Genomic DNA, 288,358 nt, shown 5'->3' with positions numbered 1-288,358 from the left:
GCACAGGACGAACAACAGAAGGCTCAGCCCTCCTAGCGCCATCCCCAGTATATCCACAGCCGCTGCTGGGGTTGGGATTTCCATCCTTGCTCAGCAGAAACTATTCCTTAAGAAAGGCCCTTCCACACAGCCAGCTAAAGAGAAAGCTAAGCCGCAGTTCAGAGCAAATGGCCTCCTGCTGTTCTTACAGGCTGCTTGCTCAAGGCAAAAGAGCCCTTCTAGAGGGATAGCAAAGATACATGCAAATATTCCTCCAGTCAAAAGCCCAAGACTTTAACTCCCTTCATTGTGCTTAGAAAGGGAGGATCAGTGGTCATAGCAATCATGGTTAATATGCATTATGTACTGCTCTCTGAGTCCCTCTCAAAAGGTGGGTAAGTACCATGATCTTCATTTTCCAGGGGGCACAGCAAAGTTAATACAAGTCATGCTCCATCCTTTGGGTCACACTGCCCTCCCAACTCTCTTTCTCTACAATTCTGCTCTGCTCAGGATTATCATTAGCAAACAAAAAGATCCTTGGCTAACGGGAGTTCTGGCTAAGAAAGTATCAGCAACTTAAAGTGGAGAACTGTAAGAGAAGATTGTTGAAAAGCCCAAACAGCTAAAACCTGGGAAATTCTAAGTGAGGATTAAACTGCAAAGAAAAAAAAATAGCATTTGTGGACAGGCCTTTCCAGTGAAGGTTCCTTCCTGCCAGACGATATGAACTCCAGCCCCCTTAGCTCATGCGCAGTTCAACCCCCATTCAGGTGACATGCTGCGCCAGTGAAAGGCAGTACCATTTGAGTTTCACCTAGGCCTCATGGTCAGCTGTTTCAGGGCCGTGAAATGGTGACAGGTTCTGTGATTTTGTGTTGGCTATGGGGTTTCTGGCTGAGCTGCTGCTGTGAGTGAGGTGTACTCAAACCTCTCAAATATCCCTCATTTGGAAGGACTACCCTCACAAATGTGATGTCCACACCTCACTTTTGCTACTGTAGCCCGTGATTTACATTGGCAATGCAGGCATGTTGTTCTCAATCAGGCATGGAGCGCTTGTAGTAACAAATAGATGTCTATAAAATCATGTTTGCTGTGGAGAAAGCGACTAGGGAAGTGTTATTTACCCCTTCATAACACAAGAACTAGGGCTCACCTAATGAAATTAACAGGCAACAGGTTTACACCAAACAAAAGGAAGTACTTCTTCATACAACACACAGTCAACCTGTGGAACTCAGTGCCAGAGGATTGTGTGAACACCAAAAGTATAACTGGGTTCAAAAAGAATGAGCTAAGTTCATGAGGATATGTCCATCAATGGCTATTAGCCAAGATGGTCAAGAATGCAACCCCATGCTCTGGATGTCCCTAAGCTTTGACTGCCAGATTTTGGGACTGGACGACAGGGGATGGATTGCTCGCTACTTTCCTGTTCTGTTCATTCCTTCTGAAGCACCTGGCATTGGCCACTGTCAGAAGACAAGAACTGGGATAGATGGACCATTGCTCTGACCCAGTATGGCCAATCTTGTGTTAAATAAACTATTTGTATTTAAATGCAGCAGAACACAATAATCAGAACCTGCTGTCTGCAGCAGTGCGTGTGAAATGGCCGCCATCTTGGCCCAAACACCAGGATTGAACCGGGGACCTCCAGAGCTAAAAATATAAGCTGTTAAGCACTACAGGTTGGGCTGTAACAGACTCGTAGCCTAGTGGATCAGGCACAGTGGATCAGTGTAACCAGTGGGTTATACACAGTTACTTGATCTGCCTGTGGGCCCCAGCTCCCACTGCCAAGATGGAGTATGACCTTTGTTCTTTGCAGCTGTTCCACACAGCACACTGAGGTTATGAAGAGAGTGAGTAACACTAAGGGACGAGATCCCACAGCAGTTGAATAATAGTTTTGGGTCCTTCATTGAATCTCATCCTGGGGCTTTGGCAGGTTGAGAGGAACGGGTGCCATTTACGCTCCCACCACCAGAAGTTGTTAACCTGAGCTGGTAACATTGGAGCACAGATTTGTCTTCCAAGGTACTTACAGAGGGAATGTTTAGGGTCAGTGCCCAGCCTGTATGTTGTAATGCAGCAAAATACAAGGTCTTACATTTAGAAACCAAGCATGTGGGTCACGCTTACAGGACTCTGCTCTTCAGAGCTCATACAAAGACTTGGGGTCATGGTGGAGACCAGCTGAACATAAGCTCCCAGTGTGATGATGTGGCTAAGAGGCCTAACATGATCTATGACTGTATAAAGAGGGGGCTATTGAGTAGGAGTAAGGAGATGGCATTCTCTCTGTATTGGGCTTTGGTGAGACCTCTACTGGGCTACTGTGTCCAGTTCTGGAGTCCACACTTTTAAAGTATCTAAAGGGCTGTTGCAAAATTGGAAAAGGTTCAGAAAAGAGCTAAAGAAACATTTTACAGTTGGGGAAACCTGCCTTACAGTGAGAGACTAAAGGAGCTCAATCTATTTGAGGTGATTTGTAAGTCCATGTGTGCAGAGAAGATGTCTGATAACAGAGAGCTAACAGACAATGGCAGAACAAGATCCAGTGGTTTGAAGTTGAAATCAGCAAAGTTCAAAATTGAAATAAGTCATTGAGCTGAATGCAGGACTCGCTGCTTGAGACTGTCTGAGCTGGGCCATGCAGGTTGTCTACCTACATGGTCATAATGGTCCCTCCTGGCCGTAAAATCTGTGACTCTATAAGAGGAGACAGAGGACAGTGCTGGTGGGGTGGGAAGATGAGTGGCAAGGGACACACAAAGAACAGTTCTCACTAGAGGGAGCTGGAAGCAATTCCTGGTGGGCTAGGGAGATAGCTGGTTTGTGGAGGGACCCGGAGGAAGTGACTCTTCCACCCATTAGGAAGAAAACAGAGAGAGAGAGAGAGAGAGAGGGACACTTTCCCCTAGGAGTGAAAAAATCAGAGAATGGACCAAAAAACGTATTTGTATCTTATTTTTAAGCCAATCTAATGATTTTCTACCCGTGGCTTTAGAACACATGGGGTTTTTGATACGGCTGCTGCGTGAACAGGCACAACTGCCACCACAGATTGACATTTGCAAGTTAACATTTGTTTAACCAATATTGCAAGACTCTAGGCCCCATCCCACAAGCACCAAGCTGAAGAGCAGATGAGGATCTGCACTACAAAGCCCAAGATACAATGCAGCTACTTCTAGAAGGGATCATGGCCAGTGGTGGATTAGCCACTGGGCTGACGGAGCTCATGCCCAGGGGCCCTGGCCAACTGGGGGGCTCTGGAAAAAATCCACCACTGGAAGCCCCCACACCCCAACCCTGCTCCCCAGCAGATGCACAGGGCAGGGGAAGCCCCCATGCCCCAACCCCGCTCCCCAGCAGAAGCGCCAGGGGCAGGGCCGGCTCCAGGCACCAGGCAACCAAGCTGGTGCTTGGGGCGGCACCTGGAGGGGGGCGGCGCGGCGCTCGGGCCGCCGGGGAGAGTGGGGCCACAGCCGGGTTCGCCGCCCTCCCCCCGGCACTCTGGCCGCCCTCCCCCCCCCCCGCGCCCTCCCCCCGGCTGCCGGGGGGGAGAGCGGCGAGCCCCTGCTGGGGCTCGCTGCCCTGCGCTCTGGCCGCCGGGGGGAGAGCCGAGCCCCAGCCGGGGCTCGCCGCCCTCTCGCCGCCCTGCCCCCGGCGCTCTGGCCGCCGGGGGGAGAGCCGGCCGGAGGCTTTTTTGCCTGGGGCGGCAAAAAAGCCAGAGCCGGCCCTGGCCAGGGGAAGCCCAGCACCTCAACCCCAGCTGCGGCCCCGGGACCGGAGGAGCTCTCGCTCCCTGCGGCGGCCCCAGGGCCATGGTGGAGGGACAGAGCTGCTCCGGTCTTGAGAGGGCAGAAAGGAGCAAACAAGTTGCGGGGCTGCAGTGGGGAGGGTGGAATGGGGGGGACTGTGGGTGGACCAGGGGCGGGGCCATGGGGGAAGGGGTAAAATGGGATGTGGCTGTGGGCGGGGCCACAGACGGAAGGAATGGGGAGGCCCCCTCCCACTTGCTCTGGCCCAGGGTCCCAAGAAACCTTAATCTGCCTCTGATCATGTCAGCCATTCCCCACAAGGAACTCCAGCCATGGGTGCCAGGAGAGGAAGGAAGAGCAGGCTAGTCAATATACAGGAGAGCGGTAACTGAATGTATACTTCTCAAGTGGGATCCTGACACTAGAGGTGGTTGGGGGTGGGGAGGAGGAAAAACAGTTTCCTGGGAAATGTTTCAATTTTGCAGGGTTCAAAATTGACCCTATTCCGTAAAAATTTCTGTGACATTTTCACTGCTGGTTTTAACTGAAAATGTTTCTGGAAGACTTGGTTCTCGATAAATGAAAATCATGTTTGAAATCGTTATTGAACACTTTCATTACTGGAAACTCAAAATGGTCAACCTTGCTTTCAGTTAAAAAGTATCCATACAAATGTTGCAGAAGCTTTTGCAAAAAATGGGAAATTTTAAAGATGTCTGCAATTTTTTTTAAACTGTCTTGTGAAAACTGACATGGAGCCTTGATAAATACTAATTGCTCAGGTTTGTATATGAATTGAAAGGTGTCACCTCTTGCAGCACCCCACTGTTGGATTAAGTTATTAATTGGAAATAAGGCATATATTTTTAATGGGGAAAGTAATTAACCAGTGGAACAATTTACCCAGGGTCATGGTGGATTCTCCATCACTGACAATTTTAAAATCAAAATTGGATGTTTTTCTAAAAGCTCTGCTCTAGGAATTATTTTGGGGGAGTTCTCTGGCCTGGATTACACAGAAGGTCAGGGTAGATGATCACAATGGCACCTTCTGGCCATGAATAATTTAGATGGAATAAATGGGCCCAAAGAGTCAAAGGTGTTAATGTGACTCTGTAATTGTCCAACCTGAAACAGTGTTAAACAAAGTTCAGGGTTTGGTACACAGAGACTTCAGCCTGCTTAACGCATGGCAAACGCACAATTAAAAATCCTTTTAGATGTGTATTAAAGATACAGGGGGAAAAGTAAAACCAGTTAAAGCATCTGAAATGCCAAGTATTAAGCCAGGCTTTCACTTTAACAACGTCCCTTGTCCCCATGCCCTTTAGTGAAGAGAGTTTTTAGAAAGAAACCCCTCTTGTTTGACCATCTCCCAGATGGTATTAAAGATGGTAACAACTGTCCTTTTGGGGAAGAGAGAAGACGTTAGTTGAGAGAGGCTGGAGCGGTCATTGTTGGGGTCATTAAAATCCAATCCTGTTTCTAGAAGATAAAACAAGACAAACCCACACAAAAGGGGAAAGGAAAGAACAGCAGTGATAGAAAATACTTCTGTCTCTGGTGTTAATTCTTGCTTGCAGCCTTGTTGCTGAAAAAACACAGGGTCTTATCAACCACTCCGAGACCTGGCAAATTTGTACCAGCATCGGGCTGTTTAGCTGCCTTTCTGGTCACAGGCTTACAGCAGTGTTGCAAAATAATCTTGGCCAGCTAAGCCAGATTCTTATTAGACAGAAGGGGATAGGAATGAAAAGAAATAAGGTGGGGAAGGAAAAGGATACATTGAGGGAGGGGGGTGGACGTCTCACATCCCAGGTGGTATTTGGTATTTAGCCAGAGCTGATAGTGGTGGTTTCCCCTGGGTCCCTCTCCATTGGCCTGGTCTGGTCAGGACATCTCTCAGAATTATGGCGATGAAGGTCCAGGATCCCAGGAAACGGTGGGAATGATAGCCATGATGGTGATGTTCACCCCTTCCCCTTCTCTCATCTTTCAGTCAGTCAGTGTTTGCGTCTGCCCGCCCATGTCTCTTCTTTTAAGGACCCCAGAAGGGGTAGCTGGGCAGACTAGCCCAGCACTTCATTATTTTGTCCACCAATTAGGTGTAATTACTGACACAATAATTTTGCTTCACTAATTTCCACTGACTAGGATTAGGGAAGAAGCTTCCCGTGTGGACAGGTAATTCCATAACTGTCCACTTTGGGGTTCTTGCACCTTCCCCTGAAGCAGCAGAGGATGCACCACTGGTCTGATCTGATACAGTAAAATTCTTACATAAAAACAACATGCCAGTAAAGCAGTTAGTGACTCCCGGCGGCCAACAAAGCAAGCCCTATAGAGCCAACCTCTCCTTTGATTAAAGCTTTGTAATGTAAAGAACAACACTGACTCCATGTGGCTGCTCACGTTGGAAAACCTCAGAATCAAAAGTTCCCCATCAGCTCATGCTTTAGAGAGTTAGACATTCTCTCCGTGCTTGGCACTTGTTCAGTACAGTTTTACATTTTTAAAGGTAAGTAAAAATCACAGGCGCCGACTTTCCAAATTGCCTGGGGGAGCTCAACCCCCGGCTCTGACCAGGCCCCACCCCTTCCCCCAAGGCCCCACCCCCGCCTGCCTCTTCCTGCCCCTGCTCCACCCCCACCCAGTTCCACCCCCTCCCCCAAGTGCGCCGCGTCCTCACTCTTCCCTCCCAGCCTCCTGCCCGCCGCAAAACAGCTGTTCGCAGTAGGCGGGAGGCGCGGGGAGGGAGGGGGAGGCGCTGATCCATGTGGCCTGCTAGTGGGCGGGAAGTGCTGGGGAGAATTGGGGGGAGCTGATAGGGGGGCTGCCGGTGGGTGCTCAGCACACACCATTTTTTCCCCATGGGTGCTCCAGCCCCAGAGCACCCACAGAGTCGGCGCCTAAGGTAAAAGTAATACCCCATGAGCACTTATAACATATAACATTTAGCAAACTCAGGGAGTTGGTAGGTAAGATCCCATGGGAAGCAAGTCTAAGGGGAAAAACAGTTCAAGGGAGTTGGCATTTTCAAAAAGACATTATTAAGGGCACAAAAGCAAACTATCACACTGCGTAGGAAAGATAGGAAGTACAGCAAGAGACCACCCTGGCTTAACCAGGAGATCTTCAATTATCTAAAACTCAAAAAAGACAGATAACACAAGTATGTCGGGACAAAATTAGAAAGCCCATGGCACAAATGAGATTAAGCTAGTATCATAAAATGTAACAAGAAAACATTCTACAAATACATTAGAAGCAAGAGGCAGACCAAGGACAGGGTAGGCCCATTACTCAATGAGGGGGGAAAACAATAACAGAAAATGTGGAAATGGCAAAAGTACTAAATGACTTTGTTTCAGTTTTCACCAAAAAGTTTAGTAGCAATTAGACATCTAACTTAATGAACACTAGTGAAAATGAGGTAGGATCAGAGGCTAAAATAGGGAAAGAACAAGTTAAAAATTACTTAGACAAGTTAGATGTCTTCAAATCAGCAGGGCCTGATGAAATACATCCTTGATACTCAAGGAGCTGACTGAAGAGATAGCTGAGCCATTAGCGATTATCTCTGAAAAGTCATGGAAGATGGGAGAGATTCCAGAGGACTGGAAAAGGGTAAATATAGTGCCAATCTATAAAAAGGGGAATAAGGACAACCCAGGGAATTACAGACCAGTCAGCTTAACTTCAGTACACAGAGAGATAATGGAGCAAATAATAAAGCAATCAATTTGCAGACATCTAGAAGATAATAAGGTGATAAGTAACAGCATGGATTTATAAAGAACAAATCATGTCAAACCAACTAACAGCTTTCTTTGAGAGGGTAAAAGCTGGGGGGAAGCGGTAGATGTGGTATATCTTGACCTCAGTAGGGCTTTTGATATTGTCTTGCATGACCTTCTCATAAACTAGGGAAATACAACCTAGATGGAGCTACTATAAGGTGGGTGCATAACTGATTGGAAAACGGTTCCCAGAGAGTAGTTATCAGTGGTTCACAGTCAAGCTACAAGGGCATATCAAGTGGGGTCCTGTAAGGATTGGTCCTGGTTCTGGTTCTGTTCAATATCTTCATCAATGATTTAGATAAACGTACTCCTGGGGGAATACTGAGCCACTGCACAGGTGCAGAATTCATGTTGTCCACAGACTTTTGCTTCACTGCAGAAAAACAATGACTGAGGGGAAGCAAAGGGAAGCCGCAAGAGCAGTTACTTGCTTCTCCCCAGCAGCCCAAAGGAGCCAGCAGAGACGTAAGCCAGGGGGTGGGGGCTGGGCGTGCGTGTGTGGAGAGATGTCAATCACCGCCAGGGAGGCAAGGCTGGCATCCAAGTGAATGAGAGAGACTCAGCCCTCTGGCTCGCTATTGCAGCGTGCCCGGTGTGGAAGGGCAGGGCTTCGGGGTGTTTGGAGGTAGGTGTGAGGCAAGCTCTGTCCCTTCAGGCAGAGCATAATGTCGCAGCCTGCCTGCTGAGTTGTTCCCATTGTGGTTAGTGAATTGTTCCCATTCTTAGTGCATTACCCCAGGAGCATAAAACAGGTGTAAAAGTTTCAAGGCTCCTACATTGCCAGAGTGGTGTAAAGGAGTCTTATTGTAAAGGACAATGTGGCTTATAAATGCGTATGGTGCTTTAGTGATTAGTACTGGTCTAAATTTTTGGACTGAAAAATTTTCCTATCAAAATGTGCTCCATGACCTGTTTACTACTGGCCTTTCTGGAAACAGTCAGTAGCCAATATAAATTGTGAATTTGATTCCCCAGCCCTCACTTGCTCTTCAGTTGTCATACTAGCATATGGCTGCATATAATGTGTTGACTAGTAACTAGAAATAAAGATTGACAGAGCCAGACGAGTACCCAGAAGTCACCTCCTACAGGACAGGCCCAACAAAGAAAATAACAGAACACCACTAGCTGTCACCTTCAGCCCCCAACTAAAACCTCTCCAGCGCATCATCAAAGATCTACAACCGATCCTGAAAGATGATCCCTCACTCTCACAGATCTTGGGAGACAGACCTGTCCTCGCTTACAGACAACCCCCCAACCTAAAGCAAATACTCACCAGCAACCACACATCACTGAACAAAAACACTGACTCAGGAACCTATCCTTGTAACAAAGCCCGATGCCAACTCTGTCCACATATCTATTCAAGTGACATCATCATAGGACCTAATCACATCAGCCATACCATCAGGGGCTTGTTCACCTGCGCATCTACCAATGTGATATATGCCATCATGTGCCAGCAATGCCCCTCTGCCATGTACATTGGCCAAACCGGACAGTCTCTACGCAAAAGAATTAATGGACACAAATCTGACATCAGGAATCATAATACTCAAAAACCAGTGGGAGAACACTTTAACCTGTCTGGTCATTCAATGACAGACCTGCGGGTGGCTATTTTACAACAGAAAAACTTCAAAAACAGACTCCAACGAGAGACTGCTGAGCTGGAATTGATATGCAAACTAGACACAATCAACTCAGGATTGAATAAGGACTGGGAATGGCTGAGCCATTACAAACATTGAATCTATCTCCCCTTGTAAGTATTCTCACACTTCTTATCAAACTGTCTGTACTGGGCTATCTTGATTATCACTTCAAAAGTTGTTTTTCTCTTACTTAATTGGCCTCTCAGAGTTGGTAAGACAACTCCCACCTGTTCATGCTCTCTGTATGTGTGTATATATATCTCCTCAATATATGTTCCATTCTATGCATCCGAAGAAGTGGACTGTAGCCCACGAAAGCTTATGCTCTAATAAATTTGTTAGTCTCTAAGGTGCCACAAGTACTCCTGTTCTTTTTGCGGATACAGACTAACACGGCTGCTACTCTGAAACCTAGAAATAAAGGGTCAAACCTAACTACATTACTATTAGACAAAGGGGGCATGGGGATATTCTCCAATGCTCCCCACTCCCATTCTCCATCCATTCTATTGTAGTTTAAACAAATTACCAAAATAATTGAAACTGGCATGATTATATTGCATTATTTTGACAAATAAAATATGCAGAATTTTAAAATATTGTGGCATAATTTTAATTTTTCTGGCACAGAATTCCCCGAGGAGTAATAATGGCATAAAGAGTACACTTCTAAAGTTTGCGGACGATACCAAGCTGCAAGTGCTTTGGAGGATAGGATTAAAATTCAAAATGATCTGGACAAACTGGAGAAATGGTCTGAAGTAAATAGGATGAAATTCAATATGAACAAATGCAAAGTACTCCACTTCGGCAGGAACAATTAGTTGCACACATACAAAATGGGAAATGACTGCCTAGGAAGGAGCACTGTGGAAAGGGACCTGGGGGTCATAATGGATCACAAGCTAAATATGTCAACAGTGTAACACTGTGGCAAAAAAAAGCGAACATAATTCTGGGATGTATTAGCAGGAGTGTTGTAAGCAAGACACAAGAAGTAAGTCTTCCGCTCTACTCCACACTGATTAGGCCTCAACTGGAGTATTGTGTCCAGTTCCGGTGCTACATTTCAGGAAGGATGTGGGCAAATTGGAGAAAGTCTAGAGGAGAGCAACAAAACTGATTAAAGGTCTAGAAAACATGACCTATGAGGGAAGATTGAAAAAATTGGGTTTGTTTAATCTGGAGAAGAGAAGACAGAGAGGGGACATGATAACAATTTTCAAGTACATTAAAGGTTGTTACAAAGAGGAGGGAGAAAAATTGTTCTCTGTAACCTCTAAAGATAGGACAAGAAGCAATGGGCTTAAACTGCAGCAAGGGTGATTTAGGTTGGACATTAGAAAAAACGTCTTAACTGTCAAGGTGGTTAAGTACTGGAATAAATTGCTTAGGGAGGTCATGGAATCTCAGTCACTTGACATTTTTAAGAGCAGGTTAGACAAACACCTGTCAGGGATGGTCTAGATAATACTTAGTCCTGCATTGAGTGCAGGGGACTGGACTAGAAGACCTCTTGAGGGCCCTTCCAGTCCTACAATTCTACAGTTCTGATTCTGGAGGCAGCAACACTACTAAATATAGAATTGTCCCTTCAATTTTCAAGTGCCTGTTAAGCTATATTAAGGCAGTCTATTGGCTAACCATACCCCAGTAATCATTGGTTGAGGGAAGCCCAGAGAAGAAATGAATTCAGTTTTCAGTCTAAGGAATTTGGAAATTCCCTTGTCCATCTTCTGCTTTCTGGTAGCCATGTTCTGAGGTCTAGTGTGAAGGACAATGGGAGCAGCATGTTTAGCTCTTTCCACGGTGCCATACATGTGGTCCTGCAAGTTCGTTTGCTAGGCTCTACTGTGCCTCTAGTTCATCAGGATGCTCCGGCAGCTGTGTGCAGTATGCTGGGGGTGGCCACATAGATAACACTTCCTCGGAAGTGTCTATGAATAGCTTTCCACAATCACACATGCCACTGCCACCTCCCACACAAGTTTGCCAGCCATCTTGCTCATTATAGGTATAGTTCTTATCCTTTCTTGACAGCCCTGAATTTTGCTTTCAAAGCAGGAGTTTGTCCAAAGGTCACAGCATTTACCTATCCTATAGTTAAAAGAATTTAATATGAATATAGAGGACTTCAGATATATTTATTCACTATCTACGATTTTCTTATTTTGGTTACATAACACCCCTTTTCCATTTATACTTATAGTTGCTACAATAATCAATTCCCAAATTTTAACCTTTGCAATCGGTGAGTGGCATGCAGCACCAATTTAGTCAACATAATATATCCTCTGTCTACACACACACACACACATCCTTCACTTGACAGCTTATTATAGACTCACATTTTAAGGTCAGAAGGGACCATCATGATAATCTAGTCCAGTGGTCCCCAACGCGGTGCCTAGGCATCTATGTGCGCCCACCTACTGGCCTAAGCAACAACAAAGGATCTCTTGGACTCTCGAGTGAGTGACCCCGCTTTCTTTGGTCACTTTAGGACTGTAATGAGGTAATGCTCACCTGACTCTGAAGGTGGGGGGCAAAGCCATGAGGGAAGAAAGAACATGATAAAAGGAAGAGATGTTTGCCATACTCTTCCTCTCTCTTCCTCTCTCTTCCACCTCCATCTACAGACATCACCACCAAGCGACTGAAGCGCTGATCAAAGGGGAGAGCCTGGTTGAAGCGTAACCAGCTAGCCTGTGGTGAGAAGCATCTAAGTTTGTAAAGGCATTAAAAGTGTTAAAATCGGCTTAGAATGCGTTTTGCTTTTATTTCATTTGACCAAATCTGACTTGTTATGCTTTGACTTATAATCACTTAAAATCTATCTTTATAGTTAATAAATCTGTTTGGTTTGAAGCGTGTCAGAGACTCTCCTTGGGATAACCAGCCTGGTACATATCAATTTCTTTGTTAAATTGACGAACTCATATAAGCTTGCAGCATCCAGCGGGCATAACTGGACACTGCAAGACGGAGGTTCCTAGGGTCGTGTCTGGGACCGGAGATATTGGCTAGTGTCATTCGCTTGCAAGTAACTGGGAGCAGCTTACATGCTACAGGCTGTGCGTGAACAGCCCAGGAGTGGGGGTTCTCACAGCAGAGCAGGGTAAGGCTGGCTCCCAGAGTCAAGGATTGGAGAGGCCTAACAGATCACCGGTCCAGATAACACCAGAGGGGAATGTCACAGTGGCGCAGTGAGCAGGGTGTATGTACGGCTTGTTACTCTAAGTGAAGTTCACACTTTAAGGACTGATATTTGTGATTTTAAGTGAGTCTTAAGTGCAGTGGCTAAGAACAGTCAGGAAGAGGTCACAGTTTTGTTATTTTCTATTTGTTTATTTCGACTGAAATAAAGCAGAAAAATGACTACCAGTGAGGCAGCTACCAAACTAGAGCTGGCCAGACTGGAAGCAAAAGAGAAGGCAAAGGACCGCGAGTTTCAAATGTGGCAGGCAGAAATGAGGCTTAAAGAAGCAGCTGTGGCCAGGGAAACTATGGAGGCAGAGGCAGCCAGAGAGGAGGCTGCACACAGAAGGGCCATGGAAGAAAAAGAGAGAAGAGAGAGAGAAGAAAGAGAAAGTGAGTGGGGAAAAAAGAGAAAGAGCAAAAACACCAACTGGACCTGCTAGAGAAGCAGAACCAGAACCCCCTGACCCCAATGACTCCCATCACTTCAAAAATCCACAAATAGGAACACTTATGTCCTGCATACAATGAAGAAGATGATATTGCTGAATATCTGACTACCTTCGAAACGCTGTGTGTAATACATAGACTCATAGACTCATAGACTTTAAGGTCAGAAGGGACCAATATGGTCATCTAGTCTGACCTCCCGCATGATGCAGGCCACATAAGCTGACCCACCCACAACAGAATCTTCCAGCCTGCGACCCCTGCCCTATGCTGCGGAGGAAGGCGAAAAACCTCCAGGGCCTCTGCCAATCTACCCTGGAGGAAAATTCCTTCCCGACCCCAAATATGGCGATCAGCAGAACCCCGAGCATACAGGCAAGATTCTACAGCCGGACCCTCATTTTACCCGCGATGGCACGTTAATGCCTAATTGACTAAAATCACGTTATCCCTTCAAACCATTTCCTCCATAAACTTATCAAGCCTAATCTTGAAGCCAGAAAGGTCTTTCGCCCCCACCGTTTCCCTCGGAAGGCTGTTCCAAAATTTCACCCCTCTGACGGTTAGAAACCTTCGTCTAATTTCAAGCCTAAACTTCCCCACGGCCAGTTTATATCCATTCGTTCTCGTGTCCACATTACTACTGAGCTGAAATAATTCCTCTCCCTCCTTGGTATTAATCCCTTTGATATATTTAAAGAGAGCAATCATATCCCCCCTCAGCCTTCTTTTGGTTAGGCTAAACAAACCGAGCTCCTCGAGTCTCCTTTCATAGGAAAGATAACAGGAGTACTTGTGGCACTTTAGAGACTAACAAATTTATTAGAGCATAAGCTTTCGTGGGCTACAACCCACTTCTTCGGATGCATATAGAGTGAACCATATATTGAGGAGATATATATACACACACATACAGAGAGCATGAACAGGTGGGAGTTGTCTTACCAACTCTGAGAGGCCAATTAAGTAAGAGAAAAAAAACTTTTGAAGTGATAATCAAGATGGTTCAGTACAGACAGTTTGATAAGAAGCAAGTGTGAAAATACTTACAAGGGGAGATAGATTCAATGTTTGTAATGGCTCAGCCATTCCCAATCCCTATTTAGCCCTGAGTTGATTGTGTCTAGTTTGCATATCAATTCCAGCTCAGCAGTCTCTCGTTGGAGTCTGTTTTTGAAGTTTTTCTGTTTTAAGATAGCCACCCGCAGGTCTGTCATAGAATGGCCAGACAGGTTAAAGTGTTCTCCCACTGGTTTTTGAGTATTATGATTCCTGATGTCAGATTTGTGTCCATTAATTCTTTTGCGTAGAGACTGTCCGGTTTGGCCAATGTACATGGCAGAGGGGCATTGCTGGCACATGATGGCATATATCACATTGGTAGATGTGCAGGTGAACGAGCCACTGATGGTATAGCTGATGTGATTAGGCCCTATGATGGTGTCACTTGAATAGATATGTGGACAGAGTTGGCATCGGGCTTTGTTACAAGGATAGGTTCCTGGGTCAGTGTTTTTGTTCAGTGATGTGTGGTTGCTGGTGAGTATTTGCTTTAGGTTGGGGGGTTGTCTGTAAGCGAGGACAGGTCTGTCTCCCAAGATCTGTGAGAGTAAAGGATCATCTTTCAGGATAGGTTGTAGATCTCTGATGATGCGCTGGAGAGGTTTTAGTTGGGGGCTGAAGGTGACAGCTAGTGGTGTTCTGTTATTTTCTTTGTTGGCCCTGTCTTGTAGGAGGTGACTTCTGGGTACTCGTCTGGCTCTGTCAATCTGTTTTTTCACTTCAGCAGGTGGGTATTGTAGTTTTAAGAATGCTTGATAGAGATCTTGTAGGTGCTTGCATTCTTAAAACTATCTATCAAGCATTCTTAAAACTACAATACCCACCTGCTGAAGTGAAAAAACAGATTGACAGAGCCAGACGAGTACCCAGAAGTCACCTCCTACAAGACAGGGCCAACAAAGAAAATAACAGAACACCACTAGCTGTCACCTTCAGCCCCCAACTAAAACCTCTCCAGCGCATCATCAGAGATCTACAACCTATCCTGAAAGATGATCCTTTACTCTCACAGATCTTGGGAGACAGACCTGTCCTCGCTTACAGACAACCCCCCAACCTAAAGCAAATACTCACCAGCAACCACACATCACTGAACAAAAACACTGACCCAGGAACCTATCCTTGTAACAAAGCCCGATGCCAACTCTGTCCACATATCTATTCAAGTGACACCATCATAGGGCCTAATCACATCAGCTATACCATCAGTGGCTCGTTCACCTGCACATCTACCAATGTGATATATGCCATCATGTGCCAGCAATGCCCCTCTGCCATGTACATTGGCCAAACCGGACAGTCTCTACGCAAAAGAATTAATGGACACAAATCTGACATCAGGAATCATAATACTCAAAAACCAGTGGGAGAACACTTTAACCTGTCTGGCCATTCTATGACAGACCTGCGGGTGGCTATCTTAAAACAGAAAAACTTCAAAAACAGACTCCAACGAGAGACTGCTGAGCTGGAATTGATATGCAAACTAGACACAATCAACTCAGGGCTAAATAGGGATTGGGAATGGCTGAGCCATTACAAACATTGAATCTATCTCCCCTTGTAAGTATTTTCACACTTGCTTCTTATCAAACTGTCTGTACTGAACCATCTTGATTATCACTTCAAAAGTTTTTTTTCTCTTACTTAATTGGCCTCTCAGAGTTGGTAAGACAACTCCCACCTGTTCATGCTCTCTGTATGTGTGTGTATATATATCTCCTCAATATATGGTTCACTCTATATGCATCCGAAGAAGTGGGTTGTAGCTCACGAAAGCTTATGCTCTAATAAATTTGTTAGTCTCTAAAGTGCCACAAGTACTCCTGTTATTTTTGCGGATACAGACTAACACGGCTGCTACTCTGAAACCTTTCATAGGAAAGGTTTTCCATTCCTCGGATCATCCTAGTGGCCCTTCTCTGTACCCGTTCCAGTTTGAGTTCATCCTTTTTAAACATAGGAGACCAGAACTGCACACAGTACTCCAAATGAGGTCTCACCAGCGCCTTGTATAATGGAAGCAGCACCTCCCTGTCCCTACTAGAAATACCTCGCCTAACGCATCCCAAAATCGCATTAGCTTTTTTCACAGCCACGTCACATTGCCGACTCATAGTCATCCTGCGATCAACCAGGACTCCGAGGTCCTTCTCCTCCTCCGTCACTTCCAACCTATGCGTCCCTAACTTATAACTAAAATTCTTATTAGTCATCCCTAAATGCATCACCTTACACTTCTCACTATTAAATCTCATCCTATTATTGTTACTCCAACCAATGAAATTCCTGATGAGAGTTTCTACCCTGATTGCAAAATTAACTGATGCAGTTCCAATGCCTGTGACAGCAGGGGAGTTGAGACCAGGAAATTGCCAGGTGGTAGTTTGTGAAAACACAAGTGCCCCAACTGACGGGGGGGGAGGGGGTCTGCTTTCCCCCAGGCTGGTGAGACACAGAGAGCAGTTATGGGAAAGCTGATCGAAGGGTAAACACACCCAGCCCAGAGAGCACAGATCACAGCCCTCTATGGCAGGGAAGTTCTCAGTGCTGGGAGGGGGAAACACAGGGTAACCCCAAAAGGGGAGCTGGATTTTCTACATATGTACAGTCCTGGGGTTGGGAGACTGCTCCCCAAAGGGTCAGCCAATGTGCAGGATCCCACGGGACCCTTATCTTGCCAGACCCTGAGATATCAAAATGCCAGAAACATGATTAAATTAAGAGCCCACATAGAAGGGAACACTGGAGGGAAAGAAAAGCCAGTGACTGATTACATGGGAGAGAGTCAAAGGACACCATGGGTAATGAACAACTTCAAATGACACTATCTGAACAGAGGGCGTGGTATTATAAAGATACTTGTAAACACCCGTATAGTTAATAAATCTGTTTGTTTATTCTACCTGAAGCAGTGTGTTTGGTTTGAAGCGTGTCAGAGACTCCCCTGGGGATAACAAACCTGGTGCATATCAATTTCTTTGTTAAATTGACAAACTCATATAAGCTTGCTGCGTCCAGCGGGCATAACTGGACACTGCAAGATGGAGGTTCCTAGGGTTGTGTCTGGGACCAGAGATATTGGCTAGTGTCATTTGCTTGCAAGTAGCTGGGAGCAGCTTACATGCCAGAGGCTGTGCGTGAACTGCCCAGGAGTGGGGGTTCTCACAGCAGAGCAGGGTCAGGCTGGCTCCCAGAGTCAAGGATTGGGGTGACCTAGCAGATCACCGGTCCGGATAACACCAGAGAGGAACGTCACACACAGTCAAATGGGTTTTGTCATATTATTGATTATATGGTTAGTAAGAGCTGTAAATATTCTCTTCATCACCCTTCAGTGCAGAGGCAAGGACTTGGTTGTGGACTTTCTTTACTATTTCGTGTTAGGCTACTTGTTTCTCTCATAGCTTTTGCATAGTCATAATATGAAGCTGTGTATTGTCATCACTAACACAAATACTGACCTCTGTATATGTGTTACTAAAATGAAAAGCTAGTTTCTAGAATATTTCAAAGGCTAGTACTGCAGGAATAGACAATTAAAAATTAAAGCCTTCTACCAGGCAGACTAGATGCTACATTAAATGTATAAAAGCTTACAAATGGAGAAGCCTTACATTATAAATTCAAGTACATTTGTATCTATGCATGAGAAACTAGGGACACTAAATCTGCCACTACTGGTGCTCCACCTTCAGTGAGAGACTGTCTGGTCAGCAAATTTCAATTGAAAATATAGAAAACTATTATCACTGGTGAGATAAGTTGACAATCAGGTATATGCTATGTGCAACCATTCCATGTTAGTATATTGCAAAATGTTGATATTTGCCATTTTTTCCATCTGTTAAACAGCTTCACCATTGCTGGGAGGGAAAAAAAAAAAACATGCTCATGCAAAGCCAATATAAATCTTAATACATTGTCAGGTGGCAGCTTTGATCAATAAACCCCACATGAAGGTATTGAAATTAATTTAAATAGTAAAAACCGTAGTCATAGTCATGTTGCAGTGTTTCTGGCACTGTGGAAAAAATAACACTTTCCAATGTCAAGTACCATTGTCTCACCTTGCTTACAGCACCATTTGTGAGCTCCACATCACACCTCATCATGTAAAATAAGCTTTCAAAAGATATATATTGTGGGTGCGTGTCAGATAGATACATTAAACTCCAAAAATACGGAGAATTGCCGCACACCTATCAAACTGATTTCCCAATACGGTCTATCCAGACAAACTGGCAGTGCATAAGAAAACAGTTTACATTCCTGGTTAATAGTTCTGATTGCGAGAGCTCAGCTTGCCAGATTTCAGAGAGCTTTGATATTTATATGGTAGCTGTCATTGCAACACCAGTGCTATGATTTCACAAGCTGTATTTTTATTTCACATTGTATGCAGCTAAGTCAAAGACCTACTGATTCAGGTTAATCAATAGCCCAATTGCAAAGCACTCTGGTCCAGTTTGGTCAATTAGTGCCATGAGGCACTGTTGACCAAACTACCTCTTCTGCTTTAAAAATTGTCCCAATTCATTGCTCAGTCTCTTGGGAATTCTTGGAGTGGAATGACAGAGCTGCTGATCTGCTAATAGGTCACAGGATTCCAGTGACTAGATAGCTGGCAGCCCACAAAGAATTCTTGCTGAGGTCTCCTAAAATAGCTTCACTAACAGCTCCCCTCCAAGGCTAAATAGGAATCCAGAATGACCATGCAAAATGCCACTCCCTTGTCAGCTGGGAATCAGGATCTCCAACACCAGATTTCAACCATTTGAACCAATGTAGATAACTCTTTTATCATGGAGCAGTAGCGAGCTCTTTTACGTTGAACAGCCTTCAGAGAGGAACTCAATGTGCACTATTCTTTGAGTGTTCTCTGCATATAACTACTCCTGAGTTCCTTTCCTGAGATATGTGCCGACTGGTACCACTGAATGATGCAGCCTATTCATGCCTATTAGAACACCCACATGCCCCTTTCCCTCCCCTCCTGAGGGTGAGGCTATAAAAGGGGGGTACAGCAGTGGCTGCCACCTCAGTTCATTCCAACTGCTGACCACTGATGGATATGACCCTTCTCCCAACACTATCCTCACAAGCCTGATTACTTACCACACAAGACTTTGGTGATGTTACCTCCACCTCCCACAACACCTATTGGGTCACCTCGGAGAGCTCTGTCGTGTCTGTTTTGGATCCCTGCCTCAGTGGTATCCCCAATTATTTCACTGTTGGATCTGGGCTTGGATCCACATTGATGAACAGTTGGATCCAACGGTTCATTTGGATCTGCGACCTCAGGGCAGTTCTTTTGAGATGGGCTATCACAAATACATGTATTTCCCTAACTATGACCTGGTACCAGACTGGACAAATTGGCAGGAGTGGCAAGAGCCTTTTCTGGATGTCTTGGCCTTATTGTTCAACTCCAGGTTTTCCATATCAACCTCCTTCAAGAGCTACAACCTTGGTTCCGTAGCAAGACAGAGATGTTTCCACAGATCATGGCATTAAGATCTCAGACACTCTGATCCTTCACCAACTGATGAGATACCAAGAGATAAGTCCCCTACATGGATCCAAGATATCTTACATGATGAAGAAGAGCAAGGTGATGCACCAAAAAAAAAAAAAAAATAAAAATAAAAAAAAATTCCATGTTTTGATCAGAACTAGGAGCCCACAGGCGACTCCTCTCCAGATGAAAAACAGCAGAGGAGCCTCAGCTCCCTCACCATATGAGGATCCCTCCAATTCCAAGAGTTAGTCAGCAGAATTGTTTCTACTTTAAAATTACCTTCTATTTCACTGAAGGAAACTCCTCATCCTGTTTTTGATATTCTTGGGTATACCTCTACAAAGTTTCTCTGCCCCTTCTGGAGGGTCTCCAGCAGCCAACAAAATCCTTATGGAATACTCCATCTTCCTGTTAATCAACTGCTAAAAAAGCAAATAAACTTTATCAGATCCCTTATGAGGGTTTTCTTGTTTCTACATATATCCTCCTCCTAATTCTCTGGTGGTGGCTGCAACAATGCAATTCTACTCTCAGTGACAGAGGGCAAACAATAGATTCTTTGGGAAGTAAAGTATTCTTTCCATCTTCTGCAAACATGCAGATAGCTAATTACCCAGCGATCATGGCTAGAGATCAGTTTCATCTGTGGGACAAGACTTCACGCTTTACCCAGAATCTTCCCTATGAACATTGCAGTCTGACTAATGCCCTTTTTAAGGAGGACCAGAATGTTGCTAAACACACACTGTGAGTGTCCTTTGATGTCTCAAATACATCTTCAGGATCAATAGCTGTAGCAATAACTCTTGAACACATGCCTGGTTATGCTCCTTCTCTACTGCCCATGAAACAAGGTCAGAGACTGAAGAACTTCCATTTGAAGGGGATGGGCTGTTTAGTTCTAAAACGGACAAAGTTGTAGAGAAAATGAAAGACACAATCAACAGCTAGATCTCGGGTCTCTTGCAGCCTTTCAAGAAAAGTATTTCTGCACCTGCTTTCAGATATGAGAGACAATATTATCCACCTTCTTCTTCATCTATTGGACAACACTACTAGCAGCAGCAGCAGCAGCAGCAATCATCTTTTTCTCAGCAGCAGTATAAAAGACATTCCTTTAAATCCAAGATGAGAAAAGAATTCATCCTCCACTTCTTCTTCACCTGCAGTTAGATTGTAGGTTTGACATGAAGTTTGAGAGCAGCGAACCAACTTTGAATTTTGTTCCCTTAATATTTGGAGACCATTTATGCCAATGTTACACTGAGTGGCAAAAGAGCAATGGTTTTTGGACACCATAAAAGATGGTTATACAATCCAGTTCAAGATGCTCCCTCCAAACCAACCTCCTCCTCCCTCCTGATTCATGGACTCTTCTCACAAATTGGTGTTAAGAGCAGAAATCAACTCTCTACCAAGGAAGGGAGAAATAGAGGCAGCTCCGGTAAATCTCAAGAATCAGGGTTTCTACTCCTGTTATTTCCTAATTCTGAAGAAAGATGGAGATCTTCATCCAATCCTGCATCTGAGGAAGCTAAACAAGCATATCAGAAGGGTTCACTTCAGAATGTTAATTTAAGGATCCATTATCCCCTCTCTGTCCTATCTAGATAGGTTTACTGTTTCAACCCTAAAAGAACCCTATTTTCATGTTTTGGTAAAAGGGTCACACAGGAAGTACCTTTGTTTTGCAAGAGGGCAGGACCATTCCCAATGCAGGGTCTTCCTCTTTGGCCTTTCCACTGCACCCAAAGTCTTTACAAAATGTTTCTCTGTAGTAGTAGCTTTTCTGAGAAAACAGGGGATTTTTGCTTTTCTGTATTTAGACAATTGGCTTGTAAAGGCAGCTTCTAAAGAAGAACTGAAGGGAGTCACTCAATTCACATGCACTCTGTTCCAAAGGTTAGGATTTTTGATCAACAAAATGAAATCCTTACTGACCCCAACACAAAATATCCTTTTCATAGGAGTTCTTCTTGACTCCACAATGGCGAGAGCTTACATGCCAGAGGAGAAATTCTTGAAAATGAAATATACCATTCAATCTTTACTTCGGAGTCTATTTCAGAAAAAACGGTTACCTACCTTCTTGTAACTTGTTCTTCAAGATGTGTTCCATTCCAAATAGGTGTGTGCATGCCGCGTGCACAGTCGTCGGAAGGTTTTTCCCCTAGCGGTACCTGTTGGGTTGGCTGTGGAGACCCCTGGAGTCACGCCTTGATGGCAGTGTATATAGGTCCCTGTGGACCCCATCACCTCTTCAGTTCCTTCTTGCCGGATACTCAGACAGAGGGGAAGGTGGGTGGGTCTTGGAATGGACATGAGCAACACATCTGGAAGAAAAGACAGTTACCTTTTCCGTAACTGGTGTTCTTCGAGATGTGTTGCTCATGTCCATTCCACAATAGGTGTGCGTGCTCGTCACGTGCACCGGTGCCGGAAGTTTTTCCCCTAGCAGTACCCGTGGGGGGGGGGGGGGGGAGCACCCTGGAGTGGTGCCTGCCTGGCGCAGTATAAGGGGAGCTGCGTGCTCCCCCCACCCTCAGTTCCTTCTTGCCAGACAACTCCGGCAGCGGGGAAGGAGGGCGGGATGTGGAATGGACATGAGCAACACATCTCGAAGAACACCAGTTACAGAACAGGTAACTGTCTTTTCTTCTTCAAGTGATTGCTCATGTGCATTCCACAGTAGGTGATTCCCAAGCTATACCAGTTGGAGGTGGGTAGAGTTCACAGACACTGGGGATGGAGCACTGCCCTGCCGAACCCGGCGTCCTCCCTGGTCTGAGAGACGATTGCATAATGCGAGGTGAACATGTGGACCGATGACCACGTTGCAGCTCTACAAATGTCCTGAATAGGGACATGAGCTAGAAAAGCAGCCAACGAGGCTTGCGCCCTTGTCGAGTGCACTCTTACAATTGGTGGCGGGGGAACTCCCGTCAGGTCATAACAAGTACGGATACATGAAGTGATCCAGCTGGAGAGACTCTGAGTGGAGATCGGCCGACCCTTCATTTGTCTGGCCATGGCAATAAACAGCTGTGTAGACCTCCTGAATGGTTTTGTCCGTTCCAGGTAAAAAGTTAGGGCCCGTCTCACATCTAGCATGTGAAGACAGCGCTCCTCATTAGATGCGTGAGGCTTGGGACGGAGCACCGGAAGGAAAATGTCCTGGCTCATATGATAGGCTGAGACCACCTTGGGGAGGAACGAAGGGTGTGGGCGGAGCTGGACCTTATCTTTATGAAACACCGTATATGGGGGTTCGGAGGTCAGGGCCCGGAGCTCTGAGACCCTCCTAGCAGATGTGATTGCCACAAGAAAGGCTACTTTCCATGAAAGGTGGGACCAGGAGCATGTGGCTCAAAAGGAGGCCCTGTCAACCTGGCCAGAACCAAGTTCAGGTCCCACTGTGGAACGGGGGGACTAACATAAGGAAAGAGGCATTCCAAGCCCTTAAGGAATCGACCGGTCATGGCGTGAGAGAATACCGTGTGGCCTTGCACAGGTGGGTGGAAGGCCGATATCGCTGCCAGATGCACTTTGACAGACGGGGGCGCTAGACCCTGGGCTCTCAGATGGAGGAGGTAATCCAGAATTAGCTGGAGCGGGGCAGCCACTGGTGAGACGCCACGATCGGCGGCCTGGTCATGAAGAGGTCCACTTGGGGAGTGCCCCACGTTTAGAAAATCATGTGAGCCACCTCCAGGTGTAGCGACCACTCATGCTGGGAGGAGAAGTCCTGGCTCAGGCAATCCGCTCCAGAGTTCCAGATGCCCAATATGTGGTGGGCTTCCAAGTTGATATTGTGGGCAATGCAGAAATCCCACAGCCGGAGGGCTTCCTGGCAGAGGGCCGTAGAGCGGGCTCCACCTTGCCTGTTGATGTAGAACATCGAGGACGTGTTGTCCATGAGAACTCTGACTACCCTGCCTGTAAGGCACGAGCGAAAAGCCACGCAGGGTAGATGGACTGCTCGGAGTTGACGTTTATGTGCAGGCCTAGTTCCGGTGCAGACCACAGGCCTTAGGTCTGGAGGTCTCCCACATGGGTTCCCCACCCCAAGTCCGATGCACTGGACACAAGTTCTATGGTTGGGGAGCAGCTCCTGAACGGGACCCCTTGGAGCATGTTCTCCGGGGTGGTCCACCAAAGGAGGGAGGCTAATACGGACTCGGGCATGGTGAGGACTTTGTCCAACCTGTCTCTGGACTGGGGAGAAAGTCGAGGCCAGCCAGAGCTGAAGGGGCCGCATTCTGAGTCTGGCATGGCATACCACATACGTGCATGCTGCCATGTGACCCAGGAGTTGGAGGCACGCCCTGGCAGTTGTCATGGGAAACCTCGTGATCGCCCTGATGAGGTCCCTCAGGGTTTCGAACCTGTGCGGTGGGAGGGAGGCTCTGGATGATGGCGTGTCGAGAATCGCGCCAATTAACTCTATTCATTGTACCAGTACCAATGTAGATTTGATGTTGTTTACCAACAGTCCCAGTGTGGGGCACAGGAGGAGTGTTACGTAGTCCTGTATCTGTGACCTGGAGCTGCCTTTGACCAGGAAAGCACCGCTGAGTCGCTGCGCACCGATGCTATGGTGCTCGGTGCCGACTCGGAGCGGTGCAGCGGTGTCAGGACCGATTCCATCAGTATGGCTCAGAGCTGTATATCCTGCTCCTTCTTAGTCTAGGGCTTAAACGATCTGCAAATTTTGCAGCGGTTGCTGACGTGGGATTCTCCAAGACAGCGTAAGCAATTAGTGTGCGGTCGCTAATGGGCATAGGCTGTTTACAAGTGCCACACGACTTAAAGCCCGGGGCACGGGGCATGCCCTGACCCAGGTGCGATTCTTCTACTTTACTATTTTTTTTTTTAACTACTCTTAAACTAGTTACTATCTACAGAACTAAACAACAGTCCAAACAGGGAAGGCTACAGCGAAGAGCTGGAGCACAGCAGTTCCAAAGCACCGTCACTGGCAGCAAGAAGGAACTGAGGGGAGGGGGGAGCGTGCCGCGCTCTTATACCGTGCCGTGGCGGCGCTACTCCAGGGGTTGCTAGGGGCGCTCCCCTATGGGTACTGCTAGGGGAAAAACTTCCGGCACCGGTGCACGTGGCGAGCACGCACACCTACTGTGGAATGCACATGAGCAATCACTCGGAGAAAAAATGGTTACTCACCTTTTTGTAACTGTTGTTCTTTGAGAACTCATATCTATTCCAGTTAGGTGTGTGCACACGCTGCGTGCACAATCATCAGAACTTTTTCCCTAGCAGCTTCCCGTTGGGCTGGCTGTGGAGCCCCTGGAGTGGTGCCGGCATGGCGCTCTATATATGACCCTGCCGGCCCGACCCCCCTTCAGTTCCTTCTTGCCGGCAAATCCGACAGAGGGGAAGGTGGTGGTGGTGGTGGGGGGGGGGGAATGGAATAGTTATGAACAACACAGCTCGAAGAACAACAGTTACAAAAAGGTGAGTAACCATTTTTTCTTCTTCGAGTGCTTCCTCATATCAATTCCAGTTAGGTGACTCCCAAGCCTTACCTCGGAGGTGGGGTCAGAGTCAAGGTATTGCAGACAGAAGAATCGCCCTGCCGAAGGCCGCATCATCACGTGATTGGTGAACGATGGCGTAGTGCGACGTGAAGGTGTGCACCGAACTCCATGTGGCAGCCCTGCAGATGTCCTGAAGGGGTAACAGCTTTGTTCGGTCTATGTAGAAGGCAAGCGCCCTTCTAACGTCCAGCGAATGCAGCTGCTGCTCACGGAGGGAGGCATGCGGCTTTGGATAGAAAACCGGCAGGAAAATATCCTGGCTGACGTGGAAGCAGGACACAACTTTTGGGAGGAAGGCCGGGTGAGGCCTAAGCTGCACCTTGTCCTTATGGAAAATGGTATACGGGGACTCGCACGTGAGGGCCCGTAGTTATGAGACGCGGCGAGCCGAAGTGATGGCCACTAGGAAGGCAACCTTCCAGGAGAGGTAGAGTAGCGAGCAGGCGTCTAGAGGCTCAAAGGGAGGTCCCATAAACTGGGTCAGAACTAAATTTGGATCCCAGGCCGGGACAGGGGGCTTCATCTACAGGAGGATGGATCTTTTCCAGACCTTTTAGGAAATGACTCTCGATGGGGTGTGCAAACACTGAGCGCCCGGAAACGCCGGGGTGAAATGCTGAAATAGTGTTGAAGAGCAGAAGAGGATGCTTACTCTGTAACAGATCCATTCCTCCTCAATTGGGGTACAGATCTAATGTATGAGTTGAAGTTTGTGAAGATGATTAGACAGAACTCAGACAGTATGATACTTATCCCTGCATGGCTGAGACAGCAATGGTACAGAGAGGTGCTCCTTCTTTCCACAGGGAACGACAGTAGATTTCCTGTCATAGCAGCAAGGGAAAGTGTACATTCAGACCCACTTTTGTTGAATCTGACAGCATGAACAATCGAGTATGACAGAATTGGAAAAATCATTCTCCATTGATGTACAACAGGTACTTATAGAATCATAGAAGCGTAGGACTGGAAGAGACCTCGAGAAGTCTTCTAGTCCAGTCCCCTGCACTCATGGCAGGACTATGCATTATCTAGACCAGGGGTGGGCAAACTACGGCCTGCCAGCTGTTTTAATCCAGCCCTCGAGCTCCTGCTGGGGAGCAGGGCTTGCCCTGCTCCAGTGCTGCAGCTGGGGAGCAGGGTCAGAGGAAGCAGCGGCATGGCCTCCCTCTGGCTCCTATGCATAGAGGCAGCCAGGGGGCTCCGCTCTTCACGCTGCCCCCGCCCCAAGCGCCACCCCCACAGCTCCCATTGGCTGGGAATCACAGCCTATGGGAGCTGCAGGGGCGGTGCCTGCGGATGGGGCAGCATGCAGAGCTGCCTGGCCACACCTCCGCGTAGGAGCCAGAGAAGGGACATGCTGCTTCCAAGAGCTGCTTGAGGTAAGCGCCGCCCAGAGCCTGCATCCCTGAGCCTCTCCCCGTGCCTCAACCTCCTGCCCTCCGACCCCCTCGAACCCAGCCCGGAGCAGCCTCCTGCACCTCAGCCCCCTCATCCCCAGCCCCACCCCCAGCTGGAGTCCTCAGCCCCCACCCCAACACCCTGACCCAGCCTGGAGCCCCTGCCCACAACCTGAACTAATTTCTGACCTGACCCCACCTGCACCCCCAACCAGAGCCCTCACCCCCTCCCGCATCCCAACCCCAATTTTGTGAGCATTCATGGCCCGCCATACAATTTCTATTCCCAGATGTGGTGGTCTAACCTGCCCTTAAAAATCTCCAGTGATGGAGATTCCATAACATCCCTAGACAATTAATTCCAGTGCTTAACTACCCTGACAGTTAGGAAGTTTTTCCTAATGTCCAACCTAAACCGCCCATGCTGCAGTTTAAGCCTATTCTCAGGTGTTAAAAAGAACAATTTTCCTCCCTCCTCCTTGTAACAAGTTTTCAAGTACATAAAAGGTTATCATGTCCCCCTCTGTCTTCTTGTCTCCAGACTAAACCCCCCCCCCCCTTTTCACCCCAATCTTCCCTTATAGGTCATGGTTTCTAGACCTTTAATCATTTTTGTTGCTCTTCTCTGGACTTTCTCCAATTTGTCCACATCTTTCCTGAAATATAGTGCCCAGAACTGGACACAATACTCCAGTTGAGGCCTAATGTGTGGAGTAGAGCAGAAGAATAATTTCTCGGGTCTTGCTTACAACACTTCTGCTAATACATCCCAGAATGGTTGCTTTTTGGGGGGAGGGGTATTATTTAGCTTGTGATCCACTGACCCCCAGGACCCTTTTCCGCAGTACTCCTTCCTAGGCAGTCATCTTCCATGTGTGCAACTAACTGTTCCTTACTAAGTGGAGTACTTTGCATTTGTCCTCATTGAATTTCATCCATTTACTTCATACCATTTTTAGTTTGAACAAATCATTTTGAATTTTAATCCTATCCTCCAAAGCAGTGGAAACTCCTCCCAGCTTGGCATCATCTAAATCATTGATGAAGATATTGAACAGAACCAGATCCAGGACCAATCCCTCTGGCATCCCACTCGTGATGCCCATCCAGCTTGAATGTGAACCACTGATAACTGCTCTCTAAGAACAGTTCCCCAAACAGTCACACACCCACCTGATAGTAGCTCCATCTAGATTGTATTTCCCTATTTTTTTTTTATTTTTTTTTATGAGCGAGTCATGCAAGACAGTATCAAAAAAACTTCCTAAAGCTATACCACAGCTACTGCTTCCCTCGCATCCACAAGGCTTGTTACCCTGTCAGAGAAAAGTATTAGGTTAGTTTGACATGTTTTATTCTTGACAAATCCATGTTGACTGTTACTTATCTTATCTTCTAGCTCTCTGCAAACTGATTGCTTAATTATTTGCTCCATTATCTTTCCAGGTACTGAAGTTAAGCTGACTCGTCTGTAATCCCCCAGAATTGTCCTTATTCTCTTTTTTATAGCTGGCCAACATGGCCATGTTTACACTAGCACTTATGTCAGCATAACTTTTGTCACTCAGGGGTGTGAAAAACAAACAAACCCCAGAGCAACAAATACTGCCAGCATAAGCGCTCGTGTGCACAGAGCTATGTCAACAGTAGACACTCTCCCGCTGGCATAGTTACCACCGCTCATTGAGCTGGTTTTATTAGGTCGACAGAAAATCTCTCTCCCATTGGCATAATAACGCGGCTACAGGAATGCTCTTACAGCAGGACACCTGTATCGGTACAGCTTTGCCATCGTACACTTGTAAATGTAGAAATATATTTGCCCTTTTCTAGTCCTCTGCACGCTCTCCCATCTTCCAAGGCTTTTTGAAGATAATCACTGATGACTCATATCTCTTCAGTCAGCTCCTTGAGTATTCTAGGATGTATTTCATCAGGCCTGGTAACTTGAAGACATCTAACTTGTCTAAGGCCTGGTTTACACTGCACAGTTTTGTTGACAAGGGTCAGATTTCATCGACAAAAAAAAAAGTGGAGGTGTAAACACTGCAATGCTCTTTCTGCTGACAAAACTCTTCTGCTTTGCCAACAAAATAAAACAAACTCAAGAAGAGACGCAGAGCTTTTTGAGGCAAACTTATATAGACAATGTCAGTGTAGACACCGCGCGTGTCACTGGAAATGGCCTCCAGGAGGTGTTCCACAATGCTAATCTGGACTGCTCTGGTCAGCAGTTCAAACTCCACTGCCCTGCACCCAGGTACTGTAAACAGGCTTCTGCCCCTCCCCTTTAAAGGCCCAGAAATGTTTGAAATTCCACTTCCTGTTTGCTCGGCGTGGACAGCTCACCACCCATCTTCCCAGCCGACCATGGCAACTCCACACAGCAAATGCTCTCCTGCTTCAAGTGGATGTTGGATCTGCTGGTACTGTGGGGAGAGGAGGCTGTGCAGTCCCAGCTCTGCTCTTGCAGTAGAAACTTCGATACCAACGGTCAGATTTCTCATGGTTTGTTGGAGAAGGGCTATGAACAGGATACGCAACAGTGCCATGCGAAGATGGAGGAGCTGAGGCAGGTGTACCAGAGGGCAAAGGAGGCAAACTGTCGCTTTTGTGCTGCGCTGGAGACCTGCTGCTTCTATAAGGAGCAAGACGCTATCTTTGGCGGTGACCCCACCTCCACCCCCAAGAGCCCTGTGGATACTTTAGTGGGGTTGGAGGCGGCGGACAGTGACTCAACCCTGACAACAAAGCTGTGGATGTGGAGTGGGGGATAACGTGGTGCACACGGCAGGGTCGCCCGGTGACACGGTGAGTCAGGACCTCTTTTCCACTCCAGAAGGGACGAGCCAGTCCCAACAGTCCATCTCTGGCACACATGATGCAGGAGAGGAGCAACCTGGTAAGTGATCTTTTTGAGTTGATGCTGCTCGGTTATATGAGGTAGAGCTGGCTTTTGCTCTGTATATTCTAGAAGTGGGTGGAGGGATAGAAATGTACAATACTAGCTGTGTTTGAGTGTGCTCCACATTCCCCTGTGCAGCTAAGCAGTGTGGTGGAACAGTGTGCCCTGAATCCTCCAGAGAGATCTCTAGGAAACTTGCTTGGAGGTACTCCCGAATCCTCTGCCGAAGGTTTCTTGGCAGAGCTGCTTTGTTCCTTCCCCCATTGTAGGAAGCTTTCCTGCACCAATTTGGCAATTGCTTGTGCAGAGACAAAAGCAGCACACAGGCGAGCAGCATAGGGCCCGGGTCTGAAGCCACACGTAGTAGATGCATTCTTGCATCCTTGCTTACCCTCAGGAGTGAGATACTGGCTTTGATAACCCCCGCCTGTGGAAAATGGTGGTAGAATTTACAATATTGTCCCTATTTGCCTGCACTGATCCCCTTAAAAAGCCACATAGACCTTTTGCCCAACCCAACCCAAGCCCAACTCACCACGTTTAGGGTCTTCGCTGAGATGTGTGCTTGCCAAGAGACAGTGAGAAAGTGATTCATATGTAAAGAGGTGTATTTTACTGTAATGATTCAGTGCAGTGCATGAACTAACAATCATGCTTCTGTGTACTGTTCATGTGGCTTTCAGGGGAACCTCCTACACACCAATGGAGTGCTTACACCAGATAAGGAAGCAACCAAGTGAACCAAGGACATGTTCTGAGAGGTGCTCCAAAGCGCATTGTAAAGGGCCAGGAGTGGATGATAAAACTGCTGCAGGAGCAAAGAGATGAAGTCCCTAATCATGTGCCAGGCAGAACACATGCTTGCTCACCCCACCGTGCAGCCAATACAGAACGGATTCCCATGCCCTCCCCAATCTCCTTCCACCCGGTCCTTGCAACTTCTCAGAAAATCTTGGTACCCCATTCACTCCACCCATTCGGACCCCTTTCAAAATGATAGCTGTGTGTAAGTCCAGCTATGAGAGCCTACACTGCCCTGCCTTATCTCCCTCCCCACCAAGCCTTGAGAGTGTTAATTGGTATTTAATTAAAAAACTCCCTAAAAGATGACCAATCTGTCTCCTACACATGGTGGTTGCTGCTGATAGTAATACATAGTGGCAGTTTGATCATTTGCTGACTACCAATCCAGGTCAGGAATCACCACAATTTTCATGCAAGGCAGAAAGTTAACAAAGCATGGCAGAGTGCTGTATAGAAAGACATTATTGGTTCTCATCAAAATGTTGCCTCAAAACCTCCCTGATTTGAATAGCCCCCCCGTTGTGCCCCTCTAATATCCCTGGTGTCTGGCTGCTCAAATTCAGCAGCCAGGCAATCTGCCTCCGCACTCCACCATGGGGGAAACTTTTCACCCTTAGCCTCTCAAATATTATGGAACATGCAGCTGTCTGCTACGACCATGGGTATGTTTCCCTCATTTATGTCTAACCTGCCATAAAGGCAGTGCCAAAACACTTTTAATCTGCCAAAGGCACATTCCATAGTCATTCTGCACCTGCTCAGTCTACTGTTGAAGCGCTTCTTGCTGCTGTCCAGGTTTCCTGTGTAGGGTTTATTGACCCATGGGAGTAAGGGGTATGATGGGTCTCCCCAGATCATGATGGGCATTTTAACATCCCCCACTGGAATCTTCTGCTCTGAGTCCCTGCTTGGAGCTTTCTGTACAGGCCAGTGTTCAAGATGTGTTTCATGCCTCTTCCCGGACCACCCTGCGTGGATATGAGTGAAATGCCCATGGTGATCCACAAGCACCTGCAATACCAGAGAAGTACCCCTTTCTATTGATGTACTCTGTCGCAAGATGGTCCAGAGGCAAAATTGGAACATGCATGCCATCTATCGCCCCTCCGCAGTTAGGGAAGCCCATTGCCACAAAGCCATCCACTATTTCACACACATTGCCAAGAGTCAGTCCTTCGTAGTACAATGAGATAAATGGCCCCGCACACTTGCATTAACGCAGCCCCAACAATCGACTTTTCGACTCCAAACTGATTTGTGACTGACTGATAGCAGTCTGGAGTTGCCAGCTTTCACACAGTGGTCGCCACGTGCTTCTTCACCAAGAGGGCAGCTCTCATTTTGATGTCCTTGCACCGCAGTGCTAGGGCAAGCTCCGCACATAGTTCCTGGAAGGTGATTTTCCACATCCAAAAGTTCCGCAGCCACTGCTCTTTATCCCAGACTTGCATAATGATACAATCCCATCACTCAGTGGTTGTTTCCCCGAGCCCAAAAACGACGGTCCATGTTCAGCTGCTCTGTGAACACCAAAAGTAAACTGGTGTTTCTTTCCATGGAACACAGCAGGTCAGGCAACTGATTCCTGTTCAGATTTGGAGCTCAAGGTATACTGCCTGACCATCTGCAAGGTGTTCATAACAGTAACTACAACTGTAGAAAGCAGTGCAGCATCCATCCTTTCAGACAGAGATGGCGGGCACACAGTAAACAGGGGCCATTGAAAAATGCTGTGAAATGCAGTTGGAAGCCCATGGAATGCTGAGACGGAAAGAACTGCATCCTGGGACATTGAACCCACCCCCTTGATGCACTGCGATCCACTCTGCCTTCCCGCAACTCCTAGCTCCAGAAGGTGGCAAGTAGCACAGTGATATAGCTACCCACAGTACACTGCTTCACTGTCAATGCTAGAGCACCTAGACACACTCTGCCGACAGGAGCGTAGTGTGAACATGCACAATCCATGTAATTATACCGGTTTTTGATCGTTGACTGCATCAACAAAACTCTTTAGTGTAGACAAAGCCTAAGTAATTTTTAATTTGTTCTTTCCCTATTTTAGCCTCTGATTCTACCATTTTCATTGGCATTAAATTAGATGTCCAATTGCTACTAAACTTTTTGGTGAAAAACAAAAAATTGACATATTGTGCATAATAGGCTATAGGATACAATCATCGGGGCCCCATGTACTTCATGCTACAATGATACCAAGTCCTACAGCAGAAAACTAAATTCTGAAACAATGTAAATTGTTATATTCTGGAATACACATTCTGGTTTTGCCTAAGGCAGCTTCCCTCCTACCCCTTTTATGTTGCTGCTATCAACACTGGCTCGGTTTCCTCCTCTCTATACACCACTCACTGAAACTGCTTACCAAGCCTTATCTTTTGGAAGGAGGGCAGATCCAGGATAACTTGGATGGCTATAGCACCTGGGTCCCTCTACCTTCGCAGGACATGGGGTGGTCTCCTAGCAGGCTTCAGTGGCTCAAGGGTCTCTCCCATTCCCTGATTGGCACATGAGAGAGAAGACTGATACAGACTACATGGAGTCACCAAAGGCTGGGAAATACTGAGTAAACTATTCCAAGGATCTCTAGTTGCCTGGGCCTCAACTGCAGCTCCACAAACTTAAAAGTGTTTTCTAGTTAACTCAGCTCAAGCCCCACACCCACCATTGTGCCTGCCAGAGACGCAGGAAGCTTTAGCAGCTCCTTGCCCATCAGTATTTTGCTGCTGCAACTTTCTCAGTGCAGAAACATATGCTGATAACCAAGTTAACTTCACTTATGGGAAAGCTGAAGAAAAGAGATGGGGCAGATAGATTGCAGCAGGGCAGGTAGAAGGGAGATCAAGTGGTTGGCTACAGAATGCATAAGTACATGGACTTTGGATATAAAGATGTGCTCACTGGGGCAAGAGTTGAGGGAGCTTTTGAATAGACTGACTAGCACAAGTGCTCAAGACGAATTTTGATAAAGACCTCCAAGTAATCCAAAATGACAGCCGATGAATATAATACTAATACCATCTAGTAAGTCCAAAGTCCCCTTATAAGTATTTTAAAAAAAAGAAGCAGTTATATGGCTTTACACTAACATTTAAGGTGCAGCCTGTAACCTTTCAGTAAAAGGAAAAGCAGAGCTGAAACAGACAAACACACATGGCAATTCTTTAAGACCTTTATTAACAGATGCTTGCAGTTTGACTTGAAAAAATCAGGTGTACATTTCATACAAATTAAAAATGAGGTTCTTAAAAATCTCAACTTGACCAGATATGAAACAATTTAAAAACCTTTAAAGGTGTATTGAGAAAAAACAGGCCTTTAAAAAACATTTTTGTCGTTCCCAAAAGGAGACTTCTTTAGGTAAAAATAATAAAAATCCCATGCTGCATAGATAATGCAGATAGTCTAGTTATCTGGTCAACAGCAAAAAGCAAGCACTTAAGGTCTTCAGTTCCAATTCTTTTGTTCATTTCTTATTGCTGGAATTTCATATTCTTCTCTTTATTTCATATTCTTTTCTTCTTTGATGACTAAACTGGAAAAGGAAAAAAGATTGTCAAAGATGTGTGTTGCAGGCTTAAGTGTTCCTGGTGATAAGATCATTCGCAAAATTCAACATGGATTCCTGGAACACTTAAGGTGCACAAATCATAGGACTAGAAGGGACCTCGAGAGGTCATCTAAGTCCAGTCCCCTGCACTCATGGCAGGACTATGTATTATCTAGACCATCCCTGACAAGTGTTTGTCTAACCTGCTCTTAAAAATCTCCAATGATGGAGATTCCACAACCTCCCTAGGCAATTTATTCCAGTGCTTAATCACCCTGACAGTTAGGAAGTTTTTCCTAATGTCCAACCTAAACCTCCCATGCTGCAATTTAAGCCCATTACTTCTTGTCCTATCCTCAGTGGTTAAAAACAATTTTTCTCCCTTCTCCTTGTAATAACCTTTTATGTACTTGAAAACTGTTATGTCCTTAAGTCTTCTTTTTTCCAGACTAAACAAACCTGATTTTTTCCCCCCCAATCTTCCCTCACAGGTCATGTTTTCTAGACCTTTAATCATTTTTGTTGCTCTTCTCTGGACTTTCTCCAAATTGTCCACATCTTTCCTGAAATGTGGCACCCAGAACTGGACACAATACTGCATTTGAGGCCTAATCAATATTACAACACTCCTAATAATGTTCGCTTTTTTGCAACAGTGTTACACTGTTGACTCATTTAGCTTGTGGTCCACTATGACCCCCAGATCCCTTTCTGCAGTACTCCTTCCTAGGCACTCATTTCCCATTTTGTATGTGTGCAACCGACTGTTCCTTCCTATGTGGAGTACTTTGCATTTGTCCTCGTTGAATTTCATCCTATTTACTTCAGACCATTTCTCCAGTTTGTCCAGATCATTTTGAATTATAATCCTATCCTCCAAAGCACTTGCAACCCCTCCCAGCTTGGTACCATCTGCAAACTTTATAAGTGTACTCTCTATGCCATTATCTAAATCATTGATGAAGATATTGAACAGAACCGGACCCAGAACTGACCCCTGCGGGACCCCACTCATTATACCCTTTCAGACTGTGAACCACTGATGATACTCTCTGGGAACAATTTTCAGACCCGTTATGCACCCACTTTATAGTAGCTCCACCTAGGTTGTATTTCCCTAGTTTATGAGAAGGTCATGTGAGACAGTATCAAAAGCTTTACCAAAGTCAAGTCATACCATGTCTACCGCTTCCCCCCATCCACAAGGCTTGTTACCCTGTCAAACAAAGCCATCAGGTTAGTTTGACACAATTTGTTCTTGACAAATCCATGCTGTTACTTATCACCTTATTATCTTCTAGATGTTTTCAAATTGATTATTTGCTCCATTATCTTTCCAGGTACAGAAGTTAAGCTGACTGGTCTGCAATTCCCTGGGTTGTCATTATTTCTCTTTTTATAGATGGGCACTAGATTTGTCCTTTTCCAGTCTTCTGGAATCTCTTGTCTTCCATGACTTTTCAAAGATAATTGCTAATGGCTCAGCTATCTCCTCAGTCATCTCCTTGAGTATTCTAGGATGCATTTGATCAGGATCTGGTGACTTTAAATATTACTTAGACAAGTTAAATATTTTCAACTTGTTTTTTCCCTATTTTAGCCTCTGATCCTACCTCATTTTCACTGGCATTCACTATGTTAGACATCCAATCACCACCAACCTTCTTGGTGAAAACGGAGTCAAAGAAGTTATTAAGCACCTCTACCATTTCCACATTTTTCTGTTATTCAATGGGTTGGGGGAGGGGGGGCGGCAACAACATGCCTACCCTGGCCTTTCTCTTGCTTCTAATGTATTTAGAGAGTGTTTTCTTGTTACCCTTTGTGTCTCTAGCTAGTTTGATCTCGTTTTGTGCCTTGGCCTTTCTTATTTTGTCCCTACATACTTCTGGTATTAATTTATATTCATCCTTCGTAATTTGACCTAGTTTCCACTTTTTGTAGGACTCTTATTTTTAGATCATTGAAGAGCTACTGGTTAAACCCCGGTGGTCTCTTGCCATACTTCCCATCTTTCCTACGCAATGTTAGCTTAGAAATTTTCCCCATTATTGTGACTCAAACCTGGAGTTCAGTTGATTGTGTGCCACCATTTTACTCGCTGCGTACCTATTACAGTTATCAAAACAGCTTATTTTTTGTGAGGAAGCCACTTATCTATTGGGTCGTATGCTGCATTTGACCCTAAGCTATGTGGCAGTGCACTTCCCCTTCCCACCTCTCCCCTCATTCCCATCCTCTGTTTCCAGAGACTTTCAGTACAATGTTATTTGTGAAGGATTGTATCAAAATTGATTTTACACCAGTGCTATGTTTTAAATTCACAGCATGCTGCAGCTCTCACATAGATTATTAGGTGAAAGACTAACGTTTTGGCTGTTGTGCGAGTCCGAGGCTTTTGGCCCCTGGTGGTTTTGGCTTTTGCTGTCCAGAAGACATTTAAATACTGCATTTTCTTTCCCCTTTAAGGCAGGAGCGAGGAATTTTTCTGGGGGAGAAGCATGAAATAAAGAACCTGATTCCACTATCTCTTCAAGTGTCGTCTAAGTGCCCAAAGTTCTCCCAGCATACAATAGATGAGCACTACTGTCCATGTTAAGGAGAAACTAAAGTTGCCATCTGACTTCAGCGATGTGTTAAGATTAACACCTTCTGAGATGAATGACAGGAGTTCATAGCTATCAGCTACTAGCAAGCTCTTTGCTAGGAACAACTAGAGCAGGGGTGTCCAATCAAATAAACTGGACCCGTATGACATGCAAATTCAACAGAAACTAAACTTTCATTTAAAGAGTCTCTAGCCCTCATGGTTAGGAGTACAATCATGAAAGCATGAACAACAGACTCCCAGTCTTGCCTTTCTGAATCACAGGGCTTTAAACAGTAACTCAGGTGCAAACTCCTGCATTCCCTAATAATCCCTTTGGTGTGTTAATACTAAAGACTAATGACAACACTAGTGTCTACATCAATGGTCCCCAAACTGTGGGGCCTGTCCCCCTAAGGGGACACAGGGTAACATTGGGGGGGCATGCAGTGAGGCTCAGGCCACCCCCCTGGGGGGCAGGGAGTGAGCACCACCCAGCCCTGCTCCACCCCGGCCCCAGATCCCGAGGGAGCATGGGCAAATTACATTAGGGGATAATGGGGGGGTGGGTGTCTACCTTAACTATTTCACAGAATGGTGAGTGGTAGTCCACAGGGTGGGAACTAAAGGTTGGTGCAGCGGAGGAAACAGATGAAAAAGAATAGAGGACATACAAAGACAAGGAACAAAGAAACACAAAAGCAGGTTTGGGGAGTGAGGAAAACAAACAAAGGGCAGGAACAGTGATGGTCCTAGAAATGAGCCTTTTCCCATGATAGCTAAAAGATAAGTTACTAAATAAAGGCCATATTCCAATCTTCATTTTTACAAACTTCGCCATGGTCAGTAAAACATTCCTCTCTGGTAAAGCAAAGGCCAAAACTCAATGCAATATTACAAGGGCAGCCACATCAAGCACTGCTTGTTGTCTCCCAGCTTTTTGATGTGGTGTCTCTGCACATGCAGCCAAACATGACATTCGCTTTTTGTTGGCATACCACATTGCAGACTCATGCCTATTTGGCTGCTCATCATTGCTAGGTTTTTTTCAAGGTTCAGTTTCACATTCTCTAAGGCCTGGTCCACACTAACCCCCCACTTCGAACTAAGATACGCAACTTCAGCTACGTTAATAACGTAGCTGAAGTTGAAGTATCTTAGTTCGAACTTACCGCGGGTCCAGACACGGCAGGCAGGCTCCCCCGTCGACTCCGCGTACTCCTCTCGCGGAGTACCGGCGTCGACGGCGAGCACTTCCGGGATTGATTTATCGCGTCTAGACAAGGCGCGATAAATCGATCCCAGAAGATCGATTGCTTACCGCCGGACCCGGAGGTAAGTATAGAGGTACCCTTAGTATTAGTTTTTCCAAGTTGAATCTTAGTCTGTCCACATCTCTCTAGCATCCTGGGTTATTCCTCAATCCTAGTCGATTTTAGCAACTCCTCAATCTAGTATTATCTAGAAGTTTAATATACTGCTATTCTCTCCTCCAGATGAGGACTGATTCTAACGCATCTGCAATATCTCCACTAGAACATCTCCCTCAAGTCACTAGATTGTTTTTATTGTGACCATGTGGGAAGTGTTTCAACCAGTCTTCAGACCATCTGAAAGTGACCCTAGCCAAGCCAGTTTGAGTTAATTTTTCAGTTGAGTAACTAAAATACAATATTAGCCCACTGTTCCATTCATCTACTTCTTACATAATTCTACCAAAAGTCAATCAAGAATAGGGTTAATCTTTTAAAGAATTAGCAAACAATGCTGCTTTTACTTGTAGATATTTGGTTATTTCAATATTTGTTCCATATAGTTGTAAGGTGTGACTAAGATCTCATTCACAGTACAATTACAACCACTCCACATGATTCCTATTTACAGTGCATAAGAGAGCTAAATATCTGCCACCAGGCTAACGCACAGAACATATCCAAGACTAGCCTTGTACAGGACACGGCTAAGGTCCCATCTAGAAATCAGAACCCTCCTGCAGCTAAGTCCCCCAACTAGTTTATAGCTGTACTGTTGAAAGAACTTGAACCTGCAAGCTGTTACAAGTCACATTACCTAACATGTGCATTCACACCAAATCCAAATAGCAAGAAATGCATATTATAACAGTTAAAACCTGAAATAGGTTAGAAGTCAAAGAAAGCTTTTGAAGGAACTCTATTATAGTATAATATCCTCAAAAGAGAATGAGAATACCCACCCGGATGATGGTAGAGATGGTAAGCCGGCATTTACTCAGCCCCGCCCTGCTCAGCCTCGGGAGCGGACGTGTTCTCAGCTGGTGGTTCGGCTGCCTTCGTCTCTTTGCCATCTTGTGGTTTAGGGTTCTCTGGGCGTCTGCGTCGGTAGTTGAAGTTACGACGGTACCGACGTTGAGGTGGCTGCTGACCTTGGGTCTCATCCCCTTGGTTCTCTTTATCTTCTTCGTTTCCTTCCTCCCTAGGCTGTCTTTGACGAGGAGGACCCCTGAAAATCAAGCTATGCTTTAAGGATGCAGCATCTGACCACTGTGTTCCAGCACATTCACAAAATTTCATAACATAACAAGTGGATCTGCAGCATACCTGCGAAATCGTGGTCTGTACCCCCGATACATATTCTGTCTGACTTGTCTGCCTTGTTCTCCTGCACCCTGGTTGTCAGCACCCTGAAATAATGTACATTAAGACGACTCAGCCAGCTACAAGAGCAAACCAAATCAGTGGTTCTCAACTAGGGGTCATGGGCCCCATGGGGGGCCACGAGCAAGTTTCATGAGGGTCCTCCAAGCATGGCCAGGCATTAGACTCATTGGGGTCCAACACAGAAAGCCGAAGCCCCACTGCATGGGGCTGAAGCCTTGGGCCCTGAGCCTTGCCATGCGGGGCTGAAGCCAAAGCCCGAGCAATTTAGCTTTGTGGGGGGCCCGGGCAATTGCCCTGCTTGCTACCCCCTAATGCCAGCCCTGGCTTTTGTATGCAGAAAGCCAGTTGTGGCACGGACAGGCCGTGGAGTTTTTATAGCAGGTTGGGGGGCCCTCAGGGAAAAAAGGTTGAGAACCCCTGAACTAAATGACTTAAACCAATTAGCCATAGTGGCAGTCTGGAACACTGAATCTTTGTTGGGTAAGAGCAAAGTATCTGGTAAGCACCAGAGAGGTCCTGGGCACAAACTGATGCATTTTATGTGGAGTCTAGTTTAGGTGATTACCTTTAAATAATTAAAAAACTATCTGAAAAAATTACTGACTCTCATTCATATTTAAATTATAGCATTTTTGAATTGACAGTCTGCTGGCAAACAAGATTTCTGCTCTTTAACTCATTTGTATTGCTAAACCTTACAGTCAAAGGAAACAAACCTAACATCCTACACATAGGCAGCTGAAACTCCGCACCCTCTTCCATTATAAGCAAGATAGTACAGTATCAAATGTTATACAAAAATTACCTCCACTAACTCTCCCTGCACAGGAGGGTTGGAATATTGTGGTCGACGCCCATAGGGTCTACGCATATAGTAAGGTGGGTACCGCCGCCTGCGGTAGGGACGGCGCTGTTGGGCTTGCCCTTCTGGTATGCTATCTGATCCCTCGTTCTTTTCCCCACTCTCACTGTTCTGGTAATTTTGCTGGTAATTGCGTGGAGGACCCCTACGTCGTGGATACCGTCTGTAATGGTTACGGTCTGCTGCGTATTTACTGCCTTGTACTGGAACTCCACCAGGACCTGTAACATTAGCTGCCTCTGCACCCTAAAAACAGTGCGACAGTGTTAAATAATGATCACAAGAGAAAAAAAGTTGTCAGTTATGGCGTGAGAACCTAAGTAAATCAGGATTAACTGAGCACAGATATATTGTAAAGCGTGAAAAAAAAAAAAAAAAAAAGTAAACTCCTTGGGCGTGTCACATTACCCATCTACTCAGAAGAAGCCACCAAACATCAGCCCAAATTGCAAATCAATTTTTCTGTGAGTTTCAACATTAGAGAATATGCTCACCTTTTCACCTTCCACCACATCAAACTCCACAGTCTCTCCATCACCTACACTGCGAAGGTACTTCCTGGGGTTATTCTTCTTTATGGCAGTCTAGTAACACAACATTCCGGAATTAGCTTTAGAGGCACAGCATGCAGAGATTGCAAAGATGTGTGACGAGATCTCCTAGATTTTGGACGTAACGATCATTCAGTTTTCCTTGGGAGAATGTGCTTCCTTGAACTAGAAATTCAGCAATATCAGCATGTAAACTAAGTTTTAGTTTCAACAGAAATATGCTAGATTTCATAGGGGAAAATGTCTAACAAAAATTGCTAGCCCAAATCTGCTTACAGTAACATGTAATTTCAACTACAGTGGCAACATTCTAATATATCTGAAAATAATGCTACAAATATTTAAATTACTTAGAGGCAGACCTACCAGATAAGTGTCAAAAGCCACTGATACTAGCCTCTGAGGGTTCCCATAAGTCTATTAAGTTCCCATAAGTTTATTCTACTATATAGTCTAGATATTGATGTCTAAAATTAAACAGCATAAGCTAATGTAAAATCACATGACAAGTACTACACACAATGGTACAATTACAGTTGAGGAAAACTTAATTGCCTGATCTCATTTCTGTTCAAACTTGAAGACAGCCTGAAGTTGAGGCACTGCTTCCCTCAAGTCAGTTGTAGCCACAACATTGCAAGGCTGCTTAAAAAGCTTAGTTTACACTCCGATCAGAAAAAGTGTTCAATCCTGTATTTCTGAGTATATTTTAAAATAAAGATTAGGCTGTCTAAACTTGCAACACTACAGAAACAATCCTACCGTTTCTAACAGTCTATGCAACTACATACTGAAAAGCCCCACGTTTTCTGGAGTCAACAGAAGAGATTTTTAATAAATCCTGTAAATACTCAGTACACACTAATCCCTCACAAAACCACATTTTGTTTACCAAACACTTTGAGCTCAGAAGTAGCACACCAGCATGAGACTTCACAAAAGTGAAATAGTGCTGACAGCATCCCAGCATTTTCATGCCCCAGAGGGAATGAAATCCACTTTGACAATACGTTTGCAAATTTTCTGTCTACAGATCTAGTGTTCTGTGTTAAGATGGCACCAGGAAAACCTGCTCCCCTAGTTGCTCTGCATAACTGATGTCTGAAAAGAACCCAAATTGGTAACAGGATGAGAGAGAGTTTATATCTTCCTCAAATGCCTATCAAATTAGAGATTTGCTTTATAAAGTCACAGATTTTATATTTATTTCAGATTGGATCTAAACTGATTACTAGTTACCATGTACTCACTGCTTATATTAAAAGAACACCATCAAATTACATTATTTTTAAAAAACACCTAATAACTAGCTCTCATATAGTGTTTCATCAGTATCTCACGTCACAATCTTAGAAATAATTATAGAGACTGAAACTTTACTTTGCCCATTTTCTAGCACTTTGCATATAGTCAAGCTTTACTATTTTCTTGATGATCAGTCATATTTCCTGTTACACACTTTTTGGAAGATTTCAGGACATACTCAATTACTGACCAAAACTTACTAGTTAGTTAACCTAAAAAAATATAGATGTCCTTTTATATAACAATACACTTTCTGAAATTACTTAAAAACAGAAAGGGTATTCTGCTCCCTTTAATATTTACAAGAGTCATTGCAGTTAGTTTATTCCTGGCTCACTGGCCACAGAAAATAGTAAATAAGTTTTGTAAGTTGCACAAAGTTAACTGAAATGTTGCTAACTTTTCTTATAGGTGTTGTAACTTTCCTAAATTCAAGATTTTTAGCCAGAAGTATGATTTTCAGATTGCCACGGGTCCTTAATACAATTTGAACTTTAAATAACTTATGCGTTTAAGTCAGGAAATATAAAATAGTACAGCCGAATCTTCACGATTCTGTCCTCTTGTGCATGTAGAACATGGGAATTACCATAATGCATCAGACCACCTGCCCATTTTTTACAAGTTCTACTGACTACCCAGTACCATATTCAGAGGAAGGTGAAAAACTCCCATACTTGTTCATTATGGAATAGCCTGCCCTTTGGGTCGTTAGTTAATACTTAAACAGGTGTCAATCGCTTTATGCTTTGAGGGATTAAAGTTCATATCTCAAAAGATTTTAGTCAAATATAAGTGCAGGCACTCATTCATTTAAGCAGTCTTTAAACTCCACTAAACTTTCACAAACACCTTGCAACAGCAAGTTCCACAACTTAAATAAGGTAACTGAATTTCATGGGATGTTTTATTCCTATTGCACCCATTATTAACTTCTTTCCATGCTGTGAATTTTCCATGTATTCTTATAGTTTCTAACCGATGACAGAATTTTACTTCTCCCCCCATGAAGGACCTAGTCAAACATTTATTTGGATTTTTATTTATTTTATTTTTTTGCTAGTTCTCCTTTATCCTTTTGCAAATTCTTCAAAAATATCTTAACAAATTAAGGGAAGTGTACACTTGCACACAATGCGGTTTTCAAGTTAAGTGGAAAATATGAAAATATGAAACTGCCCAGGCATGAAAAATATAGGATTACAATGGAGACTATTTGGCAACCTTAACTATCTGAATGTACTACTTGGTACCCACATAATGAAAATCCATGTGTTAAGGCAGATGACCTTGGAGAATTAAGATTTCTTCAGTGAACACATCATCTAATATGCTCCCCCTCCCTTCAGTTAAGGTTCACCTAGTACAGTTCACCAAGTCAGCATAACAAGCTTTAGCTCTAAAAGAGGTATCTGCACTCCCACCTGCACAAAAGTAACTCACCTGGTGTACAAACACATCTTCCTTGGTGTCATTCCTGCAACACAATAAAATTCAGATTCAGAAAGGGTGTGTAAACAAAACCAGCACATTTTCTAGACTCACTAAGGTTTGGATAGGGGCCAAATGCTAACTTTGAGGTACTGACAAGGACCACATTGGCTATCAGCATCAGTACAGTAACTCCTCACTTAACATCGTACGGGTTAACGTTATGTCGCTGATCTATTAGGCTTGGTCTACACTCACCCCCTAAATCGAACTAAGGTACGCAACTTCAGCTACGTGAATAACTGAACTTAGTTCGATCTTACCTCGGTCCACACGCGGCAGGCAGGCTCCCCCGTCGACTCCGCGGTACTCGTCTCGTCTAGCTGGAGTACCGCAGTCGACAGCGAGCACTTCCTGGTTCGACTTATCGCGTCCAGACAAGACGCGATAAGTCGAACCCAGAACTTCGATTGACAGTCGCCGAACTAGCGGCTGGGTGTAGACATACCCTTAGAGAACATGCTCGTTTAAAGTTACACCATGCTCCCTTATAACGTTGTTTGGCAGCCACCAGCTTTGTCCACTGCTTGCAGGAAGAGCAGCCCATTGGAGCTAGCTGCTGGGGGCTGGGAACCAGGGTGGGCCGGCAGCCCCTCCCTCATCAGCTCCCGTTAGGTTACCAATTGCCAGGCAATTCAGGTGTCCCTCCCCCCACTGCGGTGTGCTGCGCCTGCCCTCTGCCTTGGAACTGCTCCCAGGAGCCTCCTGCTTGCTGTGCAGGGGGAGAAGAGCAGAGCTGATGTCAGGGCGTCTCCCCTCCCCCCACTCCTGTACCCCATCTCCACAGATCAGAGGGGAATGCGACAGGGCTCAGGATGGAGGGAGCTTGCTGGCAGCAGCTGCTGTCTCAACTTGGTGATCTACTTAAAAAGGCAGTGTACTTAGAGTGGAGTCAGCATACTTAAAGGGGCAACGCGTCTCTCTCTCTCTCACACACACACAGTGTGTGTGTCTGTCTCTCTCTCACACACAGTGACTCCATGCATATGAAGAAGTAGGTTTTTTAACTCATGAAAGCTTATGCCCAAATAAATCTGTTAGTTTTTAAGGTGCCACCGGACTCCTCGTTGTTTTGGTGGATACAGACCAACACAGTTACCCCTCTGATACACGGTGTGTGTGTGTCTCTCTCACACACATGCATCCCTGGCATTTTCGAAAGTGGAGGGACTGGTGCGCTCCAGAGGGATAGCATGGGTACATCATCACATTCAGTTTCCGCAGGGAACGTTTGCAGCCACTGCCATGTGTCTGTTGTGTCTCCTCCCTCCATTTATGCTGCCTTGTAGAGTGTGAGGCTACACTAACAATGTGTTAAACCAAGGCATTCCCTGGGAAATATCCCATCCTCTGACTCCACCACCTCAACCAAGTTTCACAATCATCATTGCTGCGTACAATATTATATAATGTCTTTTGTCCGGCGAAAAAAATTTCCCTGGAACCTAACCCCCCCATTTACGTTAATTCTTATGGGGAAATTGGATTCGTTTAACATCGTTTTGCTTAAAGTAGCATTTTTCAGGAACATAACTACATTAAGTGAGGAGTTACTGTATGTGATGTCCCACCCCCTCCAACTGCTCCCTTAACTGCATTCTAGTGTTCAAATTAAAAGGATATCAACCCAAGTGCCATATTTTGAACACCCTACCCCACTTCAATTTTCTGAACTAAAAAGTTGGCAAGAAACATGGGGTTGGTTTGACAGCACTAACTCATCAGGTTAACCAGGGAGAAGCAGATAATTTGATATCCCTTTACAGACAGGAAGCAAAAAGTGTCCTTAAACATTTTTGAAAAAAGAAAACATTTTGAAGACATATCAAGTAAAAGGATGCTTTAAAAGTATCTGATAAGTCAATTTCAAAGAGTTCAAGCACACAGGATGCTTTAGTTTAAAAGTAGGCACACCAGAAGGCCTTTGAGAGATCTGGTAGTATAGCCTCAGACCCAAAAATCAATCCTTCCCTCTACTCTTGTGTGTTCATATTGCCCCCACCTCATGCTCTTTCAGTCACTTCACACAAAGCTTATCTTCCTCCTACCCCTCCATCACGCGTACTCTCACTCAGTTTTTCACTCCACTTCCTTTCCCACGCCCAGGGCCATCCCTAGACATTGTGGTGCCCTATTTTTTTGGGGGGGAGGGGGAGGAGGAGAAGAGGACTGTGCCCAAGGTTTGTGGGGAGCAGGAGTAGGCTTGAGGGCAGGGGGAACTGCCCCCCCACATGAGCCAGCAGAGCAGAGCGGATTGGGGCCAGGTTGCTCCACTTCCTGCCACCCGCTGATTGCAGGGTGGGCCCGAGCCCGCACTCTTGGGGCAGCAGGAAGTGGAGTGACCCGGCCCCAGCCCACTCCCCTCTGCTGGCCCCCAGCACTCACCGGTGGCGTGGCTGCCAGCTGGCTGAGCAGACCGGGCTGGGGCCGGGTCGCTCCACTTCCCCCCGCCCGGTGAGTGCGGGGTCGGGCCCGACCCCTGCTGCAGTGCCCCAGGACGTAGCTCAGGGGAAGGGGTGGAGTGGGGGCAGAGCTAGGGCAAAGGAGGGGTGGAGGCTTTGGGGAAGAGGCGGGACAAGGGCAGCTTCCCTGGCCAGCTCAGCCCGCCAGGGGATCGGGCTGGCCGCTGGGGCAGCATGCAGCTGCGTAGGGCACCACGAAATTTGGGGCAATTTGGTGCCCCTAATTTCTTAACAGATACCATTTCTCTCCCCACTCCCACTCAGGGCCAAAGGAGATATGGGGAGGAGAACTGGAGGGAATTTTAGCATGGTAATGGTTAAAATCAATCATTGCTGGTGGAGCCCCAGTGTCTAGATACTTTCCAAGCAAAGATCAAAGTGCTTTCCCCAGCAAGCTCACAATTCTCAGAAAAAGAGTAGCATGATTAAGCTGATGACTGGCCGTGTCATCTTAATACAGGGTTACTGTTTTTATAATAAAATAGAATTTATCTGCTATTCCCAATTACTCACGATTTTCACTGCCAGCTAGTTCTCTCACAGGTTACATCAATGGTGGGTCTTTCAGGGGAACCTGAATGTAGAGGCTAGTGGCCTTGTGGATCAGATCAGGGAAAACATTCAGTACACAGGGGTTGCACAGAAGACAGCATAATCCATTTGTATGGTGGCAAATGGATAGACAAGGCAGCATCAATGCAGGAAAGGCACACTACCTATTCAATTGTATTTAGTTTTGCATTTGCCACCCCACTCCCCCTTTATTTAATGAGTCTTTATGGACAGTGAATGATAGCACTGGTCAAAGCCCCTCCCTAGACATGAGTGTGCTGCCCTTCAGATAAAGTGTTAAATTTGCAGTTTTAAGTGGGGAGGAGTTTCAAACACTACTCAAAGGAACCTAAAGAGGTCAGAAATATGGGAAGACACTAAAAGATTTGATCTGGACAACCAAGTCAATATATCTGCAAAACTCCCAAACCAATATTCAGTAGGAAGGAGTCACTTCAGAAGCTGTAATGAAAGTGCACGAGTTAGAGCTGACCATGCACTGCAAAAAAGCTGCAAATAAAGCCAGATGTCCGTTCTGCAGTCAAGAGACAGTCACTACAAGGAGAGACTAGTCTTAATACAGCTCGTGTGACTTCATCTAGAACTGAAAACTGAAATGTGATGAAAGGAATGATAACCAGGTGTACACTAATGTATCATCACTAATGTATCACCATTATTGTGCAATTGCATTGTCTAATACAGAGTATGCCATGTAAGATATCAATAGAAAAATTATGATTTGTTAAGTTTGATAATTCTGTTTATATGCATGTATCATCCTTGTAGCTGAAGTTATGAATACTGGCTATGTGTTTCTATCAAGTGTCGTGTTCCTGGGTTACACTCCCCACCCCAGCTGATCAATTTACATCAGGGCTAGTCAATTATGTGTTCATGGCCCATTAAGAACACAACTCTCACAATGGGCCATTGAAGAAACTCATTCCACCCAGTAAGCTTTCTTTTCCAATGGCTGCCCCCTGCAATTCAGCAAACCATGTAAGGACATGTGACCTAAAACTCCATCTTTTACCAGTAACTCTTCATGCTCATGTGCCTCTGGACTTCATATTGGGCCAGTAACTTTCCATGCACCTGGGCTAAGCTATAAATTGCAAGCTGTAACATCACTGGTGTGTCTTCATTTCCTGCTTCACATATCTGGACTGGATTTCTAACAAGGAAGCTTAAAACAGGGAACTGAATGATCCCTAATCTGTTGGGGTGAAGTCATACTTTTTACAAGCTAGCAGATCTACATCACTGCTATCACAGGTACCGGCTTCTAGGGTGACCAGATGTCCCGATTTTATAGGGACAGTGCCGATTTTGGGTCTTTTTCTTATATAGGCTTCTATTACCCCCCATCCCTTGTCCCAATTTTTCACATTTGCTGTCTGGTCACCCTACCAGCTTCCTCCAGCCCCGGGGCGTGCTCAACCCCCTGTTCTGCCCCAGGCCCCACCTCATCTCTTCTCTTCCCATCCAGTTCCACCCCTCCCTGAGCACACCCCATCCCTGCTTCTCCCCCTCCCTCCGAATGCCTCCTGCACACCACCGAACAGCTGATTGCAACAGGTGGGAGGCACTGGGAGGGTGGGAGAAGAAGAAGAGGGGTAGCTGGCTACCGGTGCATGCTCAGCACCCGCTAATTTTTCTCTATAGGTGCTCCAGCCCTGGAGTCTGTGCCTATGACCGCTATGATCCTGACCTGCAATCTCTGAAATCAATTGTAATGTATGTTTCCTTAGACATTTATAACTTTTTTTTTTATATTATTAAATCTTTAGTTGTTAGTTACTAAAGGACTGACTAAGTGATTTTTGGGTAAGATCTGAGTTATATATTGACCTGGTGAAGTGGCTGATCCCTTGGAAGAACTTTATATATGATGAATCTGGTTTTCAGTAACCTCCCATCAGAGTCCAATTGTATAGTTTGTGAGCAAAGTGCTAGAATGCCTAAGCAGACTGTGTTTTTGTCTTGTTAATCATTGTATTGATACAGGAACACATCTTGTCACTGACTTGGTGAAATCTAATGATAGACTAAACATTAGTTTGAGGAGTCTGTCCTGTTTCTCAGCAGTCTGTCCTGAGTTGGGCATTCTCAGCTGTGACCACCTTAGGCACTGAGATATGAAATACTTAGTATTTTTAGAGCATCTAATAAAGTTAAGTTTAGTGACCACTCGTGTTCATAATTTACATCACACTGATCTCCAATATCATACTGACACTACGTATGGGCACAGAACCATTTTTATTATATGGCAACTGTGAGAAAAACATTCTGTGGACAAATATGACAGTTTCATGCTGCTATTCCTTGGGAGTGCTGTGAGCTTCAGGGGTAGTGGAGCAGGAACACAGAAACTGAGAACATCTAGGAAGAGCACTGCATTGTAAGCCTCTTTACCATCTCAGTAGGCAGAGAAACTGAAAGTCACAACACACCACAGCCTCCAGGAACCATTAGACAGGAGAAGAGCACAAGCATTTTCACCTTACCAACAGTTAGCGATGCTTCAAGTTAATAAGATAACTATTGGCCAGAAGATATGAAAGATGAAACCTTCGAGCAAGGTCCCAGGACAAGATCCTTCTAGAAATCCCAGAACCTCATCTCTTCCCAGTTGCTGGGATGACAGGCTTCACAAAGCATTGCCTCAGGATCATGGTGCTGAATTATATTTACCTGCCAAAATCATTCGTGCCTACTTCTGGCAAGATTAACACCCCCAGTTGGCTTGGAAATATGTAACAGCTGCCTATTTGGCTTGAGATGATCTAGAACTCCCCCAGTCACCTTAAAGGAAGGCCGCAGTGAATTGAAAGTTAACTGACTTAGGGTCAAACAGGACCACAATCATCAGGCATGCGCATAAGTGTTTACAACATCAGGGTCAAAATCCCTACAAAGAATTTAAAACAAATTCCTAAAGTGCAAAGTGCAGTACGCTACTCTGGATTGCCATTCCTCAGACCATCTAATCAATATTCTATCAGTGGCTAGTACCAAATGCTTCACAGGAAGCCACAAGAAATTAGGTAGCCGAGAGTTATGAATATGATCTCCCCTTTGGGAAAATTTCTTCCTAACCCGTTGCTTTGAGGTTTGCTCACCCTGAAGGATAAGATTTATATCCTCTATAAAAGTTCCTTTTGCAAATCCTATTCAAAATGTGCTCATTATCCATATAAACATTAATACTTTAACTCCTAAAATAATTGCCTCAAGTGGTATTATCTGGCAATGAGATCCTCAAGTTAATTATGCATTGTGTAAATGAGTATTTTCTTTTACAAATCTTAAACTTATCTTTTGGTATAATCTGAAGTCACCTTGTGTTTTTATTATAAGTCTGAGTACTCAGTTTGCCTTCTCTAGACCATTCATTATTGTGTACACCTCTTTGCACTACACAATGCAGAACCTTTTCTAATCTCTTCAGAGGAAAGTAACTGTTTAGAAGTGGCACTTCCTTACTTAACAGGTCTATTCCCTGTGGGTATTCAGAGTAAATTCCAGGTTTACCAAAATTTTGTGGAGTTCCAAATACAACATCATTTGAGGCAATGGGACAACCTCGGTCACTGAAGATCTAATTGTTATAACTGAGAAACATTTGATAAGATTCTTAGAACCCAAGATGACACTGCAGAGTAAAACACTAAATATAAAATAGGCAGCCATACTGTCATTAAGCTAACATATATTTGCATCAAAATGGGATGATCAAAGTTACAAAAACACAAATCTGCCATTAAATACAAGCAATAGCGGAAGGTTTCCCCAGAGTTCTTTTTATGAAACGTTTTTCCTACAGTAAACAAGAGATCCCAGAAAAAACTCTAAGAGTTGTGGAAATGTCATGAAGTTCCTAGTTTCTGCAGCTTTAACCTTCCTGTCTTGGTAACATGTGATCATGCTGGGTTTCTCATTAAACTAGCAGACTCCGGGGAGTAAGAAGCTGCCCAATTCATATTAATTAATATTTTTAACATTCAGATGCCTTTTAACTATGTGCTGCAATTTCCTTGATTAACTTACATTTTCTTTTTAAGTGAAATTTTCTTTAATGAATGTAGTTGTAAATGCTTTTCCCTACAAGTAGAATGTATAACCCCACTGTTCGCATGCACTTGCAACGGTAAAGAGTTGCTAGCATTTACAATTTAAATAGCTAATCACTGGTCTGGTGTTTAAGATTCAGCCACAGAATTAAAAGGCTGTACACAAGAAGTGTGTTTTACTTAAACTATAGGAATGTCCAGACATTTAAATGATACATGTGCAAAACCAAATATAATCTAGTAGACCTTTTACATAATCCAGCCAATTTTATGAATGAACACACCAGAGCCTACACTTGCACTCTCCCGGATACATAAGGAATTCAAAGTAGTTTGCTTTGTCAACACTAGTTCCTACATAAGTGCAAAACCAATTGGGAGTGTTGGGAGGGAAAATGAGACAATAACCTGTTAGGATGTCAAGAAGTGGTTTGGTGCAGAAGTGTGTGCTCTGGTTCACTAAGAAGAGTATAAATAAGATGTTTATTTACAATAAAACTGTTGTCTATTATAGTTGCTTATTGCATTATTTCACATAACCCTATTTGGGTGTGTGTGTGTGTGTGGGTGTGTTCAGGTATTCTGAGACTCTCAGATAATTTAGGTAATACGGAGGCAAGGAGAATAACTAAGGGCTTTTTGCAAGCTCTCTTTGCAAAACACCCACTGACTTCAATGAGAGTCCTACATGCAGAAGGCTTCCAGAATTGAGCTGTAAAGGAACTTTGCATCTTATTAAAATGCAACCAGCATTTAAGTACCTCTGCTGAGTCACGTCTAGAGATTCCATCTCAGGTATTAACAAATATAGCTCTTATTAAAATATTCCAAGATGCAAGAAATACTTTAAATTAGTATATTTTTTAAAAAATGGAAGTAGCTCATTTTCTGACAGAGAACACTTTAGAAAACACAGTTGGTCTTTTTAAAATTCATTCAGAAAACTCCTTATGCAAATTTTTAATCTAATGAGGTATTTTTACAAGGGACTTCTCAGTCAGTCTCCCTTGCTAACTGACAACACAGAGCAAACAGTGAAAATGGAGTTTACATGAAGTGCTGTCAAATGCACAAAGTTAAGGAATTCCAAGATAGAGAAAAAAATTTCAACTTCTTGCAATGTTAGCCATCTTAGAAGTTCCCTGCAACAGGTTTAAAACAGATATTTAATTTAAAAGTTATCTAACTTTGCGCAGAAGTGGGGGAAGGGATAGCTCAGTGGTTTGAGCATCGGCCTGCTAAACTCAGGGTTGAGAGTTCAATCCTTGAGGGGGCCACTTAGGGATCTGGGGCAAAATCAGTACTTGGCCCTGCTAGTGAAGGCAGGGGGCTGGACTCGATGACCTTTCAGGGTCCCTTCCAGTTCTATGAGATAGGTATATCTCCATATATTTAGAAGGGCAAACTGAACGAGTTTAAAAAATAAAATAAAACTATTGACCAGACCATTTTACTCAGTGTGCTCTTTGTAGTTCAGTTAGCATTGATACGCTCCGTTTTTGTTCTAGAAGTGACATTTCTGAGTGTGGTGTAATTAAAAACGTAACTAAGCTCAGTATAAATTACTATGCTTATAGTCAAATGACTTTTGAAAATACCAATGCAAATATCAATATCTAATGCAAGGCTGTTATTAAAGTTTATCACTTTTATACATTTAAACACAGCTTAGAATCAAACAAGTATTAACACATGACATGAACCAGCACTGTTTTATATTTAAACCTCATCTCAAAAGGATCAAAGACAAGAATCACTACATTATGAAAATCAACTACCTCCAACACTAAATAAATATCCCTATTAAATAAAACCAGTTTTTTGAAAACACTGCAAGAGAATAAAAGTGGAATACAGAGGGGACATCTGGATTAACAACTTACCACTTCTGTGAAAAGCTCCATGGGACAGAGTGATCAGGTCATACTTGAACCATACACATTATTCCCTACAGCACCCATGAAAATGTTATTGAAACTATAACCACATTTGGGTCCAGTGTTTGCTTGGAAATATCCAGAATATCAGCCAAGACAACACCTGCAGACAAGTGTCTGGCCACATGCCAAAGGATGAGGCTGTGATGACAGCCCACTGTTCTAGTCCTGCTGTTCTGAGGGGAAGCAGGAAGGGTCATGGGGAGTTACTATGATTGGATTTCTTATCTGGTTTGGGGACTAAAGACAAAATGATTTGAAAGAATAAACCTAATGTAAGTAGTGTTGGGTGGAAAAAAGCCACGACTACAATGTATTTCAATAGTCAAATGTCTCCCCTGGGGAAGTTCTGCAGCAGCCACCAAACCCACCAACCCAACCTTCAGTCCATTTCCCAGGCTAGTCATTTCAGCACTAAGCCACTTGAGAAACTTCTTAAAGACTCATCTGAAAGCCAGTGAGAGGTGTGTCAGACGAGGCCTGGTCTGCGAGCAGAATGACAGATGCAGTGAGTCTGTCCGAAGTGCTCCCCCAGTCCCCACCCAGCTCTCAGGACACCATCCCACCCCTGCACCCCCGGGCAGCGAGCACACGGCACCCCCTCCTCACCTGTTGATGAAACCGTAGCCGTTTCTTACGTTGAACCATTTTACTGTTCCCAAAACCTTCGTTGCTGAAAGAAAAAAAAACCCAACCTGAGTCACATGACGCAGCGCCCCCACCTCCCTGCAGCCGAGCCAGGCTCCCACCGCGCCACCGAGATGGGCTCGGCCCCCCGCCGCGCCAGCGGGTCAAGCGGCCGGACCCTTCCCGCACCGCACCCCAGGCTGGCCTGGCCTCACGGAGCGCTGCGCGCCGGGGTCCCGGGAGGGCACGTGGCTAAGTGGGTCTCACACAAAGGCCCCGCGTGGCGGACATTTTGAGTCTCTCCGCGCCAGCCCCGCCCCCATCCACCGCCGCACGCGGGGCCCAACGACTCAGGCGGCGCGCGGGGGCCAACGGCCACTGCGCGCGCACCAGGAAGGGGTCTGCGGGGGAGGAGGGATGACGCCCACAGCCCCCTCCCCATCCCCCCCTCACCGATGACCTTCTTGTCCCCGCCGGCGGGGGGCGCCGCCGAGGCCAGGCCGCCGCCACCGTTGCCGGTGCCGCCGTTAGGTTTGGACTCGGCGGGGGCGGCGGGGGCCGCCGCGGGGAGAGGGGCGGCGGGCGGCTGGGTCTCGGCCTCGCTGCTCATGATGGCGGCGGCTGTTCGGTGCGGACGGTGGTGGTGACTGGCTGTTGCGCCGCCTCCCGCGGTGTGATGGTGACTGGGGCCGGCCGTGGGGGGGGCTGCTCCCTGCTCCGGGCTCGCTGGGCTCCGCTCTCCGCTCCCGATACCGATCGAACTGACCACAATGGCGGCCCGCACCGGCTAGCCACCCCGCACGCACCGCCCACTACCTCATTCACTGGCTGCGGAGCTTGCCCGTCACACAACATGCAAACCCATTGGCGTCTAAAAATCCGCCCACGCGGTCACTGACACACCCATTGGTGACGGCGCCTGCCCCTCATAGAACGCGCTCAGTTATTGGGTGCTTCTGTCCCGCACACAGAGCTCGCTAACATCTATTGGCCGCAGAGCCGGCCTCTCATATAACGCGCACACCCATTGGCTGTACGAATTACCGCGGCCGGGCCTTTCTTCGGTCAGTTTCATTGCTCCTCCCTTTCGGAGCGTGATTGGTGCAGCCTCCCTGCTGATCCCGCCGCCTGGAGAACGCGGGGGCCGCCCCTCGGGCTAGCGGAGCTGGGTTACAGCGCGGGGCGGAGAGCCGCGGGGGCCGGAGCACGTGGCCTGGGCTGAACTCGTGCGGTTACCCCGGGGTGCGCCCCGGGCAGTCTGTGGGGCAGGGGCGGGCCTGGCTTTCTTCTAGCTGGGAAAACGCTGGGTCCGTCCGTGTGAGCGCTGGGCCCCGCCCTGGGATAGGGCGGGGGGGGTACCTAGCCCTACCCAGACCCCCGCCCTGGTGTCCCCCAGCCCGGCACCGAGACCCCCCCCACCGTAGGGTGTTCACCAGCCTCCCCCAGCACCTTCTCTGAGGCCCCTGCTGCCACTCCGAGCATCAGGCCTTGTCTACACTGGCACTTTACAGCGCTGCAACTTTCTAACTGGGGTGGTGAAAAAACACCCCCGAGCGCTGCACGTGTCAGCGCTGGAAAGCGCCAGTGTAGACAGTGCACCAGCGCTGGGAGCTGCGCCCCTCGGGGTGGTTTGTTTACAGCACTGGGAGACTTCAGAAGGGATGTCAGGCTACAGTAGAGGCTGGCTGATGGCAGTGGAATCCGACTAGGCTGTGAGTATCAGGACTAGGTTGACTCAAGTGCTTTTGCAGCATGTGTAGCATGCGTCCAACTGCTGTGTGCTCTAGGAGATGGAAGTTGTTTTGGACCTCGCTTTTGCATTTGGCAAATAAAGCATCCAATCATTCTTGTGTGACCTGCTCCCCGGTACTCCAATACATGTTGTTAGCCTGTGAGCCCTTGTCCTCTGCCCTCCACCTGAGTGGTCTGAAGGTATCTGCTTCTGAAATATTACACACAGGGAGCTGCTCTGATCTGTACCCTTCATTTCCCCACTGTTGTGTATTCGGTACCAAGGGGCAGGATCTGCTGCCTCTAACTCCTTGGTGGAGGAACCTTTATTTTAGTTTGGTTCTTAGACTTATAGAATCATAAAATCTCAGGGTTGGAAGGGACCTCGGGAGGTATCTAGTCCAACCTCCTGCTCAAAGCAGGAACAATCCCCAGACAGATTTTTGACCCAGATCCCTAAATGGCCCCCTCAAGGATTGAACTCCCAACCCTGGGTTTAGCAGGCCAGTGCTCAAACCTCTGAGCTCAGAAAATCAATTGGCAGCTGCTTCATGGCACTGAGAGCCGGTGTGTTTCTGATAGTTCACAGAGCCGCTTGATGCTGATCCTTTTTTCCTATGAGAGGGAAATGCTGTCACAGGGCCATCTCCTGCGGGATGAGTTCTGGTCTTTGTTTACATCATCAATAGCCATCTTAAGTTGTGAGTACACTTTCGCCCACATCTGGGGTGTTGGGGTTTTTTGGTTACCTCATTTGAGACCCCACTAAGTCCAGGGGTTGCCTTGTGAACTTAACTCCTTGCATTAGCCAGAGAGAGAAACCTTTTTCAAAGGAAAGCTGTCTGTGAAGCAGTTCCCTTGCCCTCATTCAAGCATGCATTCGGGCAGAATTCCTCAGAGCATCATCGCCTGATTCCCTGGGCACATTTTAAAGCAGTGGATGTTGCCTGGGATGCTCTGCTTGGTGCCCCGCTGCTGGCATGCTTCAGTTGTGCCTGTGTTCCCATCTCTGTGTCCCCTCAGTGGAATTAGTTGACCCTGGAGTGTTTTATTTATTTTATTTTGCCCCCTTCCCTCTTTCTATGGGGTGGCTGTTGTCATTCCTCTGGGAGAACCCATCAAAGGTCAGATAAACCAACTCCTTTAACCACCATTAAACCACAGACACACCCTGCCCCACCCTGAAATCCAATAGCCCAGTGGTCAGGGCACTCCCCTAGGATGAGACACTCTGCCTGATTTGGAGCAGGGGCTTGAACCCGTCTCCCACCGCAGGGGGGTCCCAAACCACCAGGCTATGAGGAATTCTGGGGTGGGGCTCTCTCAATCTCTCCTGTTGGAACTGTTCCACTGGTGGTCTATGCAGCACCAGATCATGGGCTCAGACAGGCCTATCAGATTAGACGCTGCTAGGGAGATAGGTGGGGGAAGGCCTAGTTTGAGAATCCCACCGGGGCTAAGGCAAGAGCTGCTGCGCAGCTTGTTAAGCATTTGGCAGCATAAAGGCGTAGGCAGGTTTGTGCATGCCCGTCAGTGGAACCCCAGGGACTGTTGGGGTCTTACGGGTTTAGCCAACAGCTGAACAGTGCTCTTGAAAAGGTCATTGGCAACAGATGTTGGATTTAGGTGCCTAAAGAGGCAGTTGGGTGTCTACATCCCTTTGTGGATCTAGCCCTAACTACCTGAGTCATTTTTGAAAATTGAATTTAGACTTCTAAATCACTTAAGCACTTTTGAAAGTTTTACCCTATGTGACATGGATTTTCAATGGGACTGGTGCTCCTAAATCATCTAGGTGCTTTTGAAAATCTCATTATTCTGGATATACTTGGGAGAGATTTTCAAACCACACCAACTATGAGGGATTTTCAGCACACTCATTCTCTTCAGTTAATTTCTCAGGCACTGGCCAGTACAATTACAGCAAATCTCTGTCTCTGAGATATCAACAGACAAGTCTGTGATCATGTGCAAGTCAGGAGTCCTTTGACAAGTGCAGCAAAGGTCATTGTGGCACTCTGTACCTCAAATCAGCACCCTGGAACCCCCATATTCACCACTGTCATTTATTTATGATTTGTTTTGTACAAAGTATGCCTTGTGCGGTATCATTTTAAAAGTCTTGATCTGTTGAACATCAATATCCTATTGGATTGTGTGTGCTATTGTTGTATGTGGAGTTACAAAGTTTTGCTATATGTGTGCTACTGAAATATGTTGTGAGGTTGGGAACACCCACAACCAGCCTTTCAGGTACAACAGTGGAGTAGCCAGATATGCTGATGGCCCATTAAAGAGAAGCCACTATCCCAGGAATTGTATACAATGAAGACTTCTCAGAAAGAGCACGGAGACAATGGAGAATGCTTAACCAAGGGGGGGGAAACTACAGTTACTACTTATAATCATTAAAATCTGTCTTTCTGTAGTTAATAAATAAATCTGTTTTATATTTTACCTAAAACAGTGTGTTTTGGTTGAAGTGCTTGGGCAATCTCAGCTCAGTTACAAAGGCTGGTGTGTGTCTGCTCCATATCGAGGGCGGACAGACTGGGTAATGAACGTACACTGCTCAGGCTTCTGACCAGGGCAAGACGGTACAGTTCTGGGGTGCAAGGCTGAGGAGCTGGGGGGAATTGGCTGGGGCCTCTCTATTGTTGGTTCATGAGTGGCTGGGAGAAGCATTCATGTAACTCAGTTGGGTGTCTATGTAAGTACAGTACTTGCCAGAGGTTTGTAGCTTGCCGACAGCATCACAGTGTGAGGGATAGCTCAGGTTGGTGGGTCCCTAGCCTCGGTTTTGCCAGAAACTGGGAATGGGTGACAGGGGATGGATTACTTGATGATTCCCTGTTCTGTTCATTCCCTTTGAAGCAGCTGGCATTGGCCAATGTTGGAAGACAGAATACTTGGCTAGATGGACCTTTGGTCCATAGTCGCCAACTCTGTGGGTGCTCCAAGGCTGGAGCACCCCTGGGGAAAAAATGGTGGGTGCTGAGCACCCATCGGCAGCCCCCCATCAGCTCCCTCTGACCCCCTGCCAGCGCCTCCCGCCCACCGGCAGGCCCCACGGCTCAGCACCTCCTCCTCCCACCCACTGCAAACAGCTGGTTCGCGGTGTGCTGGGGGAGGAGCCAGGATGCAGCCCTCTTAGGGGAAGGGGCGGGGTGGGGGGTAGAGCGGGGGCAGGAAGAACCAGGGTGTGGGTGGGGGCTTGGGGGAAGGGGTTGAGCACCCCAGCACTTTGAAAAGTTGGCGCCTGTGCTTTGGTCTCACCCACTATGGTCGTTCTTATGTGGGACAGAGGGCTTAGCGCTCCCACAGTTCAGGTTGCACCCCAGGAACAGTCGTCTTGGGCCAGTTGATCCAGGAGAATGTTGTGTAACCAGTTCACAGTCTAAGACATGAAAATTCCCTTCTTCTTCAAGAGAAATTGTCTTGGGTCCAAGATGATAGTGTGTTACTGGGTCTGGCTGACTAGTGCAGACTTGGCCCTTCCAATTTGTTGCGGTCCAGGGAATATTTAATTGAACACTAATTTCCCAGAAGTTGATGCTCCCTCCTTGCGTAGAGGATTTTAAAGACCAGGATTGTACTTGGTTATCTTCCTTGAGATCTGATGGGGGAGCATTTTTTACCAACCAGCTATGACCAAAAGCACCTCTGTATTCACACCCTACATGGCTATTGTAATAATCTTTGTGCAAAATATGCCTTGTGAGGTATCATTTGAAAACTAATAACTCACTGGTCAATAGTATCATAGTGAAATGTATGTAGCAACATTATATGTAATACTATGAAATCCCCCAGTATGATGTTATTAGCATATATCTAAAACCACACAGCCCTGCCTATGCAGAATCTGTTAAACAGGTCTATCCTAAAACAAAGGAGTGTTTGTTTACCCCAGTTTAAATATAAGTAGTAAACCAGGTCCTCAGACAGCAGGGGGAGGAGATGGCAGGAGAGACAGTAAACACAGGTGGGGAAGAAAAGGCATGGAGCCTTCCCTTCACCACCAGACTCCATGTCAACTTCTTTACTGCTTGAATAAACCTAACTTTGAATGGTAAACCCCCAAGGTTCACTGGACTATAAAAGAAAGGGGCAGAACCCCGAGTTTTCTCTTTCACTTAAGAAGACAACGGCACCAGCACCTTAGGGTCTCTGGGAGAGATCCTGACCAAGGAAAGGGTCAGTCACCATCTTGCAGGAACACTGTGGGTGAGAAAGGTCATCTTAAACAGAGCCTTGAACCAGAACTTGCTCGATTAAGTTTTAGACTTTTAGATGCATTTTCACTTTTATCTGCTTGTAACCATTTCTACCATTCTCTGATATGTGATTTCACTTAAAATCCAATCTTCTTTGGTAATAAACTTGTTTTATTTTTAATCTAAACCAATCCAGAGCTGTGTTTAAACTGAACTGTTTTAACTCCAGTTAAAGTAGCAAACTTGAATAGTGACTCCATACAGGGGCAACACATCTTAATATCTGAACTGTCCAGGAGAGGGCTGGGCTGTGTAGAACACATGTTTTTGAGAAAACTCGGAACTGCGTTGGGGTCCCTCTACCAATGGTAACCAAGGCTGCTTGGCTAGAGTGTTGCTGACAGGCTGCTGGGGTCAGAGATGCTGGACCAAGGCGGCAGCTATACAGACACTCAGGGTCTGACCTGCATGCGTTTTGGCTGGTTGTGAGTGGCCCAGGTTGGGAGCTACAGCAGCAAAGCTTTCTGAGGCACCCAAGTTTGTGAGGCAGATGGTGACAGACCCCCTCGCTGGTCTGGATTGCACCCCAGAATCTGACACCCGCATCCAGTTTTGCCTTCAGTTTTGTACTGGTCATCAACTGTTTTATCCTGTGGTGGCACAGAGATTTCAGGCAACAGCATTTTCACTGCAGAGGTTCAGGTGCAATATGTATCATATTAAAAAAAAAATAGGTCAGTGACTTCAAGCCTTCTCTTCCACTGGCGGCTTTTATTCCTGTGAACTTTCCAACTCTTATTACGGAGCAAAGCCTCATAGTTCTATGCTGCATGTAAAAACAACTATCCTTGTCTCCATTCTACAGATAAGGTAACTAAACAGTTGCTCTCAGTCATCACTGTTAGAGCTAGGAACAGAACCCAGATCTCTGACAGGGGAGACCGGAGCTCATCCACATTGCCTTTTGTACTGACTGTGCTAAAGCTGTTTGTGTGGCTAGCCTATGTGTAACCATTGTTTTAGCCCCCAATAAATACTTCCATCCCAGAGCCAGGAATAGAACCCAGGAATCCTGCGTCCCAACATTCTACTCCTGTCTAGCCAATAGCTGTATAACTCATTGCAAAAATGTGTTAGGCTCCTGATGCTAAAGGGCTGAACGGTGGTTCTGGAAGGCCCATGTTTAATCCTTGATATTGACCTATGGGGGGAGAAAGTGCGCACCACTGTTCCACATGATGAAATTTCTATTTACCAGTTTAGTTAAGGCTGCAGCTCCATGTCTGATTAAAACCAAAATTTTGCATCTTCTCTTAAAATCTACCAGAAGGTCAGATTGGCCTGAAAATTGGCAGCTCAGCAGCCTGACGCACAGACTTCTCAGCTCTGCTGAATTTTGTGGGATGTTCCACATTTTTGCGGATTCAGGCTTCCTGTCACCCTGGACCACAGAGGTAGGCAATGTTCTACAGCTGAGAAAGAGAGCACCACCCACTCAATGGATAAATAGGATGACCTGGATAATTAAAGGTTTGGCAGCTGACAGTGATGCCAGCAAAATAATGGAATGACTGATATGGAACTCCATTAATTAAAGGAGGGCAATATAATTAATGCTAATCAACATGGGTTTATGGAAAATAGATCCTGGCACACTAACTTGATAGCTTTTTATGATGAGAGTACAAGTTTGGTTGATAAAAGTCATAGTATTGATGTAATATATATATAGCCTTCTCTAAAGCAGTCGACTTGGTATGGCACAACATTTTGATTAAGAAACTGGAAAGATACAAAATTAACACGGTACATGTTTAAAATAACTGGTTAACTGAAAAATACTAGCTAGACATTTACAGGCTATGTTCTCAGCTTACATAAATCAGGATCAAACTGGATTCATTAAGGATAAACAAATGGCAGACACTATTCAGATAGTACTTAAAATCATCCCCAGCCCTACATTTCTATGGTTCTATAATGCCAGATTTAAAAAAAAAAAATCAATTTCTCGGTATCGCTAGATGAAGTGAAAGCCTTTGAGGGGAATTTTCTGTTTCATGTCCTGTCCCATACAGACTTTGGCCTCAAGTTCATTAAATAGATATCTACTCTTTACACTAGTCCAAAAGCCACTGTGCCAGTTAATGGGGTGAACTCTCCCCTTTTGAATTACACAGAGGGACTAGGCAGGGATATCCATTTGTTTCCTTTACTTTTTCACTGGCCGTGGAGCCTTTTGCACAGAGGATAAGGAACAATGGATTCGTAACAGGAACAGAACTTTCAGGAACAAATCAGAAAATGGCATTGTATGCACATGATGTAATATTTTTTATCTAAACCAAATATTTCTCTAAAATTAGTTTCCAAAATAATCTAGGATTTTGGGAAAGCGTCTGGGTTTAAAGTAAATTGTGTCAAATCTGAAATGCTAACTATAAAATTTCCAGACGCTGAAAAGTCACTCCCCCAGGAAACATCTGGGTACAAATGGGCAACAAGTTCTATAAGATACTTGGGAATTCAAATTTCAACCTAGAGGAGCTCTATGATTTAAATGTCAAACCTCTACTTCAGCTAATGAAAAAAGATCTGAGGGGCTAGGGGAAGTATGCAATTTTTTGGTTGGGAAGAGTAGCCACAGTCAAACTGAATATTCTGCCAAGATATCTTTATAGTTTTAAAATCTTTCTTTGATTGTTCCAGATAAAACACTAGCAGGAATACAGAGGATGTAATTAGAATTCATATAGAATAAGAAAAGAGAGTGAGAATAGATAGTTTATACAGAACCATTACACAGGGTGGAATGGCTGTTCCAAATAATCTATGGTACTATTAAGACAGCCAGTTCAAAGCAGTAGTGAATTGGGGGTGCTCTAACCCCACCAACACTGGGTTTTTATTGAATAAAAAAATTGCAGTAGTGTAAACATCGCTAGCTACCATGGATTAATTAAAAAAAAAATCACACCCTCCAGAAATTTACACACATCCTTTAGTGAAGGGCTCTATGGGCTTGGGATAGCACTAGAGATAAGCTACACTCTTTTTCCTCACCAATGACACCCATTGCAAATAATCCAGAACTTTATCCAAATTGCAAACTAGAGAGCTTCAAAGACTGGGAGAGCCAAGGAATACACACAGTTGACCAACTATTCAGTAAAGAAACTTCTAACTTATTTAAGGATCAAAATTAATGTTAACTGGCCCACTTTCCCCTGGTACCAGTAGTTTCAAGTCAGGCATTGTGTTTCTCAACTTTCTAGACAACCTGTTTTATACAGAAAGCTAATTTTAATAGAAGCAATGGCATCCAGTCAATTAGGAAGCAAAAAAATTATAACATCAATTGTTGCAGACAGCTTTCCTAACAAATAAGTGTCCCTGTATGACACACCGGGAAAAGGATATGGATAGCCAATTTACCCTAGAGGTATGTGATTTGATGCAGAAAGAGGACCAGAAACCTCAGTGTCTAGCACAATACAATAAAATTTCCTTAAGATGCTGTTTCAATGGTACCTCACACCAGTCAGATGGGAAAAAAAAAAAAAAAAAAGATTGAATGGGGATAAATGTTGAAGAAATTGTGGTGAAAGAGGAGTTATACTTATATGGTGGCCATGTCTGGTCATTCGAGGGTATTGGGATGCAAGCTGTAACCAGATGTCACAAATTGCTGGATATTTATTACCAAATGATCCCTTGGTAATCCTCCTGGGGCTTCCTCATGGAAAGGGTCACACAAAAGGAAATTAATTAATCTCTCTTCTGCTAATAGCTCTCGGCTGTTGTTAGCGTCTCACTGGAAAAAGAATAGCCCAACCATAGAGAACTTTTTTTTTTTTTTTTTTTTTTTTAAAACAAGGGAAATTGTGGTTATGGAAAAATTAACACACAAATTACCCAGCAAAATAAACAGATAATTAGATATTTGGTTACCTTTTATTCAATACTCAAAGTACATTCACCTGCAAAAAAAAAAAAAAAAAAGTACACCTGTCCAAGAATCCAGCCTGAAATATTCTAACTGAACAACACTGCACAGACATTTAACAAAATGCTTTATTTACACTGGAACTTTTTTTTTTTTTTTTTTTTTTTTTTTTAAAGTTGTACATCCTGAATATCAGAAACTTCTGTAGAAGTGCCAGCAGCACAGATATGGCCTGCAGGAAAAGTCTGGGGCAGCTGCAGTGATGGGTAACGAGGGACCAGTGACTACCTGGAAGTGGGAGGAGAAAGGAGATCAGTAATAGTAACAGCCACCTCAGAGTGCACAGGATCCTCTGACTAACTGATCCCCAAGAAGAACAGCTGAAGGGATGGAATTCGGCACTCGTGCTCTGGGTTACATTGCTGTGCAGTGGGACTCAGCTGAGCCACAGTGTCTGTAGCTGTATGTCAGCTAGTCCCTGTCAGGGACATGGGAATGCCACAATTCTGTGGCCATGGACTCTGCAGCAGAATCTCAGCTTTCATTTAAAAATTATGCTCCCAGCCACCACAACTGCAAAAGAAGCTTTGAAAACTGTGAGCAGAGTGTAAACACCTGCCCAAGTCTGTAAGCAACTTAACGCCCGCCTCTGAGTGAAGCATGCTCCACGCATCAGCCCAGTGGGGAAGCTGAAACCTCAAGATGGCAATTTCAACGTCAACATTATTAACGATTTCACTGTTCATCATCTTAGCACAACTACCCAGGTAACAGGAACTGCGAACTGGGGAGAGGAAGCAGCACAGAATGGTGATATTACTTACCTACCATAGCTGGAGACTTCATTTATTGAGGGCCCAATCCTGTAAAGCACTGAATGCCGTCTCTAAGGGGCTGACGGCACTCAGCACCTTCCAGGATCGGGTCCTAAATGTCTGCAAAGCACTGTGGATCTAAACCCTTCCTTGTGGCAGGGAAGGTTGCCTCTATGCAGGTATTTTGGGAATGATTTGGGCTTAGCTTGTTTTCAGAAAGCAGTTCTGTTCATCTTGCAGATGATATGAGTGGAGAAGAATCGTGTGCAGTGCCTCCATGCCACTATCTGCTTGTTAAAATCTGAAAGTCGGTGGCTAAAAGGCTAACAAAAACAGATGTTTGGCAAATTCATTTTAAAATCAAGTTGCAGACTGACATGCTGTAATCTGCGCACACGTGTTGAAATGCTTTTTGTCTGGGATGAAGTAGCTGGATGAGTGGGGAAGACAGCACTGTACTTTAATACAAGGTCTCTGGCGCTGTCTATGACCTTAAGTACCAACGACTATGTGAGCAAGCCAAGGTGGCCAGGAGCATAGTAAGTGCTAGAAACATCTGACCATGGATCAGGAGAATGGTACCTTCTGTAGTCAGAAGAGAGGATGACTTTCAGGAGCTGACAAGACCCCTCCCCATCCTGACAGCAAGTGCTTCAACTTCACGACACAGGCCCCAGGAGGGACGATGCCAAAGCTTCCTTGAATTAGGAAATACAGAATCCTCTATTCTTCAGCAGTTACTTTCTTGGGCTTTTAGATTTACTTGCATCTCCCACAAAATATGAAACTCTTCACTCTTTGCAAGATGGCAGAACCGCACATTGTGAACTTCAAGGCAGTGACAGATGGATTTCAATCACAATCACCTCTTATCAGATAGTTTCTCAGCCAAACTGATGAAGACTGACAGACCTACCGAGATTTCTGCATTCATTGCTCTACATTTCACCACACTGCGAGATGACCACTGGCAGTTTGGGTTTGTTATTTGGACCAGTAGGTACATTCTGGGGGGACAAAAAATCCACACAGTTACAAGGTATAAATACACAGCAAGTTAGAGGGAGTCACAAGCTATTTTGAGAGGCTGGATAAGAGACTCATGGTAACTGAGCCTCACGAATACGGAGGAACTGCACTTGGACTATGTCTGACTCATGACTGCTGCTCTTTCATTTCCTCTTCTCTTGTGCAGCAATGTCCTTGGACCCTCACCTAGAGCCAGCTAACTGCCTCTTTACTGCAGAGCTGAGAGACATGGGAGAGACTCTGACCTCACAAATGGGGAACAAAGTGAAGGCAGCAAAGATACATGTAGCTTCCAGTGAGATGCAATATGGATCATGTCACTTGAGATATCTTTGGCTTTAGGTCTTTGATACTGTAATTAGTGTCACTTTAAAGAGAAAAGCAACCCCACATTTGTACAGAAGGGGGAGCTATTGAGTAAGGCTGCACCAGGTGCATCCTCAGAAATCACACATCATTCTGGACTTGGGCCAATGCTCTTTGTGTGTGTCACTTAATTTCTTTCTACTATGCCCATCATGGGCATCCTACAAAAGAGGTACACAGTTATCCTCCTTTTGTTTATTAAAGTACTTCTGGTGGGAAACACCGCAAGAGGAATCTCCTTCTGGTCTCCAGCCCTGGTTATAATGCCTCTAAGCTATGTGGCAGTTTTGGTCTCTTCTGTGTTGGCTACACCTCCAATTTACTGCAATCAGACAAGGTGATCAGGGAAAGTTTACACTTTCTGTATATCTAACAGAAAATTTTAACAAAAGTCACCTATACAGTGGTTTTCTTAAAACAGAGCTAGCAATAAAGGAATTGTGCTGTATGATTCCCAGCATGAGACCTTCTCAGTGAAGGTTAACATGAGGCTTTAAGTGGAGCTGTTGTCAGCTCTGTAATGTCTTTCCCCCTCTGGATTCTCTATTCCTGGCTCAGCTCTGGGATCCAAGATTTGCACTCAAGCACCCAGTCAGAAAGCAGAATGCCGGGGGTGCTCTGTCTATTCAGCCATCCATCACAGTGGTACACTGACACTTTACAAGAGTATATTAACAGGCCCTGTGTGTTTATTAGCCACACACCATTCTAAATATGGAATTCACTGGTCAACACACACATGTGTGTATCTGCAGCACCTGGAAACCTTGTTTAATATTGATTATTAGGTGGTGTTGATTAGATTTCAACTGAAGAACTCAGGGAATTGATCATCCCCTTCACATTACCATGCAGCATCACAGAACCAATCTCCCTTACATTCCTGTTCTCAACTTGTCAATCAAACAGGTTTGCAGAAAGGACTCGATGCGCCACAACCAAACCCATCTGAACGAGCTTTCCCAGTCACTGACTGGCTCCTCCAACTGCACAGCACAAGACTCCCTGGGTCTTGCTACGTAAATCTACATGACGGACTCCCTCACTGCAGAGGGCACAGCCCCTGCAAGGAGCTCCCTGGCACTACTGTTACATCATTATCCTGCACATGGACAGGGAGGGAACATGAAGCCCCGATTACTGCCGCATGCGACTATCTGGCATGCACATTCATGAACAGGATGGGGAACTAAACTTACTTCAATTTTTCTCATGACAAGGAGCCCATCAACAATTTTACCTGTAAGGGAAAAAGAATATTTACTAGTAGCAGTTCTATACTGCACTTATTCACCTTTTCTGTAGTCCCAGATTGTCAAGTACAGATGATACTTTACTCTAATTTCTCATACCTCTGAGATTCCTTTGCTTTGGACTTGGCTACCTCTCCATGCACCATTCTTTGCCCCAGCGATGTCTCTCACCCATTTATAACTACTGGACACTGTGGGCAGGGCCGGCCCTATCTATGGTGGTGCCCCACGTAGCCAGAGCACCTGCACGCCCCCTGCAGGGCGTGGGCGGCTGCACTCAAGGGCTGCAGGGGCAGGAGCTGTGGGGGGCAGCAGCAGGGCAGGGAGGCCCAGGGGACTAGTGGGGCGCCTGCAGCAGGAGTCGCCGCCCCCGCCCCGCACTCACCGGTGGCAGCGGGAAGCAGAGTGACCCGGCCTCAGCCTGCTCCACTCCCCCCAGCTCCCTGCCCTGTCGCTTGGGGGAGGGGGCTTGAAGGAAGGGGTCAGGCCGACCCCCGCACTCACAGCAGTGGCGGCTGGGAGCTGGCAGAGCGGGCTGGAGCCGGGTCGCTCTACTTCCCGCCGCTGCCGAGTATGGGCCCGACCCTTTCTGCCGGCTCCAGTACCCCCGCTAATCCCGCGGGCCGCATCGCTCGGGGGAGGGGGCTTGGGGAAAGGGGTGGAATGGAGGTGGGGTGGGGGCGGAGCAGGGGGGCTGGGGCTGGCCGCTGGAGCCAGCGCCGTATATGCAGCATGCAGCTGCCTAGGGCACCACGAAATTTGATGCCCCAAATTACGTGGTGCCCTAAACAGCTGCGTATTCTGCATATGCCTAAGGATGGCCCTGCCTGTGGGGTTGTTACAGATCTGATAAAGAGTTCATAAATAATACAACTACAACCTTCCCAGACATGGGGCTGGTGTCTATATCTTCAGGACAGGCAATGTGCATCTTCCCAGCAGGTAGGGCGTGCATGGAAATCAGACTGAGACTCTGGTGTATTATTAGAAATAATCCCACTGATGGAGATGCAGTTTGTGTTGTTTGTGAACAGCAAAAATGGCTATTATCAAATATTTATATTGCATAGTGCCCTGAGGACCCAATAAGGAGCCAATATTAGACATTAGTTCAGTAATAAAAGGAGACAGACCCGCCCGTAAGATCTTACAGTCTGACACAAAACGTGTGCTTTTGTAAAATTACGGTATGCAAACTCTAGTGTCACTGCTATTTCACCACGCCACATAAAATAAGCATCAGTTCTCCCCATCTTTCCCTCAAACAAGTCGTCATTAGCTGGCTGATTTATTACTGCTTTCACAATAGCAGTAGGTTTCGAGGCACATTTCCATAGAAGCTCTTACTCCACTTGCGTAAGATTAATGGGAAACGACAATAAAAACCATGTGGTTGAACCGGAAGGGGTAAATGATCAGGATATCACACTGTGCTGCAGCTACTCACCAAACACAACATGCTTCCCATCCAGCCAGTCACATTTGGAGCACGTGATGAAGAACTGACACCCGTTTGTACTTGGGCCACTGTTGGCCTGATTGAAAATGCAAAAACAAAACACAAAAAAGTTAGGGAATAGAACATCTCAAGCCAGAGGCGCCTGAAACAAGAGTGAGCTGTCACTCCTGGACTAGATTCTAAAGTTAATATTGGCTCCACAATATGTAGAGCAAAGAAAAAAGCAAGAAGTGCCATGTGCTATGATGCGGACTGTGGCCTCAGAGCCCTTGCTGAGCAATAACAGATCATCTGAATCTGATCTGTGGATAGTTCTCTGAAAACATCCACTCAATGTGCAGTGGCAGTCAAAAAAGCAAACAGAATGTTGGGAATCATTAAGAAAGGGATAGATAATAAGACAGAAAATATCATATTGCCTCTGTATAAATCCATGATACGCCCACATCTTGAATACTGCGTGCAGATGTGGTCGCCCCATCTCAAAAAAGATATACTGGACTTGGAAAAGGTTCAGAAAAGGGCAACAAAAATGATTAGGGGTATGGAACAGCTGATGTATGAGGAGAGATTAATAAGACTGAGACCTTTCAGCTTGGAAAAGAGACAACTAAGGGGGGATATTATAAAGGTCTATAAAATCATGACTGGTGTGGAGAAAGTAAATAAGGAAATGTTATTTACTCCTTCTCATAACACAAGAACTAGGGGCCACCAAATGAAATTAATAGGCAGCAGGTTTAAAACAAACAAAAGGAAGTATTTTTTCACATAACGCACAGTCAACCTGTGGAACTCCTTGCCAGAGGATGTAGTGAAGGCCAAGCTATAACAGGGTTTAAGAAAGAACTAGATAAATTCATGGAGGATAAGTCCATCAATGGCTATTAGCCAAGATGGACAGGGACGGTGTCCCTAGCCTGTTTGCCAGAAGCTGGGAATGGGTGACAGGGGATGGATCACTTGATGATTACCTGTTCTGTTCATTCCTTCCGGGGCACCTGGCATTGGCCACTGTCGGAAGACAGGAGACTGGGCTAGATGGATCTTTGGTCTGACCCAGTATGGCCATTCTTATGTTATTTGTGAGTGTGTGCAGCCAGCTGGCTCTCAGAGATTTTTCTGTGGCTCTGTAAGAGCTTTGGGGCCAGCATAATACTGTGTGGAGATCCATAACATCACACTGTGCACTTGGGGGAAGGGTATGTCCTTTGTATTGATGACACTTACTGCATCATAGAAATTGTCACAGGTGAAGCTGAAAATTTAGGGATCTGTGTAGGGGAAAGTTATGGCTTTCTGCAGTTAGGAAGGGCGTTTAGGATTATAGGATAAACAGGTTAGCTGGATGTCTCTGCTAAAATGATCAGCAGTGAAACAGTTAATGATGAAATTTAGCCCTCTACAGGTTTCGGAGTTAACAAGGCTCTGCAAGGTGTGGTGCAGTTCACACCTCTCAAAGCTGTCATTTCAGGCTGTCTCAGGAAGACATCACTGCATCAATTATACTTGGTTCATGTTTTCGAGGTTCTCTTTGCAGCCAGGCGGTGGCCCAGAAACAGGTTACTTAAATTAACACGGAGAAAGGAGAATTCTGCAACAAATTCTCCAGCTTCAGAATCACAGACTATCTGGGGTTCTGCCCAGTCATGTTCCAGCACAACTGTCTATTATGGGGGTACCATCCTCTGAAATAGCTAGTTACTGACAACATACTGCACTAGATAAACCATTCGTCTGGTCCAGCATGGCATTTTGTATGTTCCAACCTACATACCTCATGTGGCTGTGTTTCTATAAAATGAAGCCTGGAGCATATATTATACAAGATTCAAACACTATTTCTATAGCTATTCAATTCCCCGACTCAACATTAGTTGGGGTGGTGTTTAATAACAATTAGCAGTTAGAGAAGAAAGACTTACTGGAGTGCAAAAATATGTAAGACCAAATAATTCTACAAGCAGAGCAAATTAAACCCTCCCCAACAATTCTAATAGATAAGGGTAAATTACTGACTGGACTGCTACCTTGAGTCATGTTCATTAGCACCTTACGCCATTAATGGTTCCACTGAAGTCAATGGGAGCTACTTACAGAGTAAAATACTGCTCAACATGACAGAGTAGTAGAATCTGGCCCTAAATGAGGATTTTTCCAGACGTTCTATGCAAGGTAGGAGACTTCTGCAAGCCAGGAGATAAGCTAAGAATCTCCACAAAGGAGCACAGAGCCATTTTAGTCCTACTACTTTGTCTTCTTATACTTACCATAGACAACAGCCCAGGAGCAGAATGTCTGAGTTTGAAGTTTTCATCTGCAAAGGGACCCCGGTATATACTAGCTACTCCAGTACCATCTCCCTGTACAAAGAGGAAGGCAGGTGTTCAAATCCCACCTCAATAAAAGTGCATTCTGTAGCATATATTTAAAATTCCCAGACAAACCGCTTTGTTAAATCAGTTTCAATTCAGAACATATTTCCATTTGAAAACTAGTGTTAACAAGAATGTTAAAATTGAAAACATCTGAACATTTTAGAGTAAGGAAACCAGGAGTCAATGTTCTAAAAGTAACTAGGATTCAGCCCTTGCTACCTCGCCCGCCTTCCTCATACTAGCCAGAGACTTGCTCCCATTGCCACATGAAACTACAGGAGAGCAACGACAGACGGTGTCAAGTGAGGGGTGGAGTCTAGGTCTCAGAGCCAGGAAACAAGAGGTTATGGATGGTAGCGAGTGGATCATTTTAGGGCTGGTCTACACTTACATTTTATAGCGCTCTAATTTGCTGGCTCAGGGGTGTGAAAAATCACCCCCCTGGGCGCAGCAAGTCAGAGCGCTTTAAAACACTAGTGTAAATAGGCTCCGAGCGCCAGCGCTGGGAGCTAATCCCCTCGTGGAGGTGGATTACCAGAAGCGCTGGGAGAGCTCTCTCCCAGCACTCACCCGCGACCACACTTGCACTTCAAAGCGCTGCCACAGGAGCATTCCCCCGACAGCGCTTTGAAGTTTCCAGTGTAGCCATGCCCTTAGGCACAGCAGACATTCTGGAGGAAACAGAAGGGAGGAGAGAAGGGAAGGCGTGGGTGGGAAGTTTAAAAGGATCACAGGTGACAAATGAGGCAGAGGTGGTGATGATGAAGGGTAAGCATGGTGGAAAGGGGGGGTTGGAGGAAGGCTCAGGGGTGAGGGCTAGCCTCAGCTGTTTTAAGTACAAGGAAGTGATCCCCTCAACTGGCTTTTCCAGTGGATGACTGTCTGTGAGGCCTCAGATGAGGTGCTTATGGGAAGCAGATATTATAATTTTGCTGAAGTTCCAGCCATGCTGACGCAGCTTTTACTCGCCCTAACTGCCAGCATTCAGGCCTCAAAACAATTTATAAATTATACCAGCACAGTAGGTCACTTCTGCAAATTAGAAGCTTGGACTGTTACAAAGGCATTTAGAACTTCTATGTAGGGTTGTGGATTAATCGCAGTTAACTCACGCGATTAACTCAAAAAAATTAATCAATTAATTGTACTGTTAAACAATAGAATACCAATTGAAATTTATTAAATATTTTTGGATTTTTGTATGGCCCTGTAAAAATGATAAAAAATAGTATTGTTCAATTCACCTTATACAAGTACTGAAGTGCAATCTCTTTATCATGAAAGTACAACTTACAAATGTAGATTTTTTTTGTTACATAACTGCACTCAAAAACAAAATAATTTAAAACTTTACAGCCTACAAGTCCACTCAGTCCTACTTCTTATTCAGCCAATCACTAAGACAAACAAGTTTGTTTACATTTACAGGAGATAATGCTGTAGGCTTATTTACAATGTGACCTGAAAGTGAGAACAGGCATTCGCATGGCACCCTTGTAGCTGGAATTGCAAGGTATTTACGTGCCAGATCTGCTAAACATTGCTGATGATGCTAATTAAAAAAAAAAAAAAAAAAAGCGTTAATTAAATTTGTGACTAAACTCCTTGGGGGAGAACTGTATGTCCCCTGCTCTGTTTTACCCGCATTCTACCATATATTTCATGTTATAGCAGTCTTGGATGATGACCCAGCACATGTTGTTCATTTTAAGAACACTTTCACTGAAGATTTGACAAAACGCAAAGAAGGTACCAATGTGAGATTTCTAAAGATAGCTACAGCACTCGACCCAAGGTTTAAGAATCTGAAGTGCCATCCAAAATCTGAGAGGGACGAGGTGTGGCGCATGCTTTCAGATGAGTTAAAAGAGCAACACTCCGATGCAGAACTACAGAACCCGAACCACCAAAAAAAGAAAATCAACCTTCTGCTGGTGGCATCTGACTCAGATAATGAAAATGAACATGCGTTGGTCTGCTCTGCTCTGGATTGTTATCGAGCAGAACCCGTCATCGGCATGGACACATGTCCCTTGGAATGGTGGTTGAAGCATGAAGGGACATATGAATCTTTAGTGCATCTGGCACGTAAATATCTTGCGATGCCAGCTACAACAGTGCCATGCGAACGCCTTTTCTGACTTTCAGGTGTCATTGTAAACAAGAAGTGGGCAGCATTATCTCCTGCAAATGTAAATAAACTTGTCTGAGCAATTGGCTGAACAAGAAGTAGGACTGAGTGGACTTGTAGGCTCTGTTTTATTTTTGAGTGCAGTTATTTTTGTACACAATTTGATATTTGTAAGTTCAACTTGTATGATAAAGATATTGCACTACAGTACTTGTATTGGGTGAATTGAAAAATACTATTTCTTTTGTTTTTACAGTGCAAATATTTGTAATAAAAAATAATATAAAGTGAGCACTGTACACTTTGTATTCTGTGTTGTAATTGAAATCAATATATTTGAAAATGTAGAGAATATCCAAAAATATTTAAATAAATGGTATTCTTGTATTGTTTAATACCACACGATTCATTTTTTTTAACCGCATGATTAATTTTTTTTTAACCACTTGACAACCCGACTTCCATGATGTCTAACTGGTGATTCCTACAAGTATTATTACTTGGGAGTGCAGGAGGGCCACTGCTTCCTCACAACCCTCCAGATCCAGAACTGTGCAGGGGAGACCCCCTCTGGGGGCACTAGGGCTCCTGTGGCATACCCCTTGCCTTCAGACATGTGGCCTTAGGGAAAGAAACAGTGAGTCAGAACAAACCTGCCTGAGGCCAAAACTGGCAGAGCAGCTGCAGAAGCAGTGTAAGTAGGGGCTTCTAGACACGGATGATGTATTTTCCCCCCCGTTTTGACTGGACATTCTTTTCCCCTGTGCTGACTGGTGTTTGCCCCAGACCCCTCCTCTCTCCCGCTCCCCTTGTCTTTCTGTTTAGCTTAGACCCTCCCTCACTAAATCACACCAAACACTAAGAAAAAGCACAGTGGCACTAACATGATGTTTGCCGCTATCACTGCTTATTCTGCTCTGTACATTCTACCCTGTCACTGTTAGTCTTGCCTGGTTAGACTGCAAGATCTTCAAGGGAGGGGCCAGCTACTGCTCTCAGTCTAATGCCCAGCACAACGCTCTCAGTTGGTTCCCAGCTCTACAGTAATAAACAATTTTTTTCTCTCATAATTAGTAGTAGTAGTAAGTTACAAGTGTCAATGGATCTTGTAATTTTTGCTAAACTTCTACTGGAAGTTGTCAGACGTCCCTGTGGGTTTTAGAAGAGCATTCACGAGTAAAGAACCTGACTTTAAACAAACATACGTGGCTAAACCAAGCTTCCTGTGGCCAGTTTGGGAGAGCTATCATCAAGAATCAAAGCAAGACCATTTTTATTTGATTTGTTTTGAACAGCCAGCTGTTTTTCATTTTGCCAACTCATAATTCCAAGTGAAAAAAAATACCAATTTTCCCAACTCCCAAATAGCTCAATGAACCTCAAACTTCAAAAAATATTCTCCTCTTATCAAAGCATGAAGCCTAGAAATTTCAAGCAGAAATTATCTTTTAATTCTGAGACAGTTCAGTAGGGGAAAAACCATCAAACTTAGTCACCCTTAGTAGAAGCTCCATTTCCTCTAAATAGAGACGTTCTCGCCACACAGCCAATTATAATTTTTCTTCACCAGTGTGAGATGCAGTTTATGAAACACTTGTTAATCTGGTAGTGCAGAAAATTACACTTTCTTTTGAAAACATGAACATCAAATTCAACCCTCAACTGGCAGACCAAACGTTCTCCAGAAAAGATGATGGAGAACATTGGTGTTATGTGGAATGAACTCTCTCATGGTCAGAGGCACCTCCAGCAGGCCACGGAAACCCCACTTTGCAGAGGACGGTCATTGCGGCAGAAGAGCCTGGCACCTCTCACCCAAGGAAAGGGAATTTTTGCATGTCAGAAATACATGATGATTTAGCTAATGCTGTTCCAGTTGCCGCAGAGAAAACATTTTGCCCAGTTCCCAGATACCTGTTTCCTAGCACGTTCCAATTTATTCCAGTGCAGAGAGTAGGAAAACACCAGCAAAGCTTCTCAAGTAATATCTTCTCATAAGAGAAATAGTGAATAGAAAACAGATGAATATATACCCAGGAAAGAGAGCAACACATCACATCCTTTAAGAAAGGAAAAGAACACAGAGTACTTACGTTTACAAAGTCACCTCCCTGTATCATGAAATCCTTAATGACTCTAAAGTAATTAAAAAAAAAAAAAAGTTACTTTTTTCTGAAAAAACTTCTTGAGAAGCTTAATGTCAGTGAAAAATAGAGATATTCCCCACAATGCATCAATATATAATTCCCACTGTTTAAGCTAAAATGAATTGCGGCCCTTGGCCGTTAGATCTGGTGATGTACTCAAAGGGAACTGAACCCTGATCTCAAGAGAGGCAGAGAAAGGAGTAGGTACTGCCTGTATATTGGGTCAAAGGCACCTAGAAGGCTGTGGTTTCTCTCTGTAAGTACAACAGAAGGGCTAGCAAGAACTGCAGCGGACAGTCACCCAAGACAGAGGTTACAGAAGGAAAACAAATGCAGAGCTACTATTTTTTGATGTGTACAGCCTGCCTCTGAGGCTAGGTCTACACTAGCTGGGGGTCGACCTAAGATACGCAACTTCAGCTACGCGAATAGCGTAACTGAAGTCGGCGTATCTTAGGTTGACTTACCTGGCTGTGAAGACGGCGGCAAGTCGACTGCTGCCACTCCCCCGTTGACTCCGCTTCCGCCTCTTGCCGCGGTGGAGTTCCGGAGTCGACGGCAGAGCAATCGGGGATCGATTTTATCGCATCTACACTAGACACGATAAATCGATCCCCGACAGATCAATCACTACCCCCGATAAATCGATCCAGTGGGTAGTGTAGACGTACCCTTAGTTTAAAGAAGTCCTTAAAAAGAGGGCTTTTTTTTTTTTTTAAATGGAGATATACCTATCTCATAGAACTGGAAGGGACCCTGAAAGGTCATCGAGTCCAGCCCCCTGCCTTCACTAACAGGACCAAGTACTGATTTTGCCCCAGATCCCTAAGTGGCCCCCTCAAGGATTGAACTCACAACCCTGGGTTTAGCAGGCCAATGCTCAAACCACTGAGCTAGCCCTCCCCCTAAATGCCTCCAGAATGCCTGTAGTTCACCAAGCTGTTTTAAGCATTAGAAGGAAAAGTACTTACCTGTGGAAAGTGCTCCCTTTGTAACCTATTGGGACACCATCTTTCCTACAAGAAAAAGAAAGGGCATTGGGAGTCATTGCACCTCACAACACAAAACCCCCCCAGGAGTCTTTAGTCCCAAGAGCGCCAATCTGAGGAGATCAATTCCTATGTGCTGCCCTGACATGTTTCCCTCTGACACTGCTTGGGAGGGCAGCTCGTTTGGCAATATTGCAGTTTGTAGCCAATTCAGTCTGACAAACAGCAAAAATATTTTTGATGTCAACTGAGTGTTTTCCAAGAGTCTTCATTTTGCATTCATGCAGGTAACAAGACCATCATTGGCAGGAGGTTAAGAACAAGTACATCTTTTTCCTACTTTCTGTCCATAACTCTCCCTGCTTGTGTGAACTTACTGCTTAAGAGGAGGCAGAAATTGATCCTACATACCTGAATTCACCTGTACAAAATTGCCTGAAAAGAAAAAACAACAAATACAGCACTGAGTGAGTCACTTTGAAAAGTTATTTGAAAATCAAGGACACAAATTATTATCCACTGAATATTTCACAGAAGAGGACTAGCAGGGATGTCCATTATTAGAAGGAATAAATGACACTGTCTCTAGAAGCAGGTGCCATCAAGAGCTGTTAGTAACTTTCAGCTCCCCAGGTTTGTTTCTGTAGCTGGAAGAGGGATAGGACCAGACGGATACTGGGGCTTGTAAGAGGCAGGAGAAGTGGAACTGGGCAGCACTTTGTGGAGGTCTGTGATGGACGAGCATACACTTGCTCATCTTGAGGGACTGGGCTGTCTGGTGTGCAAGACACCCTTCAGCCAGAGGTAAGCAAGCAGGGGGCCAAGTTAGTAAGTTGCCATCTCTCTTGTGTGCTGAGGTGCTATGGGAGGAAGGGGCAAACATGAACAGAGTGGGCTGCTGGGTTTCTGAGTCATGCACACATCTCCCAAGCAGGTTGACTCACTCCTCTTTTCTGAGCATGTGGGAGTAGCTGCTTGGGCCAGGCACTCCTTCCTTAGGAACTAGTAAAAGTCTAGCCAGACTGAATGTACAGCTGAGTTTTGCTCACTCTGTGGACTGAATCTCACAAGGAGATAGCATAAAATTTGGTGCCTGGGTGGTGATGGGGAGATATAACAGTAAGGCCACCACACCTGCTAGGCTATTTCCAATATGGAGACTTGATGTGGGGGATAAGAGTCTTAACCCTGCCCCTTACCATTAGGGGACCAGTGAAAAGTAAAAGTTCAGAGGAAATTATGAATGTCTGAGGAGAAGAGTTTAGACAAACCCGTGACCATTCCCACCCTCCCCAGAATGTGACTCAATGGAAGCAGTGGTGGGCAGGAAAACACGGATGCTCAGAGTAGGATTTCCTAGAGGTGAAAAAAAATGGCCAGGGGTAACATTGGTCTGGCTTCTGGCAGCCTAGCAAGCAGGTACTTTTAGTCCAGAAGGTGCATCCTGTGCTCCAGATTCTAAGATTTAGTTTAATTTAAACCTCTAGTCTTGAATATTATAAAGACATCTTAAAACATGACCTCAGTATAACTGATGCAGTGATGTCTGGCTGGGTCTGCAGAGAGCCTGAAACTAAGCTTTGAGAAACGTGAACTACCCCTCTCATCTGAATGGGATGTTGGCTCTGAAATCCAGTTTAATTGTCAACAGGGTTAATGATTTCCTTGCTGATGAAAGCAGATGTTAAAGAGGGCTGATCACATGTGCAATCTGCTGCATGTGGCAGCTGAGGCGTGTGCAGAAACTCAGTGCACAACCACCCCTAAAATCTCTTCCCAATCAGACACCCTGGGCACCGTGCAGCGCAGGGCTGCCCCACTACAGGGAGGGATGGTCAGGTACGGGGCTGTCCTACCATGAGTTGCTGCGTGACTGACCCCCAGGCATTGGGCTGCCTCAGTGGGAGCAAAGTGTCACAGGCTACCTGAAATTCTCCGCCGTTTTGGGCACAACGTCAGCGAACAGCTCCACCTTCATGCGGCCGATCTCCTGGCGGGACAGAGAGTATCAGCGAGCCCCCCACCCCGCTCCGCAACCCCCAGCCCAAGCCCCGCACCCCAACCCCCGGCCCGAGCCCCCACACCCCCCCGCCTCCTCCCCCGCCCCGAGCCCCCACACCCCGCTCCACAACCTCCGGCCCAAGCCCTGCACCCCGCCCGCCTCTTCCCCCGCCCCGAGCCCCCACACCCCACTCCACAACCTCCGGCCCAAGCCCTGCACCCCGCCCGCCTCTTCCCCCGGCCCGAGCCCCCACACCCCCCCACCCCCCAACCCCCGGCCCGAGCCCCCCCACCCCGCTCCGCAACCCCCGGCCCGAGCCCCGCACCTCCCCGCCTCTTCCGCCGGCCCGAGCCCTCGCTCCGCAACCCCCGGCCCGAGCCCCCGCACCCCGCCCGCCTCTTCCCCCGGCCCGAGCCCCCACACCCCCCCACCCCCCAACCCCCGGCCCGAGCCCCCCCACCCCGCTCCGCAACCCCCGGCCCGAGCCCCGCACCTCCCCGCCTCTTCCGCCGGCCCGAGCCCTCGCTCCGCAACCCCCGGCCCGAGCCCCCGCACCCCGCCCGCCTCTTCCCACGGCCCGAGCCCCCGCACCCCCCTCTCTCCCCGGCCCCTCCCGCGGACCCGGGCGCCGCAGTGGCCAAGCCCCCACCTGGCCGCCGACGCTGACATCGAAGAAGACCACGGGGTTGTTGGGGTTGGCTGCCAGCACCGCCATGGCGACCCGCCCTCACCCGGAACCGGAACCCAGCCACCGGCCTCCCTCCGGCAACGTGGCGGACCTACCTCAGACACGCGCGTGCGCAGCAACACGTGCTCCGCTCTGGGGCGGGAGGGGCCGCGCAGTGCGAAAAGCTGTAGGAATTTGCTAGGTTGGAGGCACTGAGCATGCGCAGTAACATCTGCTGAAGCCGCTGCCCTTTAGCATAAGGTTCTGCCGTCTGCTTTTCCCACGGGGGTGGCCAGAGTCCGAGCGTTGGGCGGAAATAGCCGGGGGCGTCAAGCAGCTGGAGGCGGGGTTAGGATGGGGCTGAAGGGCAGAATCAGGGCTGGGGGGAGGAGCCGGGGTTAAGCCCGGCGTGAGGCGTTGCCGGAGGGTGGCAGAGGGGGGGGGAACAGTTACCCCGGGGGACTGAGACATCAGTGCTTGCAAAAAATGGGGGGGCAGAGGGGCTTTTTATTTCCCCTCCCCCAGGCAGCAACTCTCAGCATGGACTTCCCTGGGCTGGGTTCTCCCAATGCCTAGTCAATGCTGCTCCTCTTTGTCTGATGGAACCTACTGAGGTGCTGCAGGAGACTTAATTCAGTGAAATATTTTACTCCAACCGAAGAATCTCTTATCAGTGTATCTGACTCAGGGCCGGCCCACAACATTTTGGCACCTGAGGCGGGGAGCTCAAATGATGCCCCCAGACCCCCTCGCTTGGGCCAAAACTTTGAAAGGTCTCAATTCTGCCTTCTTCCTGTTCTACGCCTCTCATGGTACTGCTCTGCTACCTACCCCGATAAAGGAGAACTAAAAATTTTTGAACAAGGCATTTTAAGTTGTAAGTAACAACTTTCAAACACCTGAACAGCAAATGTAACTTTTCTTGTCTGCATAGTAAATACTGGCATTTTTATCTGTTTGAATAATCAAAGTGGTGCTTTCCGGGCCTTCTTGGTTGCAAAGATCTGAACTGCTTCCTAAAGGTCCACAGTCTGGGCCAGCTCATGCTCTATTCAGATGTTTGCAAGGCCGACCAGCCTCTCCTGTGTCATTGTGGAGTGTAGATGTGATTTTATTAACTTCAGCTTGGAGAAGCTGCGTTCTCCACTGGCAACTGTTACAGGAAGTGTTAGAAGTATGCACAGAGCAACAAAAGCATTTGGAAAGAGGGTGGTCATCTTATTTGTGCAAATATATTCCAGAACAGCCTTTGGAGTTGATCCTGCTGAAATATATCTTGAAAAGGCTTTCAGTTCATCACCTAAGTCACTCGCATCAATATCGCGCATGTCATCATGTGTCAACACTGTCTCTAGTGCCCTGCATTGCTGGTGTAGGTCTTCTTCAGGTATAGTGAAGAGTTTTGGAATATCATACAACATCCCAAATATACTGCTGTGTTCCTTGAGCTGCATGAAATGTTCTTCAACTGACTGTATTGCACAATCTAGCACCTGGTTAGAGAATTCAACTTTGAATTGTTGTTTGGGGTCTCTTATGAGATTATCCCAGGCCTCATAATCAAAATGTCTTCTTCGGTGACTCTTGTATTCTTGAATGGGTGGGAAAATAGCTTCAGTGTGAAGTTCCTCTGCCAACTTCTGTGCACTCTTCAGAACGTTTTGAAATCCCTCATCTGAGCGGTAAGACTGTAGGTCTGACTTTGCTTTGTCCAGTTGTTCCATTGCTCCAGATATATCAAGGTCAACACCTTGGAGTCTCTTGCTTACAACATTTATTTCAAACAGTATGTCATGCCACAACACTAAGCCACACAGAAATTTGAAGTTATGTATGTTTCTGGTGATTCCATTTCCCTCTGCCACTGTTCTCCCACAAACAGTTCCTGTCATAGCATTATCCTCCATAATGGCAACTATGGCATCATCTATCTTCCCAATTTGGTGTTCGATAGGCTTTATCGCCTCCATTTGACTTTCCCATTGTGTGGCACTCAGTGGTTTCAGTGTCAGAGAGGATGTTCCCAGATGTTGCTTCAAAATTTACCATCGATGAGTTGATGCAGAGAAAAATACAGAGATGCTTTGAATTACATTAAAAAATTCAGCAGCCTCACTAGAAGCTGATGCTGCATCACTGACCACCAAGTTCAATGAATGAGACCTGCATGGGGCAAAAAAAGCTCGAGGGTTTAACTCTCGGATCCGTGTCTGCACTCCGCTGTTCTTTCCTCTCATGTTGGCACCATTATCGTAGCCCTGACCTCTCATGTTAGCTATCGCAATTCCTGTATCTTCCAGCTTTTTAAGAAGCACATTTGTCATACCAGCTCCTGTAGTATCATCAATGTCAATACATTCTAGAAAATGCTCTCTGACAGTCACCCCTGCAGGGACATTTTCACTAGGTTATGTTGTTGTTACAAAATGCACCATTAAAGTCATTTGTTCTGTATGGTTGATGTCAGGTGTGCAGTCCAGAATAACAGAGTAATATCTTGCTGACTTCAGATCTGCCACGATCTTCTGTTTGACTTTTGTTGCCAGTAACTGTATGATCTCATTTTGAATTGTTTTTCCAAGGTAGTGGTGTGTGTACATTTCTTGGGTGGTGACTCTTCTTAGATGCTCCTGGAGTACAGCATCAAACTCAGCCATCAGCACCACAATTTTAAGAAAGTTTCCATTGTTTGGCACATACAGCTGATCTGAAGTGCCACGCAGATGCAGTGCTAGGTTTTGGGTAGCAAGCATTCTCACAATGGCAATGAGCCTTTTCAGAACATTTTGCCAGTAAAGAGACTCTGATGCAATCTTCTCTTGATGCTGATCATCTGTGGTGGCCTTTAACCTTAGTCTCATCTCAAGCTCTTTCCACCTATGGAATGCTCTCTGGTGATTTGCTGCCTTCTCATGGCATGCCAGATTTCTAGCCAGATTTTTCCAGTCCTTTGTTCCTGTAGAACCCAATGTGGCTGGAACATTAGACTGGAAGAGTTTGCAACAAAAACAGTATGCAGCATTCTGGGTTTTTGAGTACATAAGCCATGGCCTCTCCACTTTGTCACCATTGAGGATTTCACGCCAGTAATGTGTTGGATAGAAACTTCTATTTTCATTGTCTTTGGGGAACATGAAGTTTTTCACTTGCTGTGGCCCATGCAGTACAAGGAAGTCCCTCAGGCTACTGCTCAAATGGGTCCACAGTCCTGGATCATCTAGACGTAAGGAACTAAACTCAGCAGCAGCTGTTTCTTGCGCCTCCACCACACTCTTCTCTGATCTACACTTTTCTTTAGGAATGTGCCTGGTTACATCCATTTGAGATGGAGATATGGATGCTGCAGTAGCTGCCAGGTCACCTGCACTCTGACTAACTGGAAGTTCAGGCATCTCCTCACCACTCACATCCTCACTGGGGCCGGAAGGCTCACCGTGAACATTTGTGTCTATGTATCTCAGGAGAGCTCCTGCCTGCTTAGATAGAAAAGCTGCTTTTGCTTGCTTTCTTTTTCTGAATGCTGCCCCCGAGGGGCGTTTTCTTCTTTCACTCATGACTGCTGTTCTGTGCCAGCCACCAAATGAAATTAATAGGCAGCAGGTTTAAAACAAACAAAAGGACGTTCTTCTTCACACAGCGCACAGTCAACTTGTGGAACTCCTTACCTGAGGAGGTTGTGAAGGCTAGGACTATAACAGCGTTTAAAAGAGAACTGGATAAATTCATGGAGATTAAGTCCATTAATGGCTATTAGCCATGATGGGTAAGGAATGGTGTCCCTAGACTCTGTTTGTCAGAGGGTGGAGATGGACGGCAGGAGAGAGATCACTTGATCATTACCTGTTAGGTTCACTCCCTCTGGGGCACCTGGCATTGGCCACTGTCAGTAGACAGGATACTGGGCTAGATGGACCTTTGGTCTGACCCAGTACTGCTGTTCTTATGTTCTAGAGTGGCTCTCAACACTCAATTGAAGGGGACAAATGAGCAGGCTGGTAGCAGGGCCTGAGTGAGGAAGATATCAGCGTCTTAAGGGCCTAACTGGCTCCTACTGCTTCAGTTGACTGCCTGTTCTCCTCAAGTGGGTTCAGGGAAACAGCAGGAAACAGGAAGCTCCCTGAGAAGTTGGTGTTAATCAGTCCAGGCGCCTGTGGATGCTAGAGAGGTCATAAGAGGCTCCTCCTCCTCTCTCTCCCTGCAGCTCCTGCTGCTTTCTGTTCTTCCCTCTCACCTCTTCTCCTGCCTGCCTGTTATGTCTCTTGTGCCCTCCTTCCTCCAGCACAGCACTCCACCATCTCTGTGCATCTAGAACAGGGAGAATACATATGCACCAGCACCAGACACAATTTCTACACTCTGGGTCCTAGTGTCGCTCCCCCCCCCCCCCCCCCCACACACACACACCCTGATCTGACTGCATAAAGTTTCATAGCAGTTCACAAATTTGTCTTTGCCGCTGCTGGGATTCCCTGAATTACTCTTAGCACTTCATCATTTAGCTTTGATATTGTGCAGATGCATGTCATTGTGCTATTTAATTTATATTTTAACAACAAATACTCTTTGAAAACATGTATAAGTAAGTACTCGCTAGTAGTTTTAGCAATGACATCTGTATTTCTAGTATTGTTTTTTACTGTGATTTCCAATTTTGCAGATGACACTAAACTGGGAGGCGTGGTAGATATGCTGGAGGGTAGGGATCAGATACAGAGGGACCTAGACAAATTAGAGGATTGGGCCAAAAAAAACCTGATGAGGTTCAACAAAGACAAGTGCAGAGTCCTGCACTTAGGACGGAAGAATCCTATGCACTGCTACAGACTAGGGACCGAATGGCTAGGTAGCAGTTCTGCAGATAAGGACCTAGGGGTCACAGTGGACAAGAAGCTGGATATGAGTCAACAGTGTGCTCTTGTTGCCAAGAAGGCTAACGGCATTTTGGGCTGTATAAGTAGGGGCATTGCCAGCAGATCGAGGAACGTGATCGTTCCCCTTTATTCGACATTGGTGAGGCCTCATCTGGAGTACTGTGTCCAGTTTTGGGCCTCACACTACAAGAAGGATGTGGAAAAATTGGAAAGAGTCCAGCGGAGGGCAACAAAAATGATTAGGGGGCTGGAGCACATGACTTATGAGGAGAGGCTGAGGGAACTGGAATTGTTTAGTCTCCAGAAGAGAAGAATGAGGGGGGATTTGATAGCTGCTTTCAACTACCTGAAGGGGGGTTCCAAAGAGGATGGAGCTCGGCTGTTCTCAGTGGTGGCAGATGACAGAACAAGGAGCAATGGTCTCAAGTTGCAGTGGGGGAGGTCTAGATTGGATATTAGGAAACACTATTTCACTAGGAGGGTGGTGAAGCACTGGAATGCGTTATCTAGGGAGGTGGTGGAATCTCCTTCCTTGGAGGTTTTTAAGGCCTGGCTTGACAAAGCCCTGGCTGGGATGATTTAGTTGGGAATTGGTCCTGCTTTGAGCAGGGGGTTGGACTAGATGACCTCCTGAGGTCCCTTCCAACCCTGATATTCTATGATTCTATTATTCTAATTTGGAATTTTTAATTTAACTTTTTCATATTATTTTTAGAGCAGAAGTTTATTCTGTTGGATCATCTGACTTCCAGTCTGACTGAATTTCTGACCTGGTCTCAGAACTTTGTTTTCATTCAATCCACTAATGGTGATTGCCTTTTGTGACTGTTATTTTGCCTCTCAATCCAGCCCTTAGAGTTTTTCTGCATGCCATTGCTTGTGTGTAGAACTTGATTCTCAAATATTCAATAAAGGTAGTATACTATCTCATGGGACATCCTTCTCAAAGGCAAAAATCTACTGTAATTTTTGCTAAACATTAGAACTGCTGTAGTGGGTCAGACCAATAGTTCATCTAGTACAGTATCCTATCTTCTGACAGCGGCCAGTGCCAGGTGCTTCAGAGGGAATGAACAGAACAGGCCATCACGGAGTGAACCGTCCCTTCATCCACTCCCAGCCAGGACCAGCTCTAGGCACCAGCAAACCAAGCACGTGCTTGGGGCGGCACAATTCCAGGGGCGGCACTTGCGCTGTCGGAGGTTGTGTTTTTTTTTTGCTTGGGGCGGCAAAACCCCTAGAGCCAGCCCTGCTCCCAGCATCTGGCATTCAGAGGTTTAGGGACACTCACAGCATGGGGATGCATCCCTGATTCTCTTGGCTAATAGCTGATGCACCTATCCTGAGGAACTGATCCTCTCCACCAGGAGCACTGGGGAGTAAGGGTTGCCCTCACCAGTACAGCATAGACACCACACAGTGCATGGCTCCTCTGGGGTGCTCAGTATAGCTGGCAGGGCCTCCTGCCCCTACCTGTTTGCCATCAGGGTATTTAGGCAGCAGCAACATTATGGCTTCCACATGAATGGGAGTGTTTGGGGGAGGGAAAGGACTTCTTGGCCCTCTTCTCACCTCCACCACCACTAATACCGCTGTGTGATGGCAGCCATATTTTGACCCTGTAATAGATAGGAACTGCTTCTACCAGGAAATATTTCAGGTGAGCATAGATAGCCCTCAGTAAGGGAAATAGGAAATCCAAAATAATTCCTCTCCTTTCTACCCAACCCCCAGAGAATAACATATACCTGCATGGAGACAAACCCATCTGGCTCATCTTTACCCGACAGACTTCAAAATCTCTTTCTGAATAAGCCCTTTCATCTCCAATGAGATATTACCCCAGGAGCTGGCTGGAATCTACGCTCCCTTTGATCCAAAACCTCTCTCAGTCAAGGCAATAGGACAAGTGCATTGCTGCCTGTGCCTGCCTGCTGAGTTGGTGAACTGTAATGGTCAGAGATCGCACCAACATAGAAGTATATCGAAGGCAAACCCTAGGAAAATTAAGAGTTTAAATTATCCTCCACATGTCCTGCGTCCCACTAAAGTGAATCCAACTCACAGGTCACTTGGGCAGAAATGTCCATGTCAGGATGGCACAGTAAATGAAGCTGCAAAATAAATGATGTTTAAATGAACTCACTCTATTTTTTACAATCCTCTATTAAGAAATAATTGATACATATGTACTCCAGGCAGGGTCATTTGGAAGCCGAACACTTTATGTTTCCATCCCACACCACTGTCAAGTTTTAGCAAATTAGGACAAGTCAGCAAAGAACAACCTCAGATATCAGTAACTGCTACTGGTAACAATTCGCTGCTATTGGTAGCAAATTACATTAGAAGCAGTTTTCTACAATCCCTTACATATGAGTAACTGCTACAGGTAGGAAATTCTGGTGCAGAAACAGGCTTGCCCGAGCGGGTGGGAAAAGTGCCTACCCAGTCTCGTCTCCCCCCCCCCAGTGCAGGCCAGGCCAGGCAGGCTTGTCCGGAGGGCAGGATCGGGGCCCCGGTCCCGCTGTGACTGCAGGGCGCAGTACTGGGTTTACAGTGACGCCAGGCCCACACGGAAGGGGCCATGTGACTACTTGGGGGCCCACAAAGGGTTAGTCCAGCCCTGGCCACAGCCCGGCAATGTGAAGTCAGCAACTTTTCCAGCGCGCAGGCGCAGCAGGGACTGGGTGTTGCAAGGTATGCTGGGAGTTACAGTTTGCACGCCGCTGTGTTCTGCTGGGGCCTTGGGACCTGCGCTGCCAGCTGCACTACTAGTCCCAGCATGCCCCGCGCCACGCTGTGAGCCGCCCCAGCTGAAGCGGGCAGATCAAAAAACAAAAAAACCCAACCCCCCAGCAAGGAAATGGCACAGGGAGAGAGCCCCCCACCCCCATGGCTCACCCCACCCCCGAGTCTGTCCCGCTCTCCTGGGGCGGTGGGAAGCCGGGAGCGGCCGTGGTGCTCTGATCCCCACGTGCAGCCCCCCCCCCCCCCCCCCGGCCATGGGCTCCTGGCTAGGGTTACCATATTTTGAGTGTCCAAAAAGAGGACACTCCACGGGGCCCCGCCCCCAGCCCCGCCCACGCCCCAACTCCACCCCTTCCCCAAAGTCCCCGCCCCAACTCCGCCCCCTCCCCTGCTTCCCACGAACATTTGATTCGTGGGAAGCCTGAAGCAGGAAGCAAGCAGCAGGTAAGCTGGGGGGGGTGGGGGGAGGAGGCGCGGCCCAGTCTGGTCCCCTCCGGCGGCCAGCCCCGGCCCCGGCCCCAGCGTCTCCAGCCTGGCTCGGATCGGACCCTGGGGTGCCGGCCCGGGGCCAGCACCGCCGGCCCCCGGCCCAGCACTGCCGGCCCCAGCCCGCGGCCCAGCGCGGCCCCGGCCCAGCACTGCCGGCCCCCGGCCCAGCGCACCCCCGGCCGCCCAGCACCGCCGGCCCCCGCCGCCCGGCGGCCCGGCCCCCGGCGGCCTGGCACCGCCGCCCCCCCTGGCCGCCCGGCACCGCCGGCCCGCCCGGCACCCCTGGCACCGCCGGCCCGCCCGGCATCCCCGACCGCCTGGCACCGCCGGCCCCCGGCCCCGGCCCAGCAGCGCCAGATTTTCCCGGACATGTTCAGCTTTTTGGGATTTCCCCCCGGACGGGGATTTGAGTCCCAAAAAGCCGGACATGTCCGGGAAAATCCGGACGTATGGTAACCCTATTCCTGGCACCGTCTGGACCCTGCAGCTTTGCACCGGGGGGTGGTTGTCTGTGGCCCCCGGGGTTGGGGGCGGTGACAGCCAGGCTGGCTGCCTGCCCCCTGCCAGTGGCAATGCCCAGCAACTGGCCCCGCACTCCGGGGAGGGGGGAGCGCGGCTTGGGGGGATAGGGCAGTTGTGGAGTGAGTCCGGGTTCGACGGGGGAGCTGGCGGTGATTCCGTGGGGGAGGGGGATAGGAGAACCGGGGTGTAGAGGGGCGGGGGCAGAGGGAGGGGATACTTCTGGTTAAAGTTGGGGGTTGGTTCAGGGAGGTGCAGTAGGAGGGAGGAAGGTGACAGCCCTAGGGTGAAAGTGGGGGGAGTGGTAGCAGGGACATTGAGAAGAGCCCTTGTGTGAAGGTCGGGGTTAGTTGTGTGTGTGTGGGGGGGAGAGCCCAGGTGTGAAGGTTGGTATAGAGGCTTGAGGCTGGATTGTGGTAGCCTTTGTGATAAAGTGTGTGTGTGTCTCTCAGTGACCTTTTCTCCCAGCAAAAGATGGGCACCAGCAGTTTTCCTCCCCGCATTCCACCCCAGTAACTTAAGTTTTGTGAACATTATTGTACCAAAGTAGAAAAATCCAGCTTTCAAAATTGTATTTATGAAACATAACTGAGGGTGGAGGGGAGATGCAGGTGCAACTCCACTGAGTGGGACATTGGGGCTTAATATGGCTCATAAATGTGCTAGTTAAGCACTTGTGTTCAGGGCCAGAAGCAGGCCCTGAGTGTTTTAACAAAAAAGACAAAACTAACAAAGAACCCCCTCCCACACAAGTAAACCAAATTCAAGTATTCTGGGTATATTGATGTTAGTCCAGTTTGTTCTCTATGGGCTGAGTGGAGGTCTCAATCAAGTATGGCTTCAAATATCTTATTTTGTTTATGAATAAATGTTTTCATCCCCATCCCAGCAGTACCAGGTTTACTATGGCGCCGTCGCGCTGGGCCCACACTCGGAAGGGGTCCATAACAACTACATGAGGGCCAGGGCCGGCTCCAGGCACCAGGTAAGGAAGCAGGTGCTTGGGGTGGCCAATACAAAGGGGCAGCAGTCCGTCCGGTATCAGGGCGGCACGTCCAGGTCTTTGGTGGCAATTTGGCGGCGGGTCCCTCATTCCCTCTCTTCCTCTTTGAGCTGCCACCGAAGAGGAAGAGAGGGGGACCCGCCGCCAAACTGCCGCCGAAGAAGCGGCACGATTGAGGTGCCGCCGAAGTGCCACTGCTTGTCTTTTTTTTTTTCCCCCCCCCCCACTTGGGGCAGCAGAAAAGCTGGAGCCGGCCCTGATGAGGGCTCACAAATATGTTTGGCGTCAGGCCCATAAAAGTTTAATCTGGCCCTGGCATCGCGGACCCGTGCAGAGGCAGGATCAGGGCCCTGGCCTGTGAACGTGTCAACTCCTTGTGTGATCTAGAGACCAAATGACAAACACCCCTTTTACAAAAAACCTTTTAATGAATTAAATCTGTGAATGTAAAAATTTCAGGGCAATCTGGTATGAGATGCTAGAGCTGGGCAAGTGATTGACACAACAGCTGTCAAATAACAGCTGAGAAAAATCACAAAATTCATTGAACGAGTTATTGGATACATACTGATCTGGCTGGACGCATGGCCCACTGCAGCAGGAAGCCAACAGCCACAGTCCAATCAGAGAGCAGCTCCTTGGAATCCCTCTTAGACGCTATCGCAGCCGAAGCTTGGACTCTGGGGCTGCGTTGGGAAGTTTGTGGTGTCTCCAGGTGAAGCCACATTTAAGTAACCAATCTCAGAAGGCTGAGAAGGTGATAAGGAAAACAGGGACTTTGGGGTCTCGGTTCCTTCTTCAGGCTTGACATCTTGGATGGCTCTCAGAATGCCAAGGGAGTTTGGCAGCCCTGTTGCTGAGAAGCTGAAAAAGAATTTCCATCACTAATTCACTTTGCCAACATCTGCCTACAGCAGTCACCTGGCCTCCAGTACTGTAGTGTCTAAGTGCCTCACAATCCTTAACATATTTGTCCTCACACACCCTGTGAACACGGCAGTGCTATTATCTCCCAATTACAGCTGGGGGAGAGGCTGAGAGACATCACACAGGAAGTCTGTGGCACAGCAGGGACTTGAACCCAAATCCTAGGCTAGTGCCCTACTGACCGGACTATCCTTCCTTTCTCTACACCTCCCCTCCTTCCCAACAGGTGCTCTTGCCAGTAAGGCCAGACTTTAAAGGAACAGGGCAATTTGTGTCACAAACAGGTGGTTTTTAATTTAAAAATAAAAGTTTTGGAGCTGTTTTTGGAAAACTTAATTTGGGAGAGAAGTCAGTAAAATGTGGTTAAACTTGTGTTCAGAAATGTCCATTGCTGTTGCATATTTACAGTGCAGTGCTGATAAGATTTGTCAAGTTGCTTTACTCTTACACTGTCTTGCACAGACCATGTTTGCTAACGTTTATGGCAAAACCCCTCCGTAACCTAAGTCAATGTGCGGCTGCCCTGCGACCCCCAGCCCTGCTAAACAGCAGAAGCAAAACTTTCTCTTCCCACTCAGTCCCATAGCACCTTGATCAACATGGGCCGGGCACCAAGTTCTGGGTCCTGCCACACCTCACTCAATCCTCATGCCTCTCCAAATCACCTACGTTCCCCCATAACCCACTGCCCCCCAACTCAACTGGAGGCAAGCCCCAAGCCGCCCAGCTCTCTAGATGGCTGCTCCCCATAACTGGGATAGACTCCTATTTCCCTCGCTCCCTTGGCTCCTCCTAACCCACAGTGCCTCCAAGGCTCCCCCCATAAGTACACCCTTACAAGCTCCTGTGACCCAATGGCTCCCACCATGGTTATTCCAACCTCTCTATCCCCTAACTGCTCCCAACCTAAACCCTAGAGACTCCATTTTCCTCCGAGGAGCCCCCAGACTCCACAGAGCATGCAAAAACTGCCGAACTCCTGGCTCTCCCATGGCATCCCAGCACTCTGTACCCCTTCCCCGGAAACCAATAGCTCTTTATTATTATTAATTACATGTATTGCAGTAGCACCTTGAGGCCCCAACCAGGGAGCAAGGCCCATTGTGATAGGTCCTTTACACACATAATGGAAAGCCCCAAAAGGCTTACAATCAAAGTAAAGGAGGCAGCAGCTAGCAGAGGATGGTTTAGCCACACTTCTAGCCCCCCTAAAATTCAATTCCTCCTTAAACACCCTTCTTCACATGGCCCCTGCTCCCCCTTAGCCCTGGGAGTCTTTGAAGGAGGGCTATAGCCAGAACCCAATTTCAAATTTTGGGCAGGCCAATGGCCCATGATCCTCCAGATTAGGTACCAGGATCTTCAGGAGACGGTCACTGCCCTTCCCATACCCACAGGGGCATGGCCTGTTATGTAGACTGAGCTGGCAAAGCACTGGCCATATCTTTTGTAACAAGGGCCTGGGGGAAGCCCTCCCCCAATGGGCAGGGTTTCTCTGTGTGTATGAGTAGCCCCACCAAACAGGGGGAGAGTGGGGCTTCCCCTTAGCATGGGAGACACCCTGCCCATTGTAGGAGGGGCTTCCAAAGACCCAGAGACCATAAGACCCTTTGCAAAGGTTTCTTAGTCCCTCTGTCTCCTAAGGCACGGGCAGAGGGCTTTTTTTGAAGTTTCATTGCAAACAGTTTTGCAAATTATCAAGTCTCTTGAAGAAGAGTTGTGAGAATGGGACTAATGGTTATTATGATCTAATGACAGGACAAAGAGGCTTATAGAATTGTGGGGAAAGGCCTAAAATCTTCTAATGAAGAAGAACCCAAGCATGCGAAGAGTTTGCTGAAATCTGTTCTGAAAACTCTGTTTTGTGGCTGTCTTTCAGACTGTTTAGGAAATGACGCTTAGCACTACAGGAGAAGGTTCACTCCCATGTATGGTTATGGAGACATTAAGCCCGAGATCATGAAAAAGAACCCTACGTTTTAGCACCACCTGTGGGACACGAGAGTAACAGTGAAATGTTTTCACCCCCTCAGCTCAACAGAATCCAGTGACATACATTTGCACCATGTACTCCTGAGCTTGGCAAAGAAAACTATAACAATTGAGGAATGTTAACAATCAGTATTACACTTAGTGATTTAAATGTGAGCTTAGGTGGCACAGACCAGCTGTCTTCTGGTTTCATTCAAATTATTTTATCTCTTCAAAAGAATGGTGCATGCATGGGCCAAGGGATAAAGATTTTGAAACTCCATTGTGTACATAACTGGCAGTGCATCTTTAGTCTTCTATGATTATGTTATTACTTAAACTACCACCCATAAATCATGAGGAGCTGGAAAATGTATTTCTGGAATTTTTCTTCTCTGTACCATGTGCTTTTATATAATCGTTTTCCCCACAGCATGACTAAAACACATCTCCAAATAAAAGAAAGGGTGGAGCATGTGTTTGGAAAACAAGAATTCACAGCTTCACTCTCCCCAGACACTTGGGGGGAGGGCTAGCTCAGTGGTTTGAGCATTGGTCTGCTAAACCCAGGGTTGTGAGTTCAATCCTTGAGGGGGCCATTTAGGGATCTGGGGCAAAAATCTGTCTGGGGATTGACCCTGCTTTGAGCAGGGGGTTGGACTAGATACCTCCTGAGGTCACTTCCAACCCTGATATTCTATGATAATATTAGTAAATAGACACACTGCCTGCATGTTTTTACTTATAATACCTTATGTTTGGACGTGGCAACATCTTACTTAGCAGCTGGCATTCAGAGAAGCCAATGCTCCTGAAGTCCTAGAAAGAGAACCAGAAAAATAAACAACAAATCCAAGGTAGGAAGGATGCTCTAGGCAATCAGTGCTTGCAAGTGTGTCATTCACAAACTAGAGAGAAAAAGAAGGTTTTAATATAACATTTATAGAGAGAACACATGGAATCACAGACGCAGAGAATTCCAAAGAGATGAAACACCTCAAGGGAACATATGTTTTGCGTGTGTTGGTGGCATGTGAGGGATGTTATTTATATGATGGGTTTTTTTTCTAATAACAGTTCAATGCAAGGGCATGAGCATAACTCCCAGAGGATGAAAAAAACCATATGCAAATAATTCAGGAAAAGTTATTTCCATTGAATGGATCTGCTCCAGTAAAGGTAGCCATTTGTAGTTGAAAATCCTAACAAATTATATTATATATTCTTCTTTCATAAGCACATGGGGCCTGGGGGAGCAGACTTACTATTATAAACACATCTGTTATTCTCCCTGTTAGCCACTGTACCACACACTGGGACCAGCATTTTCAAATGTGGTTGCCTAGACTCAGGTCTGCTCCACACTCCAAAGTTATGGTTTCAGAGCTATGTCTGCTAGGAATGTGAAAAACAATCACACCCCGTCCTGACGTAGCTATGGTGGCAAAACCTCCAATGGAGGCACTGCTACGCCAACGTCTGTCAACCTGGCTAACCGTCTGGGGAGGTGGTGTAGCTATGTTGGCAGAAGAACTCCTGTGTCAGCCTGTGCTGCATCTACACTCGGAGGCTATGCTGGTACAGGCTCTGTAGTGTAGACATGGCTTCAGATATATTTAGGCCCTTAGGCTGTGATTTTCAAAGGTCTCTAAGGGAGTTACGCACTCAATTCCTATTTAATTTAAACTGTGAACATCCCAGTCAAATAAATGGCTTGATTCTCAGAGGTCCTGAGCCCATGCAATGGGAAATGGGAGTGCTCAGCACCTTTGCAAATCAGGACACCTCTTCAGGTGCCAAAGTAGGGATTTAGGCTCCCATGTTTGACATTTTGGGGTCGTTTGTGTAAAATATCTAAAATTACCCACTTTTAAAAAAGTTTTCCTGGTTCCCGACCTTACACGTCATTGGGATATTTTTAATGACTGAAAAACAAAAAAGAACAAAGGTAAGAAAGAGTGACGCCTTTGTCACAATGACAAGTGGCCTAATAACACAACAGATGAGGGCACTGGCTGGCTCAGCAGACTGGAAATGAGCCACAAAGCCTTGCACATCTAGGCCACTGGCTCCAATTCAGCTAATCAAGAGTAACATTACCAGCCAATCCGTGGGGGGGGTCATTTATGAAATGAGTTGGTGGGGCTCAGTCCAATGCCTAGGGGACTGGGCACTAATAATACACCTCCCCTTCTGGCGGTTTTAACTGTGGGTACTACTCACTTTTGAAAGGCTGGTCCTGTACGGACATATATACCAAACATTCCTGTGGTGTCTAGAGGAGGTTAACGCTGAGGTACATTGGTAGGGACTAGGGTGAAATTCCTCAGATGTGCCCATTTTACAGAGAAAGGCAGCACGTCTCACCTCTAAGCTGTGGGTCTGGATGTTCCTCAGAGTACGTTCCAGAACGCCAACCTGACTGGAAAGCTGCAGGGTGCTTTCCTGGAGTCGCTTGTTTTCTTCATCCAGGAACTGCACTCTGAGAAGGTCACAGAGAAAGGGCACAGTTTATTTTCTGCACATGAATCTTCACCCTAACCATTTTCTGTGTTCAAAGGGGCATTTCCTCTCAACCTCTCTGCTGAGAAACTCAAACAACCCTTTAAACCCTTCAAACACATTGCCCCTGCAGTTCTACACCGAGTCATGTTCCATGCCGCGCCAGGGCCATTTCAAAGCAGCTATTGCCGTGAAGTGGCCTGCCTACATCCTTTAGGCATGAGGAGCAGCTACCCTAGTTTTACTCCATGCACAGAAGGAGGATTTCATCGGCGTGACGCTGGCACAGAACTGGAGAACGCAGTTTGGCGGAAAGGGCTAACTTTGAACTCTGGCCCAGGAGCGCTCTCGGTAACAGCATTGATGGCTACCTGTTCTGGATTGTGGAAATGATCCATTTGTTGTTCCATCCAACTTCTTCCTGTTCATTAAGCTGCTGTAAGAGTTCTCTTTTCTCTTGGAGCAAATTCTCATTCTCCGTGGTGATCTGTCTGATCAATGCATGTTCCTGTGGTTAAGAAAACAGCATGAAACAATAGCTTTGATATAGCATCCACAGATCTCGAAGTGCTGTATAAAGGAGGTCACCATCCGGGGTCTGATTATAAAATACGTATTGTCTTTGATGTTATGTGGCCTGGAAAGGGTCTTGTAGTCACACTCTTCCAATGGCATTTCAGATGGACAGGTGGAAAGAATGTTTGACACCATCAGAAGCAGACATGAGACAATCCCACTCATTTCCCAGTCACAGAGTTCTCCCCAAGGCACCTGTGTTTTTGCAGAAAAGAGCAAATTAATTCAGAAAACCTCAGTCTCAATAAGTAACATTGGGTATTCCAGGAACTTCTACTGTGGCCAGGCAACAGTGAGCTACTGGGCAGCACCAGTCACAGTAAAATCACCACTGCCCTCCCCTGGCAGGCCCACCACAAGGGAAGGTTCTCTGCACTTGGGCAGTTTGGGTTTGTTAAATATTGGGGAATTGCATTCCCTTAAAATAAAGGATTTCTAATACACAAAATACATCAATTAATGTGACCGACCAAACCCGTTCCTGGTGCAACTGCAGCGTGCTCAGTGGAGGCAGGTACGCCAGAAACTAGGGTGACCCTGTATGTTAGAGAATTTGTAAATGGAACTTCCTCTGAGGTCTGTTTCCTAAGGTGGGTGGGTGCCTCAGGCTAACTGAAGGCACAAGAGGCACCCCGGAGGAGCGGGTGGGAGGGGGAAGAGAAAGCTGCTCCATCTACATCTGTCCCACCTCACTAAAACAATCCTTAGAAATCACTCACCCCTACTCCTGCAGCAGCCCCTCATGTGCTCAGCTGTGCAGGGGGCTGCAAGCTTTGGCTGCTGCTCTGCTCTTGCGACACTCTGCTCAACTGAAAGAGCGCATGCAGCCCTGCTCTACTGAGCCCTCTCAAGCAGCACTTGGCCTGCTGGGGAAATGGGCAACAGGGAAGGATTCTAAAGCACAAAGAAAGAATAAAGGGAGAACAGAGACAGAAAAGATGGAGAAAAACAGTGGAAAGAAAGCGAGATGATGGCAACTGTATTAAGGTATGGCATGACATGGTGGGGGTCACCAACCTGCCAAGCCACTGACTGTGGGCTCCTCCAAAACCAGACAGGGAACCACTGATCTGTGGTACCCAGGAAGCCTCTGTCTCCTTGGAACCTAACCACAGAGAGATACTCGTCTCTCTCTTACACAAGCGTGGCTTGATTAGCCTGATTTTCACCTTCCCGACTTTATCCACACTGAACTGATCTGTCTGACATTTTGTGTTGGATTGGATGGCAGCGTAGGGCTTTTCTGGAAAGTCTGAGGAAAATGCAGCAGCAAAGGGCTTGGGAGGTTGGAGCAGGGCTTAAGTTGTGCCAGGGCTGAGCCCCGGCACCTCTGGGCCTGGCAGTTCAGAGCCCCGGCACCTCTGGGCCTGGCAGGTCAGAGCCCGGCACCTCTGGGCTTGGCAGTTCAGAGCCCCGGCACCTCTGGGCCTGGCAGGTCAGAGCCCGGCACCTCTGGGCTTGGCAGTTCACAGCCCGGCACCTCTGGGCCTGGCAGGTCAGAGCCCCGGCACCTCTGGGCCTGGCAGTTCAGAGCCCCGGCCCCTGTGGGCCTGGCAGGTCAGAGCCCCGGCACCTCTGGGCCTGGCAGGTCAGAGCCCCGGCACCTCTGGGCCTGGCAGGTCAGAGCCCCGGCACCTCTGGCCTTGGCAGTTCAGAGCCCTGTCACCTCTGGGCTTGGCAGTTCAGAGCCCCGGCACCTCTGGGCCTGGCAGTTCAGAGCCCCGGCACCTCTGGGCCTGGCAGTTCAGAGCCCCGGCACCTCTGGGCCTGGCAGTTCAGAGCCCGGCACCTCTGGGCCTGGCAGTTCAGAGTCCCGGCACCTCTGGCCTTGGCAGTTCAGAGCCCTGGCACCTCTGGCCTTGGCAGGTCAGAGCCCCGGCACCTCTGGGCCTGGCAGGTCAGAGCCCCGGCACCTCTGGGCCTGGCAGGTCAGAGCCCGGCACACCTGGGCTTGGCAGGTCAGTTATGGATGTAAAGAAATTGCTTGAACCCCGGCACCTCTTTCATTACATATTAAGCCCTGGGCAGGTGGTTCAAACACGAGGTGACTTCACTTCCCGAATATTGTCCTTTTTCTGGCTCATCATAACGCCGAACAAGCTTGGTCTAGACAATCCCTTTGTGTGAACCTGTTTCTCTCGGTGAGGACTGGAGCCTTTGTCTAGTTACTCACAGTGGTTTATACGGTACGGGCTCTGCTGAGCTCTTAGCTCCCCATGCTGGCTCCCAGATTCCTGAACCACACACACAACGTCTGCCTTGGGGGCTCTGTGCGACATGAGCTAAGCCTCCATCCAAACAGCTGGGCCATGCTAAGTTCCTAAGGCGTGCATGCCAGTGCCCCTGCTAGGGCAGCTTCCACTTTGGGACCCTCCTGGAGCAGCAGCCCCCCAGTCAGGGCCGGCTCCAGGGTTTTTGCCACCCAAAGCGGTGGAAAAAAAAGAAAGAAGCCGCGATCGTGATCGGTGGCAGCGCCACCGCGCCGCTTCATTCTTCGGCGGCAATTCGGCGGCAGGTCCTTCCCTCCGAGAGGGACCGAGGGACCCGCTGCCGAATTGCTGCCGAAGAGCTGGACGTGCCGCCCCTTTCCATTGGCCACCCCAAGCACCTGCTTGCTGCACTAGTGCCTGGAGCCGGCCCTGACCCCAGTGGAAAGCTCTGTCATCTGCTTCCTCACCTTTCCCGTCTGGCTCCTGGACAGCACAATTTCACTTTCAAGCTGTTTAATCCTCACATCTCTTTGCTTCACTTCATGAACAAATGTCTCCTTGGCTCTGCGGAGCTTGGCTTTATGGCGGAGTTGCCGCTCGTTGTGTTTCCTGAGAAAGGAGAGGGATAGCTCAGTGGTTTGAGCATTGGCCTGCTAAACCCCAGGTTGTGAGTTCAATCCTTGAGGGGGCCATTTAGGGGTATGGGGCAAAAATCTGTCTGGGGATTGGTCCTGCCCTGAGCAGGGGGTTGGACTAGATGACCTCCTGAGGTCCCTTCCAACCCTGATATTCTATTCTATAAATAGCAGCCTATTAAAATGCTTGACTGGTTTTTTACACGAAGAACAATACACTAGATGCCTAGCACTTGCTCAGATTGCCACATGGAATCTGTACAATCCCGGGACGGGTGAGAGGAAGGAGAATATTGCCCAGGCGGAACAATACACCCAGTGGATCTGCTGTGGGGTCAATGTAGCCAGTCCAAATGCTGAGTGACCAGCCTAACTGACGGATACTGTCGTTTCTCTGAAATGGTTCCAACTTCCCCCATTCAAAGCCAGCCTTTGAATGTGCCCCAGAAGCGGTACCAACCTCTGGGCCCAGTTCAGAGCCCTCTGAGCTCTGTTAGCTCAGACAGAAGCCTGCCGGCCTCGGGAACTGTCTGCACCCTAAGGTGGGGAGCATGACTGTTGAGAGATGAGCCCACAAACTTTTCATCTTCCTATTGGCCACGAATCCAAACTCCAAACCACAGTAACAAGGCTCTTGTCTCTGTACCTCACGTCTGGGTCTGCCCACCTTGGTTTTTGTTTGTTTTTAAATAAGCTACAACTTCAGCCGATCAGAAAGCAGTTTCTGAAGCAGGGCCCACGCTTTCCACAAGTTGGCTCCTAGAAGGGTCCGATCCAATCCTTCCCCAGGAGACCAGGACAGACAGCAATTCCAGCCTGTCTAGTGAATAAACCTGGGATGAGGCTTCAACCACGTCTAGCTTCCCTTTCTCAGCTTTGGCTCTGGAGATGCCAGGCTCAGTTCCTCCCTACTTGGTCTTACTGCCCTGCAATCCCTGGAACCTGCGGCGTGACACTGGCAGAACACTGGGGTAATGCGGCAGTGAACTCCGCACTCTGCGTTCACCCCTCCATTCCCAGGATAATCAGTCAGAGCGTCTCCTTCCTTGCTGCTTAAAATCTTCATCAATTTATTCACTTATTGGTGCAGATTGAACTCCAGAAACGTGCCCACATACAGACTGTAAGTGCCCTGACAACCAGCTGCTGGAAAATAACCACCCAACATCACATCACAACACAATAAACCAGCTCACAGCCACGAAATCAAATCAGCAGAACATCCCCCATCCCACACCACCCACTTCTCCAAATGCCCTGTCAAGAAGATGGGCTTTTGCAGGGGCTTTTAAGGTCAACACATTAGGCCACTTTGGATGTAATGAGGGCGCTAGCTCCAAAGCAAAGATTCCCTCATGGAGAAGACGTACTGGTAACTCTTTCTCTTTAATGCCAGCAGTGTGTCTGCTGTGGCAGGCTGGCCCAGAGAGGTGTCTCTCAGGAAGACAGGACACAAGCCATTGTAGGCTGTATAGGTCAAAATTAGTACGTTCAACTCCACCTGGAAACCAACAGGCAGACAATTACAGTTGCTCAGAAAGAAACAAAACGACATTCTGGAAACAATTCAAAATTTTGTTTCAAAGTTTTTCAAAAAATCAAAACATTTCAACCAAAATCAAATACCTCAAATATTGTGAACTTGTTTGAAACTGGAATGTTTTGTGAGTCTGGTTCAAACCTGATTGTAAAAGACTTTTCCGTCAAAAAACGTTTAGATGAAAAATGGCTGAAGAGCTCTACAGCCAGTGCAGGTCCTGCAGCACCAGTGCTGTGTGCACCTGCTCACATGGTGCCTGTGCCCTGCCCCTCCCTCAGCTCCTGAATGGAAGAACACAGAATGAAGTAGCTGCAGAAGTGGGACATTTACTCTGCCTGATTCTCTTTGAAGATGTCAACTGAAAGCAGATCTCTCAGTGCTGACTGGATTTTACACGGGAGACCAAAGTTTACACTATAAGCCACTCCACTGTCACAACAGGGACACAAAGAGTAGATGCAGTGCAACCTCATTTCTCCGTGGCCCCTGCTGCTTTGGTAATTACCTGACGTAGATATCGAGCTGCTTCAGGAGACGATCATATTCCTCGTGGAGCGTTTCCTTCTCTTGCTGCAACAGCGACAGCTGCTCTGAAAGGTTCTGATTGGTTTTTTGACACTGGAGCTGCTGAAAAACAGATGCATGTTTTAGAATTTCTCTTTAAAAAAATGTAGGGACTGAAAATGTCCTTTCAATCCTTGTGCTCCCGGCTCTGGGCTCAACAGCTTCTCTGTCAGAAAGCCTCCTTTTTGCCCCAGTAACCAGACAAAGGAACAATCATATCTAGTCTATCCTGCTCTTGCCACAGGAGGAGTCTGCCTCTTCCTAACTCAGTTGGAAGAATGTGGATTTCCCTGTTGCTCCTGGGAGGGACACAGAGTGAAGGGACACAGCTCCCAGGTGTATTGTCTCCCACATGGATTGCTGTGCAAAAGGCCCCATGCTCTGAAAGGAAAGGGGCTGCCTTCTCCTGTTCCATCCTCCTGCCCCCACCCAACCCTCCCACGGAGCTCTAGTCACAATAAGCTTTAGGCCTTGTCTATGACACAAGGGCACAGCTGCAGTGTTGCAGTGTAGATGCTTCCTACACCAACGGCAGGGGGTTTTCTGTGGATGCAATTATGCCACCTCTCCAGGAGGCAGTAGCTAGGTTAATAGAAGCACTCTTCCATTTGCCTACCTGCGTCTACACCAGGGGTTAGGTCAGTCTCACTACAGCGCTCAGGGCATGACTTTTTCACAGCCCTGAGCGACACAGCTAGGTGGAGCTAATTTTTAAGTGTAGCCCAGGCATTAACCAGGGGGGTGGGATGGTGTTGTGAAGGGGACCACAGAGAGCTCCCTCTGTTTTCACATTACTCATATTCTAATCCAGGCCCCTAAGAGATGCTGAACACCTGGAATCCCTGTTGAAATGAGTGGGAGCTGCAGGAGCTCAGAACCTCTCAGGATTTGACCCTGTGTTATCAAGTTCTGGGCACGGGCCCTGCAACTCCACTGCTCCGAGACTGAGCCCTCTGGCTCCAGCGCCTCTGTTCTCACTGTGGCTCTTTAGTGGGTCCAAATGAGCGTTGACTCCTGGTGGAGACTTCACTGGGGAGCAAGACAACCAGCGGGGATTTCTAGCAAAGCAGGACAACCTATTCAGAAAAACCAGCATTTACCAGTCAACTAGAACACCACTAGAGCACGGTACTAAAGGGTCCTTAGGTTAGCGTGGAAAAGGAAAACTTCACTGAGAGCCCATGCTGGCGGAATTACCTGCCCCTGCTGTCCAAAGCCTCCTGGATTTCATCTCTCTCTGTTTCTTTCCCCTCTACCCTGGGCAGCTGCAATCTTCTATCCCAGTCTGCTCATACCAAGCCTCTTGTCCCCAGCTGCAGCCATGCCGTGTTCACACGTCCTGTTTCCTACAGCTCCCAGCCATTAAAAGTTAATGTCCAGTCTTTGGTCCTCCATTGTATCTCCCAAGGCAAATTCATCCGTATGGGGACAGTTCTTGATAGTTCATTCATACCAACCCAGGCAGGCCTACGTGACACCAACATCCCCATCCCCTATCCGCCTGTCCCAGAGGAGAAATTAACTCCTTCACACCCAGTGGGTAGCAATACAAAGTGAGTGAGGATATGGAGTCACACATATCTTTCATAACAAGGCCACAAACATTTCCACATTCTCCACAGCAGCATTATCAGCTGACAGGGAAGTACTGACTCTTAGCTTGATGGTCTGTATTGAAGTTAGTCATTAGAACAGCAGCATCATTTATGCCACCAACCTGTCCCCTTCCCAAACAGCCATCCCCAGAGCAGCCATGTGTAACTTACCTCATTTAATGCTGTTTTTTTCCCCTCCTCTAATATACGCAATTGTGCCTCCTGCTGCTGAAACCTGACCTGCAGCTCAGCATGCGTCTTGGCCAGCAAAGTCTCAGTCTCGTGTGAGTGTCTGAGCTGTTGCTGCAGCTCCTCTGCATGCTGATCCAGGAGCTTCCTAAAAGCATGTCATGGCAATGAGGCAACAATGGACAACCGCTGATAAGAAGTCAAGTTGACAGGGTTTCACAGTTACTCTGGGCCTGGTCCCCACAGAGATTTTGTATCAGTATAAATAGTTATATCAATACAACCCCTAGTATGAACCCAGTTATATTGGTATAAAGGCGCCTTATACCAGCATAGTTTGTTCTCCTTTCCACATGGCAATAAGCTTTACTGGCATAAGCACCTTTATTCTGGTATAACTGCATCCACACTGGGGGAGTTGTACCCTTTTAACTACATTGGTATGGTTAAAGAGGTGTAGACCAGGCCAGTTACTAATGCAAAGCCCCCTCTGAAGATCATTAGTCATTAGAGCTGTGAATCAGAAAGACAATGACATGAAATGAGCTAAGAATACAGTGACCTAGGGACCCACTGATGCCAACTGGCAGAGGACACGGGGGGTCATAGGGTTTTACAGGGATCCCCTGGGTCGGATATTTGCATAACAGTTCATTGAAGGCTGGCATGTGAGATCTCTACTGAGAGCCAGTAGCCCACTGGTCATCATAACCAGTATGAAATGTATGTACGGATAATATTTAAGGATTTATGTACCTATCCTGAAAATGATGCTCTTAAGTAGGGCTGTCAATGAATTGCAGTTAACTTACATGATTGATTTAAAAAAATTAATCGCGATTAAACATATTAATCGTGATTAATGGCAGCTTTAATCGCACTGTTAAACAATAATAGACTAGCAATGGAAATTTATTAAATATTTTGGACTTTTTCTACATTTTCAAATATATTGATTTCAATTACAACATAGAATACAAAGTGTACATGCTCACTTTTTATTATTTTTTATTACAAATGTTTGCACTGTAAAAATGATAAAAGAAATAGTATTTTTCAATTCACCTCCTACAAGTACTGTAGTGCAATCTCTTTGTTGTGAAAGTGCAACTTGCAAATGTAGATTTTTTATTAAATAACTGCACTCAAAAACAAAACAATGTAAAACTTTAGAGCCTACAAGTCCACTCAGTCCTACTTCTTGTTCAGCCAATTGCTAAGACAAACAATCATAGAATCATAAAATATCAGGGTTGGAAGGGACCTCAGGAGGTCATCTAGTCCAACCTCCTGCTCAAAGCAGGACCAATCCTCAACTAAATCATCCAAGTTTGTTTACATTTATGGGGGATAATGCTGCCCACTTATTTACAGTGTCACCTGAAAGTGAGAAAAAGGCATTCACATGGCACTTTTGTAGCCAGCATTGCAAGGTATTTACATGCTAAACATTCATATGCCCCTTCATGCTTCAGCCACCATTCCAGAGGACATGCTTCCATGCTGATGACGCTCGTTAAAAATGACTGAACTCCTTGGGGAAGAACTGTATGTCTTCTGCTCTGTTTTACCCACATTCTGCCATATATTTCATGTTATAGCAGTCTTGGATGATGACTCAGCACATGTTGTTCTTTTTAAGAACACTTTCACTGCAGATTTGACAAAATGCAAAGAAGGTACCAATGTGAGATTTCTAAAGATAGCTACAGCACTCGACCCAAGGTTTAAGAATCTGAAATGTCTTCCAAAATCTGAGAGGGACGAGGTGTGGAGCAGGCTTTCAGAAGTCTTAAAAGAGCAACACGCTGATGCAGAAATTACAGAACCTGAACCACGAAAAAAGAAAATCAACCTTCTGCTGGTGGCATCTGACTCAGATGATGAAAATGAACATGCGTTGGTCTGCGCTGCTTTGGATCGTTATCGAGCAGAACCCGTCATCAGCATGGACACATGTCCTCTGGAATGGTGGTTGAAGCATGAAGGGACATATGAATCTTTAGTGCATCTGGCACATAAATATCTTGCGATGCCGGCTACAAAAGTGCCATGCGAATGCCTTTTCTGACTTTCAGGTGTCACTGTAAACAGGAAGCTGGCAGCATTATCTCCCATAAGTTCAACTTTCATGATAAAGAGATTGCACTACAGTACTTGTAATGGGGGAATTGAAAAATACAATTTCTTTTGTTTTTTAAAGTGCAAATATTTGTAATAAAAATAAATATAAAGTGAGCAATGTACACTTTGTATTCTGTGTTGTAACTGAAATCAATATATTAGAAAATGTAGAAAAACGTCCAAAAATATTTAAATAAATGATATTCTAATATTGTTTAACAGTGCGATTAATCATGTGATTAATCGCGATTTATTTTTTAATCGCTTGACAGCCCTACTCTTAAGGTCTTGGAGTTAAGGCAAATCACCAGGAGGTGCTATACCTTGGAAATGTTCCTTCAAGGCAGGAGGTAACAGAGACCTCTCGCCCTATGCGATGATTGGTGTGTTCTGTTTTATGCCTCACTGTGTGCCTATTTGCATACTGAGCCACAGGCAAAAGAAGAGATTGAGAAATCTACAAGAGAGCAAATCTACAAAATGAAACCAACAGCAGGGGGTGAGCAGTTTATGAATAAAGACAAAGGATGGGATTGGTATATCTTGGGGGCCAAAGAAACACATGGAATCCATCACCTCAGAGGCAAGGTGACAGTGCGTCTGTCTCATGAAAGGAGGGTCACAGGCAACCTGGCTGTAAAGTGCTGCTGAGAAATACTTGGTTAGACAGAAGAGTATCTAGTAAATTAAGTCTAGGCTCTAGAATGTGTGCTAGGATTTTATTTTATATGTAACCATTTGTTTCCATTCTTCCACTTGCAACTACTTGAAAATCTCTGTTAAATAAACAGACTTTATTTCACTCTGTACATATGCAAGTGCCGTGTGTTAAGCGGAGTGGTGATCGGAGGTGCCTGGTAAGCTAGAGTATATTGTTTCTTTGGAAGCAGCCAATCTGTGAATATTGTGAGGGTCCAGTGGACCAGCGGCTGGACACATCAGGGAGATGCTCAGAGGATTCAGGGGTTGGAGTGTGCCTATCGCTAACCTGTAGAGAGACAGCAGGACCTGCAAGGCCCAAAGGGTGTGTGTTGCCCATGGCTGATGGAGTTGCGGAGTTGAACCCGGCAGACAAAGACGGGGCTTCCCCATGGCAAGGACAGAGGGGAGCGAGGTGCCTCCCAACCTTGGGTAACCCCAGGAAGCGTCACCAATGCTAACGGCATCTCTTTGTGTTGTGCCCACTCCACATTTTGCCATTCCTGGAGTCAAAGACCTTGTGATGGGGAAAAGAAAGACTTATTTTAGGACTTGTCTACATGGGAAAGTTAGTTGTGAAATAAGCTAGGGAATGTAAAATGCAATAGCTTCTCCACACTAGCTCCCCGACGAGTCGCTCTTATTCCACTTCCAAAATGGATTAACCAATGCGGAATAGCTATTCCCCAGTGTAGACAAGCGCGGAGTCCATCCTCACCTGAGAGCAGGTGCAGGTCCTACCCAGCCACTGCAGGAGGTGCACTTCCGAAGTTCATTCCGGTTCTAGGGATATTTTGGTTCTAGCCGCATTCACCATTATCGGTACAGGGAGTCCCCCTGAAACCGCCAATATCTCCAGGACCAGAATGACCTTGTTAACCTTACCCGTTGTGCTATACCCCAAAGCAAACATGCCGTAGAACCCCTCCCCCGCTTCGGAACCGTGCAGCATAATCTAGGGGGAAGTTTCCCGCAGTGACTGATGCAGCAATGTCTGCCTGAGTTTACACAGGAACAGGGACTGTAGTGGGATGTGCCCCATTCAGTCTCAGGGGGAGTTAATGCTGAGGCCAACTGACCACCATTTAGAAGTTGACATTGTTAACTCTTTCATTGCCGATCACCCAGCCAATGTGTCTCTCCGTTGGTATTGAACGCCCTGGTGAATGCTGCGGTGGGGGGCAGTGGGGAAGGCAGGTGCTGTTGAAGGTTGCTGGGGTGGGGAATTATGGGCCTAATTCAGTCTGAGGTTACAGGACCCTAGTGGCAGAAAGTCCACCAAGAGCAGTGGCTGGGGAGTGGGTGAGATCAGCACCACTGCCAGGCAGCCTCTGCAGTGGAGTTCACACAGAGGACATCCTAGCGCGCAAAGCTACGGAGGTGCTGCAGCAGCTCCTCTGCATGCTGATCCAGGAACTTCCTGAAAACATGGCATGGCAATGAGGTAGAATCCCTGACGGTCCTGCCTTCCCTCCAGGGTAAATGATTCTCCTGATCCAGCTGCCCCTGTGGGTTGCGTCCCCTTGTCCTTGAAGGAACAACTCAGGCTCTAGGAGTTCACAAAAATCTCTCTACATATTACCACAGCCCTAATCATCTTTGTTGCTGTGAAATGCACTGTATTATCTATGCAGCCTGGCACACTCTGCTGTGGCCATTCCAATCAGCACCAAGTCCTTTCCTCCCTTCGTCCCATCTAACTTGCTGAATATTCACACATGCGTTTTCCAAGACTAGAGTCCAGTCCCCACCTCCTTAACTTACCCACACTTCTCTGTAATCTCAGCACGCTATGCCCTTGGCCAGTGACCCCTGCTATGTTCGACTGGCTATAAATGCAGACATTACATCTGATGCTATTTCTCATTTCACTTAACAATATGTTCAGACAGACATACAGATAACATTAGCTACCATCTCTCTAGGTTCTTATACTGTGCCCATCACCATGGTATCTGAGTGCCTGCTCTGCTGCTCAGCCTTGTGGGTAGGGCCCTACCAAATTCACGGTCCATTTTGGTCAATTTCATGGTCATAGGATTTAAAAAATAATAAATTTAATGATTTCAGCTATTTAAATCTCAAATTTTATGGCGTTATAATTGTAGGGGTCCTGACCCAAAAAGGAGTTGTGTGGGGGGGTGTCACAAGGTTATTGTAGGGGGGGTTGCGGTACTGCTACCCTTACTTCTGCGCTGCTGCTGGCGGTGGCGCTGCCTTCAGAGCTGGGCAGCTGGAAAGCGGCGGCTGCTGGCTGGGATCCCAGCTCTGAAGGCAGCAGCACAGAAGTAAGGCTGGCATGGTATGGTATTGCCACCCTTACTTCTGCGCTGCTGCTAGCGGGGCGCTGCCTTCAGAGCTGGGCCCTCAGTCAGCAGCCACCACTCTCCGGCTACCCATCTTGAAGGCAGAGCAGAAGTAACGGTGGCAATACTGCAATCCCCCTAAAATAACCTAGCGACCCCCTTGCAACTCCTTTTTGGGTCAGGACCCCCAATTTGAGAAACGCTGGTCTCCCCTGTGAAATTTGTATAGTATATAGTAAAAGTGCACAAAAGACCAGATTTAATGGGGGGAGACCAGATTTCCCAGTCCGTGACACGTTTTTCATGGCAGTGAATTTGGTAGGATCCTACTTATGGGACTCAAACTTGTCTCTCCTTCCAGTGAAGATTTAATGCTATTGACTATACTTGTCTGGACCCTTCCTGCCCCTTTCCCAATTTGAGAAATGAAATACACTGTTACGTTTCTATTCAGGGCCAGACTGGGGGTTCAAACAGCCTCTTGTACTCTTGGTCCTGATGCCTACATATTTTATCCTGTCCATTTTTACCTGCCAGTGTGGTACAGTAGCTATAATGGATTCCAGGTAAATGCCATCCACTGTCTGCCCTTCATCACTAGTCTTTGTTACTCCTTTCAATAATGCAGGTAATGAATCACATCAGAACATATCCTCAGTGAGGGGTGGGGGAGAACCCAGGAGTTTGGTAATGCTGAAAGTGACCGACTCTTAGTGTCCAATGACACACAAAGCTGGAGCACTTTCTAAAGGCTTAGCCCAGAGAAAAGCCGAAGGTGTTATTCACATCAAGTCTGTGGACCATGGCTTTGCCAGGATGGGACAAATAAAATCCACAGGATGATGAAGGTGGAACTCTGTGGCCTTTGCTTTGCTGTATAGCTATACTGGCAAAGCCCCCTAGTGTAGACACAGCTTATACCAAACAAAGGAGTTTTTCTGCTGGCGTAGCTAAACCTCTTCCCCGAATGACATCAGCTATGTGGACAGAAGCACTTTTCTCTCAGCATAGCTGTGTCTGCACTGGGGGGTTGCCGGCATCGCTGTGTTGGCTGAGCGGGGGTCTCTTCACACCCTGACTAACTTAGCTAGACTGACAAAAATGTGTAGTGCAGACCTGACCTGTCAGTCACCCCTTTGGAAGGAACTTAGCATGTGTCCATAACACCAACTTATCTTTAAAGGCTGTAGTCAACGGGATCACTCGCTAGGGCCTGCTGCTCACTCGCTCTAGGAGCTGAAGTCCAGATGCCATGACGATGGGCACACTATAACCAAGGCCCTGCGTACTCTGCAGCAAGCTAGACCTAGCTTTTGTGGTGAGGTCTCTGGATTCTGCAGCCTCTGGTGGAAATCTGGACCGTCCCTGGCAGCTTTGGGTGAATTTAAAACATTGAGGTTTTCGTTGAGTTATAAACCTGGCAAACCCTCTCTGCCAGGTCCATGTACTCCTCCAGTCAGGAGCAGAGTGGTTTTGTGGCCAGTGCACTGGACTGGTAGTCAGGAGAGCTGGGTTTTATTCCCAGCTCTCCCACGGACTTGCTGCATGACCTTGGGCAAGTCACTTCCTCTCTCTGTTCCCCCTCCAACCTTTGTCCGTCATGTTTATTTAGACTATATGTTCTCTGGGGCAAGGACCATCTTGTGCCCTGTATTTGTACAGCACCCAGCCCAGCGGGGCTCTGATCTTGCTTGTAGCCTGAAGGTGCTGCCACATCACATATAGAAATAATAATGCTAAAACCCCATTCTGGGGCAGGAAGGCTTTTTGCTGAGCTGAGGCACCCTCTGACTGGAATGTAGAACACTGGCAGGCTGGATATTTGCTCCTTCCGGAGGTTTTTGCTGCTTGTGATTAGGCCTTTGCAGCCCCCAGTGGAGTTTGCTTGCAGCACTCACCATGCGACACTCAAGTCACACAGCCCCAAGAGCACTGCTCAGAGCTCCCTCTCCAGGATTTGGATTTCTGCAGGGGAGACCATGACAAAAGCATTCCCCTGCCACCTCCCTCCTCCTTCCTACAGTGCCCATCACCACAGGCTGGTGAGAGTGGGACACCCTTAGTTCTGGGTGGGAGGGGATCCCCATTTCCCGTTCAGGCTAAAGCAGTAATGCAGCCCTATTCCACTGCCAGGCAGAGCACCATGTAAACGGTAGGCCAGCGTGTTCCCGGAGCAGCCAGCATCCTGGGACTAGCACCCCCTCATCTCAGCAACGTGACAACCTCAGTTCCTTTCACCTTTTCCGCTGCTCTTCCTGGAGCTGCCGCAGCAGATGAGTTTCCCTTTCTTGGGCCTCCTTTAACTCCTCCTCCATTTGCTTCCTGCCCAAAACGTGGGTCTCAGTTAGGCGGAGCTGGTGATAGGACTCCTTCAGCTTTTGCTGTAGCTCCAAAACCTTGGGGGAAATTGGTTGCAGATTAGACAAACAGTAAACGACAGGTTTTGGCTGGACGCTGTCAATAACAGCTGGCTACTGCACGTCAGCCTGGGCTGCTGGAGAACGGAACCTGTCTCTGGTACAGTGTGCAGGGCCAGCCTCTCCCACCCCTGCTGCATGTTAATTTGTGGTACCGCAATGCCACCTCTGCTGCCTGAAGGAACGGCTTCTCCGAACCTCCCTGGCACAGGGAATGCACAGACAGCGCCTACATTAGAAGCAAGAGGCAGACCAAGGACAGGGTAGGCCCGTTACTCAGTGAGGAGGGAAAAACAATAACAGAAAATGTGGAAATGACAGAGGTGCTTAATGATTTCTTTGCCTCGGTTTTCACCAAGAAGGTTGGTGGCGTCTAACATAGTTAATGTCAGTGAAAATGAGGTAGGATCAGAGGCTAAAATAGGGAAAGAACAAGTTAAAAATTACTTAGACAAGTTAGATGTTTTCAAGTCACCAGGGCCTGATGAAATACATCCTAGAATACTCAAGGAGCTGACTGAGGAGATAGCTGAGCCATTAGCGATTATCTTTGAAAAGTCATGGAAGACAGGAGAGATTCCGGAAGATTGGAAATGGGCAAATACAGCAACAATCTAAAAAAAGGGGAATAAGGACAACCCGGGAAATTACAGAGCAGTCATCTTAACTTCAGTACCTGGAAAGATAATGGAGCAAATAATAAAGCAATTTATTTGCAAACATCTAGAAGATAATACGGTGATAAGTAACAGTCAGCATGGATTTGTCAAGAACAAATCATGTCAAACCAACCTGATAGCTTTCTTTGACAGGGTAACATATACCATTAGACGTGGTATATCTTGACTTTAGTAAAGCTTTTGATACTGTCTCACATGACCGTCTCATAAACAAACTAGGGAGGGGGGGGAAAACTGGTTGGAAACCGATCCCAGACAGTAGTTATCAGTAGTTCACAGTCAAGCTGGAAGGGAATAATGAGTGGGGTCCCGCAGGGCAGAGCCGTAACTAGCTATTTTTGCACCCAAGGCAAGAATATAAAATTGCGCCTCCCCCCCCGCACCTCTGGCAGCGCCACCCCCCGTTGGCTCCTCCAGCCGCGTCCCACTCTTGGCTCCTCCGAGCGCACCGTGGCTATGCTGCGCCCCCCCCCCCCATGCTCCTCCGCCCGTGCCCCCCTTGGCTCTTCCAGCCGCACCGTGCCGTGCCCTCCCTTGGCTCCTCCAGCCGCGTCCCCCCCTTGGCTCCTCCGGGCGCGCCACCCCCCCCCTTGGCTCCTCCGGCCACGTTGCGGCCATGCTGCGCCCCCCCCCCTTGGCTCCTCCAGCTGCGCTGCCCCCCCCCGGCTCCTCCGGCCGCGCTGCGGCCATGCTGTGCCCCCCCTCACTACTCCCCCCTTGCTGCTCCGGCCGTGCCGCTCCCCCCTTGGCTCCTCCGGCCGTGCTGTGCCCCCCCCCCCCTCCGGCCACACCCCCTCCCGTGCTTCGCTCCTCTGGCTGTGCCGTGCCCCCCCCCCAGCTCCTCCGGCCGCACCCCGACCCTCGCGCCTCACTCCTCCGGCCGCACCGCCCCCCCTCGTGCCTCTCTCCTCCGGCCGCGCTGTGCCCCCCTGCTCCTCCAGCTGCACTGCCCCCCCCCTCGCGCCTCGCGTCCCCCCGCTCCTCCAGCTGCGTCCCCCCCTTGTGCCTCGCTCCTCCGGCTGTGCCGTGCCCCCCCCCTCGCGCCTCGCTCCTCCGGGCGCGCTGCGGCCATGCTGCGCCCCCCCCCCCCCATGCTCCTCTGGCCATGCCGCCCCCTTGGCTCCTCCAGCTGCACCGTGCTGTGCCCTCCCTTGGCTCCTCCGGCCGCGTCCCCCCCTTGGCTCCTCCGGGCACGCCAGCCCCTCCTTGGCTGCTCCTGCCACGTTGCGGCCATGCTGTGCCCCCCCCTCGGTGCTCCGGCCGCGCCGCTCCCCCCTTGGCTCCTCCGGCCGTGCCGTGCCCCCCCCCCGCTCCTCCAGCCGCACCGCCCCCCCGTTGCGCCTCGCTCCTCCGCCCGTACCGCAGCAGCGCCTCCCCCCCTCACTTTTTTTTTTTTTGGTGGCGGCAAAAAAGTTAGACCCGGCCCTGCGCTCCCCGCCCCAGCTCACCTCTGCTCTGCCTCCGCCTCCCTGGGCCTGAGCGTGCCACTGGTTGTTTCTCCGTGCTCCCAGGCTTCCCGCGCGAGCAGCTGATTCGCGGGAAGCGGGGGCTCGGAGAAGCAGGGGCGTAGTGTTCAGGGGAGGAGGCGGAGAGGCGGTGATTGCACCTCTCCCCTTTGTGCGCCCGAGGCAAGTGCTTCACTCGCCTCGCCCTTGTTACGGCACTGCCGCAGGGATCGGTTCTGGGTCCAGTTCTGTTCAATATCTTCATCAATGATTTAGATAATGGCATAGAGAGTACACTTTGCAAGGTTCTTTGGAGGGTAGGATTATAATTCAAAATGATCTGGACAAACTGGAGAAATGGTCTGAAGTAAATAGGATGAAATTCAATAAGGACAAATGCAAAGTACTCCACTTCCTTGGGTCTCTGGGCCCTGCTCCCCACACCATTCTATGTTACTGTGGATGAGGGTGGCTCACACAGTCACTATCGGTGGGCAGTCGGCTGGATGACTAGGGGGACTGGATGGGGGGGCTGAGCTAGGGTGGGAGGAGAGAGAGATTAGAAATGAGCAGTGATAGGGCTAGAGGGGCTTGGGAATGAGAGGAGAAGAGAACAGAGAGTGGGGTGAGATTGAAAACATGGAAAAAGGAAGAGCTCACAGTAAAGAGAGAAGAAATGGAGAAAGTGGAAGGAAATGAGTGAGAAGTAAAGAGAGAGTAACACACCCACAAGAGGAGAAAATAACAGATCTCACGAAGGTGAGGAGGAAAGCCAGGGCCACACAGCTAGGGCCCATCACAGAAAATTAGTAAAGCAGGATGTCCAAAGATTACAACAGGGCTCCCGTGACATCTGAGTATGTCTCTCTCCTGCCATAGGGTAGATGGTGCTGTGCAATGGAGACTAAACCGTACCAGAGACAGACCAGTGTCCCTGCCAGGAATGCTAACTCTGAAAGGCAGCCATGCAGAAGAGCTAGCAATGACCAGAGACAAGGGTCTGCAGCATTTCCTTTTTAAACCCCTATTTTCAGATATTCAGAGCTTTCTGAATTTTTAATTTTTCAGGCTGAGATTTTCCAGGTGGGGGTCTCTTCCAAAATATTGGGGGGGTTATTTTTATTTTTGGAAAGTGAGGGAGGAGGAGAATTTTCAGCAAAACTAGTTTATTTTTGTGTATATGGAAAGTAAAAAAATCCACTTTCTCCATTATAAAAAAAAAAATCTGATTTTTTTTCAAAACTTGCTCCAGCTGCAATTTGGCAGCTCCTCACCCTCACTAAGGAGAAGCGACTGTGAGTGATAACTGATTTTTATGTGACTGAGTCATCATGAGCCTATGAAAATCTCACCCAGAGCCTGTGCAGTACATTTGGAAAGAGATTTTCTAACTAAGTTTGTACAGCTTACACCAAAGTGAAGCTGCACAGTGCATGCCTAATTTAGTTGCATAGTGAAAAATTCAGTGAATGGAAGCAGTGACTGAGGCAGGGCTCCCCAGGTTGGAAACAAAATACTGGGTGAGATTCATAAATATGCTTTGCACTCTTCCAGCAACCCAAAGCAGATAGAACACCGGATTAACTGACTGCTCCAGTGAATCAGTGGGAGATACTAGACTGCATTTTTGAGGGTAGCCCTGATTTTCCTCTCATTTACATTGGTGTAAAGCATAACATTGATGTAACTACACAGTGAGGAATCAGGCTTGGTACCATAATGCATATGCACTTCGGGGCAGAGTTAAGGCTATCTGTGCAACCTAACTTTATTATTATTTGCCGCTACTGAGTGCTTACAGACTAGATCCTGCAAATAGACCCATGTGGACAGAGCTCAGCAACCACATACAGCCCCACTTACTTCTTTAGGATTCTAGGTGGACACATGGCTGCACCTGGATGACATGAACTGCAGGATTGGGCCTTAGTTTGCAACGTCTGCATAGTTTTTTGGATGGAATGTTTATAGAATAGTATTCAAATCAAAGTGGGGAGGTAGGAAAGATTTGCTTGCCTCTGCGTGAGTTTATCCCCATCTCTGTATGGATCTGATCCAAAGCTAACTAAAGCCAAGAAGAGCCTTTCTACTGATTTCAATGGGCTTTGGATTAGACCCCGTATTGCTAATCCAACTCAGAGATCACTTTATTAATTGTTATTATTATTAATATTGCTGGAGCACCTAGGAACCCCAGTCATGGACCAGCACCCCAGTGTGCTAGGCGCTGTACAAACACAGAACAAGAAGACAGTCCCTGCCCCAAAGGGCCCACAACCTAAGTAGCGGACAAGAGTTACCAAGTGGGTACAGACAGAACGGCAGACGCAGGAGTACAAGGAAACAATGGGGAAATATTCTGAATTTCAGAAATAAGATTTCAAAGATGATGTTCAGATCTGCATATTAACATATTCATTGTGTTTCTCGTAATAATTGAAATGCACTTCAAATACTTCTGAAAACCTCATAAGTGACCAAAAACTAGCAAACTGTGTATCTGAGTACTAAGACATTAGCTACCAGTGCATGCTTTTTAGTCTGAACTTCTGCAGACTACAACTGATGAATGCATATTTGATACTAATGCAATGTAGGTTGTATATTTACCTTTTTCTCTGCATCAGTAGCCCTAGATTTCTCCAGTGCAAGTTTCTCCTGCAGACTGCTCTGCAGTTTACTACTCTGGGAGTGCTTCAGCAGCTCTAGTTCAAGTTCTTTGACCTTCTGCTGACTGTGCTCCCATTGCACTGTGAGAGAGGAGCACATTTTGGTTGAGTCGGTTAACTTCAACTGGACTTGTCTCAGTTCAGCTTTGACCTGAGTTTGACAAGGAAAGAAAAGTACAGAATTGAGCACTGACTTCCATGTGCTTCAAGCAAAACAGACTGATGGGGGGGGGAGGGAGGCAGGGTTACTAGACAATCCAATACAGGTCTGTCTCATCTTACGCGGGGGTTCCGTTCCGTGGTTAGCACGTAAAGCGAAAACCGCGTATAGTCAAAATTACATTGAGTTCAATGGCGGGCGAAATCGCCCGCACTACAGGTACAGTATTAAAATTGTTATTTTTCTCTTTTTTTGTTTTTGCTGACCGCATAAAGCTGAAATCGCGCCTGTTAAATGCGTGTAAGATGCGACAGACCTGTATAGCGAAAGATAAACAAACGCAGAATGTTTTGTGCTGAGTCAGCGCCAATGCCAGCTGCTCCCAGGATCATCAGGAGAGTTGGGTTTTTGTATCCTTTAAAAAATGTCCTTGAAAAATCAAAGAAGAAATACTGGACTTGGGAAGATATTTCAATTAATGCAACAGTCGTTAGAGCCAGGTGGAGGAATGCAAATGTGTAAGTCTAGGACGAGATTTTCCCATTGCTCACAAGATTCAGCTCTACAGCTCTATTGGGACAGTCACTGATTTTCACATGTTTCCAGGACTCCTGCACTGGGATCCCATGAATGTGGATCTAAGATGGCAATTCTCAAAGAAGAAATCCCAACTTCTAGTTCCAGGGCTGACCTTTACTCCCCCTGTGGCCTGAGACTTAACCTCTCTGCCTCAGGTTCCCCCTCTGACAAGTGAAGAGAATAGCTACGTAACTTCCTCCCGGGGAGTTGCGAGGATGAATCAGTGAGCGTTTGACTAGCACATGGAAGAGGTAAAGCTACATCTATTACAGAGCTGGATCTGGTGGCAGGCCAGCAACTCCTCAATCACTCTCCAGCTCCGAAGTAATTACTGAGCACCCACCAGTCCTCCTCATTTGGGACTTCCTCAGATGATACAGGCTGGATACTAATTGGGATGCTACAGACTTTGGGCTAAATTCTGTCTCCTTTATGTTAAGACAACTTGATGCCACTCTGGCAATGGAAAAGAGGCCCTAATAATTTACTACCATTTTAAGTTACTGCCAATGCAGTGTAAAGGGCCTTTGCATTCATGAGAATCTGAGCCATGAGAAACTGAGCAAAACTTGCATCTCACCTTTTGTCTCTGAAAGAGCTGGGAATGAAACTCCCACATGTCCCCAAACTGGTGGAAACGCCCCTGGGCTCATGAGTGCTATAGCACACATGGTGTATGTACCCTGGTGGCTCTTTTCATGCTGTGGCACACACCGTGCACGTACCTTGGTGTTTTCTTGCTGCAGCAAGATATTATGCTTCTTTAAGTCCAAGTTTTTCTCCCTTTCATATCTCAGCTCTTTCTCAGCCGAGCTGCACAAATTCTGAACTCTGTGGAAATCCTGTCGCAATTGTTGCATTTCCTCCTGATGCTGCTGCAGGAGTCTCTCTCCAGACAAATACTGCATTAATAAGGAAACAGAGACATGTGAGGAGGGGGAAAATTAGCATGAAAGAAGGATTCTTGGTTGAAAAAAAGTCTTGATTAAAAGGGGAGGTGAAGGCAGCAATAAAAAATTTAAAAACTAATACATAGCAAATGTAAAAACAGGGAAGCTGCTAGCAATGAGTACTAATCAACAGTTAGGAAATGCAGACAATTGATAAGGGAAGCAAAAGGTATCAATGAAAATTCTGTGGCCAGTCAAATTCAGGAAAATAAGAAGGGATTCTTTAAATATTTCAGGCATAAACAAAATTCTTGCAAAGGTATAGGACTGATACTAGACAAGGATGGTAAAATTATCAACCATGATGCAGAAAATGCCAAAGTGTTCAATAAATATTTCTGCTCATAAATTCCAAGGCCAGAAGGGACAACTGTGATAATCTAGCCTGACTTCCTGTTCTGTATTCAGAAAGAAGGAGGATGTATTCACATCTTATAGTGATAATGAAATACTTGCTATTCCATCAGTAACAAGGGAGGATGTTAAACAGCAACTATTAAATATTTTTAAATCTGCGGTACTGGATATTAAGGGAATTCAGCAAGGAGCTGAATCTTGGCGCACGGGGGGTTCCAGAGACCAAAAAAAAGCTAACATTGTGCCAATATTTGAAAAGGATAAATAGGATGACCTGGGTAACTAAAGGCCAGTTAGCCTGACATCAATCCTTGTCAAAATCATGGAAAGACTGATATGGGATGCAATCAGAAAAGAATTAAAAGATGGTAGCTTAATTAATGCCAGTCAACAGATCAGTTATACTGACAGACCTGGACTGCTTGGTAAGGTGGACTCATTTGAACAACATGCATTTGAATACAGACTAATGCAAGGTCATACATTAAAGAACAAAGAATGTAAGTCACACTTATAAGACTGTACCCTGTAAAGCCATGACTCTGAAAATGACTTTGGGGTCGTAGCAAAAACCAACTGAACATGAGCTCCCACTGTGATGCTGCAGCTAAAAGGGTGAACACAATCCTCAGATGCAAAAGCAGGGGACTAGCAAGTAGGAGAAGGGTATTACTTCTGTGCACTGCATTAGTGAGACTGTGACGTTACACCCCATATTCTTTATGGAAATATGCTTATGATATGGATATGACATAATAGATATATTTTATGCAAGATGGGTCTGGTAAGGTATTGTTGGAAAGGTTATAATTTACTGAATGTGAATATCCAATTTGTATGCCTGTATCATTTCTGTATCTAAAGTTAGGAATATTACATATAGGAATATATGTAATAATTACAACTGTTGGGAAACACCCACTAGACAACAAGCCATCAGCCTTGATGGGCCATTAGGAAGAAACAATATGAGTATTTTGAAGATACTCATCTCTCTCCTTCCTGAGAGGTGTCCTGGGATGTTGCTGTGACACTACTAGGTCAGGTGGTCATGTCACCTGGTACTAAACACCATTTTGGACTTCTAGTAATTTTCCACTAAAAGGAGGGGGAGGTCAAGACTGGGAAACAAGATTCCCATCTTATGTAAATTTTATTTAAGGCTAGGGAGTAAGTTCATCTTGGTTCACTCTTCACTGAATCCCCACCCAGGATGACTGCTGGAAACACCTAAGGGCAGGTCTTCACTAGCAATGTTAAAGCAGTGTAGACAAGGCCTAAGGAACAAGGACAAAGGGAAAGTGGGAGGAGTACTGAACCCAGGCTGGAAAAGGGATCTGGTCTGTGAATAAGATACCTGAAGATTTAAGCTGCAAGCAGGGTAGCTAACCTTCAAGAATTTCTGCAATCTGCCCAAAATCAACATTTAGAGCAAGAAATTACTTCTGGAAACCAGTCTCTTTAAGATCTTAAGCTTGGTATGTGTGTTTTGTTTTATTTGCTTAGTAATCTGCTTTGTTCTGTTTGCTGTCCCTTATAATCACTTAACATTTACCTTTTATAGTTAATAAACTTATTTCTTGTTTACAACATAACCCAGTTTGTGCAATTCATATCTGGGGTGGGGGGCAAAAAGCTGGGCGTATCTCTCTCCACAATGAGACAGAGGGTGAATTTTTATGAGCTCGCGCTGTGCAGACTTTTCTATACAGCGCAAGACAATATTGTTTTGGGTTTACTCCCCAGAGGGGGTGTGCACGTGAGTGCTGGGCAATTTCCTAGCTGAGTCTTCTCACAGAGAGCTGCCTGCAGACACTGTGATTCTACGGCTGGGGCGTCCCTGCCTGTGTGTGCTGCCAGAGGCCGGAGAGCCTGATTCAGCAAAGCAGGGAGAGGGAGCCCAGGCTAGTGGAGCAGGCGGGCTCAGTGAAACCCCAGATCAGGTGGCATCCCGGATGAGGGGGCGGAGGGGTCCAACCTGTCACACTGGATACTGCGTCCCATTCTGTGTCCCCACCTCAATAAGGCTTTTGTAAATTTGAAAAGGGTTCAGAGAAGAGCTACAGGAATAATTTGAGATCTGAAAAACCTGTCTTAATAGTGAGAAACTAAAGAAGCTTGTTCTAGTGAATTTATCCAAGAGAAGGTTAAGCGATGACTTGATCACTACCTACAAACACCTATATGAGGAAAAGATTTCTGATGGCAGATGGCTCTTTAATCTACCAGAAAAATGTATAACAAGATCCAATGTTTGAAAGCTAAAGCTAGACAAATTTAGACAAGAGAAAAGGCACAAACTTTTAACAGTCAGGGTTACTAACCACTGGAACAATTTACCTAGGGATGAAGTAGATTCTCCATCACTTGAAGTGTTTAACGCATGACTGGTTTTCTTTCTAAACGATATGTTCTAGCTCAAACAAGAGTTATGGCTTAATGTAGAAATTATTGTCTATGTCCTGGGGTAAGTGGGAGGCCAGACCAGATGATCATAATGGTTCCTTCTGGCTTTAAATTTATTAATCTATGAAGCTTCATATAGGAAGATGGGAAAGTGAAATTGGTTAATCACTTGTTTTTTTATATATATCTTTTACCCAGGTAAATTAATCAGTTCTCCACAGCATGCAATGATGTTGCAGTGGCTTGTTGGCTGATAAAAACTATTTCACTGTTCAAGTCCACTTTTTATCCAGCTTATGCCCCTACACTGGTTAAGCCACTCAAAATGGAGGAGTGACACTTACTGTAAGAGGCTCAGGTATTTCCCTTCAGTCATTCTCCCATCCCCCAATGGAGACCATCCTAGCCACACTCCCCTGTCAGCACTTACAGATCACAGTAAGAACAGTCCCAGTTCGTCACATCTCCCCCCTTCGAGACCGAACTGAGCGGGGTCACTTTAGCCAGTGACCCGGGGAAGTTCGAACCTACCCCCGTTCCCATGGATGCCCCAGCATCCCTCCCATTCCTGGGTGAGAATTACACCAGGCCCCTCCAGTTTCACTCCCCCCCGTAGGTCGGGGGTGCTCTTACTGTAAGAGGCTCTCATACCTGTTTAATGCTCATGTTTAATGCTGTGTTACATTCAGAGCTCTGGGGGTTGAGCGGCTGGTTCTCTTGGCTTGTCTCAGATTTAATGCTTACAGCCTCTTCTATCTTGCTGTGAAATTGTTCCCTTGTAGCCAGGATGTCTTGTCTTAGCTGGGCATTTTCTTCCAGTAACAGTTGTTTTTCTTCATTGCTCCCCTTCACCTCCTTTTCTAACTCCTCGGTTTTCTTGTTGCTCTCTAATAGCTTGGTACTTGAGGTAAAAATAGTAAAAAAACAAACAAACAAACTTCAGTCAAATTACTCACGTAAAATTCACCATTGTAAAGGATCAGCAATACGCCTAGGCACAACTGAAGCTCTTAAGTGGCTCACAGGCCTTGTGCTAATAGTTCTACATAGGGTGACTTTCACCCAGAGACTTGCACTGGAAAAACTAAATCTGACACAATTCACTCCTTTAGTTTTGTTGGTGCAAGTCTGTGAATGGAGACTCTTATTTCTGTTTCAGAGGGTCCACACGCAGAACTTGTACTTACTACAAAAAGGTGTGAATTACACCCAATTTCAAAGCAAGCTTGCATAAGCTGAGAAGGGAACCAAAATAAAAGTGTTCCAAAAGGGCCAGAGCAATCTCTCATTTCCCCAGGTGTGAATCTGGAGTAACGACACGGAAATCAATCAGTTACTCCAGATTTACACTAGTGTGACAGAGAAGACTCGGGCTCAGCAAAAGCCTGAAGTGCAAGACAGTTGAATATTTGAGCTGGCATAGGAGAAAAAAAGGCATCTGCCCATCTCTCATTCATGCACTTTACAAGAACAAGCGCTAAGATTTTAAAAAAACTGAACATTTCTAGGTTAGTCACTGAAGATAAAATACAGAAAACACAGAGCGTGCTATTAAGATTTACCATAATTGCTCTCTCTCCCCTCCCAGGATTTGGATCTGTTCTTCCAATATTCTTGCTTTAGTCATAAGCTCTTTATATGTCGTTTCACTTGTTGTGAAGTTTTCATCTATTTTCTGTTTCACTACAAGCTGGTTTAACTGTTCACATTCCTGTGAGAGCTCCAAGACCTGCAAAGTCAGAATTGTAAATGTCATAAGACTGATTTTCTATGGTCTCATGGAAATCTTTCATGGGGTATAAGAAAATCTAGTGCAGGGGTCTCAAACACGCGGCCCGAAGAGTTATTTCCTGCGGCCTGCCATAGGCGCCAACTCCACCGGCAGTCAAGCTCCCCTCCTCCCCCCAACCCCAGGGCGCCGCATCCCCGCTCCTCCGCCTACCTCCCAGTGTTTCCTGCTGCCAAACAGCTGGTTGGCGGAGTTTAGGACTTTCCAGGAGGGAGGGGGGAGGAGCGGGGAAGAGGAGGGGCAGGGGCGGAGATTTGGGGCAGGGAGAGGGGCAGAATTGGGGCGGGGACTTTGGGGAAGGGGTTGGAGTGGGGGCGGGGAAGGGGTGGGGTAGGGGCGGGACCACGTGTTTGAGACTGTTAGTTAGGGGCACCGGGCACCATCCCCCATTGCCCAGGGGTCTCTCTGTTAGGGGTGCTGGGCACCCAGGGGTCCCCCCCCATCGCCCAGGGGTCTCTCTGTTAGGGGTGTTGGATACCCAGAGGTCTCCCCCCATTGCCCAGGGGTCTCTCTGTTAGGAGTGTTGGGCACCCAGGGGTCATACCCCATCGCCCAGGGGTCTCTCTGTTAGGGGTGTTGGACACCCAGAGGTCCCCCCCCCATTGCCCAGGGGTCTCTCCGTTGGGACACTGGACAGTGTCTATGATGAAGTGGAAATTTTCTGTAACATTTTTATAATTCCTAGGTGAGCCTCAGTTTCCCTCTTGACTTTGGGCTGTGACTGGGGCAGGGAAAGGGTTACGCAGTGCAGGAGAGAGTCGGCGGGAAACAGTCCGCGGGCCACGTGTTTGAGACCCCTGGTGTAGATCATCATCACTGTTACTGACCACATAAGGAATAGTTACAGGTGTTTATATTTTATTAAAACCCCTCTTTGCATGATAGTTTTTTAAAAGTTAATACATTGACTTTTAATAGCATACTATCTTACTCTTCATTTTTTAAATTTTTGACTATACTTTTGTATCGTTGTATGAAAAGGTTTCAGTGATGCGGCCCTCGGGCCAAGGTACTAGTCCTCACATGGCCCTTGTGGTGATTTGCATTTGAGATCCCTGGTCTAGTGACTCCAGCTAAAGAAAACTTGTAAATCTGCAATATAAAGTCTAAATTAGCCTAGTGCCTGATATTTCTTCAATATTTTGCAATACCGTGCAGGGGAAATCAGTGAGCAGTTTACACTTATATCAAGGGAAGCTCTGCCATAAAATCACATTTGGATTTGTACCCTTATTGCTCATCTACAGCTCTAGGTATATTACAAACTTTAAAATACAAAGTACAAAGTAAAGTAATAAAACATCTGCTGATCCACACACCATCTAACAGACTGCAACACACCACAGAATAATATCTGTCTCCCGGCCAATCCCGAGCATGATTGCCACCTCTTTCCTAACTACCAGTCATCCCAAATGCACAGAGAACACAGATGGATATCCCAGCATTCCCAGAGCATTAACAAATCCAGGCTCTGGACACGTTGGTGCACCACAGGAGTCTTATTACAATGGTGCATCATAGGAGATGTAGTCCAGCCAGGGAACCCCGTCCACAGAGGAGAATAAGGGATTGAGGCATGCAAACTACAACTCCCATGAGGCACTGCAGCGGCACAGCTGGACACAGATTAGTGCTGAACTGACCCGAAACAAAACATTCTGATTCAGTTTGACAAATTGAAATGTTTTGAAGAAGTGAGGTTTTTTTACCCACGAAAGCTTATGCCCAAATAAATCTGTTAGTCTTTAAGGTGCCACCAGACTCCTTGAATATTCTTGTTATCCATGTAATGTCCTGTCCCTTTTTGAGAAGTGCAAATTGTCAGATTTGGTCAGTGTCAGTCAATGGAACACTGAAAGACTCCTGATCTCACGAAATCCTCACCTTTGTTTCCAATGAAGTATTTTCGTGCTGTAGTTTCTCATGGGTTACATTAAGGAAATCTCTTTCTTCTGCCGCACCTCGGAGATTCTGGAGCTCATTATAAAGACTCACGAGCTCCGACTTTGAATTATGTAATTCCTGGTTAAAAAGAAAAAGGAGTTGGTGAAAGAAGCATATCACTAATTCTAGGCACAGATTAAATGAGAGTCATTTCTCCATTTAGATATTTAATAATCTCTTGTATTTAAGGAAAAAGAAAGTTCCAAAGATTGTGAATAGGGCTTTGCATGTTGCTGGTTAACAACACCTCATTTACTTAGTTTTCCTTTGATTTACAGGAAAAAAGATATTGCTCCAACCACCAGGTGCCCATCCTGTGCTCTGACAAAGATTTAAATGAACAGTCAGAAATCATTACCCCAGATATAGGTTAGATTCTTCATTCCATCCAAAGCTAAACCCTCATGCTCTGACAGTGAATAAGATGCTAGGGTTCTGCGGTCAGAGGGTTGGGTTTTTTCGTATTGAAGCAGGTTCTCCTGGGTATTTGGGTGGCCTGTTCCATGATGCGATCTACTTTTCTGGTCGAGTATCCACTTTTCACCACGGGCCCCGCTCCCCCACCTCTCCTCTTCCCCCTGAAGCCCCATACCCCGGACAGGCCAGAAGCGTAGCCCAGCCAGGGAGTACGAGCAGCTGTGGGAAGCGGCAGACCCTCCACCTGCCCGTGGTGGGGGGGCCCAAGAGTAGTCCCCAGCCCATGTTCCTCCTCCTTGGGTTCCCAGCCCTGGACAGAGGGAGGGGCCGTAGCTCCCCACAACTGCTGGAAGGCTCTTATCATAGCCGGGCTGCGGCTCCAAGGCCCCGTCCCCCCAGCTGGAACTGGGTCAGGGTAAGAGATGCATGAACAGCTGTGGGGTGCCCTCCCCCCCAGGCAGCTAGAGGGGCCTGGGCTCCCCGGCCCCACTCTGGCCTCTGGCTTGGCCGGGGGCAGGGCCTTGGGGGGAAGAGGAGGGGCAGGGGTGGGGCCACAAAGGGGGTGGGGGCCCTGGTCTCCCCCCTTTTGGGAAGACTCCACCGCCCCGGGTTTGGGAGGGTACTGAATCTGTGAAGGTAAGTGTGGTGATCCATGGATCTCTTGTATATAGTGGTCTGTAGGGTTTCATTGTTGAAACTGACTGTGGTGTCCCAGATGTTGATGCTGGTTTGAGAGTGTTCTAGAGAGAATTTGATGGACAGGTGGTGATTGTTGAAGTTGTGGTGGAAATCTCTGAGGGAGTTTAGGTTGTTTGTCCAGAGGATGAAAATATCACCGATGTACTTCAGGTGTATCATTGGTTTCGTGGTGCATTTGTCCAGAAAATTCTTCCTCAAGATGGCGCAAGAAGAGGGCCCATGTTAGTGAGATGGACAAGCTTACACAGAGCTCTTCTTCAGGTCACTGTGGAAGCTCAAAAGCTTGTATCTCTCACCAACAGAAATTGATCCAATAAAATATATTACCTCACCCTCCTTGTCTCTCTAATATCCTGGGACTGACATGGCTACATCAACTCTGCATACAACCATGAAGAGGTTGGTATTTTGGGGAACCATCCTAGTACCCATGGCTGTTCCCATGGTTTGAACAAAGTGTTTATTGTTGAATGTAAAATTGTTATGGGTGTACACAGAAAAAAACCAGAACCCTCCAACTACATACCCCTAGTTATCACCTACAACTCATGCTGGAACTCATATGGGGTATCATTAAACAGCTACAACCCATGTTCGATGTGCTCCACATCCTGAAAGAAATCTTTCCCAAACCCCCTCTTCTGGCCTTCAAACAACCCCCAAACCTCACCAAGATCATCAGCAGAAGCAAGCTCCCCACAGACCAGTGCCCACCAACTCAAAGCAGCACCAGACCCTGCCAGAACAACAGATGCAAAACCAGAAGACGTATCTCCCCTGCTGTGATGATCAATACCCCCCACAAAACACTGCTCAAGATCCAGGGGTCTGACACATGCCTGTCACAACATGTGGTGAACCTCATCCAGTGCACTAAATGCCCAAACAACAACTATGTGGGTGAAACCAGACAATCACTACGCTCTCAAAGGAACTCACACAGGAAAATGATAAAAGACCAAAATGCCATATCGCACGTGGGCAAACACTTTTCACAAACCGATCACTCCATATCTGACCTCTCAGTCGTCATCCTCAACGAAAACCTGCACAACGCCATCAAAAGATGAGCCCGGGAGCTCAAATTCATAACTTTGCTAGACACTACAAATCATGGTCTTAATAAAGACACTGGATTTATGGCTTATTACAACAATCTGTAACCTACTACCCACACCCCTCCACACAGCTTTTTTTGTCCTTTGACTGCAAAGGTGTTAACTGGCCACTTCAGCTTGAATGGTCTCTGATTTACAGTACGTGTTAACTACTTATGCTAAACAATCTGTCCCACCTTGTGTTTAGCTGTGAGGCTGGGAGCACCTTTCCCAGACCTGAAGAAGGGCTCTGTGTAGCTCCAAAGCTTGTCTCTCTGACCAACAGAAGTTAGTCCAATAAAAGATATTCCCTTCCCCCTCCCCCCCATCTCTAATATCCTGGGACCAACACGGCTACAACAACACTGCAAACTACTAAGGCCAGGTCTACACTACAGACTTATATCGGTGTAACTACGTCGCTCAGGTCAGGGCTGTGAATAATCCACACCCCCGAGTAACATAGGCCTGGTCTACACTACGAGGTTAGGTCGACTTTAGCCGCGTTAAATCGAATTAAGCCTGGACACGTTTACACGACGAAGCCCTTTCTTTCGACTTAAAGGGCCCTTTAAACCGGTTTCTTTACACCACCTCCGACGAGGGGATTAGCGATAAAATCGGCCTTAGGGGGTCGGAATTGGGTTAGTGTGGACGGAATTCGACGTTATTGGCCTCCGGGAGCTATCCCACAGTGCTTCATTGTGACCGCTCTGGACAGCACTCTCAACTCAGATGCACTGGCCAGGTAGACAGGAAAAGCCCCGCGAACATTTGAATTTCATTTCCTGTTTGCTCAGCGTGGAGAACACAGGTGACCATGCAGAGCTCATCAGCACAGGTAACCGTGATGGAGTCCCAGTCCCAGTCCCAGGATCGCAAAAGAGCTCCAGCCTGGACCGAACGGGAGGTACGGGATCTGCTCGCCATCTGGGGAGATGAATCAGTGCTGGCCGAACTCCGAAGCAGTAAAAGAAATGGCAAAATATTAGAAAAGGTCTCCAAGGCCATGAAGGACAGAGGCCATAACAGGGATGCACAGCAGTGCCGCGTGAAAATTAAGGAGCTAAGGCAAGCCTACCACAAAGCCAGAGAAGCAAACGGAAGGTCCGGGGCTGAGCCGCAAACATGCCGCTTCTACGCGGAGCTGCATGCCATTCTAGGGGGTGCAGCCACCACTACCCCAAGCGTGTGCTATGAGTCCCTCACTGGAGAAAGACACAGGGAAGCGGGTTCAGCGGACGAGGAAGATGAGGATGGAGAAAACATAGATAGCTCACAGCAGCAAGGAAGCAGAGAAACCGGTTTCCCCAACAGCCAGGATATGTTTATCACCCTGGACCTGGAACCAGTAACCCCCGAACTCACCCAAGACCCTGTGGGCACACAGGGGACCTCTGGTGAGTGTACCTTTGTAAATATTACACATGGTTTAAAAACAAGCGTGTTTAATGATTAATGATTAATTTGCCCTGGCAATCGCGGCCAGTACAGCTACTGGAAAAGTCTGTTAACGTGTATGGGGATGGAGTGGAAATCCTCCAGGGACATCTCCAGAAAGCTCTCCTTCATGTACTCCCAAAGCCTTTGCAAAAGGTTTCTGGGGAGGGCTGCCTTATCCTGTCCGCCATGGTAGGACACTTTACCACGCCAGGCCAGTAGCACGTAGTCTGGAATCATTGCATAACAAAGCATGGCAGCGTATGGTCCCGGTGTTTGCTGGCATGCAGACAACATCCATTCCTTATCGCTCTTTGTTATCCTCAGGAGAGTGATATCATTCGCGGTCACCTGGTTGAAATGGGGCGATTTCATTAAGGGGACATTCAGAGGGTGCCCCTTCCTGCTCTGCTGAACAGAAATATTCCCCGCTGTTAACCACGCGGTGGGGGGGAGGGGTGAAGTGACCATCCCAGAGAATTGGGTGTGTGGGGGAGGGGAGTTAGTTGGGTTTGTGCTGCATGTTAAACCTGAAACCACAGCCCCTCCTTTTACATTGCAAACCCATTTTAAATGGCCAACCCAACGGGTGCTTGGTATGGGAAATGAGAGCGCTACTGTTTGAAACCATTCCCACATGTTAAGAAGGTTAAAAAAGCCAAAAGACTGTGTCTTACCATGGCTGCCTGCAAGCTGAAATCTGTGGCCTGGCACTGCGTGAGTGATCTCTCACACCAAACCGGCAGGCCCTCAATATAAGAGGAAAAATGCGACCTTGTAACGAAAGCACATGTGCTGTGTGATGTGAACAGCAAAATCTAACGTGAAAGAGTGTACCCATTGTTCTCTAAAATGTATCTTTTTTAACCACCTATCCCTTCTCCTCCACCAGCTGCAAATGTTTCACCTTCACAGAGGCTAGTGAATATTCGAAAAAGGAAGCGAAGGACGCGTGACGAAATGTTCACTGAACTACAGACTGCCTCCCACGCTGACAGAGCACAGCAGAATGCGTGGAGGCAGTCAATGACTGATTTTAAAAAAGCCCAATATGAGCGAGAGGAGAGGTGGCGGGCTGAAGAGCAGAGTTTGCGTGCTGAAACGCGGGCTGAAGAGGAGAAGTGGCGTGAGCTTGTACTCAGAAAGCAAGAGTCGATGCTACGGCTGCTGGAGCATCAAAGTGATATGCTCCTGCGTATGGTTGAGCTGCAGGAAAGGCAGCAGGAGCAGAGACCGCCGCTACAGCCCCTCTGTAACCAACAGCCCTCCTCCCCAAGTCCCATTGCCTCCTCACCCAGACGCCCAAGAACACGGTGGGGGGGCCTCCGGCCACCCAATCACTCCACCCTAGATGATTTCCACAGCAATAAGTTTTAAAGTTTTAAAGTTTTAAAGTGCAGTGTGTCCTTTTCCTTCCCTCCTCCCCCACCCATCCCGGGCTACCTTTGCAATTATCCCCCTAGTTGTGTGCTGAATTAATAAAGAATGCATGAATGTGAAGTAACAATGACTTTATTGCCTCTGCAAGTGGTGCTTGAAGAGGGGAGGGGAGGGAAGGGTGGGGTGCTTGGTTTACAGGGAAGTAGAGTTAACCGGGTGGGTGGGGGGTTGGCGATTTCATCAAGGAGAAACAAACAGAAGTTTCACACCGTAGCCTGGCCAGTCACAAAACTAGTTTTCAAAGCTTCTCTGATGCGCACCGCGCCCTGCTGTGCTGCTCTAACCGACCTGGTGTCTGGCTGCGCGTAATCAGCGGCCAGGCGATTTGCCTCTACCTCCCACCGCGCCATAAATGTTTCCCCCTTACTCTCACAGATATTGTGGAGCGCACAGCAAGCAGCAATAACAATGGGGATATTCTTTTCGCTAAGGTCTGAGCGAGTCAGTAAGCTGCGCCAGCACGCTTTTAAACGCCCAAATGCATATTCCACCACCATTCGGCACTTGCTCAGCCTGTAGTTGAACAGGTCCTGACTCCTGTCCAGGCTGCCTGTGTACGGCTTCATGAGCCATGGCATTAAGGGGTAGGCTGGGTCCCCAAGGATCACAATAGGCATTTCAACATCCCCAACGGTTATTTTCTGGTCCGGGAAGAAAGTCCCTTCCTCCAGCTTTCGAAACAGAACAGAGTGCCTGAAGACGCGAGCATCATGTACCCTTCCCGGCCAGCCCACGTTGATGTCGGTGAAACGTCCCTTGTGATCCACCAGGGCTTGCAGCAGCATTGAAAAGTACCCCTTGCGGTTTATGTACTCGGTGGCTTGGTGCGCCGGTGCCAAGATAGGGATATGGGTTCCGTCTATCGCCCCACCACAGTTTGGGAATCCCATTGCAGCAAAGCCATCCACTATGTCCTGCACGTTTCCCAGAGTCGCTACCCTTGATATCACCAGGTCTCTCATTGCCCTGGCAACTTGGATCACAGCAGCCCCCACAGTAGATTTGCCCACTCCAAATTGATTCCCGACTGACCGGTAGCTGTCTGGCGTTGCAAGCTTCCACAGGGCTATCGCCACTCGCTTCTCAACTGTGAGGGCTGCTCTCATCCTGGTATTCTGGCGCTTCAGGGCAGGGGAAAGCAAGTCACAAAGTTCCATGAAAGTGCCCTTACGCATGCGAAAGTTTCGCAGCCACTGGGCATCGTCCCAGACCTGCAACACGATGCGGTCCCACCAGTCTGTGCTTGTTTCCCGGGCCCAGAATCGGCGTTCCAAGGCATGAACCTGCCCCAGTAACACCATGATTTCCACATTGCTGGGGCCTGTGCCTTGTGAGAGGTCCATGTCAATTTCCTCATCACTATCGTCGCCGCGCTGCAATCGCCTCCTCCTCAGCTGGTCCCGGTTTTGCTTTGGCATGTCCAGGCTCTGCATATACTCCAGGACAATGCGCGTGGTGTTCATAGTGCTCATAATTGCCGCGGTGATCTGAGCGGGATCCATGATCCCAGTGATAGCTATGGCGTCTGGTCTGAAAAAAGGCGCGAAACTAGTATCTAAAGACCAGGGGAAGAAGGGAGGGAGGGAGGGAGGGGCGAGTGACGACATGGCGTACAGGTACAGGGAATTAAAATCAAGAAAGGTGGCTGTGCATCAGGGAGAAATACAAACAACTGTCACACAGAATGCACCCCCCAGAGATTGAACTCCTAAGCCTGGGTTTAGCGGCCCGTTGATTTGACGGAGGGAGGGGGGAAGGAAATGAATACAGAACAAATCTATTTTTTACATCTTAAGACGACAGTGCAGCATGACTGATAGCCCTCGGCATTTTCTGGGTGCTTGGCAGCAAATACTGGGCGCGTACCAGTATGACGATGATGGATACCAATCATAATATACTATTTATTGCCAAAAGGCAAGGGGTTGCTGCTGTGTAGCAATGTAACCCTACGTGTGCCAGCCACATCTCTGCCAGCACCCAGATCGCCCTCGGCCTTTTCTGGGTGCTTAGCAGACAATACTTGGCAGAAAATAGTATACTACGACTGGTAGCCATCATTGTCCAACGAGGACGGTTAAAGGCAAGGGGTTGCTGCTGTGTAGCAATGTAGCCCCACGTGTGCCAGCCACATCTCTGCCAGCACCCAGATCGCCCTCGGCCTTTTCTGGGTGCTTAGCAGACAATACTTGGCAGAAAATAGTATACTACGACTGGTAGCCATCATTGTCCAACGAGGACGGTTAAAGGCAAGGGGTTGCTGCTGTGTAGCAATGTAGCCCCACGTGTGCCAGCCACATGTCTGCCAGCACCCAGATTGCCCTCGGCCTCTTCTGGGTGCTCAGCAGACAATACTTGGCAGAAAATAATATACTATGACTGATATTCATGATTGTCCGACGAGGACGGTTACCAGTCGTAATAAACCATCTACTGCCAAAAGGCAAGGGGCTGGTGCAATGTAGCCCTACGGCTGCCAGCCCCACAGCTACCAGCATCCCGATCGCCGATGAAGGCTACCACTCATGCTGCACCGTCTACCGCCAAAAGGCAGTTATCTGCTGCTGCTGTGTAGCAATGCAGTCCCACGTCTGCCGGCACCCGGAAGACATATGGTGACGGTGAGCTGAGCTGAGCGGGCTCCATGCTTGGCGTGGTATGTTGTCTGCACAGGTAACTCAGGTAAAAAGGCGCGAATCTATTGTCTGCCGTTGCTGTGACGGCGGGGGAGGGGCCTGACGCAATGTGCCCAGAACCCCCCGCGGCACTGTTTTGCATCATTCGGGCATTGCGATCTCAACCCATAATTCCAATGGGCGCCGGAGACTGCCGGAGACTGCGGGAACTGTGGGATAGGTACCCATAGTGCAATGCGCCGGAAGTCGACGCTAGCCTCGGTACTGTGGACGCGGTCCGCCGACTTCATGCACTTAGAGCATTTTATGTGGGGACACACACAATCGGCTGCATACAACCGGTTTCTATAAAACCGGCTTCTATAAATCCGACCTAATTTTGTAGTGTAGACATAGCCATAGTTATACTGACCTAACCCCTGGTATAGACAACACTGTGACAGCGGGACAGCTTCTCCTGTTGATGTTGCTACCGCCTCTTGCAGAGGTGGATTAACTACACTGACAGGAGAAGCTCTCCCATCGGTGTAGGAGCGTGTTCACTTAAGCGCTGCAGCTTTGCCGACGCTGTGTTTTAAGTGTAAACCTGCCTTAAGTAAGTTACCCTGGAGGTTGAACTGGAGGTAGGGGCAGCTCCAGGCACCAGCGCACCAAGCACGTGCCTGGGGCGGTAAGCCGCGGGGGGCGGTAAGCCGCAGGGGGCGGCCTGCCGGTCGCCGTGAGGGCAGCAGTCAGGCTGCCTTCGGCGGAATGCCTGCAGGAGGTCCGCCAGTCCCGCGGCTTCGGCGGCAATTCGGTGGCGGCTAGCCGCGGGACTGGTGGACCTCCCTCAGGCATGCCGCCGAATCCGCGTTACCACCGGACCTCCCGCAGGCGCGCCGCCGAAAGCCACCTGCCTGCCGTGCTTGGGGCGGCAAAAAACATAGAGCCGCCCCTGGCTGGAGGAGCATATCTTTTAGCGAGACATGTAATCTCCATGTAAAGTCTCCAAGAGATGAGTTTACACAGCCCTTGGGAAGCTGTTCCAATAGTTAGTTACCGTCCTTGTTAAAAAGTTGTCTTACCTCCAGTTTGAATCTTTCTGACTTCAACTTCCAACCACTAGATCTTGCTCTGTCTTTGTCTGCTAAATTAAAGAGTCCCCTATTATCTTTTCTCCCCATGTAGGTATCTACTGACCATGACCAAGGTTATGTCTACACTACAGCCCATGTTAGCATAACTTACGTCACTCAGGGGTGTGAATAAACCACCCCGCTGAGCAAGGGAAGTTAAACCGATATAAGTGCTCGTGCGCACAGTGCTACGTCAGCGGGAGAGTTCTCCCAGTGACACAGCTTCTGCCGCTTGTGGAGCTGGGTTGTTTATGCCAATGGGAGAGCTCTTGCCCATCGGCACAGAGCGTCTTCACCAGATGTGCTGCAGCGGCGCAGCTATATCTGTACAGCTGCAGTGCTGTACGTACAGACGTGGCCCAAGACACCTCTTATCTTCCTCTTCAATAAGATAAATAGACTGACCTGTCTCTTATCATTCTTATAACTCTTCACTAAACCCTCTTCCAATCTGTCAACGTCCTGCTTAGAGTGTGGACACAGAACTGGATTTAATATTCTAGTAATGGTCTCCCCAATGCCATATACAGAGGTAAAACCAACTCCTTTCGGATACTTGACAGCGCTGTTCAACGTATTCATAAATGATCTGGAGAAGGAGGTAAATAGTGAAGTACCAAAGTTTGCAGATGATACAAAATTACTCAAGATAGAAAAGTCTGAGCTGACTGCAAAGAGTTACAAAGGGATCTCACAAAACTGGGTGACTGGGCAACAAAATGGCAGAAGAAATTCAATGCTGATAAATGCAAAGTGATGCATTTGGAAAACATAATCCCAACTCTACGTACAAAATGATGGGGTCTAAATTAGCTGTTACCACTTAACAGGGGTGTGCGCAAGGGGGGGAAAGCAGGGGCATGCCCCCCACAATAATCTGTAGGGGATGCAGAACTCCTCTGGCCCGGGGTCCCCGGCAAGGGGTGCAGAACTCCTCCTGCTCCTGGGCTGCGGTGGGGAGAGCAAACTTCTCCATTGAGCCCCTGCGCTGGACGAGTTTGCTCTTCTCCCCCCCAGAGGAGTTCTGCGCCTCTCACCGGTGCCCCCCCAAAAGCAGTGACATTTAAATTCCTGCACAAGCTGTGACACTCTGTACCTCGGGGGAACACCCAACAGCCCCATGTTCATCCTTATAATATGATTGTGTGGTGTCCAATGCAAAGTTTGCCATGTCGGGTATCTTCGGAAGGCTCGTGATGCACTGAGCATGGTTGTTATAGTGACGTTATAGTAATGTTGTAGATTGTAATTTCATGTATATAGTTATGAGGCTCAAAATGTGTCCTTGTGGCTTAAAACAAGCCCAGACAGAACTCTCCAGGAACAGAGGGGCAGTTCACACCTCATCAGGACAGGTATGGGACAAACCCACCCCAGCCTCACAGGAACAAAAGATGCTAGCCTAGGCAGCAACAAAATAATCTGTTAGACTCCCCAGGGAGTCACCCCCTTCCCTTGGTCAGTTTGGGACTACGATGAGGTAATGCTCACCTGACTCTGAAAGGGAGGGGGGCAAAGCCAAGAGGGAAGAAAGGACATGATAAAAGGGAGAGACATTTGCCATGAATCATAGAATCATAGAATATCAGGGTTGGAAGGGACCTCAGGAGGTCATCTAGTCCAAACCCCTGCTCAAAGCAGGACCAATTCCCAACTAAATCATCCCAGCCAGGGCTTTGTCAAGCCTGACCTTAAAAACCTCTAAGGAAGGAGATTCCACCACCTCCCTAGGTAACCCATTCCAGTGCTTCACCACACTCCTAGTGAAAAAGTTTTTCCTAATATCCAACCTAAACCTCTCCCACTGCAACATTACTCCTTGTTCTGTCATCTGGTACCACTGAGAACAGTCTAGATCCATCCTCTTTGGAACCCCCTTTCAGGTAGTTGAAAGCAGCTATCAAATCCCCCCTCATTCTTCTCTTCTGCAGACTAAACAATCCCAGTTCCCTCAGCCTCTCCTCATAAGTCATGTGCTCCAGCCCCCTACTCATTTTTGTTGCCCTCCGCTGGACTCTTTCCAATTTTTCCACATCCTTCTTGTAGTGTGGGGCCCAAAACTGGACACAGTACTCCAGATGAGGCCTCAGCAATGTCAAATAGAGGGGAATGTTCACGTCCCTCGATCTGCTGGCAATGCCCCTACTTATACAGCCCAAAATGCCATTAGCCTTCTTGGCATGTTCTTCCTCTCTCTTCCACCTCCATCTACAGACACCACGACCACCAAGCGACTGAAGCGCTGATCAAAGGGGAGAGCCTGGCTGAAGGGCAGCCAGCCAGCCTGTGGTGAGAAGCATCTAAGTTTGTAAGGGCATTGAAAGTGTTAAAATCAGCTTAGATTGTGTTTTGCTTTTATTTCATTTGACCAAATCTGACTTGTTGTGCTTTGACTCATAATCACTTAAAATGTATCTTTGTAGTTAATAAATCTGTTTGTTTATTCTACCTGACGCAGTGCGTTTGGTTTGAAGCATGTCAGAGGCTCCCCTTGGGAGAACAAGCCTGGTACATATCAATTTCTTTGTTAAATTGACGAACTCATATAAGCTTGCAGCGTCCAGCGGGCATAACTGGACACTGCAAGACAGAGGTTCCTAGGACTGTGTCTGGGACCAGAGATATTGGCTAGTGTCATTCGCTTGCAAGTAGCTGGGAGCAGCTTACATGCCAGAGGCTGTGCGTGAACAGCCCAGGAGTGGGGGTTCTCACGGCAGAGCAGGGTAAGGCTGGCTTCTAGAGTCAAGGATTGGGGTAACCTAGCAGATCACCGGTCCGGATAACACCAGAGGGGAACGTCACACACGCCCCTGTCACTCAAGTAAGAGATCTTGGAGTCATCGTGGATAGTTCTCTGAAAACATCTGCTCAATGTGCAGTGGCAGTTAAAAAAGCTAAAAGAATGTTAGGAGCCATTAGGAATGGGATAGATAAGAAGACAGAAAATATCATAATGCTGCTATATAAATCCATGGTACACCCACACCTGGAATACTGCATGTAGTTCTTGTCGCCCCATCTCAGAAACAATACATTAGAATTGGAAAAAGTACTGAGAATGGCAACAAAAATGATTAGGGTCTGGAACAGCTTCCATATGAGGAGAGATTAAAAAGACTGGGACTGTTCAGCTTAGAAAAGAGACGACTAAGGGGGAACATGATGGAGGTCTATAAAATAATGAATGGAGTGGAGAAAGTGACTAGGGAGGTGTTATTTATCCCTTCACATAACACAAGAACCCTTGGTTACTCAATGAAATTAATAGGTATGAGGTTTAAAACAAACATAAGGAAAGTACTTCTTCACACAATGCACTGTCAATCCATGGAACTTGTTGCCAGGGGATGCTGTGAAGGCCAAAACTATAACAAGGTAAAAAAAAGAATTAGATAAATTCATGGAGGATAGGTCCATCAATAGCTATTAGCCAGGATGCTCAGTGATGCAACTCCATGCCTGGGTGTCCCTAAACCTCTGACTGCCAGAAGCTGGGACTGGATGACAGGGGATGGATCACTCGATAATTGCCTTGTTCTGTTCATTCCCTCTGAAGCACCTGGTACTGACCACTGTTAGAAGACAGGATACTGGGCTCAATGGACCATTGGTCTGACCCAGTTTGTCCCTTCTTATGTTTTAATACAGCCAAATGTAAGAAACAAAGAATGTAGTTCACACGGACACCAGCATAGTGTGACAAAAAGAGCCACAGTCCTTGCATGTATAAATAGGAGACATTCTAGCAATTCTGTGTCAATAAGTACTCATCAGTGTGAGTAAGGGGTCCTCAATCTAGTCCTCTGCAATTACTGGGCTCCAAGCTTTCAGGATGCTCTACCTGACTTCAGTTTGTTTTTCTTGGTCCAGTGGAATTCGATTTGGCAGTAAAGTTTTTTTGCTGTTGTTTTATACCATTGACTGAAAGGAAAAATAAGATGTGCTGTAGAACAGGGATAAATTATGGAGGAAAAAGCCAGAGGAGTGGCCTGGGAAAGCCATGGTAAACAATTGTATTCAAAGCAACCCAAAGAGACCTTCAGAAATGTCTGTTTGATAGAGATGGGTATTTAACTAAAGGCCAAACAAAATTATATGTGGAACATTGTGGGGTCTTTTAGAAAGACGGAGGTGGCCATCTAGTTCAAGAATACAGTAAAATTAGTAAGCATTCCCCAAGAGAACAGCTTCACAACACAATACATGTCCGGCCATTCAATACCTTTTTTTCAGCCTTCAAAGCTTTCTGTGTCTTTTCAAGGTCAGATGCAAGTTGCTTTCTCCAATCTCTCTCCTCTGATAATTTACTTTCAAGTACTTCAACCTTCTCCTGGTGGCTTTTCAGCATCTGCAATTGTTCAACAGCAGCATCTGTTATGAGTCACATCCACAGTCTTTCATACACTAGAAAGACGAGGGCTGGGATTCTCCAAGCTGCTGCCAGGATTTGGATTCCCAATTCCCATGGCAACCCTGGCATCCAAATCCCCTAGGCAGAATTGAAAATCCCAGCCAAGAACCCTCAATTACTTTGTCCAGTACTAGTTCTCAGAGATCATCAACATATCAGAATCACAGACAATATATAGACCAGGGGTCGGCAACCTTTCAGAAGTGCTGTGCCGAGTCTTCATTTATTCACTCTAATTTAAGGTTTCCCGTGCCAGTGATACATTTTAAAGTTTTTAGAAGGTCTCTTTCTATAAGTCTATACTATATCACTAAACTATTGTTGTATGTAAAGTAAATAAGGTTTTTAAAATGTTTAAGAAGCTTCATTTAAAATTAAATTAAAATGCAGAGCCCCCTGGACCTGGGCAGTGTGAATGCCATAGGTTGCCTACCCCTGATATAGACCATGCTAAAAATCCTAGCGTGCCAGGGGTGGGGTTTTAACTCAGTAATGATGGAAGGAACTTGATGAGAGAGGTCAGAGGGGGCAGATTATCCCTTTCCCCATGCCATTAATTAATATACGGCTGCAGTAATAACATCCTTCCAGTCCCTGGGGCAGCTTGAAGAAAGGGCCAGAGGAGACGCAGGAGACAAAGAGATTATGGGAAAGGAGAAGTGTCAACAGTGGAACTGTGCAAGTAATTGATTTTTTCAGTTCCTGGCTAAACCATAGAAAAAAAATTAGCTTTGGGCTGACTTGAAATGAAAATTATTTGAATTTTTTGGCGAACCAAAGAAGTCGGATAATTTTTGTTTCAGGTCAAACAAATCATTTTGATTTTGGGGTTTCTTTTATCTCTTTTTCAATCAAATTGAAGTAGTTTAGAATTGAAAAACTGAAATGTTTCAGTTTTTCAGGGGTTTTTTAATATAATAATTTGGTGAATTTGTGAAATGTTTTGGTCGACCCAAATCTGCATTTTTTGGTGAAAAACAATTTTGGGCAAAAACTGTTGCCCAGCTGGAGCCGGCAGAGCATTGATCAGGAGACGGGAAGGAGGCAGCTGGAGCCGGCAGGGCGTTGATCAGGAGACGGGAAGGAGGCAGCTGGAGCCGGCAGGGCGTTGATCAGGAGACGGGAAGGAGGCAGCTGGAGCCGGCAGGGCGTTGATCAGGAGACGGGAAGGAGGCAGCTGGAGCCGGCAGGGCGTTGATCAGGAGACGGGAAGGAGGCAGCTGAAGCCGGCAGGGCGTTGATCAGGAGACGGGAAGGAGGCAGCTGGAGCCGGCAGGGCGTTGATCAGGAGACGGGAAGGAGGCAGCTGGGCCCGGCAGGGCGTTGATCAGGAGACGGGAAGGAGGCAGCTGGAGCCGGCAGGGCGTTGATCAGGAGACGGGAAGGAGGCAGCTGGAGCCGGCAGGGCGTTGATCAGGAGACGGGAAGAAGGCAGCTGGAGCCGGCAGGGCGTTGATCAGGAGACGGGAAGGAGGCAGCTGGAGCCGGCAGGGCGTTGATCAGGAGACGGGAAGGAGGCAGCTGGAGCCGGCAGGGCGTTGATCAGGAGACGGGAAGGAGGCAGCTGGAGCCGGCAGGGCGTTGATCAGGAGACGGGAAGGAGGCAGCTGGAGCCGGCAGGGCGTTGATCAGGAGACGGGAAGGAGGCAGCTGGAGCCGGCAGGGCGTTGATCAGGAGACGGGAAGGAGGCAGCTGGGCCCGGCAGGGCGTTGATCAGGAGACGGGAAGGAGGCAGCTGGAGCCGGCAGGGCGTTGATCAGGAGACGGGAAGGAGGCAGCTGGAGCCGGCAGGGCGTTGATCAGGAGACGGGAAGGAGGCAGCTGGAGCCGGCAGGGCGTTGATCAGGAGACGGGAAGGAGGCAGCTGGAGCCGGCAGGGCGTTGATCAGGCGACGGGAAGGAGGCAGCTGGGCCTGGCAGGGCGTTGATCAGGAGACGGGAAGGAGGCAGCTGGAGCCGGCAGAGCGTTGATCAGGAGACGGGAAGGAGGCAGCTGGGCCTGGCAGGGCGTTGATCAGGAGACGGGAAGGAGGCAGCTAGGCCTGGCAGGGCGTTGATCAGGAGACGGGAAGGAGGCAGCTGGAGCCGGCAGGGCATTGATCAGGAGACGGGAAGGAGGCAGCTGGAGCCGGCAGGGCGTTGATCAGGAGACAGGAAGGAGGCAGCTGGAGCCGGCAGGGCATTGATCAGGAGACGGGAAGGAGGCAGCTGGAGCCGGCAGGGCGTTGATCAGGAGACGGGAAGGAGGCAGAAGTTAAGGGTGACATACTGGATGGGAGCAGAGCTGTGTAGTGCCTCAGAAGGAAGGACAGGGAGTTTAAGCTTCAGGGAGCCCGAGAAGGGATTCCTGGGGGTGGAGGACAGGGTCAGAGGGGAAGGGATGCCAGATTAGTATTGCTGCAGCATGCTGGGCAAACTGCAGGAGGAAGAGATGCCAAAGATGCGATTCCCTTGGCATGAACTGAAGAAGGGCTGATCGTTCCGGAACAGTTGCATGGGAATAGCAAGTACCCACCTCGTAGCATTTTAAACCAGAACAGTTGGTTCCTCAGCGAAGTTCTCTTACCTCTTGGAAATCTTGCACTTTTTTAGTTGTTTCTTGATCTTTCATGCTGGCTTCAGTTTTATTCATCTGTGCTCTGAGTAACTCCGTCTCTAAACTTGTGATCTTGACACAAAGAAATCCCAAGTTTAAAAACATACACTTGCCATTTGAATCACGAAAACACGTATTATAGAAACAGCAACTCTAGAAACAGAGAGGCTGGGAGAAAATGCTGAGAGCTGCCTACGCCATGCAAGCTCCAGCACAGTCTGTGGATGTTGGTCAAAAGGGTGGATTGGCTGCTCAGGACCAAACTGTAAAAGGGAGAACCCAGCTGCACAACAAGGGTCTCTGGAAGAACGTGGGAAAGCGATCCAGACACCTTTTTAACATTACATCCCCTCATAGACTGCTCTTTGTGGGCCTTCATCCTGCCGGTCCCCAAAGAGGAGCAGCCGAGGAGCCCAACAGACCCCATCATGTGGCACAGAGAGGCCTCCCTAACCTATAAACGAGGAAAGCTTCTTCTTCCCCCACCCAACTGACATCTGCCTTTGGCCCCTCTCCTCCCCCAGCAGAGCTCAGGAGCACAGCTGTCATCCAGGCGGATGCTGGGTCAGAGGCACAGCTCCTTCTAGCCTCTAGCACCAGGGAGCCATGACGCTGGCTTAGAGATCAGTCCTGCAAGGCATCAGGCACTCTGGACCTGAGCCAGCAAAGCATTTAAGCATGAGCGTACCTTTAAGTATGCGAGTAGTTCCACTGATCTCACCAGGGCTACTCACATGCTGAATGATAAGCACTGGACTAGGGCCTTAAACATCCTCCGGGGATCCTCCTAGGGTAGGGCAATCTCATGGGGATAACAATGAGCCCTATAGGCTGGGATTGTCAAGGGTCTTAGGGAATTAGAAGCCTCCCTCCTTGTGACTTGTGGAAGTCAAGCTCATGCTTTGAGTGCTGAAGGATGCAGGTTCAAACCCCGCATCAGCTGAAGCAGGGAGTCATTGTATTCGCTCCGGCTGTCAGATTCTGCTGTTTGTATAAACATTTCTCATGACTTTCACGTCTCCAGACAGCTGAGCTGACCTCCCAGAACCAGCATGAAGCAAACGTGAAAATGCAAAGTAAATGGTTATATGCAAAAAGATATAAAGACACATTCTATGGAATGACACTAAGGATTAATGTGCCATTTACATATGCACTTTCCATGTACAAATATACTTTAAAACAGGGGTGCCCCACCTATGGCCCTCGGGCTGTACATGGCCCACCACAGCATTTCATAAGGCCCCTGGCCTGCTTCAACACAATAGACTAACGGCCGATTCACTAGTGTTTTGTCATCATGCTTACATCACTTTAGTTTACACAAGGAAGTATCAGGAGTATCTTTACTGTTTTTTCCCTGTTTTCTATAATTCATGTCTTATGCACTGATTTCTTTGTTTTTAAATAAACAATGCTGTACATAGGTTCTTTCTATCTAAATACATACGAGATAAGCTGAACTTAAAATATAAATCAATACAGATGCCTTGAAATCTTATTAAAATATGTAGAACCTGCTTGACCCACATAAGGCTGTGCTTAGGTATATGTCAGCACCACTGTTTAAGAGAATGACAAATTCACACAACTGAGGACTCAAGGGTCTTACAACATTTTGTTTTCTTCTTGCATTCTTTGCACATACGCAGTTGTCATCAACATTCAGTACAGTAACTCCTCACTTAACATTGTAGTTATGATCCTGAAAAATGCGACTTTAGGTGAAACAATGTTAAGCAAATCCAATTTCCCCATAAGAATTAATGTAAATGAGGGGGTTAGGTTCCAGGAAAAAAAAATTTCACCAGACAAAAGACTATATATATATATATATATATATTTTGTGATAGACTCAGGCCAGTTGGGTACAGAAGAATAGCAGAAGGCAGATATACTGGCCACTGGATTAACAGTTTTCTGTTCCCTGACTGACCAGAGCAGGGGCTGCTCCAGGCTAATGAGAACATCTGACTCCAATTAACCTGCAAAGAGTCAGGTGAGGCCATTAAGCTAATGTGACCACCTGACTCTAATTAAGGCCCCGCTGATACTATAAAAAGGGCTCACTCCAGTCAGGCAGAGGAGAGCCAGGGGAGAGGAAGTGTGGCTGAAGGACTGGTTAATGAAGACACCCTCAAGTTATTGATAAGGGAGCCCTAAGGTAAGGGTGAAGAAGGGAGAAGCAGGAGAGCTGTGGGGAAGTGGCCCAGGGAAATGTAGCAACTCTGGCAGTGAAAGGTTGGCTGCCAACAGCTGCTACCATTAGGGTCCCTGGGCCGGAACCCGGAGTAGAGGGCGGGCCCAGGTTCCCCCCAACCCACCACTACAGGAACACCTCCTGGGAGGGGAAGTCAGGCCCCTGTCAGGACAGGAGGCTAAACTGTTCTAAAACAAGCCCTAGGGACAACAGAGACTGTGGGAGTTCTCTCACCAACCTCTTTGCTGGCTTATGATGAAAAGGGCTCAGTAGACTGTAACCCTGGCCCTAGAGAGAGAAGGGCTACGTGGAGGGTCACAGAGAGCCACTGAGGCTAGCATATACCGCCTAGAAGCGCAGGACCCACGGGGACAAGGTCAGAGCTCTGCCACAATATACATACATACATACATACATACACACACAGTATATGTTTTAAACAAACAATTTAATACTGGTACACAGCGATGATGATTGTGAAGCTTGGTTGAGGTGGAGGAGTCAGAGGGTGGGATATTTCCAGGGAATGCCTTACTGCTAAATGATGAACTAGCAATTGGTTGAGCCCTCAAGGGTTAACTCTCACACTGTACTGTACAAGACAGCAGGAAAGGAGGGAGGGCAGACAGAGACAGAGACACACACCGTGTGTGTGTGTGTGTGTGTGTGTGTGTGTGTGTGTGAGAGAGAGAGATGCGCATTTCCCCTTTAAGTATGAAGAGTGGGGTCAGAAGTACACTGCCTTGTTAATTAGATCAGCAAGCTGAGACCGGACTGCAGCTGCTGCTGCCTGGAAGCTCCCTCTGTGGTGTGTCCCCCCTGCTGGAGAGCTGCAATTGCTAACCTGCTGGGCAGCTGCTGCACAGGGAACTTAGGGGAGCGGGGAGCTGATGGGGGGCTGTTGGTCCACCCTGGTTCCAAGGCCCCACCAGCTAGCTCCACCGGGCTGCTCTCCCTGCAAGCAGTGGACAAAGCAGGCGGCTGCCAAACAACGTTAGAAGGGAGCATTGCACAACTTTAAACGAGCATGTTCCCTAATTGATCAGCAATGTAACAACAAAACAACGTTAACCGGGATGACTTTAAGTGAGGAGTTACTACATTCACCTAAGAGCTGCTGAGCCTCTGCAAATCCCATTGACTGTTTTAAGTGATTACGATGTAATAAATCGAAACAGGGAGATTGACTTGCAGTTGTACTATTCAGCCACTAGATGTCTGGGTGGTACGTTGAAAGTCCCAGACAGACAGGGGTATCTGAAGCTGCTGAGGGAGCCGTGTTCTCTGATAAAGGCAGTGCTGCCAGCCCACCACAAGTTATGGGATTGCCTTCAAATCATGAGATTAAAAAAAAAAAAGTTTAGGTTCCTTTTCTTTGCCTTCTGGGTTTTGAGTTTTTTGGGGTCACACCTTCAAGCTTTCCTCTGCAACCAGAACTAGAAACGTCGTTTTTTTTTTTTAATGAAAGCTGAGATCCACAGAATCACAGGACTCCCGGATCTTGGGCTTTAAGAAAAACACCAGATATTATGAGACTCAGGATGAAAACGCAAGAGCTGGCTGCACGGTAAATGGTGGTTCAAGGAGAGCTGTGACTCTACAGCTTATGACACAGACCACGCTGCCTTCCTTCTGCTGGTATAGGACAAGGGTTGCGGGGAGGAGAAGGGAACTGGCAAAGCTACCGACTGCTTTAGATGGAAACCCAACTATTTAGATACTGTCCTTTTGTACGACTTTACCCTCCAAACAAAAGTGATGCCGAACTCTCCCTTCAGTGACTGAATACATAGTAGGCTACTCCCCAAAGAGAGCTTACCAAAAACCATGGGCTCAAGGTCCAAACGTAAGTGCTACAGGTAGGCACCGAAATCTATAGTTAGGCACCCACATAAATGGCCTGATTTTCAGAGGTGCTGAGCACGTGCAGTTCCCACTAAAGTAAAGAATGACTAGGTCAGAAGCTGGAGATACCACCCAATTCTGTTTCCTAGTTACAAAGGGAAACAGGGAAAGACCTTCAGGTGGAAGGCTTACAAACCACCCTAAACTCATCAGTGCAGAACCGCAAGTCATCAGGAATTAAGGATCCAAGATCCAAGCTGTCAGGTGAAGGGATTCTGGATCTGAGGATGGGGATTTGGACTATTGGAAAAATAAATCTAGACACCGCCCACAGGTCCTAGCAGCACCGCTCCTGATGGACCCAGGATGGAGTTATCATGATGATCCTGGGCTTTGTCTTATTCTAAAGCTCAGAAGATTGATAGGAACAGGGCAAGGTGTGAAACAGCCGCCTGCCCCCACAGAAGCGAGAAGCATCCACCAGTAACTCTTGATCTCTGCGTACCCTGGAGCAGAACACAGGGTATTTTGAGCTGCAATGAGATCTCTGGATGACTCCACCTGAGACACAATGGCATTGGCACTGTCTTCTTGAGAGACCTCTCATGCTGGTCCCGGGGCTGGCCACCAAAAGGTCGTCTTGGCTTCTAGATGAAGAGCCAAGGAAATGGCTTGGTTTTTGAACAGCCCTATAGCCGGAAGGCCTGGGAGTTAATTGAAATTCAGCACCAACAGTAGCACTCATTGAGAACAGCACCCAGCTTTGCTATAGAGGAGGTAGGTTTGGATTTGACAGTTATCCATGCTTGACAAATCAGGTTCTGAGCAGTCATCAGATTGAGGAGGTTTGCAGCAGGGCTGGGAGCACAGGCCAGATCTCTGATGTGATGGAGCCATGTCTTTATTCACTGGGCCTCACTAAAAACAGGGTTCCAAATCCATGCACAGGTTCCACCACCTGTAAAATGGGGCTGCTTTGAAAGCTACCAATGAGTAAGTGCTACAAAAGGGCAAAGTATTATTTTTAGGCCATTTTACAGATAGGAAAGCTCAAAGGCTCAACGACTTGCCTGCCCAGCACTGTGGTGGGTCAGACAGAGTCTTACAAGCCCAAGTACCTTGTTTCTGATTCGAGGTCTCCCACTTATCAGCTCTGTGACGTAAGTCACCTACCCTTCATGTTCTCCTTCATTGATTTTTCCTTGCAGATGCCCACTTATGGAGTCACATGTCTGGTCTTGCGAGTACCTAGAATGTTCCACGACAGTTTGGTCGCTAAGGAGCACATGCCCTTTATGTCTGGGCCCAGCATTCTATATCAAATGCCTAACGGGACACCCCTAATACTCCACTTTCTCTTCTAGTGCCAGCAGTCCTGGAACGTGCTTCTCTTCCCTTCCTAACATCATCTCCTACTTGGTTGGGGGAGTTGCCATCGTACTGAGATTAGTCAGTCAGCAGTTGGAGTATCATCCCTAGTTCCTTAATCAGAACCCATGAGAAAAGACTGAGAAGAACAGAGGAAGGTGTATGGGACACAAGGATCTATACCAACAAGAACTACAGTTAACAGCAAGAAACTCCTCTTCTTGGAGTATTACCTTTCTGCACGAAGATTAGCAGGTGGTAAGGTGCCTCAGATTTGTGACGTGACATGAGTTTAAACTGGATGTTATAGGTTGAGTTGGAATTTCATAAGGTTATGTAATTAATGTGTCTTATTAGCATTTTTGTACCAGATATGGTTATCTTACATTTTGTGAAGCACCAAGAGTTCCCAGAGGATGGTATTGGGCAGTTGCTCTTCTCCTGCATGGTGTCATGCGGTTCTGGTCTGATGCTCTTCTTGTTCAACATGTGTATGGGGCAGTTGGGGGGGAGCGAGGAAACATGACTCATTATGATGATAACCAGCTGCATATTTCGATCTCTTTGCCTCTGGCTGCTGTGGTGGGTTGATTTACCCAGTGTCTAAATGGAGACTGGGGCCTGGATGAGGGCTAGGCTGGCTGACACTCAGTCCATTTCAAATTGAGATAATGTCTAGAGATTGGGAGAAAGACTCAGATGAAAGAACAGAAATGATTCCAGTATCTCCAAGGGACTGGGAGCTCCCAATATTTGTTTCTAAGTTTTGCAAGATGGGGGTCTTGTGGAAACCTATTTGCAGCAGTTCCCAAGAATATTTCTTACCATCTGCCCTTGGCAAGGAGGCTGTGTCTGTTTCTTTCAGATGTGGGACCTCACCTTGGTCCACCCATTCCTCTAGGCAAGATGACTATAATGTACTCTACCTGGGACTACACCTTCAGACCATGTAGAAATTGCATCTAGAGCACAGTGGGGCAACTTGTGTACTAAATGGTGTTTCACCCAGAGCACACATTTCTGAGTGCGGCTTCATGTTGTTTTTGGCTTAGAAATCCCTAAATGATCCAAGTCTTCTTGGCTTGAGCAACTGCCTCCCTCCTGATGCGACACCCCGGCAGTTGTGAGCTCATGCTGTCAGCCTCCAGGAGGACCTGGGAAGGGCTTGTGCCAGGGTGTTCTTGGTGAGGGGTCCTGATCTCCAGAACTCATGTCCCTACATGGGTTGAGCCAAGCTACAATCTGGTGACCTAAAGGACATGCTATAAAACTCACTTGTTCTCCAAGGCTTTTCTTGGGATGGTGAGGAGAATGGGAGGAGACATTGATGGCTTCACTTCATTGCTATGGTTACAATCGCACCTACGTTAAGGCCAGAGCCATGTGATGGGGCCTTGCTGTAACTGAGAATATGGCCCCAAGAGTTCAAGGTAGGTGCACGCAGAATCAAAATAAAATCAAACATTCCTAGAAACAGAAGTGTTGGGGTCTTAGGATCCAAGGACATTCTGAGTGATATCGCATGGCAGTGAGAGTGAATCTAAATGTCCTTGGATTCAAGATACAGGAACCCAGAGTAGTTTTTCAGAAGCCTCAGGAGGGCCATAGGCTCCCTGTTCAAATAATGGAAGAGGGAAAAGGAGGAAGAGAAAAGCCTAGTCAGACCTGGAGAAAACACTACCTGCACCTGCAATGCTCGATTGCAAGGCCCTGATAGTGCCAAGCGAGCCCCAGAGCCAGGCCTCACTTAAGCCTTATTGACACGAGTGAACTATTACTGCTGCTTCTTGATCCCATGAGGCTGAGGTTTCCTCTGACTTCTCTAGACTGTAAGGCAGATCTCAGACTTGAGGAACTTAGATCTGAACTGGGGACCATTCATTGACTGTGGCCAAGGTAGCTGGAAAGTCTTTAGAGGATAACTTAGCCAGACCCTCGGTGTTAGATTCAACCAATGGAGCCTCAAGAGCTTATTCTAAAAGGAAGAGCTGGAGATGGCTTCCTCTGGCTTTGCAGGCCTGAAGAATGAAGGCTGCACAAACCAAACACAACCTCAGGGAATGCCCCTGACAGACAAGTAAGGGATGGAACATGCTGATCTGGGTCCATATAAAGGGCAGCACTTAAAGCCAATCCTCTTACTGGTTCTAGCCATTGGAGAATATCAACATCCCAGTGATGAGTCTGAACGCACCCGGAAATGGAGGCAAAACCCTGCAATAAACAGCAATAACTGACCCTAGCTGCTATCCAGACGGTTCCAGACTTGCACACCGCAGTAGGTGGCTCTATACAGGGAGAACAAGATGACGACATGTGGAGGAACCAGGTGTGCTATACCTAGACTGTAGGTGCAGCAGGCTGCCCCTCTTGGAGCTAATGGCTCAGAACTTTGAGCTCTGGAGCCCCCCCACCTGCCTTGTACTAGGAGCGTGGGCTTGCTCATACTTGCTAGTGAGGATTTGCTGCAGCAATCGGGGGACCTTTTTAAAAAAAACAGTCACAAAATTCAAAAACAGCTGGGCAGGTTTTCTTGCAAATTTACTGAAAAAACTGTCTTTGGGCTGAGATGAAGTATGACAAATTTCAGAGCCAAAGAAAAACTGCTGAGGAAGTAATCAATGTCTAAAGTCAGCTTCCTAATGGGACAGCAACCTCAGCCTTCGGTATCACTGACAGCTCTGGTTATAATTTCCTTTGGCATTATATTTAGCCCCCCCTTAAATATCTGTTCACAGCAGATGCATATCCTCTGATCATGAGCATCTGCTGGCTAACACATAGGGTGGATTCTACTATCTGGATATCTCTAACTCCATTAGAACTGGAGGAACCAGGGCTGGATCTACTCAGCGAGTGTCCAGTTGCTCTAAAACGTAGGCACCGCCCTTCTATATTCATTACCCCTTACTTCTGAAGTACCTCTAAAGTGGGGCCATCGCAGAGGTCAGAGAGTTGCAGCACTCCCATTCCACTGCCGCCTTTGCTTTCCTCACACACTGGCTCTCCTGCACTAATTCTGCAGCATCGCTTTTAGCCCGCCTCCTGCTCTCACACCCATGCCTGCCTCTCCACTCCCCCCAACCCTGCCATCCCACATGCCAGTCCTCTGTCCACCAGCACAACACAGCTGCAGCTCCTCCCTGAGGCAGGTCAGCACAGCTGCTACTACTGAGACATGCCAGATGTCCAGTTACACACCCCACTATTACTGTGACTACTTGACTCTCCTCACTGGCTTTCCAAAAAGACAATCCCCAAACCTGGAGATAAAAGTTAAAAAGAAATATCTGGCGCTCTTTAATTCTGCCTTACTTTCCTGTGAAGTCCTTCGATCTCACCCTCAAGGTGTTCTCTCTCTTTTCTGGTTTGGTTCTGAGTCTCTCCCAGAATCGATTCTAACTCTTCATTACGTTCAACCAAATCCTCGTGTTCCCGCTGCAGCTTCTGTAGCTTGTGCAGGAGCTGAAAATTCCTGCCCTCGATGTCATCTATTACCTTTCGGCACCTAGACACCAATGACAAAGAATCACTGGTGCTATAGTTGCTAAATTAACGTATAATCACACAACCAAAGCCATTACAATCCTTCATCCACCTGGCAGAGGCCAGCCACTGGATGGGGGTTTGGGGAGAGGACACAGGAAAGCACACAGGCTCTCCAGAAGTATTTTATAAACTCCAGAGATGAGCCATGTCTGTCCTGTGTGATTGCAGGTTTGGACTCAGGTAACCTGGGACTCTAATAACCCCATTGCAGTCTCATCCCCAACATGACCCACCTTAGCCATCCCCTGCTGCACCTCAGCCCCATCCCCTGCTTGGCTACTCACACAGAGCCCTCTGCACTGGTGGGGGTGGCGAGGACCCACTGGCCAGGTGGGAGCAGCAGTGGCAGCAGCAGGCCATTCAGCTGCCCAAAGAGTGATGGAGTCAAGCCAGGACCCTCCTTTCCCTGATGCATCCAAAGAGGAGCAGACGAGGTGGGACAGGCAGCAGGCCCCCCTCCTCTCTTAGCAGCTGCAGTGGCAGGGTCGGGAGAAATGAAGCTTTGACCCTCTAGAACAGTGCTTCTCAAAGCTGGTCCGCCGCTTGTGCAGGGAAAGCCCCTGGTGGGCCGGGCCGGTTTGTTTACCTGCTGCGTCCGCAGGTTCGGCCAATCGCGGCTCCCACTGGCGGTTCACCGCTCCAGGCCAATGGGGGCTGCAGGAAGGGCGGCCAGCACATCCCTCGGCCCGTGCCGCTTCCCGCAGTCCCCATTGGCCTAGAGGGGGGAACCGCGGTCAGTGGGAGCCACGATCGGCCAAACCTGCGGATGCGGCAGGTAAACCGGCCCGGACCGCCAGGGGCTTTCCCTGAACAAGCGGCGGACCGGCTTTGAGAAGTACTGCTCTAGGAGACTCCAGTCTGGGGGTCAGGGCCGGCTTCAGGCACCAGCGTTCGAAGCAGGTGCTTGGGGCGGCAATCTGCAAGGGGCGGCAGTCCGTGTGTTTTTGGCGCCCCAAACAGCGCGCCGAATTGCCGCCGCGGACGGCGGGGGCAGTCCATGTGCTGTTAGGGCGGCACGCGCGTTTCTGCGGCAGTGGCAATTCGGCGGCAGCTTCTATGTTCAGCTGCCTGAGGCGGCAATTCGGCGGCTTCTGTCTTCTGGCTGAAGACAGAAGCTGCCGCCAAATTGCCGCCGCTGCTAGGGTTACCATACGTCCGGTTTTTCCCGGACATGTCCGGCTTTTTGGTAATCAAACCCCCTGTGACAGCGTACCCCATAAGGCTTTATGGGGGGGTGTTTATAAATGTATGTATGATATAACTGAAATATGTTTTGTGCTGCCTGTGCCATGTAACATATCTCCGTAAAGGTTATGGTCTACTATATCTATTCATCCTTTGTACTTATATACCATTTTCTACTTAAGGTTAAGAATATGGGCTGTATGCTTGCTTGATTTCTAAGTAAGCTTGGTGAGGCATTTGGTCAGCTTCTTTAGGAAGGAATTGGCCAGGTTAAGTACCTGATCGGAAAACACTTGGGGAACAATGCATCTTGGAATGCTCCAATCCACATAAGAAGTCTTCCTGGAGACATGCAAAATACCATGTGGACGATGGCGTCGGCCTGTAAAGACTGAGTCATGCAGGGGCATGTGACTTGCCCAGGTGTCTCCAAAACTCCATCTTGGAGCTGGACTTTGCATAGGAGGGAGGAGGGGGGTCTCCTCCCACAAGAGAGAGCCTATTTAAGCCTGGGGGAGACCCCTCCATTTTGTCTTCAGCTGGCTAAAGAAGGAGCCTCTCCACCCCCCCAGGATACTTGAACAGAGACTACAGGGGTTGTGAGAGATTGCTGGACCCAGGCTAAAGGGAGAGTAGCCTGTAAAAGGGAGCATTCTGGAACTGGTGAGGAACTTATCTGTATTTAGTTTGATTAGGCATAGATTTGCGCATTTTATTTTATTTTGCTTGTGACTTACTTTGTTCTGTCTGTTACTACTTTGAACCACTTAAATCCTACTGTCTGTATTTAATAAAATCACTTTTTATTTAGTAATTTACTCAGAGTATGTATTAATACCTGGGGGAGCAAACAGCTGTGCATATCTCTCTATCAGTGTTATAGAGGGCGAACAATTTATGAGTTTGCCCTGCATAAACTTTATGCAGGGTAAAACGGATTTATCTGGGTTTAGACCCCATTGGGAGTTGGGCATCTGAGTGCTAAAAACAAGCACACTCCTGTAAGCTGGTTTTCAGGTAACTTGCAGCTTTGGAACAAGTGATTCAGACCCTGAGTCTTTGTTAAAGCAGACTGGAGTGTCTGGCTCAGCAAGACAGGGTGCTGGAATCCTGAGCTGGCAGGGAAAACAGAAGCAGGGGTAGTCTTTGCACATTAGGTGGCAGCTCCCAAGGGGGTTTCTGTAATCCAACCCGTCACACCCCCGTCCGGGGGGAATTGCCAAAAAGCCGAACATGTCCGGGAAAATACCAGCCGGGCACTTCCCCTCCCGCGGCTGCTCTGCTCCTCCCCTGACTCTTCGGCTCTGTTTAAGAGCCAAACTGCCCGAGCACTACCGGCTTCGGGCAGCCCCCTTGCCTCCGGACCCCAGCCGCCGGCCGGGCACTTCCCCTCCCGGGCTCCAGCTGCTCTGCTCCGGCGGCGCAGGGTCCGGAGGCCTGGGGGCTGCCCAGGAGGAGCAGAGCAGCTGGAGCCCGGGAGGGGAAGTGCCCGGCCGGCGGCTGGGGTCCGGAGGCATGGGGGCTGCCCGAAGCCAGAGCGCTCGGGCAGCTCGGCTCTTAAACAGAGCCGAAGAGTCAGGGGAGGAGCACAGCCATCGGAGCCCGGGAGGGGAAGTGCCCGGCCGGCGGCGCAGGGTCCAGAGGCACGGGGGCTGCCGGAAGCCCGAGCGCTACCGGCTTCACCGTTTGCCAGGCAGCCTCCAGACCCTGCGCCCCCGGCTGGGCGCTTCCCCTCCCGGGCTCCAGCTGCGCTGGGGCAGTGCCGGCCGGGGGCGCAGGGTCTGGGGGCTGCCCGGCAAACCGTGAAGCCGGTAGCGCTTGGGCCGCCCTTTTCGCGTGGCTGGGAGGGGGAGTTAGGGCGGGGACTTTGGAGAAGGGGTGGGGAATGGGCGGAGTTGGGGCGGGGAAGGGGCGGAGTTGGGGTGGGGCTGGGGGTGGGAAAGGGGCGGGGCCAGGGCCCCATGGAGTGTCCTCTTTTTTTATTTTTTAAATATGGTAACCCTAGCCGCTGCGGAAATGCGCATGCCACCCTAATGGCACATGGACTGCCCCCGCCGTCCGTGGCGACAATTCGGCGCGCTGCTTGGGGCGGCAAAAACAGTAGAGCCGGCCCTGCTGGGGGTTTAACTTAAAAAGCAAAGGCCTTGCTAGGAGTTTGCAACACAATATGGTAGCAAAAAAATAAACAACAACAAAGCAGCATGACTTTGGGATGCAGAAGGAAAATATAGGCTGGATATCAGGGAAAACCCTCCTAACAGCCAAATGTATCAGACTATCGAGTCATTTTCCAAAGGATGTGCTGCAAGCCCCATTGCTTAAGAAATGTAACATGAGGCTGGAGAAAGCCATGAAGAACATGCTGGAGGGAAATCTCCTGCCCTGACCCCGGGGGCTAGGAGCCAGCTGAGAGCTTTATTACCTCCAGTGTTTATGATTTATGAACAAATGAACAAAGCGAACATTAAAAGGTCTTTTAAAGCACTCAGTAAATGCTCCCACACCAGTGACATTAACATTGCAAGAAGGGAAATCTGCCCCTGGGAGAACAAGTGGGTTCTTGGACTGGGCTATATGAAAGCGACTGAGGAAGGACAATAGGAGGTGACAACTGAAAGGACAATTCTCATTGTCAAGATGGAAATTTTGAAGCAAACATGAATCAGATTCACTTGTGTTTTCAGTTTGAATTTGGTTAAAACTACAATGACTGAGCCATTCCCCTGGGCTTTCCGCATCATTCACCTTTTATGAACAGTCTCGTTATTCTGCTCTCTTCTTTCCTGACCTGAGTCAGCGTTGTCTGTAGCACACTCTTCTTCAAACCTCGCTGGATCCTTTTTATCCTGCATCTAAAGAATATATTTAAAGTCAGCAGAGATTTAAGAAAAACATAAAAGAGAAATCTTGGAAATGGCTGAACCCAAGAGCATCCTAATGTATGTAACTTATATACATTAGAGAGGAAGCAGAATCCCACTAGGAGTGTAATGGAGCCAATCAGTTTACACTAGCTGAGATTTGTTCTTAACTTTAAATGCATTCCTAAGCCCCATATGTCCTGAAGTCATATGTTTCCATATCACCGAGAGACACTCACATTCTAGAACGGAAATACACAAAATTTGCCTAATTAGAATGAGAGCACAGTTGTGCTATATTCTTATTCGTGTTTTATGACTTAAGAGAAGAATAAATTTTAAACATTTTCTCAAACAGAAACCTGAAAATCAGCTGTTGAAAATACCTGCAGTGAGCAACATGCATTTTCTTCTGTTTCATCCATTCCAGGCAATACAAGTCCCGGTTTCTCATTCTTTTGATACTCACAAATCTCTTCTTTGAGCTTTTCAACCTTTAAAGGCAAAAACAGTCCCTTGTATTTTCATGGTACCTTTGTCTGGCCATCTGAAGCCACTTTACCATTCGCAGCAAATCAGGAAAAGTAGAAGAGCCCAAATAATTATCCATAACAAGGGTTTGAAAAGCACATTATGCAAAATTAAGAACACTGTTTTAATCAAAAATATTCTAAGCTAATACCACACCAATTGAAACAAATAGTCCAAAATCTTCAACATACAAGTAAAAATGTTTTATCAAATTCCTAGGAAATCATGACAGCAATTCTCACTGCAGCAGGTTGAAGATTAAATCAAAATAGTGGATAAGAGGTGGAGCAACAAGGCACACTGGGGACCAGGGGACCTGGCAGACTGAGGGTGTGTGTGGCAGTAGCAGTTATCTGCTTCTAGGGAGCACAACTCAGATTCTTTAGCAATGGGCTGGTTGATCCTGGTATGTTGAGACAAAATGGCCAACTTTTATTATCTGTCCCACTGGTGTCCTCTGAGGCCTTTTTTCAGGGGCCTAATGGAGCAACTGGAAGAAGTGACCCAAACCTTCAGCTCATACTGCTTAATGAACAGCAGGAAAGCCACCATCTGTGATTTAGGCCTGGATTTGGTTCCAAGCCTTGCACTAATTCATAGAGTTTTAAGACCAGAAGGGATCTCACAGGCCACAGAATTTCACCCAGTCATTCCTGCATCATGCTCATACCTTGTGACTGAACCAGAGCATATTTTGTAGAATGTTACCAAGATCTGGTTGAACAGCTAGATATTTGCTTCAATGTGATCTAAGGGAGAGGGATATAACTGTGCTCTTTGCAGGTTACCTCAAAAGGTAGGAGATGCCACACCAAGGATGGATTCATTTGAATGTGTCCATCTGGCATGTGAGTTCCAGCATAAAACTGATCTAGGAATTCTGGTAGTACACAAACAATCATGCTATTCTGCAGAATTCCTATCTGAGCCTAAGGAGCTATTTTCCTGTTAATACATAATAAAATATAATAAATAATAATAATAGGGTTGGTATTGTATTCTCCAAGACTTCTTGGGTGAACTCCTGGTCTTATTAGCGTCAGGGGGAGTTTTGCTACTGACTTCAGGGAGGCAAGGGATTGCACTTCCTTTTTTAAAATCAGTTTTATTGTCCATACTGATGCCGACTCTGGAACATCAACCTGGGATCAGCCAGGCCACATTGACAAATATGGGAGTTTCTCTGGTGCTTTCTGACTCCACTCTCCCCAATGGACACACTCTGGATCTGATTTTTGGGATGGAAATAGAAGGTGTTAAATATACGTTGCTGTTGGCAACCACCAGGAGGCTGCTCATGGACAGACACGCAAAGAGAAAGGCTCCAGTTCCATCTGTTCATTTCTACTTAGAGTTTGCCAGAGGTCTCATCCTGCCAGTAGATTCTACAAATTAAAGATGATAAATTTCTAACATAAAAAGTATTGTACCCAAAAAAGAGTGATTCGATATACTACTATTAATACAGATAAACTTAATTCTGATGGATAAAGATTATCACTGGGGGGTGTGCAATGATGGACTGCACCACACTAGGGAACTTCTAGTGTGCATCAGCAGAGCCCCACGGACAGGTAGTGCGCAGAACTTTGGAGAGCTATAGATTTACATCCCAGCTTGCGGTGCAGTAAGTGCTCATGTAGAATCCCTTAAGGCACATAGTGATGGATTAAAAACTGATAGCAAATTCTCAGCTCTCAAAATGAAACTGCAAATGGAGAATCATGAAAAAGTGGGGGAGTTTCTAATGGGGTCTGACAGGGTGTATGACCCCCTATGACAGGGAGCTGACCAGGAACTGCTGAGCCAGCCCTCTGTCACTCCAGCTCGAACCTGAACCTGATTGGCAGAGGCGGAACAGCTGCCAGGTTGATTAGCCTGGATCTATATACAGGCTCAGAGGAAAGTGGGGGGAGAAGAAACCAGAGAGTGGAAGGAGAGGGGTAGCTCTCCCCTCCTGGCTGGAAGAAGAGAAGCCCTTAAGGCTGGAACCCCCAGGGAGAGGTGGTGGGTTTGCACTGTATAAATAAACTGCACCGGTGACTGCTGAGCCAGAAGGTCTCTGAGTGATTTTTGGAGTGGAGCAGAGCAGAGGTGGGACCAAGGGGGGGCCCTGCTACACCCTGTTACACGAGGGGCCTTGTCTGGGATCCTGAGCCAGTGCAAGAGTTTGGCAGCCCAGAGATGGAGGAGACCCTGCGGTGGCTGGTAAAGCAGCAGGAAGAAATGCAGAAGGCTATGCAAGGTTTTCAGCAAGCCCACTGGCTAGAGAGGCAGGCCTTGCTTACCTGGCAGGCCAAGCAGCAAAGGAGCCTGCAGGACTTTATATGGGAACAGACCAGTGTCCAACAACAGCAGCTCTTGCACAGAATGGTGAGTCCCATGCGGGGGATGGCCCATGGGCACCTGGTCTAGGACTATGTAAAATGGGCCCCGCAGATGACCCAGATGTGTTCCTCTGCACGTTCGAGCGGATAACCATTGGGTTTGGATGGGATAGGGCAACCTGGGTCCTGACGCTGGCTCCCTACCTCACCGGAGAAGTTCAAGTGGCCTACATGGCCCTGAGCGAAGCGCAGGCCAGGAACTATGACGCAATTAAGGAGGCCGTCCTGGATTGGGTGGGGCTGTTTTCCGAGAAGTACCGCCAGTTCTGTTCGGCAAGGTGGACGGGGGGGGGGGGGGCGGCCCCTACTGCAACTTGAGACCACTGCTTCTTGTTCTGTTCAGAGAGTGGAAGGAGAGGGGTAGCTCTCCCCTCCTGGGTGGAAGAAGAGAAGCCCTTAAGGCTGGAACCCCCAGTGATATGTGGTGAGAGGTGGTGGGTTTGTACTCTATAAATAAACCACACCGGTGACTGCTGAGCCAGAAGGTCTCTGAGTGATTTTTGGAACAGAGCAGAGGTGGGACCAGGGGGGGCCCTGCTACGCCCTGTTACACTCCCCCACGACAAAATGCCAGGCAGATCGCTCCTCGGCCTCGTGGGTACTACCTGCCCTTCATATCCAACTTTGCTACCATTGTGATGCCCATGACAGACCTGGTAAAGATCACCAGCCCAAGGAAGGTCCCATGGTCAGTGGCTTGTGAGGGCCTTGCAGGAGCTAAAGGAGCAACTGAGCCGAGAATCTGTGCTCATCCACTCTGACTTCACCAAGAAGTTTACACTCCAAACAGAGGCCTCCAAAGTGGGTCTGGGCACAGTGCTATCCAAAGACACTGATGGGGAAGAATATCCCCATAGTGTCCCTCAGCAGGAAGTTGTTCCCATGAGAAACCACCTACTCGGTCATTGAGAAGGAGGCCCTAGCAGTGAAATGGGCTGTGGAGGCTTTAAGAATTACTAGTTGGGGAATGCCTGTCAGCTAGTGACTGACCATGTGCCGCTATGGTGGCTGGACACCATGACAAATACCAACTGCAGTGGTACCTCTCCTTGCAGCCGTACAGCTTAGAAATCTTTCACTGAACAGGGAAGGATCACAAAAACACCAATTTTTTCTTGAGAGATGGGGGGGTGGGTTCCAAGAACCACAGAACCATGTATAAACCCCTCACTGGACAGGAGGGGGTTAAGGAGCAAGTCTGGTCTCAGGAGGTTCCGCTTTTCCACCCGTGCCAACCATGCTCAGATTGGAGGTGGGGTTTAAAAGGCAGCCAAACAGCTCAGTCAGGACTGGCAGGCCAGGGGAAAAGATGTCCTCTGGGAGCTCCAGGGGAGACATGGCTGGATCTGACACCAAGCCAAGGAACAAGGAGCTGCAGCACCGGACACTGGGACCAGATCAGGAAGCCCGGAAGGCAGTGCTCCCCAGGGATGGCTGGCGGCCAGCTGGGATGTAAAAGGAGGTAGGAAGTGACCCAGGGAAGCTCTCTGGAGACTGATGCAAGAAACCATGGGGTGAGCAAAGCCAAACCAGCCTCCCAGGGCCCTAGGTCGGAACCCTGTGGAGTCGGAGGGCCCAGGTTCCCCAACCCCACTGAGAACTGAACCCACTAGGTGGGGCTGCCGCCCGTGAACTGAATCCACTAGGTGGGGTTGCTGCCTTCAAGAGCGACACCCACTAGGTGAGATTTCCGCCAGAGGTGAACCATTGGGTGTAACTGCTGCCTTGGAATCTAACCGCTAGGCGGGAGACACTGCCTCCTGCTGATAGGGCCTCACAGGATCAGTCCCAACACTATTCAATATCTTTATGAATGACCCCAAAGAAAATATAAAATCACTGCTGATAACATTTGCTCGTTATTCGGGTGGTAAATAATGCTAAGGACAGGCCTGGATCACATGGCAAAGGGGCACAATAACACGACATGCATGTTAAGGTCCCAGTTCAGTAAAGCACTGAAGCACATCCTTAAACTTAAGCACATGAGCAATGCCATCCCCACTCAGCAAAGCATATAAGCATGGGCCTAAAGGTAAGTTTAGGCTTAGCCCCCGTTGCAGTCAATAGGAGAGGGATGGGATTTCAGTGCTTCATTTTCGGGTGCCCAACCTGAGTCACTCCAGCTCCACTAATTTCGTTTGGAGCTCTGGGTGCTCAATGTTTCCAGCAGGCCTGAGGCTCATGGTCACAGGCCATAGAAATTTGTTTACAGAAACACCCAGAGTCTGAACGTTTCTGGTTGTTCAGATTTCTTCAGTGGACACTAACCAGGAAACGGGAGAACTCTGACTCTGGGCGAGCTTAACGAGGCCGGGGCACAGCAGCAGGAAAGGCTAGATGGGATGGGGTGACTGAATAAACGCCAAGGCCTGGCCAGCTCGGTGCTACGGCAGACTGAGAGTGAATTACATGCCAAATAAGGTGGAGACAGAGACTTACCAGTTCTAGGAACACTTTTCTCTCCGAGTCAAGCGATCGGACCCGACTGCGCAATGCTAGAATTTCCTTGTCCAGTCTGTTGTTGTGTTCCATGGCCTTCTGCAGCTCAGTCCTCTCTAAACTCCAGCAAGTGACAGGAAAACACTTAGACAACACATGGACAGGTGGCAGTGGGTTCAAGGCTGCCCTATCCCTGGCCCTTGCTGTGCATCTGAGCTCAGGGTTTGGCACAGGAGGGCATCACATGAGTATGGACCCCTGGAATATACTAACTTTGGGTGTGTGATGCTGTCCTGTAGTGGCTGGTTCACAAAGCATAAGGGAGCCATTAATCAGGTCAAGGAGCTCTCTTTATCTTAGCTCAAATGGCAGAGGCTTCTGATTTTGGAGCTTTAGGATCAGGGTTCCAGTCCAAGATCTGCTAGTGTGTGGTTTATTATGGAAGCATGTTCACCTTTCCTTAGTCAGGGCTGAGCTTGATCTCACTTGTAGCACAACACAAAATCTAAGTGTTTTCAACTATTTAAGGACAGGTCTCAGTGACAACCAGAACATATTCTGAAAATACTGAGTAAACTGAGCAACTACTTTTTTAGATTTAAAACTGACTCCTTTTAGAAATTTCTGCCAAGTGTCTAATATTTATCTGTGCACTTCTATCCACCCAGCAAAATCACAATACACCTACCAATTTGAAACCCAGGTAGATTTGGAGATTGGTGTATGCAAGAGGCCATTTTTCTTAAAAGGCAAGAACAGTAAAATGTCTAGGAAATCGCCATAGTTTGAAAATTAGACGTGGTTATCCCCCAGTGAAGCTGTGAGAATATTCCATTCTCTGGAACTAGCTGGACTACTTTTTAAACCCAGAAAGAAATGCCAAGGTGTATGAATGAAGGTCCCCCATGGTTGCAGAAGTCAGGGTAGGAGGGCAGCCTGGTGTGTTTGCAGGGAGTAGTCTGGGGTAGAGGGGGCAGGAGAGTTGGCATCACTTTGGAGTTGTGGATATTTAGCCTATACTCCTGACCTTGTGGGGGTGCAGAATTCACATGGCCCGCATATTTCTGTGCACCGCGGACCGAAAAATGCAAAAGAAATCAGCAGGGGGACACTCGCCTCTTCCCTGGCAGCCCAGGTAGCACATCTGTTCCAGCGTGCCTGGAGCAGCTTCAGAGACACAAATCACTGGGGGGGAGGAGGGCTGGGCATATGTGCCTGCAGGGGAGACGTTTATCACCATCGGGGGCAGGGCTGGGCGTGGGTGCCTGCCAACAAGCGAGAGAAACTCTGTCCCTCTTGCTTGTTACTGCAGCCTGCTGGGGGCATGGAGGGTAGGTCTTTTTATTATGCACGAGGAAGGCTCTGCCTCGGAGGCAGAAATGTAGCAGCCTGCCTGCGTAGTAGCATTGTTAATGTTCCTATTGTTAGTTAACTGTTCCCATTCTCAGTCAGTTCCTCCAGGGGCACAAAACCTGTAAAAGTTTTAAGGCCCCTACATTGCCAGTGATGTAAAGCCTTAAAAATGGCAGTAAGGAAATCAGCTAGGAAGATCTATGTGCTTTCTCACTTTTTTCCTGGGCCAAAGTGGCACAATGGGGTACAGCTCAGGATTTATTTTACTTACCCATTATTAAAAAAAAATACTTTGAGGGAAAATAAAACATTTACCAAGCAGTCAATAAAATGTCAGGACAATCAGAAGCAAACACTTCCCAAAGTACCCAGCCAGGTCCAGGACAATGATTAGCAAAACTATATGACTTTCATGTGTGAAAGTCACAGCAATTAAAAATGACATTCTACTTCTTTTTTTTTTTTTTTGTGGCTCTTTGATGTTCTGTAATTTAATTTAAATGAAAATCCAGGATTATAACTGGAATGCAGGGTATTAGTTACCAAGTGTTTGTAACTTAACTTTCATGTGTTGAGGAAATGCTGAATAGTTATTGTGAGTTTTTTCTGTATTGTAATTTAAATAAATTACCAAAACAATTGAAACTGGTGTAATTATATTGCATTATTTTGACAAATAAAATATGCAAAATTTTGCAGAATTTTTAATGTTTTGGTGCAGAATCCCCCCAGAAGTAAGCCTAGTCCAGCTACTGCTGTAGGAATCAGCCCTCAACAGCAGGGAGGACTTCTCTCTGGAAAAGGAGAGGTGTCCCTTGAAAACATCAAAACGACCTACTTAGATAAAAATAAGCACAGAAGAGACTCTGGGCCATAAGCACTCGGTAAAAGCGGTGGAGCATGTGACCCTCAGCCCTGGTGCAGGTTAGAGCAACAATGGGGGGAGGGCGTGCTCTAACTTAACCTGGCAGCCGAGCATAGATGGAGCACAGCACAATTCGGCTGTGCCGCTGACAAATTCCTTATGCTGAGTGGGGCTGAATGGGCAGTGCCACTGCAGCTGGCTCTGCCCATTACTAGCTCCTGCACACCAGGGTAATTTTCACTTGCCTGATCTGCCTGATTTCTGGCCCCTTTGCGCTGCCTAAAGAAGCCAGAACATAAGAGAGGATTTGGACCCATATCTAAGGTCCCTTAATCACCCTGACCTTCGCTTCTCCAGAAGGTTGTTTACTGAGCTTTATTTTTAGTAAAAACAAGCACAATTCATTCTGCAGCAGAACACATTTGTAATTAGCAACTGAAAGGTCCAGGGCAGTGTAAGGAGAGGGGTTAGTTCAGTGCAAGCAGAGGGACACATGTAGCTTTCTTGCTCTTGAGAAACATACAGAAAACTAACATCTCTGGGAAATGTGTTTACTTCATGAACAGCTTCTAAAGATCACAAAAACCACAACACTAAATTTTACTGTGAACCAAAACAATCCAAGCTTATTAGCATAGCGGCATAGGCATAACACGAACACTTAGGGTACGTCTACACTTACTTCCTGGTTCGGCGGCAGGCAATCAATCTTCTGGGATCAATTTATCGCATCTTGTCTAGACGCGATAAATCGATCCCGGATCGATCCCGGAAGTGCTCGCCGTCGACGCCGGTACTCCAGCTCGGCAAGAGGAGTACGCGGCATCGACGGGGGAGCCTGCCTGCCGCGTCTGGACCCGCGGTAAGTTCGGACTAAGGTACTTCGAATTCAGCTACGTTATTAACGTAGCTGAATTTGCGTACCTTAGTCCGAAGTGGGGGGTTAGTGTGGACCAGGCCTTATGGAATACATTGGTGCGATAAAACCATGTTAGTGTGGTACTTACTCCTATCCCTTACAGTGTGTCAAAAAGTCATAGCTAGTGAACATAATATGGCTCATTCTACAGCCATTCTGGTGAATATGGATAGCAAAGCATTTAGATTGTAACATCAAGCAAAGTGTCAATAGTTTGTGTTAGCAGCACAACACTAGAAATCTTTCCGGATTTGAATTTATATTCCAACCATATTCCTTAGTAGAGCTGGTCAGAAAAAAAAATTCTCCTCAGAAAATTTGGATAAAAACTACTTTTTCATTTTCATCTAACTTTTCAGTGGGAAATTTCAACTTTTTGTCAAAAACTGAAGATATTTTAGCCCAAAACCTGAAAACCAACAAAATTTCTGGTTTTAGCTGAAAATTTTTGGCATTTGGATTTTCAGTTTTCCAATGAAATATAACTTTTTTTTTTTTAAGGAAAACACACACTTTCTGCAAAAAATTTCATTCAGCTGAAAACTCAATTTTCTGTTAAAAAAAGTGTTGACAAAAAATTTTCAACCACCCAGGCCTGGAAGTAACATCAGCAGTGTCTTAGCTAATGTATGCCTTACCACTTTCTTTCAGCTTATTCATCTCTTCTCTCCAGCTCTCAGATGTTTGTGGGGCCAGCCGCAAAGCAGGATCTAAGCAAACAACGGAGAAACAATCTCACCTAACGATAACTTTGCCAATACTTTTTTAGGAGCACAAAATTCTAGAATCCTCTTCTATAGTTTTTCATTCAAAAAATTCAAACAACATGACACTGAGCTCAAAGGAGTAGAAAGAGCACAAAACTTGACCATAGTACATGATTTTAAGCACTTAGCAACCACCAACAATAGAAAATAATGTATTGGACTGAAAATTGCCTAACAGGAGTCATATACTTTTTATTAAACTTGAACAGGCTGCAAGAGCAAACATTGGTTCTAGATGGACTTTCCCTCAAATAAATCAGGGATCCCACTTGATTTTCTATGATTGAATCTAGTTACAGTGCATTTAGCTCCTAAAATCTACAGGGAGGATTAAAAATCCAGAAACACAATTATTACTACTTTTAATAGCTTCCCTTGATAAGTTTTAATATGATTCTGAACACTAACATTCTAAGCATAACAAAGCACAGAAACATGTCAGACATTAAAACCTTAAACACAGCATAGAAAGCCAAACACCAATTCATACTTTTATGCAGATTACAAAACTGAGCATGCTCATCATAAATAGATTTCTCACTGGTTCAATGCACACAAGGTTCCGCTGGGAAAGAAAGTCAAATACAGCAGCTCTGTCCATGATCTGGAGAAGTATCGTTTGGAGGCTGTGACACATTGCCGAGCTTGTGCCCTTTGACGCATGCATATCAATCGATCAACATAGGAGGTCTGACAAACTCTGTGTACAGAGCTTGCTTCCAAGGACTTTGAATAAAACACAGCCTGTGACTGACTGCTCGGGCTGCTGATTGGAACTGTTTAATGACTTGGAGAGAGTGCCTTCTTGGGTAAAAGTAGGCTGATGTGATCAGTCACACGACAAGTCTGTGCAAGAAATAAAGGGGGCTCAGCCTGGGCACAGGGTCAACCCCTCACAGATCGCATTGTAGGACAGGGACCTTCAGCTGCTGTTAAAACTTCAACTGATCATTTTCTGATGCTTCTTGTATACATTCTTAGCTGGGAGGAAGAATTTAATCAGAAAAATGTTTATGATAAATGGGAATCATTTAAGAACACCTTACTAGATGCCCAAAAAGCCACAATCCCAGAGTTGAGGAAGAAGGCTGTGCTGGTTAAAAAACTGACCTGATTTAGAGGGGAAATGAAGGCAACTATAAAAAAATAAAATAATATACAACAAATGGAAGAAAGGGGAAATTAGTAGTAATGGATGTAAATTAGAAGTTTGGAATTGTAGAAAATTGATAAAGGAAGCCAAGGGACACAAGGAGAAATCTATGGCCAAGAGTTAAGGACAATAAGGAGTTTTACAAAATATACTAGGAGGAAAAAGAATCCTGACAATGGTACTGGTCCATTACTAGATGGAAACTGTAGAATTATCAATAATACGCAGAAAAGGCAAAAATGTTCAATCGATATTTCTGTTTTGTATTTGGGGAAAAAACAGATAATATATTCTCATCATATGGGGATGATAATACTCTTTCCATTCCACTAATATTTCTGGAGGATGTTAAACAGAAGCTACTAAAGTGAGACATTTTTGAATTAGCAGGTCCAGATAACTTGCATCCAAGAGGTTTAAAAGAGATGGCTAAAGAGCTCGCTGGAATGTTAATACTGATTTTCGATAAGTCTTGGAGCACTGGGAAAGTTCCAGAAAACTGGAAGAAATCTAATGTTGTGCCAATTTTTTTAAAAGGGTAAATTGGATGACCAAGGAATTATAGGCCTGTCAGACATTGATCCCAAGCAAGATAATGGAACAGCTGATATGAGATCTGATTAATAAAGAATTAAAGGAGAGTAAAGTAATTAATGCAAATCAACATAGTTTATGGAAAATAGATCCTGTCAAACTAACTTGGTATCTTTTTTTGATGAGATGACAAGTTTGATTGATATAGGTAACAGTGATGACATAAACTTCTGTAAGGCATTTGACTTGATACCACACAGCATTTTGATTAAAAAATTAGAATGCTATAAAATGATTATGGCACACATTAAAATAATTAAAAACTGGCTAATTGATGGGTCTCAAAATGTAACTGTAAATGGGGAATCATCACTGATCGGGTCTGTTTCAGTGTGGTCCCACAGAGATTGGTTCTTGACCCTATGCTATTTTTAATTTTTATTAATGTCCTGGAAGAAATATAAAGTCATCACTGATAAAGTTTGTAGATGACACAAAAACTGAGGAAGTGGTAAATAATGATGAGGACAGGTCACTGAATCAGAATGATTTAGATCATTTGGTAAATTGTGCGCAAGCAAACAATATCAATTTTAATACAGCTAAATGTCAATGGATACAACTGGGAACAAGGGCCATAGGCAATACTGACAGGATGGGGACTCTATCCTGGGAAGCAGTGACCCTGAAAAAGATCTGGGGGTTATGGTGGATAGTCAACCCAACATGAGCTCCCAGTGTGATGCTGTGGCCAAAAAAGGTAATGCCATCCTAGGATGCATAAACAGGGGGATCTCGAGTAGGGAGTCATTTCACCTCTGTATCAGGCAGTGGGGTGGCTGCTGCTGGAATACTTTGTCCTGTTCTGGTGGGCACAATTCAAGGAGGATGCTGATAAATGGATGCAGGTTCAAAGAGCCACGAGAATGATTAAAGGATTAGAAAACCTGCCTTAGGGTATGTCTACACTACGAAATTAGGTCGAATTTATAGAAGCCGGATTTATAGAAATCGGTTTTATACAGTTGATTGTGTGTGTCCCCACATAAAATGCTCTAAGTGCATGAAGTCGGCGGACCGCGTCCACAGTACCGAGGCTAGCGTCGACTTCCGGAGCGTTGCACTGTGGGTAACTATCCTACAGTTCCCGCAGTCTCCGCCGCCCATTGGAATTCTGGGTTGAGATCCCAATGCCTGATGATGCAAAAACAGTGTCGCGGGGGGTTCTGGGTACATGTCGTCAGGCCCCTCCCCCTCCGTCAGAGCAACGGCAGACAATCGAGTCGCGCCTTTTTACCTGGGTTACCTGTGCAGACAACATACCACGGCAAGCATGGAGCCTGCTCAGCTCAGCTCAGCTCACCGTCACCATATGTCATCTGGGTGCCGGCAGACGTGGTACTGCATTGCTACACAGCAGCAGCTAATTGCCTTTTGGCAGTAGACAGTGCAGTATGACTGGTAGCCGTCATCGACTATCTGGGTGCTGGCAGACGTGGGGCTGCATTGCTATACAGCAGCAGCTCCTTGCCTTTTGGCAGTGGATGGTGTATTATGATTGGTATCCATCATCGTCGTATTCCTCAGTGAGTTCGGTCAGAGGCACCTGGGCAGACATGTTTTGTCTCCTGGAGATTCAGTCCTGCCGGCAGTCCTATTGAACCGTCTTGATGATGATGGCTAGCAGTCGTAATACAGCATTTTCTGCCAAGCACCCAGAAGATGCCGATGGCTATTAGTCATGCTGCACCATCTGCTGCCAGCTTAAGATGTAAAAAATAGATGGACCAGATTTGTTCTGCATTCATTTGCTTCCCCCTCCCTCCATGAAATCAATGGCCTGCTAAACCCAGGGTTTTGAGTTCAATCTTTGGGGGGGCCATTCTGCGTGACAGTTGTTTGTGTTTCTCCCTGATGCACAGCCACCTTTGTTGATTTTAATTCCCTGTAAGCCATGTCGTCACTCGCCCCTCCCTCCCTCCGTCAGACAATAGTTTCGCGCTTTTTTTCAGCCCAGACTCCATAGCACTGGGATCATGGAGCCCGCTCAGATCACCGCGGCAATTATGAGCACTATGAACACCACGCGCATTGTCCTGGAGTATATGCAGAGCCAGAACATGCCAAAGCAAAACCAGGCGAGGAGGCGATTGCGGCGATTGCAGCGTGGCGACAAGAGTGATGAGGAAATTGACATGGACATAGACCTCTCACAAAGTACAGGCCCCAGCAATGTGCAAATCATGGTGTTAATGGGGCAGGTTCATGCCATGGAATGCCGATTCTGGGCCCGGGAAACAAGCACAGACTGGTGGGACCGCATCGTGTTGCAGGTGTGGGACGATTCCCAGTGGCTGCGAAACTTTCGCATGCGTAAGGGCACTTTCATGGAACTTTGTGACTTGCTTTCCCCTGCCCTGAAGCGCCAGAATACCAGGATGAGAGCAGCCCTCACAGTTGAGAAGCGAGTGGCGATAGCCCTGTGGAAGCTTGCAACGCCAGACAGCTACCGGTCAGTCGGGAATCAATTTGGAGTGGGCAAATCTACTGTGGGGGCTGCTGTGATCCAAGTAGCCAACGCAATCAAAGACCTGCTGATATCAAGGGTAGTGACTCTGGGAAACGTGCAGGTCATAGTGGATGGCTTTCCTGCAATGGGATTCCCAAACTGTGGTGGGGCGATAGACGGAACCCATATCCCTATCTTGTCACCAGAGCACCAAGCCACCGAGTACATAAACCGCAAGGGGTACTTTTCAATGCTGCTGCAAGCCCTGGTGGATCACAAGGGATGTTTCACTAACATCAACGTGGGATGGCCGGGAAAGGTACATGATGCTCGCGTCTTCAGGAACTCTGGTCTGTTTCAAAAGCTGGAGGAAGGGACTTTCTTCCCGAACCAGAAAATAACCGTTGGGGATGTTGAAATGCCTATCGTTATCCTTGGGGACCCAGCCTACCCCTTAATGCCATGGCTCATGAAGCCGTACACAGGCAGCCTGGACAGTAGTCAGGACCTGTTCAACTATAGGCTGAGCGAGTGCCGAATGGTGGTAGAATGTGCATTTGGACGTTTAAAAGCGCGCTGGTGCAGTTTACTGACTCGGATAGACCTCAGCAAAGCCAATATTCCAATTGTTATTGCTGCTTGCTGTGCGCTCCACAATATCTGTGAGAGTAAAGGGGAGACATTTATGGCGGGGTGGGAGGTTGAGGCAAATCGCCTGGCCGCTGATTACGTGCAGCCAGACACCAGGGTGGTTAGAAGAGTACAGCAGGGCGCGGTGCGCATCAGAGAAGTTTTAAAAACCAGTTTTGTGACTGCCCAGGCTACGGTGTGAAACTTCTGTTTGTTTCTCCTTGATGAACCCTCCGCCCCCCCGACCCCTCGGTTCACTCTACTTCCCTGTAAACTAACCACCCTCCCCTCCCCCCTTCGAGCACCACTTGCAGAGGCAATAAAGTCATTGTTACTTCACATTCATGCATTCTTTATTAATTCATCACACAACTAGGGGGATAACTGCCAAGGTAGCCCGGGAGGGGTGGGGGAGGAGGGAAGGAAAAGGACACACTGCAGTTTAAAACTTTAAAACTTTAACACTTATTGAAGGCCAGCCTTCTGATGCTTGGGCAATCATCTGGGGTGGAGTGACTGGGTGGCCGGAGGCTCCCCCACCGCGTTCTTGGGTGTCTGGGTGAGGAAGCTATGGAACTTGGGGAGGAGGGCTGTTGGTTACACAGGGGCTGTAGCGGCGGTCTCTGCTCCTGCTGCCTTTCGTGCAGCTCAACCATACGCTGGAGCATATCAGTTTGATGCTCCAGCAGCCGGAGCATCGACTCTTGCCTTCTGTCAGCAAGCTGACGCCCCCATCCTCTTCAGCCCGCCACTTGCTTTCTTCAGCCCGCGATTCAGCCCGCCACCTCTCCTCTCATTCATATTGTGCTTTTTTGCACTCTGACATTGACTGCCTCCACGCATTCTGCTGTGCTCGGTCAGCGTGGGAGGACATCTGGAGCTCCGAGAGCATATCATCCCGAGTCTGCCATTTTCTCCTTCTAATCTTCACTAGCCTCTGTGAAGGAAAAACATTTGCAGCTGGTGGAGGAGAAGGGAGAGGTGGTTAAAAAAGACACATCTTAGAGAACAATGGGTACACTTTTTCACGTTAAATTTTGCTGTTCACATTACACAGCACTTGTGCTTTCATTACAAGGTCGCATTTTTCCTCTTATATTGAGGGCCTGCCGGTTTGGTGTGAGAGATCACTCACGCAGTGCCAGGCAACAGATTTCGGCTTGCAGGCAGCCATGGTAAGCCACAGTCTTTTGGCTTTTTTAACCTTCTTAACATGTGGGAATGGTTTCAAACAGTAGCGCCCTCATTTCCCATACCAAGCACCCGTTGGGTTGGCCATTTAAAATGGGTTTGCAATGTAAAAGGAGGGGCTGCGGTTTCCGGGTTAACATGCAGCACAAACCCAACTACCCCCCCCACACACACCCAATTCTCTGGGATGATCACTTCACCCCCTCCCCCCCACCGCGTGGCTAACAGCGGGGAACATTTCTGTTCAGCCGAGCAGGAACGGGCACCTCTGAATGTCCCCTTAATAAAATCACCCCATTTCAACCAGGTGACCGTGAATGATATCACTCTCCTGAGGATAACAAAGAGAGAGAAGGAATGGATGTTGTCTGCATGCCAGCAAACACCGGGACCATACGCTGCCATGCTTTGTTATGCAATGATTCCAGACTATGTGCTACTGGCCTGGCGTGGTAAAGTGTCCTACCATGGCGGACGGGATGAGGCAGCCCTCCCCAGAAACCTTTTGCAAAGGCTTTGGGAGTACATGAAGGAGAGCTTTCTGGAGATGTCCCTGGAGGATTTCCGCTCCATCCCCATACACGTTAACAGACTTTTCCAGTAGCTGTACTGGCCGCGATTGTCAGGGCAAATTAATCATTAATCATTAAACACGCTTGCTTTTAAACCATGTGTAATATTTACAAAGGTACACTCACCAGAGGTCCCTTGTGTGCCCTCAGGGTCTGGGAGCACGCCTTGGGTGAGTTCGGGGGTTACTGGTTCCAGGTCCAGGGTGATAAACATATCCTGGCTGTTGGGAAAACTGGTTTCTCCGCTTCCTTGCTGTGAGCTATCTTCATTGTCTTCATCATCATCTTCCTCGTACCCCGAACCCGCTTCCCTGTTGCGTGATTCTCCATTGATGGAGTCAAAGCACAGGGTTGGGGTAGTGGTGGCTGCACCCCCTAGCATGGCATGCAGCTCCGCGTAGAAGCGGCATGTTTGCGGCTCTGCCCCGGACCTTCCGTTTGCCTCTCTGGCTTTGTGGTAGGCTTGCCTTAGCTCCTTAATTTTCACGCGGCACTGCTGTGCGTCCCTGTTATGGCCTCTGTCCTTCATGGCCTTTGAGACTTTTTCTAATATTTTGCCATTTCGTTTGCTGCTACGGAGTTCGGCCAGCACTGATTCATCTCCCCATATGGCGAGCAGATCCCGTACCTCCCGTTCGGTCCATGCTGGAGCTCTTTTGCGATCCTGGGACTCCATCATGGTTACCTGTGCTGATGAGCTCTGCGTGGTCACCTGTGCTCTCCACGCTGGGCAAACAGGAAATGAAATTCAAAAGTTCGCGGGGCTTTTCCTGTCTACCTGGTCAGTGCATCTGAGTTGAGAGTGCTGTCCAGAGCGGTCACAATGAAGCACTGTGGGATAGCTCCCGGAGGCCAATAACGTCGAATTCCGTCCACACGACCCCAAATCCGACCCGCAAAGACCGATTTCAGCGCTAATCCCCTCGTCGGAGGTGGAGTAAAGAAACCGGTTTAAAGGGCCCTTTAAGTGGAAAAAGGGGCTTCGTCGTGTGGACGTGTCCAGGCTTAATTTGATTTAACGCTGCTGAATTCGACCTAAACTCGTAGTGTAGACCAGGCCTTAGAGTGATAGACTCAAACAGCTCAACCTATTTAGCTTCACAGGTTAAGAGGTGACCTGATTAGTCTATACCAGACGTGAGCAAACTATGGCCCGCGGGCCACATCCACCTCCCGGGACTGTCCTGCCCAGCCCCTGAGCTCCCGGCCGGGGAGCCTAGTTCCCAGTCCCCTCCCCCGCTGTCCCCGCAGCCATGCTGCTGCGTGGGTCGCACTCTGGCCCGCCGCTCCCGCTGGGCAGCATGGAGAGCGCAGCTGGCTCTGGCCGGGTGTCGCGGCTGCGAGCTCCTGCTGCTGGCAAGGGGGCGGGGAGCGGGGGGGTTGAGTAAGGGAGCAGGGGGTCCTGAGGGGCAGTCAGGGAGGAGGGGGCGGAGGTTCTGGGGGGCGGTCAGGGGATGGGGAACAGGGAGGGTTGAAGTGGGAATCCCAGGGGGCCTGTCGGGGGGGCAGTCAGGGAACAGGGAGCAGGGGGTTTGGATAAGGGGGTGGGATCCCGGGGGGCAGTTAGGGGTGGGGGGTCCCGGGAGGGCGTGGTCAGGGGACAAGGAGCAGGGGGGATTGAATGGGTTGGAGGTTCTGAGGGGGGCAGTCGGGGGCAGGAAGTGGGAGGGGGCAGATAGGGGGCGGGGGCCAGGCTGTTTGGGGAGGCACAGCCTTCCCTACTCGGCCCTCCATACAGTTGCGCAACCCCGATGTGGCCCTCGAGTCAAAAAGTTTTCCCACCTCTGGTCTATACAAATATCTACAGGGGGAACAAATATTTAATAATGGGCTTTTCAATTTGGCAGCAAAAGGTCTAACACAATCCAATGACTGGAAGCTGAAGCTGGACAAATTCAAACTGGAAATAAGGTGTACATTTTTAATGGTGAGAGTAAATTAACCCAGGGTCGTGGTGGATTCTCCATGACTGACAATTTTTAAACCAAGATGGCTGTAAAAGCTCTGCTCTAGGGGTTATTGTGGGGCAGGTCTCTGGCCTGTGTCATACAGGAGGTCAGATTAGATGATCGCAATGGTCCCTTCTGGCCTTGGAATCTCTGAGGTAAGAGGAAAAACCCAGCTCGGTGGTGGCTGACTGGGAGAAGGAGTAGATCTCTAGAGCCAGTCCTGTGAAGGAAGGCCTGCAAAAGGCCAGAGCTTAACCAGAGATTGCCTTGAAGCTGCCTGGAGGGAATAATAAGCCGGGCTAAAGCCCAACTAGAGACTCCTAAGTGTCAGAGACTCCTAGGGACAGGCTGGCCTGGTGCAGGACCTTTTTGCTTCTTCTGTTCCTCAAATAATTTGTCCCCTTTGTTTTGGGACCTGCAGAGGAGTCAGCTGGGGAAGAGACTATGAGACAGACCTAGCTGCAGGCCACAGTAGAAAGCAAATGGCCTGAACAAACAGACCTCATCTGTTTCATACAGGGTGTCTGGGCTGGAACCATAGTAGAGGGCGGGCCTGGGTTCCACTACTGGCCCACGTAGGGCAGTGACATGAACACCCCAGAGCCCAGGGCTGGCTGGCCCAAAAGCCTGAAGTTGGGCCAAACCTCGGGTGTGATGCTGCCAGACCACTGTGTGTTGTACTCGGGTTTCCCTAGAAGGAAGAGGCAGGACTAAAAGTGACCTGGCCATGGGGCCAAGTCACAGGGAGAGGAAGACGACCGCAGAGCCAGAGTGGCTGTCGGCAGGGGGAGCCAAAGGAGGAGGAGAGCACCTCGCCCAGGCACGAGGGAGCATGCCCATGGTGAGCAAACTCTTCCACACAAGGTTCCATGTAGAAATGGGTTATAAGAGGTGCGTAAACGATTAACAGATGTTTCAATAAAGAGACAACCAATTGTTACAACTGTTATCAATCCAATAGGTCAAGAGGTTGTTTATGGTTCATTACCATTCATAACAACTTCCAAGGATGTGCTTATAAGTTAAGAATCACCTGTAGTGCATACTCCTCATGTCTGTGACATGTTTATAACACCTATTAGCTGGTTAATTAACCCTCTGTTAACTATTTATAAGTGGAATCTTTACATAAAGTGTGACTTTTTCCCTTCATAAAACAGATTTTCCAGATACGTTTCTCGGGCTAGTTTTTGGGAGGAGGAGGTTCAGAATCCCATCCAGTCTGGACTGGGCAGCCACAGACATTGCGGTGCTGCAGCTCTGCTCCCCATCATAAACAGCCACATCATAAAGTGCTCAGCTTCTCGCCTACTAACCTACAGCCATAAATACTATTGCTACTAGGGCAGCCTGTGCAAGGGACAAAGGCTTGCAACACTCACCTTTCCAGCAGCTGTCCAAAGCCTCCCACCCCCCTCGTCCTGCTAGGTGGGCTTTGCTGGCAGGGAGGTGCTGGGGCCTGGCTGCAGAGACCATCAGTTTGACAGCAAGGTGCAAGATCGGAGCTTGTCAATATGGTGGGAAAGCGGGGAGGATGTGACAGCCGGGGGACAAAGTGCACACGAGGGGAAGCAGGCTTGTTGTACAGGGGGTTTAGCATCTAGGAGCGAGGGTTTGAAATGCATCCTCTGAGGTGTGCATGGGGAGCGGCTCAGTGGAAATCTGTCCTCAATGACATCTTAGAGACAGGGAGCAGGAGGCCGGTCTGTTTCTGACTGAATGGGTAGCTTCAGCCCCATCTCTAGCTTCTTCTTCCTCCACACAAGCCAAGGAGAGGAAAACGGGACTATGCTGCCATAGTATCATGTCAAATCAGCCAATGTGTTGGTTTTCCCCATTCACAGTTCATTGCCTATCAGCGACTGAATACATGTGAAAGACTTTATTCTGAATTCCAACGCATCAGGCTAATGTTTGACACAGACTGAATTTTCCATGCTAGGACAGAGTGGGGCTAGGAGACCTTCTATGACAGGCAAGGTTTACATAGAATAGGACCCGATTTTCAGAGGTGTCTGAAAACCAGGCCTAGTACAGGCTAATAATTGAGTCGCATGTCGCTCAAATTTACCCAGTTTGCTTTGCTCCTTTTTCTGCATGTCCAGTTCATCTGTTAGCCTGCGGATCTCTTCGTGAGCCATCTGCAGCCTCCGTGCGGCCTCATCCAGGTCTCGCTCAACCCGCTGTCGTAACACTTTCTCTCTTTCCAGCTCTTCATTATGGGACTGAAACACAAGCAATGCTTATGGGACAAAGGAAACCGAATACCTTGTCTGCACTCATTAGTTGCAGCGTAGCAGCTTGCACTAGTGCAGGGGTGGGAAAACTTTTTGGACTGAGGGCCACATCTGAGTATGGAAATTGTATGGCAGGCCATGAATGCTCACGAAATTAGGGGTTGGGGTGCGGGAGGGGGTGAGGGCTCTGGCTGGAGGTGCGGGCTCTGGGGTGGGGCCAGGAATGAGGGGTTTGGGGTGCACAAGAGGACTGAGGAAGCGGGTTGGGGTGTGGGAGGGAGTATGGGCTCTGGGCTGGGGGTGCAGGTTCCAGGGTTGGGCCAGAAATGAGGGGTTCAGGGTGTGGGAGGGGGCTCTGGGCTGGGGCAGGGTGAGGAGGTGGGGGTGCGAGGGCTCCGGCTGGGGGTGCGGGTTCTGGGGTGGGGCTGGGACTGAGGGGTTTGGGGTGCACGAGGGTGCTCCGGGCTGGGACCGAGGGGTTCGGAGGGCGGGAGGGGGATCAGGGCTGGGGCAGGGGTGTTGGGGGGGGTGGGAGGAGGTGCAGGCTCCAGGTGGCGCTTACCTCAAGCAGCTCCCAGAAGCAGCAGAATGTCCCCCTGCAGCTCCTACACCAGGGGTTCTCAAACTGGGGGTCAGGACCCCTCAGGGGGTCACGAGGTTATTACATGGGGGGTCGCGAGCTGTCAGCCTCCACCCCAAACCCCGCTTTGCATCCAGCATTTATAATGGTGTTAAATGTATAAAAAAGTGTTTTTAATTTATAAGGGGGGTCGCACTCAGAGGCTTGCTATTTGAAAGGGGTCACCAGTACAGAAGTTTGAGAACCACTGTCCTACGCAGAGGCGTGGTGCCAGCCAGGTGGCTCTGTGCGCTGCCCCATCTGCAGGTGCTGCCCCTGCAGCTCCCATTGGCTGCGGTTCCCAGCAAATGGGAGCTGCAGAGCCGGCGCTCGGAGCGGGGACAGCGTGCAGAGCCCCCTGGCTGTCCCTACATGTAGGAGCCGGAGGGGGAATTTGCTGCTGCTTCTGGGAGCCACGCGGAGCCACAGCATGCGCGGAGCAGGGCAAGCCCACAACCCCGCTCCCCGGCTGGAGCGCCGCAGCAAGGCAAGCCCCCAACCCCTCTCCCCAGCAGGAACTCGAGGGCCAGATTAAAAGGTCTGATGGGCCAAAGGCTGCCCACGGCCCGTAGTTTGCCCACCCCTGCACTAGTGCATGGGAAGTGGGGACACACTAAATATGCAGGAAGCAGGTGTGTGGGAGCTGCTGCTTAGGCAGTATATGGAGTTGCTGGCAACCCCCAGTTACGTAAGGACGCTGACATGTTATGTGTGTATGTCATGGCTGCGGGCTGGCAGCTGATTTTAGGCATTGGTGTTTTCCAGGTGAATCCCTGTGGGATAAAAAGAACAGAAACACTTTCTCCCTTGAGAAACACTGTTAGTCAAGTTGTATTTTCAGTCCTAGATTCATAGATTTTAAGTCCAGGAGGGACCATTAGATCTAGCATGGCTTCCAGCAGGGCATCCAGTTTTGATCTGAAGACTTCAAGAGATGGAGAATCCACCACTTCCCTTGGTAGTTTGTTCCAATGGTTAATCAATTTTGCCTTCTCTTTAGTGTCTTTAGGTTGTTTGGGGTGGGAGAATGGGCAGAGCTGAGAGCAGCCAAGCCCTGAATGAGGGCTGCAAGGCTGTTTAATAAAAGACTTGCTTTTTTATGTTTACAGTGGAGGAAAGTGCTTTTTGCTCAAACTTTCCAACAGGGCTGCCCAGAGGATTCAGGGGGCCTGGGGCAAAGCAATTTTGGGGTCCCCTTCCATAAAAAAAAGTTGCAATACTATAGAATACTATATTCTCGTGGGGGCCCCTGTGGGGCCTGGGGCAAATTGCCCCACTTGCCCCCCCCCCCATCTGGGAGGCCCTGCTTTCCAAAAGAATTCCCGCTGGAGCACTTCCTTTTCCCATTTGCATTCCCTTTCACTTTCATTCTCTGCTTCTATCCCACATGATTTTCAACTTCCACATCTAATGTTTCCACTTCTTGGTTTCTTTCCCTTCCTGCTTTCTGCCCATCTCTCTTCCCCTGCCTCCTCTCATCTTTCTTCCCACTGCTCCTCCATGTCTTTTCCCTCTCTCCTCCCAGATCTCCCTTCCCCCAGCACGTTTCTTCACTTTTCCCTTGTCCTTTCCACGTGTCTTTAGCTGGAACCAGCCTCTTCCTTAAGGCAGTTGCCCAGCTAGGCTAGCTGCAGAAGCACTGGGTCTGCCAGCTAATACTGACCTCCTGTTATAGTCTGCACTGGCTCCTGGACTGTGGATGTTTTTTATTCAGGAGCCAGGTACCTTTCCCACTAGTCAGATATCTGCAGAAAGTGATTTTAATTTATAACTAGGGCTCTACCAAATTCATGGTTCATTTTGGTCAATTTCACAGTCATAGGATTTTAAAAATCATAAATTTCATGATTTCAGCTATTTAAATCTGAAATTTCAGTGTTGTAACTGTAGAGGGTCCTGACCCAAAAAGGAGTTGTGGGGGCGGGGTCACAAGGTTATTGTGGGTGGGGTTGCGGTACTGCTACCCTTACTTCTGCGCTGCTGCTGGCGGAGCTTGGCCCTCAGTCAGCAGCCGCCACTCTCCAGCCACCCAGCTCTGAAGGCAGCAGTGCAGAAGTAAGAGTGGCAATACTGCAAGCCCCCTAAAATAACCTTGTGACTCCCCTGCAACTCCCTTTTGAGTCAGGACCCCCAATTTGAGAAACACTGGTCTCCCCAGTGAAATCTGTGTAGTATAGGGTAAAAGCACACAGAAGACCAGATTTCACAGTGGGAGACCAGATTTCACAGTCCGTGATGCATTTTTCATGGCTGTGAATTTGGTAGGGCCCTACTTATAACTGTTCTCAACCCAGTTGACCTGCATCTGCTTTACTTCCCGAAGTCACATCTCTGTGTGGAATCACAGTTACATACTGTACTAGAAGCAAAAGGTTGCATAAATGTTTTACCTTATTCATTGTCTCTTTAGTATGTTGCATGGAGTTGCGTTGTTGCTGAAGTTCGTCTTCTAACGTCTGGTGGATATGATCAAACTTATCCTTGCATGAAAAGACATATCAATAAGCTTACTGTTAATCTTCACTGGATATTGATATGCCGCCATTTAAATGTTAACTTATCTTAATTAACCATGGGTTGTAATCATGTCTTATATTTCAAAAGTGCCTTTAATCCAGATAGATCCCAAATTGCTTTAAAGAGCCCTCACTTGCCTGTTGCACTCTGCTGCTTATTGGGAACTCTGCAGGTTCTTTGCGTTTTTTAACCTTGTGATGTCACGGGCCTCTTCCTTTTACATCCTATGGGCTCAGCTCTGCACAAAGAAATATACTGATACTGAATATGCTTGACTGACTCTACTTGAATAAAGCTGGATAACTTCCCCATGTTCCAGCCAGTCTGCACCACTCAAAATCTTAATTACAACCTCATACTTCCTCCCGAAACACAAACTACGCAGCACACTCAACCTGTGCACATATATCAATGCTGCAAAGGTTGTAATTAAGATTTTGCATTTTATTGTGAGGGAGGTGAATGTGCTTGTGTGTAGTGTATTTCCTTATCACCTGGAGCCTGAAAAGGATGTTCCTGGTGAGACTTCAGAGACTGTCCATGGAAACATGCTGTGTGGTCAGGGTACCATTAAAAGGTGACCCAGAACTTGACATTTCCTTGCTTTTAAAAGTTTGCATTGTGAGGGAGGATGTGTCACTTACCCAGCCTTAATCCCTTTTAAACACAAATTTTGCTGGACTATATTTCCGTGATTTTATTATACTGATGATATATTTTTAACATGGAAATCAGATCTTGACAACTTTGAATATCCTGCAGCTGAAATGAAGTCTTCATCCTATTATGATGACCTTTGAAATGAATAGTTGTATTCATACTGTTAATATTTTTGGCTGCACAAAATTTACAACAAAATTACCACCTCTCTCCATGGGAGAAGTATAGATTAAAATATTTATATATTAATAGTTTTCAACCCAAAATATTAATAATCAGAAGTTTGTCATACTCAGTTGTCCAGAGTTAAGAGATTCCTATCAGACATCATGTATAACTATAATGGATGAGGAGTGTGAAAGTCTGTACTAGAGTTAGACAGGGAGAGTTCATTAATGTGTCAGACTAAACTCAAGTATGGTCCTTCACTAACCAGAGTCAGTGAGGACTGTATATGTTGTATATACAGTATATATACTGGGAGTATTAGCCATTAGCTACTTCAGATCTTTTTCACAAGAGATTGTTTCATTTGGCCAAATAATTGACTAGTGACTATCTTCTGTGATCTAGGATCCCTTGTCCTTTGCTCACCTGGGGCACACCAACAATGCTGTTGCCTGAGTGATGCATGGGAAACTTTGCATAGATATGTGTAAAAAATCCTTTTCTAACATTCTTTTCTCTCCATTCTTCCTCCCTTTGATTAACTCGCTTGTTCAGTGCTGACTCCTCAGTTAGTGCTGCCCTCTTTGCAGAAATTATCTGATTATACCTGGTAATTGACCAAGAACAAGTTGTAATTAACTCAGTATTTTATTAGAAGGTTATTATGGCTCTGTTGGCTCTTTTTTAAATACCTTGGGGCTTCAAAATGAATTTTTAATTGGGAATAATTGATCTGTTTGTAGTGATTATTTGTATCAGAGAAGTGACTAGCATCAGCTGGCAGAGCCCTGACTGCGCAATGGTTCATGACCCAGAACTTTTGTATAAATGAAGCTTCCCCCCAATGCTAATGGAAGAGACTTGCGTGTCTAAACATCAGCCATAACTGGGATGTGTTAAGTGTGAACTCAAGTTGGTATTTATCTGAAAATATCAATGACTATTTATTTATAATACGTCTGAGGTGGGTGTTGGATGTTTTTATTTGGGGTACCAGAACCTTTTGTGACTTGAAGATTTAGGCTCTAACCCTGAAAAGACTTGGGGTTGTATTTATGAAATTGTTTAATGACTATTTTGGATTGCATATGCATTAGGTGTATTTTTGTCGCTTTTACATTTTACTATTTATAGACTGAAAATATGACAGGACTATGGTAAAAATTAATAATAGCATAACTACTGAAAACACATCCTGCAACAGAATACTCAGGACCCAGAAGGGGGCTCTTATAGTTATGGTTATTCCATATCACAAGTTCCCTAACAGCAGCAGGCAACATCTTCCTTGACAGTGGGAAGCTTGGACCAAGACAAGTTCCCTCCAGAGCTCAAAGGCAAAGGACAGGACAGGGGCACCCGGTTTCCAGAAGCACATATGAGGCCAGCCTTGTAAGGAGCTGCTCAGAGGGAACCTTTTGCAGCATACAATAAGAAGTTTTAGTGGTCCTACAAAACCCACGAACCATGCTACGTATTCTTGAGCACCATGTACTGGCACCTTTTCTGTTCACTATTTACCTGTAGATAGAGACAGAGCACTCTTGTAGCAAGTCTCCTAGAAATGGCTGTTATGCCTGAAATGGTACATCAAACTAACAATCCTCTTGGTTTTGCTGGTTTTGTTATGAACCATGCTTTGGAATAAGGAGCCTAAAAATATGAGAGCCTGTGGGGCTAAAATACATAGCCAGGCAACTTTTCCAGGAGAGAGTTTTTTCTTCTAAAGCATCTCCTGTTTCTTTGAAGGACTTTAGAAATGAGCTCTGTCATAGAGCCTTAGTCTTGCCATTCCAAGACCTTTATGGATCCAGTCCAGAAGTCCTTACTCTGTCCTCATTAATGCACAGGTGTATCAGATCTCCTAGTTATATTAGAAGTCTCATGATACATAGTGTTTTACTTAAAGCACCAGGTCCTGCAGTCATGTGATTGGGAGACTCTTAGCTTTTGTGGGGTTTTTTTTAATTAAGTTTCTATCCTTCATGGTTGTGAAGAATTCCTCAAAAGCTAGAAAGAACACACTATATTCTTTTTAAAGTCTCATGATTTTGAAGCTAATCTCACAATTTTGAGGGAAGCATGACTCATGAAATCCTGCACATGGAGTCATCAGAAATACCAGGGTCAGTGGGAAGCCAATACTACCTGAGTAAGACTTCTGAACTGGGCCTTATAGGTTTTCTTTTTCATAACAAAGCTTTCAGCATTCTCTCCTTTTATAGAAAAAATAATGCTGTTAATTATTCAATTCCAGATCTCTAGAGCAAAGCAAGTGCAAACATGGATAGGTAAAAATTAGTATGGAAACAGACTTCAGCTTTAAGAATCCAGAGGGTTCTTATAAATGATAAAATTGTTTTTAATTAAAAAACAAACAAACCCCGAGAATAGCCTTAATTGTCCCTTCGGAGGGGCTAATCAGATAATCACCAGCTGAGGAGTTTGATACCTGAAGTTGTGCTGCACACAGTCCATCTATGTAGCTATGCGAATCCAGCTTTTGATCTGCAATCTCTAGTTTCTCCAGCAGCGTAGTTCTTTCTACCAGTAAATAAGCAATCTGTTCACTGGGACTGCTGTGAGCTATCTCAGACAAGCCTTCCTGTTCCAGCATTTCCTCCACCTCCTTCAGCTGGGCTTCTGAAAGAAACACAGAGAGCAATGAGCAATCATTAGTGTATGGATAGGGGTTGGATTTTCAAAACTGCCTGACACCCACTGCCAACGAGTGCCTAACCTCTTTAGGTACTTTTAAAACCCCCACCCTGCTGACATGCGGAGTTGAGAATGTTCAGCACTGACAAGTGTGGTTAGATTTTCAAAAGTACTTTGCTCCTAGCAGCTTCCATTGTTCTCAAGTGCACTGAATGAGGCAGGGGTCCTATGGAAAAAATAGTATGTGATCATGTAATCGATAAGCAAATTAAGGTTGCAAGGAAAACCTTAATTCTGGTTTATTCTAACTCTTGAGAGCTTGATTTTGCAACCTTAATAGTGCTCTTTGAATGTAGAGAGACAAGGTGAGTGAGGTGATAACTTTCATTGGACCAACTTCTGTTGGTGAGAGAGACAAACTTTTGAGTTTGTACAAAGCTCTTCTTCAGGTCTACTTTTAATGTAGGCTTTATTTATGTAATTTCCAAATTAAAAAAAAAATCCATCATATGGAGCCATATTGACCCCCCATCTTGGGTCCTCATCAGGGTTCGGCGGCATGTTAGATCCACAGCATAGACCTCTACCACTCGAACTAATAAACAGTCGAAGAAGTCAGGCTATTATCCTCTATGTGGACCAGTCCCTAGAGGGGGATGAGTTACACTTTGCCAGTGGGTTTCACAGCTATTTGTTGACCACAGAGGAATGTACGATGAGGATTCCTGGGCTCAAGTCCAGGTTCGGTAGTGGAGTGTTCTCTAATGGTTATGGACCCTTCTGGCCCTGGGCTCCTAGCCCATCCCTGTCCTCCTTCTGTCTCCCTCCCCCTCTGCCCTATCCACCAGCTCCAAGCCCTGTCCCCTTCTCCCTCTGCTCTTATCCACCACCCCCACCACAGATTGGTAAGCACAGCATAGCAATTATCATGGGATAAGCCTGCACATCCCAACTCCCCCATTATGCCCTGGGAAAACCAGCTAAGTCAGGAGCTGTCTCCATCACAGAGCTCATGGGGAGCAACCAAGCAGGTGGGTGTCTGCTGCCTTCCTCTTGGCTCTCAAGTGCTGGGTTTGGAGTATTTAAGGGGGATCACCATGGAGGAGCCTTGGCACAGCCACATGTACATAAGAATGGCCGTACTGGGTCAGACCAAAGGTCCATCTAGCCCAGTATCCTGTCTTCCGACAGTGGCCAATGCCAGATGTCCCAGAGGGAGTGAACCTAACAGGTAATGATCAAGTGATCTCTCTCCTGCTATCCATCTCCACCCTCTGACGAACAGAGGCGAGGGAACCATTCCTTACCCATCCTGGCTAATAGCCATTAATGGACTTAACCTCCATGAATTTATCCAGTTCTCTTTTAAACCCTGTTATAGTCCTAGCCTTCACAACCTCCTCAGGCAAGGAGTTCCACAAGTTGACTGTGCGCTGTGTGAAGAAGAACTTCCTTTTATTTGTTTTAAACCTGCTGCCCATTAATTTCATTTGGTGGCCCCTAGTTCTTGTATTATGGGAATAAGTAAATAACTTTTCCTTATCTACTTTCTCCACATCACTCATGATTTTATATACCTCTATCATATCCCGCCTTAGTCTCCTCTTTTCCAAGCTGAAAAGTCCTAGCCTCTTTAATCTCCTCATATGGGACCCGTTCCAAACCCCTAATCATTTTAGTTGCCCGTCTCTGAACCTTTTCTAGTGCCAGTATATCTTTTTTGAGATGAGGAGACCACATCTGTATGCAGTATTCAAGATGTGGGCGTACCATCGATTTATATAAGGGCAATAAGATATTCTCTGTCTTATTCTCTATCCCCTTTTTAATGATTCCTAACATCCTGTTTGCTTTTTTGACCGCCTCTGCACACTGCGTGGACGTCTTCAGAGAACTATCCATGATGACTCCAAGATCTTTTTCCTGATTTGTTGTAGCTAAATTAGCCCCCATCATATTGTATGCATAGTTGGGATTATTTTTTCCAATGTGCATTACTTTACATTTATCCACATTAAATTTCATTTGCCATTTTGTTGCCCAATCACTTAGTTTTGTGAGATCTTTTTGAAGTTCTTCACAGTCTGCTTTGGTCCTAACTATCTTGAGCAGTTTAGTCTGCAAACTTTGCCACCTCACTTTTTACCCCTTTCTCCAGATCATTTATGAATAAGTTGAATAGGATTGGTCCTAGGACAGACCCTTGGGGAACACCACTAGTTACCCCTCTCCATTCTGAGAATTTTCCATTTATTCCTACCCTTTGTTCCCTGTCTTTTAACCAATTCTCAATCCAAGAAAGGACCTTCCCTTTTATCCCATGACAACTTAATTTACGTAAGAGCCTTTGGTGAGGGACCTTGTCAAAGGCTTTCTGGAAATGTAAGTACACTATGTCCACTGGATCCCCCTTGTCCACATGTTTGTTGACCCCTTCAAAGAACTCTAATAGATTAGTAAGACACGATTTCCCTTTACAGAAACCATGTTGACTTTTGCCCAACAATTTATGTTCTTCTAGGTGTCTGACAATTTTATTCTTAACTATTGTTTCAACTAATTTGCCCAGTACCGACGTTAGACTTACCGGTCTGTAATTGCTGGGATCATCTCTAGAGCCCTTTTTAAACATTGGCGTTACATTAGCTATCTTAAGAAGACTGCACGAGGTGAATGGAGCTTCCATGTGAGCCTCTCCTCCCTTCTCCGCATCACTGCACAGCTCTGGCCCTGCATGCTCCACACTCCACAATGTCCCCTCCGTCCAGTGTAGGCCTGGCAGCCACCCAAAGCATGTGTGGGTGGGTGGTCCTTCCTCTCCCAAATCCCTTCCCTAAATTGCTCTCCAGTGGTTGCACCTGCTGCCCAGCCAGCCAATGGGAGAGTGGAGGTGTCCGAAATGCCAATAATGCACCTTCCTCCAGGGGGTCCCTGCAGGAGGTCCTGGCAGAGGCAAACAGCACAGTCACACTCATCCTTATGCTGTTCCTCCAGAGGCCAACCAATAGGATGGAAATCGCCCTATGGAGTTCCCTCTCAATGACCATCAAGAACTGTTCTCCAAGTATCCTCTGCCTACCCCAATCCCAGACTGTGCCAAGTGCTGTTGTTGGTGGCGGCGGATGGTAAGCACCACAGACTTCTCTGTGGGAATACAGCCATAACAGCCACTGATCCGATCAGGGGACAGCGTCCACGTTTCATAGCTGCTGTGTAAGAAGCAAAAGGGAGATTCCCATGGGCAACTGAGAACATTTTAAAAACATATGGAGAATGTTTTCAAAGGTGACATATGCCTCTAAGGAAACCTGCGACTGGAAGCAGACCCCACAGTGGAACCTGTGTGCATACCACAAAGGAAAATTCCAGGGGCACTGCATTATCCAGTATGCAAGGAGCTCAAAAGTCTGCAGAGCAGGGTTATCAATCGTAGCACCTGAACAAGCCAGTGCAGCCTGGGTATGCAGTATGGTGATGGTAAAGAAGCCATTAGGCAAATTGTGCCTCTGCATAGACCCAAAACTGGGCTGTGATGGGGCGCACTTGTCCTGCACTGGTACTGCGAGGGTTAACTCTACTCTCTGGGCTGAGGAGGCTATGCCCCCATGACCCTGCTGGGCATGCACCGGCTGGAGACTAGATATAAAAGGGAGCAGCTTGGTTCATTCAGGGTGGACCACTGAAGAGGGAGGATGCACACTGCGAACTCCAGCCTGGGAACCGTGGAAGCCCCAGACGGCAGAAACCAGGGACACTGAGACTCCGGAGGACATCCAAGGAGTGTCGGAGCTGCTGGAAGCTGCACTGACCGAGCAGCCCAGAGACCCTGGGGACGCTGCATCAGGAACAGGGTAGGAAGTAGCTCAGGGGGACTAGTTATTGTGCCACATGGGATCAGAGTGTTTGGGGCAGATTCCCTGCTGACCCAGTGGTGGGCATACTTGCCACTGACAGGGCCCTGAACTGGGACCTGGTGGAGCTGGGAGGGCCTGGGGCCTCCTACTCAGCTGCCACTGCTGCCCCCCTCCCCCGACTGGCTGTCAGGCCACACAGCCCTGCTGAACAGGGCAGCCCTATTGGCTCTGACTGCAGGCCAAGCTATCCAAAGACAAGGGATGGTTGTATAAACTCAGCCATGGGGCCATCATTACCCCCACCCTGTCCCAAGAAGGCATGGGGTGCACTTGCCCTGCAACATGGGCTCTGAAAAGATGCCACTCTCCCCTGGCCACAATTGATGACAACCTGCCAGAACTTGCCAGGTCTGTGATGTGAGGAATGGGTTTTGGCACATAAGTCTGGATAAAGAGTCCAGCATCCCGACAACCTCTGCAATGCCATTTGGTCACTAAAGATGGCTGCACATGCCAATGGACATAAGCCCAGGACTAGAGATATTCCAGAGAAGAAAGTTTGCAGATGACACAAAAATTGGTGGAGTGGTAAATAATAAAGAACAATCTGTGTTGCTTGGTAAACTGGACACAAGCAAATGATATGTGTTTTAATATGGCTAAATGTAAACCTATACATCTCTGAACAAACAATGTAGGCCATACTTACACGATGGGGGACTCTATTCTGGAAGCAGTGACTGAAGAAGTTTTGGGAGTCATGGTGGACAATCAACTGAACAGGAGTTCCTAGTGTGACACTGTGACCAAAAGAGCTAATGCCATCCTAGGATGCTGTGATGGGAGTTGTATCCCACACAGACCCTGAAGGGGTTAATGTGGGCCTGAGGGGCCACTTAGGGTACCTGGCTGCACCTGGAGGGAGAGTTGGGCTTAATTTAACAAGAGTCGGCTGGATTAAAAAGCCAGGAAGTTTGCTGCAGAAGGAGGCTTCAGGGAAAGAGAGTCTGCATTGAGGAGAAGAGGAGAAATCCCAGGAGGGAGAATAAGCCCTGGGGTTCTAGCCCTGGAAGAAGGGAAAACCCCACAGGAGTTGTGAGCAAAGGACACCTGAGAGGGCTAGGTAGGAAGAAGCCCAGGGAAACAGCAACAAGTGGTAGGACTGTGCAGACCTTGGCTGCTTGTTATAGGGTCTCTAGGCTGGGAAGCCAGTGTAGAGGGTGGGCCTGGATTCCCCTACTAGCCACTGGGAAGTGGCACAGGAGCACTAGAGATGCCAACCAGACAGCTGGTTCAGAGAGACTTTGTTACCCTGGAAGAGGATGATTACAGTGACCTGGCCAGAGGGCTGAGTCATCAAGAGCACTCCAAGTCCTGGAGAGAAAGGGGCCATGGTGCAGGGAAGAGGGCATCAGACCTGAGCAGAGCTAATCCCCAGATGCAGCCACAAGGAGGCGTCCCTAATGGTAAGTGAACCCTATCACAGATGCTTAAACAGGGGATCTCAAGTACAAGTAGAGAGGTTATTTTATCGCCGTACTAGGCACTGGTGCGACCACCGCTGGAATATTGTGTCCAGTTCTGGCGCCCATAATTCAAGAAGGATTTTGATAAATTTGAGAGGGTTCAGAGAAGAGCCATGAGAATGACTGAAGGATTAGAAAATATGTCTTATAGCGATTGAGCTCTTTGGGTCTATCTATTTAGCTTAACAAAGAGAAGGTTAAGAGGTGACTTTACTAAAGTCTATAAATATTTAATAATGGGCTCTTCGGTCTAGCAGGGAAAGGTATAACATAATCCAGTGGCTGGAAGTTGAAGCTACACAAATTCAGATGGGAAATAAGGTATACATTTTTAATGATAAGAGTAATTAACCATTGGAACAATTTACCAATGATTGTGGTGGATTCTCCATCTCTGACAATTTTTAAATCAAGATTGCATGTTGTTCTAAAAGCTGCCCTAGGAATAATTTTGGAGACGTTTTATGGTCTGTGTTATACAGGAGGTCAGACTAGATTATCTCACCCAAGCGCTAGAAGGGCTGCTTGGGGTGAAAATAATTGCAGATGATATCCTCGCTCTAGGTAAAGGGAATAATGATAAAGAAGCTGAAAAAGACCATGACAGAAAGCTACAAGACAAGACCATAAAACTCAAACAGCATGCGGTGACACACATTGGACTTTGCTCACAGCAGAGGGACTGAATGCAGATCCCAACAAGATCAAGACAGTCAGAGACATGCCAGCTCCAGTGGATTGAAAGGGATACAGCTCTTCATAGGAATGATAGGTTTTCTGTCCACACCTGGCTGCAGTTGCAGAACCCATACATGGACTCACAAAGCAGGATGTTGAGTGGGACTGGGCAGGTTCCCAACAGCAAACATTTGACATACTGAAACAAATGATAACAGACGCCCCTGTTGTGAAGTACTATCAACCAGGAGAGCCACTGATTCTCCAATGGGATGCATCAGAGAAAGGATTGGGTGTATTTCTTTTGCAGGAGCAGCTGGTCGATTATCTCAGCAGAAACCTTCAGAGATTGAACAGGGGAAATACCCAAATGGAAAAGGAGCTTCTGGCTGTGGTATTTGGAGTGAAGCAATTCCATCAGTGCCCCTATGACCACCCAGTAAGAGTGCAATCAGACCACTAGTTTCACTTGCTCAACTCCGCCTGCTCTCAGCTTCACTCTTGAAATAGATTAGTGTCTCTAGAAACAGAAGTATAGGCGTACTGTTTGTTTTGAGTTCTATTTTGCACTGTGCCTAGGTTTGGCATCAAAACCAAAATCCATTGAAAGAAATCCCCAAGAAGGGCAGTTTGCTTTGGAACTTTGCAGCAGAGGGGAAAAATTCATACATTTGAGTGCCTGGCCGGACCGCTACGATCTAGTCTCACCATCTGCTAGCACAGGCCAGAGAATTCCAGCCAGGGATTCTTGCACTGAACTCAGTAATGTGTGGGTGGGCTGGCGCAGATCTTTAAAAGCAAACACCAACATCCAGATTTAAAGACTCCATATGATGGAGAATTGACCATTTGTGTTCCGGTTGTTATTCATCCTCATTTCAAAATTTGCTTCCTATTTCCAGTTCAGGACAGAAAACGAGTGAGACACTCGGAGCATGGCAGTAGGACAGGAATTGAGGGTGGCTGTGGCTCTTACATACTGTCACACTGAGCCTTTAGATCTGCAATGGGTCATGTATGCGGCTCCACTGGTAACATCTCTTTAAATGGTCCTTGTCTCACCCCCAGGAGGTAGACAATTCTCGAAGGCGAGTCTTAGCAAGGGCCTCTTGTAAAGGAACAGGAAAAGCTAAAGCACCCTCCTATTTTGTTTGGTTACTTTTCTGTTGGTAAGTGGCATTTGCCACACAGCTCCATAAACTCAGGCTGGATACAATCCAGTATAACAATCTCAACCTAGGCCTGAAGGCCAAATCAATTACATGTTTCCACTCCACATTCTGCTGCCTGCTCTATCCACCCCATGGATGGAAAACACCCTGCGGTTTCCTGTTGGTCTCCTCCCTTGATTTTAAACTGCAGCTTGTACAATGAATATACTAAGGTCACACGTGGCTGCCTTGCCGTTTTCCTGCACAAAGTGCAGCAAAATGCTTTTTAAATTTATTTTGCTGTTTAAAATACACCTGGCCGCATGTTCTAGATGCACATCTAAGAAATATGACAACGCTAACGTGAAAGATTCCCAAGAAATTATAAACTCTTCCTTACCCAGTAGCAGTTTCTGTAATCAGGATGATCACATGAACACTCACCCCAACCAGAAACCACATACACCCAACTGCTAGATTGAGCTTCATCTTCAAAGAATTCATATTTGACTTAGAATAGAAATGATTGTTCAGAGGGAATTAGTGGAAAATATGGGGGAGGGGTGTACCTTTAAATTTAGGACCAAAAGAGACAGTGACACTTCAGCCAGGAAAGGACATGTTAATCCCATATGAGGCCTTCACACTTCTGTCTCTCCGTGCTAATTCTAGGTTGAGCAAAGGAAGATTTATAGCTAAGCTTTAGTGGGAGCCAAGGCATGGAGCTGTGTCTATGGCAGGCTTTCAGCTGAAATATTTTGCACTGGCACTGACTCAGGCACAGGTCTGCGGTTGGGGACAATAATGGGGGTGCTCCAGGTGGCCCCCAGTGTTTTCAGCACTTACCCTGCTTGGGTAAGAATGCCAGCATCTTGTCCACACTAGGGCTCCCACTGTTGCTATCGCTGCCAGAGCTACTCTAGTTTTAATTGGGGGGGGGGGCATTTTTCAGACTAAAGACTAGTGTAGACAGAGCTCCTTAGTACAAGGAAGCTTCTGAAACCAAGCTTGTTTGTCCAGGAGAAGGGGGATGAATCCATGTCCCAAAAGGAACGACCCTGTGATGCCACAGCCAGCACCTTGGAATACTATGGGGTAGCTCACAGACAGTGGAGATGGCCACTCAGCTGGGTAGACAAATAGAGCACGGCAAGTCTGTCTGAAAACAGAGAGGCCACTTGGTCTTATGGATGAGAAATGCTATTGAGAGAGAAGCTGCAGAAATAATGACGTGTTGGGGTCTCTGTGCCCCTCACTTTCCTTTTCTCTTCTCTGTCTCTTCCATCCCCCAAGGTCTCTACTTCCCTCCTCACCCTCCCAGGCACCAACATGATCGCCCCTTTCATTGCACCCCTACATAATCTCCCCCTTTGGTGTCCAATCTCTCCCCAATCCTGCTGAACCCCATCCATTATGGGGATTCTCTCGCACCTTCCTCTGAAGCAGCTGGTGCTAGTCATTGTCTCAGACAAGATACTGGGTTAGAGAGACCAGTGGCCTGAACCAGTCTGGCCGTTCCTATGTTCCTACAGTATTTGTATATCAGACAGGCATTCCCCTAATAGCCCAGCTGCAGAATAGCCCCAGCAGTATGATCTGGAGTAGCCCAGATCCAACTACTTATAAATAGCAGCCTCCAAGTCTGGGGTGGAGAAATGGCTGCTCCTCTTTTATAGGATCACTATACTTCTTAGGTCATGTACTGGTGCCCAGTTACTATTTTTAGATTTTAAACTCTTTGGGGCAGGGACTGTGTTTTCTTTACCTTTGTACTGCACCTACTGCAACAATAATACACGTACTATAACAGGAATCAGCAATGTGATTGGCATTCTGCAGTTACTGTTCTATGCATTTCTAAAGTAAAAACATAAAGCAACGGCTATTATTTACGGGGTTTGAGATAGTGGAACAAGGTGTAATCGCTTTGAAGTACTACATGCATACATTTGAAACGCATTACCCCTCCTCCCCCCAAGAGAAAGGGCAAGTAGGCAAAGGAATGATCTGCCTAGGCAGGTGGTTGGGGCAGGCTTTCTAGAAGCCGGCAAGGGGAACCTTGACAAAAAACTTGAGGGGCAAAGGAAACTTCTGCTCCTGAGGGGAGGCCTCTCCGAGCCCATCAACTGTTATAGAAGGAATGACAAGTTAAATATTAGCAAGATAGAGCAAAGCAGGAATTCAGAATCAATTTGCCCCTGGGGAAACCAGGAAATCTGACTTGTAACAAAATAACCCACCCAGACACACAGCTATTTTGGTTAGGAGCGTGAGTTTTTACTGATATAGTTATACAGGTATAAGCCCTAGTTTGGACGAATTGTACTGGTACAAGGGTGCCATCGACAAGTGTAACCTATTTCCCCCCCAAATGGCAATAAGCTATACCGGTGTAAGCACTTAGGTTCCAGTAGAACTGAGCCCAGACTAGGAGGGTTAAATTGTTGAACTGGGTATGCATTGGCAGGCTCTTAGGCTAGACCCCGCTATATCGTCTCATGTTTCACTTTTTAGACAAACTGCGATGTGCTCCTAATGAGAGCAGTGGAGACCCGATGCTATAGTTGTCTCTCATAAAAGCTGTTGGTACCTCAACACACAATCGATCTACCCTACAAAAACACTGAGCCTATTAGAAGAGAGCTGTTGAAATGGATTGCAACCTGCCTCAAGGACAGGAAACTGTTCACTGCAGAGAGAGGCACTAAATGAGGTGCCCCCTAGGACCAATAATTGAGCATAAAGTCAGCAGTAGCTGGATCCTGAGGATAACATAAGCTATACCACAGCTTTATTCCTGTGGTTATAAGGGCAGTTTAATAGACCACTAACTAAATCACTGTGTTTTACTCTATCACTTTAGAACTTTTGATTGATTTTTGTACCTGCCTCAGTCTCTGGTCCAGCCATTTCTCATTTATTGGGATTTTCTTACAAGACCTGTTTTCTTCTCTATACATCTCTCTTCTTCACACAGGAGTCCAAGTTTCTCCTATAACACAGTCTCTACGTTTTCTCCAGTAAGTGACATCACCTGGTAAATACGTTGTTAGAAGACCATCATGCTTGCTTTGTACAATATTCTACTCACCCAAAACCTTAATAACCAAAGAAATCCAAAGTTAGGGCATAACTATCAAACATTCCATGCCACTGGCCCATCTTGTAGGATACTGTCACTGACACACTACTTTCCCTTACATGTCGCATTATACTGTAAAACCTTAACGCTCACAGCAGCAACAGGGTCAGTGATACAGTGAGCAAAGACCCAACTGTTTGTAACAAAAGTATATGCCCTCAGTGTTCCCCTAACTTGCACCCTGATTGCCATGTCCCCTCTGGGCATTGTGACAGCCAGAGAATAACCAGAGTGTAAGAATACAGGAATGACACAATACATCCCTAGAATACCCCCTGGTACCAGGGGCTTCTGCAGGGTTGGGGTGCAGAGACACTGTGGCTAGCTCTGTGACTGCCAAAGAGGACCCCTATGCTAGGGATATACCCGGGGCAGGGTGGGCAGGATCTTTATGGCTGTTTTGTGGCCACCAATGAAGTGGGACCATTGTCCTGGGTGATGGGAACGTCTTATTCTGATTCTTGCAAGTTGACTCAATTCCTCTCAAAGCAGAACGGATTGCCTTGCTTTGCTTTCAGACTGTCTAGGAGTACTCTGGTTTCAGAATTCTCTGCAGGAAAATACTGCAGCTGATGTACCAGGCCATTGTGGTCATCATTTTATCATTGGCCATCACAGGCCCCATGTTCACAGCATCTTTGGGGACAGCTGACAGACAGACAGACCTGCACCACTCAGGAGGAGCATTGCTTAGGCTAGCTGGTTGTGGCAAAGCCTTTTTGCAATATATGCCATGGCTAAGGTGAAGGCCAAGCTGTCTTCTTAGGTGATGTCTATATTACAGCCTATGTTGGCAAAACTTACATGTCACTCGGATATGAATATTCCAACCCCGGAGCGAGGTAAGTGTTTGAGTGCACAGTGCTATGTCGACAGGACAGCTTCTCCTGCCAACATAACTTATGCTGCTCATGGAGGTGGTTTTTCTATGCTGACGGGGGAGCTTTCTCCTGTCGGCACAGAGCGTCTTCACCAGACATGCTGCAGCGGCGCAGCTGTAGCGGTACAGCTGCACTGCTGCACCGCTGTACGTACAGACATGGCCTTAGTTGGAACATCTATCCAGTGCAGACCAGTGGAACGGTCTCATTCTCACTAACCATTGCCCCGTCTCAGGCCTTCCATTTTGGTGAAGGAGAGAGAGAGAAAGTTGTGCAGAAGTAGCTCTACTACAGTCTGGAAGGTTTTAATGTCCTTGACCTATCTGTAGTCTGGTTAGAGTCTGTGGGAGCCAGGCATTCTGTGTGGAGGGTGCTGGAGCTTGGAGCTCTCATTGGGGCTCCAGAGAATGGAGTCAGGATCATCCATTTGCTCCGGCTGTTGCTGGAGGAAACTAGGTGGTAGAGAAGTGTTTATAGGGACGGGGTGGGAACGGTGGTTGTAACAAGCTGGCATTGTTTTGTGGAGTGGTCTAGATTACTGGCAGTATGTGGACAACATTGATTTTAATTATGTTTTACTGATGTAAATGAAGGCTTAGACAGTGAGTGCATGTTATCAATAAATATCCCAGGAGCTGCAGCAACTGCTTTAGCTAAGATTGCATAATAGTTTCCATACATAAGAATTATTTGCATAACAGTGACATCCCAGCCCAAGTCGCTGATAACACTCCCCCCCCAAAAAATATATAGGAACTATGTGAAACTGAAGTTTAACTGGAACCCACACAGATCCCTTGGGAATTCTGCACATAAACCAGCAAACCCGCCCACCCCCAAATTAACCCACTGATAGAAGCTTGGCTCACTCTGTCGATTACACAAATGGCTTCCTACTCACAGTCTAATACTCACACCCTTGGAAATCTTAAAAAGCAAGAAAGCCATCGGTTCAGATGATGGAAGCAAAGTCACAATGAGAAGACAGAAAGATGTGTTATCATCTACTAGATTTATGTTGTTTGCCTGCCATCTAGTGGAGAAAAGACAGGGAAGGGAATGGCAACTCAGTGATAACATTCTCAGCAAGATAGAGGTGCAATCCCAGGGCCATAAGTCACTAGTCATTTAAAACACTTGGTGGCCAAGATCTTTTTAAAAGAGACATTTTGGGTGCCCAGAGACACCTTAAAAAGGCCCAATTTTCAGAGAGGGCTGAGCACCCACTCTTTGAAAATCAGGCCCTTCAAGGTGTCAAAATCAAGGTTTTGGGCCTTCAAAATCATTAATCAATTTTGAAAGTCTTGGTCCTTGATTTTCAAGTACTAAACAACTTACAGTGACTATCAAAAGGCACAGAAACAAATATATAGACAAGGTAAATTCCAAGCAAATAAATCTACAGTTAATTTAGTACAAGGTTCAGAAAACAAGTGCTCAAAAGTTACAAATTCCAAATGTAAATGCAGAACACACCCTTAGCTCTCTCTGCCCGCTAATGCAGAAATACTTCCAACCCTTGTTGCTGGTGATACTCAATGAGGGCAAGGTGAGTCAATTTTATGTATTTTTTTAATTTAGAGAATATCACTAATAAAGCTTTAGAATAGTAAAAAGTGAGAGAATTCTAGAAGTCCAATTTCCTTACTATTTATGCTGTTTATTCACTTTTTACATTTTGCTCAGATTGGATTATGGCAATCACAAAGTTTAAGGCCAGAAGGGACCATTAGATCATGTAGTCCAGTGGTTTTCGACCTGTGGTCCGTGGACCCCTGGGTTCACAAACTATGTCTAAGGGGTCTGCAAAAAGTGACTATAAAAATAAAAGAACAGGAGTACTTGTGGCACCTTAGAGACTAACAAATTTATTTGAGCATAAGCTTTCGTGGGATAAAACCCACTTCATCGGATGCATGCAGTGGAAGATACAGTAGAAAAATATATATACACAGAACACAGGAAAAAATGGGTGTTGCCATACCAACTGTAACAAGGGTAATTAATTAAGGTGAGCTATTAGGTGAGCTATTATCAGCAGAAGAAAAAAATCCTTTTGTAGTGATAATCAGGATGGCCCATTTCCAACCGTTGACAAGAAGGTGTGAGTAACAGTAGGGGGAAAAATATAGCTAGGAGTACTGGTAGCGTAGGGCCTGAGGAGAGAGTCTACATAGCCAGACAATCCTGTTGTCAGGGTGCCAATGCCTGAGATGATGGGGCGTCCAGGATTTCCAGGTTTACGCATCTTGGGTAGCAGATAGCATACCCCTGACCCGGGTATTAGGGGTGTGTCTGTGCGGATTTGTTCTGTGCTTTTTCAGGGAGATTCTTGAAGTGGGTTTTAGCCCACAAAAGTTTATGCTCAAATATATTTGTTAGTCTCTAAGGTGCCACAAGTACTCCTCGTTCTTTTTGCTGATACAGACTAACATGGCTACCACTCTGAAACCTATGAAAATAAAGTTTCAGATCCCAGAAAAGGCATTCCGTTTTTCTGATCAATGAAAGTCTGTGAATATCTCCACCCACGGGTCAAAACCTTGGAAGTGTGGTCATTCCCATAGAACCCACAGTTTAGCGCCCTTTCTCATGCTGCATCGAATGCAGTACTGAGTACATGCAGCATTTATAGCTGAATTCTGCTCAGTCTGACTTTTATGACTTTTATGGTTGGGGTCTGTGGACCACAGGATGAATTTCCAAAGGGGTCCGCACCGCCATTCGAAATTTTTTAAGGGTCCACAAATGAAAAAAGGTTGAAAACCACTGATCTAGTCTGACCTCCTGTATATCAGGTCCTTAGGACTGCAATGTTTGGGTTTCAAATCCTGCAGGGGAATATTTACTTGTTTAATAACAACTGTTTTCACTGGCATTTTTTAAATGATGGAAACTTTCCTATTGGTTTTATAAAAACTCATTTCTTGTTGCACACTGTGACCCTTAGCCAGCCTCTCCCAGATGGCCTGTAAATTACCTCCTCCCAGCTCTGCCCAAACTGGCTGCAAAGGCCTCTCAAACAAACAAAACTTGGAGGGGCGGGGGGTAACTCATCACAACAAAATGGAGTCCTGAGGAGGTGCCATTTTCCCAGGGCTCCTCCACAGCTTGGAAGCAAAGTCAAAGCAGCTCAGTCTTAGGGCTTGTCTACACTACCGGCCGGATCAATGGGCGGCGATTGATCCAGCGGGGGTCGATTTATCGTGTCTAGAATAGAGACGATAAATCAACCGCCGATCTCTGGTACTCCACCTCAACGAGAAGCGCAAGGGGAATCGACAGGAGAGCATCTCCCGTCGACACACCGCAGTGAAGACAACATGGTAAGTAGATCTAAGTACGTCGACTTCAGCTACGTTATTCGCGTAGCTGAAGTTGCATAACTTAGATCAATCCTCCTCTCTCCCCCTCCCCCCATAGCATAGACCAGCCCTCACTCTCCCCCTCCCAAGCCTGGGAGAGGTTAGCAGATCCTCTTCCTACCAGTCTCTTTCTCCCTCCTTCCCAGAACTGATCCTGATTGGCTGAGAGAAGGGAGCTCTGCCCCCTCCCTCCCACATACTACAAGGCTCCTGGCCCCAGGTCCTAAACAAAATAGTAGCCTGGGGTTTTCCCAGATACCATCATCCCAAGACCACACCCTCTCTCTCAGCATCTGTCGCTATCCTTCCCTGGGTTTGTCTGCACCAGAACTCCTGGAATGGGATAGTCTGCCTGCCCTGTCTAGAACTTCCCCCTCTGACTTTAAAGGGCCAGTATACCATAACCATTACACACCACCATCCTTTTACACTCTCCTCAGAGCAATCCCATGGTCCTGCTCTCCAGACTTTACCCAGGGGGGAAAAAATTGCATTGGTTTCCCAGGTTAGTACCAGGCCAGAAGGACAAAGGGCTGTAGGGCCAGGTACCAGCAGGTGATTCCACTGTTTATGTCTTTCATAGCTTCGAACCACCATAAAGGCACGTGACCAGTGACTAAAGTGACTACCCATGAGGTAGTAATATAGTGTACCCACTGCCAGTTAAACTACTAGACATTCCTTGGTGGTGAAACACAGAGTTTTTCCAGGCAAAAAGCTTGTGACTTAGGTATAGGACAGAATGCTCCCCTTCAAACTCTTGTGAGAGAACAGCCCCCAAACCTAGTTGTCACACAAATGAGTGATCAGAATTGGGGAGTGTAATATTATAGGCTGGGAGCATAAAATGTCTTTCAAATGACTGAGGCCTCTTTCATGCTGATCAGTCCCATTCACCAGTTTTGGAAACAACTGCTTCATCAGTTCAGTTAATGGAGTGGCTAGGACAGCAAATTGGGCTACAAATAGTCTGTAATATCCTGCTAACCGCCAGAAGTGCCCACAGTTGTTTCTTTGTGGTAGAAACTAACCAATTCTTCAGGGCCTCTACTGTGTCCTTCGAGGGCTGAATGCATCTGGTCCCAACCTAGCAGCTTAGGTATTTAATTCTTGATTCCTGAATCTGCACTTTTTAGGTAGGTTGTGAGCCCAGCTGCTCCAACACATAATCCGTGAATCACGGGAATGTGGTAGGTGCTTTGTGCAACACAAAAGACGCCAAGGTGAACTGAAGTAGACCAAAAGGGGTGGCAAAAACAGTCCCTCTCTAGAGATTCCGGTGTTGGGGGGAAATCTGCTGGTAACCAGATCCAAGGCTGGTGTATTCTTTTTAAGATGAGCATTTCAGAGAGAACATTTTTTCTATATAAATATTACTTTGGTATCCTGTAACCAAGCAGCCTGCTTTAAAGCAACATCATAGCCCCGGTGGGAACAGAACTGCAGGGTCTGAGCCTAAGCCAGACCTACTGTGGCGATCATGGTTGATACATGGGGGACTGCGCAACCCACCAAGTGGGAAAATGGGGTAGAATTACCCCAAGACCTAGAGGGGATGGATTCAGAGACACCTGGAAGGGTCAGAGGAGCAGTTTGCCCCATAACTGTGACAGGTTCTAGATAGAGTCTCTAATGCCAAGTGCCCCAGCGTGACCAGTTGTTCCATCATGCAAAGGATGCATTGCATTACAATGGTTCTGCAAGAGGGGGGACCCTTCCATCCTTAACTATGAGATCCAGCTCTCTTTGTGGTCACTGCCCATACAAAAACAAGGAGAAAGTCCTGTGGACATGTGGGATATCTCACAGATTGCAAAGATATGGCAATAACCTATCCCCATCTTTTGCATCTGTTTCCACAAATTTCTGGAGCATTAATTTCAGGATACGGTGAAATCACTCCACCAGTTGGTCTGTAGTACAGGTGGTTTTACCTTCAGTAGCTGCCATACCTCTTAACATGTGGGACACAACGTTAATCCCCAGCCAATAAAGATCTCTGTGGGCAACTCTTCCCAGGAGATATGTGGTGTTTGGTCTAGTGGTCCCTCTTGTACCCCTGTGGTAGCCACATTCTCATTGCCGTGATCAATGGAAGTACTTCCCCCATTCTCATCTGAGGTGGCCATTTCATTTTCCCTTCCCTAGTGTGATTCAAATTCACCCTGGCTTCACCCTACCTTCCATTTCCAGCTTCTGGACTTCCAAGGACAGAACCAAACTTTACAAAGATCTGAGTCCACCAAGGGGAGTGCAAGCATAAATCCCTCGGGCGGGCTCTCTCCTTCTTGTCTGGGTCCTGACTGTAGGGCAATAGCTGAATCCAGTAGGTCCCAGAAATGCTTCCAGTCTTATCCAATCACCATCAGCCTGGGTAAGGTTCTTGAGATTTCTACTGGAATCTCCTCTTCATGATTCCCCATCCACATGACAACAATAGGAGTGGGATGAGGCTTTGCATCTCCAAGTACAAATGAAACAACAGATATGTGTTTAGCAAGTGGTCTGCTAGTATCAGATCTCCTCAGACTGGTGTCTGGCTACATCCTGAGTCCACTAGGCCAGATGTGGTTTTCCCTTCAGTTTGGACAGGCAGCAGAAATCCTCCAGGTGCCTTATCTGATACACATACCGTAAAGCTACACGTCTGCTCCTGTCCTGAAAAATCTCACTCCCTTAGTAGTCAGAATGTCTTTATCTATCCAAGCCAACTGCACCAAAAGCACTTCCTGAAACCCTCAGATTGCCAAGAGCAGGGCAAAGAATCAGGCTCCTGACACCTCTCCACTCTCTGCTGCACAGAAACGGCACTACTGTGTATGCATCACTCCCCTTTTATTCACCGGTCCAACACACACCAGTCACAAAAAGAAAAGTTAAGGAAAACTGCAGCGGGCTATGAAAGGTATTTAAACACAATATCCAGCAGAATTACAAAGAAAGGCAGTCACTAAAAAAGCATAAAATTATCCCTGTTGGAAGTGATCGCAGGGGTTTAGGAAACAGGACCATTACTCACAGAAACTGAAATATGAACACAATAATTATATTATACATAATTAAGAAGCTAACATAAACTGACATTGTGAAATTGTAACATCATCTATCAGGGCTGAGAATAAGTCACTATTAGAAAGACACCAGGTCTTTCAAAGTTATTTTAAAGTAAACTCTGAGCCTGATCCCATTCTGACTGAAATCAATGACAAAACTCATTGACTTCAGTGGGAGCAGGATTGGACCCCTTTTGGTTAACTGAATAAATACATTACTTTATAACAACTCTGAATGTCTGTTCTCCTGCTCTTTCTAGTGGGGCAGCTGATTCTGTTCTGTTCTGCAAACGGAGTGCCTCTTGGAAATATAATTAAAATTGCAGCCACGCTGAAAGAGGCAGCAACCCCATTCACTGAATGGAGACAACGAAATAAAGACCAGTATTTCTAAACTGATTTAAAATTTAATGTTAACGGTATACAATAATTTATACATACATTCTGTCTACCTAGATAACTGTATATTACACAGACTTATCTATAACATTTTGTTCTCTAAAGTACAAGAAGAAATCACTCTTGTTTCCTACAAGGCAGCACTCAGCCAGCTTCCCTGAATAACCTGTAGTCCCTGACATTTGTTACAGCACAAATACTGAAGCGCTTTCAGAGAAAGGAGAGAGGGATTACCCTGCTGGAGTTGCAGTTGTGTAAACTCAATTCTGAGTTGTTCATTTTCTTTTTCAAACTCAGTGGTGAAAGCGTCTCGCTCTGCTGTGAGGCTACGGACATGGCCCACATAATTCTCCACCTAGAAACAAAGAGAGCAACAAGATTTCAAACTTTGGATGTGTGACTTTCATTTACAAACAAGTCATTAGCATCACTAGCTCACATAGTACCCTCAGAAGTTACTATATGACCCCCAATGAACTTCTGCCAGGAAGAAATGAAACACTCACAGAGTAGCACTTTGTTGTGTTCTTTAAAAGTTTAAAAGGATTTTGTGACTACAAAGGCTCTATTCATTCCTCTCTCGTGAGGGGTCACTAAAATTGACTGAAAGGCCCAACATTAGGGAAAGGGAAATAGCCCAGGGAGGCGCACAATGGCATGGACACCAAAAACCCTGGTGTGTGCGTATGCATGTGTGCATGCGCCTTTTTGTGTGTACCTGTGTGCGTGTTTTAAACACACAGTGTTTAAAGTCTAAGCTACAGTCTGAGTTACTAGCTAGCTAACTATGAAAAACAGGACCCAAAGAGGCAACCAAAGGACAGAACTGATGGGGGGGGCGGGGGGAAGCATTGACACTGAACTATACTCCAACCAAACTGCAGCTTTGGCAGCCAGAAGGAGTTGAAGAGGGTTTAGAGCCACCCTCCAAACCCTACGTAAGAGGAGGAGATGGGGCGTGAGTGGCCCCCAACGGATAGTACATTCTAGAAAATTCTGAGCATGCAGGCCAGGCCATATTTGTGCCAAGAATAGAGGTCCATATGGCCAATTCCCATTCAAAGCAGAATGGGGATCACCCACATATAGGGAGTAAAAATAAGCCTTATAATGGAATATTGATTGCAGCCTTAACTATGGAGTCATGACCAGCTTGCCTCTCTAATTAGGCTATGTGCGAGATGGAAAGAACCGTTGATTTTCAATGCCCAGAGTGATCTGTGGGGCTAGTACAGCCATCTTGTACTTGTCAACTGCACAGACTTTTTATATGGAATTAAATGAGTCACAAGCTTGGAAATCCACAGTGCCATTTTCCATAGCCACTTCCTCACTTTGAAACCCGTGAGCTTAACACAACGTTTTTTGTTTTCAATTTCTCCTATTTTAATTAAATTTAAAAAAAAAACACCTTTGTGAATGCAGAGTTAAGGTTTCCAGCTCCAGAACGTCAAGTTCAACAAAACTCAAACTTCAGAAAACCAGGAAATACAAAGTTAAAGTATATGCCCATGTACCCTTAACTCTGCCCCTACCCCCAAGCTGGCAATTGCCACTGGGAGTTACTTCATGCACTGCAACTGCCTTCAGTGTGAGAGCTATAGTTGTAGTGAATGGTCTGAATCGTGGAGGTGTTGGTGGGGCAGGTTGGTAGAAGTGTGTTTTTGAGCTGAGGAGATGAGGATTCGTTTTAGGAGCATCACAGAGCTGTGACTGATTTTGGGCCCAGCCCATGTGTGCGAGTAAAGGAAAGGGAGGTATATGTATCTTGAGAATGTAGCCTGCATCATCTTATTGCAAAATTGTGTAGGTTGTCTCAAGACACCTCCCCCGCTCCCCTCCTGTGCCTTCCCCCAGGAATTGTCGGTAGGGTGGGATATGAGAGCAGTCCATAGGTTTAATGATGGGTAAAGGAAAATATAGATTTAGATGGTATCCTATGTGAATCAGTACCGTCATTTAATTTCACAAGTGCGGTATTCTGTCGGGAGACGAGGCTACGTGTTTGAGTGCAAGGCAGGTGCAGGTACCTCTTTTCCTTTACAGTGAAGAGGCAGAGATGAGCATGTGTGATATGGAGCAATGCTCAAAGAGGGCAAAGTTATGATGATGCGGGCGTGTACCTTAACACTGTATTTCCTAGTTTTCAGCAATGCTTTCCTTCATCTCTTGGCTATTCAGGAAAGTGGTGGTGGCATCACAGAAATATTGCACAATGTTATGTATACCAAATGTCAGGTGACTCTGGACACCTAACTGGAGGTGACACAGAGAGTATGGCCTGGTCTACACTGGGGGAGGGATCAATCTAAGTTACGCAACTTCAGCTACGTGAATAGTGGAGCTGAAGTCGACGTACTTAGATCTACTCACCGCAGTGTCTTCACTGCGGTAAGTCGACAGCTGACGCTCTCCCGTCGACTCCGCCTGTGCCTCTGGCCCTGGTGGAGTACCGGAGTCGACGGGAGAGCGCTTGGCAGTCAATTTATCGTTTCTAGACTAGACGCGATAAATCGACCCCCGCTGGATCGATCGCTGCCCGTCGATCCAGTGGGTAATGTAGACAAGCCCTAAGATAGCTAAAGCTGCCCATCAACTAACTGAACTCTTGCTGCATAAACCTATGCTGGATTTTGTAATCTTTCTAAATACAATTTGGCATTATCCATTAAGTCAGTAAAAAAGCACTATTATCCCTAATTTAGAGTAACTCATATGCAATCCGTTGCTAACTAGCACTGAGTGATCTGATAATTAAAATGAATCCATTTTTAATTTTATCCTGATAACAAACAATGCTCATAGAGACAAAAAGGCATCCTTTAACAATTGGAAGTCAAATCCTACTGAGGAAAATAGAAAGGAGCATAAACTCTGGCAAGTCAAGTGTAAAAGTATAATTAGGCAGGCCAAAAAAGAATTTGAAAAGCAACTAGCAAAAGACAAGAACTAACAGCAAAAAATTATTTAAATACATCAGAAGTAGGAAGCCTGCCAAACACTCAGTGGGGCCACTGGACAATTGTGCTAATGGGTCACTCAAGGAAGACAAGGCCATTGTGGAGAAACCAAATGAATTCTTTGCATCAGTCTTTACTGCAGAGGATGTGAGGGAGATTCGCACACCTGAGACATTCTTTCTGGGTGACAAATCTGAGGAACTGTCCCAGACTGAGGTGTTGATAGAGGAGATTTTGTAACGAACTGATAAATTAAATAGTAATGAGTCACCAAGACTTGATGGTATTCACCCAAGAGTTCTGAAGGAACTCAAATATGAAATTGCAGAACTAGTAAGTATAGAATGTAACCTATCATTTAAATCAGCTTCTGTAACAGAAGACTGGATGATAGCTAATGTAAACAGCAATTTTTTAAAAAGGCTCCAGAGGCGATCCTGGCAAATTACAGGCAAGTAAGCCTAACTTCAGTACCAGCCAAATTGGTTGAAACAATAGTAAAGAACAGAATTATCAGACACATAGCTGAACATGATTTGTTGGGGGAAGAGTCAGCATGGCTTTTGTAAAGGGAAATCATGCCTCGCCACTCTATTAGAATTCTTTGAGGGTGTCAACAAACACGTGGACAAGGGTGATCCAGTGGATATAGCGTATGTGGCCTTTTAGAAAACCTTTGACAAGGTCCCTCACCAAAAGCTCTTAAGCAAAGTAAGCAGTCATGGGATAAGAGGGAAGGTCCTCTCCTGGATCAGTAACTGGTTAAAAGTGAAATCCTAATGGAAAGCACAAATATTTATGAAGATTACTCGAATGTCAATTAGTTCTTACCTCTCTCATTTCTTCTGCTTGCTGTTGTCTAAGGTTCTCTAAGTCCTGACTAGCAGACCGTAACTTGTCTTCATTACACAGGAATAATTGCCAAACATAACAAAGTTGCTCATCTGCAGAAGCTGAAGGGTCGATTCCTTCTTCCTTGAGCCTCTCAAGTATGTCTTCCACCTGTACTTTTTCCTGTCAGAATAAATCATCAAAACGTAACCTACTCAAACATCTAAAACAGGGGTGGCCAACAGGAGCCAGAATTTACCAATGAGCATTGGCAAAGAGCCACAGTAATACATCAGCAGCCCCCCCATCAGCTCCCCCACTCCCAGTGCCTCCCACCCACCGATCAGTGCCTTCCCCTTCCCGATCAGTTGTTTTGTGGCGTGCAGGAGGCTCTGGAGGGGAGGGGGGAGGAGCGAGGGCACGGCAGGCTCAGAGGAGGAGGCGGGAAGGGGTGGAGTGGGGGCAGGGCCTGTGGCAGAGCCAGGGATTGAGCAGAGCGCACCCCCCGGCACATTGGAAAGTTGGCGCCTGTAGCTCCAGCCCCGGAGTCGGGGCCTATACAAGGAGCCGCATATTAACTTCTGAAGAGCCGCATGTGGCTCCGGAGCCACAGGTTGGCCACCCCTGATCTAAAACATTTCCTCCTGGGAAAGATTTGTGTGGGCATAATATTTCTGAACCAGTAAAAGTTAAGTTGTAATTAATGTGCACTTAATGGCAGTGCAGAAAACAAATAAAACTAATGTGATGGAAGCATATGACTCCCAAAGGCATTTAATCATATCAAATTTGATTACTCTTGTCTGATGAGAGGGATTTGGGATATGAGGATCCTTGCCCTTATGTCCCGTTATGGGAAGCGATTCAAAAACATACCATAGAGATTACCAGACTCACATACCATACACTTGTTTGGATTCTATTCCAAAACTCAAGGATTTCTGCAATCACTTAATAACGGCTGATAGCAGCTCCCAGCTAACCAATTTTGGAAATTTTAAAGAAAGACAGGTGTTTCCTGATCTATTGATTGTATGTTAATCAGTATTCCCAAGTTAGCATTCTGTGTTTGGAAGGGTCCTGCTTCAAGATCAGACCCAGAGTTACTATGAGGACCCTGATGCTCATGTGAAAGACATTCACACTTAGGAAAGGCCTCTTGATTGTAATGTTTTTATTAAGACAATTAGCAAAATCACAAACACTCCAAAGCAAAATGGGTAGAGATAATACAGAATGGTCAAGACGTCCTGCAGCAGGGCATTTGTACACCATCTCTTGCGGATATCTATGATCAATGAGACGAGTGGTCCTATCTCTGGCATGCCAAGAAGATCCCAAGAGGGTAGGCTGAGATTATAGGGTTACATGGCAGCCATGAATATTCATAAAGATGTCTGGCATCCTCTCTCCATATCTAAACTTCCTCACCCTAATAATGTTGAGGGTGCCCTCCTCTGATATGTTATTATGCCATTTACCTCAAGCTTATTAATATATATGTCAATTGGTTGCCATTGCATTCTTGTGGTTGAACATCTGCTGGTGATGTTCCTATCTTAAAATATCCAAAACTAGAATCAACTGGCATCCAGCAGTTACCTATCAGTTTAATCATACTTGTTTATTACAACATTCTATCTCATGATATCTTATGATATCTTATGATCCAGGGTTACTCCTGGTTAGCTGCTTATGCTAAGACTTATGCTAAGGGTACGTCTATACTACCCATCGGATCGGCAGGTAGTGTTCAATGTATCGATCCGTTAATCGACGCCCGTACTCCACCTCGGCAGGAGGAGTAAGTGGAGTCAACGGGGGAGCCGCGGCAGTCGACTCGCCGCCGTGAGGATGGCCAGGTAAGTCGAACTAAGATACTTCGACTTCAGCTATGCGAATAGCGTAGCTGAAGTTGCGTATCTTAGTTCGAACACCCACCCCCCGCTAGTGTAGCCCAGGCCTAAAGCTTTTGGGCTTATACTTCAATCTGGCTAAGCTACTGTCTTAGCCCTGGTCTACACTACGAGTTTAGGTTGAATTTAGCAGCGTTAGATCGATTTAACCCTGCACCCGTCCACACAACGAAGCCATTTTTGTCAACTTAAAGGGCTCTTAAAATTGATTTCTGTACTCCTCCCTGACGAGGGGATTAGTGCTAAAATCGACCCTGCTGGGTCAAATTTGGGGTACTGTGGATGCAATTCGACAGTATTGGCCACCGGGAGCTATCCCAGAGTGCTCCATTGTGACCGCTCTGGACAGCACTCTCAACTCAGATGTACTAGCCAGGTACACAGCAAAAGCCCCAGGAACTTTTGAATTTCATTTCCTGTTTGGCCAGCGTGGAAAGCTGATCAGCACAGGTGACCATGCAGAGCTGATCAGCACAGGTGACCATACAGTCCCAGAATCGCAAAAGAGCTCCAGCATGTACCGAACGGGAGGTACTGGATCTGATCGCTGTTTGGGGAGACGAATCCGTGCTATCAGAACTCCGTTCCAAAAGACGAAATGCCAAAATATTTGAAAAAAATCTCCAAGGGCATGATGGACAGAGGCTACAACAGGGACCCGCAGCAGTGCCACATGAAAATTAAGACACTCAGGCAAGCCTACCAAAAAACCGAAGAGGCAAACGGCCGCTCTGGGTCAGAGCCCCAGACATGTCGCTTCTATGATGAGCTGCATGAAATTTTAGGGGGCGCCCCTACCACTACCCCACCTCTGTCCATGGACACCTGCAAGGGAGGAGTCTCATGCAACAAGGATGAGGATTTTGGGGACAAGGAAGATGAGGAGGTGGAGGAGGAGGAGGATAGTGCACAGCACGCAAGCGGAGAAACCATTCTCCCCAACAGCCAGGAACTGTTTATCACCCTAGAGCCAATACCCTCCCAACACAGGCTCATGGACCATGAAGCCGGAGAAGGCACCTCTGGTGAGTGTACCTTTGTAAGTATAATGCATGGTTTAAAAGCAAGCATGTTTAATGATTAATTTGCCCTGAAGAGTTGGGATGCATTCGCGGCCAGTATAGCCCCTCCTTTTAAATGGCCAACGCAATGGGTGCTTGGTATGGGAAAGGAGGCCGCTGCTGTTTGAAACCATTCCCACATGTTTTGAAGGTTGAAGAAGCTGAAAGACTGTGGCTTACCATGGCTGCCTGCAAGCTGAATTCTGTTGCCCGGCCCTGCGTATGTGATCTCACACACCAGACCGGCAGGCCCTCAATATAAGAGGCAAAATGCAACCTTGTACTGAAAGCACGTGCTATGTGATGTTAACAGCTTGGTTCACCGTGAGTCTACCCACTGTTCTCTAAAATGTGTCTTTTTAAATACTACTCTCCCTTTTTTTCCTCCCGCAGCTGCAAATATTTCAACGCTATCCCTATCATCTCCATCCCAGAGACTAGCGCAGATAAGAAGGCGAAAAAACCGCATTCGTGATTAAATGTTCTCTGAGCTCATGCAGTCCTCCCGCACTGAAAGAGCTCAGCAGAATGCGTGGAGGCAAATAATGTCAGAGTCCAGGAAAGCAGAAAATGAAAGCGAGGACAGAAGGGACGAACGAGATGAGAGCTGGTGGGAGCAAGAAGAGAGGTGGCGGGAGCAAGATGAGAGATGGTGGCAGCGCAATGAGCGGAGGCAGGATGCAATGCTGAGGCTACTGGGGGATCAAACTGATATGCTCCGGCGTCTGGTGGAGCTGCAGGAAAGGCAGCAGGACCACAGACCACCGCTGCTGCCCCTGTGTAACCGCCTGCCCTCCTCCACAAGTTCCATAGCCTCCTCACCCAGACGCCCAAGAACGCGGGGGAGGGGGGGGGGCGCCTCCGGGCACCCAACCACTCCATCCCAGAGGACTGCCCAAGCAACAGAAAGCTGGCATTCAATACATTTTGAAGTGCAGTGTGGCCTTGTCCTTCCCTCCTCCCCTCATCCACAACCCCACCCGGTGTTTCCCTCCTCCCCCACCCCTCCCGGGCTACCTTGGCAGTTATCCCCCCCTTATTTGTGTGATGAATTAATAAAGAATGCATGATTTTGAAACAATAATGACTTTATTGCCGCTGCAAGCGGTTATCAAAGGGGGGATGGAGGTTGGCTTACAGGGAAGTAGAGTGAACCAAGGGGGTGGATTTTCATCAAGGAGAAACAAACAGAACTGTCATACCGTAGCCTGGCCAGTCATGAAACTGGTTTTCAAAGCTTCTCTGATGCGCAGCGCACCCGGCTGTGCTCTTCTAATCACTCTGGTGTCCGGCTGCGCGTAATCAGCGGCCAGGTGATTTGCCTCAACCTCCCACCCCGCGATAAACATCTCCCCTTACTCTCACAGCTATTGTGGAGCACACAGCAAGTAGCAATAACAATTGGAATATTGGTTTCGCTGAGATCTAGCCAAGTCAGTAAACTGCGCCAGCGTGCTTTTAAACGTCCAAATGTACATTCTACCACCATTCTGCACTTGCTCAGCCTATAGTTGAACAGCTCCTGACTACTGTCCAGGGTGCCTGTGTATGGCTTCATGAGCCATGCCATTAAGGGGTAGGCTGGGTCCCCAAGGATAACTATAGGCATTTCAACGTCCCCAACAGTTATTTTCTGGTCTGGGAACTAAGTCCCTTCCTGCAGCTGGTCAAACAGACCAGAGTTCCTGAAGATGCGAGCGTCATCTACCTTTCCCGGCCATCCCACATTGATGTTGGTGAAACGTCCCTTGTGATCCACCAGTGCTTGCAGCTCCACTGAAAAGTACCCCTTGCGGTATATGTACTGGCTGCCAAGGTGGTCCGGTCCCAAGATAGGGATATGCGTTCCATCTATCGCCCCACCACAGTTAAGGAATCCTATTGCAGCAAAGCCATCCACTATGACCTGCACATTTCCCAGAGTCACTACCCTTGATAGCAGCAGCTCAGTGATTGCGTTGGCTACTTGGATCACAGCAGCCCCCACAGTAGATTTACCCACTCCAAATTGATTCCCAACTGACCGGTAGCTGTCTGGCGTTGCAAGCTTCCAGAGGGCTATCGCCACTCGCTTGTGAACTGTGACGGCTGCTCTCATCTTGATATTCTTGCACTTTAGGGCAGGGGAAAGCAAGTCACAAAGTTCCATGAAAGTGCCCTTACGCATGCGAAAGTTTTGCAGCCCCTGGGAATCATCCCAGACCTGCAACACTGAGCAGTCCCACCAGTCTGTGCTTGTTTCCCGGGCCCAGAATCGGCGTTCCACGGCATGAACCTGCCCCATTACCACCATGATGTCCAAGTTGCCTCCATGTCCTCATCACTATCGTGATCATGCTGTCGTTGCCTCCTCGCCTGCTTTTGCACGTTCTGCACATACTGCAGGATAATGTGTGAGGTGTTTACAATGCTCACAACAGTGGCGGTGAGCTGAGGGGGCTCCATGCTTGCGGTGGTATGGCGTCTGCAGGAGAGCAGAGTTGCAGCGGAAGCGGTGGAGGACAACAGATGCCACAAGAATAGATATTTATACCAAACGACGAGAGGACCTGCGAGGTGGATTCATGGCACCAGGAGAGCAGAGTTGCAGTGGAAGCGGTGGAGGACAACAGTTAGCACTGCGCACACGTTCCTGGGAGCCCATGACAGACAATATGGAGAAATTCGCTATCGAGACACGAGCTGGAGAGCAGAGTTGCAGCGGAAGCGGTGGATGACGATGGGATGCCACGAGAAGAGATATTTATAAAGAATGACGAGAGGACCTGCGAGGTGGATTCATGGCACCAGGAGAGCAGAGTTGCAGCGGAAGCGGTGGTTGGATGACGATGGTTAGCAGTCCTACTGCACCGGCTGCTGCACGGAAAAAAGGCGCGAAACGATTGTTTGCCGTTGCTTTCATGGAGGGAAGGGCGACTGACGACATGTACCCAAAACCACGCGCGACAATGTTTTTGCCCCATCAGGTATTGGGAGCTCAACCCAGAATTCCAATGGGCAGCGGAGACTGCGGGAACTGTGGGATAGCTACCCACAGTGCAACGCTCCGAAAGTTGACGCTAGCCACGGTACTGTGGACGCACTCCGCCGACTTAATGCGCTTAGTGGGGACACACACAATGGACTGTATAAAATCGCTTCCTAAAGATTGACTTCTATAAATTCGACCTAATTTCATAGTGTAGACATACCCTTAGAGTCTTTGAAGACTGCAGGCTTCCTGCACTACTTATTAACTTATACCTATGCCTCACCTAGCAAATACCTATACCTATTTGCTAGAGACAGCTCTACATAAAAAATTGGGCAGTTGTTCAAAATGTACTCGAGCAATACCCTGGGGTCACAGTCCCTTGTTAAATGGGGCTGATATAAATCACTTCCATGTGTTTCGCTCAGCGTACCTTCTCCAGGTTGAGCTGCTGCAGCCAGCTTGCCCGCTTCAGTGAAGGCCCACATGGGCTTTGTCTAGACTGGAAAAACCCATCCTGCTAGAAAACGTTTTAAATGAGACATTTCCTATCTAGCCCAACTTCAGACACGATTTTGCCCTTAGCACGAACAAGGACAGTCTAGTACCACATGTGACAACAGCTGTCCCTGGTTAAATGCATGGTATGGTAATTTAGTAACCCTGAGGGGAGTAGTGAAACATATTAAAACCTGGAGTGAACAGGGAGTGGACAGCTGAAGATCGGGGACACTCAGCACCAGGGTTGGAACAATGCCAAGGGGCAGCGCCAGCGCAGGGCTGAACCCGCTGACAACTAAGTTATCTGCAAGACAAGGTGGGTGAGGTAATACCTTGTATTGGACCAACTTCTGCTGGTGAGAGAGACACACTGTGGACCAACACAGAGCTTGGCAAGTCTGTAAGACTGATTGCCTGGGGGCCGGGCCCCCCTGCAACAGGGGCTGGAAGAGCCCACAGCTCTGGGAACCCTGGAGCCTGCAGGGAACCCAGGGCGGGCTGCAGCGAGACGTGGGGGCAGGGTGTGTGCGTGTGCAGGGCGATGCCAGGGGCGGGGGGGTCCGGGGAGGGCGGGGTGCAGCAGATGCCAGGGGCGGAGGGCCGCGGGGGGAGCAGGGTGCAGCCGATGCCAGGGGCACGGTGGCCCGGGTGCAGCGCGATGCTGGGGCCGCGGGGCTCCAGGCGTCCCGGGTGCAGCGCGATGCCGGGCGCAGGGGGGCTCGCGGACCCGGCCCGAGCGCTCCCCGTTAGCTGGGCTCCCACGGGGGAAAGGCCTGGGCCCGCGCCGCGGAGGGGCCCCGAGCAGCGGCGGGAGCGGCCCCCCGGTCCGGGCTGAGGGCTCTTGGCGGCCGGGGCCAGTCGCGGTCACTCACCCGCGCGGGCTCCTCCATGCGGCGGGGGCGGGAGGCAGCCGGGGCCGCTTGGGCCCCGGGAGCGGCGCTAGGGACAGCGGGGGGGCGGGGCTACGGGAGTCATAGCAACGGGACCTTCTTTTCTGATGCAGACGGGAAGTTTTGCGACTGAGCGGCGGGAGTCATGGCAACGGAACGAACCATTCTCACGCTGCGGGGTCGCCCCGCCTCTAGTCTGCCACAATCAGCCTGCTCTTGGAACCGTCCACCCCGTTGCCTCAGTTACGCGCCTTCCCTGCCGGGGCCCCAGCCCAGCCCCGCTATAGCTCCACTCCCGGTGCGCTCCCCCGTCCCATTGCCCAACTCGGCCTCATTCCCCCCAGGGTCATGCAGCTCCCCAGGGACCCCCACCATACCCCGTCTCTGCCAACACAGGAATAGGGCGTTTCCCTTGCAGGAATAACACCCAGAGGCCCCAGCCAGGATTGGGTCCCATTGTGCTATGTTCATAGGAAGACACTAATTTATTTTTTAAATCATATAATTTGAAACAATCAAGCTGTACACATAGCTAACAGCTGTAGCCCCCGGGGTGCTGGAACAATTTGTATAGTGGGGTGCGGAGAACCATTGAACCAAACTGTAAACCCTGGATATGATGGAAACCACTTCAAGCCAGGGGGTGCAGCAGCACCCCCAATACTCCTAGTTCCAACTTCCAGCAGCTATGGTAGCCCCATGGTCTCAGTGTCACCCTCATCCTGCCTTCCATCCTCACAATTGTTTTTTTACATTGTTACATCAGATTTCAAAGCAGATTGGCATCTCTTTGTGGCAGGCCTTGCAGAATTATAATATTTTTTACAGTTTCCCAACTTACACCTATGCTCTTGGATTCAAATACTTCTGCACATTATACCTTACTTACTAGGGTCCTAATTCTATGACCATTGAAGTCAATGGGAAAATTTTGGCCCTTCGCAGAATCAAGACACGTGCCAAAACCCAGGGCTGGTTCTGAAGACTTAGCTTGTATGGATTTGTTTTGGACAAGGTCTAAATATGTTTCTGCCTTTGGTTTCATGCCCAGGGTCCACTAAGTAGAAGGAAATAGCCTTCCTCAACCAGATCAAACAGGCGGCATCTGATTTGGGGGGAATGGTTGGTCACAAAGAACTCTGCTTCATTCCACAGAGCCGTCTCCCCAGTTGACGCCTGCCCAAGAAAGGGTGATGATGTTTCCAGGCTGTCACATCGTGTACTCTGCCTGTCTGGTCTACCTTTTTCTCCTGCCCGTTGTCTGTTTTGTCTATTTAGACGAAGTTCTCCAGGGCAGAGGCTATCTGCATAGTGCCCAGCACAATAGGTCTCCATTCTTGGTTGGTCCCTTGGTATTACTATAATAAATAGCAACCTCAGCAATAGGCAGAGCAGTCAAAAAGATTTTAAAAATTACCTGTGATATAAAATTATTCTACTTAACTGCCAGGGGGCAAATTTGTCATGTACACATGGAAGATATACAGCACAGCTATGCTATGTCTTAACTTAGGAAGTTCCTTTGAGAGGAAATGTAGCCAAACTCCAAACTTGGAGACAATGGAACGTTCTGTGCCTATGTCCTGTAGATAACTAACTGCTTAGTTTGCAAAATAACGCAAGGGGGGAAGCAAGTAGATGAACAATAAGGGGTCATAAGAGGGGCAGATACATGTAGCTTGCTAATTATGTATGGTAATGATAGCAAATTTTGGCCAATCCTTGCTTGATTAGCTGTGTCCGTCTCTCCTTATTCCTCAGCTGGAACGGACAGGAATTTCTATGACACCTGCATTAAGATATATCTGCCCTTGTGACTTGTCTCCTAATTGCTCTTTGTCATCCATATTCCTGTCATTCTTCTGCCTAACCTCCAGGCTCATTCCTCGTTTGCTGCTTCATCTCTGCCTCCCTTCCCCTTCCCCACCCCATATTCTCATTTCTCACTTTCATTTCCTCCTTGCCCACCAGCTCTAATTTTCTCTCTACTTCCCCACTGCTCTTATGCTCTATCTTCCCACAGGCCTATGCCCACCTCCTCCTCTCTCCAGGGCCGGCTCTAACTTTTTTGCTGCCCCAAGCAGCAAAAAAAAGCGCCGCCCCCCCCCCAACCTACCCGCCGAGCGCCGCCGGAACCCCCCCCCCCCGAGCGCCGTGCCCCGCGCCGCCCCCCCGCCGAGCACCGCGCCGCCCGCCCCCGCAGAGCGCCGCCGGAAACCCCCCCCCAGCGCTGCGCCCCGCGCCGCCCCCCCCGTGGAATGCCGCGCCGCCACCCGCCACCCCAAGATTGGCCGCCCCTTACCAGGTGCCGCCCCAAGCATGTGCTTGGTTGCCTGGTGCCGGCCCTGCCTCTCTCCTTTGATGTTTCCTCCAACCCAGGTTCTCCCATTATCCCTTCCCTTCTCCCACCACCATGCATGACCTCTTCACTGTTCTTTTTGCTCCCATTGCGACCTGTATTTCCTCTACCATCATTGCCTGCACTGCTGCTCTATCTTGTGGTGGCCTCTCTTTCTCCCACACTTCCCCACACCCATCATCCTCAAAGCTTCTCTCCCAGTCCTGTTGCTTCCAACAGCCCGTCCCCACTCTCTGTCTTTACTTCCCTCAAAAGAAACTGCTTTCTTCTATCTCCTTCTCCATGTTATTTATTGCCCCCATTCTCCTCAAATCTTCCCCATCCTACTTCCTCTTCAATTCAAACTCCCCACTCTTCTCCTCTTATTACAATTTCCCATCTTTGGGAACCTGCTGTTCCTTCCAACCCCATAACCTCTAACAATGCTGAGCCATGGATCAACACTCCTACTCATCAAAACAGCCACTCACTCACCTTCCCTCTCTGCTCTCGCCATCAAGTTCCCCCTCTCCAATCTCCACCTCATCTCCTTTAACAATGTTCATGTATCTCCTTCACCCCATCCTGGCATTTGCTCCTTCTGTGATTTCCAATTCATCGACATTCAAGACTTCTCAACCCCTCTTCTCAACTCTGCTGACAACTTCTTCTACTCAGCACTCTCCTACCATGTGGTTCATCCCTCCAACCCCAATCCTGGCCCACCCCAACAACTGCTTCCTCCACTCCCTCCCATGCTGCTGAGCGTTTCTGGTGCAAGTCCCATGATCCTGTTAAGTTCCTCCACTGCACATTTGTTGTCACCTCATTTGATTCTACCGACTTGCTGGCCAAGCAGCACTTCTTCTCCATTCTGACTCCCAAACCCATACCAAAAAACTATCATTTGGACTCCCTCCTTAAACTCCTATGAATCACACATGACTTTTCTGAAAAGGATTGACAAGATGAGTCAGGGCCCCCCACCAAATCACTGAAACTGAGGCACTCTCATCTGCTTTCTTCATCTACTCTCTCCACCAATCCCATGCTACCCTTCATATTGATTGACCTTGTCCTGTTTTCACCACCTCCTCTGTCTCACTCTCTTCAGGTTCATTTCCCTCCCAGTATAAGCACTCCTTGACTGTTCAGTCTCCTGCCAGTTGAGTGTGATATGCAAAAGCCACTGCTTCCAGGAATTTTTGATGGTCTTGGAATGAGCAGAGGCCACCTTGAGGAATTTTGAATTTCTCTATTAGTAGTTGAACTCTCAACCTCAAGGTCAGATTCGATTTTCCTTAAAAAAAAAAAAAAAAAACCCACCAGTGAGTCTGTTTCAACATAATTTAAATTAACTTCCATGTTGCCCACAGAGGTACAGCTAACTGCAGTTACCACCTCTCCTCACAGTATGTTAGAACAGTAATTAAGGAATGTGTTTCAATGTGAACATAGCAATACAGTACATGAAAGCAGAATTTAAAGTAAGGGGTGAGTGAGTCCTCGCAGCAGGTATGATGCCTGTGGGATGGCTATGATTGGTGGCAATCTCTACATGCTCCACAGCATGCATTTCCTTGACCTTGTGTCACATACTGGCACCACATGGCAGAAGATTATACCATTTTGCAAGGGTGACGAACCTATTAGCCAGCTTTTATTCCACCTTGGTCCCTTCGCCCACCAGGGATATTAGTTGGCAGCTGTGAGCACAGGCGTGGTTCATGGATATCCCTGATGCCTGCCCCTTCTTCAGACAGGGAGACCTGGGCACATGCCTAGCTCCATTGTGCCAGGTAACAGCTCCCTTTCACATCCTCCAGAACCTTCTGACGAGGTTCTAGCTGTACTTTCCCTCAACATCTACTCCTCTATGGCCTTCCTCTCTGTGGCTCCATAAAATCACAAGACCTCCTCATCAACCTCCTTCTGTTACTGGCCAAAATGGTCATTTACCAAACCAGGAAGTAGCTTGACAGGGAGGTTCACTGCAATTGCAGGCACTACTTCTGTTCCGTCACTGTCTCACATCCGGAAAGAGTTCCTCTGACTTCTTCACCTCCTTTGTGAGGCTGAGAACCCTTTGTCCAGGGTTCTCTGCTCAGTGTCCCCATATGGTTCCCATTTTACATCTTTGATTGAATCCCCACCTTCCTGTTTAATCATTTGTTGTCCCCTGTCTCTGTGACCCCTCTCCCATTTAAGAGGGTGGGGGGAGGAATTTTGTTCTGGTGACCTCTGCCCACTCTTCTGGGATTTCAAAAGGGGCTGCTACATGGAGTTTTGAAGAAGCAGAAACTGTAACATGCACACATCTATCCCTTGCTTCCCCACCCCCACACAAGGAGAGGATTAGGGAAACACATCCCTCTCCTCTCTACAAACTCGCACAACACCATCCTTAGGGGAATGTTTTCATTTCAGTGTTTTTGGTTTTTTTTTACATAAGCAGCAAATAACTTATGAAGTCTATGTTGGATGTTCACACTTTTTACCTCATACACAATGCCTCAGATAGTGTTTTCCTCCATTTACTGCAATGAGATTTCCTCCAGTTCCACTCACACCCTCACAAAGTTCAATTTGTTTCTGATCATTCAGAGCTAGAACAAGCTGGTCCTTTCCTTTCAGAGTGTTGTTTATCTATAAATGCAGTGTGTTGAGACTGAAGATGGCTCACTATCTTCTCCTCTATTTCCATGCCTTGTGCTATTTCTTCATTAGAAAGTGATAATTTAGTTTCCGAGTCTTTGGTTACAAGAAGAACAGACGTTCTCCGTGAATCAAGGACATTTGCTATCACCACCTGATGACGATATGTCTCCAGAGCCTTCCGTGATTTATCAATTAAGATGGAGGGATCAGTTTCCAACTTAAAGGAAATAACAAATGCTTCAGGAGCCCATTCTTTGACTAGAGGAGACAGCATTTTTGGCACCATCTTCATCGTGATCTGCATTGGGGGAAAAAAATTCAGTAGACGCTAGAAGTTTCAGTACACGTTAGTATGACATTTAAATATGAGAGATAAAGACAGCGAATAGGGATGTGCCAGCTTCACATCACATTATGCTTAACAGTTCTGGGCTGAGTTTTACACTTAGGAATTATTTCCAAAATGCCATTCTGCTAGACCTTACTAAGGAGGATCAAAGGTGTCATTAATGTACCTGCACAGTGAAACTAATTTTGGGTACCAGTTTGGATCTGCTTAGCAGACAAATCAGCACAAATGCAAGCTCCTGCTATCCAGAAGCTAAATTCATCCCTAGTCTATTACTGGGGGAGAACTAACCACAACGTTTATAACAATAATTCTGTTTGAAACTGAATTTTCAAACCTATAAAATGCACATACATAATCAGATGTACTTGAAAATTGGTATTGCAGTTCAGGAAGTGAGATCTATGGTACAAATTTGGGGTCATTTGGTGAAGGAGTTCCCAAGATACAGTCCTCCAAAAAATGCAGACGCTTCAGAGGGGCTGAGTTGGACTATAGAAGCCAGCCCACAGCCATGCCTTGTTTAATTTCTTATTTAAATAACAAGGGAAATTAACAATTGCAACTGTATTAATATGGAGTTATGGTTCCAGATACTCCACAAGGTCCAATGCTCCTCATGCCCAAAGGCTACATGAGATGCTGATTCTCACTGCGGCAAGTCTGAAAGAGGGCTCAATTTGGAGCTGAGAGCGAGGAAGTACCAAGATGTCAGGAGACAAAGGGTTCGTGTCAAGGCAAGCCCAAGACAGGGTTCAGCATTGAGAGTTGAGTGGGACTAGAAGTACTGGAGTTGGTATCTATTTGAGTGATCTACACTCAAGATTCCTGGTGAGGAGTTGTGGGTCTTAGTAACTGCCAGGAAGACGGGCTAAAGAGACTGGCCTTTGGGTACTGCTTTGTGTGGACTTAGCACTGGAGTACCCTGGAAGGTATGGGAACAAATATGGCCTGTCCAGAGGGCCAAAAGAAGCTGTGGACCACCACAGGACCGAGACAGACATCACCAGAGGGTGTTACAGGAGGAAAGCTTGCTAGGCCATGGCCATCCAACAGGGGGCACATTTGCAGTGAGTCCCTTCTACAGTGAATAGCCTTTGTTCAATTAATATGGGATGAGATTAAATAGTTGCAAAATGTATTTTAATGGATGAGATGGAGGAATCCAAGTATTTCAGATTAAGTAAATATCCTAGTATTGATTGAATAGGAGCTCAAGCTGTTGGTTGCCCACAAGAACCTTTTCCACTGATTATCATACCACCACGACATTGTTTACTGGAGATTAATAGAAGCGATTGTTTGTTTGTTTTTAACAGGACAGTGTTTTGAAGTGGAGAGAGTCTGTGGTCCAAATGGCAATCTGACCATTCTGGGTCACCAGTCTGGAATTGTGAAGACAGAAATTTCTTCTGATAGTTGCAGCAGATCTGAGAACTACTGTTGCCTTGCCCAGGCCAGGCCAGGCCAATCATAACATTTAGACTTGAGAATTCCCCATGAAATGCATGGATGAAATGCATCCAAGATGGACTGATTGTCTGCTCCTGCCCTGGAGCAAAACCTAAGGCATTTGGAGTTGTCTTGTTGCAAAAAGTTTTATGTCTGGATACCCCCACCAGGAGTAGATGTTGTTTGCAATCAAGTCCTTGAGTGCCCACTTATAATGATGATGTAAGTCTCTACTTAGCTGATCTGCTAATACAGTAACTCCTCACTTAACGTTGTAGTTATGTTCCTGAAAAATGCGACTTTAAGCGTAACGATGTTAAACGAATCCAATTTCCCCATAAAAATGAATAAATAAATAAGTAAATGGGGGGGGGGTGTTAGGTTCTAGGGAAATTTTTTTTTGCCATACAGTACAGTACAGTTCTATAGTTGGGAGGTGCCCTGCCTTACCCCACACAGGCACAGCCCACTGGCACTGGAGACAATGAGGCAGGCAAGGAGGCTGAAGGTGCTGTAGACTAGGAGAAGCACGTTGTGCAGCAGCAGCTTCCCCTACTCTGCAAGCACCGGGGGGGGGGGGGGGGAGGGGGCTCAACCCTCGGCCCACCCACTCCACCCTTCCCCCAAACTCCCAGCCTTAACCCGCCTCTTCTTCCCACCCATCCCCCTTTACTCTGCACGCAGCATCCTCGCTCCTCCCCCCTCCCTTCTGCCCACGGCAATCAGCTGGCTTGCAGCGTTCAGGAAGCAGAGATGGGAGGGGAGCTGGCACGTGGAGTCCTCGCTCCTCCCCGCTCCCTCCTGAACGCCGCAAGCCAGCTGATTGCCACAGGCAGAAGGCGGGGGGAGAAAAGGGAAGGCACTGATCTGCGGAGTCTGCCGGCGGGTGGGAGGCCGGGTGGGGGGGCCCTAGGGGAGCTGATGGGGGGCTGCCAGCTGTGGACAAAGCAGGCAGCCAAATGATGTTATAGCGAAGCATTGCACAACTTTAAATGGAGCATGTTCTGTAATTGAGCAGGGATGTAAGATCGAAACAATGTTAAGCGAGAGGACGTTAAGTGGGGAGTTACTGTGTGTTGTCCTTGCCTGTAAAAGTGAAGAGCTATGGGACACATTTGGTGTACCTTGCAACACTCCCACAAAGCCATGGCCTCTTTGCAGTTGGCTGGATTTGCTCCCTTGCTTGTTCACATAAAACACTGTCAGTAACTGCCTGAAATACTCTGTCCTGAAAGTGGGGAAGAAATTCAGGAATGCCGAAACATAGTTTTTCTCCCAGAAATTCTACCTACCTTCTGCCTACATTAGAAGTATCAGAATAAACTGTGATCAACAGAGCTCCTGAGTTCACTGCCACATTCAGACTACTACATGAGGGACAGGAACACCTCCTTGGAGAGTGTTATATTCTCATAAACATATTGTCTGTATTTGGTATGCAGCGCATTCTTAATCAGTGTTGTCCAGTTCTCACCTTAGGTGAGCATAAGAAGTTACGTATGTTGCCAAAGCCACAAGGTCCATCAGCTTGAGAAAGAACATCACTGGAGTTGTCCTGCAATATATCTATTGCTGTCAGGACTGTAAAATATCTTTCTTCTGGGAAAAAAGCTCTGCCTTTTTGAGAATCCCGAATTGCCTCAATAAAAGAGATGATCTGGATTGGAGTTTTGTGTGAGTCTTCCAGTTTATCTTGAGCCAAAGTGTTAGGAACTCATGTTTGCGACATAGCTATTGTTAGAACTTCCTGTGAGGAAACACTAATGAGCCAATCATCTAAGTAAGAGTAGATCTGGAAAACCTGATCTCTCTTGCAGTAGACCCTGAATCTTTTAGTTTCTCTGGAAACCTCATCTGTTCTAGAGCTAAAGAGCCCTTCCCCATCAAATGGAAAGTCTTTTACTTGGGTTCTTGTCTCTGAAGGGAGTCAGGACGACTGCAGACTCCAAAGGTGCCTCAAGGTGATCACAGACACTAATGCTCTGGATGTCATATCTGAAGAATTGAAAGATGCTCTCAATCAAGTGAACTTTGGTAATCAATCTGTTGTCTAGTTTTGTCTGCTCTTCCGGTAGTAACTGTGCAAACTATACTCCTGTGCAGAATTTATGTCCCCCGCAAATTTCTTTGCTTTCCCGCAGTAAAATGACTCTCTCACATGGAAGCAAAGGGAAGCCACAAGAGTGGTCATGCGACCCTCCCCAGCAGTATGTTTCAGGTGCCCAGGACAGCTGGCAGAGAGGTAAATCACTGTGGGGCAAGGGGCGGACTAGGGAAGACCCAGCTGGTGGCTCCTACCCTGGGCTCAGCTGCTGGTTCCGGCTGGGACTTCCTCTTCCCCTGCACGACATCCCGGGCCGTGTCAGACCCACTCCCAGATTTCTCCCCCCGCTGTAGGAAGCGCTGCAAACTCTATTCCCACACACACAACAGCAATTCCTGCTCCCATCGCTCCTGTGCTGCAGTGGGAGGGATCACTGTACAGGGAGCTGCTCCCCCATCTTCTCAACCCCTGTGCATCCAGACCCCCTCATACCCAGACCTTCCCGCTGAGCCTCACCCCCTGCACTCAGAACACCCCCCCCCCCGATGAGCCCCACTCCCCTTGCACCTGGTCTACCCTGATGAGCCACCCACACCTGGATCCCCACCCAACCGAGCCCCAACCAGCTGTATCTGGGTCCCCATCCCACTGAGCCCCACTTTCCCAGCATCTGGACCCCCCCGCTAAGCTCCCCACACCCAGACCCCACTGCTGAGCTCTATCCCCTCCCACACCCAGACCACCCACACTGAGCCCCAACCACCTTCACCTGGACCCCCCTGCAGAGTCCCATTACCATTGCACCCAGAACCCCCCAACAAACCCCTGTGCATCCAGATCCCCCCTGCACCTAGATCACCCACTGAGCAGCCCGCACCCAGATTGCCCCACACAGAACCCTCTCAACCCACCCCTAGATCCCCCCACACTAAGCCCCTCCACACTTGGATCCTGCCTTGCTGAGCCTGCCTGCCCACATCTGGTGCACCTGGCATGGAGGAGCAGGGCCTAGAGTGTTTCTGGGGTAGGTCCTGTCCTTGCACTGTGTCAGGTCTGGGTGCAGCCTCACTGCTGAGTCTGTGTCTCGGGGGGGAGCTGCACAGTGATCTCCCACCTCTGTGAAGCCAGTGGACTGTGCTCCCCAATGCCATGCTGAAGCCTCCACATTTTATTTGACAAATAAAATTTGCATAATTTTAAAATACTGTGCACAGAATTTTTAATTTTTTGGCACAGAATGCCCTCTGGAGTAAAACTATCTTCTCCCATAAGTGATATTGATAGCTTGGATGGGCTGATAACTGGCATGTGGCAGAGAATACCCTTCTACCAAGAGCACCTAATTTCTTACTCTTTTTATTTGAAAGGGGACAGCAGACTTGACTGCCTTTAGGTCTTTGCAGGGCCACTACCACTACCAATGAACCTGCATAGGGCTGGACTAACCAGAAGCTCTGAGGCAGTTGGTATAACTTGTCAGCTTTTTTTTTAAATTGTTGGTCCAGATGCTGGATTTAATCCAGTATTTTTTGCTGGTTGGAACAAACCATCTAGGACTGACTGGGGTAATTTTACTCCTAGTAGGTGAATCCAGAATATCAAAAACTGGGTATGTGATTTCCTCTAATACAACAGAAGGGATGTTCAGGGTTGTAGCCATCCTTTCTATAATGTTATGCTGTCTATAAATTTGTATTTTCTGGAAGAAGATGCTCCCACATTGTCATCCAGTGATATCTGAATCTCCACATCCATATCCGTGTGTTCATCAGGACCTTCTATTTCTTCTTCGGGGAGTATCTAGGATTAATGAAGGAGACCTTTCCTTTGGTATTAGCAAGAGTGGTGGAACCTTTCCGCTGAATCTTGTGAGAGCAGGCTCCTTTAATAGCTGCCTGGAGGAAGGCCAAACCAGCCCCACTGCCTGTGGAGATCATAATCCATGGGTGAAGGAAGGTGAATTTGAGGGCTGAAAGAACTGGACGACTTGAGAACTTAGATTCCCTGATTTGTTCCCTGGATATCAAACTGGTTTGGAGGAACGAGGAGAGTCGGGCATGTGAGCACTTCAGCAGGCACTGCTATTAGAAAGTTCCGTCAGTCCAAGCTTCACTGTTTGCGCATCCCGACAGTGTACATGTACAGAGGCTACTCAAAGAAGAATTAATAAATACGGAAGACAGCTTCTGGAAGGAAAGAGCATCTTGCTTCATTCTTCAATGATCCCTTCAGGCTACATACAGAAGACAGCTAACTCTGCAGCCTGCTAGTATAAGTCTAGGTCTCAGAGGTTAGGGCACTGGACTAGGAATCAGAAGGACTGGGTTCTATTCCCAGCTCTATCACTAACCTACTGTGTGATCTTAAGCAAATCACTTCCCCTCTCTGCACCTCAGTTTTCCTTCTCACCTTTTGTCTAATTTGTCCAGCTAGACTATAAACTATTCAGAACAGGGACTGTCTCCTCCCTCATGTTTACAAAGAGCCTGTCCCAACTGGGACCCAATCTCAGCTGGGGCTTCCAAGTGCTACCAGAATACAAATAACTAATAACGGAGAGTGAGTTGTTGCCATGGAGGAATTACATGAGAAAGGATGATTAAAAAAGGAATCTGGAGATCCCAGTAAAATAACTACCTATCAAAAAGGAAGCCTTTAATAAAGGGGAGACTGGAGAACAAAACCACAGGAGAAAGAGACAGACCTAGGCTTTCATTGACTGCCAATCTAATGAATAGGGATGACTGGTTTGGTAGATGCTACAGTGGTGCCATAGCACACAGTTTTCAAAGTGCTGAGCCGTTGTAAGGCCTCATAGTCCCTGTGAGATGAGTATTAACACTCCAGGTTTGTATATGACTCTCAGACATACAGGAGTAAGTGACTTGCCCAAGGTAACTTAATAAGTCAGTTTGAGATCAGGGGATATGGCCCAGGCGTCCTGGCTCCCTACAGAGCGCTAGTAACACACGGAATCAAGAAGCCAGATTTCCCTCCACATCACACTTTTGGCAAGCAAGATCCAACAAGGGACACAGAGCAAGGCCCAGTGCCCAGAAGAAAATGCATCACCTGTAGGGGACCCTCAGAGGACTGGATCTTGTGCTCAGGCATCTCTGATGCTGGGATGTAGAAATCTGACACGGCTGCTGCCAGGTAGAACATCACACTGGAGCCTGTGGGGAAAGGAGCCAGAATCACTGATGGCCCCAGGCAGGGCTGATCCCACCCCAGCAATGCCAGGAGCTCCCCAAACAGGGATGACCCCTCTCCCACCCCCAACCAACGCCAGGACCCCTCCCACACACGGCCATCCTAGGTCAGCCCAAGGGTCCATCTACCCCGGCAGTATCCGGCCAATGCGAGATACCTCAGCCAGAGCTGACCCCCCCTCATAGTACCACGCCCCCAGGCCGGGACGCCCCAGCAGGGCGGCGGCCCCTTCTCCCGGCCGCCCCGTACCGAAGGGCGCCAGGGCCCTGGCGGCAGCCCGCAGCAGCGCCAAGTACTCGGTGAGGCTGGTGAACTCGAGCGACAGGAGCGCGCCCGTCTCCTTGGCGCGCTGGTACCCGAGCAGCGCGGGCACGAGTCCCGGCAGCGCGTCTGGGTCAGCAGCGACGCTAGGCCCCGGGTGTACGCGCAGAGCGTCCAAGAGAGCGGGACCCGGAGGCGGGAGCGCGCGCGCCCAGGGGAAGGCGGAGCGCGCGCGATGCAGGAAGCAGACGCCGTATCCGGCGAAAACGAGGCGCTCGGCCGAGGCCGCCCCGCGCCGCCCGCTGCTGAAGTTCTCCAGAAAGCGCACGGCGCGTGCCTCCAGCGGCACCTGGGTCCCGCCCGACGTCACCAGCGCCACGCGCCGCCCGCGCTCTCTCTGCGCCTCTGCCCAGGCCCGCACGCGCTGCTCCGCCTCCAGCACTGCCGGCCCGGGGCTGTCTGCGCTAGCCGCCGCCGCCATGCCGGCTGGCGTGTCCGCTTCCGCACCGGAAGTTGCAACCCGGCCGCGCCCCGTCACGCCGGAAGCGCCTGGTTGCTCGGCAACGCGCCGCTTCCCGGCAACGTCGGCCGGGGCGGGAGTGGGAGGATGAACGTGCAGCAGCTGGTGCCCCTGGCTCTGCCTCGCGGGCGGCCGCTGAGCTGCGAGCTGTGCGGGGGCCCGGCCCAGCTGCGCTGCGGAGCCTGCCGCGTCACCTACTACTGGTGAGCGCCGGGCGCTGCGCCTCCGACCGTCCGGTGCCCCTTCTCCCCTCAGACCGCCCGGCCATTCCCCTCCCCCCGGCGCCCCGCCCGTCTGCGGGCCGGCCCCAGACTCCTCACCCGCCCCCGCAACCTGGCAACCGCCCTCCTCGCCCCCCAGTGCCAGGCCCCTAGCTGCTGGGGATGCTACTGGCCTGAAGTGGTTTCTATTGTATAGAGTTTGGGTCCGTGGCTCCCAGCACGCCTGCCCCTGGGCTATCTCCAGTCTCAGCCCCTTTCCCGGCCCCCCACCCTGTGACCGCTAGGATTGCCAGGTGTCCAGTTTTCAACCAGAAAGTCCGGTCAGATGAACTGACCAGACACCAAAATCCGGTTACTGCGGGTGGGGGAGGCACTGGGTCATCAACCCTACTCAGCTGGGGCCAACTCCTACTTGCATCTCACGTGCAGGCAGGCTTCTGTCCCAGCCCCAGAGCAGAGGGAGCCCAGCTTGGGGGTGTGTGGGAGGGAGGTGGAGAGGATTGAGAGACAACAAAGGGGGACGGGGGAGAGCAGTGAGTGACAGGGAGAGGAGGGAAGAGGAGCAAGCAGGGGGTAGGGCCTTGGTGAAAGGGGGGGCGGGGCCTTGGGGGCAGAGGCAGACAGTCCTGTGCTTCTGCTGGCCCCATTCCCCGCCCCGTGCCCTGCCCCAGACTCCTGGCCACCCCTATTCCCATTCCCTCCCCCCGGCACCCCACCTCAGACCCTGGGCTGCCCCCATTCTCCACCAGTGCTCTGCCCCAGACGCTGGCCGCCCCAATTCTCCCCCTCACACACACACTATGCCCAAGCCATCTGGCCACCTCCATCCTTGTTTTCCCCCTCTCCCAATGCCCTGCCCCTTATCTGCATTCTGATTCCCCTTCCCTGCTGCCCCCCCCCCCCCCCGCCAATGCCCTGTGACAGCCCCTAGGCTATCTCCGTCCTCATTCCCCTCCCCCTCAATGCCCCGCCCTAGCCTCCCAGGTCACCTCAGCCCTTTGTTCCCCTTCTCCCCCTTCCAAACGCCCTGCCGCAGCACACAAGCCCCCTACATTCTTGTTCCCCAACCCCAATGCCCTTCCTCCATCATCCCCAGCCACCTCCATCCTCATTCCTTTTTCCATTGTTCCCAGCCCCTCAGCCACCCTGCCTTTCTCTGCCCGTCCAGGAACCTACTCTTTCCTTGGGGATTTTTTCATCCCTGAATCCCCATCCCATTATCCAGGCACCCCGTCCAACCCTGACCCTTCAGGTACCCTGATCTCATCCATTAGAACACTCTTCAGCCCTTCCCAACTTGGAGACACCTATGTGTAATTGCACATCTCACCCTAGGAGTGCCCCTTTCCTTACACCACTGAGGACCAAATCCCATGCACTGCTACAGACTAGGGACCGAGTGGCTAGGCAGCAGTTCTGCAGAAAAGGACCTAGGGGTTACAGTGGATGAGAAGCTGGATATGAGTCGACAGTTTGCCCTTGTTGCCAAGAAGGCTAACAGCATTTTGGGCTGTATAAGTAGGGGCATTGCCAGCAGATCGAGGGACGTGATCGTTCCCCTCTATTCGGCATTGGTGAGGCCTCATCTGGAGTACTGTGTCCAATTTTGGGCCCCACACTACAAGAAGGATGTGGAAAAATTGGAGTGTCCAGCGGAAGGCAACAAAAATGATTAGGGGGCCGGAGCACATGACTTATGAGGAGAGGCTGAAGGAACTGGGATTGTTTAGTCTGCAGAAGAGAAGAATGAGGGAGGATTTGATAGCTGCTTTCAACTACCTGAAAGGGGGTTCCAAAGAGGATGGATCTAGACTGTTCTCAGTGGTACCAGATGACAGAACAAGGAGTAATGGTCTCAAGTTGCAGTGGGGGAGGTTTAGGTTGGATATTAGGAAAAACTTTTTCACTAGGAGGGTGGTGAAGCACTGGAATGGGTTACCTAGGGAGGTGGTGGAATCTCCTTTCTTATTGGTTTTTAAGATCAGGCTTGACAAAGCCCTGGCTGGGATGATTTAGTTGGGGATTGGTCCTGCTTTGAGCAGGGGGTTAGACTAGATGACCTCCTGAGGTCCCTTCCAACTCTGATAGTCTATGACTCTATGACAGGTCCAGCAAATCTCTGTCTCTCCCAGGAAAGCCAAGTTCGACACAGATACAGCATACCTGACTCCGTGGGTGCTCGGGTGCTTAGCACTCACCAGCAGCCAGCTCCCCCATCCCCCCAGCGCCCCCTGCCCGCCACAGATCAGCTGTTCCACGGCATGCAGGAGGTGCTGGAAGGGGGAGGAGCAGGGACGGGGCGCGTTCCAGGGAGGGGACGGAAAGAGGCAGAGTAGGGGTGGGAAGAGGCGAGGTGGGGGTGCAGCCTTGGGGGAAGGGGTAGAGTGGGAGGGGCGGAGCAAGAGCAGGAAGAGGCGGGGGGAACTTGGGGGAAGGGGTAGAGTGGGAGTTGAGCACCTCTTGGGTAGAGAGGAAGTCGACACCTAAGCCTGACTCCATTTGCATAATGGAGACCTGCCAATATCCAGTGGCTGGAAGCTGAAGATAGATAAATTCAGACTATGGTGTAAATTTTTAGCCATGAGTGTAATTAACGGTTGGAACAATTTACCAAGGATTGTGATGGATTCTCCATCACTGGGAATGTTTAAATCAAAATTGGATGTTTTTCTAAAAGATCAGCTCACTTCAAACAAGAGATCAGACTACTTAAGCATAATTGTTTCTTCTGGCCTTATAGTCTATGAATTAAAATTGTAATTTAAATTCCTGAGCTAGATCTACAAACTCCTTAACAGACTGTTCTCTGGCTGCTTCAGCAACCCTCTCTGTGACTTTTCAAGATGGCTGTACCACACAGGAGCAGTTCAGTAGGAGGATTGTCCATTGAAACTAGGGTCCCCAAACTTTTCACATCATGCTCCCCCTTACCCTTAACTGCACTCCCCTTGGGAGCCGGGGCCAGGAGTGGAGGTGGAGGGAGCACAGATGGTTAAGGGGGCCACAGTTGGGGGTGGGGCTGGGGCCAGGAGTGGAGCTGCTGCCAAGCTAGTTTTCCCCCATTCTGTATGTGACCATTTGGTTTTTCTTCCCTAAGTGTAGGACCTTACCTTTGGCTTTGTTGAGTTTCATTTTATGGTCTATTGCTCAGTTCTCTATTTGAATAGAAATTCAATTAAAAATGCACAACTTTTTTTTTATTAAATAAAACTACTTAAAAGTGCTGGGGAAAATTATCAAAAAGTTTATCAAAAATGTTTTGCATTTAAAACTAACTGATTTATCAAACAAAGGTACAGTTATGTGTAGATAATGAATTGACCTGAATCTTTCTGGTCACCATGTCCTACAAGATTTTAGAATTAGTAGATCCTCTTACACCTAGATTCTATTAATAGATTGAAAGAAGAAAAGTTTTCCTGCTTTTTCAACTCTCAATCACTGTCTCAACTTTTAAGGAACTAGTCATTGAACTGAGCTAGTTGAATAGATTGAAATGAAGCAGATATTCTCTCTACATCCGCAGAAGAGGTTACTGCTGTCAGAAGCTGGTTTAGCACTTCAACAAACTCTGGTTCCAGATGCTTAGTCAGTGACTTCCACCAGTTCAGTGATTTGACTGTCTTTAAAACTTGGTAGCAAACATGTAGTGCTTAATACTATTGTTTGTATTTAATTTAAATGATTTTCATTGAGTATAATAAATGTAGGTCTATAATTTAATTTTAAAAATAAACATATTTAACTTAGATATTATCATTCCTTGTTCATAACTATGATTTACTGACACATTTGTGCCTCCTTCCACACTTTCATACCCACACTTCATCATGGCATATTGATAACATGGGGCAGAAGAAGGAAGCAATTAGAAGGATTAGTGGAAAAATAGGGGCTCTGACGTTTCCAGCATGTAATGACACCCACCCACAGACTTCCATCTCATCCAAATTAGTTGGTGAAGCGGAATGACCTGTTCAGCATCTAGGAGAGAGGACTGGACAAAGATGATGCTTATTGGTTGGAGGAAGCAGTGGTTGGAGGAAGCAGGTTACTTCTCTTGGATTCCCTCCCTGGGAAGCCTTGAGAAACCTTTCACCAATTCCCTGGTGAATACAGATCCAAACTGCTTGGATCTTAACAAGGAGAGATTGACCCTTCCCCCCTCCTTCCTTTCACCAACTCCTGGTGAATACAGATCCAAACCCCCTTTGGATCTTAAAACAAGGAGAAATCAATCAGGTTCTTAAAAAGAAGGCTTTTAATTAAAGCAAAAGGTAAAAATCATCTCTGCAAAATCAGTATGGAAAATAACTTTACAGGGTAATCAAACTTAAAGAGCTCAGAGGACCCCCCTCTTCTGTCTTAGGTTCAAAGTACAGCAAACAAAAATAAACACTCTGGTAAAAGGTACATTTACAAGTTGAGAAAAACAAAGTAAATCTAAGACGCCTTGCCTGGCTTTTACTTACAATTTTGAAATAAGAGAGACTTGTTTAGAAAGATGGGGAGAACCTGGATTGATGTCTGGTCCCTCTCAGTCCCAAGAGCGAACAACCCCTTAAACAAAGGACACACACAAAAGCCTTTCCCCCCCCAAGATTTGAAAGTATCTTGTCCCCTTATTGGTCCTCTGGGTCAGGTGTCAGCCAGGTTACCCGAGCTTCTTAACCCTTTACAGGTAAAAGGATTTTAGAGTCTCTGACCAGGAGGGACTTTAGTACTGTACACAGTATGGCTGTCACCCTTCCCTTTATAGTTATGACAGCTCCCGATACCTTTCTGAACATGGGATTTCAAAGCCCCAAACTCAAACATTAGAAAACAGTTAAGCTTTCCCCACATACTCCCAAAAAGAGCATTACTGTTAAAAATCAGGACATGCACAGTTAAGAATCATAGAATCATAAGGTTAGAAGGAACTGCAAGAGTCATCTAATCTAACCTCCTGCCAATATGAAGGATTTGTTGTGTCTAAACCATCCAAAACAGACGGCTATCCATCCTCCTTTTGAAAATCTCCAGTGAAGGAGCTTCCATGATCTCCAGAGGCATCAGTTCCATTGTCCTGCTGTTTTTACAGTTAGGAAGATTTTTCTGAGATTTAATCTAAATCTGCTCTGCTGGAGTTTGAACCCATTGCCTCTTATCCTGCCTTCTGTGGCAAAAGAGAACAATTTTTCTGTGTCTTGTTTGTGGCAGCCTTTCAAGTTTCTGAAGACCGTTATAATATTTCTCCCCCCCCCCCCATTTCCTCTTTTCCAAACTAAACATACCCAGTTCCTTCAGCCTTTGCTTGTATGGTTTGCATTCCATCCATTTGATCATCTTTGACACTTGCCTCTGGATCCTTTCCAGTTTCTCTACATCCTTTCTATACATTGGTGACCAAAATTGGACACAGTACTCCAGCTGAGGCCTAACCAGTGCTGATTAGAGCGGTACTATCACCTCCCATGACTTGCATGCTATGCCTCTGTTAATGCAACCTAAAATTGCATTTGCTTTTTTTGCAACAGCATCACACTGCTGACTCATGTTGAGGTTGTGATGCACCACAACTCCCAGATCCTTCTCAGCAGTGCTGCTGTCGAGCTAATTTTCCCCCATTCTGTACGTGTCCATTTGGTTTTTCTTCCCTAAGTGTAGCACCTTACATTTGTCTTTGTTGAATTTCATTTTATGGTATATGGTTCCGTTTTTTAATTTGTCAAGATCCCTCTGAATTTTAGCTGTATCCTCCAAAGTATTGGCAACCCCTTCTAGCTTTGTGTAATCTGCGCACTTGATCAGTATGCTCTGTATACCTACATCCAGGTCATTAATAAAAATGTTAAACAACATTGGACCCAGAACAGATCCCTATGGAACCCCACTTGAGACTTCCCTCCAATCCGACATCATTTCATTAATAGTTACTCTGTTTGTGGTTGTTTAACCAATTATGTATCCACTTAATGGTAGTTCTGTCGAACCTGCATTTCTCCAGGTGCTTCTTCATACACAACATAATCTTTCTCTGCCCCGTAGGGATGATAAAAACAACGAGGAGTCCTTGTGGCACCTTAGGCCTGGTCTACACTAGGAGGTTATGTCGAATTTAGCAGCGTTAAATCGAATTATCCCTGCACCCGTCCACACAACAAAGCTATTTAGTTCGACATAGAGGTCTCTTAAATTCGATTTCTGTACTCCTCCCCAACGAGGGGAGTAGCGCTAAATTCGACATGGCCATGTCGAATTAGGGTAGGTGTGGATGGAAATCGACGCTAATAGCTCCGGGAGCTATCCCACAGTGCACCACTCTGTTGACGCTCTGGACAGCAGTCCGAGCTCGGATGCTCTGACCAGCCTCACTGGAAAAGCCCCGGGAAAATCTGAATTCCTTTTCCTGTCTGGGCAGTTTGAATCTCATTTCCTGTTTGGACATCGTGGTGAGCTCAGCAGCACTGGCAACGATGCAGAGCTCTCCAGCAGAGGTGGCCATGCAATCTCAGAATAGAAAGAGGGCCCCAGCATGGACTGATCAGGAAGTCTTGGATCTGATCGCTGTGTGGGGCGATGAGTCCGTGCTTTCGGAGCTGCGCTCGAAAAGACGGAACGCAAAGATCTACGAGAAGATCTCAAAAGCCATGACAGAGAGAGGATACAGCCGGGATGCAACGCAGTGCCGCGTGAAAATCAAGGAGCTGAGACAGGCAAACGGACGCTCCGGATCCCAGCCCCAGACATGCTGTTTCTACGAGGCACTGCATTCCATTTTAGGTGCGGCCGCCACCACTACCCCACCACTGACCGTGGACTCTGAGGATGGGATTTTGTCGAGGGCCGTTTCCTCGGAGATGTTAGCAGACGGGGAAGATGAGGAAGGAGATGAGGAGGACGAGGCAGTTGACAGCGCTTACAATGCTGAACAGCCAGGATCTGTTCATCACCCTCATAGAGATCCCCTACCAACCATCCCCAGGCATTAACTCGGAGCCAGAATCAGGGGAAGGATCAGTCGGTAAGTGTTTAAAACATGTAAACATTTATTTTGAACAGAACAGGAATATTAACAATATTAACAATGGGTTTTGCATGATTAGTTTGCCCTAGGCGCTCTACTTTTTAGTCCTTGCCAGTGAAGCTACTGGAAAAGAAGGTCTATATGTCCAGGGATAGAGCTAAAATCCTCATGGGACATCTCCACGAAGCTCTCCTGGAGGTAATTGGAAAGCCTTTGCATGAGGTTCCTGGGGAGAGCGGCCTTATTGGGTCCTCCGTGGTAGGAAACTTTTCCACGCCAGGCTATCATCAAGTACTCCGGGATCATTGCCTTGCAGAGCATGGCAGCATACAGCCCTGGTTTTTGCTGGCTTTCACGCAGCATGCGGTCTTTCTCTGTCCCAGAAATCCTCAGCAGAGTGATGTCGCTCATGGTGACCTGCTTTGAATTAGGGGAATGTTACTGTTGGGACTGCTTGCCTGTTCCTTTACAGAACTGTAACCGGCGGTTTACAGCCACGCGGTGGAGGCGGGAGAGGGGCAGCATACAGGGATCTTTCCCGGGGACAGCCGCGAGGGGGTGGGACGGGGCAGAGTTCATGCTTGCCGGATTGCCGGCAGCAGGAACTGGCCAACGCTAGGAGCATTGCTTTGAACGTGAAAGGAGGGCACTGCTGTAATTTAAGTTTTAAGCAGCCAAAAGTCTACGGCTTACCATGTCAGCCTGCTACCCGAATTCCGCTGTCCTGCCCCGCTTGTCTGATCTCCAGTGCAAGACCCCAGGCACTGAATGCGAAGGCCGAAAATTCGACCTTGTCCTGAGTGCGCATGTGATAGGTGCTGTGCATGGTCTTCTTCACAGAGAAAGACTATGTTCATTGTTCACAAAAAATTATCTTTGTGAGGAATTCACTCCCTTTTTCCCATCCCACAGCTACGACTGTCTCCCGACCTACCCTGGCATCCCCCTCCCAGAGGCTGGCGTAGAAAGAAAAGGACACGGGACGACGTTCTCAGAACTTATGGGCTGCTCCCAAGCCGAGGCGGCCCAGCAGACCCAGTGGAGGGAGAACATGTCCCAAATCCATCGATCACACATTGAACGGGAGGAGAGGTGACGTCAGGAAGACCAGCAGGCGACTCAAATGCTGCTTGGACTAATGAGGGAGCAAACGGACACGCTCCGGCGCCTTGTGGATGTTCTGCAGGACCGGAGGCAGGAGGACAGAGCCCCGCTGCAGTCTCTCTCTAACCACCCTCCCCCGCCACAAGGTCCCATACCCCCCTCACCCAAAGTCCCAAGAAGGAGGGGCGGCAGGGGCCGTGAAAACTGTCACTCCACCCCTGCAGACTGCTCGAGTACCAGAAGGCTCTCATTCCCCAAAATTTGATAAGTCCTTTCCTTCCCGCCTCACCCAAGCCCCCGTCCCAGTTTCATCCCCTAACTGTGTAGTTGCTAATAAAAAATATGTTTCTGTTAATTACTGTTTCCATCATGTTCTTTTACAGGAGAGTGTGTTTGAAGGGTGGAAGGGGGTTGGTAATTGGAGAGGACAGTCACCTTTACCAGGGTACAGACACGGGGGCAGGTTCAGCAGCAGGTCACACACACATTGCAGTCACTAGGCACCCTGGTCAATCTGGGAGGTGGTTTTCATGTTCTGTGTGGGGGTGGGCTATGTGACTTTGTGGCGGGGGAGGGCGGTTAGAGATCTTATGCAGCGGTCCTTATCCTGGATCACAGAGCCACACAGCAGTGGATCTGTAACCATCCTCCGCCGCCACAAAGTCACATAGCTCCCACACACAGAGTCCCGAAAAGGAGGGGTGGCAGGCTCCGTTGAAACAACCAGTCCAGCACTGCAGACCGCTCTAGGAGCAGGAGCCTGTCATTCCTCGAGTTTATAAGGGTTCTTTCCATCACTACGCCCGCTCCCCACCACAGTCTGCGTCCCAGTTTCAACCCTTTACCGCGAAACCCGTAATAAAGACAGGTGTTCATTAACAAAGTTCCATGTATTTTATTTTTAAACGTGTGTTGGAAGGGGGGGGACGGGGTGAACGGGCTATGTAGCTGCAGAGGATAGTCAACATAAACTGGGTAAAGAAACGGGGGCAGGTTCAGCTTCTCTTTAAACAAAGTTAATAGTCACAGGTTACCCTGCTCACTGAGGAACCTAGCTTTCAAAGCCTCCCGGATGCACAGCGCATCCCGCTGGGCTCTTCTGATCGCACGGCTGTCTGGCTGGGCGTAATCAGCAGCCAGGCTATTTGCCTCAACCTCCCACCCCGCCATAAAGGTCTCCCCCTTGCTCTCACAGAGATTGTGGAGCACACAGCAAGCTGCAATAACAATGGGGATATTGGTTTCGCTGAGATCAGAGCGAGTCAGTAAGCTTCTCCATCTCCCCTTGAGACGTCCAAAAGCACACTCCACCACCATTCTGCACTTGCTGAGACGGTAGTTGAAGAGTTCTTTTTCAGTGTCCAGGGAGCCTTCATGAGCCAGGGCATTAGCGGGTAGGCGGGGTCCCCGAGGATCACTATAGGCATCTCCACATCCCCAACAGTTATTTTGTGGTCCGGGAAGTAAATACCTTCCTGCAGCCGTCTAAACAGACCAGAGTTCCTGAAAACACGAGCGTCATGAACCTTGCCCGGCCATCCGACATTGATGTTTGTAAAACGTCCCCTATGGTCCACCAGTGCTTGCAGCACCATTGAAAAGTAGCCCTTTCGGTTAATGTACGGGCTGGCCTGGTGGTCCGGTCCCAGGATAGGGATGTGAGTTCCATCTATAGCCCCACCGCAGTTTGGGAATCCCATCGCGGCGAAGCCATCTATGATGACCTGCACGTTTCCAAGGGTCACTACCTTTGACAGCAGTAGCTCAACGATTGCATTGGCTACTTGCATCACAGCAACCCCCACGGTAGATTTGCCCACGCCAAAGTGGTTCGCGACTGACCGGTAGCTGTCTGGCGTTGCAAGCTTCCAGAGGGCTATGGCCACTCGCTTCTGGACAGTCAGGGCTGCTCGCATCCGGGTGTCCTTGCGCTTCAGGGCAGGGGACAGCAGCTCACAAAGTTCCAGGAAAGTTCCCTTCCGCATCCGAAAGTTTCGCAGCCACTGTGATTCATCCCAGACCTGCAGCACTATGCGGTCCCACCAGTCCGTGATTGTTTCCCGGGCCCAGAATCGCCGTTCCACAGCATCAACATGACCCATTGCCACCATGATGTTCACGGCGCGGGGTCCCGTGCTTTGCGAGAGGTCTGTGCCACTCTCAGACTTCATGTCCTCACCGCGATGCTGTAATCTCCTCGCCCGATTTCTCAGCATCTGCCTCTGGAAAAGGTGGACGATAAGGTGCGAGGTGTTGACAACGGCCATAACTGCAGCGATGGTCGCAGCGGGCTCCATGCTCGCAGTGCTGTGGCGTCCACGCTGTCACTCACCAGAAAAGCACCCGAAATGAAATGATTGCGCTTTCAGGGAGGGAGGGCGGGAGTGACGGTTGGATGACGACAGTTACCCAAAACCACCCTCGACACATTTTTTTCCCCAGCAGGCATTGGGGGCTCGACCCAGAATTCCAATGGGCAGCGGGGACTGCGGGAACTGTGGGATAGCTGCCCACAGTGCACTGCTTCCAATGTCGACGCTTGCCCCGTTAGTGTGGACTCACAAAGTCGAATTACTGCCCTTAGTGTGGATACACACGTTCGACTTTGTAATATCGATTCCACATATTCGATTTAAGTAAAATCGAACTACTCTCGTAGTGTAGACATACCCTTAGAGACTAACAAATTTATTTGGGCATAAGCTTTCGTGGGCTATAACCCACTTCATCAGATGCATGGAGTGGAAAATACAGTAGGCAGGTATAAATATACAGCACATGAAAAGATGGGAGTTGCCTTACCAAGTCGGGGGTCAGTGCTAACGAGGCCAATTCAATTAGGGTAGATGTGGCCCATTTCCAACAGTTGACAAGAAGTGGTGAGTATCAACAGAGGGAAAATTTATTTTCGTGTGCTGTATATTTATACCTGCCTACTGTATTTTCCATTCCATGCATCTGATGAAGTGGGTTATAGCCCACGAAAGTTTATGTCCAAATAAATTTGTTAGTCTCTAAGGTGCCACAAGGACTCCTCGTTGTTTTTTGCTAATACAGACTAACACAGCTACCACTCTGAAACCTGTAGGGATGATGATAGGCACTAGGAACATCACAGTACCTTACCTTTTCCTAACAAGAAATGACATTTTCTCTGCATCCATGAGAACTCCAGATAAGGACCCCTATTCATGCAATGCAACAGGACCATCAGGGTGATCGCTATAGTAGTACTGATATGGGAATAATCGCTGATGATTGACAGAGATCACACTAGAGGTATTGAGCTGCTTTTCTTTGTTCCCAATTGTATAATCACAATTAAGGATGCTAACGATGCAGTGAGGGGATTGCTTGCAGGTTTGGTGGTGAATATTTTCCACTTACTTTATAAGGTGTTCATATGGAAAGCGGAATAGAAACTGTGTTTTTCCTACGTTTCTTAATTTGAGGGGGGATGTTCTCTCATGCTGATGTTTTCTTTGGTGATATGTGGGGAGACTTTAATTTAGCAGTTCCCAGTTTTCCAACATTTGAGATTGGGGTTTTGAAGTTCCACGTTACAAAAGTGTACACAGCTCACAAGGCCCTGTTGCATAGCAGCAGCTTTAACTCCACCTTAACAAAGGTTTTGTAAGTGATTTCTCTGGAGGGGTCTAACATCTTATGTTAAGTTGACTTGGCAGAAGAGCACTACCTTCCTATTTTGGAATCCTGTTGGGGAACTAGATCCTGCCACTGTTACAGACTATTTGTTATGAGTGAGTATTCATTATTGGTGAAATCCAGTAGAAACTACAGCAGGAATTGACAGAATATACAACTAGAAATGCAATAAAGATAAACAACGCTTTTAAAAAAAGTATTTTTCTCTTATTTTACCAGTGATGTAGATCATCAAAAAGCTGACTGGGTTAGCATCCATGAGAAAATATGCCAGTTGTTGATTCCAATACGTACATCATTTCCATTTTTCAATTCTGAAAAAGAAAGAAAACATGGCATGGAACAGCTTCTTCACAGGCAGGTATGTAAAAGAAAAAGAGAATATTACTTGAAAGATCTGTGAAAATAATTAGAATTTTCTTCCTATCTGTATATGTATTTAAGGTATGGAAAACATCTGACTAACATTTAATTAGGTGGTAGGGTTTTTTTTGTTTGTTTTTTTTTTTTTTCATTTTTAGCTGTTGTAACTGAGCCATTTGGGTGCTTTAACAAAACACATCCTAATCATGTCATACTACTAGGGTGACCAATTAGATCAACAGAAAAGAGCCCTCCACCTGCCTTTCCCTCAAATCATAAAATATTGAGATGATAGAATGACTCAAAAATAAGATATTATTCTGAACATTGCTAATGCGCCAATCGCTAGTATCTGGTGGATAGCCTATTACCATTGCCCTTGTTAATATGCAGAGAGGATTGTTTTAAACAGTATGGACCCTCAATAGAAAAATCACTGCCTTTTCAAAATTATGGCTGATATTTTCAAAGCCTCTTAAAAGAGTTAAGTGCCTAACTCCTATTGATTTTTAATGGGACTTGAGCACCTGAAAATCCCCACCTGTATCTCAGAATGGTCAACAATTCCAGTTCTCCTGATCTGTGTTACCATAAAGAGACACAGAACAGTCAGGTACTCTGTCAGGTATTGTGAACTAGACCTACACAATGTAGTTTTTCTATGATTAAAGTAATAACTTGACGTTCACTTACTGACATGGTATACAGAAGGTAGCCTCACCTGTGCAACATGTGCTATCATGTTCACCTGTAGCTACTATCTGCCTGTGGCTTTGAAAGGTAATGTCAAATAAAGTGCATTACAATAGTACATCCTAGAAGTCATGAGGGCGGGGTCACTATGACAAAGTCAGTGTCTTTATATTTTTTTTAAAAAGGGGTTTTCAACTTCTGAATATTTTGGAGTTCGAAAAAGGCACTCCTGAATATTGTCAAAATGTGGGTTTTAAAGTTTAGCTTGTGATTAAAAACTAACCCCTAAGTTGTGCATTGTATCTATACCCTTTGGGCAGACTCCATCAAAGCATTGAAATGTCATGGAAAAGCAAGACAAGGTGAGTGAAGTAATATCAAGATGCTCTACATATTTCCTCTGCTCATCCAGCAATCCATGATTGTATCTGGAATTAATTGAACCAGATTTTTTATAAAATCTATAGTACAGCAAAGATATCATTCATATTATTGGGTGCAATGATCATATGAATTTGGATATTCATCATAACTTAGTCCTAGCCTTTTTTCTAAAGTGACTTCACATACCCATTATGCAACAACTTTGAAAGTATTTATTATTTATTGCTTTTATAGCAATCAAAATTGTACTGGGTGCTTTATAAAAGGCACAGACAGACACATTATCTGACCCCTTACTTGTCTGACAGGCCTACAGTGAGGTTCAACTACTTCCTAGGAAGAGGAGGCAGACCAGATCTTTGACTCTGAGCCAGGGTTTGGATTGCACAATAGGAAGAGTCTACATAGGAGTTTAAAACTTTTTAAATTCCATTTCTCTAATTTTCCACATGGGCTTTGAGGCTTTTGTTAAAACTAAAATAAAAATATTTCCTCAGGAGTGGTATCGTTTCCTACCCTCTTTCCTCAGAAATGACAGGCAGTGAGGAGAAGCAGAATGGCAAGTAAATGTTCCCCTTGCTCTTGACTTCCCCCCAGGGAAAAAGTTGAAACTGCTTGATGGCACATAGGCGAGGTCTGCACTTGCCTGATTTAGCAGTGCAGGAAAGCTCCACTGCCAGCTGATGCATAGACAAGGTCCATACTAAGTCAATTGAGCAGTCTGCAAGGAAGGTTCCAGCACTGAAATAAATCTCGGAAGAACAGCCTGGAACCAGGGATAATTTGTGTGTGTGTGTGTGTGTGTGGTTTTTTTTTTTAACACCTGACCTTCCTGAGTACAGGTCTCCCTACTCCCACAGCTTGCAGAGCCAGCAAAAAGGCTTCAAAGGAGTTACAGTGGACGAGAACCTGGATATGAGTCAACAGTGTCCCCTTGTTGCCAAGAAGGCTAATGGCATTTTGGGCTGTATAAGTAGGGGCATTGCCAGCAGATCGAGGGACGGATCATTCCCCTCTATTCGACATTGGTGAGGCCTCATCTGTGTCCAGTTTTGGGCCCCACACTACAAGGAGGATGTAGAAAAATTGGAAAGAGTCCAGCGGAGGGCAACAAAAATGATTAGGGGGCCGGAGCACATGACTTATGAGAAGAGGCTGAGGGAACTGGGATTGTTTAGTCTGCAGAAGAGAAGAATGAGGGGGGATTTGATAGCTGCTTTCAACTACCTGAAAGGGGGTTCCAAAGAGGATGGATCTAGACTGTTCTCAGTGGTACCTGATGACAGAACAAGGAGTAATGGTCTCAAGTTGCAGTTGGGGAGGTTTAGGTTGGATATTAGGAAAAACTTTTTCACTAGGAGGGTGGTGAAGCACTGGAATGGGTTACCTAGGGAGGTGGTGGAATCTCCTTCCTTAGAGGTTTTTAAGGTCAGGCTTGACAAAGCCCTGGCTGGGATGATTTAGTTGGGAATTGGTCCTGCTTTGAGCAGGGGGTTGGACTAGATGACCTCCTGAGGTCCCTTCCAACCCTGATATTCTATGATTCTATGATAAGCGAAAGTAGCATGTCCCCTTGACAACCACACAGAAGACATTTCTTCTCCCAACCAGTGTGTAGGTGAGCTCTGCATCAAGTTGGGTGAAAAGTCTGTAGAGCACCCACTCCCCAAACTATTTTCCTACAACATCCCTTTTTGTTATTTTCTGAACATTCCAACTGTACTGCACATGCTCCTGTATTGTGTGTATATGATACATGCAGAACTAGAGCTCCAGCTGGGACAGAGCAAAAACAGATTCTGATTCTGCACATCAAAATACCCCTTTAGGTGCACTAGGCTGAGAGGTAGGAGATCACGAGTTTGTGTCATTATTCAGTAAGTTCTTATTTCCCTTCCTTGTAGGCTGCAAGTATCATTCCCTTCATTTACAGATGAGGTAACAGAGGAGCTGAGATTATACAAGGTTACTTCTGGTACAGCTGGGAATAGAACCCATGGCTTTAATGTGACATACCCAAGTCTCATCCACTTATAGATAACAACTAAAATTACAATCACTTTTTGACATGAGTGGCTAGTCAAAAGTTTGGGGCCCTGGAGATGTTCCATTTGGAAGTAAAAATTGATGGAGTCTGGTATTTTCTTTCATGCAGTCTTATTTATTTACAAGGAATGTCAAGCAGAAGGAACAAAGAACAAAAGGAGTAGTTTCTTAGCTTACAGCCCCAAAACCTCTTTAACCAACACCAGTCCCAAAAATGTGCTCTCTAGCTTTTCCAAGGGTCACCATGTGTTTACAGGCTCATGCTTGGCTTTTTTGCCTCTCCCTTTTTCTTTGTTCTTGTCTTTTCTCAGTTTCTATATGATCTCTCTTTTCACACACGTGCACACACCGAAACAGTGCTCAGCCAGAAACTCCTGAGCAGGTTCACACACACCTTTTGTCTTAGGTGGGGTGTTATGCTTAAAGTAATGTTAACTGAAAGGTGAGTTTACACCTGTCAATCTCAATGGGTTTTAACTCACTCAACCCATAACAGGGTTTCCCATTTGTAACAGTTTATGTAGCATTTGGTTGTAAAGGTAGATGGTGTATACATTGATACATTTTCATTTGCTCTCTCCCATTCCATTGTTAATTTTTCCCCTATAGAAACACTTAGTTGACCTTACTCACAAAGTGGCCCAGAAGTTTGTGTTTGAAAAAAAACATGAAGAAGCAATTCCTGCAGCTTTACATTCACTGCGTTTCAGCATTGATACCTGTGGTCCAGATTCTGTGGAATTAGTTCCTGCTTATCTCATCTTAGCTGAGGCTAGCACTGGTAAGTTTTGCTGAAGCAAATAATATCAATGGTAAATCTAAAACCATAATGTTGGTATGTCACGGATCCACAGGTTTGGCGCTACACCCCCAGCTTTGGAACAGTCTCTTGGAGGAACCCCTTCAGTCTCACTCTTCCTTCAGGGTAGGCCATGTGGCCTCACTGTCTCCTAATACTGAACCTCCGAGACTTCAGCATTCCTGCTTCACACTGTGAGCTCTGTTCAGCGAGTCCCACTGAGATAGACTCCTGATAGAGATTAATGCACCTCAGCGAGCATTTGCAGTGATATTCAAACAGTGTTGTCAAAACAGTTGGGTTTATTTATCAGCTGGAACACAGCATAGGAAGTCTCCAGGTTAGCACAGAGAAATGAAGGTTAAAACATAGTTCAAATACATTCTAGTTCAGGGGCAGGCAAACTTTTTGGCCTGAGGGCCGCATCGGGTTTCCAAAATTGTATGGAGGGCCGGTTAGCGGAGGCTGTGCCTCCCCAAACAGCCAGGCGTAGCCTGGCCCCGCCCCCTTATCCGACCCCCCCCCCGCTTCTCGCCCCCTGACGGCCCCCCCCGGGACTCCTGCCCCATCCAACCCCCCCCATTCCCTGTCCCCTGACAGCCCCTGACTGCCCCCGCCACCCCATCTAACCCCTCCTCTCATTCCTGACTGCCCTGCTCCCGGGACCCCTGCCCCATCCAAACACCCCTTCTCCCTGACCGCCCCCGGAACCCCTGCCCCTGACTGCCCCCCGCCACCCCATCCAACTCCTCCTCTCATTCCTGACTGCCCCCTGGGGACCTCTGCCCCATCCAACCACCCCTTCTCCCTGTCCCCTGACCGCCCCCGGAACCCCTGACTGCCCCCTGCCGCCCCATCCAACCCCCCCTCTCCTTCCTGACTGCCCCCTGGGGATCCCTGCCCCCATTCAACCCCCCTGTTCCCTGCCCTCTGACCGCCCCGACCAGGGCCGGTGCAAGGAAGTTTCGCGCCCTAGGCGAAACTTCCACCTTTCGCCCCCCGCTCCAGCCCTGCGGCAGCTCCCCCCCCCCCCCCGCCCTGAGGCGCCCCCCCCCACGGCAGCTCCCCCCCCTCCAGGAGCCCGTCGGCAGCTCCCCACACCAGCTCACCTCTGCTCCGCCTCCTCCCCGAGCACGCCGCCCCCGGTCTAATTCTCCTCCCCTCCCAGGCTTGCAGCGCCAAACAGCTGATTGGCGCCACAAGCCTGGTAGGCGGGAGAAGTGGAGCAGCGACGGCGTGCTCGGGGAGGGGGCGTAGCAGAGGTGAGCTGGGGTGGGGAGCCCTGCGGCACCCCCCACCCGCGGCAGCTCCCCACCCCCCCAGCCTGGGGAGCAGAGCGGCAGCTCCCCACCCCAGCTCACCTCTGCTCTGCCTCCTCCCCAAGCATGCCGCCCCCGCTCTAATTCTCCTCCCCTCCCAGGCTTGCGGCGCCAAACAACTGATTGGCGCTGCAAGCCTGGGAGGCGGGAGAAGTGGAGCGGTAACCACGCAGCAGCCCAGCCCAGGAACGCTATAAAAAAAATTGGGGACACCGCTTTTTGGCGCCCCCAAATCTTGGCGCCCTAGGCAACCGCCTAGTTTGCCTTAATGGTAGCACCGGCCCTGGCCCCGACCCCTATCCAACCTCCCTGCCCCCTTACCGCGCTGCCTGGAGCATTGGTGGCTGGTGGCACTACAGCCGCGCCGCCCAGAGCACCAGGACAGGCAGCTGCGCCACCCAGCTGGAGCCAGCCACGCCACCGTGCAGCACACAGCACCAGGTCAGGCCCCGGCTCTGCAGCTGCGCTGCCCCAGAAGCTCGCAGTCCCGCTGCCCAGAGCATTGCGCCAGCGGTGGAGTGAGCTGAGGTTGCGGGAGAGGAGGAATGGCAGGGGAGGGGCCGGGGGCGAGCCTCCCGGGCCAGGAGCTCAGGAGCCGGGCAGGAGGGTCCCGCGGGCCGTAGTTTGCCCACTTCTGTTCTAGTTAGCCCAGAGCCCAGCTAGGCTGTAGCAAACTCCATATTCAGGCTCTCTCTGTCTGACCTTCTTGCTCAGTTCTCAGATGAGAGCCCCCCAACTCCTTCCGGCAGCCAGCTCTTATCTCCCACCTCACTCCTTTCCAGTCCTTTGTTCTTGAGCTGGGATCTTTGCTTTGCTTCCCTGCTGAGAGGTAGGGAAATCCATCTCCCTTTCAGTCACTGATTGGTAGATGTCAGTGTCCTGGTGATTGTCTTCTCCATACTCCATTGATATGGGGTTGGCCTCGGCCAGTCCTTTTTAATGACCCATTCAGACTCAGACGGTTGGGTGACATTCATGCCTATGGGCAGGTCTTCACTAGCAACGTTAAAGCGCTGCTGCGGCAGTGCTTTAACGTGGCTGTGTAGTCGCGGCATCCTAGTCCAACTGTTTGAATGGCACAAAGAGCTATATTCGCTAAGCTTCTAAAAAATTGCTGACAACATTTGTCCTCTTTTTCCTTGAAATATAATTTCAGGTCTTGGCCATCTTACCCAGGCAGAGGAATACCTCTCACAAGCTCAATGGATTGTCCTCAAAACTTCTGACTGCAGTAATGGCATTCAGTCTAAATTGCATCGTAACCTGGGTCTCCTCTATGCTGCTAAAGGAAATTTTGAAGAGTCTTTATTCCACCTGGCTACTGATGTACGTAGAATAAAATACAGAAGTAGAAGAAAAATTCCTAATAATTGTACATAGTCAATGTAGAAATTGTTAGGAAACCCCAACAGACACTTAGATTCTAGTACAGATTTTAGATACCATGCTAAGAATCACCTTTGAAAAACCTGTGCTAGATAGATACAACAGACAACACATCAGAACTTATCCAAAGTTGTGTTCTAGTAATTACTCTTATTTCTGTGAATTGTGTATTCCCTATGCTTTTTTATAGTATTATTAAATAACACTCATCCGCCTTTCTGTTCAGTTGAGATATACATTCCTACTGCAACCTTTTGTAGTTGCCTATCATTAAACAAATAGTCAATTTTATACTTGCATTGATCTTATTTCTTGATCATTTTTGTTAGACAAGTTACACTATTTATTGCACTATTTAAACAACTGCTTCCATAATATTTTCCCCATAAATTTTTTGACACATGATCCTTTGGGAGAGTAGTCCTGCAAACGTTAACTGTTCTCAGATACCCCACTTAGGAGGAGATGTTGCTGCTATTTAATCTCCCAAGTGTGGGCTTTGCGGTCAATACTAGGAGAAAGGTTACTTTCCTAATAACTGTATTTCCTTGAGTGATTGTCAGTACAGATCTGCCCTCACCCACCTGCCTTGTTCCTTCCGAGTATACTGAGGGGATTCTGATTCAATAGAAAGTAACTGGAACAAGGTCAGGGCTGCTGCTCTTATACAGGACCTGATCCACTTCCTTCTAAAGACTCTCCATAGGCTTTAATGGAAGATGTATCAAGTCCACAGTCTCTGGTCCAAACTTTCAGTGGTGCAAGGGAGAATGCACACAGCCCTAATGGCCACTGCTTTGCATGGGTTATCACTTAGCTGCTCCCATGAATGAGGATCAGTGGTGTCAGTCCAGTCGAGTGATTATTGTTAGGAGTACTAGTGCCAATGTAGGATTCAGGTCTGTATTTTTGCCTGAGATAGTATTTTGTGTTTTGCCTGCCTGTTTTATTTTATAATGCACATAAATTCTTACTAATATGTGTAAACAAAGGACAAAGACACTGTGTATGTTGCTTTTGCCCAAGCCAGATGGGTTTGTTAGTATAATGGGAACAGATAATAGCAGTTGAAGTGTTACTGGGCATGGTGGGAGTATAATATATGAGCGCACACTTGAAGACTGCCTCAACTCCTATCTCAAGGCAAGGTCAAGCAACCAGTTGGGAGGGGTAAGGGGAGATTGGGGGGAAGGTAAAACACTAAAAGATCAAAGAAATGCCTGCTCCTGACTGTAGCAAACCTCACTCCTTACCCCTCCCATGGGGTACAAAAGGGGTGGGATGAAGACCCCAGACTCACGACCCCCCCCCCAAAACGGAACATGACCATAAGTTATAAGGGGTGGCACTCTGGGTGTGCATTTCAGGTATAATTATGCCTACAGAGGAGGGGGGAGATGGGACACTGGGAAACAAGGCTCTGTGGCATCAGAGTTACGGTATACATGCTTGCTGGAAACTAACCCCAATAAACATCGCATTGCCTGCATTTCAGACTTCTGGTCTTTTGCTTTCTGTCTGCGTGACAAGAACCAGGGGAGAGGGTGAAGAGAAAGCCCTCTAACAACTATAGTTACTAAGTAACCTTTCTTTCGCTCCATCCAATAGTTTTGTTCTTATTAATTTCAGGGATATTGACTCAGATTTACCACTGTGTTATACCTTGTGTGTGTGCAGTGTTGTCATTTACACGGGTCCATTACTATCCTCATTTGATAACATTTCACACCCACTTTGCACGGTTGTCAATGAGGACATGAGGTGACTAAAATCAGGTCCTGGCAGTTATAAACTGCAGCCATGTATATTTAGTCTGTAAGCGTAATGGGGGAGAGTCTCTGCTGTATCCAGTTTCCATTGGGCCTCCCCAACCTGGGGACCTGTCAGGGAGTCAGTAATGGCCCTCTATTCTCTGCCTGTTCCTGGTGCATGCTAAAGCTGCCTAGGGGCTGCTCTAATCCTTGCCATCTGGCTAGAGTTCCTTAAGAACCAAATAGCAGTTGAAGATAGCTAGAGTGCAGCATGCTGTGGCGATGTCTCCGCTCAGCCCCTGTTCAGGGATGCTTAGGAGCCAACTTTGCCATCTCTATGCCTCTGGACCAGGAGTATTCCTAGCTAGGGACATGAGGGAGGTTTTCAGTCCTTTGTGGGAAAAGGGAGAATCTGCATGGTTTTGGTGCAACATTTTAAACTTGGAATTAAATATAATTAATTTTGCATCTAATATTGGGTGGAAAATAGAAGAAATAAATAAAATATTGCTAATCTTCAAGTTAATAAACCTATCCCCAAACTTATTTTGATGTGAATATTAAGTTTATATGATTATATTTTAATATATATTTCAGATTTACTTTGCCAGTTGTGCATTTGGAACACATGACATTAGTACATCTGGAGGTTATTTCCACATGGCTAATGTGTTCTTTCGTCAGAACAAAATGGACATTGCAGACTCACTATACACTGAGGTTAGTAGCACCAGTAAATGTATCTGATATTTACAAGTTCTCTTGAGGTTATTCTCAATGTTTGTGTGTTACCGACTCCCCTTAATGTTATAATGACCCTGGGCCAAGTGTGAAAGTGCCACTTTAGGCCCCAATCTTGCAAACACTTTTAATATGTGTTTAACTTTGTGTCCCATTGCAGCTAATGGGACTGCTCACGTGCTAAAGTTATGTACATGCTTCAGTGCTCTGCTGAGTCAGGACTTAAAACAAGACATTATTATTAGCATGAAAGTAAGCTACTTCTTATTCAAATATTTCTCTGAGTTACAACCAGGATAGAGAAAGATCAATTTAAAAAAAATCAGATTTAAAAAAAGATGTAAACATAGACCTTTTAAACATTTATATTTGAATTTGCAGTAATTTTTCTTAAGGAGTAAGGTTATTATTCACTTTTATAATTTAAATACATTTTAAAATGTACAGTTTAATATGTTGAGTCAGTATATCTTGCATTGAGAATCTATGCAGTTGTGATCCCAGAATCGTATCCCACATTTTGTTCAGTACAGTAACCTACTTTATTAAATGGTAAAAATGAAACTCAGTGAAGACATTTTATAACCCAAGCTTTAGAGCAACATTGAGGGTGGTTGTACTGGTAACTTGCTGGGTGACAGATGCTGCCTGTTCCCTAGGACTGGATCCTGCAAGCCTACTTCCTTGCAGGAGTGCAGTTGTAGTGTTAACAAACTCCAGCGGATTATGAGATGGTGCAGGCTTCTTAGTGAATTTTTTCACAGCTTTACCATAGACATCAAGGACAAGAATCATTTAGATTGTTCCAGCCTTCATTGGCTTTAGAACTGGCTTTAAAAATGGTTCAAACAGTCAAAGCAAAGCAAACTGCTAACAATTTTACCGGTTTATGGGGCCAAATCATGTTAATCCTGTATTTAAAATATATTCTTGAGATCACCTAGCCTCAAACATTATTTTAAACATGGAGTTAACACTCTTCGTTCCCCACCTGTCTATATAGCTCAGCCAAACCCTGCTATAAAAAACAATTTTGCTACTAATACATTTGCATTGTGGTTAAACAGTCCCACAGCTAGGGAAGATGGGTCTAATGAGCGCCTTGGCCAGGGAAGATGGGCTTAGGAGAATAGAATTGAACTGAGCAAAGTTTAAACTGAACATTTGAAAAAAAATTCATCATGATGAGAGCTGGTAGAACATGGAATAATCGGTGGTGGCCCAGTCACTTGAATCATTTAAGACTGTACTGAGCAATGTACTGGAAAATGAGCAAAAGGAAAGGGCAAAACGCATGCCCTTTTAAAATATTGTGTAATAATATAATTTTGTATGTTAATTCTCTTTCCTTCTCAATAGGTAACTGATATCTGGCATGCCCATTTCAGTAGACTGATTCGAGTCCAATCACAAACTCTCACGTCTCCAGCAGAAATTAATATATTGTCTGAAGAAGAGGAAATCAGTGAAGAACCTCTGAGTAAATCCAGTTTTCAGTATTATTAGTATTATTATTATTATTATTCATAGAACACAGAATAGTTTGAAGGGAAGGAGCCATAGAATGTTCTCCAGTCCTGTCCACTGTTTACTTTTGTATGAGTCTTGGGAGTCTGACATTTCTATAGACCAAATCCGGTGGGGTCTCTTTGAGCCATTAGCTTTAAGAATTGAGATTCTGATGCCACTATCTTTCAGAAATTAGTTTCCATTGAAACATTTTCAGTTATTTACATTTTTCTTATTTAAGTTGAAACCCACTAAAGTGAAGTTTCAGCCTGTTGAGGTATGTGTATGGCCCCTTATCTCCTTAACCAGTAGAACCCTATGAACAAGTATGTTCTGGAAGTAGCATATATTAATCTGTATAATAGTCTCAGAACAGGGGTTGTGGAAGCCCCATTATATAAATGAAGTGCTAGCAAATGTACTGCTTTATATGGAACAGTCCTGCACTGTTGGGAGACAAGACAGAGTAGATGCCCTATCTTGTCTTTTCCATCTCCAATGGCTATGATTCTGTGAATATTATCAGAGAGGACAGGATGATGTTTCACTCTATGTTTGTGTGACATTACTTCCATTTATCATAAACTATTGCATAAATCTTGCACTAAGAAGTTGCTGCCTGTTGCCAGCTTCAATAATCACAGTAATGTAAGACTTGCTGTTTCAGGACAGACAGTACAATGATGTGTAGTAGTATAAATCACTTCTATAGTGCAACTTCTTAGAAGCTGAAACATGTCTATTGACTTCTCATGGTATCCCCTGTGGATAGCAAAAGTGAAACGAAAGCAGACAAAATGCACAGGTTTGCATTCTAAGTGACAATCAGCCCTAAAGAGCCATCCTCCAACAGGGCCCCTTTCAGGGCCAGCACCGCAAACTCTATTCCAGGGCCAGTTCTCAAGGTGCTGCATTTTACACACCTTGAAGGCACATGTCATCTTGCTTCAGGAGACGCACTCCGTCACCAGTGTTCCACCACAATCATCTATTGTGGCAACTTCAGTTCTTGCCATGTCAATTGGGGATATCCTGACAACAGAGAGAGAGAGAGAGAGAGTCTAATGGAGTGGGCCTCAGTCACTGACCTACCACTCCTGTAAAACCCAAACCAAACCTCCATGTTTCACATAGCAGATGGGCAACAGTCTCTTCACTCAACATCATCTTTTCATCTTCCAGACAAGTGCTGCCAGTGGTCGTAGAGTGGAAGATGCTTGAAGCTTTTCCAAAGGCTTAGCCTTGGCCATCCTTGATCACCCCAGGCCTGTGGAGATCAGTAACAAACAGCCTACAGAAGGCCGAGTGGTATTTTCGGAATGCCTGGTAGGAGGTCTTTCAAGCAGAACTAGAGACATCTATTAGTGAGCTGGCTGAATTGGACTTGTAATGTCGAGCCAATATAAATGACTCCTACCAAATTTTCTGCAAATTAGTTCAGGCAGCTGCTAAGAAGAAGATCCCTGGAGGCTATCACCAACAGTGGTCATCAGAGGCAGTTAGCTTGGTCAGGAAGTGTACTCTGCCGGTAATGAACAGGAGGCCTTTAATAGAAGCAAGTAACTAATTCAACTGCTGGATCAAACCAGGCACAATCGACGGAGAGAGACAGGCACAAAGATGGACTTAATTCATTTTAGCCGGAAAGCCTGGCAGACCATAAAAAGACTTTTTGGAGATTTCAGTCTCAGCAAAAACGAGTTTTCAGTCACTGCAAATGCTGTTGCATTCTAGCTAGTAGCTAATGACCGTGCACACAATCTGAATAAATCTTTCATCTGTGTGATCAAAACTGAGGTTACAGAGAGATGACAGGCTCCTAGTGTGGATTCAAACCTGATGGCTCCTTTTTCAGACAAAGAGCTTGACCAGGTCATTATGCTTATGAAAACAGGAAAGGCTCCAGGCCTAGATTATAATTTATATCCATATCAAGTTCCTACTTCACCAAGGCCTGAAAGCCAAAAGCTGGCAGCTTTAGTTCCTCATCCGATGTTTTCCAAGACAACTGCATCCCAAAAATCTGGCCCAGAGCAAAGGTTGTAGCAATTCTGAAATGAGGAAAACCACTGGGAGATCCCTAGAGCTATCAACCCATCTCTCTCAGATACACACTTATAAAGATACTGATTCTGATGCACATCAGCGAGGTTATCGAACCACAATTACCCTTTGTTCAGGCTGGTTTCAGATCAGGATGATGTACCCAAGATCAAGTCATTCGCCTAACACCAGACATCGAAAATGCTTTTTAAAAAGTTGGTGCCGTTATAGTTGACCTGTCAGCTGCATGTGACCATGTCTGGCATGTGGGGCTGTCAGGTTGTTGCAGACTATTCCCTGTAAGCCCATGGTGTGGTTCATCATGGAAATGATAACGAATCGGAGCTTCACCATCCAAACTGGAAACAGTCAGTTGGCTTAGGCATCTCTGTAACAGACTCCCACAAGGTTCCATTCTACCTTCTTTCCTTTTCAACATATCTACTTACGACTTATCAACAGCTAAGATCAATAAGTATGTATATGCAGATGACATCTGTCTTGCTGATGTGGGTAACCATCTACATGGTATCGAAGGATCACTCAGCCAAGACATGAATGCGCTGGCCATTTACCATTGTTAGTGGAGACTTTAAGTGAGTCTAATATGGTGGCTGCAACTTTCCTTTTGAACAATTGTCTGGCCAATCAACCCCTTACAGTCCGTGCTGATGATTTTCCACTCCCTTTCAGCCAGTTGTCACTTATTTAGGAGTCAAACTGGACCATAGTCTAACATACAGGTTCCCGGGGTCCAGAGAAGAGCAACAAGAATGATTAAAGGTCTTGAGAACATGACCTATGAAGGAAGGCTGAAAGAATTGGGTTTGTTTAGTTTGGAAAAGAGAAGACTGAGAGGGGACATGATAGCAGTTTTCAGGTATCTAAAAGGGTGTCATAAGGAGGAGGGATAAAACTTGTTCACCTTAGCCTCTAAGGATAGAACAAGAAGCAATGGGCTTAAACTGCAGCAAGGGAGGTCTAGGTTGGACATTAGGAAAAAGTTCCTAACTGTCAGGGTGGTTAAACACGAATAAATTGCCTAGGGAGGTTGTGGAATCTCCATCTCTGGAGATATTTAAGAGTAGGTTAGATAAATGTCTATCAGGGATGGTCTAGACAGTATTTGGTCCTGCCATGCGGGCAGAGGACTGGACTCGATGACCTCTCGAGGTCCCTTCCAGTCCTAGAATCTATGAATCTATCTAGAACACTTAAAGAAAGAGATCACCTCCTGCACTACCTTGATCCAGAAGCTAGCAGGAGCCTCCTGGGGAGCAGAGGCAGATGTTTTATGAACCTCAGTCCTGGTGCTGGTATTTGCTCTAGCAGAATATTGTGCTGCGGTTTGGGGCAGAAGTTGGCATATACATCTCGTTGATTCAGAGCTGAATACAGCCACCTGTATTGTTAGCGGTTGCCTTAGCCACACATTAACATCTAATTTATGTGTGTTGGGTCATATAGTTCCCTCAAAACTTTGACCCAATGTCATTACCCTTAAAACTGCCTGGGGGGCTACGATAGATTGAAAACAGCCTCCTGCACACAAGACTGACAATGATTCCAGTAAGTATCAATAAGCAACACAGACGTCCTATAAAAAGATCGGCCCACTTACAGAAGAAAACCCCTGCACCTGCAGTTCCTGCTGACTTGCCACAACTAACTTGGTCAAAATCCTTTTGCAGTGGCCGTTCACGCATTCATGTCCAGTGGTGCCGGCCCAGTGCCAATATTGGTACAACAGCACATCAGGGTGACAGTTATGTTCTTATAGAGTGGCAGCAACTTTGGGATAGTGAGACAGACATGCAGACGAATTTCAGAAGCTCTAATTTACACCTACCCTTTGCAACCTGGGATGTAGATCGTGAACTAGGCTTAACAGGCTGCTGACTGGAATGGCAAGAGTGACTGCCACAGTGCAGAAATTTTACGTAGCCTAGTCTTCGCAGCATGACTGCGGGGCAGCGATGCAGACAGTCAAACGTGTGGAGGAGTGCACAATAAAAAGATTAGAGGGTAGATTGCAGCATCTTGCTATCCTTGATGATGCAGCAGTTAAATGACTGAATAATCTAGATATTGACTTGTGACGCACATCAGAGAAGAGGCTGAATTTGAGGGTGAAAAGATAGAGATTTTAATATTTAGAATTTGTATGGAAATCAGATATCAGTGTGATGTGAGGTATAAATGCCTAAATAGAACAGATAGGTAGTTTGTTTTAGTAGAACGTTCTCTTGTATGCTATCCATCCATCGTAAATGTTTCATTCTCAATGTAGATGAAGCTCAGCAAGCCGAAGCAAGTCAAGTACTGAACACAATATTAGATATCAAAGAACAGGCACCAAAGCAACAACCTGCTAAAACTGCCAACGTTGTACACGCTCTTGCAATGCTTCATTACTTGATCTTGGATTTACCAAAGGCAAGTTCGACCGCGTGATTGTTTTTGTTTTTAATTAAATGCCTCGGAGAATGCATAATTCATGGAAAACAGTATTCTACTGCTTTCTAGCAAATATAGCCACATTCCAGTACACCGCTACCTCGATATAACGTGACCCGATAAAACATGAATTCAGATATAACGCGGTAAAGTAGTGCTCCGGGGGGGCGGGGCTGCGCATTCCGGTGGATCAAAGCAAGTTCAATATAACGCGGTTTCACCTATAACGCAGTAAGATTTTTTGGCTCCCGAGAACAGCGTTATATCGAGGTAGAGGTGTATTTATTTATTAATTTTAAATACCTAGGAAATTAAATTTAAAAATACGATGTTAATGTTAAAGTTACAAAGCAAAGTACTCAAAAGTCAGGTAATGGCAAGTTAAAGTTCCTTATACAGTTTAGACTCTGTGCCTTTGTGCAGATGCATTACAGTACAGTCTTAATTGCATGATTACATACTACTTTTGGTCATTCAGGATACAGGTTGGATGTTGTGCAGTGAATGAGACAAGGGTTCTACATATGAGTGCCTGATTTTGGGCCATTGTTTTTGCAGTTATCATGGTGTAAATGTGGATTCATTCAGTCCGCTGAAGTCAATTTTGAATTTGCACTAGTGTATTTGAGAGCAAAGGGTTAATATTTTCAAATGTGTCAAGGTGCCTCTATTTTTGGGCATCGATATTTTAAAGGGGATTGATTTTTGGAAAGTGCTGAGCAATGCCTATCTGAAAACCAGACCCCTTTAATTTGACTCAAGTTTGGCATCCAAAATCAACAATCACTTGTAAAAGTCTTGGCTTTTGTGCATGAGTGAGGCTGGGGTGTATTACTGATAAGGTTGGTGTCATTTGTGCATCAGGATGAGGTCATGTCACAATAACAGTATGTGATCCTGTTATTCAAGACTGTATCAGAATATTTACAACCAAGGGGGCAGAGTTAAGGTTGCACAAGTTGAAAATTAGAGATGGGTAAGACTTCCTTATGAACGGAGATGGAAACAACTGTGAATGTTTAGTTTGGAGAGGAAGCCAGATGGTAGAGTTATGCAAAATAACAAATAGAGAACGTAAATACAAGAACAAAGACTTTTTAAGATGTTTGAATTAGCACTGCATGACATTTTGATTAAAAAATGTGCATGATACAGTATAAATGAAGTAAATGTTAAATGGATTGAGAACTGACTAACTGATAGATCCAGAAAAGTCGTTGAATTTGGGGAATCATAATATGTGATTATGGCACAGATTGATGGAGTGGTAAACGATGAGGACATGGCAGTCATACAGAACAATCTTGGTGAGCTGGGCCCATTCAAACAACAAAATGTTTTAATACTGCCAAATGTGAGGTCATGCAACTGGTTACAAAGAATGTAGGCTACACGTACAGAATAGGGGACTGTATCTTAGAAAGCAGTGACTCTGAAAAGGACTTAGGGGTCATAGTGGACAAACAAATCAATATGAGGTCCCAGTGCAATGCTGTGGCAAAAAGGGTCAATGCAATCTTTGGATGTAGTAGTAGTAGTAGTAGTAGGGTTCACCTCTGCATACAGCATTCCTGAGCCCAATATTGGAATACTGGGTACAGTTCTGATATCTCAGATCTTTAAAAGGTTGTTGAAAAAGTGGAGCGAGTGCAGAAAAGAGCCACAGAAGTTATTTGAGAAATAAATGCCTTTAAAGAGCTCAGTCAGTATAGATAAACAAGTGACTTGATTACTGTATAAATACCTTCACGGGGAGAAAATATCAGGTACTGCTGGGCTCTTCGGTCTAGCAGAGAAAGGCAGAACAAGAAGCAATAGCTGGCAATTAAAGTCACACATTCAAATTAGATATAAGGCACAATTTTTTAACAGTGAGGGAGATTAACCATTGGAACAAACTGTCAGAGGAAATGGTGGATTCTCCATCTTGCTTGATGTCTTCAGATCAAGACGGGAGGCCTTTCTGGAAGCTACTTTGGCCAAACACAAGTTATTGGGCTCAGTGCAGGGGTGAAATACTCTGGGCTGTGTTATGTAGAAGGTCAGACTAGATCTGTCGGTTTTCTGGCCTTAACATTTACGACTCGATGAAACAAAGGCACACTCAACTCAACGAAATTGAAAGGCCACACGTTTAAAGCTTAGAAAAGGAAATGTTTTTTTACACAATGCAAAATTAGCCTATGGAACTCATTGCCCTATGATAGCATTGAGGCCAAGATTTCTGCAGAAATCAAAGATTGGACACTGATAAAGATAATGAGAACATCTACAGCTATATTGGATGGGATTAATAATGTTAATACGTAATAATATATAAACTACATTGTCCACTGATGAAAAGCAGCTCAGCTCTATTGAAGTTGATGTAGATGTCCCAGTTTACCTCAGCAGAAAGTTTGGCCCTCTGATTTTAGAAGGGATATGAACTCTCCTGCTTCATAGCATAAGCCATCCATTAACCAATGGGATCGCGAAGAAACTTCTCCTATGGGCACGTTATTCAATACTTGCCCACTAGGAGGTTTCTTCCAGCTTTCTCCGAAGCAGCTTGTGTGCTGGCTGCTCTCTGAAACAGGATAATGGACTAGAAGAGCCTTGGCTCTTACCCAGTATGGCAATTCCTAAGATCCTGTCTGTAGTTTTCCTACCCTCGTGAGAAAAGGCGGTGTAACTATTTCATGGCAATTATTTTGTATATTTTTTTAAATGTCGTTTCAGGCTCATGAACTTGGGATGAAAGCTTTTCTAATAACCAAACAGCTGCCAAACCAAGATGCATCAGAAGCTATTCATCGTCTATTAAAATTGATTAAATCCAAACTTTTCTACACAAAATAGGGTCCAGTTTCTTCACCTCTTTATCTTTTCAACTAGATGGCATTATGAACGTCATACTTTTGCCTGCTATCACCTGTCTAGAAACATTCTATGTATATTTGTTTGCTTTTATTAAAATTACACTTTATGCCAGTTTTAGTTTATTGTAGCCGATTTGATTTTATATGGATGGTGGTAATGTATAACAATGTAGCAGAGTAGGAAATGAGAATACGATCAAAACAGGGTTAACAACTATAAAACAGATGTGTACCCGATACTATGAACAAGCAAAACATGCTACCATTTCTCCATGCTGTCCCTCTGAAAAGCTCTTAGTACAGTGTATTTCAGTGGTGGAGATGAATGTTGTGTCCTTGTTCTTCTCTTCAAATGTCTCAATTTATAGCTTTCAAATATGTTCAAGCAGACAGCTTTGAGGAGGCGTTTAAAGGGCTTGTGATCTGGACACAGAGAGAGGAAAGGTTACCAGGATTACTGCCAGACAGCATGCCTTGTACAGAGCAGTGCTGGGGAAATGCCTTATGGGAAGGCACTGTCCCAGCTCAGCCCTGATTTCCTCCCACCCCTCCCAGTCTCCTTTCAAATCTGCAACTCTACCATCCCCAACCAGCAGGACTGTGAAGTCCTTCACCTCCTCTGTTGCCCCAGTCTCCGTCCCTCTTTCTCCCCCCCACTTTGATCCGGACTAGATGATGCCTTGGTATTTGAGGTCACATCCTTCTCCCACAGGCAGAGTCATAGTCTAGCAGTGGGGACTCTGCACCCTCTGCCACAAGCCACGAAATGACTGAGAATCAGGAGATGCAGTCCCTAATGTAACATTTTAATAATAATAATTGTCATGGTCTTTCTGCACCCCATTCTAATTCTGGGGGTATATTGCTCTCAGCGAGTCATCTTAATGGAGATTCTCTGTCTGTGACACAACTATTTTTTAAATTCAATGATAATGAGGAAACGAACCTCTCATTGCTATGGGATATGTGGAGAATACATGATGGTATTCATGGACGCATTACTTCCCACCAAATCCATGATAAACCTTTAATACCACACCACAGCATCCCATGGTTCTGTATATACCACACATGGAACTTACTTTAATAATGCTGTAAGGAGTTTTGCTAGTTTTTCCTGGAACTATTTTCTGTATTCTGCATATAAAGGTGCCTTAGGCCATGCCTACACTACAAACTGTGGTTGATAGGGGGAGGGATAGCTCAGTGGTTTGAGCATTAGCCTGTTACCCCCCAGGGTTGTGAGTTTAATCCTTGAGGGGGCCATTTAGGGATCTGGGGCAAAAATCTGTCTGGGGATTGGTCCTTCTTTGAGCAGGGGGTTGGACTAGATGACCTCCTGAGGTCCCTTCCAACCCTGATATTCTATGATTCTATGAAGTTATGTTGGTATACAGACACTGAAGTTTATATGTCACTTGGGTGCATGAATACCTGGCTGCTTGCACTGGAAAATTTTTGCAATGTTTGTGGGATAGAAATGACTCAGGGATCTTTTGGAGCTAGAGGTCAAGTTCCCAGCATGCAATTTTCTCCATCCCATAATGCCATCCATATCCCATAATTTTCATGCCTTTAAAAAAAAATCCCACAAACCCACACACCACTTTTCCATCTCTGTTATCTCTAACACAGGGGTGGTCAAACTTTTTGGCCTGAGGGCCACATCAGGGAATAGAAATTGTATGGCAGGCCATGAATGCTCACAAAATTGGGGTTGGGGTGCGGGAGGGGGTGAGGGCTCTGGTTGGGGGTGCAGGCTCTGGGGTGGGGCTGGGGATGAGGAGTTTGGTGTGTAGGAGGGTGCTTTAGGTTGGGACCGAGGGGTTCGGAGGTCAGGACGGGGATCAGGGCAGGGGTGCAGGAACGGGTGCAGGTTCTGGCTGGGGGTGTGGGCTCTGGGATGGGGCTGGGGATGAGAGGTTTGCGGTGCAGGAGGGGGCTCCAGGCTGGGATTGAGGGGTTTGGAGAGTGGGAGGGGGATCAGGGCTGGGGCAGAGGGTTGGGGAATGGGGAGAGGCTCAGGGGTGCAGACTCCGAGTGGTGCTTACCTCAAGCGGCTCCTGGAAGCGGTGGCATGTTCCTTCTCCGGCTCCTATGCGGAGGTGCGACCAGGAGACTCTGCACACTGCCACATCCGCAGGCACCGCCCCTGCAGCTCCCACTGGAGTGCCAGAGGGGGCCATTGGAGCTCGTAGGAGCCAGAGCGGGGCCATGCCGCGGCTTCTGGGAGCCGCATGATGCAGCCTGAGCCCCGGCTGTAGTGTCGGAGCGGAGCAAGCTCCAGACCCTGTTCCCCAGTGGGAGCTCATGGGCCAGCTTAAAACAGCTCGCAGGCCGGATCTGGCCCGCGGGCCGTAGTTTGCCCATCCCTGCTCTAACAGAAGCATGGAGCCCAGACACACAATTGTCCTGTATTTGCAGACCCGGAGGAAGTGACAATGAGGGACATGACAGTTCCTTTGAGGACAGTTTACTGTGGGACACAGTGAAAAACAATTCAAGGTTGCTGGTGGCTTCACAGAGAAGCTGCAGACCGAGGAACAGCACTTCTGGGCCTGAGAAACCAGCACTGAGTAGTGGGGTCACATAGCAATGCAGGTTTGGATGACGAGCAGCGGCTGCAGAACTTTTGGATGCAAAAGGTCGCGTTCCTGGATCTGTGTGCTGAGCTCGCCTCGGCCCACCAGCACAGGGACCCCAGAATGAGAGCTGCATTGACAGTGGGGAAGCGAGTGGCGACCGCACTCTGGAAGTTTGCAAGGCCTAAGTCTAAGGACTGTGCCCGTGCGAAACAGCAGCTATCAGCACCACCTCCTGTTGTGGGCGACCAAAGCGAGCCCTTTGCCTCCTTGGCGGCTCTGGGTCTGTTTCTGGTGCCAAGGACAACGTTGGCACCACCATCAGCACCGACACCAGCAAAACACCTGGCTCCAGTGAAGCCCTTGGCCCTGACAGGGTTGAGAACGCCTACTAAGGCTATGGCTCCGAAAAGCTCTCTGGCGCCATCTGCTGACTCACACCTCGGCACCGTGCTCAACACAGGCCCTGAGGAGAGATCACCCACAGGAATTCACACGGCTGTCAGACCCAGGGCCGACTCCAGGCACCAGCGAAGGAAGCAGGTGCCTGGGGCGGCCAATAGAAAGGGGCGGGAGTCCGTGCGTTGTTGGGGCGGTACGTCCGGGTCGGCGGCGGCACTTCGGCGGCAGTGCAATCATAGAATCATAGAATATCAGTGTGACGTTGTGCAGTCTACATGGTTTTATAAAAACATGATAATAAGTGAATATAATGTAACTGGGATAGTTTTATAAAAAATTTGATAATAAGTGACTATAATGCAAATGGGATATGCTTTGTGCAAAAGGTCTCTTGTAAGGTATCATTACAAAGCTCATAATCTACTGAGTGTGATCATCCTATTTGTAGAAATGTACCACTCTTGTATCTAAAACTAGAAATATAAAATGTAACTCTGAGGGCCTATTGTAATTATGTAAAGTGTGGGCCATTAATGATGGTTTGGAATCTTGATGACTCCCATTGTCTGCAGATGGCTGTTTACCTGTGAGTCTCCCTGTATATGTGTGTGCTGGCAAGTGAGTAATGAAGTCTTGCAGTGACATGTGATCATGTCACCTGAACTGGAATCCATCTTTAACCTGGTGCTTTTCCAGTGAGGGGAGGGGGTGGGAACCCAGAGGAACAAAGGGTTCCCGCCTTATGCAAAAGATATATAAAGGGGTGGAAGAGAAGAGAGAGAGAGAGAAGCCATCATGGAGAATCCCCTAGATAACACCTAAGCTGGAACAAAAGCTGTACCAGGGGAAAGAATTGTGCCCAGGCCTGGAAGGTGTCCAGTCTGAGAAAAACTTACTGAAGCATCTCTGAGGGTGAGATTATCTGTATTTAGTTTGATTAGGCATAGATTTGCGCATTTTATTTTATTTTGCTTGTGACTTACTTTGTTCTGTCTGTTACTACTTTGAACCACTTAGATCCTACTGTCTGTATTTAATAAAATCACTTTTTATTTAGTAATTTACTCAGAGTATGTATTAATACCTGGGGGAGCAAACAACTGTGCATATCTCTCTATCAGTGTTATAGAGGGCGAACAATTTATGAGTTTGCCCTGCATAAGCTTTATGCAGGGTAAAACGGATTTATCTGGGTTTAGATCCCATTGGGAGTTGGGCATCTGAGTGCTAAAGACAAGCACACTCCTGTGAGCTGGTTTCGGGTAAACTTGCAGCTTTGGGACTAGTGATTCAGACCCTGAGTCTTTGTTAGAGCAGACGGGAGTGTCTGGCTCAGCAAGACAGGGTGCTGGAATCCTGAGCTGGCAGGGAAAACTGAAGCAGGGGTAGTCTTTGCACATTGGGTGGCAGCTCCCAAGGGGGTTTCTGTGATCCAACCCGTCACAATCAGGGTTGGATCCGCTTCAGTGTTCGGTGGCAATTCGGCAGTGGGTCCTTCACTCCCTGTCTTCCTCTTTGGCGCCACTTCGGCGGCAGCTCAATCGGGTTTTAATCTTTTTTTTCTTTTTTCTTTTTTTTCCCGCTGCTTGGGGCAGCAAAAAAGCTGGAGCCGACCCTGGTCAGACCTCACTATATCTGACACTCCGAATTCTCCACTCCTCAGACAGGAGGTGTCCCAAGTCTCACCCACTTCTCAATCAAGACACTCTTCACGCTCTCCCACAGGGACAGCACCTCCTTTCTTTAGTGATGTCCAGGAGGACGAGGGTGATTATCAAGACTTTCTTGCCCCATCAACATCAGGGCAATTGACATCAACTTACCAGCCTTACCCTGCCGCAGTTCAGGCACCCAGCCTTTTCAGGGGCCCCCATGGATGCAATCATATATTCCCTTTCCCCCTAATTAGACATATTGGGACCCCAGGGCCCTGTATAGGGCACGTTTCGGTAATCCCCCACCGCTGCAAACACGCCGGCTTCCATCAATCTCCTCCTCAGCAATCTCTTGAGCTCCAGAACCACAGCCTGCACAGATACCACCACTGGAGGAGGAACTGGAAGGAGAGCAGGATGAGGAGGTACATCCGGTCCTCCCGTTTTCTTCATTTTCACCTGATGAAGCCATCATGCCACCACCTCCCACAGTGGCTGATGATTTTCATCACTTTCAGGAGTTGTTTCATAGAGTGGCTGACGCTGATTCCCTAAACATCTCACTTGAGGTGATCAAAGAACAACAGCATGAACTGATTGACATTCTCCATACCTCCTCAACAACAAAAATTGCCCTACCTATTAACGGTGCCCTACTTGAACCTGCAAACCTTCTTTGGCAGACTCCAGCCTCTATCCCCCCTACATGCAAACGGGCGGATAGGAAATATTATGTACCTGCAAAAAATGTGTAGTTTTTATTTTCACAGCCTGCGCTGAATTCCCTCAGGGTTAATGAGGTGCAAGAGAAGGGACGTCAATGCCAATCCCAATCCGGCCATCCTGATCAAGACTGGAAACATTTAGATCTCCTGGGCAGAAAACCCTATTCATCTGCTACCCTCCAATTTCGAATTTCCAATTATGAGGCCCTTATGGCCAAATACGATTATAAAAATTATTCTGAGCTGGATCTACCAGAGGAAAAAAGGGAACAATTCCTGCCCCTCATTTCGGAAGGCCACTTAATAGCCCGCAAGGCCCTGCAGGCCTCCCTGAACTGCGCTGACACATCTGCCCGATCCATTGCTGCTATGGTAGTAATGTGACGTGCATCGTGGTTGCACCTTTCTGGATTCCCTAAGGAGATGCAAAATACAGTTGAGGATCTCCTGTTCAAGGGACAAAAACTCTTTTCTGAGCGCACGGACAACTCCTTACACTCACTGAAAGACTCCCAAGCCACTCTAAAATCCCTTGGTATGTACACACCACAGCCAAAACGGAGACTGGGGAAATATCAGCTCCCTCCACAATCTCACCCTCAGCCATACTACCCACAGCGGCTGTTTGACAACCAACACCATCATCACTGACTTCCCAACAGGTGCAGACAGTCGCCTGCACGAGGGACACTGTCCCAAACATCCTCTAAGGGCTGGTCTACGCTAGTGGGGGGGATCGATCTAAGATACGCAACTTCAGCTAAGAGAATAGTGTAGCTGAAGTCGATGTATCTTAGATTGATTTACCTCGCGTCCTCACGGCGCGGGATCGACGGCCGCGGCTCACCCGTCCACTCCGCTTCCACCTCTCACTCTGGTGGAGTTCCGGAGTCGACGGGGAGCGCGTTCGGGGATCGATTTATCACGTCTAGACGAGACGCGATAAATCGATCCCCGATAGATTGATTACTACCCGCCGATTCAGCGGGTAGTGAAGACGTACCCTAATAAGCAGCAAATTTAAAGGTGGTCAAGCTCCAGAGAACCTCCTGCCTGCTCCAGTTGCCCCTACCGTCTGTAATGCCATCTACACACCGACAGTTTGGCAATCGCCTAGCTCCATTTTTACCATCTTGTATGCTCATTACTTCGGACAGATGGGTCCTGGAAATAGTAAAGGAAGGTTACTCCATCCCCTTCCTAGCTATACCATCCCACCAACCCCCCTCCCTGTCCCTCTTCAGGGACCCTCTTATGAACCCATACTGGAGGGTGCCGGAGGGGAGACATCATTTTCAACTGGGAGCCATAGAACCAGTCCCTCCACAACACAGAGGATGCAGTTTCTACTCTTACTACTTCCTGGCACAAAAGAAGTCTGGCGGTTGGTGCCCCATCCTAGACCTTCACAATCTCAACAAGTTTGTCAAACTACAATGTTTAAAGATGGTCACCCTATCCACCATCATCCTAGCATTGGAACAGGGGGGGATTGGTTCTCGGCCCTCAACCCACAGGACTTTCATATTGCAGTATGTGACAGGTTGCCCCCTCCCCTCTGGGGTGCCACCTGATATATTGGGGTACCACTGAGCCTGCTCGTTCCACCAGCCTGGGCTTCCTCACCCTGTCCTTGCTGTGCCAGGCCCTCAAGCCTTCTCCAGCACACACACAGGCCACACCCAGCTGCAGACACAGACTGAAATCAGCTGTGTGGGAAGATTCAGCTTGGGGATTTACTCAGCATTCACGTGCACATCTCCTTTGGAGTGTAAACCCAAAATAATATTGTCTTGCGCTGTACAGAGAGATCTTCACAGTGCAAGCTCATAAAAATTTGCCCTCTCCCTCAATGTGGAGAGAGATATGCACAGCTTTTTGCCCCCCCAGATATGAATGGCACAAAGTGGGTTTTGAAATAAACAGGAAATAAGTTTATTAACTACAAAAGGTAAATTTTAAGTGATTATAAGGCAGGGGTGGGCAAACTACAGCCCACAGGCCACATCCGGCCCACCAGCTGATTTAATCCGGCCCTCGAGCTCCCGCTGGGGATTGGGGTTGGGGGCCAATCTGCATGCGTGTGCCTTGGCTCCGCGTGGCTCCCGGAAGCAGCGGCATGTCCACCCTCCAGCTCCTATGCGTAGGGGCAGCTAGGGGGCTCCGCACGCTGCCCCTGCCCCAAGTGCTACTCCTGCAGCTCCCATCAGCCGGGAACTGCGGCCAATGGGAGCTGCAGGGCGGCGCCTGCAGAGAGAGAAGCGTCCAGACCCACTTGGCCACGCTTCCATGTAGGAGCTAGAGGGGGGACATGCTGCTGCTGCTTCTGGGAGCTGTTTGAGGTAAGCACCGCCCAGAGCCTGCAGCACTGAGCCCCCCTACCCCAGCCCAGAGGCCCCTCCACTCCAGAACCCGCACCCCCAGCCAGAGCCTTCACCCCCTCCTGCATCCCAACCCCAATTTCGTGAGCATTCATGGCCCACCATACAATTTCCACACCCAGATGTGGCCCTCGGGCAGAAAAGTTTGCCCACCCCTGTTATAAGGGACAGCAAACAGAACAAAGCAGATTACTGAGTAAATAAAACAAAACACGCAAACTAAGCTTAATACACTCAAGAAACAGGTTACAAAATGTAATTTCTCACCCTAAATGTTATTTTAGGCTGGTTGCAGGGTTTTTGTACCTTAGAGTTCAAGATATTTCTCTTTACAGACTGGACTCAGCCCCTGCCTTTCCCTTCAGGTGTTTTTAGCCATCTTCCTTCTTGGACAGGGAGGCAATGGAGAAGAGTCTTGATTGATTTACTCCCCAGCCTTAAATAGAATTTACACAAGGCAGGAGCCCTTTGTTTCCAGTGGGAAAATACCAGTAGTGTCCAAGATGGTTCTCATAAACTCATAGACTTCAAGGTCAGAAGGGACCATTATGATCATCTAGTCTGACCTCCCACATGATGCAGGCCACAAAAGCTGACCCACCCACTCCTGGAATAATTCTTTCCCTTGACTCAGCTGTTGAAGTCCCCAAATCATGATTTAAAGACTTCAAGTCGCAGAGAATCCTCCAGCAAGCGTCCCCTGCCCCATGCTGTGGAGGAAGGCGAAAAACCTCCAGGGCCTCTGCCAATCTACTCTGGAGGAAAATTCCTTCCCGACCCCAAATATGGCGATCAGCAGAACCCCGAGCATGCGGGCAAGATTCTCCAGCCAGACCCACATTGACCATTGATACTAATTACCAGCGATGGCATGTTATTGACCTATTGACTAAAATCATGTTATCCCATCAAACCATCCCCTCCATAAACTTATCAAGCTTAATCTTAAAGCCAGAGAGGTCTTTCGCCCCCACTGTTTCCCTCGGAAGGCTGTTCCAGAACTTCACCCCTCTGACGGTTAGAAACCGTCGTCTAATTTCAAGCCTAAACTTCCCGACGGCCAGTTTATATCCATTTGTTCTCGTGTCCACATTAGTACTGAGCTGAAATAATTCCTCTCCCTCCCTGGTATTTATCCCTCTGATATATTTAAAGAGAGCAATCATATCCCCCCTCAGCCTTCTTTTGGTTAGGGTAAACAAACCGAGCTCCTCGAGTCTCCTTTCATACGACAGGTTTTCCATTCCTCGGATCATCCTAGTGGCCCTTCTCTGTACCCGTTCCAGTTTGAGTTCATCCTTTTGAAACATGGGAGACCAGAACTGCACACAGTACTCCAAATGAGGTCTCACCAGTGCCTTGTATAACGGAAGCAGCACCTCCTTATCCCTACTAGAAATACCTCGCCTAATGCATCCCAAGACCGCATTAGCTTTTTTCACGGCCACGTCACATTGCCGACTCATAGTCATCCTGCGATCAACCAGGACTCCGAGGTCCTTCTCCTCCTCCGTTACTTCCAACCGATGCGTCCCCAGCTTATAACTAAAATTCTTGTTAGTCATCCCTAAATGCATCACCTTACACTTCTCACTATTAAATTTCATCCTATTACTATTACTCCAGTTTACAAGGTCATCCAAGTCTCCCTGCAGGATATCCCGATCCTTCTCCGAATTGGCAATACCTCCCAACTTTGTGTCATCCGCAAACTTTATCAGCCCACTTCTACATTCGGTTCTGAGGTCAGTAATAAATAGATTAAATAAAATCGGACCCAAAACCGAACCTTGAGGAACTCCACTGGTAACCTCCCTCCAACCTGACAGTTCACCTTTCAGTACGACCCGCTGCAGTCTCCCCTTTAACCAGTTCTTTATCCACCTCTGGATTTTCATATCGATCCCCATCTTTTCCAATTTAACCAATAATTCCTCATGCGGTACCGTATCAAACGCTTTACTGAAATCGAGGTATATTAGATCCACCGCATTTCCTTTATCTAAAAAATCTGTTACTTTCTCAAAGAAGGAGATCAGGTTGGTTTGGCATGATCTGCCTTTCGTAAAACCATGTTGTAATTTGTCCCAATTGCCATTGACCTCAAGGTCCTTAACTACTTTCTCCTTCAAAATTTTTTCCAAGACCTTGCATATTACAGATGTTAAACTAACAGGCCTGTAGTTACCCGGGTCACTTTTTTTCCCCTTCTTGAAAATAGGAACCACATTAGCTATTCTCCAGTCCAACGGTACCACCCCCGAGTTTACAGATTCATTAAAAATTATCGCTAACAGGCTTGCAATTTCTCGCGCCAGTTCCTTTAATATTCTCGGATGAAGATCATCCGGTCCGCCCGATTTAGTCCCGTTAAGCTGTTCGAGTTTGGCTTCTACCTTGGATACGGTAATGTCAACCCCCCCTCCTTTATTCCCCTCTGTCACGCTGCCTCTATTCCTAAACCCTTCATTAGCCTCATTAAAGACCGATGCAAAATATTCGTTTAGATATTGTGCCATGCCTAGATTATCCTTAATCTCCACTCCAACTACAGTCTTCAGCGGTCCCACTTCTTCTTTCTTTGTTTTCTTCCTATTTATATGGCTATAAAACCTCTTACTATTGGTTTTAATTCCCCTCGCAAGGTCCAACTCTACACGGCTTTTGGCCTTTCTCACTCCATCTCTACATGCTCTGACCTCAATAAGGTAGGTTTCTTTGCTGATCCCTCCCCTCTTCCACTCTTTGTACGCTTTCTGTTTTTTCTTAATCACCCCTCTGAGACGCTCGCTCATCCAGCTCGGTCTAAATCTCCTGCCTACGAACCGTTTTCCCTTTCTCGGGATACAGGCCTCCGACAGCTCCTGCAACTTCAATTTGAAATAATCCCAGGCGCCTTCTGCCTTTAGATCCATAAATATGTTAGTCCAATCCACTTCCCTAACTAGTCGCCTTAATTTATTAAAGTTAGCCCTTTTGAAATCGTAAACCCTAGTCTCTGATTTAATTCTGTTAATCCTTCCATTTAGTTTAAACCGAATTAGCTCATGATCACTCGAGCCAAGGTTGTCCCCTACAACCATTTCCTCAACGAGGTCCTCACTACTCACCAAAACCAAATCTAAAATGGCATCCCCCCTCGTCGGTTCAGCAACTACTTGATGAAGGAATTCATCAGCTAGCACGTCTAGGAAAATCTGAGCCCTATTATTGTTACTAGCATTTGTTCCCCAATCTATATCCGGGAAGTTAAAGTCTCCCATGATTACACAGTTCCTATTAGTATTTACTTCCCTAAAAACATTAAATAGTTCTCTGTCCATATCCAGGGTAGATCCCGGCGGTCTATAGCACACCCCAAGCACTATCCCAGGGGAGGCTCTAATAGTTTTTTTACCCAAAGTGAGTATTGCCCAGACAGACTCCGTCTTATCCATTCCATCACTTATTATTTCTTTACAGTTTACCACATTATTGACATACAATGCTACTCCCCCACCTTTACCTTTGTTCCGGTCGTTCCTAAACAGCACATACCCTTCCATACCTGTACTCCAGTCATGACTACCGTTCCACCACGTTTCGGTTATTCCTACGTTATCCGGTTTCATTTCTCGGACTAGGAGCTCCAATTCCTCCATTTTGTTACCTAGGCTTCTCGCATTGGTGTATAAACATCTTAATTTATGCCGTTTAGCCTTTCTCACATTAGTTATCCAATTTGGTACGGACACCGTACTGCCAGTATGACCTATTAGTCTAGTATCCATCCCCCCCATCTTCCTTATGTCCAATCTCTTCCCCCTGGCTATATCAGTTCTTATCTCGTCACCCTCCTTCTCAATGTTGTAATCTGGCGTGGAGATTAACTGGACATCTCCCAACCGTCTCCCTCAAATTCCTAGTTTAAAGCTCTTTTGATGAGATGAGCCAGCCTCCCTCCCAGAAGTCTATTTCCTTCCCTACTTAGGTGAAGTCCATCCCGTGAGAACAGTTGTCTGTCCCCGAAAGCCTCCCAGTGGCCATACATCCCAAAGCCCTCCTTATAGCACCACTCCCTTAGCCAACTATTTATCATCACAATCCTGTCAGCCCTTTGCTGCCCTTCTCTAGGAACAGGCAGAATCCCACTGAAGATGATCTGAGCCTCGATTTCCTTAAGCGTCTTCCCCAGCCTGGCATAATCTCCCTTGATTCTCTCTAGCGAGAACCTAGCCGTGTCATTCGTTCCTACGTGAAGGATCATCAAGGGGTTCTTACCTGCTCCTTTTAGGATCCTTTTCAACCGCAGGTCCACATCCCGTATCTTAGCGCCCGGTAGACAGCACACCCTTCTGTTCTCTGGGTCCGCCCTGGTCACAGGCCTGTCTAACCTCCTCAGTAAGGAGTCCCCAATCACATAAACCTGCCTTTGCCTGGTGACAGTGCGATCTACTAATCTATCCCCTGTTCCCTCTAGTCGCAACCCCAGTCCGTTCCTATTTTCCCTTATAATCCCCCTTATGCCATCCTGTATCCTCCCGGGGCCCAGATTTGGTGCTGTCTCCATCAACTCCTCCCCTCTTTCTATGGGACTAGCCGCTCTTCTCTTCTTCCTCACCCTCCCACCTTCAGTTACCACCTGCTGCACCCCTTCCTCGTTATCCAAACACCCAGACCTATTCCTGAGCTCTATTTCTCCTTCACTGGCCCTCCTTTTCCTTGGCCTGCTTCTCACGGTCACATGCTTCCACTGCCCTTGTTCTCCCCCTGACATTCCCCCCTCACAGACCTTAGCCCCTGCTTCCACCTGTACCCCTGAGCATTCCCCTTCAGCCACTCCTTGCCTTTGCTCCATTAGCTGCTCGAACCCCCTTCTAAACTCTACCAGGGTATCTACCTGCATCTCCAAACCTCGGATCTTTTCTTCCAGCAGCTCTATTAGGCGGCACTTCATGCAGACATACCTCTGGTCAGGCACCCCCGCTAGGACCATGTACATACCGCAGCTGCCACATGCAATCATCTGCATTGTGTCCCCCGCTGCTTGGCTCATGGCTGCTGTTGTCCGGGCCCGCCTGCTCACCTGTGCCCTCTGCACCTGGGGGAACAGAGCACACGGGACACCGCGCCCTCCTGCCTTCCCTTCCACCTCCCCCTGTAAACTCCCACTCAAACTCCCCTGTTAGCAGCCCTGTTTGCCGGCTCCTGTGCCGCTGCTTGGCTGGTGGCCGCTTTTATAGGCCCCCTAATCAGCCAAGCTCCGCCCCCTACTCAGGGTTCTCCGTACCAGGTGACATTATCAAATGACCCTGCGGTGTCAAAGCAACATCCCAGGAAGCTCCTCAGGAAGGTGGGAGATTAGTATCTCCAAAGTTCTATTAAAACAACAAGGAGTCCTTAAAGACTAACAGATTTATTTGGGCATAAGCTTTCGTGGGTAAAAAACCCACTTCATCAGATGCATGCAGTTGTAATTGTTACATAGTCAATATTCCGAACTTCAGATGCAGAAACGATACATACATACAGTAGATCATAACCTTTTCAATGATACCTCACATGACCCATCTTGCATAAAACATATCGTAGTTATGCCATATTCTTATCATAACAATATTTCTATGAAGAATATGGGGTGTAACGTCACACAGTACACCCTGCTCACGAACGTTTCCTACAATTCATCATCAGCCATGGTCACTACCAGTTCAGGGTACTACCCTTCGGACTATCCACAGCTCCGTGAGTTTTTCCCAAAGTACTCGCACTGGTCGCGGCCTTCCTCCGCAAACAAGGCATCACCATTTTCCCATATCTAGACGACGGCCTTCTCAAAGTGCCATCTGAGACCGAAGCGCTCCGAGCCGTCCTCACTACAATGACCCTCTTTACAAAACTGGGCCTCCTTATCAATTTCGCAAAGTCCACACTAACCCCAGTGCAAACACTGGAATTCATTGGCCATGTACTCGATGCCAAGCAGGCAAGAGCATTTTTACCACCTCACAGGTTCACAGCAATAACACAACTACTCTCAGCCAACCGAGCATGCCCCCAAATCCCAGCACATACATGCCTCCAACTTCTGGGACATAGGGCTGCAGCTACGTTTGTGGTCAAACATGCGAGGCTGCACATGCAGTGTCTTCAGTGCTGGCTCCGTACACTATATCTTCCTCACAAGCACAGCATGCAAAAACTCCTGTCCATGCCAACCCAGGTCAAGGACTCACTATTGTGGTGGATGTGCCCCGACAATGTCTGTGCCCTCCACAGTAGGTGGAGGTTTCTTCAACCTCCACCTATTGTGATACTTGCCACTGATGCCTCCCTCCTCGGCTGGGGAACGCATCTATGCAAACACACTATACAGGGCAGATGGATGCCCACCAAGTCCACCTTACATATCAACCTCCTGGAACTGAGGGTGGCCCACAATGCCTGCCAACCTTTCCTACCACTCCTCAGAAACCAGACTGTTCGAGTAATGATGGACAACCTCGCTTGCATGTATTACATCAACAGGCAAGGAGGTGCCAGGTCCCACTCCCTATGCTCAGAAGCAATCAAGCTATGTAATTGGTATATGTACAATGACATCTCCATCTCTGCTGTGTATCTCCCTGGCCATCAGAACACAACAGCGGATACACTGAGCAGAACCTTCTCGCACGAGCACGAAGGGCAGCTGGCCATGAGAGCACTCCAACGCATCTTCCGCCAATGGGGTCACCCCACCATAGACCTTTTCGCCACTCGCGAGAACACCCACTCTCCTCAGTTTTGTTCCAGAGCAGGCCTGGGATGCAATTCACTAGGGGATGCATTTCTAATTAACTAGAACGTGCCACTTCTCTACCCTTTCCCTCCCTTTCCCCTCCTGTTCCGAGCCTTACACAAGATACAGGAAGATAGAGCTCTGGTTATACTAATAGCACCGACATGGCCACGACAAGTCTGGTACACGTACCTGCTTCGCATGATACTCTCTCAGCCTATAAACCTTCCCCCAGCATCATGGCTCCTCTCTGAGGACAGGGGATGCATTCACCATCCCAATCCGCAGATGGTCCACCTGGAAGCTTGGCTCCTTCGTGGCTCCGGGATTCGGAAATAACCTGTTCAGATTCAGTAAAATATATCTTGATAAATAGCAGCGATTCTACCAGAAGACTATCTCCTTCAACTCAAACAACATGGATTGGCTTGTAGTTCTCTTAGAGCGCACCTGACTGCAATTACCGCATTCCACTGCCCTGTCGAGGGATATTCAGTATTTGCACACACCCTTGTCAAACGTTTTCTTAAGGGTATTTGAAACCTATACCCTACATACGTCCTCCCACCCCACCCTGGGATGCCAGCCTGGTCCTACACTCTCTGACTAGACCTCCCTTTGAGCCAATGGCAACCTGCTCGCTCCTTCATCTAGCAATGAAAATGGCCTCCCGTGTCACCATTACATCGGCACGTGCAAGAAATATCAGCCTTTATGGCATACCCACCATATACAATGCTTTATAGAGACACAGTGAGCCTCTGTCCCCACCCAAAATTCCTGCCAAAGGCTATAACGTCCTTCCATCTAAACGGGCCTCTACACCTCCCCCTCCTTCTTTCCCAAACCACACAATAATTACCAAGAAGCAGCTCTCCACAACTTAGATGTGAGACACACATTGTCATTCTACTTGGATAGAACCAAACTGTTCAGGAATTCGTCACACTTGTTCAAAGCCATTGCCCAACGCGCTAAAGACTCCGCTATATCTAAACAACGCCTCTCTCAATGGATTTCCCAGTGCATACATCTGTCTTACGAACTTCACAATAAGCAACCACCTGCCTCTATCAAGACACACTCTACATGAGTGCTCTCAACCTCCACTGCATTCCTCGGTAATGTTCCCATAATAGATATATGCAGGGCTGCCACATGGGTGCCCTCTGATACATTCGCCCAACATTATGCCATCTTGCAGGATTCCTCTATGGACACCATTCTCAGATGTACGGTCCTATCCTCGGTGATACCAGCCACTCCGAAGCCCCAACCTTCCAATTAGGGGCATGTTTTGGAGCACCCATGGGGACATCACTCGAAGAAGAAGAGAGGGTTACTCACCTTGCGCTGTAACTGAGGTTCTTCGAGATGTGTGTCCCCATGGTTGCTCCAGCACCCACCCTCCTCCTTCAGAGCATAACATTTGGGCTCTGTGGCAGAGAAGGAACTGAGGGTGGTCGGACCGCACAGTGCTATTTATACTCCCCGCGCACAGCATGGGGGAGGGGAGGTGCGCTTGGATGGTCCGACGGGCACCGCTATTGAAGATCTCCGACTCCAGACACAAAGGTGCTGCTGCACCTACAGTGGAGCACCCATGGGGATACACATCTCGAAGAACCTCAGTTACTGCACAAGGGGAATAGCCCTCTCCTTTCAGAACTCCTTGTTTCGGCTTAAGAAATGTGATCTTTTATTCTGTTGGGTTGAAAAATGTTACTGTGTTGTCCCGGATGAAACTTTTGTGGGTCCGGCACCGAACATACTTGTGGGCCCCCATGTACTCGTTATGGGCCCCTTCCAAGTGTGGGCCTGGCACCATGGCACCACTGGTGCCATTGTAAACCTGATAGTGTGTGTAATAATTGACCTCTTTCCCCTTCCTCTCCTCCTTTTTCCTGTGTTGTGTTTTCATCTTCCTTCCCTTACGTTTGCAGTCTCTTTCCTCTCTCTCGTTCCCCATTCCATCTTCCCATCTTCTCTCCTCCTTCATCTCCTCTCACACACTCTCCCGCTCCAGGGCCTGGACTTGTTGACTTCTTGAACTCCTTTCCAGCGCTACATTTCTGTGAGTCTACATTTCTAAGATTCCCCCAACGCAAACTCATGCACACTCTCCTTCCACACCCATAAAAATCACACATGGATCCACACAACCTACTGTCATGACGCTCCCTGCTGCTCACAAAATCACACACACAAACCCTCCCGCCACCTCTCCCCACGACACGAGATCTCTTTCATACATGCACAGTAGGACAGATCCTCAGCTGGTGGAACTGATCGTCACTCCACTGAGTTTCAGAGTCTGGTTCACCGGTTTAGAGTCTGCCCCCAGGGCATGCCTGATATTTATTCAGAAACAAAACAAACCCAAGCATTTAAATAATTCAGAGCCATTGAGTTTTGTGCCCAGCGAGTCTATTGAAAGGCACATGCTACACCTGTCACTCTATTGTCTCCTCTTTCCTCTTAGTGTTAGTTACACTCACCATCGCCTCTTAAATTAGATAGTGAGCTCTTCAGGACAGGGATCATAGCTTGGGTTTGTACAAGGCAGAGTCCAGGTGTACACAGACTCCCCTCACCCCAGTCCGCATCCGTGATTCCATGTATGTTCCACACAGAGTTCTCCCTCCCCAGCACATTGCAGGTCACAGAATCTCACCCACCCACTCCTGTAATAGACCCATAACCTCTGGCTAAGTTACTGGAGTTCTCAAATCATGATTTAAAGACTTCAAGTTACAGAGAATCCACCATTTATACTACAGACGCCCCCCGGGTTATGCAAACCCAACTTACGCAAATCCGCGCTTACGGGAAAAGTTCCGTAAGCTAGAAATAGGGGTTTTGGGTGGTTTTTTTGCGTAATGGTCAGGTATACGTTTCCGACTTATGCAAAATTCGAGTTACACAAGGCGTTCCGGAATGGAATGCTTGCATAAGTCGGGGAGCGTCTGTAGTTTAAACCAGCAATTGACCCATGCCTCATGCTACAGAGGAAGGGGAAAAAAAACCCAGGGTCTCTGCCAGTCTGTCCCAGGAAATTTCTTTCCCTACCCCAAATATGGTGACAAGTTAGACCCTGAGCATGTAGGCAAGACCCGCCAGCCAGACACCTGGGAAAGAATTCTCTATAGAACTCAGAGCCCTCCCCATCTAGCGTCCCATCACTGGCCATTGGGGATATTTGCTGCTAGCAGTCATCGATGGACTACATGCCATTCTAGACAGTCTCATCATACCATCCCCTCCATAAACTTATCAAGCTCAGTCTTGAAGCCAGTTAGGATTTTTGCTCCCACTGCTCCTCTTGGAAGGCTGCTCCAAAGCTTCACTCCTCTAATGGTTAGAGATCTTTGTCTAATTTCAAGGCTAAACTTGTTGATGGCCAGTTTATATCCATTTGTTCTGGCATCCACATTGATGTTTAACTTAAATAATGTTCCCTCTCCCTGGTATTTATCCCTCTGATGTATTTATAGAGAGCAATCATATCTCCCCTCAGCCTTTGTTTGGTTAGGCTAAACAGGCCAAGCTCTTTGAGTCTCCTCTCCTAAGGTAGGTTTTCCATTCCTCGGATCATCCTAGTAGCCCTTCTCTGCACTTGTTCCAGTTTGAATTCATCTTTCTTAAACATGGGAGACCAGAATTGCACAAAATACTCCAGATGAAGTCTCACCAGAGCCTTGTATGATGGTACTAACACTTCTCTGTTTCTACTGGAAATAGCTCGCCTGATACATCTTAGGATTGCATTAGCTTTTTTCACAGCCACATCACACTAGTGGCTCATAGTCATCCTGTGATCAACCAATACACCCAGGTCTTTCTCCTCCTCTGTCCCTTCCAAATGACACTGTGACATTGTAGCTGTGGATATAAAAAGGAAACCCAGAGGAAAGCAGTACATACTGACTTTCATGGATTTTGTCACCTGATGGCCGGAAGCAGTAGCTCTAAGCAACACCAGGGCTAAAAGTGTGTGCCAGGCATTAACAGACATTTTTGCCAGGGTAGGTTGGCCCGCCGACATCCTTACGGATTCGGGAACTAATTTCCTGGCAGGGACCATGAAAAGCCTTTGGGAAGCTCATGGGGTGAACCACTTGGTTGCCACCCCTTACCACCATCAAACAAATGGCCTGGTGGAGAAGTTTAATGGAACTTTGGGGGCCATGATATGTAAATTCATAAATGAGCACTCCAATGATTGGGAACTAGTGTTGTAGCAGTTGCTCTTTGCCTTCGGGGGTGTACACATCCTAGTTTAGGGTTTTCACCATTTGAACTTGTGTATGGCCTCATGGTTAAGGGGCCATTAGAGTTGGTGAAGCAGCAATGGGAGGGGTTTACGCCTTCTCCAGGAACTAACATTCTAGACTTTGTAAACAACCTACAAAGCACCCTCCGACACTCTTTAGCCCTTGCTAAAGAAAACCTAAAGGATGCTCAGGAAGAGCAAAAGGCCTGGTATGATAAACATTCCAGAGAACGGTCCTTCAAAGTAGGGGACCAAGTCATGGTCTTGAAGGCGCTCCAGGCCCATAAGATGGAAGCGTCGTGGGACGGACGGGCCATTTATAGTCCAAGAGCGCCTGGGAGCTGTTAACCATCTCATAGCATCCCCCACCTCAAACCTAAAGCCTAAGGTATACCATGTTAATTCTCTAAAGCCCTTTTATTCCAGAAAATTAAAGGTTTGTCAGTTTATAGCCCAGGGAGGAGATGTCGCTGAGTGGCCTGAAGGTGCCTACTACGAAGGAAAAAGTGACGGTGGCGTGGAAGAGGTGAACCTCTCAATGACCCTCAGACGTATGCAGTGACAGCAGATCAAGGAGCTGTGCACTAGCTTCACGCCAATGTTCTCAGCCACCCCAGGACAGACCGAACAGGCATACCACTCCATTGACACAGGTAATGCTCGCCCAATTAGAGCCCAACTGTACCAGGTGTCTCCTCAAGCCAAAACTGTTATAGAACGGGAGATCCAGGATATGCTACAGATGGGTGTAATCTGCCCCTCTAACAGTGCATGGGCATCTCCAGTGGTTCTAGTTCCCAAACCAGACGGGGAGATACGCTTTTGCATGGACTACCATAAGCTAAATGCTGTAACTCACCCAAACAACTATCCAATGCCACGCACAGATGAGCTATTGGAGAAACTGGGACGTGCCCAGTTCATCTCTACCTTAGACTTAACCAAGGGGTACTGGCAAGTACCACTAGATGAATCTACCAAGGAAAGGTCAGCCTTCATCACCCATGTAGGGCTGTATGAATTTAATGTGCTCCCTTTCGGGCTGCAAAATGCACCCACCACCTTCCAAAAACTTGTAGATAGTCTCCGCGAGATTGGGAGAATCTGAAGTTGCCTACCTTGATGATGTGGCCATCTTTTCTGATTCATGGGCAGAACACCTGGAGCATCTACAAAAGTCTTTGAGTGCATAAGGGAGGCAGGACTAACTGTTAAGGCTAAAAAGTGTCAAATAGGCCTAAACAGAGTGACTTAACTTGGACACCAGGTGAGTCAAGGAACTATCAACCCCCTACAGGCCAAAGTGGAGGCTATCCAAAAGTGGCCTGTCCCAAAGTCAAAGAAACAGGTCCAATCCTTCTTAGGCTTGGCCGGATATTACAGGCGATTTGTACCGCACTACAGCCAATCGCCGCCCCACTGACAGACCTAACCAAAAAGAAACAGCCAAATGCAATTCAGTGGACTAAAGAGTGTCAAAAGGCCTTTAACCAGTTTAAAGCGACACTCATGTCTGACCCTGTGCTAAGGGCCCCAGACTTTGACAAACCGTTCCTAGTAACCGCAGATGCGTCCGAGCGAGGCGTGGGAGCAGTTTTAATACAGGAAGGACCAGATCAAGAATTCCATCCTGTCGTGTTTCTCAGCAAAAAACTGTCTGAGAGGGAAAGCCACTGGTCAATCAGCAAAAAGGAATGTTACACCATTGTGTACGCTCTGGAAAAGCTACGCCCATATGTTTGGGGCCGGCATTTCCACCTGCAAACCGACCATGCTGCGCTGAAGTGGCTTCATACCGTCAAGGACAATAACAAAAAACTTCTTCGGTGAAGTTTAGCTCTCCAAGATTTTGATTTTGAAATACAACACATTTCAGGAGCTTCTAACAAAGTGAAAGTTTCCCAGAATCAGCTGGTTAAAATCGTCCTTGAAATGTGGAAACTATTGTTAGTTTTTATATAATTAGTAGTATATCTAGAGGTACACGTGTCTTATTAATTCTGTTTTCTCCTACAGCTCCAGGAAGAAATCACAGCCAGTGTGGAGCAGGCTGTCCAGCACCGTCTGTGATTTGGAGTGTGTGTCATGAACATACAGCTAAGGGTAGCATAAAATCCCTCTTTTACCTGTAAAGGGTTAAGAAGCTCAAATAACCGGTTGGCACCTGACCAAAAGGACCAATAAGGGGAGAAGATACTTTCAAATCTGCGGGGGAAGGTTTTTGCTTTGTGCTCTGTGTGTTGTTCTCTCTGAGACAAAGAGAGGGACCAAGCAAGTAATCCAGCTCCTACTGAAATGATACATCTAATATTACAGAAATAGTAAGTAATACCAAGGAAATGCGTTCGATTATCTTTTGTTTTGGCTTGTGAATTTTCCCTATGTTAAGAGGGAGGTTTATTCCTGTTTTTTTGTAACTTTAAAGTTTTGCCTAGAGGGGAATCCTCTGTGTTTTAAATCTTATTACCCTGTAAAATTACCGTCCATCCTGATTTTACAGAGGTGCTGCTTTTACTTTTTTCTTTATAATAAAGTTCTGTTTTTAAGAATCTGATTGGGGTTTTTAGTGTCCTAAAAACCCAAGGATCTGGTCTATGCTCACCTTGGTTACCTATTTGGTTGATATATTATTCTCAAGCCTCCCCAGGAAAGGGGGTGAAGGGGTTTGGGGGGATATTTTGGGGAAACAGGAACTCCAAGTGGTCCTTTTCCTGAATCTTTGTCTAACTCACTTGGTGATAGCAGCAATACCATCCCAGGGCAAGGAATTTGTGCCTTGGGGAAGTTTTTAACCTAAACGGGTGGAATATAAGCTTAGGGGGTCTTTCATGTGGGTCCCCACATCTGTACCCCAGAGTTCAGAGTGGGGAGGGAACCCTGACAGACATGTCCCCAGCTTATAGCAAAATCTCTTGTTAGTAGTCCCTAAATGCATGACTATGCACTATTAAATTTCATCCCATTTCTATTACTCCAGTTTTCAAAGTCATCCAGATCTTGTATAATATTTCAATCCTTCTCTGTATTGGCAGTACCTCCCATCTTTGTGTCCTCTGTGAATATTTTTAGCATGTTCCCACTTTTTGTGCCAAGGTCATTAATACAGCTGTTAAACAAGATAGATCCCATGACCAATCCCTGCAGAACTCCACCAGTAACCTCTCTCCAGCCTGACAGTTCACCTTTCAGTATGACCCATTGCAGTCTCCCCTTTAGCCAGTTCCTTGTCCACCTTTTAATTCTCATATTAATCTCCATATTCTCCAATTTAACTAATAATTTCCAGTGTGGAACTGTATCAAATATCTTATTGAAATCCAGGTAAGTGAGATCTATTGCATTTCCTTTGTCTAAAAAATCAGTTACCTTCTCAAAGAAGGAAATTAGGTTGGTCTGGCATGATCTACCTTTTGTAAAATCATGTTGTATTTTATCACAATTGCCATTAACCTTTATGTCCTTAACTATTTCTCTTTCAAAATTTGTTCCAAGACCTTACATACAATTGAAGTCAAATTCACAAGCCTGTAGTTTCCCCAATCACATTTTTCCCTTTCTTAAAAATAGGAACTATATTCGCAATTCTCCAGTCATGGGGTACGACCCTCGAGTTTACAGATGCATTAAAAATCCTTACTCTTGGGCTTGCAATTTCATGTGCCAGTTTCTTTAATGTTCTTGGATGGAGATTATCTGGGCCCCCAGTTTAATCCCATTGAGCTGTTTGAGTTTGACTTCCACCTTGAATGTGGTAATTTCTAATTCCATATGCTTGTTCCCATTAGCCACCCTGCCACTGCCCCCAAGCTCCTCATTAGCTTTAGTCAAAACCAAGACAAAGTATTTGTTTAGGCGTTGGGCCAGGCCTAGATTGTCTTTAATCTCCACCCCATCCTCAGTGTTTAGCAGTCCCACTACTTCTTTCCTTGTTTTCTTTTTATTTATATGACTGTAGAACCTTTTACTATTGGTTTTAATTTCCTTTGCAAGGTCCAACTCTGCTTGGCTTTCGGCAGTTCTCACTTTTTTGCTACACTTCCTGACCTCCGAGAGAGAGCTTTCCTTGTGATCCATCCCATCTTCCATTCCTGGTAGGCTTTCTGCTTTCTTTTAATCACCTGTTTGAGACGTTTGCTCATCCAGCTTGGTCTGCAACCCTTCCCTATGCATTTATTCCCCTTGCTTGGGATGCAGGCTTCAGATAGTTTCTGCAACTTTGACTTAAAGTAATTCCCAGTCTCCTCCACATTCAGATCCTTGAGTTCTTCAGTCCAGTCCATGTCCCTCACCAATTCCCTTCTTTTTTTCAAGTTTTCCCTTTTGAAATCAAGGACCCTAATTGCAGATCTATTTTTGTTTGTCCTTCCATTTAGTTTAAACTGAATTAACTCATGATCACTCGAACCAAAGTCGCCCCCTACAACCAGTTCCTCTATGAGGTCCTCACTGCTTACCAATACCAAATCTAAAATGGCATCACCTCTTGTTGGTTCAGCAACTATTTGGTGAAGAAATTTCTCAGCTATCACATCCAGGAATATCTGGGCCCTACTACTGTGTGTAGCACTTGTCCTCCAACCTATATCTGGGACATTAAAATCTCCCATAATCCCACAATTCCCAGTAGTAATTATTTAATTACAAACATTAAAGATGTCTCGATCCATAACCAAATCAGATCCTCAGGGTCTGTAGCAAACCCCAATCACTATCCTAGGGGAGCCTCTCTTAGATTTCTTCCCCAGAGTGATTTTGATCCCGGCTCTGCCTGCGCTCCACCCCGAGGCCCCGCCCCCGCTGGGCCTCTGCCCTCTGAGGCCCTGCCCACCACTTGCTCCTCCCCACTCTCTCCTCTCCACCCCCTGCCCACTCCCCCCATGCCCACTGCTCCCTCCTCTCCACTTTTAAAAATAAATGATAGGGCCATGGCCCCCTGACCCGCCCTGTTCCAGCGCCCCTGTTGCCAGGATCTGCTGACCTGGTGGTGTCAGTTCAACACTGCTGACCGGACACTAAAAGTCCGGTTAAAGGAGTAGCCACAATCAGCCTCCCTGCCAGGAGGGCGGGAAGAGCAGCTGATGCTGCCTGCAGGAGCTGCAGCTCAGTGGGAGAGAGAGAACTGGCTCCCAAGGACCCGGCTCCGGCAGAGAGAGGCAGGCACCAGCTCCGCGCCACCCAAGGGAAGGGGGGATCCTGTCTGTCTCCCCTTCTGCCTGCTGTGCTTGTCCCCGGCCCCTGCCTCAGTCTGGGGACCAACCCTGCCCCCAACTCCGCTGTGCTCTCGCCGCCAGCCCCTGCCTTGCTTCGGGGACCGATCCGGGCAGCCCCCGGCTAGCCCAGTCCTGCCCGCTGCAGCTCGGCCAGTGCCCCCATTCCTGACCTGCAGCCCAGCCCTGTCCCCCCCCCCCAAAGTAAGGACTAGTGATAGATGAAGGCAAACCCCCCCAAAAAAAACAACAACACCCAAACAACCCCCCCCCCCAGCACAGTAAGAAGAGCATTAGACATTACTTTTCTATTGTTACTGGAAGTTGTGCATTTTATCCTCTGTGCACATATTGAAATCTCAAGGATTTTAATTCAAATCCTATTCTGGTAGATATATATAATATAGAGCTTTGTTGTATAATTTTACTATTATGTAGAGCTTGTTACCATGACCAGAAATCTTCGATTTTTGGATGACAAAGAAATTAAACACTAGTCTTATTTATCAGATTAAGACATTATTTAATAATAAATGTAATTAAGGTCTGGCTTTAGAAAGAGTGATCAAAAATTGTATGGGGTTATGAAAGACCAAATGAGTGTAGTATGAAACTACACTCATTTATGGGGGCAAGTTTCATGTAAGTTTATGCTTGTATTTCTTGGAAGTGGATAGTTGGTCCACGGAATTAAGTTTTCTTGTTTGTCAGAAAGGAAGTATATGGACATACAAAGGCAAAGCACACACTGACTTCATTCACTTTGCTTAAATCCCTGGCCGGGGGGGAAGGTGGAAAGATAAAGCGGATCAAGTGATGGGGAAGGGGGACGAGGGAAAGCAGCGAGCGGCGGGATGGGGGGTGTTTCCAGCACTCCTGCTGTAGTGTCTCATGGGGCCCACAAATAAGTTTGGCACCGGGCCCACAAAAGGTTAATCTGGCCCTGATTAGGTACAGTCATTCTACTGCCAGTATTGCCTACCTGACTTCTAGCTTCATTGGTATCAGCACTATCTTTCCTCTTACTGTCCATTCTCCTACCCACTGCCGTTCCTTTCTCCATTGCTGGGTCCTTTCTTACTTGATTTTCTTCCCAGTCAATGTTAGAATCAGGTGTGGAGATTACATGAGCATCTCCCAATCGTCCTCCCAAATTCCTAGTTCGAAGCTCTTTTAATCAGTTGTGCCAACCCTCATGGCAGAAGTCTATTTCCCTCCCTCCTCCGGTGGAATCCATCCCATGAGAACAGTTCTCTGTCCATCAATGCCTCCCAGTGGTCGAACATCCCAAAGCTGCCCTCATAGCACCACTGTTTGGGCCATCTGTTGATCATCATAATCGTACTTCATCTTCGTTCTCCTCCTCTAGGGATCTCCCACTGAAGATCACCTGAGCTGCCATTTTTTTAAGCATCTTCCCTGGCCTGCCATAGTCTCCCTTGATACATTCCAGTGAGAATCTAGCTGTATAATTTCTTCCCACATCATAGGCGCCGACTTCTACTGGCGCCAGTGGGTGCTTGGCCCACCTCTGCCCCCGGCCCCGCCCCGACTCCACCCCTACCCCACCCCCATTCCAACCCCTTCCCCAAAGTCCCTGCCCCAACCCCACCCCCTTCCTGCCCCTATTTGACTCCTTCCCCAAATCCCCACCCCGGCCCCGCCTCTTCCCCGCCTCCTCCCCTGAGTGTACCACATTTCCGCTCCTCCCCTCTCCCTCCCGGAGCTTGCTACAGCTGTTTGGCGGCGGCAAGTGCTGGGAGGAATGGAGGAGTGGGGACGTGGCGCACTCAGGGGAGGAGGAAGTGAGGTGAGGCGGGGGGGCGGGAAGCTTGGCTGCCGGTGGGTGCAGAGCCCCCACTAATTTTTCCCCGTGGGTGCGCCAGCCCTGGAGCACCCACGGAGTCAGCGCCTATGTCCCACATGAAGGACAATCAGTGGATTCTTTCTTGCTCCCATTGAGCTCCTCTTCAGCCTCAGGTCCACAGACAAGGTCAGCTCCCAGACTGCTGCACTGGGCAGCACAGTATGGGGAGGAGGTGAGCAGCCCTCAGTGGTGAAAGAACAGGTTAAGGACTATTTAGAAAAGCTGGACATGCACAAGTCCATGAGTCCAGATCTAATGCATCCGAGGGTGCTGAGGGAGTTGGCTGATATGATTGCAGAGCCATTGGCCATTATCTTTGAAAACTCGTGGCAATCAGGGGAGGTCCCGGACGATTGGAAAAAGGCAAATATAGTGCCCATTTTTAAAAAAGGGAAGAAGGAGAATCTAGAGAGCTACAGAACGGTCAGCCTCACCTCAGTCCCTGGAAAAATCAAGGAGCAGGTCCTCAAGGAATCCATTTTGAAGCACTTGGAGGAGAGGAAGTTGATCAGGAACAGTCAACATGGATTCACCAAGGGCAAGTCATGCCTGACCAACCTGATTGCCTTCTATGATGAGATAACTGGCTCTGTGGATATGGGGAAACTGATGGATGTGATATACCTTGACTTTAGCAAAGCTTTTGATACGGTCTCCCACAGTATTCTTACCAGCAAGTTAAAGAAGTATGGATTGGATGAATGGACCATAAGGTGGATAGAAAGCTGGCTAGATCGTCAAGCTCAACGGGTAGTGATCAACAGCTCGATGTCTAGTTGGCAGCTGGTATCAAGCGGAGTGCCCCAGCGGTCAGTCCTGGGTCCGGTTTTGTTCAACGTCTTCATTAATGATCTGGATGATGGGATGGATTGCACCCTCAGCAAGTTCGTGGATGACACTAAGATGGGGGGAGAGGTAGATACGCTGGACAGTAGGGATAGGGTCCGGAGTAACCTACACAAATTGGAGGTTTGGGCCAAAAGAAATCTGATGAGGTTCAACAAGGACAAGTGCAGAGTCCTGCACTTAGGACAGAAGAATCCCATGAACCGCTACAGGCTGGGGACCGACTGGCTAAGAGGCAGTTCTGCAGAAAAGGACCTGGGGATTGCAGTGGACGAGAAGCTGGATACGAGTCAACAGTGTGCCCTTGTTGCCAAGGCTAAAGGCATATTGGGCTGTATAAGTAGGAGCATTGCCAGCAGATCGAGGGAAGTGATTATTCCCCTCTATTCGGCACTGGTGAGGCCACATCTGGAGTATTGCGTCCAGTTTTGGGCCCCCCACTACAGAAAAGGATGTGGACAAATTGCAGAGAGTCCAGCAGAAGGCAATGAAAATGATCAGGGGGCTGGGGTACATGACTTACGTGGAGAGGCTGAGGGAACTGGGCTTATTTAGTCTCCAGAAGAGAAGAGTGAGGGGGGATTTGATAACAGCCTTCAACTACCTGAAGGGGGGTTCCAAAGACGATGGAGCTCGGCTGTTCTCAGTGGTGGCAGATGACAGAACAAGGAGTAATGGTCTGAAGTTGCAGTGGGGGAGGTCTAGGTTGGATATTAGAAAAACCTATTTCACTAGGAGGGTGGTGAAGCGCTGGAATGGGTTCCCTAAGGAGGTGGTGGAATTTCCTTCCTTAGAGGTTTTTAAGGTCAGGCTTGACAAAGCCCTGGCTGGGATGATTTAGTTGGGGATTGGTCCTGCTTTGAGCAGGGGGTTGGACTAGATGATCTCCTGAGGTCCCTTCCAACCCTGATATTCTATGATTCTATGATCCCATATCTTCGCTCCTGGCAGACAACACACCCTTCTGTTCTCCGGATCAGCTGTCACCCACTTGCCCTTGAATCCCTTCCCTTGACTTTCTTTCCCCCCTTCCCCATTGTGCTCTTTGCACTTCTCCTCTGCCAACCCTCCATTACCCCCAGTGCTGCAGGAATGGGCAAGACAGGTTCGGAAAGCATTAGGTGTTTGTACAAATAAGACTAGCATCAGCACTCGCTGGGAAGAAATACAAGGGCTTTCAGGTCTTGCGCGATACAGCGTGAACAAATTGCAGATCAGGGACAGGGAGAAATCACTCACTCACACACTGACACACACCCCACACACAAGTAGCATCGCACAATAGACCAGATGCATTTTGGGGATTTTTCACATTTCTCTTAAATACCCAATATGTGTCCCTGTGGAAGGCTGGGTATCGGAGTAGATGGAACATTGATTTGTCCCAGTGAAAGAGGAGAAGGCGATAGACTAACCAAACCATTGAGCAGGAAGTGGGGACAACAGACTAGCTGAGCCATCGGTTCTTTCCAATAGGACAATTTCTATTAGAGCTGCTGTGTTCACGGGATTCGCATAGAGTCTGAGTGCAGAATTTCAGCAGCCAGCAGGTGGCAGCAAGGTTTAACCTCACGTGAGACATTGTTTAGGAAGAGATGTTGTTAATAATGAGGTTGTTTTTCTTAGCCATGAAGCGCTTCAAGGAAAGCGATTTGTTGATTAGATAGAGGACTTGCTAATCTGACCTTTTGCTGAGAGGATCATGTTAAAATAGGGTTAGGAATCTCCTTAGCTAAAGTCCTTAATTGGAACCGGCACTGATTTCCTTCTTTGTGGGGCAAGGCACAAACAGGTGCAACATGGCAGCATGGTGTGTGGGCTGGGGCCTGGCTTGAAATATCAAATTGCCCAGGATGAGTAGGAATCTTTCCCAGGTGGGAACCAGCAATTTCTGCTTAATATGATCTCTAATTAAAACCAAATTTTTGCCCCTTGTGATTGCAAGGAAAAACATCTAAATGTGAATTGAATGTATCCAATTCCCCTGATTTGCCTGAGTCTGCAGACAGACACATCAGCAGCTGCTCAGGTACCTCTACTGCTGCTCAGAACTTTGCCAAGCTACAGCAAAATGAAAACTGACTGAACATTTTGTCAGTTTCACTGCTGCTCTTCAGAACCCTGTAGACTGAAGAACTCAAAAACTGAGAGGCTGGGGGGGAAGGGGTGGTAAAATAGGAGAGACACCTACACACATTTTTGGCAGCCAAACAGTGGCAGGAGGGTTAGAATACTAGATACCCATCACCCATCCAAAAGTGTTGCAACCTTCACCAGACATGGATGGAAATGAACCATCCTGGATGTTGTTCCTGTCTGATTATTTCTATTTCCAGCTCAGCCACTGGCTATGGGGTGACCTTGGGTAAGTCACTGCCTGTGATGCACCTCAGGGTAACCAGACTAACCACCACCTGCCCTTAGCATGAGGCAGTATGGTCTGTGCCTCCTGGGAGCAGCTGCCTGAAACCGCCAGTCTCTGCAGCACCAGCACTGGCTTCCAGGCCTCTGTCTGCACAAGTAGCGACTGGCACCCACCATTCCCCGAGTCCTCGGAGCATTTCCTACAGTGTCCAGACCCATCATCCACCGAGTCCTCGGAGCATTTCCTACAGTATCCAGACCCACCATCCCCTGAGTCCTCGGAGCATTCCCTACAGTATCCAGACCCATCATCCACCGAGTCCTCGGAGCATTCCCTACAGTGTCCAGACCCTTATCCACTGAACACTCCCAGAATTACCAGGCCTGGCTGTTCCCAAGGGAGCAGCTTGTGAGATTCAGCTCAGGCCCAGCACTTTGCTTAACACCCCAGCACTGAGATATATTTGTAGTCAAAACAAGGATATGCTAATTACCAAAGAATAGAGCTATAAGTGAGCGAATGAGAATATGGAAACAAATGGTTACATACAAAACAAAATCATAACACGCTTTCTAGAGACTAAACTTAACTAACAGGCTGACTTTCTGTCTAGAGAAGTTTATCTCGCCCAGAATTCTCTTCAGAACTTTCAAACAAGCCCGACTGAGATCCCCTTTGTCATGAAGCATAGCCTCAGTGAAGGGCACCAGGGCATCTTCTCTGCTCCCCCCTTCAAATATAGTCGAGCAAACTTTTGAAGTGGACCTTCAGATAAGGATCTTCTCCCCCCGCCCCCGTTTTGCTCTCTCTGTTAGTTCCTCTCTCCGAAGTTCTTATCATCCTTCATTTGTATTCCGTTCACGCTGGTGATGAGAAACCTATTGTGAATTAGACAATACTCAATTTACATGTCAACAGATAGATGAAGAAACATCTCCTGTCTGACAGAAAACCTAGTTTTCACCTCTACTGGTGCCCAGTGCCTACAGACTTTAAGAACATGTGTTCAGTATGTAGACAGAACTCCTGACATAGGATCTTTACATACCTCTCACAATGATTTTGATGACCAGAGTGACACAGACTTTATTCAAGACCTCACATGATACTCTTTGATGAACTAGAAGCGACACACCAAACTCATGCGATGTCTGTGTCCCTGTTGCACTCTCTTGCCAGCTGGCATTAAGAGGTTCTTGGGTCTCACGTCCCTTCACTGTGCCTCAGTGTCCCTCACTGTGCCTCTGTAAACCGGGGCTAATGCTACTGACTCCCGTTGTAACACACTTTGAGAGCTCCTGGTGAAAAGGGCTGCGTAAGAGCTGGGTGTTTTTATTATTATGAAATCAATTCTGCTTCTGTTCAGTGGGAGTTCAGCCATGCCCGCTGTCTTCATTCTGGGTCTAACATTGCAGCACCCTGGATCCTTGTTTGCTCCTGACTCACAAACCCCAATTCTGTTGTAACTTCCAGTGGCCACATTCCCCTGAGGCTCTCCAGAGCACAGCGCTGTAACCGGGGAGAAGAAAATGATGGGGCTGGGCTGGGAAAGCAGATTCAGGACGTTACGATAAGCTGCAGAGACGTGGCTGGGCTCTTCCATCTCAGTTCTCCCAGATCTTTGAGGCTTGCCAGCCTTACGAGAGACAGAGTGGAATTTCCTTGAACATGCTTAGATCACATGTAGAATCCCAGACACAGATTGCAAACTCCCTGGCAACTGAGCTGTGAGGGTCTCTAGTGGGAAAGCAGGACAGTGCTCAAGGCAGCCCCACATTGTGAAGGTCAGGTGAGATGAGTCCAAGCACCAAGAGCAAACACTATTTAGATTCCCTTTCCTTTCCCCATTCTCACAGTCATAGACTCATAGCAATGGGGGACCGGGCAGGACCTTGAGAGGTCATCTAGTCCAGTCCCCTGCACTGAGGCAGGACTAAGTATTATCTAGACCATCCCAGACAGGTGTTTGTCTAACCTGCTCTTAAAAAGCTCCAGTGGCGGAGATTCTACAACCTCCCTAGGTATTTGTTCCATTGCTCAACTACCCGTATAGTTTAATCTAAATCTCCCTTGCTGCAAGTTAAGCCCATGACTTTTTGTCCTGACCTCTGTGGCTAAGGAAAACAATTGATCCCCCTCCTCTTTATACCAACCTGTTACATGGTGACTGGTATCATGTGCCCCTCAATCTTCTCTTCTCCAGTCTAAACAAAGCCAATTTTTTCAATCTTTTCTTGTAGGTCATGTTTTCTAGACCTCTACTCATTTTTGTTGCTCTCCTCTGGACTTTCTCCAATTTGTCTACGTCTTTCCTGAAGTGTAGTGCCCAGAACTGAACCCAATACTCTAGTTGAGGCCTTTTCAGTCCTGAGTAGCGTAGAAGAATTACTTCTCGTGTCTTGCTTACCAGAGCCGGCTTTAGGAACTGCAGGGCCCGATTCGAATACCCGGCGGTGGTCCGGGTCTTCGGCGGCACTTCGGTGGCGGGGGGTCCTTCATTCGCTCCGGGTCTTCCGCGGCACTGAAGGACCCCCTGCTGCCGAAATGCCACCGAAGACCTGGACCGCCCCCAGGTGAGTAAAAAAAATTAAAAAGGCACCTAAGTTAGGCGCTCTTCTTTAGGGCGTGGGTGCGGGGCCCAATTCCGGGGAATCGGGGGAATCGGCCTAAAGCCAGCCCCGTTGCTTACAACACTTCTGCTAATTCAATCCAGAATGCTGTTCACTTTTTTTGCAAGAGTGTTACATTGTCAACTCTCATTTAGTTTGTGATCCACTATAACCCCTGGAGCCTTTTCTGCAGTACTCCATCCTAGGCAGTCATTGCCCATTTTGTATTTGTGCAATTGATTGTTCCTTCCTAAGTGTAGTATATTGCATTTCTCTTTATTGAATTTCATCCTATTTATTTCTGACCACTTCGCCAGTTTGTCAAGATCATTTTGAATTCTAATCCTGTCGTCCAAAGCTAGGAAACTTGCAACCCCTCCCAGCTTGCTAGTGTTTGCAAAATTTATGAGTGTACTCTCTGTGCCATTATCCCGTTCTATTTCCCCTTCCAGCTTGACTGTGAAACATTGATAACTACTCTCTGAGTACGATTGTCCAGACATTTGTGCACCCAGTTTCTAGTAGGTTCATCTAGGTTGTATTTCCCTAGTTTGTTTATGAGAAGCTCATGTAAGACAGTATCAAAAGCCGTACTAAAGTCGAGATAACGCACATCTACTGCTTCCTTCCACCCACAAGGCTTATTACCCTGTCAAAGAAGGATACTGGGTTGGTTTGACATGATTTATTTCTGACAAATCCAGGCTGACTGTTACTTAGCACCTTATTATCTTCTAGGTGCTTACAAATTGATGGTTTGATTATTTGCTCCATTACCTTTCTGGGTACCAAAGATAAGTCAACTGTCTATAATTCCTTGGGTTGTCCTTTTTATAGCTAGGTACTATATTTGCCCTTTTCCAGTCCTCCCGTCCACCATGAGTTCTGAAAGATACACCTCTACCCCGATATAACACTGCCCTCGGGAGCCAAAAAATCTTACCGCGTTATAGGTGAAACCGCGTTATATCGAATTTGCTTTGATCCGCCAGAGCGCGCAGCCCCGCCCCCCCGGAGCACTGCTTTACCGCGTTATATTCGAATTCGTGTTATATCGGGGTAGAGGTGTAATCGCTAATGGCTCAGCGAGCTCTTCAGCCAGTTCCTTAAGTATTTTAGGATGTTATTTCATCAGGCCTTGCCGACGTGAAGACATCTAACTTGTCTAAGTAACTTTTTACTTGTTCTTTCCCTATTTTAGCCTCAGATCCTACCCCATTTACACGGACGTTCACTGTTAGTCATTTGATCACAGCTCTCCTTTTTGGTGAAAACTGAAACAAAAAAGGCATTAAACACTGCAGCCATTGCTGGGTTTTCTGTTATTGTTTTACCCTCCTTGTTGAGTAATGGGCCTGCCCTGTCCTGGGCCTGCCTCTGACTTCGAATGTATTTGTAAAATGTTTTCCTGTTACCCTTTATGTCCCTAGCTAGTTTAATCTCATTTTTGTGCCTTGGCCTTTCTACTTTTGTCCCTACATGTGTGTGGTGTTGTTTTTAAACATTCTTATATATAATTTGACTTAGGTTCCACTTTTTGTATGACTCTTTTTTTTAGATTCAGGTGACTGGAGATCTCCTGGTTAGACCAGGGTGGTCTCTTACCATGCTTCCTTTCTTATGCATTGGGATCGTTTGCTCTTGTGCCATTAATACTGTCTCTCTAAAATACTGCCAATAACCAACCAAACAAACAAACAAAAAGAAACCTGCCAATGGCCAATAACAGAGAAGTAAAATGAAAACCAAATCACACTTGCTCTCCCTTATTTCCCCTCTTATCTGCCAGCCAGGCCTCTTCCACTGAGCTGAAAGAATGTACCATTGGCCTGCAAGGTCAGACTGTCCTGGGAAGCGGGGCACTGAGCGCTGGGCTAGGTCCAGGCCAGGGGCGTGTTCTCAGCATAGCTGATGAGTGACAGGCTGAGTTCTTTCTTACAGACTGACAGGCTGTGACGGAGGAGGCGGGCCAGTGAGGGGCAGGCCCTTGGAGTACAGAAACAGGCAAAGCTCAGAGCTGTGTATGGTTGTGCTATGGAAACAATGTGCCCTGAGTCACATGGGCTGGCATGAACACTATAAACACAGCTCCAGTGCTGCCAACACCAAGCATTCGAAGAGTGGTGTGTCAGGCCCCCAAAAGCATAAGCTAGGACTAGAAAGCACAAGGTTCTTTTAAAATAATAAATGTGTGTCTTTTTATGACTGCTGGTTCCGAGCTCCCAGGCTCCATTCAGGTCATGTTTTCAGGCTTTTTTCCAGCACCACGAGGGCTAGGAACTTACCTTTTAAAAAAAAAGCTGAGAGTCTCACCTAATCCCATGACTCCAGGAGCTGGGGCTTTAATATAAACTCACAAGAACTGGCAATGCTGCAACTGTTAGGAAAGCTCCTGAGAAGTGGCTTTTGAGGCGTGGAGTGACGTGGTAATGTCTCCCACCGCCTGGCTGCCTGTTTGCTGCTAGCTGGCTCCTGTGTTTCCATCAGACGGTGACTGGTCACTCCATTCTATCAACACATCCAGCATAAAAGAGCGCTCGATGGCGCCAAATGAGGGAGGGGGGTCGACAACATTCTGGGGCCCTGCAGCCTTGTTTAACATGCCAATGTCTGAATGGTGAGGTAGCCAGGGATGAAACGGTGAGAGCCGCAGATCTCTTGCAGAAGCTGCTGCAAGGCTGTGAAAGCAGAGGGGATTCAGCATTAACATGCTCCAAGGTAATTAGCATTCAGGCCTGTAGGGGATCCAGAAATGTAATTGTCCGAGGCTGTCAAATGCCTAGTGTGGGGCATGGCACTGTGATTCTGTTCTCTGCAGCCTGCACCTTTAAAGGGGGGGGCTAGCTCAGTGGTTTGAGCATTGGGCTGCTAAACCCAGGGTTGTGAATTCAATCCTTGCAGGGGCCACTTAGGGATCTGGGGCAAAATCAGTACTTGGTCCTGCTAGTGAAGGCAGGGGGCTGGACTTGATGACCTTTTGGGGTCCCTTCCAGTTCTAGGAGATAGGTATATCTCCATGTCAAAAGCTGTGTGCCTGCCTGCCTGCAGGACAGGGCTGGGTGGGTTTGCATAGGGAGGATTTTTACAATGCAAGAGATGCACTGTGCATCTTTCTCAGGGAGAGCTTATATTTGTTCTTTATTGTTTTTCCTCACTCTCACCTGGGGTGGGAGGTGTTTGGCTGGTTGTAGCTGGCAGACACAGTGTCATAACTATAAAGGGAAGGGTAACAGCCCTCCTGTGTACAATACTATAAAATCCCTCCTGGCCAGAGACACCAAAATCCTTTTACCTGTAAAGGGTTAAGAAGCTCAAGTAACCTGGCTGACACCTGACCCAAAGGACCAATAAGGGGACAAGATACTTTCAAATCTTGGTGGGGGGAAGGCTTTTGTTTGTGCTCTTTGTTTTGGGGGTGGTTCGCTCTTGGGACTAAGAGGGACCGGACTCAATCCATGCTCTCCAAATCTTTCTGAACAAGTCTCTCATATTTCAAACTTGTAAGTAACAGCCAGGCAAGGCGTGTTAGTTTTATCTTTGTTTTCTCAACTTGTAAATGTTCCTTTTGCTAGAGGGTTTACCTCTGTTTGCTGTAACTTTGAACCTAAGGCTAGAGGGGGTTCCTCTGGGCTCTTTGAATCTGATTGCCCTGTAAAGTTATTTTCCATCCTGATTTTACAGATGATTTTTTACCTTTCTTTCTTTAATTAAAAGCCTTCTTTTTAAGAACCTGATTGATTTTTCCTTGTTTTAAGATCCAAGGGGGTTGGATCTAGACTCACCAGGAATTGGTGGGGGGAAAGGAGGGGGAATGGTTAATTTCTCCTTGTTTTAAGATCCAAGGGTTTGGATTGGTGTTCACCAGGGAATTGGTGGAGAAGTCTCTCAAGGCTACCCAGGGAAGGGTTATAGTACTTGGGAGATATTCTGGGGGAGGTAGACAGAGTTTCCCAAATAACTCATAAATAATTTGGGTGGTGGCAGCAAAAGCAGATCTAAGCTGGTAGAAATAAGCTTAGAGGTTCTCATGCAGGTCCCCACATCTGTACCCTAGAGTTCAGAGTGGGGAAGGAAGCTTGACACACAGCTAGCACAGCACCTACCACAATGAGACCCCAGCTTCAGAGGTGGATTTACCATGAAACAAACAGTGCGGTGGCACGGGGCCCCCAATGACAGGGAGGCCCCCAAAACACAGAACAAATCTCATCTGACAACCTGCCCCCGAGTCCCGGCTGGCAGCTGTGGCCAGTGGCCCCACGCCGCTCCAGTAAGTGGCTGTCTGCTGGCACGTCCATGCATGCCCCAGGCAGTGCTCGGAGACCCGCTGCCCCCCACCCCCAAGGGGTGCGAGACGTGCCAGCAGCAGCGCAGCAGGGCTAAGGCGGCTCCCTGTCCGCGCTGCCTCCCTCCCTCTGTGCCGCGCAAGGAAGTGCCTGGCATGTCCCTGCGGCCCCTGGGGTGCGAGTGTCTCCATGTGTTGCTCCCACCCCGAGCGCCACCTCCGCAGCTCCCATTGGCAGGGAACTGCAGGCAATGGGAGCTGTGGTGGCAGCACCTGCGGGCAGCGGCACACAGAGATCTCCCCCCCCCCCCCCACACACACACCTAAGAGCTGCTGCCAGAGGGGTGTGCTGGTTGCTCTGGAAGCAAGGTACGCGCCATCCCCCTGCCCCTCCCAGAGCCCGAACCCCGCACCCACTCCCACACCCCAGCCCCCTGCCCCAACCCAGAGTTCCCTCCCCATACCCAAACTTCTGCCCAGAGCCCACACCCCGCACCCCCCCACACCCCAGCCCAGAGCCCTTGAGAGCCAAACCCCCACACCTCCTCTTGCACCCCAACCCCAGTCAAGGTACCTCACTTTATTTTCATTTACTTCCTATTACTTATAATATGGGAGGATGAAGAATGAAAAAATGGGGGAGGGGGGAAGAGATAGTTCTTTTTCTTGCCCCCCCCATGAAGCTGGTCGCTTTGGGAGCCACACTGCACAGCTTGTTAAAAATTAATAAATTGACAGAATGGGGCAAGGAGCCCAGGAGACAAAACAGCATTTGCATCAGGCCCTGTATTTAGCAGCAAAAAAGGAGCGATTGCTCTGCGCCCTCCTCAGGCAGCACTGAGCTGGGAGCTAGGAATGGGCACTGCTACCCTTTGCCAGAAAAGCGCCTCAAGGATGAAGATGGCAGAGGTCTCCTCACTCCCCAGCAGGGAGAGCGAAGTTATCCCCGTCTGCGCAGTCATGTCTTGGCGTCCATAGGGCCACTCTGGATAATCCCACAATGCACCAGTGGGTGCAAGGGCACATCCTTGCTGCTATCACCCGGGATGCTCGCTCTGCCCCCATGCATAATACTTCAACCCCAGCCCAAAGTAGCCAGAGCAGAGGCTTTGGGGGCACGGAGGGGATGGGTCAGAGCATCCTCACCCCGCAAGAGAAGAGCCCTTGTGGTCCAGCTGGGCTAGCACTGGGCTTCCAGCCCCTTCAGCAGACATACTTCTCTTCCTAACAGCCTCCCATCACTCTCTCCCCACCCTTGCCAAGCGCAGAGTTTAGGACTCTCCTTCAGGCACCATAGGAGAGGTCTCACCCATGGGCCAAACACTGACCCACATCACAGGCAGCCTCCTCTTGAATGGAGATGCCTCTCCTGGAGACTACGAGTCCCAGCATGCAATGCAGCATGGTTCAAAATTAGGGCTGTAGTGCCTGGCCGGTAAAGCTGCTGCTTTGTTCCTTTTCATCCCACAATTTTCATTTGTTTTTTTTTCAAAAATTTTAATTTTTTAAAAAGATTTTTTCCCCTCACCCCCTTTGTGCTAGAGGAGAATGAGGGAAGTGGGGGCACCCCAATAAGCGATTTGGGGTTGAATTTCATTTAAAAAAACAAAAACAAAAACCAAAACAACTTGTAAACCAATTTTCCCCACAAGAATGCTCATTTTTGACAATGAGTCCATTTTGCTCCCCCCTCACCTCCCCCAAAATGTTTTTAAACTAGCTCTAGGAGACCCATTGCTGTACTCCTAACAGCAGCATCGTATTCGCATATTTAAACCCTGGGACGGGGGACAGAGCTCACCTGAACAAAAGGCCCACTTCTCGCAGGAGGGGACGGCTACAGCACCCAGAACGATGGGGCAAAAACTGTTTGAGACAAAAAATTCCCCCCCCCCCCAATCTTTTTTTTTTTTTTTTTTTTTAGGTCAGCCAGAGTATTTTGCAAATTTTTGGAGGTTTTTTGGTGACCAAAACAGTCTATTTGAAATACAATTTGAATTGAAAAATCAATTTAATTTCATTTCCCAAAGTCTTGTGTTTGACCCAAAACAATTTTTTTTGTTTTTAATTTTTAGTTTGCTGAAACTTTCAAACATTTTTATTGCAGATCAAAAACCAATGTAACTTTAGATTAGATTTTTTTTTGGTTTGGCCCCTGGACTAATAAAATAAAGTAAATCCACTTATTTCCACAGCTCTAAATGAAAAACGGGGACAGGAGTGTAGGTGTTAGGGTCAAAACAAAGGACCTCAGCAAAGAACTCAGGACAATGCTGAATCACCTGTAGAATGAAGTGGGCTGTAGCCCACGAAAGCTTATGCTCAAATAAATTTGTTAGTCTCTAAGGTGCCACAAGTACTCCTGTTCTTTTTGCGGATACAGACTAACATGGCTGCTACTCTGAATCCTCTGGTAAGTTGCCCCTGAAGCCCTGAGCTGGCCACAGTCTGAACATCGCCCCCTAATAGAACAAATCCACACAACACTGCACATCTTGTCCTGTGTACTTAATTCTTTCCACACCACACACAGTTTTTCTTCCTTCTCTTGGCACTTTTATTTATTTTTTTAAAAAACAAAACAAATTAGTCTTTCAGACTTTGCGCTGTACACAGAGATGATTTTTTGCTAAGTTTATTTTCTTCCAAGTGTGGTCACTTTAAAAACAGACAAATAAATAAAAAAATACTATTAAATAGCTGTATGTGGCTTTGGAAATGTGCCATGAGCCTCTAAAACATATGCACTCTAGGGGAGGAGTTTGTTTTGTAAATGACAGGGTTTTTTTGTTTGTTTGTAATATGCTAAGACTAAAATTCAGTGCAACAGATGCAACTACAGTGCAGGTAAGTTAACTATACAAAAGTCATTCATTCTATTGAACAAGCCTTTCAGTACAGTTGCTATAGAAACTATAAGTCTGTATCTGTACTTTGTTTACATTGTACAATGTGAATATAGTTCAAGAATATTTACAGTACTTTGCTTGTCAATCAGAAACACTATAACTTAATGTCCACTATTAACACCATTGAACAAATATATATATTTATAAATATCTTCCAGTCTATACACAAAGCAGGAAATGTATGTCTCCATTCAACTGATTAATTTTGGAGAGTCTCGGACTTACAGGGTAGTGACTGGGCTAGTGTTTGTATTGTCTCATCAGCCCGTTTATTTTGCCCAAAACTGGCTTTTGCGGCCTGTAAACATACCACTCCTGCTTCTCAGCTATACCTTCAACGCAAGGGTTGCTTGTGGTGGGAGCAAAGCAAGACTGGATTTCAATTCTGGAGTGTTGGTTTGTTTTTAACAATGAGCCGAGGGGGCAGGTTGCTGCTGGTTTTTCAGTAGTGAGGCTTCCCTGCCCACATACACTGCAATTGACCTATAAGGCAAATATTGCCAGACTAAAAAAAAACCACAGTAGTTTTTAAACTCTCCCCAAACCAACCCAAACCCCAGAACAAAAACCTCACCCCACCCAAACTGTACCCATCTGACTCAGAGGAAATGATTCATCCAGGTGAGGGAAGTATATTTGTCTGGGGACAGGTTCAGAAGGACTGAGAAGCTGCCACTGGAGGTTCTAAATCCTGGGAGATGTGGTGGTGACCCCAGAAGGCAGGTCCCCCTAGGACTGTCCACATATCACTACAGTACTACAGCCCTTTCAGAGTGTCTCCTGCGGCCCAGTTCAGGGGTAGCTACTGCTCAGAGTTGTAGAGGAACAGAACGA

At 47.2% G+C, this 288,358-nt stretch overlaps 5 protein-coding genes across 7 annotated transcripts; 1 reads left to right on the top strand and 4 right to left on the bottom strand.

Moving 5' to 3' along the window:
- Positions 1 to 33,286: 33,286 nt before the first annotated feature.
- On the bottom strand, positions 33,287 to 53,528 carry YBX1 (Y-box binding protein 1). 3 transcript variants are annotated; one of them, XM_065421160.1, is made up of 8 exons: positions 53,225 to 53,528; positions 52,754 to 52,817; positions 43,067 to 43,100; positions 40,262 to 40,351; positions 39,711 to 40,013; positions 38,846 to 38,928; positions 38,482 to 38,759; positions 33,287 to 33,664 (listed from the first exon to the last, which is right to left on the bottom strand). In XM_065421160.1, the coding sequence occupies exons 1-7, from the start codon at positions 53,379 to 53,381 to the stop codon at positions 38,513 to 38,515; spliced, it is 978 nt and encodes a 325-aa protein (XP_065277232.1). In that variant the 5' UTR covers positions 53,382 to 53,528; the 3' UTR covers positions 33,287 to 33,664; positions 38,482 to 38,512. The 3 variants fall into 3 exon arrangements, with proteins under 3 accessions (XP_065277232.1, XP_065277233.1, XP_065277234.1); XM_065421161.1 differs by having other exon boundaries at positions 33,287 to 33,659; XM_065421162.1 differs by having other exon boundaries at positions 38,482 to 38,747.
- A 9,132-nt stretch (positions 53,529 to 62,660) lies between these two features.
- On the bottom strand, positions 62,661 to 78,020 carry PPIH (peptidylprolyl isomerase H). The gene is made up of 10 exons (XM_065421179.1): positions 77,884 to 78,020; positions 77,158 to 77,222; positions 75,644 to 75,667; positions 75,215 to 75,259; positions 74,190 to 74,232; positions 69,858 to 69,950; positions 67,576 to 67,663; positions 66,075 to 66,115; positions 64,397 to 64,487; positions 62,661 to 62,953 (listed from the first exon to the last, which is right to left on the bottom strand). The coding sequence occupies exons 1-9, from the start codon at positions 77,947 to 77,949 to the stop codon at positions 64,419 to 64,421; spliced, it is 534 nt and encodes a 177-aa protein (XP_065277251.1). The 5' UTR covers positions 77,950 to 78,020; the 3' UTR covers positions 62,661 to 62,953; positions 64,397 to 64,418.
- A 10,164-nt stretch (positions 78,021 to 88,184) lies between these two features.
- CCDC30 (coiled-coil domain containing 30) lies at positions 88,185 to 205,491 on the bottom strand. The gene is made up of 26 exons (XM_065421120.1): positions 205,454 to 205,491; positions 198,133 to 198,315; positions 194,576 to 194,696; positions 176,087 to 176,277; positions 172,680 to 172,769; positions 169,505 to 169,658; positions 158,767 to 158,838; positions 154,992 to 155,107; positions 150,018 to 150,125; positions 149,516 to 149,622; positions 145,352 to 145,544; positions 136,594 to 136,695; positions 133,838 to 133,963; positions 120,712 to 120,849; positions 118,598 to 118,764; positions 117,687 to 117,936; positions 114,048 to 114,224; positions 112,525 to 112,734; positions 107,611 to 107,768; positions 100,226 to 100,391; positions 98,401 to 98,513; positions 96,188 to 96,329; positions 93,306 to 93,442; positions 92,800 to 92,914; positions 91,184 to 91,251; positions 88,185 to 88,398 (listed from the first exon to the last, which is right to left on the bottom strand). Exons 1-26 carry the CDS (start codon positions 205,469 to 205,471, stop codon positions 88,185 to 88,187), a joined length of 3,636 nt encoding a protein of 1,211 aa, XP_065277192.1. The 5' UTR covers positions 205,472 to 205,491.
- A 4,707-nt stretch (positions 205,492 to 210,198) lies between these two features.
- Positions 210,199 to 217,855, bottom strand: PPCS (phosphopantothenoylcysteine synthetase). Its single transcript, XM_065421364.1, has 3 exons — positions 217,775 to 217,855; positions 217,385 to 217,488; positions 210,199 to 210,765 (listed from the first exon to the last, which is right to left on the bottom strand). The coding sequence occupies exons 2-3, from the start codon at positions 217,475 to 217,477 to the stop codon at positions 210,406 to 210,408; spliced, it is 453 nt and encodes a 150-aa protein (XP_065277436.1). The 5' UTR covers positions 217,478 to 217,488; positions 217,775 to 217,855; the 3' UTR covers positions 210,199 to 210,405.
- Positions 217,856 to 218,393: 538 nt separating this feature from the next.
- On the top strand, positions 218,394 to 248,638 carry ZMYND12 (zinc finger MYND-type containing 12). The gene is made up of 8 exons (XM_065421428.1): positions 218,394 to 218,509; positions 230,526 to 230,667; positions 234,402 to 234,573; positions 237,067 to 237,236; positions 239,645 to 239,767; positions 241,148 to 241,268; positions 245,631 to 245,776; positions 248,519 to 248,638. Exons 1-8 carry the CDS (start codon positions 218,394 to 218,396, stop codon positions 248,636 to 248,638), a joined length of 1,110 nt encoding a protein of 369 aa, XP_065277500.1.
- Positions 248,639 to 288,358: the final 39,720 nt, after the last annotated feature.

Source organism: Emys orbicularis, chromosome 22 (genome assembly GCF_028017835.1).
Source record: "Emys orbicularis isolate rEmyOrb1 chromosome 22, rEmyOrb1.hap1, whole genome shotgun sequence".
Classification (NCBI taxonomy): Eukaryota; Metazoa; Chordata; order Testudines; family Emydidae; genus Emys; species Emys orbicularis.
This window is presented reverse-complemented; position numbering and strand designations above follow the sequence as displayed.

Bases quoted from the DNA above. Each gene is read 5' to 3' on its own strand.
- YBX1 (XM_065421160.1), bottom strand. From the start codon at position 53,381: ATGAGCAGCGAGGCCGAGACCCAGCCGCCCGCCGCCCCTCTCCCCGCG. The intron at 40,352-43,066 runs GTGAGTTACTTT...TTGTGTTACTAG, and splicing joins AAGATGTGTTTGTACACCAG to ACTGCCATAAAGAAGAATAA. The intron at 38,929-39,710 runs GTAATTTTTGTA...ACATTATTTCAG, and splicing joins TGCAGGGAGAGTTAGTGGAG to GGTGCTGACAACCAGGGTGC.
- PPIH (XM_065421179.1), bottom strand. From the start codon at position 77,949: ATGGCGGTGCTGGCAGCCAACCCCAACAACCCCGTGGTCTTCTTCGAT. The intron at 77,223-77,883 runs GTGGGGGCTTGG...CTGTCCCGCCAG, and splicing joins ATGTCAGCGTCGGCGGCCAG to GAGATCGGCCGCATGAAGGT. The intron at 74,233-75,214 runs GTAAGTACTTTT...TAATTACTTTAG, and splicing joins AAAGGGAGCACTTTCCACAG to AGTCATTAAGGATTTCATGA.
- ZMYND12 (XM_065421428.1), top strand. From the start codon at position 218,394: ATGAACGTGCAGCAGCTGGTGCCCCTGGCTCTGCCTCGCGGGCGGCCG. The intron at 230,668-234,401 runs GTATGTAAAAGA...TTTCCCCTATAG, and splicing joins AACAGCTTCTTCACAGGCAG to AAACACTTAGTTGACCTTAC. The intron at 245,777-248,518 runs GCAAGTTCGACC...ATGTCGTTTCAG, and splicing joins TGATCTTGGATTTACCAAAG to GCTCATGAACTTGGGATGAA.
- CCDC30 (XM_065421120.1), bottom strand. The intron at 136,696-145,351 runs GTAAGGCAGAAT...CTTTGTGTCAAG, and splicing joins TCGAAGGACTTCACAGGAAA to ATCACAAGTTTAGAGACGGA. The intron at 133,964-136,593 runs GTAAGAGAACTT...GAACAATTGCAG, and splicing joins AAGTGCAAGATTTCCAAGAG to ATGCTGAAAAGCCACCAGGA.
- PPCS (XM_065421364.1), bottom strand. From the start codon at position 217,477: ATGTTCTACCTGGCAGCAGCCGTGTCAGATTTCTACATCCCAGCATCA. The intron at 210,766-217,384 runs GTGATGCATTTT...CCCCCAATGCAG, and splicing joins CCTCTGAGGGTCCCCTACAG to ATCACGATGAAGATGGTGCC.